General features: G+C 40.3%; 10 protein-coding genes across 17 annotated transcripts; 7 read left to right on the plus strand and 3 right to left on the minus strand.

Moving 5' to 3' along the window:
* The first annotated feature begins 5,958 nt into the window (after nt 1-5,958).
* Nucleotides 5,959-13,518, plus strand: LOC125884143 (myoneurin-like). Its single transcript, XM_049568949.1, has 11 exons — nt 5,959-6,783; nt 7,119-7,150; nt 7,249-7,380; nt 7,465-7,504; nt 7,616-7,702; nt 7,826-7,984; nt 8,743-8,793; nt 8,890-8,968; nt 9,200-9,314; nt 9,464-9,563; nt 11,226-13,518. Exons 1-11 carry the CDS (start codon nt 6,449-6,451, stop codon nt 12,217-12,219), a joined length of 2,124 nt encoding a protein of 707 aa, XP_049424906.1. The 5' UTR covers nt 5,959-6,448; the 3' UTR covers nt 12,220-13,518.
* A 1,999-nt stretch (nt 13,519-15,517) lies between these two features.
* cntf (ciliary neurotrophic factor) lies at nt 15,518-22,214 on the plus strand. The gene is made up of 4 exons (XM_049569264.1): nt 15,518-15,683; nt 15,817-15,958; nt 16,468-16,779; nt 18,659-22,214. The coding sequence occupies exons 2-4, from the start codon at nt 15,830-15,832 to the stop codon at nt 18,797-18,799; spliced, it is 582 nt and encodes a 193-aa protein (XP_049425221.1). The 5' UTR covers nt 15,518-15,683; nt 15,817-15,829; the 3' UTR covers nt 18,800-22,214.
* Nucleotides 22,215-24,151: 1,937 nt separating this feature from the next.
* Nucleotides 24,152-36,586, plus strand: LOC125883380 (uncharacterized). The gene is made up of 8 exons (XM_049567609.1): nt 24,152-24,302; nt 26,370-26,479; nt 26,691-26,775; nt 26,865-27,060; nt 28,219-29,285; nt 29,439-30,238; nt 32,723-32,926; nt 33,022-36,586. Exons 1-8 carry the CDS (start codon nt 24,160-24,162, stop codon nt 33,264-33,266), a joined length of 2,850 nt encoding a protein of 949 aa, XP_049423566.1. The 5' UTR covers nt 24,152-24,159; the 3' UTR covers nt 33,267-36,586.
* LOC125883382 (butyrophilin subfamily 1 member A1-like) lies at nt 33,887-43,478 on the minus strand. Its single transcript, XM_049567611.1, has 9 exons — nt 42,427-43,478; nt 42,169-42,231; nt 41,562-41,921; nt 41,192-41,476; nt 41,016-41,108; nt 40,897-40,932; nt 40,624-40,647; nt 40,446-40,475; nt 33,887-40,362 (listed from the first exon to the last, which is right to left on the minus strand). The coding sequence occupies exons 1-9, from the start codon at nt 42,428-42,430 to the stop codon at nt 39,782-39,784; spliced, it is 1,476 nt and encodes a 491-aa protein (XP_049423568.1). The 5' UTR covers nt 42,431-43,478; the 3' UTR covers nt 33,887-39,781.
* Nucleotides 43,479-43,983: 505 nt separating this feature from the next.
* Nucleotides 43,984-51,799, plus strand: mfsd8 (major facilitator superfamily domain containing 8). Its single transcript, XM_049567610.1, has 12 exons — nt 43,984-44,368; nt 44,629-44,711; nt 45,576-45,619; nt 45,960-46,200; nt 46,367-46,480; nt 46,617-46,761; nt 46,938-46,996; nt 48,228-48,336; nt 48,448-48,582; nt 48,672-48,775; nt 49,775-50,001; nt 50,095-51,799. Exons 1-12 carry the CDS (start codon nt 44,310-44,312, stop codon nt 50,299-50,301), a joined length of 1,527 nt encoding a protein of 508 aa, XP_049423567.1. The 5' UTR covers nt 43,984-44,309; the 3' UTR covers nt 50,302-51,799.
* A 1,081-nt stretch (nt 51,800-52,880) lies between these two features.
* Nucleotides 52,881-67,940, plus strand: LOC125883609 (tetratricopeptide repeat protein 31-like). The gene is made up of 18 exons (XM_049568034.1): nt 52,881-53,070; nt 53,245-53,267; nt 54,764-54,830; nt 54,969-55,213; nt 55,332-55,412; nt 55,505-55,573; nt 55,662-55,847; nt 57,280-57,447; nt 57,578-57,650; nt 57,764-57,854; nt 57,942-58,083; nt 58,535-58,639; nt 58,873-58,972; nt 60,815-61,067; nt 63,219-63,293; nt 63,430-63,532; nt 64,136-64,251; nt 66,881-67,940. Exons 1-18 carry the CDS (start codon nt 53,046-53,048, stop codon nt 66,960-66,962), a joined length of 2,004 nt encoding a protein of 667 aa, XP_049423991.1. The 5' UTR covers nt 52,881-53,045; the 3' UTR covers nt 66,963-67,940.
* LOC125883610 (zeta-sarcoglycan-like) lies at nt 64,093-132,382 on the minus strand. Of its 3 annotated transcripts, XM_049568036.1 has the most exons (12): nt 132,049-132,382; nt 121,982-122,176; nt 113,163-113,264; nt 97,038-97,125; nt 95,597-95,719; nt 92,121-92,193; nt 77,760-77,883; nt 75,832-76,731; nt 75,176-75,330; nt 68,973-69,024; nt 68,533-68,595; nt 64,093-64,231 (listed from the first exon to the last, which is right to left on the minus strand). In XM_049568036.1, the coding sequence occupies exons 1-8, from the start codon at nt 132,085-132,087 to the stop codon at nt 76,540-76,542; spliced, it is 936 nt and encodes a 311-aa protein (XP_049423993.1). In that variant the 5' UTR covers nt 132,088-132,382; the 3' UTR covers nt 64,093-64,231; nt 68,533-68,595; nt 68,973-69,024; nt 75,176-75,330; nt 75,832-76,539. The 3 variants fall into 3 exon arrangements, with proteins under 3 accessions (XP_049423993.1, XP_049423992.1, XP_049423994.1); XM_049568035.1 differs by having other exon boundaries at nt 75,176-76,731; XM_049568037.1 differs by lacking the exon at nt 113,163-113,264 and having other exon boundaries at nt 75,176-76,731.
* A 3,305-nt stretch (nt 132,383-135,687) lies between these two features.
* Nucleotides 135,688-138,301, plus strand: LOC125883611 (dynactin subunit 6-like). Its single transcript, XM_049568038.1, has 7 exons — nt 135,688-135,813; nt 136,149-136,213; nt 136,310-136,415; nt 136,500-136,588; nt 137,450-137,497; nt 137,630-137,772; nt 137,881-138,301. Exons 1-7 carry the CDS (start codon nt 135,779-135,781, stop codon nt 137,977-137,979), a joined length of 585 nt encoding a protein of 194 aa, XP_049423995.1. The 5' UTR covers nt 135,688-135,778; the 3' UTR covers nt 137,980-138,301.
* A 14,578-nt stretch (nt 138,302-152,879) lies between these two features.
* Nucleotides 152,880-204,999, plus strand: LOC125883369 (RNA-binding protein with multiple splicing-like). Of its 6 annotated transcripts, none has more exons than XR_007448486.1 (8): nt 152,882-153,327; nt 173,558-173,635; nt 176,954-176,992; nt 180,770-180,832; nt 185,106-185,256; nt 192,471-192,534; nt 202,039-202,158; nt 202,746-202,887. XR_007448486.1 is itself a non-coding variant. In XM_049567587.1 (8 exons), exons 1-7 carry the CDS (start codon nt 153,265-153,267, stop codon nt 192,531-192,533), a joined length of 585 nt encoding a protein of 194 aa, XP_049423544.1. In that variant the 5' UTR covers nt 152,885-153,264; the 3' UTR covers nt 192,534-192,540; nt 202,746-202,873. The 6 variants fall into 6 exon arrangements, 4 of the variants coding, with proteins under 4 accessions (XP_049423541.1, XP_049423544.1, XP_049423542.1 ...); XR_007448485.1 differs by having other exon boundaries at nt 152,883-153,327; nt 192,471-192,540; XM_049567587.1 differs by lacking the exon at nt 202,039-202,158 and adding an exon at nt 188,400-188,527 and having other exon boundaries at nt 152,885-153,327; nt 192,471-192,540; nt 202,746-202,873.
* A 10,349-nt stretch (nt 205,000-215,348) lies between these two features.
* Nucleotides 215,349-218,349, minus strand: LOC125883371 (fatty acid-binding protein, intestinal-like). Its single transcript, XM_049567588.1, has 4 exons — nt 218,193-218,349; nt 217,596-217,768; nt 216,402-216,509; nt 215,349-216,297 (listed from the first exon to the last, which is right to left on the minus strand). Exons 1-4 carry the CDS (start codon nt 218,341-218,343, stop codon nt 216,247-216,249), a joined length of 483 nt encoding a protein of 160 aa, XP_049423545.1. The 5' UTR covers nt 218,344-218,349; the 3' UTR covers nt 215,349-216,246.
* Nucleotides 218,350-252,215: the final 33,866 nt, after the last annotated feature.

A 252,215-nucleotide genomic window follows, 5' to 3' on the forward strand; every position in this document is an offset into this window, starting at 1 on the left:
TCAAACGTTTTGTGTCCAAGGCACACCAGAGGGCAAACTCTCAAGGCACACCTGTATTTATATCTGTGTACAACAGCTTCTATAACGTGTATTATCTCGCCTATCATGACATAAGAAAATAGAAATGAGAAAAAATAAGACAGGTAGCTTTCGTGATACTTTTCTTTTGGTGGTAGGTCGTCTTCGCTGGTGCTTTGTTTTAATTTGCTCCATACAATAAAGCGATCCACTGTCCCACTAATGGCTTTCTCCTTTCAAATGTTATCATCCCTCACACCAGCTGCCAATCAGGGCTTTTGATGTGCCACACTTAAAATTCTTACACGTAAACAGCAACAATAGGTTTCCTGTGAAGGTTTTTTTTTTTTTTAAATCAAATTAAATTACATAACATTTTTTAGCTAGAGTGTGCCTCTTTAAAAGAAAAGGATGCGCACAACATACTGATACCATCTATTAAAAATTCATTAATTATTTTTTGTATAAGCCCAGTTGAATATTGCGATAATATCACAAAATCCCACAGCACACCTGGATTGGCATCACGGCACACCATTTGAGAACCCCTGCCCTCAGCGCAACCTGACCACTGACAGTTCAGTTGCAGAGTCATATGTTATGATAGTAGCAGCAAATGTAGCCTCGAGCCATCAGAGTTCTGGTATGCTCACTTTTTTCTACCTCCATATCCCCATATTTAAAAATATATATATACAAACTGACTCAAGTGACATCCTTTGAGACAGTTTATCAGTTCTCCTGCAGCTCAGCAGACTTTCAACAGACCTTGATGGGTTAAATTAGTGGAGCCCCCTTTAACAAAAACAATCATAGCTGCCTTCCATAGAAGTGATCCAGGGTCAGCGCTTTGATATTTTAATGCTGGCTCACTGACCTCACTTATTCTAAGACTTTAAGTACAGCACAGCCATTGTTCATTTTATTAAATGTGCTTTTTTGCTGTGACACACAAAAAATATCAGACATGAAAATAGCCTACTGGAACTTATACCAACACCCTGTCTCTTTGTTTTTTCTTTTCTTTTTCTTTTTTAAATTCTGGCATGAAGCTAACTTTCTCGTCTCACTTGAAGTGCTTACATTTGTGTGCTGCAGTGTTATTATGTCAACAAGGAAGTTAATTACACAGAGTACTTCCTGTTTCTCACACACCTTAAAACATGTTGTTTTCTGTCTGTTTTTAACTCCACTTACAACTGATAGAAATAAAATAGAAAATATGAAATGGTGATATATATAAAGTAATGTTAGGTGATAGTAGTATTACTGTAAAGATATCTGCAATCAAAAGTTCACTTCTAAAACCCAGATGGCACCCCTGTAATGGGTATTTCTTTCACATCATTTGATGTCAAAACAAGATATATGACCCCTAATTTTGTTTAAGTACTATGTTGAAAAAAAAACTTCAATCAGGCACAATAAAGCATGCTATATTTAGACAATCATAACACACATCATTGATACTGTGTAAATGTGCATACAGGTGAACAGAAACACAACAGCGAGTCATGTCAACATCAACTCACTATGTCATGAGTTGGAATCTGGTCCCCACCACACTACCCCATCTCTCTCTCTCCCTCTCTCTCTCTCTCTCACACACACACACACAGACACAGACACACACACACACACACACACACACTTCTAGAGCAACACCCTAAACCAACTTTCCCAAGCAGACAAAGGAGTTCACGACTCCAAATAATTTGATGTTTTTGAATCCTATAATCTAAAAATCTCACTCACCTTTCAACACCATTGACCTGACGTCTTTCGTGAATCTTCGGTACACTAATAAGCGTATACAAAACTTAACATTAAGAGCAATCTAAGCTTGTCTCATACAAAACCAGTTCTGCCTGCTATAATCACACCTGTCAGTCCAGCTCACAGCAGTGACGAACAACAGGAAGGATTCTGTTAACTTTAAATTAATGGCTCCTGGATGGAAATTTGTTCTCACTTGCCAACTGGTCTGACAGCTGAGCCTGTTTGGATGACTTGTTTTTCACTTGTAAACATGACAAAACAACAAGCAGACATTGTCCTGAAAAGCTGTTTCCATTACTCACTACTAAAAATAGTTCAGTTTACTGAAAACATGTTCTGATGGAAGCTGATAGCATTAGGCAGAAACAGTATCCAGCCCAGCAGCAATCCATTGTGTGCCAGTTTACTTTGACACACTGAAGCCATGAGACCTCAAATAAAAATCCCAGATGTCAAACTTCATTATCTAGATCAAGTGGCTGATGGGTGGAGGCATCACAGGAGTTGTTTTGCAACCACATAAATAACAAATATATCTATCTATCTATCTATCTATCTATCTATCTATATATATATATATATATATATATATATATATATATGTATATATTTACTTTATTGACCAAGAATTGTTTTAATTGAGAACAAATGCTCTTTTTTTTTTTTTTTTTCAAAAACAGTCTTCATACACTCACACAGGTACCCACATTCAGTCCTGTAAGTTGCCCAGTGAGTCACAGTCTGATCTGTTGGCCACTGATAATATGAATGAAAATATATGATAATTAGTCCATACCCATTGGTAGCTTCGTCACCTTCTACCTATGCCAATCCTCAATGCCTATGTGCAGTTTCACATAGATTGACCACGTCAGTGAGTAGAACAACGTGGGACAGACAGAATGACACACTGACAGTTTCTGTGATTATGTACAGCACACCATACCACGACTTAGTCATGCCAAAAATTAGAAAAAAAACCAACATTCTGCCACAGGGGGAGCCATAGCAATCAGTCGTATTTTAGCCATTTTTAAGCTTTTTTCTGTTGTTATAGCGCCACCCAGTGTGGCGGTCACTCCCAGATAAGAAATTAGCTCTCTAGCGCCCCCATTTTGTTTGATGGGGTCAATAATGGAGGGGTCCCCTCAGACTATGTGTGGTCATATGCCTACAAAGTTGCGTGGTGATGGGTGAAACCCTTGAGATGTTATACACCTTTATGTGATGAGCCACGCCCTCCACAATATTCATTGACTTATAGAAGCTCAGTTTTAGTAGTTTTCCAACTTTTGCCAAGAGGGAACTTTAGATATTGGTCCCTAGATTATGTTCACCGAGTTTCATGCAGATCAGTGAAACCGAGAAGCCAGTGCAGGGATCTGAGAACCTGAGTGATGTTTTACACTTTAATCTTAGTGAGAAGTTTTTCACAATTCTGGTTGAGACACAAATTCCTGCTGAGTCACAGCTGCCTAACGAAAAAACGGCCAGCATCCAGAAAGTGTCCTGGTCCGTTGAGGGTTGCAAAATCTGGGCCCCATTAGACGTTGGTAACATGGGCCCATCCCGGCTGAAACATGGCTGCCAGAATCAGGCAAGTTTATTTAGCCTGATTCTGGGGTGCCATTCATCCCACGTGTCAGCCAAGTCAGGTAACCAAACGTGGCTTGGCTTACTTATGCCAGTGTGCTGAGTTTGGGCCAATGCTGGGCCAGGTCATTTTGTCTACCTGGGATTTAGCACTGAATTTGAATCATTCTTCTTTGGCACAAAAAAATATTTCTGTTTTATCGTTTTAAAACAGGGGTAGGCAGTTTAATCTTGGTGTCACTGGGAAAAAAAATACCACAATAAACTTCATGTTCTCCCCATGTCAGTGTGGGTTTTCTCCGGGTACTCCAGCTTCCTCCCACAGTCCAAAGACATGCAGGTTAATTGGTGACTCTAAATTTTCCGTAGGTGTAAATATGAGTGTGAATGGTTGTCTGTCTCTTTGTGTCAGCCCTGTGATAGTCTGGCGACCTGTCCAGGGTGTACCCTGCCTCTCACCCAATGTCAGCTGGGATAGGCTCCAGCACCCTGCGACCCCTAGGATAAGCGGTTAGAAAATGAATGAATGAGTTAATATTGTTATTTAGGTGGTCTGAGAGAACATCTGCACCTCCACTGGGCCATTTTCAGAAAGAGCAGCTGTCAGTCACTGCTCATAAACTGCAGTCAAACTGCCCAACTAGGCAGCGCTAATCAAATATAAATCAAGATTGTGTTGTTGCATTGCCTATTTCTCACCTCAGATGTTTTCAGAAACATATTTTAGTGTACTGTTTAGCTGTAAAATGAGCACTGCCCACCAGCCGGAGCAAACTTTCTCATGTTACAGCTTAGCAGTTCCAGCAGTAGTTCACATGACTGACGGCTGCATGAGAGACACCTCTGTTCTAATGCATTACAATATAATTATTATGTAAGAAAAATAAATGACAGGCATTATGCTCACTTTGATGGATTGTGTAATTAAGCAAGGTCCAGGTTTCTGCAAATTGATGTTACACCCATCTGTAGTTGAATGGACAGTAATGGAACAAAGAAAACAGGCATGCATACTCACAGGGTTGGTGCTATTAATTAATTAACCAAACGTATGTGTGTCATAGTCAGATAATTAAATCATCTACTTCTGTGCCAAGTTTCAGGATGTGACAGTAAAGTGAGACTCTTTAAAGAAAGGAGTGTTCTAACCTGAAAAACAAGGTCATACGGTAAGAGATTATGTTTGACCATGTACCCAATGAATAGTGCAAAAAGACCGGCATAAAACTGGCACAGAACAAAGAACCCAGCCTTCAGATTTTAGCATTTCAGCCTGCACCACGCCTAACCACACAACATTTTTTTCAATCATGTGTGGACAGGAATTTATCATTTCATCCACCATGCAGGAGACATGTCGCCTTGCATACTTAACTGTTGTGACACAGTCACACTGGGGTTTAGACTGTCTTCATCAGTAACATTGCACGACATGGGAAAGTTTGTATTAGTCTGTTGTGTGATTGTAAGAAAATTAGGCAGTAATTGTGATATGTGTTGGAGGGAGACACATCCATGTATTTAAACATGATCAAAATGCACAAAAAATGTTTTAAGTATTTAATTATTTGAGATTGGTTAATTGTGTAATGTAATGAAAGAGGCAATGAGGACATAATAATAATAATTTAAAAAAAAACAAAACATAAGTGATAGTAGCATATTGCCAGTGGATGACGCACCTGCAAACCATAGTACGAGTACATTTATCTTAACAGGTGATGACTTTAGTAGAAGTTAAAGTCACCTAATAGAATATTAATTGAGTAAAAGTACAAGTAAATGTTATTAGTAAAAAAACAAGCAGTCAGAATTCTGAGGAGTATATTTATTTATTCATAACATGTACACATAATAAATGGAGCGTGCACACTTGAAGAAAAACATGGTCTTTTTCACAACTTGAAGGATTTAAAGAACAAAATCCAGTTTTTCCTTCTTTCCTATTGCTTCATACATACATCCCTCACTCCCTCCTTCCTCCCTATTTTGCAGCAGACTAAATAACTAAAATGCTTAGGAAAAATGTGTTGAGAGTAAAAGTATATGTTTTATTTAGGTAATGTAGTAGAGTACAAGCAACTGTTGACAGAAATATAAAAACTCAAGTAAGTCACTACTGTAATGAAGCATTATTACTTGCGTGACATTACACCACAGCATTACTGTGTGCCGTACAATGAAGGAAACTGTGCCTGAATCATGATCAAACCATTGTTTATTCAGGGAATACTGACTGAGCAATAAGCTCTTAACAGCAGTGCCTTGAGTTCACATTAAGTGGGTGAGACAGATATAAATATATGACAGCAATCACGATAAAATGATGGAAAAAGTCCGTAAAACAAATAACTGGCAGCAAAGTCTATCAAAAATAATTAACAGCAACAAAAAACAGTAAAGACTAAAACATTAAATTACAAAAACACACTATTTACTAATTTACTGCTTGTGTTGTGTGTCTGTCTGTATGTTTGATTTTTGAGAAAAGCCAAAAATCCAAATCCGAAACCAAAATAACACAATCAATAATTTTTTTTTTTTTTTAAAAGAAATACTTTAATAGTAGTATTCAAATATTCACTGGACCAATATAACTGGGACATATTCCTGTTTTCACGGTTTTAGCACGAACCTAAATGCATAAATCCGAGTGTTTTGATTCTCACTACATTTCCCATGACCACCCTTTTCGACTAGTATGGAAGCCCGCAAGTCCAAACATGATGTACATAGCCGCGCTCCTGCTGCTACTCTTAAAGGAGACGTATCCCATACAGGCTTATTATCGGTTAAAGAAATATGAGGTTTGCTATAGCTTTAAGAAGTAACTAATGCTGAATGTTTGCAATATTATAACCATCATACAACTTAAGTTTTTTTTATTAATAAGCTAGTTAATGAGACGCTCGCGGACATTTACTCTTCTCGTTTACTCGAGCTAACAAAACTTGGTTCCACCAGGGCCTTCAGCCTGTCGTTGGTCTTATATTTCCTATGTTTATAGTTAGTTAATAACACGGGTCTTTCCGGGTCATAGCAGTTAAATAAGAGCAGCATGGACTCGGAGGAAGAAGAGGTGTCAGGTAACGTTTCTCGTCCTGGGACTGAAATTACCGGAGACTCAACGGAGGCCTCTAAACCATCCCCGGACTCGAGTGTACCGACAGGCGGGAGAAGAGGAAGCAAAAGGCTGGTAAAACCCGTGACCTCCCCGGACTGCAGCGACTCTTTGCCTGGTGTTCGTGTTTTGCGAGCCAGGGGAGCTGGAGCTGGCAGGACTAACGTTAGCGAGTCCAAAAATGCCACCTGCAAGCAAAAACCTGCGAGGGTGCACCGTGGTGGACGTGGGAGACCCGCGGGATCACGCTCCAGAAACACACCGGTCATGCAGTAAGTGATGGCACAAACGCACCTCAGCTGCTTTGCTGTACAATGCCATTGCAACGAGCTCGCTAACTAACGTTACATAACTCAGAGGCTTGTCAGAAGAACTAGTGTGACTGCACTGCAAGGAGGCATGGGGCTGTAATTGTGGGAAGTATGCTTTATCACTGGGGTTTCTTAAAGCTATAGGTTAAGAGAAACCCAAACAAATGAGTTGAATGCATGTGTTGTCCTGTCTGTGTTCATTGTCAAAGGGCACCAGAACTAAAGCATATTGTGTATTTGTATGCAACAGATTTATTTTGCTTTGCATCTGGCTGTAAATTCTCTCTCTCACACAGACCTGCAATAAAGAAACCCACAGCCAAAAAAGGTAAAAACAAATAAACACATGAGTATATTTCATCTGTACGCATGAATATTATCGTTCTTACATTTGTCACTAATACATGGGCACCCTGACTTCTTCAGCATCCAAACACACTGTTGGACCAAACCTGTCCAAATCTAGGAAGGGCAAAGGGAGACCTCCAGCTGGAGCCCCTTGCACCACACTAGCACCAGCATGCAAGCCAGAGGCAGAGATGGAGGCATCATCATGTGGTAAGACAAACACCATCTGCTTTCTTAACTACAACAGTCGGTCATCTGAAACTGAAATAACACGTCATCATTTCTGCTTTTCAGTGGACGAAACAGGTTGTCTGAAAGGAGGCAATGACAAGAAGTGAGTGGTGTACGACTCATTGAATGCGCAGCAGAGAAAATGTTGCTTTCCACGTTTGATTTGCAGATGTGAATTTAATTGTTGCCAGTGTGGTGTTGATGTCTATATTAGTGTTACAGATCCAGATGCAGCTCCCGAAGAAAACCCTCCATTCAGAGATGACCCAAATGACCTCATCTGTAAACCCGTGACAAAGGCGTATGTTGAGCTCTTTGCCTTTCTATAGCGAGTCACGAATATTATTTTATATGAAGAATTTCAACATGATTCATGTTAAAATGTTAGTTTCAATAGTGATTTTTTTTCCCCCCAACTCCTCAGGGAAAAATCAAGACGGCGTACAACGCTAAAACAAAAGGACGTCAAGAAAGAGGAGTCAGAGAAGGAGGATCAAAAAGATGACATTAAAAAGGAAGAATCAACCGAGATTGTTTTGCAGAGTGAAGATCGAGTGAGCAATAACACAGAGCCTACCAGGAAGTGAGCAAAATATTGGTCATTGATTAATTAATCAATTAACAGGAAACACAGAAGGACTGACGGCTGATCACACTGACAAAAAGTGTATTTCATGTCTCAGTGCTACCTGAAGTCACACACCCTCACCAATGCAGACCCCTACTGTTTTAATGCAGGGCTGTGTTCGGTCTCATAGCCCCTTTATATTACTGGCAAAAGGTTTGTCCACTGCACCAGTAAGGAAGCTAACATAATTGGTATGCTCCTACTCTGCTTCTCATGGGAAAAAACATAATCAGGGCTATCATTAAAGCCTAGCGCACCTTGTTTTTTTTTACTGTGACTGAGTTAGATTTGCTGTCCATCAAAATGAACATGTGAAGTCAAGAAAACAAAGGTGCTGGACAGTATTCAAGCTTTGTCAGACAAAAATAAAATGTAAGTGGTACCGTAATACATCACAAAATGACAATAAATGTTACCGCCTAGAGACAGCATCAAAAACACCCTTTTGTTGTCGTCGCCAAGATGACACCACAAGAAAAAATCACAGCATCACAGAGCACATACTGATCCATCACAATGTTGAAAACATGCTGAAGTAGTCAAGCAACCTCAGTGTGACTCATCTGTGATGCTGCATGACTTGATTTTTGAGAAGTATAAAATGTTTTTGCCTTTGTGATTGTCCATTATTGGTTCACATCATTATTGTATTGTATTATGTTGTTGTATTGACCGATGTTTCAAGTTCTATTTTGTGACCTGTTTTATTTTAGGAAAGGTAGACAACAAAAAGATGACAAAGCCCCTCGGCTGCCAAAACAAAGGTAGCAGTCTCAGTTGCATTATTCACTGTAGATGACACACATCATTTGGACCCAATGTGATTATAATACAGTTTCTCTTTTTTTCTGTCCGTATAGGAAAAAGCCCCCAGTGCAGTACGTCCGCTGTGAAATTGAGGGCTGTGGTACCGTCTTGGCCCACCCACGCTACCTACAGGTTTGCCTTCCTGTCAGCTGTAACCATGATAGCTCCAAACATTCTTAAAGCAACTATCTGAATGTGGCACCGCACAGCAGCAACAATATTAGCCGAGCCACAGAAACCACAGTAGTGCACTGGACTTTTACATACTGTTTCAGATCTGTGAGCTTACCTTCAGGCACAAAGCGTCTTAGGTTGGGTGTGTTTACTGTGATATCTACTTTATTTCTCATCTCTTTATTTCAGCACCACATCAAATACCAACACTTGCTTAAAAAGAAGTATGTGTGTGATCACCCCTCGTGTGGGCGCTTGTTTCGTCTACAGAAGCAGCTGCTGCGCCACGCTAAACATCATACAGGTGATGCTAGGGTACAGAGGTTTACCACGTTTATTTGGTTATGAAAACAATTTAATAATAGCTGAGCTGCCTGAAATGTGTAAAAGTATAAGAGATGATCAACAACTTGTCATGTAGTTTGTTCATTATGCTCATCATCTGTCTTTCAGATCAAAGGGACTACATCTGTGAGTACTGTGCACGCGCCTTCAAGAGTTCCCATAACCTCGCTGTGCACAGGATGATTCACACAGGAGAGAAGCCAATACAGTGAGTAGCGACATCAGTGTGCAGTACCATGAGTGTTGTGAAAGAACCTCAAGAATAGGACATGCTTTATGAGTCTGGCATGGTTCCATTATTCTGAAGAAAGCCTAATTAAAGAATGCTGGCAGCAGAAGATGGATAGGTAGGGACACACTGATGCCAATGTTTCAATCAACAACTTGGCTGATGCAGAAACCACTGTTTTTTTTTTCTTTTCTGTTTTGTGTTGTGTTACTGTTTATTTGGTTTTTGTTGTTCTGTACTCCCCCTTTTGTGCCATGGAAACAAAGAAATCATAATATATCCAATCACATACACATTTATGACACATACACATTTACATACTACTCATTAAGATGAATTCTTCAGTACCTAAAACATTTTTTTTGTGAGTCTGTGTTTCTCTTAGTGTTGCTGGAGAACTTGTGAGTGAGTGGGGCGGAGTTTGAGATAGGAGAGATGCACACTGTTGTGCGTTACATAACTCAACTTGTCCCTTTATCGTTATAAACAGTGTTGTCTAAATTTATATCTTGCTTGAAAATATATCGATATATCTTACATAGTGGTTATATCACCCAGCCCTGCTGTATAATTGTGTATCCAGGCTTTGATTAAGATTATGAACCCTTTTTATAAGCCAAAATCTTAGTTGCATTGTGATAGCAGTTTGTCTGTATCAGACGGTCGTTTCGCTATGTGATGTATTTTGTTGATTTCTATTCTAAAGTACAGTTCTGAGGTACTTGTGCTTCACTTGAATATTGTAATTTTGTATTATACTTCTGCTTAACTACATGTGTCTGTCAGCTGAGTTACAAGTTACTTTGCGGATAAAGATTGTAAAAATCTAAATACAGTACATCAGTATACAGTAAATTAAACCACCCAGTAGGGCTGCCACGATTAGTCGACTAATCGATGACTAATCGACTATTAAAATAATCGGTGACTATTTTAGTAGTCGACTAATCGGTTTGAGTCATTTTTCATAGAAAAGTACTATAAAAGTACCCCAAAATACTCTTAGTGCAGCTTTTTACATTCAGATATTGGCAGCTTTACACACTCTCCCGTGACGGTGAACTAAAACCCTTTGGCGTGAGTATGAAACAGGACATTAGATGACGTAATTTTGGGGTTTGGGCGAGACAGACCGACATTTTTCAAAATTTTAACACATTTTCCGATAAAATGATTTGTTGACTAATTGAAGAAAAAATCGACAGATTAGTCGACAATGAAAATAATCGTTAGTGGCAGCCCTACCACCCAGTTATAAATAAAACAGTAGAATCAGCTCAATTTCTGCAATATTACATTATTTATTTATATGCTTCATAATAATAATGATCTGTTAGTACAAAGTATGATGATATAAGTGTCACTGAGACCATTGTGCCTGCATATTGAGTACTTTTACTTTTAAACTCTAAGTAAAATTTGCTGATGATACTTTTGTGCTTTTACTTTAGTCATTTTTTACTGTAATGGAGTATATTTTACACTGTGGTATTACTAGGTTTACTTACTAGATCTGAATACTTCTTCCACAACTGTTTCTGAGCAAGTCCGAGTGAAACTGGAGGCAAAGAGTCACAGATGAGACTCAAGTTTGAAATCAGTTCAGACTATAACCTGGTCTTTGTCTCCACCCTGTGGCAGGTGTGAGATCTGTGGCTTCACCTGCCGTCAGAAGGCCTCCTTAAACTGGCACATGAAAAAGCACGACGCAGAAGCCTCCTACCAATTCTCCTGCTCCATTTGCAGCAAAAAGTTTGAGAAAAAGGACTCAGTTGTTGCCCACAAGGCCAAGAGTCACCCTGAGGTGCTCATAGCTGAAGCTCTAGCAGCTAATGGGGGTTCAGTAATAAGCTCTCCCACCCTAATCCCAGAGACTGTCCCAGTGCCCACCCAGAACTCAGAGACTGTCCCAGTACTTACCCCGACCCCAGAGACTGTTCCAGTGCTTAGCCAGACCCCAGAGACTGTCCCGGTGCTCAGCCCGACCTCACACACTGTCCCAGTGCTTAGCCCGACCCTAGAGACTGTCCCAATGCTCACCCAGCCTGACCAGCCTTCTGTCAGCCAGGAGAAACAGGAAGTGGTGAATACCACGCTCACTCCACTGCAGCAGGTGGTGCTCCCACTCGCACCACAGACTCCAGTAGATGTATCTCAGGGCCAGTTTCTCCAACTGCCCTCGCATCATGTGGTGCAGGTGGCACACCAGCAGCAAGCCCCCACCTTGCTGCACCTCACCACTGCATCTCCAGCTCACCTCTCCAGCATCAGCCACCCCCAGCTCATCCAGCTCTCCTCCCTTCCTGCCAGCACTGTCACATCCATGGCCATTGCGGACCCCCAGAGCACCCTCCTCACCCTGAGCTCCGTCACCACACTGCCCTCCACCGCGTCCCTGGCCTCCCAGCAGCCTGTGCAGTGGGGCAGGGGGGCTCATGAGGATGCACAGCTACCTGGGGAGGGTGAGCTGTGGGACAGGGTGGTGGTGGGTGGCAGTCCTCAGGATGTAGGGGACATGATGTGGGAGGCTAACGGGGAGAGGAGGAAGGAAGATGAGGGGACTGTATGGGAGAGAGAAGGAGAGAGACAGATCCTGTTACAGTGTGCCGAGGTTCAGGGAGACAGTTTAATCTAGAAAATGAGCTAAACAAGAACTTAATGTAAAGTGTTGATTTTAGAAAGGAACAAAAGACTGAAGGACCTGTCAGAAGTTGATAAGCTGATATTCTAAATATTTAAAACAACAGACTTTATCTCCACAGAGTGTAACACAGTAGTCATATACAGTACAGAGCTACTTATATCAGGGAGTATGATTTATAATATTATAGATTACACACTCTTTTACCACTTACTGAATATTTTGTAACATTTTGGTGTTTGTATATATGTGTGTATGTTAACATTTTTTAGAGATAAAAAAAAAAGACTGCAAGATGATTGTACATATTTTACAAGAAAGTCACAAATGACATTTAATGTGAATCCATGAGTATCATTGACATAATTGGGTCACCTCTAGTAGTTTCAGTTACTTAAAGGTCCAAGTGTGTAGGATGTAGTGGCACCCGTTGTCATAAAGGGAACATAATATTCATAGCCATGTTTTCATTAGTGTATTATCATTTGAAATTAAGAATCTGTGTGGTCTGGTTACCTTAGAATCCACTGTGTCTACAGCAGCCCAGAGTGGACAAACCAAACACTGGCTAAAGGTAGGGCCATATGCGTTTTCGCGTTAGCCACTGTGGTTCTCCTACACGCTGGGTACATGGGGGAAGTCTCGGTTGGTTGCACTCTACAACCTCAATGATAGATGCCACTGAATCCTACACACGAGACCTTTAACAGAACAAATGTGTGCGCAAAAACTACAACCAAATACAGATCTCAGTGTAAAAAAATCCTTGATGTAAGATTACAATAAAAGATATAAAAAAAGGAATTTTTAGTTTGTACCTTTAGATAAATCTGTATATATAGATATAAGTAGGTTTTGAAATCCATTGAGAAAGGCGAGATGTTTTCTTAATTGACTTACTGCAGTAGGAAAATAACAGGTGTTTCTAAGAAGATTAACCGTGGCTGTGTTCTGTTCAGATGTTCCAGTCAGTCATTACAGTGTGACAGTGAAACAGCACGCTATGCAACAGATTTAAAAAAAAAAAAGGCCTACTACCATAGACTGCACACTTTATGCCTATTACCTCATTTTGTAAAGAAAAGATCTACATTACGTTTCTTGTTTTATTGTTTTCACCTTCCAGAACCTGAGCAGTGTCACGTCCCTTCTAAATTGTACTCTTCACAGTAAAGACTATGCAGGCAGTGGTGTTATGATGGAAATAGCTTTTGTCAGTTTCTTTTTCAAGCACTCTTTAATAATTATACCTCTATGCACTGCTACGACTACTGACCATGTGTAATCTTACGATCATTTATCAGGAAATGTGTTCAGAATAACTGTAATAAACTGTATTCTGAAGTTTATTATTAGAATTATTGACATGCTTTGAAGAATGTGATTCTGGTTCATTTATGTATCAGGGACACAACATCGATTTGATGTATACATACCAGATTTAGTCAAATGACTAGACTAGGTTGATAGACAAACTAGAGTAACCAAAAATCAGATAAACAACATAAAGGTACATATGGTAGGTTATAACATAAAAAAAGCTAATAAAACTGACACAGAGCAGACACAAGCACATATCACCATAATAACTTTATCCTCCTGAGGCCCTGTTGACGTAGACCTGTTGTCCTCGTTTGTGGACACTTTTTTGTGGCATCTAGTGGTAGCACACCACAATACAAATCCATGTAAAAACAAGATGGCAGCCATCTCTGCCAAGTCAGTCTGCAGCTGATCCCGAAACAAAAGTGGACTGGCTCCAAAACCTGATCCCATTTTATGGTTGAAACTTGTTTATTTATGATTAAAAAAGTTTGTAGTTTGACATGGCAACAAATTTGACCAATTTTAGCAACAGTAACAAGCTAAGACGCTTGCTAAGGAAGGACTCGTTTGAAGACATGGCGAGCTTTATTATCATCTCATTTTAGGGTGTTGGGATTTAATTATAAAAATGCATACCAAACAAAAGTTCAGGTCTCAGGAAGTTATATTCATAGACAAAGGACTTAAAGGTATAATCTTAATATTAGCAATCTAAACCAGGACTCCCTGGAAGAAGAGATGTCATATCTAAATGGGACCTACTGGCTTAATGAAGGAGAAATTAACTTTAAAAAACTACATTAAATCAAACGTAGCTTTGACATTTCTGTATTTATTTGCCAACTGGGGATGCACAATAATATCGGCACGTCATCTGTATCGTCCGATATTGGCTTTAAAATGAGCTATTGGAATTGGCAAACATGCTTTTTCTCATTTTGCACAATGAATAAATATATACATTGAAAAGTATTGTATATCATGTCTCCATCTGCTGATGGGCCATGAAGATAAGAGTATTCATGCATAATATGATGTTAATTCCACTACAGAAGAGACTTGATGATCACTGAACTTAGGTGGGGTAAAAAATGGATATATTGATGTCGGCATCGGTTATCGGCCAAATGAGTCGTTATATATCAGCGTATTGGATATGACATCTAATGTTGTTTACCCCTACTGCCAACATATACACTGATACCAACTGAGGATCCAAATGAATACACTCACTGAAAAATCATTATAATATACATATTCCTTAAAACAATAAAAAAAAATTGGTGGTACAGTGGTTAGCATTGTCACCTCACAGCAAGAGGGTTCCTGGTTCGAACAGAAGGTGGGTGGGTTCAAAGTTCAGGGTTTTGTCTGGGTACAGTCCATGTCTATGTGCCAGCCCTGTCTGGTGACCTGTCCAGGGTGTACCCCGCCTCACCCAGTGTCAGCTGGGTTATGTACCAGCCCACCCAACAGTGTAAACGGTTGCAGAAAATGAATGAATGACTGAATTATAAGTCCATCTTTATTTACAACAATGCCCAGGGCAGCGTCTCCACAAACCATCCAAAAATAAATAAATAAATAAATAATAACCGTACAAAAACTGTCCTCTTAACATGTGCTGTATATTTATTTTGTGGGAATGGTATTTTGCTAATAACACTAATTAAATGCATTTTTTTTGCTAATTTGTATCCCCAAAAAACATTTTTTTGTATGTATAAGATTAAAAAAACGCACTTTCTAAATGTGTTTTAAAATCAGACTAAAGGAAAAGGGGAATAAAATTAAGTCAAAGGTCTCAGCTCTCCACAGATGAAATAGTTGTGTGCATGTTTGACAGACTCAGTATGTTATTGGCCAGAAAATATTGTGTTGGTTTTCCACATTAGCGTACAGTGACCGAGACAACCCAATAAAGAGAGTATTTATTATTTGAGGAAGGATGGGTGGGCCACATGGTGACGTTTTTGGGGAGAAAAAAGGCCCTCCTGTGCGTCCCCCTAAAAACGCCCCTGTGGCTTGCGGAACCAATTAAATCCCCTCTGGCTGCGTGCATGCCAACATGAACACCGACATAAACACGCTTCATTGACCCTCGCCGTGACGATCTCCGGTTCGCGTTGAGAGTAAGTATCTAAACGGGATGTAAAAACGTTGTTTCGCTGCCAACATTGACGACGTCGGGGGTGGGGAGGGGGGGGGACTAGTTTCCCTGCTCGGTCTTCATCCAGCTCGCTGCTAACCCACCTATTTAAACAGGGCTGGAGTGCAAATGGCAGAGCAAGAGGAGCAGCAGATAACAGCGCTGGACACGCCGGTGCCTGGTCCGTCGGACACGGGGCGAGCAGTGGCTCTTGCCCGGCTATTGCACCACGAATGTAGTCGTCTGCTCCAGCTATTCGTGAGTTATCAGTTTACACACTCGTCCTGCTTACCTCATACTCGTCAGGCGGTGTGACACACTCCCCTTCCCGTTACTTGTGGCTTGCTTTCACACGAGCATGTTTTTGTACCGAGGCTGTAGTAGCTACCTGTCGCGTTTCACTTATGTGTTTTACTGTATGTACATTAATATTCACCAGTGTGCACTTGTGTATTGTTAAAAAAAGGATGCTGTGGTGCAGTGTAATCATACTAAAACACCCTCCTCCCCCTTCCTCCCCTCCATTTTCCCTGGGGTGCTTAATGGATAAAGTGTATTGGATTTTTTCCTGCTGTCATGCCTCGGTGCCTCATCTTCCCTTCAGAACACCTTTTAATCGATCAATATAATCAATACCTCTGTCACTCAGTGTTAAATTTGTAATTGAGTTCAAATAAAATTAAAGGCACAAGTGCAAGGCTATACAAAGCACCTTGCATGTGTTTGCTCTGCGCCCAAGTGGACACCTCTTCTCTCGTCCCTTTCAGAAAGAAAGGGAGACCTTCTTGTCGGACACCACCCCTGATGGAGGACGCTTGGTGTCCCCGTCCCCAGACTCGGAGGAGCCTAGCACGGAGCAGCAGGTGCGGTTGCTGCACTCAGCTCTGCGGCAGTGCCTGGGGCTGATCCACTGTGTCATCCTGAAGGAAGAGGAGGAGTGGGGTGAGCTGGAGGGCGACTACGAGACCATGAGGAAGAGCGTCCGACTCCGCCTGGAGCACCTGCTCTTCAGCACCAAAAGTCTAGTGGAGACCGAGAACATGACCCTGGAAGTCACCCCAGACCATCAGTGCAATGAGGTACTTTGTCATGATTAGTTTTTATTTCTACATACACACACAGAAAAACATAATGTACTTAAGTATTTTTATGTGGATTAATTTCAAATAAGGTCTACACTGAAAAGCACTCCAAAGGCACTGCTACAAATCTCAAGTTTATCCTGATAAATCATCATGTATAACCCACTTGAAGTGTCTTGCAGTCTATTTATGTGCAGCCTGTATTTTCCTATTGAATTCTTATTTTGTTGTGTGTGGAACGTTCCTGGGCACAGCGCGTAGGTAAGGTCAAGACTTCATAAATCAGTAGCAACCAGGTGCCAGACTGTAAGCAGCACACATCCAAGAGGAAGCTACAAATATCATGGACACAGCGCCAGAACAAAAAAACAAAAGTTGGATTTTACTTTCACTTTCAATGGTGATATTGTTTACCAACAAGAACCAACAATTCCTGCGTAGTATACCTTTAAACATTTTGTGCGTGGCCTCTGATGTCCTGCTCGTTCCCAGTGTGACATCAGAGGCCAAAATGCCCTTAGTATGTCATCATACAGGTGGCCTGCTTTTCTACATGAAGTTCAGTTTTACATCTACACCAAATCTGTTGGAGACATTCAGCACAAACAGGTTCCACAAAGTAGGGTATTAAGAAGCTGTCAGCCCTTTCTTATGTCTTAATAACACAACAATTAAATGGACAACCTAAAGCCTCAACAAGGGTGTGACTAAACCCTGTATTATATGAATAATACCCTGAAGTGAATATGACTAATGCTGGGAACAAAGATTCAATCACTGACATAATGGCTTAGATATCCATGATAATCTTTTGGCTTAGTTTAAAGTTGCACCAATAAATGCTTTTATATTAACAATGGATTAAATGTTTATTGTGAAAGCTGCCGCTCGTGGTGATGAAACCACTATCTTAGCATCTTTCAGCTTACTGTTTTGGTTTTCAAACCTTCAACTTTACTGTTCTGCTTCTCTTTCATAGCGTTATTTGGGCCACAGCAGGCAGCTTATTACTGTGTAAAAGCTCTGATTAACCCACTTTACATCACCTGCTCAGCACCCAAACAGCAGGCAGACAAAGTTAGTAATCAGCTGGTGAACACAGTGGAGTATTTAGCAGCTAAACAGACAGATATTTCCCTCAGGAGGTAGTGGAGACCCAAACGGAGCTAAAAGTAAAGTCAATATTAGACCTGAATTTGTCACAAACACAGCTGCAAATTAGTAACTTTGACTTAGGAACCAAATAGGAACATTGCCCTTATTCTGAAAAAGATAATATTCCTACTGAGCTGTTTACATGTAATATGAAATGCTAAAAGCTAAAAATGCTTATCATTTTGCTTCTTCGCATCAAAGTAGGATTTGGTGTTGTCATATATACACATATCCAAAACCTTGCACATATTCAAAATGTTTGTAAGTAAGATGTGTTCCGTCATCCGACCAGAAATGTGGGCTTTTCTTTTGGGCATGCATTTCTACTCCAGCCTTGTAAACTGTTGGCGAGTTGGTTTGTGTAGAACCTATCCACGACAACGCACAGAGCTGACCATAAATTGACAAGAAGCCGTGTGTCGCAAACTGTGGTTAAAACCCCAGTTGGGATGCATATTCCAAATGCGCTGTATGTATGCCCAAAGACTGTTCCTGAACCCAGACTAATACCGGCATGTTCCACGTGTCTTAATCGGAAAACGCTACATTGAGAATAAATTCTAATTTGGGAACTCCAAACGGAATATGCTGTTTACATGACTATTGTCATATTCAGGATGATAGTGGAATATCCATGAGCATGTAAACCATGTCTTATTTTCTGTTCTATATCTTGGTATAACAAAAGGCGGTGGACATTAAGTTGCTCTCTTCTGTGTAGGAAACTGATGGCGCTGGGGGAGCTTTCGGGCTCAAAATGTGGACCTATCGAGTGCTGCTGGAGCTAGTCCACTGGTCTGACCATGCTGCGCAGACCCTCCATGTCTTACACACAGAGAGGGAAGGAACACAAGAGATCTGATTTTCTTAGTCTCAATCCAACAACGTCTATGAATGAACTCACTCAACACTAACAGCCAGCTTTCCCTTTCATGTATTCCAAATTGAATATTAAGCAGTGTGGGATATACTCTGTGAACACTAGAGGTTATAAAATGTGCTGCTTAACTAAAATCACAACTAAGCTCCTTTAACAAAGCCCTGTAGACAGCTTTTCCCAGACGTTGGTATTTCCACAGCAAGTGCTAAAATGACCTCTAGTTTGCCTTGGTTGCTATTTCCTTTGACAAAGAAGTGAGTGCAGACCTTTAACTGTATAAAGGTTGGTTTGCTTTGTGAAGTGGCAGAGTTAGACTGTTTGAAAATGTATTTTTTTTTTGTATACAGTGTGTAATTTATTTTTATTTAAGTGGATTTGCCTTTGATGACTAATTATCTGCTGTTCCTAACACTCCAGTATCTAAGAAATGCTAGAATGTAGCCAAAAACACTCAACTGATAAACTGTGACTGATGTGCAGCTGAATCTGTAGCCATTAGCTATTTTAATAGATCACTGAGCTTTTAATGTCACACCTTATTAACATATCTAATCTAGATAATTCCATATCAGATCTCGTGTTGTCATGTATAGACTGAATGCTTGTATTGTTTATGGTTCGGCACAATCTGTGATGATCAAGTGTCATGTTTGCTGCTCTGGTCACCAAGTTCTCTCCTGATGTTATACTTGAATATGCTGCTGCACCGTTCACAAGTTTGAACTGTAAATACAGTCGTTCTCAAATCTTTTCTGTCATGCCCCTCTTAGGAAAGACAGAGGAAGTTTGAGAACCACTGTGGTAGATTTTTAGTTTACAGTAGGAATGTACTGTCTTGCCAAATGTATCAAACACACTGCACTCATGACAAGCCCTTTAACATTTCATCAGTAGCTTTTACAGCAATTGTAGAAATCGTCATTTGCTTTTTCACTAGTTAGACCTCCAAACCAACATATCCTTAATGTGACTTTGACTAGTAGCAATTTCAGTTCTCACCAGTCAAAATGTCAATTCTTGATTCTTAGTTAAAATGATCACTGTAGTTATCTGTTATTTAATTACAACTAATCAGCTTTTACCATTGACTTCTATTCAAAGTCATTTACAGATGATTAAAATTGTAAAAGGTTAAAATTCCAAGTTGACATATTCATAATATACTTTTCCGCAATGTAATTTTGACTAGTAGCAAGTCCAATTCTCACTAGTCAAAATGTTAATTCTTGATATCAATGATTAATTTATTAGTGGAAATGATCATTACAACAAGTCAAATTTTACCATTGACTTCCATTCAAACTCAATTGCAGATATTTATAATTAAAATTTTAACAGGTAAAAATTCCACGTTGACATACCAATAATCTAATTTTGACTCGTAGCAATTCCAATTAAAGATATCTACAAATCATTTCTCACTTGTCAAAATGTTAATTCTTGATAATTCTTGATTCTTTGTTCAAGAGATCATTGTCGTTATCTGTAACTTAATTACAACTACTCAGCTTCTACCATTGATTTCTATTCAAAGTCATTTACAGATATCTATAATTAAAATTTTGACAGTTAGCAGTTCTAATTAAAGATATCTACAGTTCATTTGTCACTAGTCAAAATGTTAATTCTTGATACCAATGATTCATTTATTAGTGGAAATGATCATTGTAGATATCTGTAACTTAATGACAACAAGTCAACTTTTACCATTGACTTCCATTCAAACTCAATTACATATCTATATATATAATTCAGTTTTGACGCGTTAAAATTCAAAGAAGCCATATCCATAGTGTAATTTTGGCTTGTCAGAATTGAATTTTAAGATGTCTAAAATTCCATATATATCTGTAATATAGGAACAATGTACATTTCAGCTACTAAGAATATAATTGTTAATATCAATAATTAACATTTTGACTAGTGAGAATTGAGTTGCAGATATCATTAATTAGAAGTGCACCCAGTCAAAATAATATTATGGATATGTCAACTTGGCACTGTAACACGTCAAAGTTGAATTGTAGATATCTTCAATTGAGTTTTAATAGAAGTCAATGGAAAAAGTTGACTAGTTGTAATTAAGGTACAAATATCTCTCGTGAACATTCACGTGAGAAATGAGTTGTAGATATTTTTAAATTGCAACTAATTAAAGTTGGATTATTTATGTCAGCTTGGAATTGTAACTAGTGTAAAATTACATTTGTCCTAGTAACAGTTTTATCTGCAATGTGTACAATTCCTTCTTATAACTAGGCAGAATTGAATTTTAGAAATCAAAGAAGTGCGACCACATCAATATGCGAATTTAACAGCTGACCAATGGCTTTGTGCTACTTAAATGATATGATGTCCACATATTTGAAATGGTTTGTTGATATGCCAGACATATCAGAAATACATTTGTTGACATCTGGAATGATAAATTACATTTCCACTAGTGGGAAATTAATTATAAATATCTGCAATTGTTATTTTTACTGGTGAAAACTGAGTTACTGATATCTATGATTAAATTAAATTATTAAGATATCTGTATATCACTTTTAACTAAATGTAATTTCTACTTGTTTAAATATGTTTTTAACATTGTTAAAATTGTTTTACAGATATCTTCGACTAACATATTAACTAGTCAAAATGACATTTTGACATGTTCAAATATCATCTCCACAAGTGAAAACTAAATAGCTCCTCGTCAGTCCTGCTGATGAAACATTAAAGGGCTTGCCATGCTGCACCACAACAACTTCATGGTAGCGTTCAATGCCTGACGCAGCATAGACTGACTGAGTGAATGAACTGTGACTTCCAGACTTGTTGGTATGGTGGATTTCTTACTGCCGTGTTTTCTTTTATCTCCGTGATGAATAACTGGATGTGCATTAAAGATTATAACAGTCGTAACCCTTGTGTTTTGTTCACATTAGCTTTTTTACACTCCACTGCTGCCTGTGTGTAATGATTACATCATTTCTTTGTAATTATTTGGTGTCACTTTAATTTAGATATCCCTAATTCCCTAGCTGTGAAATTATATATAGCCTACTGTTTATTGCAGGGACAATTAAGGCAGGATTTTTATGGTCTCCTTTTGTCTTCCAAAATGTCCTTCTTGGACAAAGAAATCTGTGTTATACTATATTCTGCAGAGTGATTCTGCTTATCTTTAGGGTCAGGTTGCATTCAGTTAAAACTTATCATATTAGCACATAATTTTGGGGTTTTGGGAAGTTGTCCTGCACCCAAAACTAAGTCAACACTAATCATATACAGAACATATGAATATCCATTGTATTTAGCCATGTTTTACACAGTGGTGAAAAGTAACTAAGTGCATTTACTCAAGTACTTTAGTTGAGTATTTCCATTTGATGCTTCTTTATATTTGTTTTTGACTCCAACACATTAATGTGACAGTTAGAATGACTAGTTAATTTTCAGATTAAATTTAGCATAAAAAACACAACGAATATAGACTATAACACCTGGGCCTATGGGCGGACTATGAGACAAGGGGTCCCTGGGCACAGATATGTAAAAGGCCCCACCACTTCTCCCACACAGGAGCAAGACACACAGACTATGTTGTGATTTTGCATCTTTTTTTGTGCGTTGTATGTGTTTGTAATCGTTATGCATCTGTTTGGGGTTTTGTGTCTCTCTGAGGTCATTTTTTTTGTGTTTTGGTCATTTGGTGTCTGTCTGTGGTTGTTTTGCCTCTTTTTGTAGTTCTGTGTTTCTTTGCAACTCCTTTGCAACTCGTTGTGGTCTTTTTGTGTCTCTTTGTAGTCATTATTAAACTCTTTCTGGTCAGTCCATATTAATTTGAATGGCATTTTGCAGGTGAAGGCCACGGGTGCCCCTAGACTCTTTGGGCCCATGGGCCTGTGCCTGGTCAGTCTGTGCAGTAATCCATCCATGCCTGAACTTCTATAGCTTGGGATACAGTGGACTGAAACTATTAACCTTATAGAAAACTAACTCCACCACGACCAGCTACAACAGTAACGTTCAACTCATGCATTGCTGCATTACTATTAACAATCTGATAATGTTTTTCATAATACTCCATTCCTACGGCTTAAGGCAAGTGGGATTTAAGATTTTTTTAAAGACTTATTGCCACTCAGAATGAAATCTAAGACCAATTTTACAATATGCAAAAGTGAAGAAAAGACAAAACACTAGGTACTTGGGGCAGGGGAAAAAATTGCCAAAATATTTATTGTAACATTAAACCTTTTGGTGACGTTAACGTGAGAAGCATTTAGTTAAATATATATATTATTAAAGGATACCACTCAGTATAACTCATTTTCAGATTGTACAATGCAACATCAGAAAAAATATGATTAATAAAATCCTTCTTTTTCTAGTGATGTGTTTACATTTGTTAAGGTTATCATTACATCATCTGCATAAAGCGCTAATGTATATAATTTTTTCATCTTCCCCCATTCTTATTCCTGTTATATTTTTGTTTTGTCTAATCCTTTCACCTAAGGGTTCCATACACAGTGCAAATCTTTGTGGTGAAAAGGGATCACTTTGTCATCGACTACATTATTTTTAATACTGTTATAAATTTATTATGGAATCCAAAAGCCATGCATGTATCAAATATAAACTGCTGTGACAGTCAGTTGAAGGCTTTTTCAGCGTCTAGGGTCAACATGAGCATCTGCATTATTAAGGCTTTTTAAAGATTTATTATAAGACATATTTTAATCCCAATTGAGGCAGTATTTTTTTAGATTAATGCCTTTTAAGACTTTAAGGGTGAGCAGGAACCCTGAACATAATGTATAGTTGCAGAGGACATTTTTCTGCAGACTATGTGCTTTTACTTTGGATACTTTAAGAACATTTTAATGATGAGACTTTTGTACAGTTATGTAAGTAGAATTTAAATTAAAGGAGTTTTATTTGTGGTGACATTTGTGGTGAAATATGTGCTCAGGTTAGCATCATGTTTATAGGAAGTTCCGATAAAAATAATAAATATTAAGTATCAAGATAGTAAAACAGTGTTAGTTGCCTGTGCTGTTGAGCTGTGAAACAGGGCCCAGTGTGTCTACAGGACACTAAACACAACACCAGGATTAACCAGTGTGTGTCTGTAGGCTTCACTTCCATCTGAAACAGGCCTGCTGCTTTTCACAGCATTGATTTCACTGCACTTCCACGTGAATAAAAGATAACACGCCCCGCTGCACAGCTCCACAGCTGTATTTTCAATCACTGCATCCACCAAATGTGAGTGTTGAGGTTAGAGGTTTCCCTCAGAGGTGGGTGCACCCCATTTTACCATTAGAACCCCAAAGGATGTTGTGCACATGCGCGTTGTGCAATCTACCGGAGCGCGAGAGGTAGGGAAGGGAGTCCTAATGGCGGAGAATGTACGGTCGCCTTTTGACTACCGGGAGCCACCGACCCTCGACAGCGACGGGGATGGGAGCAAACCGCCGCCGCCACGGGGGTGAGTGAGCACGGCCGGCCTCCGGTTTGCCCTCGCGCGGGGTCGTTTTCACCGGGGATTTGTGAGCAAAATGCAAGAGCCTGAGACGCACGCGCTGTGAGCGTGCACGTTTGTTTAGTTAACGTTAGAAGCCTTTATTCGCGTGCATGATTTGAGCGTTATAATGGAGAAAACGGCGCAGGGGAAGTGGTTTTTCTGTGATTTTTGGTTGCGTCTGTCGTGTCCCGTGGGGCTGCGTCTCCCCCTGGCCGCCTCGGCTCACATTTAACCGCCAGCCTTTTATTTCTTGATGTTTTGACGGGACATGAGTCTGAGCGTTAGCTGCTAGAAGCTAACAGGCTAGCTGTGGTTTAGCATTCACGTTAGCATGCACCCAGCAGGAATCATGAGCTGTGTATGTCGCTGGCCAGTCATCGGCTCTCTTGTCGATGTCTTGCCCTGTCATGTCAGGCTTTTTAGACTGCACATCCCGGAACATAATATCCAGCAAACCTCGTCACGGCGGTGTTATAATGGTCTACACACTGCTTGAATGCTCAGCTGGTGCAGATCATGACTCGTGGCTTGTTTGGCTTTGAGTAAACAAAGTTGCTGACCATGACTAAAATGCACCCGAAAACAGTTGACTGTCACCCGGCTCGCTGAATTAGGGACGCTTTGTTGTGCTAATCAGTCCTCTGTTAATGCTTTTATTCATTTATGACGTGATTGCATAAAGGGGTGGGGCCATGTCCAATATTTTGATTAAAAATCATACTGATGATCAAGATAGCTGAAATCAGTTTCCACTCCAGTTGCCTGGTGACACAAGATATGAGTTCCTCAATCATGGTCATTGATCACCACATCAGATCAGGGACTGATTTACACCTGGATTGTCAGGTAAACCTGCTGGAAGCTAGCATTCATGTGGTGCCTAATCACCATCCTAAGATAAAGGATGGTGGTCAGGCTGTAGTTATTATAGTGTCTGTAAAATGCACTTAATGAACTGACACCTGTGTGCAGTCAGAAACATGTAGTGTAGAAATAATCGCTGGATAAGACAGTAGACAGATATTGTCAATCATTTTAAGTGTTAAGTCTTGAGATTGATTTTAGTTGCCAGGTCCTATATTTGGGAATCAGCTCCTTGGCTTCAGAATAATGCTGGTTGCCTGTAAAAATACAATAATGAAAAAATGGTTACATCACACCACTTTAATTAACTGGTTTAAGGTGATGCATGAAATTTATATTATGGAAAAATCAACCTTTGAACTGAGACTAAAGACAGCTTTATTTGAAAAACATTGGAAAGGGTGGGCTGAATTTATTAAGCCATATAGAACAGACTTCAAATATAAATTGTATAGACAGTGCTGGCTGATGTACCGAATGAATCAGTGTACTCTTGTTAATATCCTGAATGATGTTAACTCTATGTGTCCTGTCCTGCTATGAGCCCCTGGAGGTGATGCCTTCAATGGGCAATTCAATGTAAAACACCCAAACTAGATACTCCTAGAGGTGCAGTGACGCACTGTGATACTGCCAGAATCCTAAGATTCGTCACAGATTAATGGTCTATTAATGGTAGAATTAATCAACAGACTATCTCACAGTAATTAATTAACACTAAGGCCAAATTATGCGCCCTGATGTAGGTGATATGTCTCCTTCACCTTTTATATATGTTTCAGGGTCTGCTTTTCTTCTACCATACTCTGAATATCCAAGCCTCTTTATATACAATATGTAGGATGTCTACAGATGAATATTTCTAAATGTCTTTGTTTTGGTTGCTTGTCAAATCAAAGTGGATCTGAAGCAGAAAAAAACAACAGGCACCCCTGCTGCCATCATCACTAGTTAGGTAGTTCGTAGCCTTATTGTTGTTGTGGATGAGTCACCTACCTGAGAGAAATGTTTCGTGAACAGATTAAAATGCTGCTTTGCCACAGGTATCACATGCTCGGCTCATTTCGGCTGCCCTCCGCTGGAATATTTACAGGAGGAAAGTCTCGAGCGCCGCTTTGTCTGAACGTATCATTATGCTAAATGAAGCCCTGGTTTTGTTTTTTACAGGCGAGTGTGTGGGAGAAAAAGGAAGGGGACACCTGTGAAGGTGTGTGACCGAGCGTATGTAACAGAAGATGAGGAGGAGGAGAGCATGTCAGAACACAGCTACAGCCCTGGTATATATATATAGAAACACTCACACACATTTTGCCACCTGCTGTCTGTGTTTTTATCCACTCTTGTGCTTATGGAAAACAAGTGTACCACGTTGTAATTAGCAGTGTATTGTAGTAAGGAGAGCCACCTTCCATCTATCAAACATAAGGCCTGTGGTTTGTGATGAAGCACTTAAGATGTGCTACATTCTAACAGTCCACTCTGTCCCAGGTGACGGGCAGTACCCAGAGGGTGCAGAGGACCGCCTCCCTCCACCTGGCAGTCCCTACTACCTGCCTGATCCCACCCAGCTCTGGTAAGGAGGACCTTCGCCATAGCAACTGTGTTCGGATGCTCTCTTTACATTCAGGATCCATGTTGCTAACGTTTATTAATGTTTTCCAGTGTGCCAGAGTTGGGGGAGGAGGGAGCGAGCGGTGTTCGGGGACCCGTCCTTTTCCATCCGCCACCCAACTGCCGGATTCGAGAAGTGCACTGTGGGACCCAGGTGCGCTTGGTTGTCATAGCAATCCGAGACATCGCCAAAGGGGAGGAGATCACAGTGGACTACAGCCTGACGGACTGGGGCGAGAATGCAATGGTGAGCTCCTCACTGGTGATGTCGTGTATTTTTCTGATTGTCAGCAATTCCCATGATGAGAGTGTGCATGTATAATATGATGTTAATTCCACTACAGAAAAGACCTGATTATAACTAAATTTAGGTAGGGAAAAAATTTGATATATCGATATTGGTATCAGTTATTGGTCAGAGGAATTGTTACATAAGGGTATATCAGATATTGGCAAAAAATCTAATATCGTGCATCTCTAGTAATTTTAAGTAGGTCAGTATAAACCGAACAGTTTGTCTCCAAGTATTCAGTAAATACGAAACAAAAAATGATGTCACTGTCCTTAAGTTAAGTTTAAGTAACAGTAACTCAGTGGGGTTAAAATTTTGTGACTCTCTATATAGTATATAAATTAAGTCAACAGGTGATTTCAACCATTATTAAAAGTAAACACAATTTTACTTTTTTCCTTCCCTCTCTTTTGAAAAGATCCAAAAAGAGTTTTTTTTTTCTCCTCCTGGACCTCCCATTACTCCTCGACACATGTGTGCAGAGACCTGGGTTTGTTTTTAAAAGGCTTTTTGTTGAGAAGACTATCGCACATTCACACTTGTTTTTTGTCAAGCTTCAGGTACATTAGGCATATGACAAAATGAAGTGGCGACATCAATTCTTGTGTGTGCACGGCGAGAAAGTAGAAGGAAAAATAGAGATGCCATGCTGCTGCCAGATTGAGTTTACTCTGAGTAGCAAGTCGCTAAAAGGGTCTGAAAAGTCTGAGGCTGTTCATGAAATATTCGGGACGCCCATGCCTGGCAGCGCTGCGGTTTTCACGCTTCTGAAATCACTCCTCGTTTTTGGAATATAACTTCTCTACCATGGCAGTGGTAGCAATTTACTGTCAGCCATGCTTGTTGTTGCTGTGCATAACGTTATGGCGTCATTATGTCCGCAAGTCAGAATATTGCCAACTTCATGATATGAATGTTTTTTATCATGTTAAAAATTATTCTGCTATTATTGTAGACAATATGTTATGGCTCACGCCTAATTTGTTGTCAGTAACAGAACAAACTTAATCACCTCTTCAACTTTAAATGTGATAATATAAAATGTAGATCCTGTTGATGTAGCTACACGTTGAACTAACGTGGTGTGTTTTAATTTGAAATCCATTTGACCAGGAGGAAGAGGCCGGCCCCCACCCACTGTCCCTCTCTGTTTCTGATTACCTTACCCCCTCCTGGTCATTGTCACCCTCATCCTCCCCACTCACCCACTCTGAGCCCAGTGACTCAGACCGCGAGGAGGACGAAGAGGAGGAAGACGATGATGATGATGACGACGATGAAGAAGAGGAAATTGAGGAGATAAGGGGCCGAATGCTTCGCCGCCGGAAGAAGCGCAAGCTGCCCGCAGCAGTCAATTCCAAGAAGAAGAGCACACCCACCTCCTCCAGAGGCCCTGGGCGCCCCTGCTCATCCTTTTCCCGCCCGGCCCCTGTAGCACCCCCTGCCAGATCCCAGTCCCAGCCCCCAGTCAGCGGCCTGACAACCCCGACCACCAACATCAACAACAATATTAACATAAACATTGGCAGCTCTAGCGGCACCACAGTGAGCCGGCGGCAGCACTGCCCGTACTGTGGCCGCCACTATCGCTCTCTGGCACGCCACCTGGAGAAGCACCATGCCAATCAGCCAGAGGTCAGGACAGCCATGGAGCTGGCACACATGCACAGCTCTTCAAATGGCAGTGCCTCGCACCCTCACCCCTCATCGTCCTCCGCCTCGGCAGCTCACAGTCATTCCTTCGCTGTCCCTCAGCCCTCGGCCTCCAACCCTTCTCCACCTTCTCTCTTCTCCAGGGAGAGGGAATCTCCAGCTACACGCTCGAGCACAGGCGCCGTCTCTTTCTCCCTCTCGCTTTCGCCGCCGCCTTCTGCTCAGCCTGCAGCCACCAAGAAGGGGCCTAGCTTACCACTGCCTAGCACAAAACGCCCCGCGCCCCCGATGGTGGCACGAGTCAAGAGTCCATCACCGCCTCCCCCGTCTACTCCCAGAAGGGGTCGGCGGATGAAGAGAGAAAAGCATGAAGAGCAGCAAAAGGTGGAAGTGGAGAGCTCAAGAAGCCAAGAGGAGCTGGTTCCACCTCCTACTCCAGAGCCAGACATCGATCCAGATGAAGATCTGGAGCTGAGTGGAGACGGAGAGGAAGACGCACCAGAGGAGAAGAATGGAGAGATTGTAAGGTGTGTGGTAGGATTATTGTATTTTTTATTGCACTGTTGTGAAAACACTTCCTGTAGTCTTATTACCAAATAGTATTTATTGTTTGGGGTTGTGCTTTGTGGTCTCAACTGCTATTTTAAAATCATGTCTCCCCCTCTCTCTGTCACTTCCAGCACACAGAGACATCACATGTCTCCGCTGCTCTCCTCCCTCTCCTGTTTGGTCCTCTACCTCCGTCGCCAGCAGCACTCCTCCTTCCTCTCTCTAACCCGTTCTCCTCACTCCGCCGAGGCCTGGCGCCTGCTCTGCCATTCCAGCCTCTCCCTTCTCATCCTCTACAACCGCCACCGGGAATGCGAGGTGGCCAAGCTCACTGTCCAGGACTACCGCAACCGTGTCACCCCTGTGGCCAACTCCAGCAACAGCTCCCCCTCTGGCATGGAAGCCCTGCTGTCCCCCTTTGAGCGCCAGGTCCTCTGTAACCTTCCCCGGGCTGGTGTTTTGGGCAAGCGTGGTCGCATCCAGCCGCTAATTCTCCTGCCACACTGTGAGTCCTGCCTGGACCTGCTCCTTCAAACCAGCCCTAATGTGGGCGTGGACCCAGAAAGCCCCTATGTCTTCTCCCGGCCCTACCACTCTCCTGCTACACCGCTAAGGGGCACGGACCTTCTGAGAAACCTGGCACGATCTAGCGGGGCCAAGAACCCTGGTGCACTGACAGCAACGCGTGTGCGGCGGCAGGTAGCAATACTTACTCAACTGCTACTATTAGAGGAGGGTGAGGGCCAGGGGGGAGCCACCAAACGGCTGGAGGACTTCCTGGAACGAGAGTACCACGTGACCCAGAACTGCTCCGCTATCATACGGGATCCAGCACTGATGGGTCGTGTGGGTCGTGTTGTTCTTTATGGAGAGAAGGAGGGCGTGCTTTTCAGAGGGATGAGCCTGCAGCACATCTGCCTCGAGTTGGATGGTAAGGAGTTACATCAGCCATTTTCTGTCTTCAGGGGAAAATATTGAAGCCACTTGGGCCTGCCAGGTATTTTAGGCATGCAGTGTTCAATTCATTGCAGGTTCCTTTTTAAGGTTGAACACCCACCGTCTGTTTTGAATAATGCAAAGTATTAATGGGAGCTATTGATGGATGATGGATTGGACTATGGGAAGAATGTCAACTTCTGCAGCTGAGACCTCACAACTAGGGATGCACAGATTGTGAAATTGTGGGCTGACACCAATACAGATGTTTATCATAATTACCTCTCAAATATCAGTTTTGTGTTGCTGTAAAAGAACAACAAAATTTCAACAAATTTCTATAATTGACCTTGGCCCAATACTCAGTTTTACTGAATAGAGCTTGAACACATCATCATGTAACTCAGTGCAACCTTCGTTAGGTGTTAGTTTCAGTCACTAGCTGCTAACAGCTAACATCAGATAGCTCTCCTCCTGACATTGTTAACACAGACTTATTGTTTACAATGTAGCATTGTCAGGAAAACAAAAGATTGTGTCTCCTGACGAGCCGATGGTGAGTTTACTGTATCTGTCCATCCCAAACATATTTTCTGTTGTCCCGAGGACGGCATTAGAGTCGAGCCCTGCTTTTTAGACTGCACAGAATTGATGTGACACAACAGAAAAACTTCAGCCACCACCGTCAGTGAATGTCATCTTATTTGCCGATAGGCCGGTGGCTGTCAACAAGGTCAATATCTTATGCTTATGTTCGGCCGACAAATCTCTGCATCCCTACTCAAAACCTCTTTGAAATAAACAAGAACTACCTGCTTTGCTGGATACCGCCATGCTTGAGAAAAATTTTTTTGTGCGGTATGTGAGTGAGTGTGCGATTTTGATAAACTCACCCTTTATGTATTTTATGCTGTATTATGTTGTTGACTATTTCTTGGCTTGCAGCAGTAATTTCCTCAAGTCTGGTTGTCATCATGAGGTTGCTAGGTAACCAGCACAGACTCCAGGAAGTCACTGTGCCCAGGCCAAGAAATAGTCTGGCACATAACCCACTATAAACCAAAAATGTGTCATTTGTACTTTTCTGTTTTTGCGGGGATTAAATAAACAAGATATGATGTGTTAATTAGTAATTGGTGAGAAAAAAAAATTCACGCCATTACATTCTGTATCCTGCATCTCATTCAAGTTGCACTGTAATTATGGCTGGAATATAACCAATGTAAGACACTATTTAAAGACTGCACCATTACATTCAGAAAAAAAAATTTTTTTTGGGTTGAAGAAACCTTAATTCCATAAATTTGTTTTGAAGAATCTTATCAAGGATTTGCTAGTTGGAGGTAAATGGCATTTTATAGCCAGATTTTATTAATGCTTCACCACCTAAATGACCATTTGTATATCAGTTACTCAGCCCATGCTACAGTGAAGAAAACTTGTTTTCTCACATGCCTCTGATGAACGGAGAATCCAAAAACAGAGAAAATGCAAGTCTCATTTATGTGGTCGTATGCTCAGTACTTCCCGTTCCTTTTCCAAAGAGGAACTGAACTAAGGCCCGATCCTAATAACCCCCTTGTCCACTATCCCTTAGCCCTTGGCCCTACCCCTAGCCATTGCCCACTACCCCTTGGCCCTTGAAATGAAGCAACGAAGTGTAGGGGTTGAAATCTTTGCCTAGGAATTGGGATACCACTCACTACGTCACAGCGTCAGTTACGTTCATGCCGACGTAACTATTTTAAACAGGAAGCCGTGAGCCATCTACATTTCCAGGCGTCTACAATGGAGTCTCCAGTTGAGTTCATCCTACCGATCGCGTTTGCTGTATTCATCATGCTTTGTTTGATGAACGACAGACGACAGAGGACTTCTGCTAGCTAGCTAGCTAGCTAACCAGCTAACATTGGAATTTCTCAATTATGGGATCAATAAAGGTGTATCTTATCTTATCTTATTACGAGGCAGCATAGTTATACTAGCTGGCGTGTTATCGTAATGTGAAAAGTCCGACAATTTTGCAGAACAGGACAGATGACAGACGCCAGATAGTGCAAGCTAGCTAGCTTGCTAGCTAACAAGCAACCTGACGACGGTAACGTTAGCTGTGTCTGAACTTTTTTCCCCCCGTCTCTTGCCCAGTGGTAGCCATGGCGACGTCTGCCCCTTGCTGGCAAGTCAGCATCTGAAATCCCTCACTCCGAAGGGCTAGTTTCATACCCACTACCCCTACATCCAAAAAGGAATTGTGACACCCCTACCCCTTGCGGGAACGCACAGATGTTGGGGTAGGGAACAAAGGGGGATAATTGGGACAAGCCCTAGCAGTGAAACTTACCTCTTCAAAGCCAGACTCCACTGACAAAAACAGTAATTTTACCTTGCTGAACACGGGACCTGCTGGTCTACCACTGCCTCAATCAGTTTGTTTGTTTGATTTTGGTTAACTACCCTCCATTTCATCTCTGTCCTACAGTCATGTCTGGCAACTCAGCAGACTCCTTCTCAGAAGATTCCGAGGCAGAGGAAGAAAAGGAGGAAGTTAAGGAGAAAGCTGAGGTGATGGTGAAGAAGAAAGGACCAGGGCGACCACCACGGAAGAAGAGAGCGCCCATTCCCACTCCAGTCAGCCCATCAATAGCCAATGTTCATAAGAGAAGATGCATTCCACCCAAATCAGGTAACCGCCTGCCACTCACTTCCTTATAAATTTGATGCTACGCTTTTTATTTTCATTCATTGACACAGTGTTACACCTCCTCCTTTATGTCACAGGGAAGCGTGGCGTGCTGAAGCGCCCCTGGTCAGAGGCCGAGCGTGTAGCAGTGGAGACTCACCTGAAGAGAAACCTCATGGAGCTGCGAGTCCCCGCGAAGGCAGACTGTGAGCGCTGCCTCGAACTCTGCCCTCTGCTGGTGAGCAACCAGCGAGACTGGAGGGCTATCAAGTTTTACGTCCACAACCGCATCCAGCTGCTGAAGAAGCAGGGGAGGAGGGAAAGTGCCGCCGCGGTCTGCTAGGGCAAAGCAGAGGCACGGCAGAGGACTCATAACATAATGTAGAAACCACCAGCAATCATAATGAAGAGAAAAGGTGGAGTGCAGCTTCTCTTTTTCTTTTCTTTTTGGGGTGCAGTACCTGAGTTTCGGTGCATGCCCCGTCTCATCGCCATGGTCATACGTGAGTAGTGTCATAAAACTGACTAAGCTAAGAAAACAGATGGTTTGCTCCAGTTATGGATCATTCATACTCAGTGTTGGGGATGTCCAGTGTCTGTTCGAGATGTACTTTTAAGCGTTGGGACAAGATGTACTTTAAAGTGTGAATATGAGTTCAAACAAAGTGAATGCTTTTTTAGACTTATTTTTTATGTCATCCTTACTTTGTTAAAGGTATACTATGCAGGATTGTCGGTTACTGTTTGTAAACACACTGGCCAGCTAAGGTAAATATAAAAGCCAACCCCAGATTCACTCTCATTTGGTGTTTTGCCTCACTATATTTGCATTTTTTCGGTGCTGTGTGTCTGAGATGGTTGCTGCGCACAGTCTGGCACCTGGTTGCTACCTTTTCACAAAGCCCTGACCTTACCTGCCTGCTGTGGGGTACACGCCCATAAACATCCTGAGCACAGAAAATATGAAAACACAGGCAGAGGGCAGAGTCTTGCCAGAAAAATACAGCGCAACACACTGTTAGTGGATCATAAATGATGATTAAGAGGGATTGCTTCTGTACGAGAAAATCCTGCATAGTATATTTTAAAAAGTTGATATTGGAGACAGCAGGAGATACGGGAGGGAGAAGGTGACATGAAACAAATGTCCCTGGAGTGACACCGATCCATGAGGCTGCGGTGTGTGTTTTAGACCACCGGGACACTCCACAGCAAATGGTCCTTGGTCTAACGTTTGCTTCCACTAAAGGCTGACGACCAAACCTGAATGTGTAAAGCTTTGGAAGAAGAAACCAATGGTTCTGATTTTTAAAAATCCCCACACATAGAATATGTATGTACGTATGAACTTGTATAGTTTGTGTTTGATATTGACTGACATTGTGCCCCCCAACCCCGTGGCACCCAGCTGACGAGCCTTTTAAAAAGTATTCTTTGAAGTCTAGGACCATGACGCACCTGTTAAGTGGTTCTTGCATACCTCTCTTACCATGGTCATAGTCAGACTATTCTGTATCAAGGCACGCCTACTTGAATTTATTGCGTATCAGAATTTAAAAGAAAAAAAATTCAGAATCAACTTATGGTCTTATTCACAATGTAAATACTTCCTAATCTATGAAAAGTATACAGTAGTGATGGCAAAGTTAGTAATGTGTTACGGTGTATATACTGTAAATACTACCTGTACTTATTAAAGTGTATGACATTTTGCTGTGTTTTCTTAAACTGGATTGTAAAGTGAGTTTTACATTGTCAATACAGAGTGAAACAAAACAGAAGTGACAAAATAAATACAGGATCCAGTATTTATTGAGTTCAATCAAAAAGCTGATTGTCACAAACACATTTTGAAATAAATGTACATTTAAATGTCAAGTCGTTACAGAGGGACATAAAAAGGATGACACAGTATGACACTTGACCATAGCCATCAACTCATACCTTAAAGCTGCCTCAGTCCACATGTGTGTATTGCATGCATTTGTTAAATAAGTATGTGTTAACTGTGATCAGTTGTATTATGAGAGCTGGGTTATTGTTTCCCTTTGTGAGTCAGTTTGTAACGTCCTGGCCATCCCGACTCTAGTGCTGCCGTCACAGATCTGTCCACCTCTCTCTTTGCCAACTGACCAACCCAGGACAAAGAGGAGCAGGAAACCCACTACACTCCTTCCCAGAGTTTCATCCAAATCCAGGTCCCCAGGTCAAATTGATCCCTCCCTCCTGGTTCAGCCGATCCGCCTGATGTGCCACTCCACTCTCCACAGGTAACTTGAATCAGTTGACCCATCACACACACACACACACACACCTCTTCTCATTTCTCAGTTTGTACGTTACGCTCAACGTTAAATATGTATACAGGCACGGACGAAGCCTTTTGTCCGTACGCTGTGTTTGTGCATGTTGTCTGAAAGCTTTCAGATTGGGACATAACAGAGAAATACCACCACTGATTGTGGGGTCGTGTAGTTCAAGTGAGATGCGACCATAGGAGATGACTGGCCTCACAGACCACCGCCATTTACAACGCTGCCTCCATTAAATGTTCCATAATTCCGACCTCCTCCACCATCACCTCATGTTGTTCGAAACTTTTGACTCAGCCCTCTAGTGCCATCTATTGGCTGTATTTATGCCAACATAAAGGACACATTGATGTATGAAGGCAGCAACGTTTACATTTGAAACAGATGTATCTGTTTTTGTATTTAAAGAGTGAATAAATGAGTCCGTAGTCTCTCCCACCTGAGATGCAAGCGAAGAGACATGTAAATTTGTGGATACATTGTTTTCAAGTGTCATATCCCCTGCTAAATGACTTTTTTCACCATCTAGGTTTGATTCATTTGGGCCGATAATATTTCAAAAGTCAAGAAAAGCCACACAATTAAATAATTTTATCTGCATTCAAGTTAAAGGAGGGCCAAAACAGCAGCCAAAGTCTCAAGTGTATTTGCTCTATGGACCCATGGCTGCGGAAATCTGAGTAATTTTATAACCAGGAACTCAAACTTTTTGGCTGCATGCACAACTTTCATAGGGATGAACAAGGCCCGGCTTCATATGTTGCATCCAGGTCTCTATACATCCATGGTCAAGCCTCTTTTATATATCACTTTCCACAAATACGAATGCAAAGGATGCGCCCGAGCGTCCTCGCTCATAGCTCCTCCGTAGGGGTCAAGACACCCTTGAAAGTGGTGTGCTAAGTTCAATCTCCCAGTCACAGACAGGAGGATGGAGAAAATCAAAAACGAGGACGCACAAAATAGAGAAATGAGAAGAGCTCGCTGTGTAGTGCTTTAGTCAGACCAAAAGCCCAGCACCAGACAACATGAGTGACCGAAACAGTGGCGGATGAAGCACCAAGATATCTCACCAGAAAATGACTTCAGTAGAAGTTAGTCACTTATTAGAGTATTAGCTCAGTAAATGTCTCTGATATTTATTGTACTGATGTATCAAAAGTAATTTTATGATATTAAATGTGCTTAAGTATTTAAAGTAAAAGTACAAGGGCAACGCTGTTAATTACAAAGCAAGCGATCATACGGTTATTTCTCCTTAACATGTACACCACCTTAAAAATGAAATGGTTAATTACACTTGACAAAAAAAGAGGTATGTTTCAGGGGAAATGTATTATAGTCAAATACATTTCGTGAAGGGCATGTAGTGAAGTAAAAGCTGAAAAAAAAAAAAATTCAAGTCAAGTACAGATTCTCTCAGAAAATATTAAAGTACTGTAACAAAGTATTGTCACTTCATTACATTACACTACTGGACTTAGACAGCTTATAATCATAATGTTGGAATATGCACAATATACAATGCACCAATCCACTGAGAACTTTGTACTTTATTTTGCCAGGAAATAGATTTTATGGGTTTTTGTCATTTCATCGTCTGTCTTAGATTGTACTGTGCTACATCCTGAATAAGCTCAAGTCCACCTACAATACCTTAAGCAAGACCAATAAGATTTAAGATCTGTTTTAGAGTCTGGCTTGTAGTCTCACACCCGTTAGAGCCCAAATGAATACCTCTTATATATTTCTGTGTAGTGTGCATGTATGGAATGGTTACAAGACCAAAATTACCAAAAAGCACAAAAATATATAAAGATGTGAAAAAAAAAAAAAAAAAAATCTTGCGTCAGTGCAGCATGTATGTAAATTAAAGTGTTCCAAAAATCCACACAATATTAACTATGTAAAAGGCAGCACAGGCAAAAATAACATCACAAGATATTACACATTATAATTAGTGTATGAAAGAAATAAGTAAGTAAATACTGAGTGTATGAATGGATAGTAGTATATGAATGTAATAACATGTGGACATAAAGTTTGCCAAGGACAGTAGAACTAGCTTATCCATTAAAAGCACTGGCCATATAGATATGCTTAACCACAAGACTATCACTAACTAAACTACACTTCATGCAGTAGTTCTTGGAAATACACCTATTTGGGTTTTTTTGTTTTGTTTTGTTTTTTTTTTAAGATATTTTTGGGCAGTTTTTGCCTTTAATTGATAGGACAGACAAGTGTGAAAGAGGGAGAGAGAGTGGGAATGACATGCAGCAAAGGGCCACAGGCTGGAGTCAAACCTGGGCCGTTGCAGCAACAGCCTTGTATATGGGGTGCCTGCTCTATCCACTAAGCCACCGACGCCCCTTGTTTTTGTTTTTTTGTTAGTGAGGTAAGTGAGAGGATCGACACTACTCGTGTCTATTTACTGCACATATGTGAGAGTGGTGTCAATCTGCTTGTGACTCTCAGCAGGAAAGCAAATATGTGTATTTCCCAAAACGTCAAACTATTCATTTAATGGTATATTTACGTTACGCCACAGACTCAAAATTGTCCATTCGGCTAAATTCTTACAAATTACAACTTCAACGAAAAAAAACAACAACATCGATTTACTGTAAGATCTTGCTATTTTTTGTGTCAAGCAGAACTGATTTCAGGTTTGAGCTCATATGACTATAAACATTTCAGCTTTACAACTTCAACGAAAAAAAACAACAACATCGATTTACTGTAAGATCTTGCTATTTTTTGTGTCAAGCAGAACTGATTTCGGGTTTGAGCTCATATGACTATAAACATTTCAGCTTTAAAAGGGGAACTAAGCCCATTTTCAAAGTTCATACATGTTATTTCTTTGGTCTAAGAGTGCTAAAACTCAAATTTGTGATGTCATAGAGTATGAAGTCTGGAGCTGCTACATAGATAACAAATTGGGAAAAATGTTCTAGATCATTGGTTTCCAATTTTTGCACAGAGCTTTTATTTTGAAGTGCCGTTTCCTGCTGTAGAGTAAATGACAAAAGCCCCATACACCAAACACTCCCAGTATAGTACCTTTGGACCCAAAAGTAACCCTTCAGACCTGGTACCTAGACCCTAGCATTTCCACCACAAACAGCACTCTTTCATGTGGGCGGGGTTGTTGTCACTGACTGCTCCGTCCAGCACTCACTGTATTTCCTTATTATCAGTGACACAGACGAAAGTCTCGTTTATCGTCTATGGAACAGGGTTGCATGCCAACATTTTCAGAACAAAATAGAACAGGCTGCAGTGAGAGTCTCTCTTGATGAGATATTTAAAAATAGTTGGTTTGTGCATTTAGTCCTTCTCAGGCAAGCTCAGGGGTTTGGTGTTGCCATAGCCCGACGCTACGCAACCCTTGTGTTTTTTCCGAGTGAGTATTAAAATATATGCAGTTCACATTGCCGAAATTGCTATATATAAACGCTTGAAGATCCACTCATTACTAAAACTTTGTCATATAAAAACTAAAGTGATGGTCAAAATTGTCATATTGAAATTTAAGGTGTGTTGATTGAGTCAAATCATGATCTCATGCATTGAGTAACATGACAAGTTAACATTCCACCTTAAAAGTTGCCGGCAGTCGGCCCAGTGAATTAAGTTATTTTTTCTCTGACTCCAGCTGCTGCAAGAGGCAGCAAAACATCCTTTCATTTTATAGTTACAGCCCACTAATAAAACTCTCCACGGTATGAACAGTGGTTACGTAAGCTTATGACCAGCCTCAGCTCAGCCCTGAGCAGAGTGACTGTCCTCTATTGACCAGTCAACAGACTGCAGTGTTCACAGTTCCACCTTTTAGTACCAGATCTGTGTGCCAGGTACCCCAACAGAGGGGTAACCAAATATGGGGACAGTACAGAACGGTTCCATTGGTACCATCCACAACTTTTCACAGTGGAGACAGAAAAAAAAGCTCACTGAACTGAACCATACCGCTCAATGGAAACAGGGCTTAATAGACAGCTACTTAACGGAGACAGCAAACTAGCGTGACGACATGGCCAAAGGCAAGTATGGTGCGGAATGTATTTAACTCTGGGATCTTGAATGAGTAGTTGGGAACCACTGTTAGAGATGGCACTGAGAGCAACCAGGGGAATGTTCATGAGAGTATATGGGTACACTTTCTTTTTCAGAACTGTGAACACTGCAATAGAATAATGCTCATTTGGATATTAAAAAAAGAAAACAAATTCTGTGGGTACACAAAATCAGGCTCCCATTCTTTGCCTATTGATCAGCTCCAGACTTTATACTTGATGACATCACAAGTTTGTGACTTGTCTGGTCTCTGGCTTTGAGAGAGAGGAACTCATGTTCACAAATATTGATTACATTTTTAAAGGCCAAAAAATAGCAGATTGGAATTCTTAATTTAGGTGTTGTTTCCCTTTAATATGACTTATTTACAGATGTTGGGAAGTCCCTTCTGCACAAACTACAAGTACCGTGCTTAAATATAAAACTGACCCCTTGTGTTTTCATTTCATTGATGATAGTGAGATTAATTCTCCTGTGCTGTTGAACCTACAGAGTTCCCCGTGTCACTCGACTGACCCTGTTCTGTCCTATGCAATATCTCCATAGATGCTACATCACCTGTACCAGGATTGAAAACCGGGAAAACTTCACCTTCGAAGGTAGCTTTTAAACTGCCAATGAGACTCTTATCACCCACGTTATAAAAGGAAAGCTCTCCTTTGTCATGATTCAAATACACACCGACTGTCTGTGGTCTGGAATAAACGGGAAGTACAACTTGTGGTTGTGTGTTAAACTGAAGGGTATTTGCTCCGCCAGGGGAAGACGACAGGAACCAGAAACCATCAGATGTAGTTGGAGTAGAATCTGACTCCTGAGGAATGACATCTACACTTGTAACGCCTATCCACCACGACTGTTTGACACCTACGTTTGGTTTCCACAAAGAAACCTCCCAGTAGTGTTCTCCAGATGAGAAGCCAGGTGTTCCTTTGATAGCTGTCAGACAGGTAACCTGCGGAAACGTACCGCCGGCGTCTCTCAGCATACGACCATCCTTGATTGTGAGATATTTATTTCCCGCCTTGTCAAGTGTGACGTTAACTGTTGAAAATTAAAAACAGAGTGAAGTCAGACCTTAGATAATGTACATAAATGTGATTTATAACAGACTCTCAAGGGAGTACCGTAATGCTTGCTGGCTTTAAGGATGTCTTCTGTAAAAGAGAATAAATGAAAATAGATTTAATACCAATACAATCTGTAAATATTACAATTCATCACACCAAGTTGTTTATTTACTTAATTATTGTCACAGTTAGTGATTTTCTTTGACTTTTTGAACAGAACAGAGTTAATTCTTACCTTCTGATAAAAGTTTAATATTCTCTGGGGAAAAATACAAGAAAATGTTGGTTATTTTATAAAGGCACTCATGAAGTTAAGTTTCATTGTCATGACATGTGTTCATGCATCACTCAGCCTGTTAAAAATGTTACATAACGTCTTCTGTGGCCCAGAGTTTGAAAAGAAACAACTTGATTTGTCTCCAAAATGTCTTCTACAGAAGCACTAAATACTTAAATCCAATACTAAATTGATGCAGCATCCATTAACATATTGAAATGGCCCTCTTACCTTCAGCACGGTCACTTCCTGATTTGGCTTTCTTCCCTGAAACAGAACATTTTCAGGATTTCGTATCAAATCGTATACGTCACATATAAACCAAGCATTTATCTTGTATCACACATTACCTCTCCTCCTGAAATACAGCACTCCAAGTAACGCGAGCACGGCCGTAAGGAGAAGCGCGAAAGCCACCCATCCACCCACTGAGGATCCAGACTCTGAATAAAAGAAATATTGTATTATTGTGTTTGCATTATCCAAGTGAAACAACAGAATGAATAGCTCTCTTTCTTCTGTTTACCAGGTTGAGGAAGGCTCCCCATGTGCACTCTTGCCTCCTTCGCCTCTTTGTCAGCGACGCCTACTGAGCAGGAGACCTCAGTGGAGCTGGAGACAAGAAGCCAGCTTTGGACTGACAGGAGACCAGAAGAGTCTTTGCTGTACTTCAGGCTTTTGGGGGGGAGATCCTGCTTTTGATCCGACCAGCGCAGACTAGGCTGTGGATACCAGCCTTGAGACTCGCAGCTCATATTCAACATGTTGTCTTCTTTCCACACCGCTGACAGGAGAGGCGGGGCGCCCATTGCTAGGAAGGAGAAGGAGATGACAACCATTTGATGTAAGAGTTTTAAACCATATCTTTGTGTTTCGGCTTTCTCCACTAGACTCACCTATCACCTGGAGACTGACAGTGGCTCTGTCGTAACTCTGATCGCTGCTGACGTAACAGGTGTATTCTCCTGCGTCCTCAATGGTGACATTTTTCAGCTTCAGGCTCACGTCACCTGTCGCCAGCCCTCCAGACGCTGCATCCTTCAAGCCAAACGAGACTCGGCCCACATACGAAGCTTCCTGGGATGTGTCCTCAAACTTTTTTCCACGGTAAAACAAGATCAGGGAGTCACCACCACGGTACCAGTGTACCTCCAGACCCTCTGCATTTTGTGGGGGATTGAGCCAGCATGGTAATGTGGCTGTGTGGCCGCGGTACACTGAGACAGGGGTCCTTAAAACCTCAAGGCTATCTGAGACTGAAACAGAGCATAAATGTTGTTAGATAAGGTTCTGTTTTAGTAATAACCAATAAGTGCAAGGGGTGAGTAATGAAGATCTGCCTCCCTAATGCCCTATATGCATTACTTCTGTATAATATAAGCCTAATGCATGTTTAGAATTGATTATATTAGTGGAAAATTAAGCACACTTCACAGGTTTAACACAAAAAAGTAACAATAAATGTGAATAGGCAGTGAGAGAGAGAGAGACAACAGTACTTACTGGGGGCAGCGCCACACACACACAGTGATGCAGCCACAAGGTACGCATGCATCATAACTGCACCTGTAAAACCGCAGGAATATGAATTAGCCGAAGCCTGCGTTAAACCAACCGTAGCTAACACCAGGAAGTAAAATGACATGGTCTCTACACCTCCTCACACTTTGCGATCGGATTTAAATAAACACATATTCAGTAAAACAGCGGAATAAAAGCAGAGTAACCATTCACGAGGGACAAATTAACATCTTGGCCTACCCATCGTGCTGTTCGGAACTCCAGGGCGCAATCTCCTTTACGCAGCTCGACGTACAGTCCTTAGTGTCGAAGATAAGTATGGAATACAAGTTTAAACATGTAGATTTTAAGCCAACGTTGGCTTTTCAAAGTCAATCCTTTGAAAGCGTGGGATATCGGAGAAAATGACCACACTCCTCCACTCCCTGTGCTTATCAAATAGCCTTTCTTACTTTCACTTTCACTTTCCACTTTGCCCGCTGCGGGTGTGAGTGAGAGCGGATACACTACTCTTACGAGCATTTTCATTTACTGTAAACGCTCATGCATATATGAAATCAAAATTTGCAGAGACTCAAAATACACACATGGCCATTTTCCACTTGTTTATTTGAGGTTTAACTTACCGAAGTAAATCTTTTCCTGATGAAATCAAAAATCACATTAATAACTAGAGTAGGCTATTGGAAATAAATGGAGTCAATCAATAGAAGACACAAGTATAATTGTAAGCTATTAATAAATTACATTAACATTGCTTACAACAAAGAAGACTGTTATGAGAGAATTTGTATCATTATGCTTTATCCAAATAGGTTTATGACTAAATTCGGTCTAAAGTCCGCACATGTCTCGTTAGAGGGTGGATCAGTAGGTATAACACCTGCCTGGTGTATTTATTGTCCAAACAAAAGCAGGCTACGGTTATAGAACATTCAGATTACATTCATGCTTAAGAAATATAAACACAAAATCAAAGAAACTAACACCCATAAAGACTTTTTTTTAAATGCACACCCACTTGTGAAGTCATGAAGAGTGTAATGCATTTTTTCATTCATATATTATAAAATGTGATAGATGCAATTAGTTTTTACACTTGTCCAAATCCTACCTAACAAACTGGAATGATCTACCACAAGATGTAAATGTTCTTCATGCTTAGCTATGACAGACATGTAATTTTGGATACAATAGCTTATTATAGCCCCATCTGGACTCTAAGAACACACTGGATGGGTAGATCCTAAGAGTTAAATGTCAGATATTTTAAAGCAGCTGCTCAGGTTTGAGGAATATTTTCTTGGTCTTTTGGGGGAAAATCCAGCGTTAATTGGGTCAGTTAAAGCTTGTATTTGTCACCTACAAAGATCAAATCATACATTTTAACAGACTGCCTTCAAAGGTATAGAAGATACCTCTTCTTCTTCATCCACTGAGTATAAAAGAAACTTTCTTATGTATAATGATGTTAAACACAGATGTGCCAGATGTGCTAATGAGGGACAGGACTTATGTAGTTTGTGAATTCTCACGTGAGAGCGCTGCTTGGAGGGACCGGACAATAGCTTCAAAATAAATATTTGTAGTCGGTTAATGTGTCAAAAAAAGAGCGGGTACGCGTTAAGAACGTTCAGTATTCATAGCAACAAACGTAGTCAAATTATTTGGTTAATCTACGAACAGTCCACTACGAAAGGACACAAAAATCAGCTAAGTGTAATTCTGATTTACCTTATTTTGAAATGTTGAACCGGAAGTTGCTTTTGTAACCGTTTGGTTAGTGCAATGGTCAAGTTTAGCTGCGTCTGTCACAGTCCACTGTGCTGTGAGCTTATGTATGGCGTACTTTATTGTACGCACTTTACAGTCGGTTGGAAACTACTCCACCTAGCATTATGTGTGGTATCAGCTCGGCTAACGCAAGAATGTACAATTTTTGTTTAAATTGCTGTTATCAGCTCATATAGCTAGCTTTCTCCGGGTTTTTGGAAGAGGTATAGTTAGCATTAGCGGTGGAGTTCACTGACCCTCGGATACATGGCGACTTAGCAACCCTATTTTACATCTCCTAAGTCCGGGGCATCGTTATAATTTTGCGGGGTTGCACATTTTTATCAAATATGTCTCAGCTTCCTGAGTGTGATGATACCACTCCACTGCTCAGGGATGATGCAAGCAGGTGAGTGCAGAGTTCAACTTGACAAACTAGCCACTGTAACTTTAGCTGGGGTAAACATTCAGCTGGGAGCTTTAACTCAGAAGTGCACTGTTGAGGCTGTAGTGCGTCCACGCTGGTGTCCCTGTGCTTTATGTGAGCCATGTATTTCCTGAACCACTACTGGTATATTGTTGTGTTGTTTTGTAGAGCCTGTGATGTTTCCGAGCATAATATATCAATAAACTCAGATCACCTTCACTGGCTTGTTGTCTTGTTGACAGTGATGACTCTCAGGATGAAGATTACAAGAGTCGGTGGAGGTCTATCAGAGTCATGTACTTCACCATGTTCTTCAGCAGTGTTGGTGAGGATGCCTCTTGAACGTGTTTAATGTAACAAGCCTGTTACAGACACACATCAGCAGGGGTTTAACAAGTTGTGAATGTTTGGAAAAATGGTCTCTGCCTTGCAACGGTGATGAAGAAAGATTAAGGAAACTGCTTTGTCTCTTGTGGGAGAAAATAAATAAGTGCTCAACAGATCAAGATCAACAAAACAGAGTTCATCTTTTTTATTGAGGCTCTGGGTAATAGCCGCTACATCCATTCAGTCAGTGATTCACACAGAAGCATTTTTTCACCCTTTTTCACCCATTCAGCCAGTTATACATAACAAAAATACAGCAGGTAAAATATTTCTGCACCCCATAACAAAAGTTATATGATTACTTTTTTGCAGCAGAGTACTGTAACTGAAAATATGATGCATCTGAGTGTTTACTGGGCTTTTGTTAAGTATGATATGATTCATAACACGATATTTATGACCTTTGACAGCATTGTCATTCAAAATTAAAATCTGTCAAAAATTCTTGGCTTTCAGCATCTTAAATGTAAATATATTTCAATTTCTTTACTCCACTATGATTTAAAAAAAAAAAGAATATCTTTCGGGGTAGTGTGCAAAACAAGAAATTTAAGGACTTCATCTTGGAAAACACTTTTGTTTATTATTATTATTATTATTATTATTATTCCAATAATTTAGAATATTATTGATATTTATTTATTTTAATATTTTTGCTATAATTTTTTTTTTTTACCATTTTATGACATTCTTATAGACAAACAACTAATTGATAATCAAAAAAGTAACTTACAGATTAAATGAAAATAATTGTTAGTTTTGAAGCTCTGTCTGAATCATCTGTTATTTTGTGACCTTTCAGGTTTCACTATTGTAATCACATCACTGTGGCCCTATTTGCAAAAGGTATGTATGACTTACTTTTTTTTTTTTTAAGCTCTTTTATTTTTTCATTTAAGGGGAAATCTTGGCAGGGTAAACAGGAAGTGAAAGAAGCTAAACAGAATACCTCGAGGACTTAGATTTAGCAGAAGTACTGCACTTGAACTGTGCATTAGTTTATACTGAGTAAAGCGCAGTTCTAGATACTAGGGCACACTCTAGTCATGTGTCAAATGTAACTGCATGCAGCAATAATGGACCTTTGTCTCATGTATCAGCATTAATGTCATCATTACAGCTCTCTAAGTCAGCTGCAGGGTCTTGTGTTTAAATTCACATTTTGTTTTGTTTATGTTTCTGATAGATTGATGACAGTGCCAACGCCAGTTTCTTGGGATGGGTGGTGGCAGCCTACAGTCTCGGTCAGATGTTGGCCTCACCTATTTTTGGCCTTTGGTCCAACCACCGGCCACGCAGGGAGCCGCTGGTGTGTTCCATCATCATCAACCTGTCAGCCAACATCTACTACGCCTACGCATACCTTCCCAGAACCAATAACAAGATCCACATGCTCATGTCCAGAGCCTTTGTGGGCTTTGGAGCAGGTGATTTGTGAAGGCCTGAATATGTTTCATATTATTTATTTGTGAGATGTCCACATACCTGCCTGTGAATATCTGTCCTTCTCATTTAATACCACGACAGTTATTTGCTCGTGAACCATATGTCACACAACCAGCTCCTGTTGTTCACTTTGGTGTTTTATGGCAGGTAATGTTGCTGTGGTGAGGTCATATGTTGCTGGAGCTACATCCCTGAAGGAAAGGACCGGTGCCATGGCAAACATGAGTGCCTGTCAGGCTCTGGGTTTCATCCTGGGACCAGGTAAAGATGGCTGTATTTTGTTCGCGTTATACAAACCAGGCCAGAGTAGAGAGAAATTATGCAAGCGTAGTGTGTGATGGGAGCAAAACTTTGTTGGTTTGTTTGTTTTAATACTTGCTTATCTTGTTTGTGTTAGCTCTGCAGGCATGCCTATCATTTATTGGTGAGCATGGTGTCACGGTAAAGTTCATAGACCTGCAGCTCAACATGTACACCGCTCCTGCTATACTGGCTGCAGCCTTTGGTCTTGTCAACATCCTGCTGGTTGTTTTGGTGCTGAGGTGAGGCTGTTTCATAATGGAGCTCCTTGTTTTTCTGTAGATTCTGGAATTTGGTCAAATTAAGATCCCAGTGCTGTTTATTCCATTTAGCTGCTTCTGTCAGTTTATGTGCAGTATTAAAGTTTTTCAGTGCTCTTTTGATTGGCTAAGAAATCTGCTGTGATTCTTGTCATCAGAGAGCACCGTGTTGATGACGATGGAAGACACATTCAAGCCATCAACTACACAGCAGAAGGTATTTATTGTCCTACTCCTCTTTTTTGTGCCTCCACGTCGCTAACAGCTGTGGTCGGAGGCACATCCATCCATTCCATAGTTGTGAAGATGACATCACAAGAACACCTTGCGAGAATGTCCCCAAATTTAGCACAAACCTCCGCCTGGTATCACCGAAAAACTGATAAGATTTTGGTGGTCAGAGGTCACTGTGACCTTAGGTCCTTCCCTTTCTCATTAACAAGATATCTCAGGAACACATGAAGGAAATTTACTCAAATTTGGCACAACTTCCGCTTGGACTTAATGATGAACTGGTGGTCAAAGGTCAAAGATCAAGGTCACTGTGACCACACAACATTTTTGGCCATAACTCAAGAATTTATCCACCTATTATGACAAAATTTCACATAAATGTCTAATAGGATAAAGTAGGTGTTTTAAACATATTTCCAGCCATGGACCCCTTCACTGAAAAAGACGGAGCAGGGACCTCTACTACATATACTGTATAAAATTGAGTTGTATATTAAAACTTGGCTTGCAATAACACGCAGGGCAGCCTTAAGTGCCATATATAAACATACTCTTTTATGGTGTGTACAACACTAAGCTGTTAACATAATAATTACTGACAGATTCATGTATTTGTACCTCATGTTTTATTGCTAAACATGAATTTGGGAGGCACATTTATGTAATGTAGGTTTGCTGGCTCATCTGAGTGCAGGCAACAGTCAGCTCGTCATCAGTGTTGTGTGCTGTAAATCAAATGGGTTGTTTTTTTGTTATGAATAGACTGATTAATGTTTGCTAACAATATTTTAGAGTCATGGTAATGTGCATTTTCATATTTTACATATTATAATTATTTCGTGTGTTTTAATTTTTGAAAAAAAAAAAGTAGGAAAAAAAAGTATCAAACAATAATTTGGTGGCCCCCTTGCAGTAACTTAGAGAATCCCGTAGGGGTCGCAGCCCCCCTGGTGAAGACCCATGGGGGAAAATGATGACCATTATTTAACACCATATCTTGGGATCATGCAAATGATCTGCAAATTTCCCCGCTGTGGGACGAACAAAGGATTATCTCATCTTATGACACAAGGGACATGTCAGGCAGATGCCAGTAGTTCCTCTTTGAATTATAGAATCAAGATAATAAAGGACATTTACAATGTTTTTAGTCGGTGTAGGATATTGTTTGCTTTTTGATCCAAGCCTTTATTATCTTCTTCCCTTTCTTGTAGAAAGTGATGACATAAGTGAAGAAGCTGAGGAGACCATTGATCAGGTAGCGGTCCTGACTTCCAACGCCCTCTTCTTCATCGTCATGTTCATCTTTGCTGTCTTTGAGACGTATGTATTTCATTACAGAAAACTGAGGCAGTCATGTTTGAATAACAAAGATGCTGCCTCTTTATACTCAGTTATATAAAGTTTTTACTGTATATTTCTGTAATGTTTCAGGATTGCCACGCCTTTGTCCATGGACATGTTCGCTTGGACAAGGAAAGAAGCTGTGTTATACAATGGCATCATCATCTGTGGCATTGGATTTGAATCCATTTTGGTGTTTCTACTTGTAAAAATAGCCTCTCAAAGGTACCCTTCCTCATGCATGTATAGATAAGATAAAAATATATTTCAGCATCAATGAGTTTGGTGAATCAAGAATGTTAATTTCCTTTCAGGTACGGGGATCGTCCTGTGTTGCTTGCAGGCTTGGCCATTATATTCTGTGGCTTCTTTATTCTACTTCCATGGGGAAATCATTACCCTAAAATCCAGTGGGCAGGTATGCTCTGCTTTAACCGCACAGATTGATTCAGTTTCCTTTGTTGAGTAATTAGATTAATTTGAGATTTTTAACAGATTTTTAATACCCTAGTGTGGCAATATTAGTAAATTGGTGTGTAGTGGTGCCAGTTCTTGAGGCTGCAAGAATAGAATCAGAAACAGGTTCACTGCCAAGTAGGTTTTCACACACAAGGAATTTGCCTTGGTGTTTGGTGCGTAACAATATACAGAAACTAAAAGATAAAAGCAAGTACTGCAAACAATCAAGAAGCATAAATAAAATTGAAAAGAGAGTGCAATATATCTGCTTTAAAAATGAAGAGCTGACCTGTTTTGTGCCAGGATGTGTTTAGATTCATGTGTCATGTATAGAGGATATCTGTAATCATGGTTAAAAGGGCAGCAGTCTCGATGACTGTTACATGTGGCGCAGGCACAGGAAGCATAAATATAAAATATACTTTAAAATGATTCTTTGTTAAAACCCTGCTTGATTCCTAGATAAAATAGATAAATAAATATATAAAGTTCCAGCAGCTCAGGAGGGGCAGAGGAGTGTTGGTACCTCCAGCTTGATTTCTGGATATTGAGCACAGTTAAATTATAGTTAAAATTACATTATTATGAGTTCAAATGCCTATAAAACAATTGCAGGTTCACATGTCTTATTAGATATATAGAGGAAAGTATTATCAACTTGTATGTTAGTGATAAGCGCATAAATGATTGCTAAAAAAAACAATGAATAAATATTGAAAGTGCTATGAAAGATCAGTAGTTAAAAATGGTCTGGTCAATATAAAAAGAACTCCACATAACTTGTGCTCAAAGGTTCGGAAATATATAGTGTACATATATATGTATACAGAGAGAGAGAGAGAGAGAGAGAATATCTGTTATTATGTACAGCTGAGAGTCACACTGGGTAAATGTTGAAAATGAGCAGTCTGGCTGATTATTCAAATGTTCTGCTTCTGCGTTTCTTTCCAAAATCCAGACCTCAAAAACAACTCTTTGGTCAGTCAGATATCTAAAGCCACGATAGCCTCCAACAACTCCATGGAGCCAACTGGCTGCCCGTATGAACAGACCTGGTGCCAGTATACGCCCGCCATCCATCTGGCCCAGTACATCACATCTGACTTCCTCATCGGGGTGGGATACCCAGCCTGCAATGTGATGTCCTACACACTGTATTCTAAAATCCTCGGACCCAAACCTCAGGTAAGAAGCAATAAGGGTGTTTTAAATCACTCTGAATGCGCCTACATATTTCCCAAAATGTTGTTTTGCTTTCTTTACTGTTGCTTTCTGCAGGGCGTGTACATGGGGTGGTTGACAGCCTCGGGGAGCGGAGCGCGCACATTGGGTCCAGTCTTTGTCTCCCAGGCCTACACCATGCTGGGACCCCGCTGGGCCTTCAGCCTCATCTGTGGCATGGTGGTAGGGGCCATCATCCTCCTCAGCTCTGTTTACCACAGACTCATTGCCTTTTCTGTACGCCACGGACGGATAATAGAATAACAAGCGGAAAGACTGATGGCAGTTTCCTACTTTTACTCTTAAAAACTTTAAACCAAATTCCAAGTTATATAATGAAGGTTCTTTGTTGCTGTTACTTCCTTTTAAAATATGGCAACAAGTAAGCCTTGGAGAGTTTGTGACTCAGGGTTGATCTTTAAACTCTAAGGCGAAGAGATAAGGCCGGGTTATTTCTCATGATTTGACCTAAAATGGCTGCTTTGTGAGTTGAAAGGGAGCGAGCACTGCAGCTGCACTTTAACTCATGTGTTATGAAAGAAGCCATGTGACACCTTTTCATAATCTTGTATCCATGATATCAAAGCGAATGCAGTTTTAAATCGAGTTACTGAACACAAGTTTTATGTAATTACCTTGTTGGTCTCAAAGCTAAATTAATTACAACATTTTTTTACATACACTTTAACTTCAGCAAAGCCTTTTTAAAACCTGAAAAGCTTCTCTTTGGAATAAATTTTAACATTTAATTTTGAAATCTACAGGCACATGTAAACATATGCTATCAAATTATGTGTTTAGTTTTTATCAACATAAAATGTGCCAACTACTGAATAGGGTATGTGATGGTACGTCACGCTGTGTGGGACGGGGGCGCCATCTTGTGAGGAGTGTGCTCTGTTGCCTGTGCCTGCTATGTGGGTTACCTGCTCACATTGTGTTTGGTTTAAAAGGCTTATTGGTCCAGAAAGAGGAGTGCAACGTTGCCTTTGTGAGTACGACTGTGCACCCTCAGTTTGCCAGCTTGTGAGTAAGTAGATCTTGCACCCAGCCACTGCAAAACTGTTCATGAGCCTGTCGGGCTTTGTAACTTTTAAACTCTTGCAAAGCGTATGCACTTAATCCAAAAACAAGAGTGGACCTGGGCTGCCAAGTCATATGGATCTGTGATGTTTATCATGATTACTTTGTCCAAATTCTGTTGCTTAGCACTGTGTTTCAGTTTCTCCTGGTAGGGTCACTTCTCCATCTCTTTAGATTTGACCGATGTAACTTTTTAGCCAAACAGTGCAAAAGGTAGGCTGGTAACCACCGCAGCAGGCTCAGGTAACAGAGCGTGTTCCTCACAAAATGGTGTCCCTGTCCTAAAATATAACAAGGCGTGAGCCAATTTCACATTCCCTATAATGCTTAATTGATTGTATGTGGCATTCCCTGTACTTTATGAACTGATTATCTTTACAATGGTTATTTTTCTGTTTGAGTGGAGAAAATGGGAGGCGTCAGTTTTGTTGTCATGCAAGAGATGTAGAGAGAAACAAACATTACACAGGCAGTATAAATGAAATATTTCCAGTCGAACATTTCCTCATTCAGGTGTTTTCCTCTAAAGAAGATATTGACGGTATTATTCCATTTCTGTTAATTGCTATGCTGACAACTGTTTAAAACTAAAAGTGTGAAATTTTTCTGAAAGTTGTGTGAATGTGTGTGTGCTAATGATTCGCTGACTGTTGTATTAAAGGATTAATGTGATCTTTAATTGTCAGTGTCACTGTATGTTTAATGTTATCAGGATTGGTGAAGAGTGACCCCTTATGTGCAGAATGCTTGATGATATACACCGATCAGACACAACATTAAAACCACTGACGGATGAAGTGAGTCACACTGATCAGAATCAGAAATATTTATTTACTTTATTGATCCCTGAGGGGGAATTATAATCCGTTACAGTTGCTGCGATAGAATAGAGAAGTAGAAGAAGTAAGAGTATGAAAAAAGGTTTGTAAATATAGAGTAATAAATAAGATGAAGTAGAAATTAAATGTGCTCAAGGAGGAACGAGGAAAGTGACAGTCTTTCCCAAGATCTCAATCAGATTGAGCATCTATGGGGCGTGCTGGTACCCCACCCCACCCCAAAACCCACCGGACTCAAAGGATCTGCCACCAACACCTCAGTACCAGGCACCACAGGACATGCCCCAAAGGTCAGAGTGAAGTCTTATCCAAGGAGGCCCACAGAGGATTAGGGTTCCTTTGCGGTACTGGCATATCCTATGCTCAATCAGATTGGGATTTGGAGAGTTTTAAGATCAGGCCTCAAAATTCTCTAATTGCCTAAACGCCTGAGCAGTTTTTGTGGTGTGGCATGGGGCATTGTCCTGCTGAGCGGCCCACTGCCATCCAGGGGTGGAGTTGCCATAAGGTGGAGCACGTCAAGTGGCATCCACATTAATGCCAGGACCAAAGGTTCTCCAGAATAACGTTCACTGAAACAAGATGATCAATGTTATTCACTTGACCCGTCAGTTTAACGTTTTGGCTGATAGGTGTACCTTTTAAGTCTTTACTGGTCTTTGGAGGAATTTAAATGTAACAGCATCATGGGAGATATGCAAACAAGTGCAAGAAACCTACTAAAAAGCTATTCCCGTGAAATTAAATGTAAAGCCGATTAATATTTTAAAGTTATATACGTAAAAAAAGAAACTAGTTGTGGCTTATTAGAGGTAACGTGGAGCTACTTGGAGGGAGTGCAGCAGTATGCGCATGCGTCCAGCAGGGGGCAGCAAAGGAGCCTTTCCGGTGTTGAGCGTCACAGCGCGCATGCGTACACCAGAAGACACGTTCCGTTCGTTCACGCGATACAGAAACTAGTTGAGAGCGCGCAAACAATATGCCCGCGGCAAAAGTTCAATTCAGCTAACAATAGCGTTACGTTCATATAAGTTTGCGTGCTGTTAACTCGAATTTACGAGTATAAGCAGCTGTGGGAGAGGAAACATGGACATATATAGAGACGAGACGGGTAAGAAAACGACTCTTACAAGAAGTTTGTGGCTAGTTTAGCTAACAAGCTAGCACGCGCTTCCTCGTTGGGAGTTACGTTAAGTTAGCTAAATACTGATAAGTCAGTGAATAACTCCGTTGGCTTTGTAACATGATGTAACATTGTATGCTTGTGTGTCTTCGTCTTTTTCAGAGTTTACAGACATCCACATGGTTGTAAGTATACCTTTCATACTGCCTTTAGCTTCTGGGCACACATACCAAACAGATTTTATGCTAGCGCCCACGCTGGCTCTTGGTTCGTGGGTGGCGATAATGCAACAGCAATACAAGCTAACGTGGATGTGATAGTGCTCTTATCGTGAGGACGTGTCCTTAATGTTGCAGCAGCCGTCGTGTAACCTGTGCTCGAGAGCTGAAAGGATTCATCAGACTAAACTTTGGCCAGTTGTGTTGATTCATGCCTGTTTGGAAACACTGTGGGCAGTGCACGTACTCACTTCCTGTGTATATTGTGCATTTAGAAGTGCGTAGCCACCCTTAGTATTCATACAAAATGAGCCAAACGGTGTTTTAACACAGGACAAGGCGAGTTAGCTTTGCAGCGTTGCAACTGTCTCTGATGTTGACATGAGCCTGACCATAAAAGGCTTTAAAAACAAGTAGTAAAATCAAGTCAAGCCAGTGGAGTGCAGCAAGGATGCAAATGCCAGAATAAAGTGCACTGCAATAATCAAGTCTCTATGAGATAAAGGCATGATTCATCTTATCTTAATCTGCAGAGTAAAGAAATGACAAAGCAGCTGCCATTGTTACACTGAAGTAGAACATTGCCCCTGGGGTATTTGCAGTGTGTCCTGTTTGTGGGTTATGTGTTATTTCATTGGGTATATCTGATTTGAACCTTCACGTAAAGCTTTGAAACTGATCACTTGTAGTAAGGATCAAAGTTGCGACTTCAGGATACATTGAGGCATGTGAAGCAAACTCTTCTCACTAGAACCCATAACAGATAAAGCACAAAATCCTGTCCTGTGTTGAATGCTACTTTATTTGCGCTGGATAGTAGTTATCCTATGATTGGGATGTTGCTACCCTTCACAGCTTTTCTGTGCAGTCTGCTGGTGGCTTGCATGTTTTTCAAAATGCTACAGATTAATGTCAAAAGCATATCGTCTCACAAGTGATGACATTTAAAGTTACAAATTGTGTAGCTGTAAAACAAACCTGGCACCACTGTAGTTCTCAGTCCTGTACTTAAAAACATTAACCTGACTTTCACTTCCTGATGCTTTGTCTCATATTGTAGCAGACGTGTTTTCCACACGTGTCTTAAGTTACTGCATAGTTAATGACTCCTCCACAGCAGGTCACTTAGTGTTCTTTACTTTTGTCCCAGTGCAACGAAAGTACTTTGCCGATTTTGATCCAGTGAGTCAGCTTCCCACGGATAAAGAAAAGTGAAACTTAACGATGCAGTGCTTGAGAGCTAACTCACTGCAGCTCGAGGTTACATTCAGTCCTGGCATTGACACACCGCTTTTGACAGCCTTGGGAAAGCACCAGCCTTTCTTTTGTTTTCATTACGATGGAGCCAAAATGTAGGTTAAATTGAGGACAATGAATGTTTCCAGCCTGAAGGTGCTGAGCTCATCAGATGTTTTAGAAACTTAGAGGGAACTGACACATCTCTCTCTCTCTCTTCTGTTCAGCAAAATGTTGCGGATTTGTTTGAGAGTCGTCCTGGTTTTCAAAAGATAGTAAGACTTGGCCTTATTGGTAAGAGGATATGACATTACACATCTTTCACACACTTGTCTGTTTTCAGTGCTTTATTTGTGAAATTGCATTAAACTCAAAGTAAGTCTTTACACATCTTTTCAGGATTTTTAACTTATATAATGTTCTCTTTCCTAGCAAATATGGATTACAGTGGTGAGCTAAACATTACAGGTAAGGATGATTATGGAGCTGATGGTTGGGCACATGGTCGTAACAATTTCCATGGATACTCAAGGCTCTCTGACAGGAGTAGTGATAGAGGATTAGGTGGGAGCCGTTCAAGGCCATCCGCCTCTGTTTATCAGCTTCCGCTGCATTACTACGCTTCCTCCCGTGAGGTTCCTCTCCCACCCTCTGTAAAGGCTCCGGCAAAGGAGAGTGTAAGTTCCCATGTATTCTATCTATCTTGTTAAATAAATGGCTGTCTTACAATGTGAAGTGATTCTGCAGGGTCGAGTTAGTTGAAAACTGTGCAATGTTTTGTGGCAACTCTTTTAGGACTCTGAGAGAAGAGCCAGGTTATTAGAAGAAGTGAAAAAAAGCAAAGAAAAGGCTGAGAAGAAGCGCCTTAAGAAACAGGTAAATTCTTCAATCTGTTATGAGTTTCATAGTAATAACTTTATGTCAAATTGTTGACATTAAACTTCATTATGTATACTCTTGTCCTACAGAAACGGAAGGAAAGAAAACGTCTTGAGAAGTTGGAGAAGGAAAAACAGAACCCCAAAAGAAATGACGAGGTGATGATCAATGTTTGTTGCAAATGGGAGCCTCCAACAAAAATTCATCAAGTGGCAATCTGTAACTGTTTTTTCTTCTGATTTACAGGAGGAAAAAGATGATGCACAGCAGTCCAAAGCAGAGGAGAGCAAACCAGTTAATGAATCCAAAACCAATAGCAGTCCCAGTGTTAAACAGTCGCCTTCAGCAAAAGATTCAGACAGCAGTGACAGTAGTGAAGACGAATCCAGTGATGAAGATAGCGACACCAAGAATGACTCGGGTGACTCTGAGGTACCGAGTGCTCATCTTATTGTAACTCATACTTTTATTGTTTCAGGAGTGATGAGCAAAAAGAGTGTTTTTTGTTTAACAAAAAATTACACTGATGTGGCATTTAACCCAGTCTTTGTGTGATATATTGGTACATGTGTAGTTTTGTGTGGACACTTGAAGCTGGAGCCTTTGTCTCCCCCCTCAGGCAGTGAGGGTAATTACTGTCGACACATGGTTATAATGATTGCTTACAGGTGAGCTTGTCACATTAACCCCTGCCTCCAGGAGTGCTCACTTCAATACTTTTTTGACTTTAATCCTTCCTCTTAACTACGAGTTTCTTTTTTTCTTCTTGTGCTTTATTTCAAACTGTCAACATATATAGCATCAGAAGAAAACATAGGATTAGGAATCACACACAGGGATGATACATTGAGAAAACTAAATGAAAAGCAGTGTCAAACAGAAAAAGACAACCAAAACAAAACTAATTAAACATAAATAAATAAATTAATCTCTCCCCTTTCGCTGTGGCTGGTTGCTGTAAAACGACATCAAAACTCCACTATTTTAAGAAATATGGAGAGCTTCCCCTGGTGGTGATAGACTTAATCAGCATTCATGAACTTGTTTGGCTGAGGCTTAGATGTAACAGATGTTCATATAATATGTGAAAGTCCTGCACTCCAGCTTTATAGTGAAAAATATTGTATTTAAAGTTGGGATGAAACGACTCTGTTTGATTATTGGGCTTTGAAACAGTCTTCCAGACAGCATTGCAACGTGGACTTGTTTTGTTACTCCCTGGTTACCGGGGGGGACGCAGGCAAACCCAGTGATGTTACTGGTCCCTTGTCCTCATCTGACACAGACACTGTATTTTGTCCTTTTTAATACAAAACTTGAAATGATTTCAGTGTGTGTATCGGCACTTTTTGGACGTTCTCAGCACATCTAAACAACAACGTGAGAATACAGATAACTGTAATTATAATTTTGGTCACCATAATTTTGATATGAATTTGTAATGTAATGTCGCATACTCTGGCTCCATGTGCATTTATTTTAATTTGATGAAGTTTTGGCCTCATGATGCTCGGGTTGTGTTGATTTTATATTTTAAATATGATTTTCACGCCATTGCATCTCGAATTAAAAGTATGAGTTGCATATGCTGAAGCGTTTCCTATCCTTGTGAATAAGAAGCATTTCAGTATCCTTGTCTCATTCAAAACTTGGGCCAGGACCATTTCTAATATAACGTGTGTCCACAGCTGCCACCAAGAATTCCCAAATTGCAAAGTATAAGAACATTATTTGTATGAAATATGTGTCCTTTTACAGAAATGTACCTGTATTCAGCCAGTTAGAAGTAACTTGACTTCTGCTCTGTACGACAATACCACTAGAGTGACTAAGTGTGTCTCTGTTCCTGTTGTTTTCTTTTAAGGAACTCGACATGACGAGTACTTTTGTGAGTAAAGCTGCGCTTATAGCCAGACGTAAATTGGAGCAGAAGCCCAGGCCTGAGAGGAAGGAGAAAAAGAAGAGCCCGATCAAAGAAGAACCTAAAACCGTCTCTGACAAACCTAATGAAGACACAGAGGCTGAAAAGAAGGTAAAGTGTCTTGTCTATAAGTCAGAGTCTCAACAGATGATGATTCCAATGACTACAGATGGACTGTATTACCCTGTCCTTGCCTTTTGGTATTTGGGATGAGATTACTCATCTTATTTCTCTCTGACAGTCTGAACAGGACTCTGCGGCCCCGAGCAGCCACGCTGTTGAAGATAATATAAAAATAAGTACTGATCTTGCAGGTATGTTTACCCACCTACTGACAATTTTGATAGACTAGATTGTGTAAATATTTACTCATATGTAAATGTCAATGAGGTGTTTATTTAAACTAAAGTTCCCTTTTCTCTTCTAGTTATTGGAAATAAGTTTGCAAGTGCTGGAGACTTTAATATGGCTGTGAAGTATTTCACGGATGCAATTAAGTACAACCCTACAGAGTTTAAGTAAGAACACGTCACTTTACTTACTTTAAAGTACGTTTTCTCCCCACTGGTTTTAATGCAGTGTTTTAACTGTCCTTTGTGTCGCAGGTTGTTTGGCAATCGTTCCTTCTGTTTTGAAAAGATGCAAGAATATGAGAAGGCGCTGACAGATGCGGAGTTGTCTCTCAGCATGTGTCCAGGCTGGGTTAAAGGCCTGTTTAGGAGGGGCAGAGCTTTGGCAGGTCTCAAGGTAAATGGTGAAATCAAGTCTGCACCACTCAGAAATGCCCTGTTGTACATGTCATGCAGGAGTTTAGTCTCTGCTGTTGTGTGGGATGTAGGCTAACCGTGGTGTATATTACCTAAATATGATCCTCATAACCGTTTCAGTTATTGAGACTAACTGCTAAGTTAAAGTCATTCTTCATCAGTGTTTGCTGTTTGCCCCCAGTATTTCAGGTTGGGATGACTTTGTGATCACTTTGGCCTTGTTGCAACACCACTGAATTAATTCCAAGTGTCATTGAGCCGTGCAGGGTCACATTATTTACTCTGAATTGTTTTGACTAGCTGTTGCTGTAAACATTAATAACTGGGCTGATTAGCCCGGCAGCATGACATTCAATGAGCCTGAACTTTGATTTAGTGCTGCTGTAGCTGTTGGCATGGCTTCATTTTTTTTCCTTTGCTTCTTCTTCCAGAGGTATGTAGAGGCTGCCCAGGCCTTCAAGGAGGTTCTCAAACTGGACAGTTCATGTGCTGAAGCCGCCCAGGAACTGATGAGGGTGCAGATAACACAACTTATGGTGTGTAACAGGAACACTTCTGTGTTGGTTTCAAAATGGTGTCAAAATAGTTCAGTACTCGTTTATTATAATGCATTTATGACTTATAGTCATCACCCAAAAAGCAATGTGAGAAAATTACTGGCACCAATATTGTTTCCTATTGAAGAGACTGTGATGTGTTAAGTATTGCAGGAACATTGATAAACATTCACTGACGTCGTTTTAACTTTGAGTTCTATGTTTTGTTTCAGGAGTATGGTTTCACTCGGGAGCAGAGCTCAAATGCTTTAATTATTCACGGGACAGTAGAAAAGGCAATAGAAGTGCTGTCCAAATTAAACCACCGATCAGGTGAGTGTCGACCTTTCTGTGATTTTTATCAACAAGGATCAGATTTAATTCAAAGAAAATTAAAATTCCACATTGTTTTGTTGTGCTTACCTGTGTAGAGGAGTGTTGCAGCTTCAGTTGAGAGAGCTTGCTTGTTTTTGGCACTGACTGGCTCCAGTTACTGTTTTAAGTATCTACAGAGATAGATCTTTTTGGTAGAGAGTGAGATTCTTTTTGTTTAACCAGAAACAGCCTTGAAATCACCATAACCAAAGCCACCAGGCCCATTTAAATAAACATTAATCTTATTGTTGTGGAACACACTTCATTCATAGTTGATAGAAATACAATAAGTCAGAGACTGTTTTAGTTTGTGTCTCCACTCACCCACTTAATTAGCAATTAGCAATGGTGATTTGGTGATCTCACTCTTTAATGAAATGGTCTGCCTCTGTAGGGATGCACCAAAACAGATTTTTTCAACCCATACCTTTTAATTACCTGCTTCTCGTGGCCGATAACCGATAATTTCACATTTTTGCATTCTAAAAAGAAGCGTATAACCTGTAGTTCAAGCACACCTGAGAGTAAGAAAGGCTAAGCTGTAAAGAAAATATGGCTGATTCAATATTCCATATCCCTGGCCTAACCAAATCAAACTGACATCACTATCACAACAGAAACAAAGAACAGTTCTGACTCTTCATACCTGCCAACATTAGGCCTACCCTCGGTGCCCTGCCCCCATTTAACCCTACACTACAGATGAACATGATAAATACAAGGATGTGAAAGTAAAATGCCTTTTTATCAGTATTACATGTATAGTTAATAGTAAGAGAGAAGGAGATGATGAAGCCCAGTTTCACTGTGTAACTCTCTGGTCTATCAGTAAAGTGTGTAAACTACCGACAGAGTGGAGTCCCCTCTGACAGAGCCACTGACAGCTGACTCATATGAACATCGGCAGGTCTGCGTTACATCTGGCCACGCTGCATTTTTATGGACACACCCAGGTGCAGGCTCACTGTCCCATGATACACTAGCCTACAGCTACCAAGTAGAATATCTATGAGCTATTAATTCACCTCACACATTAACACTCAACTCACACAAACAAGCAGTTGTGTCTCACAACACGAGACAGTGATACAAATCGCTAACTGTAGCATCAAATGTCTAGCAGTTCAAAGTCGAGCCTTTTACAAGCTTAGTGTTGGATGTTAGCCGCTGCTGCTAATGAGCTTGTGCTAATACCGTGGAAGCGGTCCTTCAACGCTGTGTGTAACCTGTGTCGGGCGGTTGGAGATCCTCAGCGCAGTCCTGTTGTCTTCCGCTGGAACTGTGAAAGACGTACACACCGCGACATGTTTTGCCCTCTAGACAGTGCACTATGGTTTTTGTTGCTCTTCTTCTGTGTTTATTGGTGGCTTACAAAAAGTTTAAAGTCTATAATTTTGTCAGTGAAGATTCTCAGTCATCCAGGTCGTGGTAATATTAAGTGCTATATCGTAGGCAACTGGACTTGTTTGTGTTTCCTGCGTTTAATTCAGTTGTCCCATTGTCAGTCCAATATATATTGTGCATCCCTAATCCTTTCCATAAATTGACACTTGGCAAAAACAAGATCTTTTAGTGGATGTACATATTGAACATTCTAACATGCAGCAATTGCAGCCTGGTTTGCCGCTGTCAGCTGCAGCGGTCACATACTTGACCCATTAAAAATGTTGTCTCCATCGGTCACTTGACACAAAAACATGAAAAAAATAGGGTCCGGGTGGGAAAATACCAAACTTACCCTTTAATAGCATGTTTGTTTGTACACTGTATAAATGTCTGACATTTGTTGTCTGTTTTTAGGAGCTATTCAAAATGGCCCTCTCCAACCAGCTCAAGTCGCAAATGTCACCGGAGTCTCTCCAGTCCTGTCAGCCAACACAGTCCCTCCTCATCCTCATCTTCCTCATCCTCATCAGCCCATGGATGCACCAAAAACAGCGTTTAAGAACAAACCTTTAGGCCCAGTCCAGAATATGTCGAATGTCCAGAGTAAACCAAAGCCCACTCTTGATCAGGCCACCAAGACCAACAATGAAGGCAGTAACCCACCACAGTGAGTACAGGTTCAGTCACACTGCAGTGTTGACATGTTGAGGAATCACTTAATACCAAGACTTTACCAGGATATTTAGCTACACTGATCATTTTAAAAATATGGTCACATCTCAGACTTTGAGTCAAGTTTCCTTAGGTTGGAATATTTGCCCCTCCGTCGGTTTCCAGGCTTTGAAAGTATCCATTGTTTTCTCTGAGGTTACATTTGGCAGTGGCAGCATATCAAATGAATTGGTTATCTTCATGTTTTTCGGTGCGATGAGTTAAATGTCTACAACTGTGAAGTAATGAGTTGCACCGTATGCACACATGCCATAGTTTTCGGGACTGTTGTGACTCCAGGTGTCTTTGCCCATCTTCAGGTAACTAGCTTGCTCCTGGTTTGTGTTTGTCTGCTGCCAGTTGTCTGCAGATATCAGGAAACACAAACAGGAGGAGATGAGTTGGTGTGTGAACGCTCCTGTTCTCGCTGCGAACTGATAATTAAAGTGGATGTCTATTGTCTGCTCAGTTGAAACATCTGGTACTGACGGTGCACAGCTGTGTGGGATACGTGTGTGTTGAATGTGCGTAGCAGGTGGTGCAGATCTGTTAATTCTAACTATCTTGCTCATGGAGTCTTAATGAGTCTTACAATGTTTCAATCATGTTTTAGTCTAGTTGCATGTTGCAGAATAAATTTTCTCCAAGCTTGGAAAAAATATCACACAGCTCTGTAACAGGGTATGAAATTAACAAAATATTTTGGGGGCAATTTTGGCCCCTACTGTCTAAAAAAAAAAAATGGGGGCATTTTCAAAATGTTTGGGGGCCATCAAAAAAATTGTCATTATGTTCTAACAATAAGCACATGAAAAGCAAAACCACTAAGATAGTGTTTTCACTCTTCAGTAGAAACCACTATAAATGAAATAAATAATGGGTTACATAAAGTTATGGTTGCAAAATATCACTCAGATTTCCTATAATTCAACCAGTTTAAATGTGATGATTTAACCATTAACCTACTGATAGCAGTACTAATGTTTCACCACATTACAGTTACTTTTACTGTTAAAAAGGCCAAATTACTATAAATTCCTTAGATGCAATCCTGGAAGTAAGTTAATTTAAAATTTAACATTCATTCTACCTTTAATTTGTCATTGTGTAGACACAGATCTCCCAAGAAATGGTTAATTTATACTTATGGTACAGCAAAGCCCCCTCCCCTTCTCTGTCAGATTACTCTCACGTAATCAGTGCAATCTCGTTGATTATGTCTGGAAAATGAGTTGTAGACGTGACGGTAAATTAATTTAATGAAAATAAAATTATACTTTAATGTCAGATTGTAATACTGTTAAAAATATAAATACATATAGTTGTTTCGAAAACTTGGGGGCAATTTTGGCCCCCGGAACATGGCTTTTGGGGGCATTCTTGGATAAATTGCGGGCCAAATGGCCCGTGGCCCTTGCTAATTTCTGACACTGCTCTGTAATATGTAGTATAGAAGACAGATCCAGTTCCTTACTTATTGTATGATCAATGCAGGCGTAACTAAAGGTACTTTAATGAGCTTTGATTTGGTGCTGTATACTGGTTGCATTATCAGTGCTTATCCTGTGTGAAGGGTAAAAGGTCTGCTGTTTTATATGTGGGGGGTGTTTCCTGATTATGACATTTAGCAAGAGCGAGCTGCGTCCTCTTCTCCACTCAACAGCCAGACACCTTAAGGCAGTAGTTGGTAACTTAGTGAAAATAACTTTTGAAACTGTTACTGTATCCACACAGTACACAAGACAGATAATCTGTGGGGGGAAAGTTACCAACTACAGCTTTTAATTTTTGAAATATTTAAACTTTGCCTACAGATCATTTACCAAGCATCATGGATACCAGTGTCAACCGGTATAAATGAAGGTCAATTGGATGATCAGTTCTGGTATTGACATGCTTGTTTAGAGACAGTATACTTACGGTTATTGCTTCTCCTCTAATTAGTCGGTATATTCTAAGAGCAGAAAATCATTGGCTGCTTTGACGCAGCAGACTTTGTTATGAAGATGTTTTTACCTGCAAGGTGGTTTCTCACATAGGTTGTGTCACACATCATCTGTCGCCTTTAATTCCTTCTCTTCAATTAATCCATCCTTTGTTTCAACAGGGAGCTGTTTCCAGTTTGGGTGGGAAACTTGTTCCACCCAGTAACTGAATCCATGATAACCAACGTGTTTAACAAGTAAGAGAGCGCTGGTTTCATTTTAGTCAGACACCAAACCTGTTTTTTTTTAAATGTTGTTTCCATAGTTCAGCCTTTGTAGTCAGGTATTTGAGGTGCGTAGTATGTGTGGACTCACACTGGTCTTCTCTTGCAGGGTTGGGTTCGTCTATAGTGTGAAGCTTCTGATTTACAGACGGTGTGCCTTCGTGAACTTTACAAAACAAGAGCATTGTGATGAAGCAATCAGACGCTTTCATGTAAGTACACCCTGAACTGTGGTAATTGGAGCCCATTAGTCAGACTGCCTACTCCAGCTGCACGTCAAGGATATTGTAATTTGGTGGCAGACATTTTGTTTGCGTTGTAAATTGCACTTTGCCATTCCTGTGTACTTTTTCTGCTATCATGGTGTCTATTTCTGCAGTCAGTCTCCCTTTAAGCCTCATTCAGCAGTACATACAGCTCTAAATCTTGAACACTATCAAGAGTACAGTTGTGGCAAGAATCAAAACAAACACTGGCACTCAGATTCATTTTTATTGTTGGCAAAATCTCATCAGAAAGTCACAATCAGTTGTTCTGAAAGACTCCTGAAACATTTATTGCATTTTACTTGTTCAACCAAGAAAGTTTCATCTTTTAATTTAGCTACAAACACCCAGTACATTAGTCCTAATGAGCTCTGCTATCTGTTCCCTCTTAATGATTCTGCTCTCTTGAATTTGGTCCCAAACACAAATTATTGCTCCCTCTGCCACATGTAGACAAAGAGGAGTCAGGACAATGCATCTGCTATCCTCTCGGCCACTGATATTCACTCCAATAAAACAGTTTTCGGTGGTCTTTGTTTACTTCTTCAGGGCTATGAGCTGAATGGCATGAAGATCGCTGTGAGGTATCCAGACAGGATTCCTTCAGGCATGGGCATTTCCAGAGCTGCTCTCAAAGCTGATGACCTGCAAGATGAGAATATGAGGTGAGTGTTTCTATAGCCAACATTTTAAAGGAAATCTTCTTTGCTTTCTTCTCTGGAGTTTGATGAAAAGGTTGACAAAGAACATAATCGGTTAACTGTAGAGAATAATTTTGACCAGTTATGCATGTTGCTCTATAGGTTACTATTTTTCAGTTTATTGCACTGTACACCATTTGGGTCTGGTGGGTGCTAGCTAGCGGTGGCGCTCATTCTGCAGTTATTGCTAGTAACACTGTCCTGACCCAAAAGTGTTACATATATTGAAATATTGTGCCCATTCTCTGGTCTCACCCCGGTTGTTGGCAATGCAAAGCAGCCAAGGCTAACGTTAGCTAACCTGTGGAGACCATAGGGTGGAAACTATATTTCTGCATGTTATTGCAGCTAGCCGGCTGTTTGTCAGCAAGAAAACTTCACCACCTCTCAATGGACAGCATTTTAAAATGTGGCACTACAGCTCACTGAGTCCGTGGAGTGCCAGACTACAAAGAAAGGCCTCTTGTATTTTACATCATAAGGATTTCAGCTCTTAGGGCTATAAACCTTTAAATACTTTAAATCTTGGCCTAGCACTGTCAGTTTTGGTTAATTTTTTAAGGAAAAAAACATGGCATACAGGAGGCCTTTCCTTCTAGTCCGGCACTACAGTGACTCAGTGAGCTTAAGTGCTGCATTTTAAAGTGCAGTCCATTTCGAGGTGGTTAATTGTTCTGTGATGTAAGCATCTTGCATTTTATTCTGGTTTCGTTAACTTGCTGACAGACAGCCGGCTAGCTGCATTAACATGCAGAAATATAGCCTTCACTGGTTAGCTAAAGTCAGCATTGGCTGTTCTGCAATATGCACCACCTGAGTCAGGCAGGAGCTAGCTAACGGTGTAGCTCATTCTGCAATTATTACTAGTAATGCCACCCTGTGGTGGGACAGCGTTGGTGCAAAAACATCATGGCCAACCTCTTGCCCCAGGTTGCCCCAGTGAGCAAGCAGCTTCATTTTGAGCTTCAAAACCCCCTTAGCATTGTTAACTATGTTAGCGCCACTGACTGTGCTGACACTACAAGTGGCGCTAAAAGTAGTTAAAATGCTAAGGGAGGGTTGTGGCCCAAAATGTGACTGCTTACTCACTGGGGCGACCAGGGGCGAGACCAGAAAGCGTCCACAATGTTTCCACAGTCACGTTGTTGGATCATCGTCGTTTCAAGCACAGAATTAGCTCCCGCCAGACCCAGGTGATGTGCAGTACAGTAAACTGAGAAGTAGCAAAATTAACCTACAGATAAACAAGTCAACCAGGCAAAAAAAAATCCCAGCAGTTTACTCATTAATGAACCATTGACGTCTGTATGCTAAGTTTATCATCCTTATTTCATATTTAACATAGGCAGCTGTCAATGTTTTCTTCCAACTCCCACCAAGAAAATGAAGAAGCATTTTTCTTCACAAACCACTGGAAGCACCCACAAGTCCAAACTCAGGGAAAAGATTTGTTCTGACTTCAGGCAAATCAGATCTTGAAGACTGACTGTCCACTCTGTTATTTGCAAGTGATAATATCAGATTTGTGTGTTCTACAACATAGGCGTCAGTAGCTATGTACCAACTCAGCTTTCCAGCGTGAAATCAAGAGAAGTGGATGTCCATCATTTCACCCTAAAAACAATTTGTACTGGCGTCCAACCACAGCTGTTCCTGATGTTGTTCTTGTGTGTTGTGTTCAAAGTTACTTTGATATCTGATTTGAAGCTCATTTTAAACCACCTCCAAATGTTGTTTGCCTGAATGTTTTTCTGTTTCAAATCTGATCAAATTGTATTTGGAGGTGATTTGAAATGCAGTTCCAATCTGATTTCTACAGATGCATCTCAGTCCTGAGGCTCTGACTGCTCAAATCAGATTTTAAATTGTCAGTGAATGCAACACACAAGGGTGACAGAAGTGCTGAGCAGATCCATGCTGCTACTAGCAGAGTGTTTAAGAGGACAGCAGTCCATGGACAGACGGCAAAATAAATTGTCAAGAGGGCGAAATGATGTGCCTCCATCTCTCATTCTTCTATGTATAAAAGCTGCATCACCAGTGTTGCTACGTAGTTACTGACGCCCATGTCCCTACAACAGCAACCTATGCAGATAGGTTGGACACACAAATCCCATCCGATTCATTTAAAATAACAGTGTGTACGCTCACAGCCTGTCTTCATCAGATTTGTTTCTCAAATCTGATCTGCCTGCAGTGTGAATGCAGCCTTTGATCTGTGCTGTGTTTGAAGTGAAACACTGCACAGATCTAAGTGTGGACAAATCTCTTCTATCAAAGAGGTGTAGATTGAAATCATTTTGGAGGGCGTAGTTTGTGGTGCATTGCTTTATACTGACAGGTGTTTCTGTTGTTATATCCATCCCATTTATGTCAGTGAGATCAGGCTACATCACAGGGAAAACCTCTGTATACAACAAATTACATCCTCCAAAATGAACACCTTAGTTTAACAGAAACTGAACATTATAGCTGTAACCTTCATTATGGCTGGACTGTTTTATAAGGCTGTGTTAAAACACTCTTTAGACAGCACTAGTTTCAGTTAGGTGGACAAAAACTATCCCTCTCTCATCTGATCCATTGGTTACAGGCACAATGAGTACGCTGGAAGCCGAAGACCTTTTCGCCCTTACAGACACATCCCAGACTTCGGAGGCAACGACAAGTACTGACAGAAACAAGACCCCTCTGAACAGGTTCCCCTAAATAAAAGCAGAATCATTCACACTGTCCAGTACTAATTAATCCCAAATATCGACAGGGTTTTATCAGTATTTCTTGTGGACCACAGAAACAATGCTGAATTGGTAGAATTTAAGTATTAGCCACTGAAAAATTACTTCCACTGTTTAAAACTGATTATTTTTTTATATTTTTTGAACAGAGGTAAAAACTTCAGAGGTTTATGTGAGTTGATGATTCCAGATATTAACTAAGAATGTTTATGTCAAGATTGTTAAAGCCTGATAGATGTACTGGAGGTTGGTATTGGTATTATAAGTTATATTTTAAATGTCAGTATACAACGAAATCTGTTAACATTTACATATTTCTCCTACAATTTAGTTTTTAAACTGAGAACATATTCTATCCAGCAGACTCTTTACAAGTTTACAGAAGTCTGCAGTATATTACAGCTGAGCAAAATGAAAACAAGGTGTTCAAAATATGGTACATTAATGAGTGCCAAAGTAATCATGTTTAATTAATGCCTGAGATGTTTTTATTCCTGAATTGTGGTATTAGCATTAGGCTCTGAAAACAATCAAAGTTTACTCAGTCCTTTAATTTCTTATTAGTGATGTTAACCTTATTTATATATTATGGACTTAATAAGGAATTACAAGAGCCTCACATGTATGGCCTTACCTAAACCATCTATATTCAGATTATTATTCACTATAAATTGTACCTTTATGTCTTGCTTTAAACAAACCTTGCAATCCTCTTTAATGGAGCAGGGGTTATTTTTGTTGCACATTTAATTACTGTTTGTTTGTGGTTCATTTTAATCCATGAGATGACTTTACAGTTGGTCATTGGTGGTTGATTATGGGCGCTTATGTCTTATTTTATGTCATTCAGATGCCTTCATTAACTCTGGCATTTGTTTTCTTAATTCAGTTATTAAAGATTGTTTCATATTCTGATTTCCAGTCTCATTATTTCAACATGTACTTTGACCACTAGGAGGCTCAAAATACAGATGTGCTGTTGACTCAGTAAATTATGTGGCAAATTAAAATGTTTCAGGTTGAATCTAATCAGAAGCTGCCATGTGTCCTTTGTGTTAATTATACATAAGATAGCTGGGAATGTTTCTGCTATAAAGGATGGTAAATCAGAAACTTAATTTAATAGTGATGGCTTTCTGGGGTAAAATGTTCCACATGAGCACAGTATAAACTAAACAAAATGCATTAACAGTAGATTTTGACACTACCACTTTATGAAATGCTGCCTAACGTTTTAGTTGATGTACTTCAGTGGTAAATATTCCCAAACAATTTATTATTGCAAGAAATTAAATGATGGTAAAATAACTGATTTACAGTGGAGCCTGGGGACAGTAGTCCTCTTTGTCCAGGCAGTTATGGGGGAAAAAAGGATCTGAGCTGACTGTATTTGAGGTCTACAAGCCAGTAGATGGCAGCACAAGATAAATATTAAACTCGAAGACTGTGTGAAAAATCAACTGCTATTACAGCACAACTTTGTGACAGATTAATGTGATAAACATACCATCATGGCACATTGAGATGAAGTCCTGAGCTGCACACACTGCACATCTGACCTCTGCAGCACCTGGAACAAAAGCACAAACACTGAGTACCAGTCATCACTATAATTTGATGTACAGGGTTTCTCCAGCTTAATGTGAAACTGAACTAATGAAGAGTGGCGCTGGTAAATACTCCACACTATAGGTTTGTGTACTTTGTGCTAATGACATTTCCCTGCAGCCTCAATTTTAACAGTGTTCACTTCATTATGTGGGCGACTGTACATAGCCTGCATTATCTAACAGCACTAAGGCGACCACTGTGCTCATAATTGGGAGATAATACATGATACATAATGCAGACATGTTTTACATGAAGGCACATCAGTAGAACATGTGTTGCTTGGATAAATTAAGACGCAGTCAAGACATTTCTGCCCTGAACATCTTGAAAATGTACCTGTTTGTGCAGCTTTTGATGACGTAACATCAACCATGAGGCAATCTGTGGACTGAGAGTGATATCATCAGTAAAGTATAGTAGGACACAAGGCTGGCATCTTAACAGTATGACTACACCTAAATTACAACATTAACCCAACTCGTTCCTACTTTTTTTCAAAGCTCAACTGAGATGACATCATAATAAGGAACATTCCCCACTAATTAATGTTCTTCACATGCTGGGAATGAAAGACTGGATTATTTTTTTCATGAATAAAACTTAGCATGTCACTAATCTTATGAACCTGACAAGTGTGGTCCACACAGAGTAACACAAACACATTCCTTTCCCAGGATCAAACTCATCCACATACAGTTTTTGAAACAATATGCATTTAAGGCATGAATCCAAAACAGCCGCAGTCTCTGAGGCTTTAAGCATCTGGTGCCTGCTGGAACCAAATAAATGTTTCAACACCATCGGAAATTCAAAAAAGGAGGTATTTAGCCGGCAGCAAAAACATTCAATTCCCAGGCGTGAACTGATTACTGAATTTCTACTCCACCTTTCACCTGTCATGCTACTTGCTTAATATGGGGTTTATGTTTTACTGCTGGTGGAGGGGAGTAAATTATTATCTGGGAGATGTGACGCTACTTTCTAAATAGCCCTCAAGTCATGCAGCTATACTGAACCTTTTGTCTCAGTGTTAATTAGGTGACTTGTCGAGGCAAACAATTGTTAGACTGACAACAGGGTCCCAGACTCGAGCCTCACTCAGGTCCATCACAGCATCTCTGTCATCTAGTATAAAACATGTAAAATACAAGCTTCTGAATCAGCTCCCAAACTGTGGTGCTAATGTTCAATCAGTTGGCATCACATAGCCTATTTATATCTCTTGATTAGGGGTTCTCAAAGTCTTGACTGAATGCCAATTTAGGGAGCCAGCATATCACTGAGGATCCCACAGAAACCAAAATATCTTTTCCATCTCACTTAACACATTAAATTGCAGTGTGATCCACTGCAATCACTAACTTTAGCTAACAGCACTAACACTGACAACTTTTTGATGGCATACTATACTATGGCTTTTTTATTACTTTTTTTATTTCATACTATAATATGACTTTTTTATGACTTTTTTGATGACATACTATACTATGAATTTTGATAATTTTGATGGCATACTATACTATGACTTTTTTGATGTCATACTATACTATGACTTTTTTGATGTCATACTATACTATGACTTTTTTTTATGACTTTTTTGATGGCATACTATACTATGACTTTTTTTTATGACTTTTTTGATGGCATACTATACTATGACTTTTTTTTATGACTTTTTGATGTCATACTATACTATGACTTTTTTGATGTCATACTATACTATGACTTTTTTTTATGACTTTTTTGATGGCATACTATACTATGACTTTTTTTTATGACTTTTTTGATGGCATACTATACTATGACTTTTTTTTATGACTTTTTTGATGTCATACTATACTATGACTTTTTTATGACTTTTTTGATGTCATACTATACTATGACTTTTTTATGACTTTTTTGATGGCATACTATACTATGACTTTTTTTTATGACTTTTTTGATGGCATACTATACTATGACTTTTTTTTATGACTTTTTTGATGTCATACTTGATATTTTTGATGGCATACTATACTATGACGTTTTTGACATTTTTGATGGCATACTATACTATGACGTTTTTGATATTTTTGATGGCATACTATACCATGACGTTTTTGACATTTTTGATGGCATACTATACCATGACGTTTTTGACATTTTTGATGGCATACTATACTATGACATTTTTGATGGCATACTATGACTGTTTTTATGATATTTTTGATGGCATATTATACTATGATATTTTCATGACATTTTTGATGGCATACTATACTATGACTGTTTTTATGATATTTTTGATGGCATACTATACTATGACGTTTTTATGACTTTTTTGATGGCATACTATACTATGGCGTTTTTATGACTTTTTTGATGGCATACTATACTATGACTTTTTTCGTGACTTTTTTGATAGCATACTATACTATGACTTTTTTATGACTTTTTTGATGTCATACTATACTATGACTTTTTTCGTGCCTTTTTTGATGGCATACTATACTATGACTTTTTTATGACTTTTTTGATGGCATACTATACTATGACGTTTTTATGACTTTTTTGATGGCATACTATACTATGGCGTTTTTATGACTTTTTTGATGGCATACTATACTATGACTTTTTTCGTGACTTTTTTGATGGCATACTATACTATGACGTTTTTGACATTTTTGATGGCATACTATGACTGTTTTTATGACATTTTTGATGGCATACTATACTATGACTGTTTGTATGATATTTTTGATGGCATACTATACCATGACGTTTTTGACATTTTTGATGGCATACTATACTATGACTGTTTGTATGATATTTTTGATGGCATACTATACCATGACGTTTTTGACATTTTTGATGGCATACTATGACTGTTTTTATGATATTTTTGATGGCATACTATACTATGACGTTTTTATGACTTTTTTGATGGCATACTATACTATGACGTTTTTATAACATTTTTGATGGCATACTATACTATGACGTTTTTGACATTTTTGATGGCATACTATGACTGTTTTTATGACATTTTTGATGGCATACTATACTATGACGTTTTTGACATTTTTGATGGCATACTATGACTGTTTTTATGATATTTTTGATGGCATACTATACCATGACGTTTTTGACATTTTTGATGGCATACTATGACTGTTTTTATGATATTTTTGATGGCATACTATACTATGACGTTTTTATGACATTTTTGATGGCATACTATACTATGACATTTTTGATGGCATACTATGACTGTTTTTATGATATTTTTGATGGCATACTATACTATGATGTTTTTATGACATTTTTGATGGCATACTATACTATGACTTTTTTCGTGACTTTTTTGATGGCATACTATACTATGACGTTTTTGACATTTTTGATGGCATACTATGACTGTTTTTATGATATTTTTGATGGCATACTATACCATGACGTTTTTGACATTTTTGATGGCATACTATGACTGTTTTTATGATATTTTTGATGGCATACTATACTATGACATTTTTGATGGCATACTATGACTGTTTTTATGATATTTTTGATGGCATACTATACCATGACGTTTTTGACATTTTTGATGGCATACTATGACTGTTTTTATGATATTTTTGATGGCATACTATACTATGACATTTTTGATGGCATACTATGACTGTTTTTATGATATTTTTGATGGCATATTATACTATGACATTTTCATGACATTTTTGATGGCATACTATACTATGACTGTTTGTATGATATTTTTGATGGCATACTATACCATGACGTTTTTGATGGCATACTATACTATGACTTTTTTCATGACTTTTTTGATGGCATACTATACTATGACGTTTTTGACATTTTTGATGGCATACTATGACTGTTTTTATGATATTTTTGATGGCATACTATACTATGACGTTTTTGACATTTTTGATGGCATACTATGACTGTTTTTATGATATTTTTGATGGCATACTATTCTATGATGTTTTTATGACATTTTTGATGGCATACTATACTATGACATTTTTGATGGCATACTATGACTGTTTTTATGATATTTTTGATGGCATATTATACTATGACGTTTTCATGACATTTTTGATGGCATACTATACTATGACATTTTTGATGGCATACTATACTATGACGTTTTTATGACATTTTTTATGTCATACTATACTATGACGTTTTAATGACATTTTTGATGTCATACTATACCATGAGGTTTTTATGACATTTTTGATGTCATACTATACTATGACTTTTTTTATGACTTTTTTGATGGCATACTATACTATGACGTTTTTCTGACTTTTTTGATGGCATACTATACTATGACATTTTTATGACATTTTTTATGTCATACTATACTATGACGTTTTTATGACATTTTTGATGTCATACTATACCATGACGTTTTTATGACTTTTTTGATGGCATACTATACTATGACGTTTTTATGACATTTTTGATGTCATACTATACTATGACGTTTTTATGACTTTTTTGATGGCATACTATACCATGACGTTTTTATGACATTTTTGATGTCATACTATACTATGACGTTTTTATGACTTTTTTGATGGCATACTATACCATGACGTTTTTATGACATTTTTGATGTCATACTATACTATGACGTTTTTATGACTTTTTTGATGGCATACTATACTATGACGTTTTTATGACTTTTTTGATGTCATACTATACTATGACATTTTTATGACATTTTTGATGTCATAAAAACGACCATGACGTTTTTATGACATTTTTTATGTCATACTATACTATGACGTTTTTATGACATTTTTGATGTCATACTATACCATGATGTTTTTATGACATTTTTTATGTCATACTATACCATGACGTTTTTATGACTTTTTTTGATGTCATACTATACCATGACGTTTTTATGACTTTTTTGATGGCATACTATACTATGACGTTTTTATGACATTTTTTATGTCATACTATACTATGACGTTTTAATGACATTTTTGATGGCATACTATACTACGACATTTTTATGACATTTTTTATGTCATACTATACTATGACTTTTTTATGACTTTTTTGATGGCATACTATACTATGACATTTTTATGACATTTTTGATGGCATACTATGACTGTTTTTATGATATTTTTGATGGCATACGAAACTATGACGATTTCATGGCTTTTTAATGACATACTATGCTATGACGTTTCTATGACATTTTTAAAACCATACTAATACTATGACGTTTTTATGACATACTATACTATGACTGTTTTTGTGAAATTTTTTTATTGGCAAACTATACTACGACTGTTTTTATAACAATTGTATGACATACCAAACTATGACTGTTTTTATGATGTACTTATGATTTACTTTACTATACTTTTTTAATGACATTTTTCATGACATACTATGCTATGACGATTTTTTTTGAGATTTTTAATGTTATATAATGCTGTTACTGTTTTTATGACTTTTTATGACATACTATACTGTGACTGTTTTCATGACATTTTTTTTTCATGTTTTCATACTATGAATTGTGAATTATGAATTACAGATTTTTGCCATTTTCAGGGCAACTTTGGGCTTAATTAGAGCCAGAAAACTTGGGTGGTGTGCATTTGGCCGTGTAGCAGTAGGTTGCAATAATATCTGTTTGCAACTCTGTGTCTTAAGTACTTTCCTCGGGCCAGTTCTGTCAGGATTGCCTGTCACAAGGGAAGTCTTCTGATGTTCCAGCTTTCACAAGGCAAAAAGCTGAAGCAACTGTCTTGTACAAGATGCATATCAACATTACAGGGATAGAAGACATATTGAAATATACCTGGTGATAGCATTTGAATAAAGTAGGTTTGAGTCATTTTCTTTTTTTTTTTTTCCAGTGTTGTACTGAGTGCTGTACAGGCTGCTACTCTCTTTTCCTGAGGCTACAATAAGGCTATGCAAGACTTTAAAATGTTGAACAGACACAGTCAAACTCAAAACCTTTCATCTGAGAATCTCTCTATTGAAGGCTTAAGTTTTGAGCTGAAATGATTAGCTGAGTGACAGAAAATTAATTCGCAACTCTTTTGTTAATCAATATGTTGTTAAAGTAATTTCTTAAAAAAAAATAAATGCAAAAATGTCTCTAGTTTCAGAGTCTCAGATGGGAATATTTACTGGTTTTCTTAGTTTTCTAGGATATTAAACTAAACATTTTTGGGTTGTGGTGTTGGTCAAGCAAAACTAGCAATTTGAATATCAGTATATCTAGGCACTGGGACATTGTGATGAGCAGGTTTTATCATTTTCTAGCATTTTATAAACCAAACTGTATTCAAGCTGCAGCATCTCAATTAATGCTTTGTCATTGTTGGCCCACTCTGCTATTTCAGATCATATCATGTATATCTTCTCATTCAAAAAAACAGTGACAGTGCATCTTTGAATGGATAAATAACATCCCAGATGTCACTCAAGGCAAACCCAGTGAGCAAGTAGCGGACAAGGCAGTTAAGCTCTTGTTAGAATGCCATCATGGCTCTTACCAAACCAGCCTGTCTCTGCCGCAGGGTGATGATGGAGAATGAGGAAGTGGAGTGGAGCAAGGCTTTGCACCCCAGCAGGCCTGCTGACACATGGCTGCCTGCCTCGCTCTCAACTGCAGTGCCAAGGTCAGCCAGCCTCTCGAGGCAGTGGAGCGCTGCCTCAGAGGGAAGTGAGAGTTACTAGCAGGTAATTAAATGCTTTAAATTTAGCAACTTGACAACAATACTTAAAAATATACATGTCAAAGAATTTACTGAATAAAACTTTTGTAATGTAAATTTTGTCATTATAATGTTAAAAAAACACCCTCATCATGAAGGCCATTTAGTTGATGCTCTAGAGCTTTCGATATAAAACATGATCCTCAGCAGCAACGAGGTTTCGTTGATGAGTTTCCCAGTTGTGATGGAATTGTAGTTCTAGTTCTTTTTTTCTTTTCTGAGCAAGAATGAAGCCAAAATGGAAGTCCTTTTAAAGTGCACAGAAAAACATAATTACATGACAACTGGGCAAACTCCATCTGCTGATGGAGATCATCTGTTATGCTCGAAAGCCCCAGAACATTTTCTAAATGGGCCCTTCTGTGAGATTGCTTTCTCACCTAATTCTCTCATGTTGTCGTATCAACATCATCAAGAAAATGTAGAATATTTACCTTCAAGTGAAGAAGTCCTGTGAACCTTTGCCTCAACAAGAAGAGCACATATATCTTTTTTTTTAAACTGGTTTTTAACTTAATCACAGTTAGAATTCAAGTACAATGTGTGCCACATAAAAACATGTTTAGTTTCTGCTAACATAATGGGGAATAAACTAAAATATTAGATTTAAAAAAAATCAAGATCAGGATTTTTTGACAGAATTGTGCTTACTTGTCTTTCTATCATCACAACATTAAAAAACTTCCTCTCTCTGACTGCACAGACAGGTTGAATATTAGTCACAATATGAGTTCTTTCAAAGCTGAAGGCACCTGTGTTCTACCTCTTCTGTTCTCTCTAAATCTCAAAAACATTTCTACAATGAACCTAATGTAGAAAAATAAAGGGTGTGTCTTCTGACTCTAATGTAACATAGTGGAAATGTTCCTGTTCGTATGTGATATTCCTGATTTCAGAGAGCTCTGACTGCCATTCCTCAAACACTGTCATTCCTCAAACACTGTCAGTTGTCCTGACGTCCAACAGACCATCACAAGCAGCGGACTCTGCTGCTTCTGTATTGATCTAAACAGCCCAGAGGTCAAGCTCCACCTCCACTTTGGTGAATTCCACCCTCCGTCTAATGTACCAACGGAGTCTCAAACTCAGCAGCTTCAGAGCAGATGTTAAAGATGTCCCCCATCACCGACACTGCTCCCAGGTCAGCTCCAGAGGCAGATGTTGCTCATGGCCTGGCAGGTGGAGCTGCTCTCTGCAGGAGAGAGGTAGATCTTGCCGCTGGGGCAGACACACACTTCATATACAGCCTGCTCCTGAGAGGCCTGGTTGGGCGAAGCTGTGTAGACACCCAGCGGGAGACTACCCAGCTGAATGGTGTTGGCATCTAAAAGTATCTGGGAGGAAAAACATCGGAGACGTGCTGGAAGTCATTCAAATAACAACGCCAGAGGTGCCCTGAGGTGATGCATTACCAGCTCAAACTGATAAATGACTCTGGTGCAATCACAAAATACAACGTGAAAGGTGGGGGGAAATACAGCAGCACGCATCTGGTGAGTTAGGATAACAAATGAAAGAAGAACGTCATCTCTTTAGTACATATTTTTATTTGGAACATCAAATTGCCCATTTTTAGCCATGCTAGCAGCGTTTGCCCTCCAATTTGGTCTAGACTAGAATATTTCAACAGCTATTGGATGGATTCCCCTAAGATCTCATTCAGACATGCAGGGCATCCTCAGGATAAATTGTAATAACTTTGGTAATTCCCTAAAGGGCAACTTTGTTATTTTTCAACCTGGCCAGTCTTTTTGTGCCTAAGTGACTGATGGGAACGACAATTTTTCAAATCGGTCCAGTATTTAGCGAGAGTGCTACACCAGCAGCAGCAAATCAGGCTGCGATGTAACCACTCAGGGTATATCCACATGCCAAAATATCCTTGGGAACGATACTGAACCCGATGGCTGTTCCATCAGTGTGAGTGCATGTGAATGGTTACTGAGTAGCAAGTCGCCACCAGTGTGTGAATGTGTGTGAATGGGTAAATGTGACATGTAGTGTAAATGCACTTGAAGTGGTTGTATGACTAGAAAAGCGCTGCACAAGTGCAGTCCATTTACTATTTATTAAGTGTTTGTTTTTGCCACTGATGTGCTGAGATTTTTATTGTAAGTGTTGGATAACATTAGGGAAAAGAGCCCTACAGAGGTAAGATCCTTTTAGTTGAACCAGAAACAGCCCCAAAATCATTATTGCCAAACCTACAAGACTCCATTTCAATAAAATGTCATTTAAGCATGTACAGAGCATAATTTCGTAATTTCTAACAGCTGAATTAAGTTTTTTTTTCCAAGCAAACCAGAGTTGGCGATTGGTGGAACAGTGTAGAGACAAACCAAGATGAGCTAATCCTCCTCACCTCTCCCTCTGTGGACTCCAGCTGTAGATCTTTTCGACCGCTGACCTTCAGCGGCCCCTTGGCAGCACTCACTTCCACCCCTCTGGGAGCCTCCATGGTCAGGGTCCGTGTTGGAGACTCCAGCCTGAGAAGACAAAAACAAGCACAAGCTCAGAGATTTAGTGCATGAACTCATCCATTATTTCTGTTTATACTTTCAGGATGTTTGCATTACTAAAACTTTGCCTTTCAGTGCGATTTAATAGCTGAGGATACAAGATGTGTTCAAGGTTAAATTGATTGTTATTCAGCTCATAGCTTGGGAATATCCCTGTGTAATTACTTGTTTGGGGCAGGATGATGGAATTCAATCGTATTATTTGTTTCATAACAGACCCAAGGCAGTGAGGCATTTAGAAATTGAGTCAAAATGTCTCACATTTGGAAAAACAAACCAGCTCATTGATATTTCTGTTTGACTCTTGCTGCATAAATATATGTATGGGTGTTAGTAATACCAACTACTTCTTCACCTGTGGAATATAAAAGCTGCTGTTCATGTTTAAGTGGCTCTTCTCATTATTCTAATCCAGTATAGCTCCTAAACAGCCCATTATTGTATCAGCTGATTTTGACCTTCGGCAACACTGAGGCTAATGCAATTTGCATTTTCCTCCAGTGGACTATGTGTTTACACAGGGAAAGATAAGTGAGAGAGCCAATCAATGTGGAATTTGTTTTCATAACTCATAACCGTTTCAAATTGATTTCTTCCCCCCATCTTCCCCAAATCTGTTTTCAATGAATTTTAAATGGAAGACTTTAAGGAGCCGACTTGAAATCGCTTAAATCTCCATACCCTCTGAAAGCGACACACATTTCGGATTATGCGCTATTGGAATAAGGGAAAAAAGGAAAGCAAATGAATTTCATCTGCATTTGGAAATCCTCTTTCACTTTGAATCAGCTTTCAGTAGATACACTCTGGAAAGGATCTGTGAAATGTGCCTTTGACCTGGGACTGTTTGTGCCATAGACCTGTAGAAAAAAGACAGATGTCTTCTCTGTTGTTTTTTACTCTTCCACTGCTTTTTTTTCTCTCCCTTCAAACTAACAGCAGATACAGTGTGGATCAACTTACATTATTATCACATATTTGTTATCTCTTTTGTTATTTTCTTGTTTGAGGTTTAACTGAAGTATATTTAAAGATAATAGTATTTAGGATTAGACTAATGTATAGGCTCATACAGAAGTGAGCCCTCTTAATCATCACTTATGACCGACTAGAGGTTGTATGTTCCACCACAGTGCACAGGTGAGGTCGGGGCTTTATAAAAAAGCATCGACCAGGTGCCAGACCATAAGCAGTAAACATCTTAGAGACACAGCACCATTAAAAACCCAAGCGTAGTCAGGCAAAACACCAAACGAAATCTGGACTTGGCTTTTACTTTCACTGGCAAGTATATTGACAATTAGTAGCCAACAGTCCTGCACAGTATACCTCCAAGTTCACAATTACACTCCTCAGAAAAATTGAGGCAACACTTAATCATCACAGTGTAACACCAAGTCAGTTCATCTTCAGGGATATCAATTTGTCCATTTAGGAAGCACAAGTGATTGTGAATCAGTTTCACCTGCTTTGGTGCAAATGAAAGCGTCAACAGGAGCAATGGAGAGGCAAAAGCAAGACAACCCCCAAAAAGGGAATGGTTTTACATGTGGTGGCCACAGACAGTTGCTCTCTCCTTATCCTTCCTGACTGATTCTTCTCTAGTTTTGTGTTCTGCTAGTGTCCATGTCACTACTGGTAGCATGAGGCCACACCTGCAGCCCAATTAGGCTGCACAGGTAGTCCAGCTCCTCCAGGATGGCACATCCATACATGCAATCATAAACAAGGTTTGCTGTATCTCCCAGCACAGTCTCAAGAGCATGGAGGAGAGACCAGGAGACTGGCTGTTACATGAGGAGAGCTGGATGGGCTGTAGAAAGGCATCAACGCAGCAGCAGGACCAATATCTGCTCCTTTGTGTGAAAAAGAACAGGAGGAGCACTGCCAGAGCCCTACAACACAACCTCCAGCAGCCTACTGGTGTGCATGTTTCTGACCAAACTGTCAGAAGCAGACTCCATGAGGGCCTGATGTCCCCTAGTGGGACCTGTGCTCACAACCCAGCATTGTTCAGCTCGATTGGCCATTGGTGCCCCATTCTCTTCACAGATGAGAGCAGGTTCACACGGAGCACATGTTACAGGCGTGAAAGAATCTGGAAACGCTGTGGTGATCCAGCATGATTTGGTCACTGATGGTCTGGAGAGGCATATTCTTGGAGGGTTGCACAGACCTCCATGTCACTGCCAACGGTATCCTGACTGCTGTTAGGTACCAGGGTGAAATCCTCAGAGCAATTGTCGGACCTTAAGCTGGTGCAGTGGGCCCTCGGTTCCTCCTGGTGCAGGACAATGCCTGGCCTCATGTGTCCTGGATGATGAAGGCATTGATGCCATTGACTGGCCCTCTTGTTCCCTTGACCTAAATCCAATTCACCACCTATGAGATGTTATGCATTGGTGCATCCGACACTGCCAAGTATCACCACAGACTGTCCACGAGCTCATCGAAGCCCTGATCCAGGTCTGGGAGTAGATCCCCCCAGGACACCATGCTCACACATCAACTCATCAGGAGCATGTTGGATCAGCCCTTGAATTCAATTTTTTACTCTGATTTTCAGTGTGATTTTGAATCCAGCCCTCAGTGGGTTGATAATTTTAGTTTCCCCTGACCGTTCTTAGGTCATTTTGTTCTCAACAAATTATACAATGTACATCAACTAAAAATACTATAATTTAATCATAGTAAAAAAATGAGCAGTGTATTGTAAAATCATCCTCAGTCCATCTCCCATAGCAACACAACATACCATTTATTTTCCTGAATCCCAGATGTTCATTAGCGAGCCGCAAGAATCTGTGTCCGAGTGCTCCTTAGCTTGGTATGTTTCAGTAATTACTTCTGAAGCATCCACTGATTCTCTGCAGCTCAGATAGACAAGTCATTAGAAGACCCATTTAAAGCACTTTGCACTGAGCTGTGCAGTAAAGAGTTACTGATATGTGATGTGTGTATGATATTTTCACTCCCTTCAAAGCAGTTCCGTCATCACCCACTGCGCGCGCGCGCGCACACACACACACACACACACACACACACACACACACACACACACACACACACTCCTGCCAGAAGACAAAGTGCTCAATTTTCAAGAGTGCTTGTTTCAGCCATAGTCCATAATAAAACATTAAATGAATTTAATTAAATTAAAAATGTCTCTTGGGTTTTATAATCATCTCAGACACTTTCATTTTCATGTACAGAAAGCTTATGGTCTAGTTTCTGAGGCTCCAAAAAAAGTATGACGTCCAATTTAACCTTACTGCTGACTGGAAAACATTACTATTAGAGTTAATTTTAAAAAAGATAATTTCAAGGTCTATCTAACTGTTGAGAAAAAATAGTTCATTGTTGAGTCTCATTTTTAGGTTGTCCGATGCTTTGGGTTGTTGGAAAGGAGGCTGCCACCGATTGTCGAATCTCAGATTCAGGAGGAGCACTGCGGATTCTGTCTTGTTTGTGGAACAGTGGACCAGCTCTTCACCCTTGCAGCGGTGTTGGAGGGGTCGTGGGCAATGGCGGTTTTGGGGGGGGGGGGTCGTTGCTACAAGCTTTGTTCACATACTCAACACAAAGTCAAACACGTTCTCAGTGGATACTGCCCTCCATCAGTGCTGTCCCTCATCACTGAATCTGTTGATAATATTCATGGACAGGATTCCAAAGCGCAAACGGGGAGAATAGTTTCCAATTTGGGTAACCTCAGAATTGCTTCCTCACTCTTTGCAGATGATGTGGTTCTGTTGGCTTCACCATACCATAACCTATAGTATGCACTGGGGCTGTTTGCAGCTGAGTGTGAAGCCATCGGGATGACAGTCAGTAACCTCCAAGTCTGAGTTCTTGGTTCTTGGCAGGACAACAGTACATTGCCCCGTCTTGGAAGCGAAGTGAAGGAGTTCAAGTATTGCTTTGGTCTTATTCACAAGTGAAGGTAAAATGGAACAGATAGGCAGGTGGCACAGCATCAGCTGCGATGTAGACGGACCGTCATGGTGAAGTGGGAGCTGAGCCGGAAAGCAAGGCTTTGGATTCACCGGGCAATCTATGCCCCAACCCACAACTATGGTTATGAGCTTGTGGATACAAGCGGCGAAAATGAGTTTCCTCAGGGAGGAATTTGGGTGGCTGGGGCTGGCCTCAGAGATAGGAGACAAAAACTGGGGCCCCTGCTGTGACTAGGTTAATCCACAGACCTTGTTGTGAGCAGGTTTATGTGGTAACTGTATTCTTTCTACCAAACTACACCTGCCAATCGTGCTCACCTAGCACCACTAAGCTAGTTAACATTACAGCTCAGCCAAGGAGGACGTCATTTATGTTTACATATTGCACTGTCACCAAGCCCTTTGGAACAGTACCACACTTTAAGCCAATTTTACATTGTGGCCAGGCGTGGAATTACAACTTCCAGGTCCGTCATGTGATGCCACTGGGCCCAGTAAGACTTTTGGAACACACTTACCTGTGAAAGAGATGTCTGTAAATCAGTGGATACAATTTTTTGAGCGTCACAACCCCCCGTGCAAAGAGTTTCACTATCACGATTTGATCCATTCGGTCCATTTAACAATTTGACAGTCAAGAGGAGCCTCATTAATGTTAGCAGAGGCTAATACGGAAGTTAGCCAATCAGCCAGTGAAAGTCTTTAGTGCACTTGTTCTTTGGGCCCCCTCATGCAGGATCCGGGCAAAATAATACCAACTAAATCAAGCTTTTTTGGCTTTATCAGCCACTGAGCAACTTTCATGGAATGAACGGGACCCTGTCTCCAATGTTGCACCCAGTTCTCTACCTGTTCTTTACATCCATGGCTGTCACGAGCTTCTCGTCACTGGGTAGATGCACGCTTACTTCTGCATGGTGATGTGGTTGGTGGGTGTAGTTCAGTCAAAAAAAAAAAAAATAGTTCCAACATGAAACTGCTCACAACAAGTTATCCTGTTGAGTTTTTCAAATTTATTTATTTTTTGGCGCTTTGAGCACCACAAACTGAGTGCCATCTAGTTCCAATATACTGAAGAGAAGGCAGACATCTTTACAGTACGATATCTCCTCAGAAACTCACACCAAAACAGTCTAGACCGATGAATCGCACTACAGTTACAAGGAAAAATATGTATTTTTGATTTTAGGGTGAACTGCCCTTTAAGACAATGAAATCAACTAAGCAGCTTTAAAAGTAATAAATGAAGCTATATTCAGTATGTTTCCAGAAACCTTCAGATCATCAGATTGGCTGATCAGGCTATCGGACACAGAAAGCTTCGTCCTACTCAGTACCAAAGAGCTTCTTGTACCCAGAATATTTCAGGGCTTCTGGCTCATTTCAGAAAAATCTGATATGTAAAACCCTCACTACAGATAAACTATGTGGTATTTTCAGTCATGATGGCTGTTTATGACAGACCAGTTTTTTCTTGCTGCATTCAGGATGACCTTTACTTCTACAAAAAGGTCACGGTATCGCAGAGATATGGAGGAAAGAGCTGCACAGGATCAAATGTGCTGACAGCCATGGCTGAAGTCATAGTGGATGAGGCCGGTTTAAATACTGCATATCTTCTCTGTTAGCTGGGGGGATTCCAAAGGTGAAAGCCAAGTTTATGTTCATATTTCACTTTCAAAAATGGCACCAAAGAACATAAAACTTAAAAGGCCTAATCTGAAATTTTAAACTTAATATTTATGTTTACTTTGTTTCATTCAATACTTATTTGTAGAGATGTGACCTTGAGTCATTGTGACTTGGATTTGAGTTACTGTTTTGATGACTTGCAACTTGACAGGGCAAGATATAAATGATCGAGACTCATCTTGGAATTGGAAGATATAAAAAGGTTACTTTACTTGAGACATGATAACTCAATTAACTTGGCTTGTTTATTCTATGTTAGCAGCTTAGATATTAAATTTTTAAAATGCTTGCATTGCAAGCGTCTGTGAAACGATGCCGGCATTGTCATGATTGGATGACTACCCTGCCAGACAAGCTCCTCATGACGCTACCTGATGGTCTCTGGGTCAGATCAGATCATCATGACGCCTGTACCAAGAGTCATCACTTTGGAATTCAAGAGTTTCACATGTGAAGGACAAAAGGTAGACTACAATATCAAACTTTGTTAATCAATTAAAGACTCATTTGTATCGATAAGAGTCTGTGAGGGCTGTTGTTAGCCAGCATTAGCCTGCAGATACATCTGTTCTCGCACAACTCCTTAGCTAGCTAATGTTATCCTGATAACAACTCGTATTCCTGTTCAACCCAATCACCAGAATAAAACTCTGGCATTGTAACCTTATGTTTCTGCAAACCACAGAATTAAGAAATAAATAAGTTTTTATAAAAGTTCTTTGTTTTTGTTTGATTACATTTATTTCACTGAATATCGAATTATTAGAAAAACATGATTCACTGTCAAACTTTTCCCTGGCTCTGCTCTTTATAAGAGGGGTAAGACTTAAGTATCTTGGGGGGGAAAGTGATTTGACTTGGGACTTGATTTGCCTCGACTCAACCCATCTATTGACTTGCCCAGGGAAAAAATGACTTGAGTTACATGTCTGCTTTTTTGTATCTTCTATTTGACTCCTTCAATATCCTATTTTGTGTCTTTTTCTATGTAGAGCACTTCATAATTCCTAAATTTGTTTGAAAAAAGTGCTATACAAACACAAAGCTGCAGGTATATTGGCGTATATCATCAAAGAGTTGGACGTAAATAAAAAGCGGTTATTTTTGTGGTTCTTTGGTTGATCACAATTGACACTAAAAGCTTGTTTTACTGATATTCCTCCTGCTGTGGACTCAACTTGGTATTTGACAGTACCAGTGAACATCATACCACAGCCTGACCAATACCCGATTTTAAAGGCAGATATCGATATAAACACTTGAGAGACAGAAAAAAAAAAATCTGATATCCCTACTATTGTTAGTTGCAGTGCGAATGGAGAGGACACTCTAAACGGACAATGTTTTGAAATTGTGATCAGGTAGTTCACCCCCAATGATCTCAAGGCCACTTCAATTGCATCACACAGAGTTCTGACAGAGCCTAAACTGTGTATGGCAATGAAAAATGTTATTTATTTATACTGACAGATGGAGGACTGAGTATGACAGTAAATAAGCCTCCCTCCACCACCCTAAACCAATTATTTCCACTGTGTCTGTATGTTATGTTACCTGCTGTCCAAACATTTCTCTCATGGCCAAACAAGACCATTACAATAACAAAGAATGACCATTTTTCTTTGCTGCAGTCAAAGCTAGGAAAAAAAAAAAAAAAAAAAAAAGAATACACTCCTGCTGCACGACATCTCAATCCCAACAAACTGGAGGAAAAAAGTCTGACCAGAGCTAAGTGGGACCAAGAAGAGTTGTTCAGTTCTGCCTTTATCTTCTTAATGAACCTGTCACTCTTGTGTGGACACAGCTACTGCAGAGACTGTCCTGAAAGCTGCTCAGATCAGCTAGAGAGGGCTACGCGGCTGGCTGCACTGCAAACAGACTTTAAACCTGGAGAGGAGGAACGTTCTGGTAGCAGAGTTGTAGAGAAAATGAAATGAAAAGCGGTTTTCCTGCTCTCTGATACTGGGCCGAGAAATGCACCATGTGATGTCTGCACTGCAAAGTGGAGAGCCTTCAAATCCTGTCTGGTCTGCCTTTGCTTCTTAATGTCAGACTTGTCTCACTACAGATTCCCATGTGCTGTTTTTTAAGCAGCAGCTCGCAGAAGAAAACTGCAAAAAAAAGTTTGTTCCTGACACAACTGAGACCTGGAGTTTTTGTCGCATTGATCAGACGTCCATCTACCATCTGTCCTCCATACATGTCAAGAGAATAGACTAAGTCTCTCTGAATGTGAACAAACCAGATGACAGAAGTATCACAGCGAAATGCTCAGAGCTACTACAAAAAAAACAGCTTTACCAAGACGAATATCACAGCATTTATAACTCAGCTTCCCTCCCTATTCAGATGTATTTGGGACATGTGCATCAGGAATCAGAGCACCATCCTCCAGACTGAGACACAAAATGATCTGATTATATAATTGACGGAAATATTTTCATATTTAGGCCTGTAATTTCTGGTTGGAAGCTGCTACTATTATCAGACTTGAGTGGGCAGCTAGCGGGAGAGTCAAAACATGACTCCTCAGAGCCAAATTTCCTGCAATTGACTATCTTGATTTCTGTCCTCGAACTCAGCACCGGAGGGTATTTTGAGAGTGAAACTGAAAGAGGTCACTGTCAGGTGAAGGAGCTGATCAGAGCCCGACAAGAGCTATGACTAAAGGTAATGAAGCTGTGAGCTGAGAGCAGGACATGACAAACTGACATATCCCTCCTGCAGGACTATATCCACTTCATAACTGCGCTGCCCTTGTTTTAGAGACTTCAACATCAAGGCCTCGATGCTTGATAGCTCCTCAGCACAAGTGCAATTATTCACAAGTCACCATACACAAACATGTCTCCTAGTTTTCTGCAGTTGACAAAGAGGATGAACTGAGGAGTGAAAAAACAAAGTGAGTCGCAGGGGACCAAAACAACTATAAATCAATCAAACTACTCAGCTGTTAAGCTTCTGCACTACTGCCTCTGCATTATAAGCTGCACCACAGCCTCAAGGATTAGTTGATCAATCAATTAGTCAACCGGCAGAAAATTAAATGGCAACAATTTTGATAACAAATTAACTAAGTCATTTTTTAAGCAAAATGCCATATAGTCCTGACAAGTATCTGCTGCTTTTCTGTTATATATCATTGTAAATAAAAAATTCTGGTGTCATTGACTGTTGGCAGGACAAAACATGTGTGATGTGCATTATTTATTGTTTCAATTTGAATTCAGCTCCTTTCATTAATCAAGGAGAAAATAATCATGGGTTGTAGCTATACATTTCACATGGTTCTTGCTGTTACAGGTTCAATAAATGTATCTAATCCTGCTGACACTGCTGTCTGCAGACACAAGAAACTTTACTCACCAACAGATTCAATTGTCTTAGGTGCAACTGTATTCAAGGGCACTTTCTGTATTTAATTTCTAGCTCTAACTATACTATAATATATATAGTGTTTATGTAAATCCTTTTATTTTTGTCTTGTCATGCTTCATTTTGGGTATAGTTAATGTTATAATGTATATAATATTCTAGTTTTTTTTTTTTAAAGTTACTAATCTGGCAGAGCAGGTGAGCAAATATGTTGTTTTTTTTAAAAAAAATCTTATCTATCACCCATTCTTGAAAATTGGGACAAATCATGTTCTACCAAAAATGAACCCTTAAATTAAGTTATCAACACATTATTTCTATTTCTGAGTTGAAATATTATTTTTAAAAGATTTAATTATATGAAATAACTATGATTTTGTAAAATATTTTGATTTGCTTTCATTATTTATTTTTTATCACTTCTAAATTTGCCCGGTGCCAGAAAACACATGTCACAGACAATAATTCATAACTTCAAACAACTAAAAAATGTGTTAAAAGCCTTAAAAATCTAAAACTAACTGTAACAATGGTGAAAAAATATACTGCAATAATCATCTTTGTTTTAAAATAATTTTTGTGAACATTTTGGCCCTTTAAAGATGTGTCCCAGATTCATATCATCCCAGATAATTTAACCAGACATAAAAAGCATCAACTGTATCCTTGGACTCCTGTCTCACTTCCTGGTTTCCAAAAAGATGGAGTGCTGCTGAAGTACTGGTAAGCTTTACACACACACACACATATATATATATATATATATATATATATATATATATATATTTTTTTTTTTTTTTTTTTTTTTTAATAAATCCATAATATATAATAATATTGCTATTGGGTGAGTCTCTACTGTAACAGGTCAGCTCTGTTGCACTTCTTAATCCAAACTAAATATGAATTGTGTTTTAAAAATTAGTATTTAACTGTTACCAACTTTGAAAAATAAAATGGCTACTCTCTACAACTGGTGTGAATTTAATACATGTATAACTTTTTGTCCACTCCGTAATACGTCAACTCTGATCTGCCAGGTCTTACATCTGACATTTTTTTTTTTAAAATCACAGGGAGGTTGGCTCATTACAAGGTTTATTTGCCAAGATTCTATTACATGTATTTTTTTTCCAGCCTAATTAAAGAGTAACAATCAAAAACCCTGAAAAATAAGGTTTTGTCCCAGTTCTCAATAATATGTTCCATACACTAAAATCCCCAAAATAAACTTATAGCACATTGTTAGTGTATATTGTGTTTGTAGAGAACATTTTTTTTATGCTTCATTTTGTGTTTAATGTCATTCGGTATATAATACTCCCGGTTTAATAGTTACTAATTAGGGATGTCCCGCTGCCGATATCAGCAAAAAAACGTGCATCGGATCGGATTGCATGGAAAAATGCCGATCCAAGAACTCCGATCCAGTTTTTCCACGGACTCCGATCCAGGTTTTCTGGCCAGCCCAGCGCTCCACAATTCAAGCAGTCTATTCCAGAGATCCGCTCCAGCACCTACCAGGCCAGCATGCAGACACACAGGAAACAGCAGCACCAGGCTGGCACTGACACTACAAAAATAACTGAAAAGGAAAGGCTGCATTGTTTGTTACATGTCAACAATGTCTTGTGGTGTTAATCTTTTTTTTATTTATTAGGGGGCCAAAGCACAAGTGTGTGGAGTCTTGCTGCTATTTTAATTTCAATGTTAGACATTTTAAAGATTTCTTGTGTTGATTTATTTTCTATTTATTAAGGGGCCAAAGCAAACCAGCTATATTTTTTATTTAATGTTAATGTTCAAGTTTAAAGTTTGTTTATTTAACCCTGTTAACAATAAACGGGTCAGTTTCTCACACCAACTGTTGTGGATCATTCTAACTAACCTGATTAAGTTGTTCTTGTTAGAGTAATATCGCTTGATCAAATCTTTTCTAACATGACTGACATGACATGACTACGCGCTTGGATCGGATCAGTATCGGCCAAAACTAAAGGCTGTAATATTGGTGTCAGATAGGAAGTGAAAAAGCTGGATCGGGACATCCCTATCTATTCTATGCTTCTTTTCTTGTGCTTATCCTTCTACTGTGACATGTACATTTAGTTTTCCTGTGCAGGATCAATAAAGTTGATGTTTTCTTAGGTAGTCGACACATTTTCACCAATTGTAGACAGTTAACAACACAGTAAGGGCAAGAAAGTCCTACAATCTTTCACATAATAGTACCTCAATAATAAGATAGTATGCTTATTGAACGTTATATATACCATCTATTAAAAGTCAACAAGCAGAAATAAAAACAAAAAACATTTTCAGTCTAAAAATGAAAAAGGGCCATAAACTAAAACTCTGATTTAGACCCACTTTAAGCATTATGCTGAAATAAATGTGAAAACAAATGCAGGAAGCAAATGCATCTCAAATTATTTTTTAGACCATTTTCATTCTCTCCATTTATTTCAGCACGATTTTGGCATACAAAAACAAGCACGATGATGACAAATGAAGACAAACTTGAGTGCCAGCGTACACAGATAAAGCGCTTGGGGAGCAGAACAGGTGCTTCAAAGAAAAGTGAGATCTCAGGTGGATTTCTTTGATTTCATATCCGCTCTGTTCTTCGCCCAGTTTACCGCTGGCTTGCAGAGGAATAAAACACATCACAAAGAAAATGATATTTCTTTAAAGAGGAGAAGACGGGCAACATGGACACGAGCCAAGCCATATCTTTATCATCCAGAGAGGTTTACTAACAGGTGGCGAGAAGTTTGAAAGGAGGGTTCAACTTGCCTCACTTTAAGGGCAACGGTAAGACGGGTAAAATATGGCCGAAAAGTCCCAGAGCCACAAATATAAACAACTCAAGAAAAAAAAGATGCATATTCAACCTTGACAACCTCCATGTTTGCTTTACAGTAAATATAACCAGGGTCTAGAATCAGCTATGTTGATCACAATATGTGGAAAAGTGAAAAATAAGAGCACATTTCTGTGATAACATGGGCGTTAGTGACTAAGAATAGTATGATTGCATCCTATCAGATGATGAATTAGATTCACACTTGTGTGATCAATCAGCAGGCTATTCCAGCTTGTAATTTACTGTCTGGCTTCATAATGAAAAAGTGCCTGCTTTAGTGACATTAAAAGGAACTAGTTGTCACAGATGGTACAGATTTTCTGGCCCATCTGATGGCGACTGGATCTTTAAGTCAAATCATATTAAACAGGGACATAGATTAATCTGCTGGCAGAGTAGCTGTACTGTGCTCGCTATACATACGCAACCTATGATGACTGGTTGAAAAGTTCAGTTCAGCCATTTTATTTTTCTTCTTTAAACTTTAACAGTAGCCATTTCCTCGTGAACTCCAAACAATGTCGTTTCACATATTTTTCAGGTTACTGTATCGAAGTTAGAAATTCCAGAACCGTGACAACACTACTTGTTAGAAATGTCAACAACACACCCACACACTCACTGTCAATTCTCCAGACAATGATCTGCTCTATTCACACATGGGCTCAATCAGACATTACACAGACTTTGTGGGTAGCTGGCAGGATAAAGCCTGTTTAATGTCCAGTCTATGAGGACGTGTGTGTTCTCAGCTACAGACCCTCTGGGTAATGTAGGTTTACAGCTTTGGGAGGGGGGCAGACGGACACTATGCAGTGTCAATTTAGTGACATAAATTGGGAAATACATTAAAGCGTCTTGTTTAAACTGGACAAAATTGTGTTGAGTGTATTTTTTAGAAATTTGGATGATATATAACGTTTGTTTCAGCAGCATATTGATGAGGATGCATCAACATGTGGCAGGTTTGCCAGGGTAGCCTGCATGTGTTTGTGTCAAAGCTGTACAAAGCAGTTAAAAGGTGAAATCCTTTATACATACAAAAACAATATTAAACAGGTTCACTGATAAGCCCCTGCAGTAATGGCGGCTTGTTTACTGTGCCCACAGCCCAATTAGTGTATAAACAGGCACTACGGAAAATAAAAAAAATAACAACAGAGGAAAAGTGTTGCTGGGCTTAGATTCATGTCATTAATAGCCCACAGGATTCTATTTTTTTTCCATTCTGCGTTTTATAAACGACTGTGTGACTATATGTAAAAAAAAATCTTTGACATGGTGTTTGAAAAATAAATTGGGTTTAGATAAAAGAAACATGTATTTAAAGCTCTGACAGTACAGTTTGTAAATCTGCTTGTTTGGAAATATTGCAGTAATTTGTTAGTGAAGGAAGCCTGTCATTTTGAAAGACCCTGAAGAAATGATTTCTGAAAATGCAATATGTATTCAATTAAACCACACAAACAGAATCAAACTTTGACGTGGCATAAATTGAATATCTTTGACCAAATATGGATTTAAAACTGAAAAAAATCTGAATCCCAATGAAGCAAACATCATGTTGGAGCTTTTGTGCTTTAACCGTCTCCTGTTCGGTTTCCCCTCGTTAAGATTTTGACCACATTGCAGATGGTCACCCCTGAGCTGAGCCTGTGTGTGTGTGTGTGTGTGTGTGTGTGTGTGTGTGTGTGTGTGTGTGTGTGTACGTGTGCTTGCTTTAAAGTGAACCTCATCAGTATTCCCCTCACTCTGGAGGAATTAGATGCCAGAACACTGCTTTTTCTGCCAACTTTGATCCCAGCCCTCCCTTCAGGACCAGTAAGGTGGACAACAAACCACACTCGTTATAGCTCGTTAATGGACCGACACAGGGCTCAGAGCCTCGGGCGGAGTGCAGTGGGGATCACATGCTCAGGAGTGTATGAGTCTAACACGCATCTCAACCTTACCGACTTTCTCTATGCTCTCTCGGTGCTTTAATCAATTCCTGCCTGCTATAGAGAATAACTAACAAATTAGCTCACCCCTCGGCTGTGAAATTAAAATAATGGTCAAATCTAGTTTTAAATTTGTGTGATAACGAGCCGACCAGTAGACGCTTGAGTTTACAAGAGGGTGCTTGAGAATAATTACACTGGTGAATAATGGTTCCTGCCACGTTCTCTTCTTTTTTTCCTCAGCACAGGCACTGACTTTGAAATGCCACGGAACATTTATCATCATTATTTAAAGATCTTCATCTTAATTGAACAGGATATGAACATGTGACATTAAGCTTTAATGAATTTCTGTTGAGTCAATGAATATGAACTTACTTCAGGTCTTCAGATGCCCTCGCCTGGATCAGGGGAGTCTCTACTGAGTGACCAAACACAGCGCCTTCTGAGCCTGGGAAAAAAAACAACATACTTTTATAATTCATAAAATGACAGCCAGGGATGTGTTTACTAAGGCTTATCGAACTTCAGTGTTTGGCACTGACTGAAATGCGTCCATAGCGCAGTATCAGGAACTGTCTTAGGGTGCTTTCACACCTAATCTGTTTGGTTCAAACAAACTCTGGAACATTTGGCTGTTTGGTTTGATTTGTTTAATCTAGTGTAAAACCTGTCAGTCATACCCTGGTATGGAGCAAACTGAGAGCGAGCAGGCTCTGGTTCCCTTCTCTCTTTGATCAGATATATGATGATTTTTCCAATTTTAGACTGGATTTTATTCCTCCAAAGTTCTACGGCTGTTGGTGTTTAGACAACATTTAACATTTGAGATGTTTGACTTGTGTTAACTTAAAAAATGCATTTTGTAGACACTGATCTTTCCATCACTCTTGCAAAATATCAAAAGTGTTTAGTTTTGCTACAGAAACTTACTGTAGAGTGTATTGTAGAGGTACCAGTATTGGAAATTTCAAACCTACTCACCCTGTTTGTTTTCTGTTAGCTCATTTTGGACAGATTTACATTTCTCAGACACCTGGGCCAAGTTGTTCAGGAGTCATCCGACTTCAGATTGAATTGAATTTTGAAAATGGTTTGGCCAAAAGACAACAAGGATTCTGAATTAGATAAAATCATGTAATCTAGGTTTGAGTTTGACCTGGATCACACCTTCAGTATGCGTCACTCAAAGATTTTTAGTAGGATTGGGATGCCTTAGACCCAAACCGGAGAGTGGATTTAAGGTGGATATGAGGAACAAAACTTTTAAACTATTAAACTATGTATGCATTTCTACTGTATTTTGCACTCATTTCATGGTATTTTTGCGAATATTCTTGACAATATGACAAATTAGTAAAAAAAAAATGTTTAATTAATTTAGGAACATAGAATTGCAACAAAATAAGTGATATAGTTTTACATGTTAATCAGTTTGCCTACAAATATTCAGTAAACACTACACCAAAATGACCTCTCATTTCTTTAGTTTGTAAACAACAGTAACGCAGAGTGAGATTCAGATTCTGTATACAATATTAATAGTTCAACAAAATCAAATCTACCATATATCACGTATTTAAACAGCTCCCAAATACAAAAAAATGTACCCTGGATCTACATATACTGTATATAAATCAACAGGTGATTTCCTTCTCTTTTAGCAAAATCCTAAATGATTGAGTTATTTTTTTTCCACCTGGACCTTTATGCTCGGCCATTTCTCCTCTAATCATCACACCGTAACCTGTGACAGGCTGTTATGATACCAGAACTATCACACATTCACATATATGTAGTTTTCTGTCGAGCCCCGAGCTTCATGTAGGTTTACATTACCAAAGGTTTAAGACAAAATCACTTGACGACACCGACTCCCGTGTGAGCAGGGTGAAAGAGGAGAAGGAGAGACACTGAATGAGTTCCCTCTGAGCGGTAAAGAGACCAAGGCTGTTGATAAAACATTCAGGATGCCACAGTTTATTCCACACTACTGAAGCTGCTTCTCTTTTTAGAACCACTGTGAAGTTGGTAATAGTTTCACTTTCAGCCATGCTTGTTCAGTAACTTGTAACAGTGTGACGTTTGGTTTAAAGAATTTTTTCATATCATATTAAAAATTATACTGGTATTATCATTAATGATATTAATATCTCCCTGGATATCTCCCTGTAAAATAAAACTCAAAGGTCTAGTGTGTAGGATTTATGGGCATCTATTGGCTGGAATGCTATAAAATATTCATAACACGTTTTCATTTGTTTCTAATCACCTAAAATCAAACACTGGCTCTAGATAGGGCCGTTCATTTTTTCACGTAAATCACTGTAGTTCAGCTTCCCAAGAAGCATGTGGGAAAAGTGTCAGTTCTGCAATCTCACCACTTGATGCCACTAAATTCTACACACTAGACCTTTAATTTTAAGTATCTTTCTTCACTTTAAAGCAGCTGTGCGGAAATTTTTACCATTCATAAAACTGTCCCTAGTTCATATCACCCCCCCTTGAAGGTCCGCATATTTATTTGAACCCAGCAGCGACAAAAAAGCCTTTCTCTATATGGCTATTTAGCGTAGCCTCGGTCGGGTCGGACACAGCGGAAGTCAGCAAACCAGAATACGGCATCCGGAGGCAAAAGTAAGTCTGCATGCCCGCAGCGGCCCGCAGCCATTAAACCACAGAAGAAGGAGCCGTGTTCACGAGTAGGATTTAAGAAACAGGCTAAATGACATGTAGTAGGGAGTAGTGAATGATTTTGGACACATTGCACACTCTTGTACAGTAGGTGGTGGTATGCACCTGGAAGTTGTTTGCGATCCGCCAATAAATTGAGAGAAGAAGAAGAGCTGTGTTTACAAAGAGTGTTCTTCGAGTAAGTGGTACACAATGGGCATTGCTGAACACATAATAGTTATACCAGATGTGTCTATAAGGACTTGGTTGTATTTTGATGTCATGGCAGATAAAGAAGGAGCACCATCTAAAAGAAAAAGAACAAAAGAACAGAAGAAGGCTAAGCGGGACAGTGATAGGGCTCGAGCCAAACACATGTAAACTTCAGTCAGGCATTCACCAAGTGGAGAGAGCTGAGAGATTTGAAAGGTTTTAAAACTGATCCCGAGTTGGCCCTTTTCCTAATCGACAGGTATGTAATTTTTGTTTTTATTTAGGGAATACACCGCAACTTGTTAGATGTTGTTTCACTTCAATATATGACGACATGGAAGTTATAAGCAAGCTAAATGTAACGTTAGCTGATGTGAACTGCTTTTGTCTAGTAACGTTACAACAAACGCCACAAAATTATCTGTGACTGTGACCATGAACACAGATATACAGCAGGCAGTTGTCCTCAGTTTATAAGAAATTCAGAGCTACACCAGAACATTTATGATTTTCCTCTCGCTCTCCAAAACAAATGCATGCGGTTATTGCCGGTTGCAGTCAAGATTTTACGAATGAAGCCGAAGGCTGGAGTCGGAAATTTACGACACCAGGCTGTGGGTGTCATACCGCTTCGACCAAAAGGGGCGCTATAATCAACGAAAATGGAAAGTTCCGCACAGCTGCTTTAAATGAATTACAATGACAGTCAAAATAAGCTTCTAATGATTGCATCCCTTTGTAGTGTGATTTAGAGCTCTGGTTATCCATATTTAGTAATCTTGAAAGTTTGTATCTTGATTAGGGTGATACAATCCAATGTTGCTTTGAACAACTGACACAAAGGTAAAATGGATTAGCTGATCCTAGGTAGAGAAATACGGTATTTCCCAATAAATCATTGTGATCCAAATTAAATTTCTTGTGCAACTTGGACCGAAGATTATAGACTGAGAGTTCATCTCATTTACCTGTGACAGTGAACTTTTCTGTCGTCATGATGACCTCCTCCTCATTTGCAGTGAACAGCAGTCTGCCTCCATCTTTACTCCGTACCTCCAGCCTCTGGCACTGAGCCTCCACAGCCTCAGGTCCTACAGAGAGAGACATCCAGGTTATGGAGCTCCTGGCTTCAACAAAAAACTCCTTTAACAACTGCTGATTACACCTCAGTGAGGTGTTGCAAATACAATTCCAAGACTTGGACGCTGCGAGTTCAACCTATTTGTATTTGTTTAGCTCTAGTGCATTGTTCAATACTTTGGGAGTACTTCCAGGAGTAAAAGTATATTTTAGTTTGATAATAAAAAAGCATTAAAGAACAGATTTCCACCTAAAAACAGTCTGCATTTGTAACAATAATGTTCTTTTTGTAAATGCCGCTGTCAAATAAAGGTTGCCTCATGGCTCCGCAAATCAGCTTTGGGAAACTATGTTTGTGCATGTAAGACTATTAGCGATCTGAAATACTGTGTAGAGTGCTTGCTCTGCAAATGAAAGGCGCCCAACAAAGCTGGATCAGCCATGCTTTCACAATGGATGGAGACAAATCAGTAATCTGTTCCGCTGTTGAGGAATATTAATTCCTGCTCTCCAGACTTTGGTGTTTTTCCAGATGTGCATGCAGAAACTTTTAACGTCTCCCTTTCTCTCTCTCTCCTCTCTCTTCCATTAATCCACGGGCTGCGACGGCTGGGGAATTTAATTATTCTCGCCAAGTTTCATCTCATTTCAGACAAAATGCACTTTCTACAAAAGCAGGCACTAATTTTCTGAGGAAGGTCAAGCGTGACCAAAAAGTGTCATATCACCAGTCTTGTCAAATCAGCATCAACTCTCAACTTATGTTGGCTAAGATCAATAGCTATTAATGTTAATAAGCAGGTCATTTGCTTTCCAGTGGTCATTAATCATGTAAATGACTTTGGTAATTTGGACTGACTGATGGTTGAACTTGATGATAATAAGAAGAATCCATTGCCCTTTCAATAAGTGCATGAAAGGTTAGTGTCTGGAAGAAACTACAGAGAGTCTTTTCTAAAGGCACAGAGACGATTAAAGGAATCTGAAGATGAATTGTTTCGCTAATCTTGATTAAAGGTATTAATAAAATAAGACTGATCAGGCAATTTACAGTCAGGGCCAGATTAACCTAAGATCACTTTTTTATAAATTGTGCAGGGAGAAAAAAAAAAAAAGGCCAAACCTAAGTGTAAATTAACAGATAATTTTAATTACGTGATTCTTTTGAACATTAAATGACACAAAGGCAACAAAAAAAAAAAAAAAAACTACCTTGATGCCACACCCCAGACAGTGATGTCACAGCAGGTGTTTCCCATCAGCTGTCAAAGCCAAGAGCCTAATTGTAAATAAAAAGGATGTGTACAGTCGTCAGAAACGGAGACTCACCCACTGTGAGCTGACCGGTCAGCTGGCCTTGGTCGTTTCTGGCGTTCAGCGTCACATTCTTTTCTGACCCCAAGACCAACAAGCTGTCCTAAGGGAAGCATGAATGGGGAATGAAAGAAAGACACCAGGACAGGGAGACAGACAGAAGAGAAATGTGTTACATTAGGATCTTAAATCTTAAACTGGAATCCCTTTAGCAGGAGGGAGAATCTTAGCTGAGTGAATTATCCACTTACTTGCCTTTGTCATAATGCCACTGGTGTACTTAAACTTGACACTACAACAACAAGTCCGACAGGGCAAGAAAAACAAGCAGTCAGACAAGTTGTAGACGAGTCAACAGTTAAAACCAACTATCTAACCCTGTTTCTTTAAAGCAAGTGCGGTAGAACTATTTTAAAGCGACACTTCATACCCCCCAAAAAATACATATTTTTCCTCTCCCCTATTATTCTATAAACAGACACACATTTTCATGGACAATCTTAAAACTTCCTGACCATTCACAACTAAACAATATAATATATAACATACAATAAAATGAACAGAACTGTGTAGTGTACTGTACTCCAAATGTTAATTACTGTGTGAAGACTAATCAGCACTAATCAGACTTTTCCAATTTTTGTTCATATTGACCTCTAATACTTCAAACTACAGGCAAGGTCATACAAGCACTGAGTGTATATCAGTCTGGCAATAACCTTTAAGCATGAGGGAAAATGAAAATGATTAAAATATCATTGTATTCTTAATGCATTTGATTATACATAGAAGAACAATGCGGAAATGTAAGAATGTAGGGATATGCTTTTTAAACCTAAGTGGAAGTGGAAGGTTAACTATGGAGCATTGCCATAAAAATTAATTTCACTACATACAACAAAAGTCCTGACTTTTCTAAATCTTCCAATGATTTTTGCTAATTCCATGAATTTTCCAGGCCTGGAAAATGACATTGTGAAATTCCAAGACCTTTCCAAGTTTTCCATGACTGTGGGAACCCTGTATTTATCTCATCTAGGTTGTGTTGGCGAGAGCTGCAGAGTGTTGGAGACATCGGCCATAGAGACGTCTGCCTTCTCTTCAACATAAGGGAACTAGATGGCACTCAGCTTGTGATGCTCAAAGCGCCAAAAAACATTTGAACATTTGAAACTTAACATCAATGTCTCTTTCCAGAAATCATGACCCGGTTACTCAAGATAATCCACAGACCTTGTTGTAATCAGTTTTATGTAGGAACTATTTTCCTTCTACCAAACTACACTACACCAACCGTATCACCACGAAGAAGTAAGTGTGCATCTCCTCATAGAAGAGAGGCTCGTGCTTGTGACAGCGTGAGATCTAAATATTAATGGCATCCTCCTCAGTTGAGCTCAGTGGTGCTCGGTCAGCTAGCAGTGGATGCACGCTTCTGCATGGTGATACTGTTGGTGGGTGTTGTCCAGTAGAATGAAAATAGTTCCTCCAAGAAACTTCTCACAACAAGGTCTGTCGACTATCTTGAGTAAGTTCCATTATATTTGAGACAAGGCAGACATCTCAAACACTCTGCAACTCACACAAAGGCAATCTAGACTGATAAACAGCACTACGGGTAAGAGGGAAAATAGGGATTTTGGGATGAACTGTTCCTTTAAGAATTATCCTTTAAATCCCCAGACTCAGCAGCCATTAAAGAAAGTCACTGCTGCATCTCCACAGTCTGTACAAGTACACCAGCATCAACACGCAGCAGGTTGTTCTGTACTGTGATGAGGCCTTTACAAGTGAATCTTTTCTACATATCAACCACTAAATTAAGCCACATTAGGATTAAAATGGAGCAAATGGAAACTAAATTATACAAAGATGAGTAATGAAGTGTAGGTAGAGTTTGTGGATGGCAGGGTGGTTAAGCTGAAGTTGTGTTTTTTTCCCATCAGTGACAAGCGTAGGTGTTATCCTTTCTTCACTGCAGACATTTTAACTCTGGTCCTGTCCTGCTTTCTGGCAGTTTTGCATTTTTCAAGTTTAATTCAGTTCAAGAACTTTATCTTCATTATGCAAGCACAATAAAATTGCAACATTTTTTATAGCTGATACTTGAATGATGGTACATGTTTATTGCTGTGAGCATGCAGTTTACTTCTGTTTGAAAAACTGAAACTGAAAATAGCTTATGACACAGAGAATACATTTTAAATATGAGTAGCTATTTTGTTTTGAATAATTATTGGTTATCTCAAGAGTATGTATTTTCTTTTCTTTTGTCTACAGATAAGCTGATATCATATTGTAGATTTTACAATAATATGATATGATCCATATCACATGAGCTATACTGTGTCAGTATTGTGAGGTGCCCAGTAAATCAACCAGACTCTATGGGTCCACATGTTTATGTACAAGCTGGAGGCTCACAGCAGTGTCTGTGTTCATTATGTCTGTCTGTCAAAAGCACAGTAGTAACTGTGAAAACAAAGCTGCAGGAAGTATTGCTTCTTGATCTCTGGTTGCACTTGAGAGGCGCATCTTCTTGAGCAAACACTACACTGTGTTCTTGCTTTCTCTTGGATACTGTGAGTATAGGTAAAGACTTACAAGAGCAACAGAAATCTAACTACATCAGAAGTCTCTGTGTGTCCGTTCTTCAATGTTCTCGACAGCCGTTCGTCTGATTGACTTTACACTTCCAGGGTGCATTGCTAAGGACCCCGGCCCAGGAAGTGCAGTGTAGTGTGCCAGCTCTTGAGATTTATGGGACATGTTTATTAGTAGTGCGTCATGTACACACTGTAGTGTACTGAGAGGGGACCCCTATTAACTGTTACACTGCCAAACAGCATGCAGGGTACAGCTCGCTCTTCATCGCTTGCTACAGTACATTCAAGACCAGATGAGGAATTATAGCCAACTCAAACGTTTCAAGCATCAGCAATGTAACTTTCAGAATGACCACTTTTGTGCTCAGAAATATCCTGGTCCCAAAGCAAATGACGCCTATACTTTAGCATTGCTACGGACGCAACTATGTCATGGCAGGTGTAATGCTATGGACCTGATTTTGGCTTCCAACGATTATGAAAACAAGATAATCAGGATTAAATTATTATTATTATACCACATTCTGTTTGACAATGATGATCTTGTTTTGTCTTGTGTTGTAAATTCAGTGCACTTCTGTTGGCGACTTTCTCACTAAATTTAACGACTTTTCAGACCCTCTGGTGTCTTAAATAAGCCCCTTCCATTGTGACCTCTGCAGGTGTAGTTTGTTGAGCTCTCATTGTGTTGCAAAGTGGAGCTCTCAGGATGGCTGCTAACATTTAAATTACGATGGCATCACATCAATGTGCCGATTAGCGGAACGAGACAAAAACAGGCTGGAAGGTGAGTCCTTCTCCCCATAGTATTCAGGCAAACTGTAATCATAATACTGGCTTGCTATCATCTTACAAATGTTGACATGGAAAACTTAGTAATTGCCTACTAACTGCCATCCAGCAGATATCGTGCAACATTAGCATTCATTCAGAGTCATGTCTGTTTTTTCTAAAACCAAAAACAGCTGCCTGCTGTGCTCAAGAAACACTGATGAGAGTGGTGAGAGTGAAACCAACAGCAGTCTTGTGTAGCCAGACCTAATTTCACAGCACTGTGTCAGTATTAGAGAAAAGTCTGGAATCACCAATTATATTTCTTCTACAGGGAAAAAGTAAACACTCTGGTGTGTTTGTGTTTCTTTAAACCAATCATAGTCAGACGCACCACGTCCAGGATGCAGCGACAGTGCTCTTGCAAGGTAGTGTTTGGGGTGAACTTCTTTTTATGGAACATTTGCACATGGGGAGGTGAGTGCAGTCATTAAAACGAACCCGCAAAAGAAACCTTTACTTAAAAAAAACACTGACAAGACAAAATGTGATAGTTTGTGACTATAATTTAGCTCTGGAGGAACTCACAGGACCGAACACAAACACAGACGATTTGCTAGCTCTATGTTACGATTGCTAGCTCTATGTTACGATATTAGGGGTGTAACGATACATCGATCCACATCGATACATCAATTCATTGATTAACGATCCAATTATATCGATGCAAAATGAAAACATCGATCCATATCGTCGTCTTAAAGATACACATTTATTTTGAAATTCACATAGCGTGTCACCATTTCTGGGCAAGCGCGCCTCCGCTCAAAACACAAACAGAGCTCAGAAATAAAATGGTCCAATCATATTCTAGTTGTTTTTGTGAGTTGATGTAAATGATTGTGTTAGATGGGCATATGATATCGCATCATATCGATCACAGGTTCCTGAATTGAATCGAATCAAAATCCTATCATGACAGACTTTGTTATATCGGCAAACATCGTATCATCATCCAAACAAATCGATATAATATCGTATCTTGATGAAGTTGGTGATTTACACCCCTAGACGATATCACAGAAGTTTGTGTGAAGTGGAACAGCTTGGTACACTGGTGAAACCCATGTCAGTGACGCATGCTGCTACCAGACCTAAAGGTGGCCAATCAACTCCAACTGACCGTGTCCAACGATGAATAAGCATCAGATCAGCATCAGAGACATGAGAGACCTGTAAGACGGAGTCTGGGCTTTTCTGATGTGCATTCATAACTTGTTTTATTCGTTGCAAATCATCACAATTTACCGAAACAGAAAAATCAGGCGTGCCTTATTGTACAATCCAAATCTTCATCAACACATTTTCAGCATGTAAATTGTTAGCTTGGAGGTTGTTGTTGTTTCCCATAGCAAAGGGGATTTGGAAATGCTAACACACAAACAGCAGAAGGAAGGGAGAAGGCTGGCCGATATCAGCGCCTGATAGCAGGGAGACTAAACAAACAGTAAAGTATCAGGCTGTAAAATCACAGCAAAGAGTTGAAAGATACAGAAACACACCGCACAGCGTCTCTGTGGGTTCATCACCACGACTAACCCCTTTCACATTACACACAGTCATTTGACCCATTGTTAATACTAATTAGTGCAGCTTTATTTGTACACACTTTTGTCTCGTGACTGACTTTGCACCATGCTGCATTGCATTTGTGGAGATATCTTCCTCCATTTTGGACTCTTGAGTCTCTGTATTCCTCAAAGGTCAGCACTGTCAAGACAGTTTGCATTTGTCAGAGTAGCAGGAAAGCACCAAACAAGTTTACTTTGCCTCCACAAGCAAATCCACTGAATGCTCACAGAGCTGATGATCTGAACTCCCGACCCCCTCATATCTCACAATATTCAGTTCCTGTTAATAGTTTCTGTCTGTTGAATTACTTGTAAATATCAGTGACATTTGTTAGCATTTAGATAGAGCTTCACATTTGCACTAATGTGTGGTGCGGTGTGTAACTCTGCAGAGGTTATTCAGTTTATTTTCATTCCCTGCTTGCTCTGTCTTGATATAAATGCGCATCATGAACAGAAGTTCTCCAGAAAGCACAGCATCATGGAGAAATTTGAGCTCTTGATTTGAAGCATCCCTTTAAAGAGTTTGTAGGTCTTAAACTGTTTCCTGAGGGGCCATGACTGAGACGCCGTTGCGCTCAACACTTCTTTGGGATCACATAAAAGGCTTTTTAGTCACTGCGACCGTTGAGGAAGGTCAAGTGCAGATCAGAGTGAATGCACATAAATGGAGCCTGTTGTTGTAGGTGCAGTGGGCCCCGTCAGACTGAAAAATTACCATGGCTGCTGTAAGGCAAAGGATGCTTCCCTGCATACAATGAATAACATCACAGCCAAACGCAGGAGCACGGCACAGTGCTTCGATGAAATGGTTTAAAACAAAGCCAGCTCATACGATGGCACTACCTTCCTGCGGGCGAGTGAGTGAAAAATAAAATGCAGACGTTTTAAGCACAGATAAAGAGCACTGCTTGGGATTTAACTGTAATCCTAACCAAATATTTGCATGAATATGTTTGAATTTTAATTATTTTTGATTGTTGCGCTAGAAGCTCATTTGCATACTGAGCTAAACAAGTAAATATAATGAAGAAAAAATTGTCACAAGTTGAAAAGGCACGCTTATTATGTCTTAATTTTCCTCATCCAGATATCAAACATTGCAGGCAGGCTCTTTCCATGCAGGGTACAGGCTGTTTCAGAACATGTTTGCAGGCATACTTAATATTTTCATACTTAAAAAGGCCCTTGTATTTCAATGTAATACTGTTAGCCAAATTAAATTGGTTCTAGCGAGTTGGGTTTGAATTATGTTCAGATCTCTGAGGCACTGCTGCTGCAGTTTGCTCCAAAAGCTTTGATTTTAAACTGTAAGAATTAAACATGTGGATGGCTTCAGCCCTCATCTCATCTGCAGACTTGAATTCACAACTGATGCTTACAATCATCTTTGTCACGCATCTCCAGTGCAAGTAGGTGAGAGTCTGTGAGCGAGAAGTTTCACTCCAATAAAGATACACCTGCAGCTGATGCTATTTATAGATCAGTCAGGGTCCCCCGAGACGATAAGGAGAGCCAACAGTCTGAACAGCAGAGATTTGATTAACTGTATCTGGGCAATGTGTTGCCTCAAACCACATTGTTTCTCAGACTGAGGGAGAGAGTTAAATTCAAAGCAAAGATGCATTTTCAGAGTTGATTTCAAATTACAACAAAAGTGTCACATGAAAAACAAGAGAATAACATGAATACAATAGTATCAAGAGCCAATTATTTGGTTCATTTACTTCCTCACTCCTCTAAAAAACAATGCATACATAACAATTTTAAACTGTTCATTGCAGGCTTTATTATAATTTGTACGGATGTCCTGATCTTGTGTCAAAGATCAGGATCGAGGACAATCAAGGCATTTTTTAACTGATTGGTATCAGCTATAATGAGCTATACAGAGGATCTGATTCTTTGTTTAACGTCAGCTGTCACAAACATGCTTTAACGCAGAGACATGCGGAGTGCAGCTGTCTCCAATTTTCCACTGTCCTTATCTCCTCCACTCAGCTGAGCTCCCGTCTGTATAAGAGCAGGACCTGAGCCACACCTACGGTAAAACACAACACGCCATAAACGACAGCTAAAATCTAGTATGACGCTGTTTTTTTTATCAGTAAAGTTTTTTTTACACTCTTACACTCTTTATTTCAGCTCAGTGTGAAAGTATAGTTTAATGGTGCATGGTGTTCACTGAGGCAGAGGAGAGACAGACAGCAGTGCAAAACCGATGACAACCACACTCCCCATGCTACTCCAAGTGCAACAAAAACCCTGGGAGCAAAAAGCCCATAAGAGTTCAGGGTTCAATGCTAAGGTTTTTTTTCACTTGACCGGTCGGGCAAGTTGGTCAGAGATCTGCTTGCCCGAAGTCAGTTTTTACTTGCCCTATAAAAATTGTTTAATTTAAGTGGCTATCAAATAACAAAGACTGCAGTTATTTTTATGTTATGTAATCTTTATTCACACTGTATTTATTAATTAAAACAACATATGTCATGTATTGTAGCTTAATTCCTACACAAAAATGACAGTGTCAGGGCTTAAAGTGAAAAATGTGTCAATCGTTCTCCGTCTATAATTTTGCGCCCTACTTGAGCCATGCCCACCTCTATTTATTTTTCACCCCTCTCTCCAGTTCTGCTGTATTAACACTGGGTTTAATATATTTTGCTTCCATCTCTCTGCCCTGCTCTACTGTAGGCCTACTTCAACACTACTTAGCTCTCTCTCTACTCTACCAGTAGACTACCACATCCACCTGTTGCACAAAACACACACAGCAGTGTTTCCCCTAGGATGGAGTTGTAGCAGCGGAGGTGAAGCACATGCATGAAAAATAATTTTCACATGCGTGAAACTTTTTTGTATGCTTGCAAAGCACAGCCTGCTGGGATGTTTCTATGTATCTACTGGCACCAGAAGGGCTCTTTAGGACTAAGCACATACAGTACATGTGTGCACAGTAATGAGCAGGTGAAATGTCTGTCTAGCTTACATATGAGGTGTCTCAAGATTTAGGAACATACAATTGTATTGAATATAATAAAATAAAAAGTCACATGACATGCTGCTGTTTTGTGCTATGACCTATTTAAGTGTTGGAAGTTGTTATTTACGCGACAACGCCTGAACGCAACACAAGCTAAGCATGAGTGCTGTGCTGAGCTGCTGTGCGAGCAGCGTGTTTGTCTGTGCGTAACAGCACCCTGTTGGTTATTTACACACTGTCCATAACAATAACTTTGTCAGCTGACAAACTGCACCGGGCTCGGGGTCAGGTTTGGTCAGGAAAATGCGGCCCAAGCCGCTCTAGCGTGCTCACCTGTGTGTGTGGCGGAACTCCGCCGTGCGCGATACAGAAAGCAGAGGAGAATTGTTAACGCGTCACCATGTAGAGACAGAAATGACACGATGACATAACACCATAAATAGTATATTGTTATGTTATTATATGAAGCGTCCGTCGCGCAAAATAATATCAATGGAGGCTGTGGGCAGGACATTGTTACACAGCTGTGCCTGTGACTTCAGGCAGAGAGACCGCTGCATCAGAGCAGAAGAGCACGTTTTAAAATACACTTATTTTATCAATTAGTTATTAACTTTTACTATTTTTAGCAACTTGCCCGATCGGGCAACTGAGTTGTTAGTTTACATGCCCAACCGTGAGTTTTACTTGCCCCGGGCAATCGGGCAATCCTTATTGTTGAGCCCTGGAGTTCAAAATGAATGTAGCCTAATCTGCACAAAAAGCAACAAACACTGGAGTATATGCTGCTCTCTTAAAGGGACAAAGACTCTCGAGACAGCAACAAGGCCGAAATGATTAAAAGGATGGTTTGTTATTTTAGACCTATTTACCTATTTTGTAAAAATAAATAAAAACTAAGGAATAGCTTGGATACAGAGAAGTTTTTCCTAACACACTGCAGAACTATTTCATTTTCAATTTTAAATTTTAATAACTTAAAGTACACTAAAGTGTGCACTGTGCAGCTGTACCATCTAAGAAAATATAAGTATCAGATCGCAGCTCGGTATTAGCAGATATTAGCTGACCCAGTTTGGAGGCAAAAAAAACTTCCCTAGTAATTTGTATGAATTTACAGTGGTGTGAAAAAGTGTTTGTCCCCTTCCTGATTTCTTACTTTTTTGCATGTTTTCCACACTTAAATGTTTCAGATCATCAAACAAATTTAAACATTAGTCAAAGATAACACAAGTAAGCACAAAATGCAGTTTTTAAATGAAGGGTTTTATTAATGAGGAAGAAAAAAAATCCAAAGCTACATGGCCCTGTGTGAAAAAGTGTTTGCCCCCCAGCTCCTGTTAAAACGTAACTGTGGTTGATCACACCTGAGTTCAATTTCTGTAGCCACACCCACGCCTGATTACTGCACACCTGTTCCCAATCCAGAAATCACTTAAATAGGACCTACCTGACAAAGTGAAGTAGACCAAAAGAACCTCAAAAGCTACGGACATCATGCTGAGATCCAAAGAAATTCAGGAACAAATTAGAAAAAAAAGTAATTGAAATCTATCAGTCTGAAAAAGGTTATAAAGCCATTTCTAAAGCTTTGCGACTCCAGCGAACCACAGTGAGAGCCATTATCCACAAATGGCGAAAACACAGAACAGTGGTGAACTTTCCCAGGAGTGGCCGGCCGACCAAAATTACCCCAAGAGCGCAGCGACGACTCATCCAAGAGGTGACAAAAGACCCCACAACAACATCTAAAGAACTGCAGGCATCACTTGCCTCAGTTGAGGTCAGTGTTCATGACTCCACCATAAGAAAGAGACTGGGCAAAAATGGCCTGCATGGCAGAGTTCCAAGATGAAAACCACTGCTAAGCAAAAAGAACATTAAGGCTCGTCTCATTTTTGCCAGAAAACATCTTGATGATCCCCAAGACTTTTGGGAAAATATTCTGTGGACTGACGAGACAAAAGTTGAACTTTTTGGAAGGTCTGTGTCCCATTACATCTGGCGTAAAAGTAACACCGCATTTCAGAAAAAGAACATCATACCAACAGTAAAATATGGTGGTGGCAGTGTGATGGTCTGGGGCTGTTTTGCTGCTTCAGGACCTGGAAGACTTGCTGTGATAAATGGAAGCATGAATTCTGCTGTCTACCAAAAAATCCTGAAGGAGAATGTCCGGCCATCTGTTTGTGACCTCAAGCTGAAGTGAACTTGGGTTCTACAGCAGGACAATGATCCAAAACACACCAGCAAGTCCACCTCTGAATGGCTGAAAAAAAGCAAAATGAAGACTTTGGAGTGGCCTAGTCAAATTCCTGACCGGAATCCTATTGAGATGCTGTGGCATGACCTTACAAAGGCGGCTCATGCTCGAAAACCCTCCAATGTGGCTGAATTACAACAATTCTACAAAGACGAGTGGGCCAAAATTCCTCCACAGCGTTGTAAAAGACTCATTGCAAGTTATCGCAAACGCTTGATTGCAGTAGTTGCTGCTAAGGGTGGCCCAACCAGTTATTAGGTTTAGGGGGCAAACACTTTTTCACACAGGGCCATGTAGCTTTGGATTTTTTTCTTCCTCATTAATAAAACCCTTCATTTAAAAACTGCATTTTGTGTTTACTTGTGTTATCTTTGACTAATGTTTAAATTTGTTTTATGATCTGAAACATTTAAGTGTGGAAAACATGCAAAAAAGTAAGAAATCAGGAAGGGGGCAAACACTTTTTCACACCACTGTATATGTTGAAGGAGGAATGTTATGTGTATTTTTTTCTTAATAGAGGAACAGATTGTAGCTGCTCATATGTCAGACAGTTGTCAGACCTGATCTCTGCAGTGTCGTCACTAATGGGGTGAAAGCCCTAGCTGGAGAGAGTCACAGCAAGTCAGGCAGAATTTTAAAATCCACATGTGCAGAAGTTGCATCTTCTGTCTCCCTTTATGCCCATCTGCTGTTTGCATCAGTGGCTTTTAACTATATGCAATTGAATCAAACGCCGAGGCTGCAGGTGATTTGTTTTCTCTGAACACGTTTGAGCAGAAAGAAGGAACTATTCAATGAAATCAGCTCCTGTAGTTCTTATTGTACATAAAATACATGTTTCAATGGTCCATGATTGAAATTCAGAATACGTCAATTTACAAAACACTTTTTTAAAAAAAACAAACCTGAGTGGACTGACCCTTCTGCTAAAAATATATCTGCTCATCAAATCAAATGTGACCTCTGTTGTCCTCAAGCAGCAGCAGACATTATTACCCTAATGCATGTGCAAAAACAGGAGGTACTCCAAGATAAATCACTGAGCCCAAGACTTGTCCCCTTTGTGTATGCCTTTCAAGTGTTTTCAGAGAATCTTTCCGGAAATCAAAATAATGCATTAGCAAGATAAGATAAAGACAAGATAAAACATGGCTTCAGCGAAAAGACATACAGTATACTGAATAATTTATCTTTCATTTAACTCTTGACCAAAACAGAGGCAGTGTCAGTGTGGATTTACAGCTGATACACTTCAAGGATTTGGTAAAAATACTCACATAAAACTTTCTGTGAAAATCTAAATTTGAAAACTAGGAAGCTTCAGGAAGTAAGAGGAATAGAAAACTGAACAGTGGTACCGCAGCAACATTTCCAGTTGGATAAAAACGTAAAATGTAAATTTTCTACGGTGTCTGAAGCAGACAATTTTACAGTTTAACCAATAATCAGCCATTACACCAGCATTGCCAGAACTCCCCATGTTCTGCCGACGGCTGCAGCAGCCACACTAAAGGCTCACAGACAACATATTCGTCTTTGAGCAAGCGTTACTTGATCCAGCCTGTTTCAAGTGTGTGTGTGTGTGTGTGTGTGAGGAAAGTGAAAGGGGTGAGAAATGCCTGCTCAAACATTTGGTTTCACAAACACTTGAAACCATGAATGCAATATTCCCCTGGCAGGTGGCGAGAGTGACACAGATTTCACAAAGTATGAAATTACAGCCGCTTTGTTGCTTTCAGACGGGTGAAATTTCAAGTGTCAAACCGATTTCACATGCCGAAATTATAGTGGTTAGAAATTATAGTTGAAGATGTTATGTTGCAATCATATGCTTGAAATTTGAGGTATAAACTGGATTTTAAACATTTGATATTAAGGTCAACTTGTCAATTTTTTTTTCTGTGGTCCTCATATTGGCTTCTTTTTGCCATAACAACTCTCGTGTGCTTGTGCTGTGCCATCTGTATAGCTGACATACTGATGGATGGATGGACAGACGGATGGGTGGATGGAAGGATGGATGGACGGATAAGCAGGAGCCCCCAGGGTGAGGAAAAATAATGTACAAAATATTCCATCCCTCCACCTGCCTGTCGCATTTGACAGCTCAGCACAGGTTAAACTGAGAGCTGCTGCAAAGAGAGTCCAGCACTAGTAATATTAAAACAATAATAATATTGAGTGCCTGTAGTCCAATTTACACTTGAACCTTACAGCAGGAGAGCCACACAAAGCCCACAATTTCTCATGTGAAAGCAACAATGGGGCTCTAATTTCTAAGCGTTCGAAATCAACTCTGCACTTGAAATTTCACCTGCCAGAGGCACGCTGTTACCAAATCAGAAGTTTGGAGAGGCAGTTGTGACCGCCTGGGTTCACACACTGCGGAGCGCAGCAGGCAGGAAATGTGAAGCATTAACACTAAAGCGCTGGAGCCTGCACTTTGCCCCCACAGTGTGGAAAATACAAAGTGAGATAAATTATATAACCCAGTGCATAGTCGGTATAGCACAGGTAGGGTGAGGCAACATCATTTAAAACACCATTATGATATTAATTAGAGTAATACTTCACAGTAATTATACAGCATATCATTATTAGACCTGATAATTAACCCACTACACTACATCATTATGATATATAAAGGTATTGTAGTATATATTATAGCACAGTTATGTCATAGTTTTCAGTACTGCAGTGGAGTGTTTTGCCTGCCTGATTTGTAGACTTGCAGATTTAATTGATTTGGCCATTTCTCCCTGATATTTGTTTTCTACCATAACCAAGTGAGTCGGCTACTAGTCAAATGATTTCTTTTTTTGTCAGTTTTCATTGTGTTTATTGTTGTTATTTCATACTTAGTGGTGTTGTAGCCCACAGATGAAGTTAATACTGTTAAAAGCCCAGTTCTAAATGATAAAGATCAAAGATTTGTGGTTGTGTTTAAGTTATTAAAAACACATTGATCCTCATTGTAATTATATTTCACATACAGTGCCTGCTTCTAGGAAAACATGATCTGCTCTGTGCAATGTGCCGCAGCTCTGTCAAAAATAGATTAGGCACATACTTTGATAGGTGTCTGGGCTTCTTATACATGCTGTGGTGCGTCTGCTGAAAGTAATTGCTGAGAGTGGCCGTGATCCATTTGGCAGCTGAGTAGTAGCCCGACCACAGCCGCCTGGTGGAGAGCTGGACTCTAGTGCACTTTTCTAGTTAAGTCTGTTTTAGTCCCATCCAACTCCCAAGGGAAGCATATGGCTCTTTAGCTCCTAAATGCTCGATTATGTTTAACAGCTAGTCGAACTTTGTCTGTTTGGTGACCAACAAAGTATATGTAACATACAGAGGGTTTGCACACAGATTTGCCTGAAAACGGCTGCCTGCTGGAAACCAAGCTGATGCAGACGGTAACCATGAATTAAAGCAGTAAAGTCGTGGGCCTTAAAACCAAAACAAAGAACCACACAGTTGGGTGATGGCTATCTGATGGATTGTCACAACAAGCGACCCCTTTCACATACAAATAGTCCTTTGATTCATTGTTAATTTAACATCTTAATAAGGGCAGCTTGAAGTAAGTTTCTTTCTGTTTTCAGTAACAAAACTTTGGCTGTTTTATTGCCACTGGTAGAGATAATGCGGGATGACCATCGCAGAATAAAAATGTAGAGCGAGACTCAAATGTTTGCAAAATCATAAAATTATAATCAAATTTATGTTCAATGCTGCTGTATGCGTAGACAAAAGTCTTCACCATACAAGAAAACATTTTAGCGGCTGCACTCTAGACAATTTTAGAAGATATGGCGCAGCGCGTTTCAGAAGCATCCCAGAAACTAAAAAAATATGCGCCTTGCCTATTTTTGACAGAGCACAGCACATTGCACAGTACAAATTAAGTTTTCCTGTTCATAGGCACTGTATGTGGAAAAATAGATACCACAATCGATGTATTTTTAATACCTAAAACACAACCACAAAACTCTGATCCATGTCGCTCATAACTGGACTTTAAATAGTAATTCTGTCTGTATGCTGCAGCACAACAAAGTAGGAAATAACAACCATAAACAATTAAAAAAGACCAAAAAAGAAGCCATTTGCATACATAGTCTGCTCACTTACTTATAGTGCATTATGATTTCATGGCTTCATTACTTTGTTTTTGTTTATATTTTTAGATATATACTATGTGTGTATTTATTGACATGGGTGGCAAACTGCTGCATAATTGCAGCAATAAACTACAGAGTTGTACTGAACTGAAAATACTCAACACACTCAACTGCAAATGGCTGTCAAAGTGTCTGTATAACTCAACCAACATTTGTTGTACTGCATGTGTTTTGTGTTTTTACTTGGCAGGGACTACAACCGACGTAAACCGTTTGTGCAAAGTTAGCAGCTCGCATTTCACAACATGCTACTGAGAGCGCTTATTCAAGAGGCTACTTAGCCTGTAATTTGCTGCCAGCTATCAGAGTTCCTGCCAAAAACACTGAGGGAGCTATTTCCACTTGGTATTCACAGATTATGGCTTCAGTCATTGCTGGAGATTCAAAGCGCTGATTGATCCAGGAGTAAAACTAAAGCTACTTTGAGTTTAGCCTCGACAGCAGCTTGGACTCCATGAACATATAAAAAAAAACAAAAATAAATCATACTATATTTAACTTCTGTGGTGCACTACAGAGTTCACTGCTGTTTGTGGTAATGGCTTATTGATCAGTGGTGGTTATCTGACTGAAGAACGGCACTGTGCACTGTGGTGTAAACTCATTGGATAACCATAATCCCCGCTCTCGCAGTGCTTGACATATTTCCTCAGGTGAGAAATATCGAGTGACCCACAGAGATTTTTGTCCAGCAAATATCTCTGGTGCTGGTAGATAAGAGGGCCACAGCACAGGCTGTCTGTAAAACAAGACAGTAAAAATGTCTGCAGGTGGTATTGCACCGGGGAATGAAATACTGGCTTTGTCCTATGTTCGGCTGGAGCGTCTGCTGTGGCCTTGAGGTGTTTGCTATTGCTAAGCACACGACTGTTATATTTAAATCAACATTTAGCTCCAACTAGAAGATCAAAGAGCAAGAGTGGGCAATTCCAAGTTGTTTCTCAATCTGCTGTGGCAAATTGTGCCCACTATCAAGCCACTTCCTCCATCGACGTCCCTCAAAAATCAAATTTACATGGAACCCCAGCTTCTAGTGCTTGAAATTGCTTTCTGCACCATGCCTAATCACTGAAAAAGGGGATGATCCAACTGAGCGTCTGTGATTCGTGTGGGAGAAGGAAATTTGGATCAACTTTGCACTGGAGCTGTGTTGGTTAATCTACTAAACATCAAAGAGGAGAAAGGGGAGGGAGGAAGTGGAAGAGGGGAATTTATCGCGTGGGTTTGATTGGAAATCCAGCGGGGGGACTCTGGTCCCTCTGTAATCGTCTGTAATCTCCTGTAGGGTTGTATGTGGCCTGAGAGGAGCTGAGAGGCAGCCTATTACCCATCTCCTGCCGATGGGAGGCCCTGATAGTGCACTGTTGGAGGATGACAGGAAATGAGGAGGAGGAGGAGCGCAGGACACAGAGAGAGAAAGAGCGTAATCTCTCCTATCCAGGCACAAATATAAGGTAACATCAAAGTATCGTCAAGTCAGAGCAAAGAAGGGAGCTGGCCTTTGTTGCTATAATGAATTGATCATAACTTCCTCAACATTGTCAGATCAATGCCGGCCTGTCTGCTGCTTTGGGAAGATCTTACCATGCGAGAGATTTTCACTTGCCTTTCAGTCGATGGTAGTTATTCCTAGTTTATCAGCGCTGCAAAGTATTGATCGACAGGCAAGCTGAAGTTGTAGAGAAGAGCAAAAGGAGCAACTTACCCTTCTAGACTGGATCTCGTTCACATAGAGAGGCCGGAGAAACTCAGAGATCCCCTCCAGGCGAATCCCGTCCTGCTTCAACTGAAGGTTTCCCATTCCATCCTGAAACATAATCATGGGCATCAGTGATTTTGTGATGAGCAGTGCCGTTTTTTGTTTTTTTTTCCTGATTTGATTTAAAGGATTGTATCTTCTGCAAATGCATAAAACATTGAATCCTGCTGTCGCTGAACTGCATTAGGAGGAGCAGGAGCAGTTGCGAGCCAGACGGGCTGGTGGACAGGCAGCCGTGTTGAGTGACAGGGAAGAAGTAGGACATGACATCGAGGTGACAATGCCACAGACACTCGGCGGTGTCAGGGTGACAGGCTGCATGCAGTGGGAGGCTGACTGAGGAGAGCCAGCCTAATGTGGCAACTGTGGATATGAATGTTGAGAAGATTAATGGAAATGACAAAAGAATATGATTTATGCGCATGCAGATTTACAGCAGTTGACTTAGTACTGATGTTTACATTATTTTAATGATTATCATATTAGTGCCAGTGGTAGTAGCACCAGTTATAACAGTAATATTTTCTTTTTTGACAAACCAGTATAATAATGAAAGCATATTCACACAGGAGAACTCTCATTAAATTAAATGCCAACTAATTTGACAATGGTTTAATCAGTTTGAGTAATTTTTTCCAGCTTCCTGATTCAAGTCCAGCTTCTTAAAAGGTGAATATTTTCTGGTGTCTTTACTCCTCTGTGACAGTAAACTGAGTATCTGTGGGTTGTGGACAAAACAAAACATTTGAGGACGTCATCTTAGACTTTCGGAAACAATTTTCACAATTTTTCACCATTTTCTGACTTTATAGCCCAAATAACTAATCGAGAAGATAATCGACAAATTAATGGACGATGAAAATAACCATAAGGTGTTTTGTTGTGCTACAACAATTCCTGGTTTCATATTACCTGACATAAAATGATCCCAATGACATTATAATTTGCTGAGTTGAAAAGTTGGTAAAGAAAAAGTTGGACTGGTACATCCCAAACTAAATGCCTCAAAATTAGCCTCACAGCTAGCCTTAAATAATAATACTAGTGTGTGTTCAGGTTTTATTTTCCATCAAATTTATGAATGCAGACTGCACCTTTAGATTTCTGTACATATACGTCCTACTGGCCAGTGGCTTTTATTCATTTCTATGGGTGTGAAAATCAGTATGCAAGCTCCTGAAATTTGATTATCCATCATCATGAACATCAAGTCTGTTAATATTTATTAAAGATTTATTGCAGCCCGGTAATTGCAGTTTAAGTGTGTATTGATTTTAATTACCTCAAATAATTACAATGTATCTTTGACAAAAGCTTAATGCAGACTTGATGTTCACTGTGAGGAATTCTACAACTGCAGCAAGTTTTAGGAGTCTGCTACTTTATTTTCATATTGCAAAGACGGTGTGGGTTGAGGTGCTATATGGCATCACTGCCACACAAATAACTTTTAAAGACACTTTACTGTTCTTTAGAGGTTCTCTACTGGTAGTTTACCAGTTTACTTTACTTTACTTTAGAAAGAATATAAACACTACTAACACAGCCTACAAACAGTGTTTTTTAAGATATAACACATTAAAGTATCAGCTCTTAAACTTTTTGCCCCAGTGTGCACTTAAACATTTTCCAGGTTGGAATACGTGACAAATTGTGTTTCTCTGTAAGCATTTAGTACAGGGTTTTAAGTCTTTTAAGCCAACATTTCTTAAAAAATAGAAAAAAAACCTCTCTTCTTGTTTGAGTTAAAGTGTAAAGTGCTCAATGAAGGTATCACAAAAGACTGCTTGAACTGCAATGAGTAGTATATTTATATGCACCATGCATTAACTGTATGTCAATCAGATGGAGCCCTTCTGCGCTAGATGCCCACGTAGCTAACATTTGTATGTGGGGCCCACATGTGTAGAAAACAGGCTGAAAAACTGGCCCTATATGGGATTGTTAATGGGTTTCAAATTGGCCCCATACCAAGTGGGGCTCCAGATGAGTTGCCCATTTTGGGCTCATACCCACCTGGTACCCAGTAGCCCTAGTATAACCACTTGGGTAAAGCATTAATGTGGGCAACAGGCCTGGGGCCAGTATATATATCATGGACAAACCCATTTAGGGCCCATTCTTCAACACCTTTACTACCCACATGGGCCCCACATACAAATGCTGGCTGGGTAGATGCAGTGGAGTGACTGTGACACACCAATCCATGTTAAAACAGTAGCATCAGGTGACTTTAGGCTCTCTAGTTTTCAAAGTATTTTTCATGTCACAGGAACCTCTGAGAGTGAAAATTGTGTTTTGGGTGTTATTACTATACTGTCCATGATGTGTCAGTGTTTTTGTTCTGGTGCTCTGCACAGATCTGACACCTGTCCGCCCGCCAACCTGTTCTTATCACTGGTTCTCTAAAGGGCGGTGTAGTGCCGTTTCCTGGTAAAGGCGGCACAGAGGTCCTTGGAGACTGCTAGTAGGCATTACGCCTGACTTCACAAATATGTAGGATATTACAATAGAATTCCTGTTATCTTATGTCGTAACATCTGCTATAGACACCTTGTTATTTTCCTGATAATTCTACAATGTGATAAATAATGCGATTGTGCTACTGTTGATTATGACCTGATGATGTGGGGGTTTCTTATAAATATTTTAGCAGGACGGGTGGGAGAGACAGGGGAATGTCATGCAGCAAAGGGCTGTGGGCTGGGCTGCTGCTATGAACACCTTAATGGGGTGCACACTACCAGGTGAGCTAAATGTCGCACCAAACTGATGATGTGTTGCTGTCCAGGAGACGCTGTGTTGAAAAATATTTTCACTGGTGGCCACCACTTTCTTACCGTATATAGCATAAAAGTCACGCAGAATGAATGAGAAAAAGCATATTTTTAAAAAATGTTTCTCAAAACTAATAAATTTATCAAATAAATTATTAAAATCTTTATTGATTATCCACAAAAAAAATATTTTTATGGGATTATCACAATCATATATCATATCTGATTTACCTTATACAGGGTAGATGATTTTGGTGCTCTCTAAACTCCCCTCAACATGTGACATTTGTTTAAAATCTGTACACAGACAGATATATACATACATAGAGTCTGTGATTTTGTAAATAGAGTTTTCAGATTGGGGATTTTTTTTTTTTTTTTTTCAATTTACATGAATATAACCGTAATTAAAGCCATGTAACGGGTACTCACTACATTGTAACGGGTACTCACTACATTGAAAACCTGTCATCGTCACTGCATTTCATTTGATCCCTGGCTGTCCTGATTCAACCGGAATTTAATCACATTTACAAAATATCAAATTGCAAGGACTGTACAAAATGAAGCATGATTCTGCAACTTCACTGCATATTTTTCACCTCACATTTATATCATTCAGGACCTGATTTGCTTATACGTAGTTCAATAGAAATTGGACAAGGTTATGCCTTGTCACAGCACAATGAGCAAAGTGAAGTTTGACAGCAGCTTTTTGAGGATGTGAGTGAACAGATGGACCCTGCGGGATGTGTTCAAAGAGCCCATAGTGCTAGCAGCACAAATGGATGGAGATAGTGGATTATAGAGACGGAGTACACCGAAGAGGGCTCCATCACACATGGTCGAGAGCCAGGATTGGGGACAGACAGGAGGACAAAGTCAAAGAGGCGGAGGAGGTGGGTGTGGAGTGTGGAGTTATTTGTACTGTAAGTCAGCAGCCAGAAGTTAAAGTCACTCCTGTGCTGACGCTGAGGTGATGTGGTGGGTGTGATGGGTTCAGTACAAGCTGCAGTCACACAGACAAGTAGGTGGGAGGCAGGACAAACAGGAGGGCGGTACAACAGTCCGGTCGTGATGTGCTGAAGGCCTGGATGAGCTCCTCAGCATCAGGGAAAAAAAGACAGATAAAGGCAATGTATCTGAGGTGGAAAAATCACAACTGGAAGATTTGGATTTGGAGATTTAAAGGTGTAAAGTCAACAACACCCAAGGTCACCCTGGTGTCCTTAACAAGCAAACAGAAGATGTTTTGTGAATGACATGAATCTGCTTTGTCACAGTCCAGCTTTACAAGGCTGCTGTATACTACACTTTGATCCAGTGCAGAGGATGAGGTGTTAAAGATGGTGCAGATACAGATCACGTTTAACACTTCATCCAGAAAAAAATTTAACAGCCCATGATGAGTCACACATCCAGGTGTGCTTGTGAAATGTATTCTGTCCACAGAAATGGGAGACGTTAATGGATGAAATGTGTTTGGTTTCTAAGCAGGAATTGGCAGTGGAGGCTTCAATTAAAGCACATTATTAAACATCTGATGTTTATTAATGCACACACTGTTACTTTGTTTTCTATTGCGTGATATCTCAGTCCTAAAAACACATTTCCATTCATTTTGCAGGACAAAAACACTTTTGGAATTTGTGTTGTGATCTCCATCTTAGATTTCTTAGCCAAAGAACATCAAAGTAACAGACTGAAGAGATTCAAAGCAGAATTCCTCTGATTTTAAACTTTAAAGGTCAGTTTACTCATTATGTGGGGTACTACTCCGCCTGTAAAAACAGGATGGCCTTTTAATAAGACTACAATGTCTATGCAGTAGAATGACGCAAATACTTTTCAAAGTGGTGCTACAGACGCTTTTGCTCAAAAGGGAGAAAACCTAGAATGACTAGAGTGCACTGGGCTGCTCCAGACCAATAAATGCTCCTGCTGGTGGGTGACGTAATGCAAACACGTCCATTCTGAAAACACTGGAGGCAAGAAAGAGGCAACTCAGTAACAGAATCTTGGTTTATATTAGATCTGTGCTGCCTAGTTTTACCATTTGATTTCATTTTTTTTGGCCTTCATTTTCACTGGTAAAGGCACTTGCTATTCACGAACTCTCGCTATTACAGCTAAACATGTCACTGAAGTATGTTCCTAAAAGCATAGTCGGAGAGAAATAGGCAATGCAGTAACATAATCTTGATTTATGTTCAATTAGCACTGCATATTTTTATCGCTCGAGCGGATTTCAGTCCGAGTTCGAGGAAGAGAGGAGCGTGTCTCTCTCTTAATCTGCTTGTATACTCTTTGTGTTCGCAGTGGTAGCATGGGTGGAGGGCAATACAAAAATGCATAAGTATAGTTCAAGCAACAGTCTGAGAGCCAGAGAAACTCCACTCTCTTCAAATTGTGTGTGTTATCCTTCCAACAGTCCAAAATCCAAAGCTTTTCAGTTCATTATTATATATGACATGGAAAAGCATCAAATTCTCACATTTAAGAAGAATAAAACCAGCAAATGTTTGGCTTTTTATATTAAAAATTGACTAAAGCAGATATTGGATTACCAAAATGGTTGCCAATTAATTTTCTGTTGATGCTTAGCCTTCATGCGGACCTTGTAATCACACCAGATAAATAGTATAAATATCATAAGTTGTTTTTGTGTTACATATTTGTAGGAGTTTGTTTCCAAGTGAGGCCAGATACAAACAAACAGTGAATAGCTCCCTCAGAATTATCTGAATTGATTGTATTAGTATTGGATTTCATTTTGATGTTGCTGCCAGTGCTGGTGCATTTGCTTGCAGCTATTCTGTCAACAGATTGTTTACACGCTGTAGGCAAATATTAGTGTTGGCACAATACTGGAATTTCTAACTTAGAGACAACACCTTGAACATTGTCATTATTCAATACCATTTTTGATGCCACAGTCTCAACTAAACTGTGTGAATGCAGCATCTTACCAGTCTGCCACCTTCCCCATAAGCATAGCATGTATCTTTAAAATAAAAGTTCCCTTCACTTACTTTTTTAAATTTTAAGAACAGTGATGCTTTTGGAGCGTAGAAGTGATTGGGTTTTGTTGGTGTGATGTCCTCAGAGAGGTGATGTTATATCTGCTTGCCAGAAATGATTAGATGGTGACTTTGGATGTTGTCTGGCAGCTTTTTCAGAGCAAAGTAATAACAACTGACAACTTTAAAACTAGGAAACGGGCTTTCATGCCAGGACGTACAGTAACCACTCAGAATTGACTCTAATACCAATACAACAGAGTGTGGTTTGGCATGTGTTCTCTCATTGAGCTGCCTGAGTCCTGAGAGATGGGGAGCAGCGAAGTACATTTTCTGGAGCGACACCAACAGCACTGATAAGGTCTTTTACTCATGACACAGATTGATGGGAGGCGAAGGAGGAGAGGACTGATGGCAATAGTCAGGGGATGCATCCGTCACAGAGGGGGGAAGCTGCCACCGCGAGTTTGTTGAAAAAATGCTAAGTTGTTTGCATTGTCCCTGGAAATGTCACAGGAGCTTGCAGCATCTGCCTGTTTGGTTTTCGTTTGAGATTAACACATTCTGCGACAGCCGTTCCTGCTGCCAAGTTTTCTAATTCTTTATCAAATCCACATGAGACAAAGCATGCAACATGAGAGACGGTGCCTGAAACACATCTCAGATGGGCCTGCATGAATAAATTTCTTTCACTGAGGCTTTGTAAGAAAGAAACTTGCACTTGATCTCAATGCAGTAAAATTAATGTTCGTTGACGAACTCTTCCTTAACCTCTGAGACAGTAAACCATGCAAAAGAGTAGACTGACATTTATGGGGTCCCAGGCAAAATGGGGAATAGATAACTTTCACCGTTTAATTCAATACAGAAGTTAGTCCAATGTGACTAAGAGTCAAAAGAGTGACTTTCCTGATCATAGGTTTTACTCCCTCCACAGTTGTCTCATCAGTTGTTGACGAAAGGGCAACTAACTAGTTTTTTCAGTATCGACTAATCTGTCCCTCATTTCGTGGATAAATCGATTAATCAATCTGTTAATAAAACGTCAGAAAATAGTAAAATATGCCCTTTATAACTTTAAATGTGGCATGTTTTTCCCAACTAAAGGTCTCTGCACACTGAGCCTATTTTTCTTCCGAAATTGTTGCACGTCTAAAAATAAATACGACCTCATGTTGTGTCAATCAGGTTTGCACACTGAGTCCAAAACGTGCGTCTAACATAATTTTAAGAAAAGGTTTGATTTTCTGTGTTTTTCCACATCTGTCAGAAGTCTTTAGAGACGTTTGACCGAGAAATCAGTGAAGAAAACGTGGCGGCAGGACACAGCCATGACAAGACAGAAGAACGGGGCACACAGAATCATTTCATATCTCAGATAGCTCAGTTTCAACGGATCAGTAATATACAGGTGGATGATGATGATGAAGAGGAGGAGGACAGCTCCGCCCCTTAATGTAGCTGCAGTGCCTAATGCAAGACAGGGAAGGAGTGATGGACAGCCAGATTGGTAATCAGAGAGACAAAGGAGGAAATGCGTCTTTCCATTTTGTCACATGTTGTGAATTTTTGCACCAAAAAGAACAATAAAACTCATCGGAATCAGTGCACAACGTTCCTATGCGTAACGATTTTCTTCAGATGACAGATTAAAAAAACGCATCCAAAAAAAACGGACTCAGTGTGCAAAGGCCTGAACAGTCCAAAAATGGAAAGCATTTCAGTTTATTATTGTGTATGACAAAGAAAAGCATCAAATTCTCACATTAAGGATCATGAAGCCAGCAACTAATTGATTAATCGACCACTTGTTGCAGCTCCAGCTATGGTTTGACCATATCTCAACAACCAAAATCTTTTCAGACGGATATCCAGGAAGCAAGCTGTAATCAAATGGGAGTCTGTGATCTAATGTATATCAATAGCAGGTCCTTGACACGAACAAGGTTGACAACCACTGCTGTACATTATCTGTAAGTCTGCCATATTGTCAGATTTGTGCTTTAAATCCATGAGAACACAGTAAAAGACTACTTTTTTTCTCTTGTAACATTTCATTCAATATTAAGTTTTGCTTTTCTGAATAAGGATTTGAATTAATTCTATTAAATGTTATGAGTGCAGAAGTCTAGCTATTAGCTTTTTTGTTGTGAGTCTGAGACTTTGGTAGGAATTCCCAAACTTTCACAAGATACGCAACTAAAGTCTCTTTAAAAATGTTACCTTTTTAAAAATGATGTAAACATCTCCAGAGCTGAGCACCTAACAGGCTTTATTTTACTTTTCAATAACACTGTGGAAATCATTTTCTCTTGGCTTTTCTGTTTGGGTTTCTGTAGTTGTGCACTTTTCTTTGTCCACACTTGCAAGGTACTGCTGCTCATGCTGTCTACTCAACTCCAATTGCATTAAAACAAATCATCTCTTCTTGCTCCAGGGGAATCAAATGATTTGTCCATTAACTGATTAGTCAATTGACAGAAAATGAGTGTGTTACAATTTTGATAACTGATTAAGTCATTTATGAAGGAAAAATGCCGATCTCAAGTTCTGTGTTTTATATAATTGTAAACTGAATATTTAGATGGTTGGTCATACAAAATGAGCAATCTGAACACATCGCCTTTGGCTCTAGGAAATGTTAATGGGCATTATTCATGGCTTATTCGAAAATTTCATAGAGGAAACCATTAATCGATGACTTGAAAAATAATCGAGATATCAAGTAATGATGAAAACATTCATTAACTGCAGCCTTACAGTGGAGATATTTCCAGGGAAAACTAGTTGTCACGACCAGTAAGTGTAAGGTCTTTGACAAACTGGGTACAGCTCAAACAACTCTCACACTAATTCAAAATAAACAGCAGCTACTGTAAAGCTAATTCACTCATGAATATGTTAAATATTATTATGCTAATACCCAACAGACTCAGCTTAATGTTGGACCATGCCGTGCTGTACTCACCACTGAGAAATTCATGACCTTTATGATCCAGACAGTGAGGGCCAGGTTAACTATCATGGTGACCAAGAGCAGCAGCAGGAAGAAGTAGAGGCATCTTTTTCTCCAGCCGTACAGACCCACTGGGTACACGGTGTCGCAGCCTGGTCGCTGGAGATGCAGGGACTGGGACGCAAGGATAAACTGCTCCTGGGTAATCTGGAGTAAAAGCACACACGGGAGCTTTTATGTTAGTGGCTGTCAAGAATATAGTCACTCTGTGGAAGCAATCACATATTATTAGTCGTTATTACCTTACAAGCACCACGAATAATGACTCTGGGCTGAGGTGAGCTGAGGCATGGCTGCGTAATCTTATAGTTTTTTGTTGTTTTTTTTAAAGTTGTGTTTCTACATAAAGACAAAAGGTGAGAGCATGACATGAATGCAAGCTGGGGTGTTACTACAGCCTGAAACATCCATGCTTGGTTATTAAATGGAGTGAGAGGGAGATACTTCAATCTGTAACACACTGGAAATGGATTTATTAAAATTTCGAATAAGGGTTGCGGATTTATTTTGGGAAAACTTTTGTAATGACACACCTGGGCACACCAACCCTACACACTTTTAGAAATTGCACCAGTAGCAGGGTAATTCATCAAGCTCTGTGCCTAAAAGACAAGGTCATTTGGGCGACTTCTTTTTATTCAAAGAGATACCAAATGGTTGTGCGTTTTATTCGGCAGGAGAAGGGAATCATCAGTCAAGATTTATCGATTACAAGTTAACGATCGGGTGTGGGAGTGACTGGCCCAGAAGTGGAAAGGCTGTTTAAGCCACATATTTAGACGTCTTTGCTAACTCAATAGACATAAATCTGCAAATGTGCATACTGATGAAGTAATAACAGTGAGCAATGTGAGTTGCAGTACTGAAAAGCACGGTCCTTGACATTTCTGCTTTTATTTATGTACTTTACATTGAAAATACATTTGTCTGGATTTAATAACGTGTCACAGCTTTGTTTTCAATGCTAATTACTTGTTGACATTTTGTCAAACTGGATCCCTGTGTTCACAAAGAAAGTCCCCATGAGTGACAGCTTCCTGCAGCTGACCTGTTTACTGCTCCCCTCTGGCTGAGATCTTTATAATGTTACTGCCCATCAAACTTTCACAGGAATGTATTTAATACACCACGTGCAGTGAGCAGGCTTTATGGAAATATGTGAACCTGATGGAGACGATTCACTCAGGCAGGCAGTCCACAAGTTAAGTCAAGGACATCTCTGACGCCCAGTCTTCATGTATGAAATTTCACATTATGAACAAATTACAGGCTGCTTTTCTTCCGCTCAGTCCGAGTGAAAACAGGAGGTGGATTATGAGAAAAGAGGGTCAATTCCATGCCAGAGAAATGTTCTCCACTCTGGCTGAGTAACTAAGTGCCTGCCAGCCACTGAGAAGCTGCTACACGCGAGCTCTGATCTGAGATCAGAGAGGATGATGTCTGTCAAGTGCGGTCGTCCAGGCGAGGGCGAGCGGTAGCTGTTCTCCAGCCGATCGTGACCGCGGGCTGACAGTGTGAAACTCCCCATCACAGGGTGTGCTGCTTCCTGAGCCGTGAACTCTTCTGTTCAGCTGTTGTTGGGTTGAATTCATGGTGAGGCTGCCTCCCATCCCACTCTCTTGCATAGATAATGAACAGAGCGAGGCGCCTGCTGGTACAAACGAAGATAAAATGTCCAGCAGCGGCAGCAGAATGTTTTATTATGTCCAATTATGTCAAAGATTTTTAAAAGTTCCTCACACTTCCGAGGAGCAACTATTATTCATCACGCCAATATAAAATGCATCAATCGCACGAAACACACATCTATAATTGACACACCTGTGCATAGTTTTCCCCAGTGGGACCCCGAAGTGTAATGTATGCATGACTCAAGTCAGAAACCATGCTCCACGTGCTTTACTCACACTCAGCATGTCATTAGCACATGACACTGATGGCAGGTATGATTAGATTTTCTGTTTCCCTGACAGCCTCTCATTAACAGTGGCAGAGCAAGCAACGACTCTTTAGCTCAGCAAGCTAAAGACTTCCTTCAAGATGAACTAAATTACTTGACCCAGGTTTAAATAGAGGCAGAAACTGCATCCTGTGCTGCTCTTTACCTCATCACTTCAGATACAGCTGCAGTTAAGTTGCTCACAGAGAGAGCATTATTACAGAAAGCGTCTGTTTTAACATCCAGAACAGAGAATATCAGCCTCTGATAGTACTTATTATAGCTGCAACGAATCAATATCAGAGCCAGCGGTTAATGGATTTTAGCGATTATAAAATCCCACACATTGGATTTAGTTTTGTAAACCAGTGTAACAGTGAGCATCAGGCAGCGTGTGGTGTATCAGCCGGTAAACAGCTGGTGCTAGAAATAGGCATATGTCCTTCAGGCTGCATTTTCAGACATTCATCAAATGCAGAAGCTTTTACTTTGTGGCTACTACCAGGCAGCAACTTCCAGGGCTGAAAAATGAAGCCAGCATGAAGGTGCCAAAAACTGCAGTTTTTAGAGTGGCCTCTCAAGACTGCCTTCGAAAGCACATCAATCTCTATAGACCTCCATGTTAGAATACCAAACTTTACAGCAAAAATCAACATGTTTACAGCCAGGTATGAAAAACAGTTTTGGTCTCTATAGCTAATTTCCTAGTTCATGACTGTACGGGGTGAATTTTAATATAATTCACCCATTAAAATTTAGACATAATAAAGGGCGGGCTGCTTTGAGTGACAGGCTGTCCGCTGATAATGTCTTTGGCTTCTCAGTCAGGTCCATCCCCCACTCCTCCACAGCGCCAGCCTCTCCCCATATGTGGTCACGTCAGAAATAAGACGACAACAGCTGACATGCCGAACTCAAGGCTTCAAAATGGGAGTCCACAAACCAATGGGTGAGGTCACGGTAGCCATGTATTATTCTTACATTCATTCATTCATTTTCCATAACTGTTTATCCTGTTGGGGGTCGTCGGGGGGCTGCAGCCTATCCCAGCTGACACTGGGCAAGAGGCAGGGTACACCCTGGACAGGTCGCCAGACTATCACAGGGCTGACACATAGAGACAGACAACCATTCACGCTGACATTCACACCTATGGACAATTTAGAGTCACCATTTAACCTGCATGTCTTTGGACTGTGGGAGGAAGCTGGAGTACCTGGAGAAAACCCATGCCTCACAGCAAGAGGGTTCCTGGTGTGAACCCAGGGTGGGGGAGCCCTTCTGTGTGGAGCTTAACAGCTCCTTGCCCTGCTGTTGCTCCCCAACTCTCTATCATGAGACACTAGGAGACTACTGCTGCAGGAGTGTGAGCTCTTTGCCAGGGACAATTGGTGAGAGTCCGCGCATTTGCGCACACACACGCAAAGTGACATATCCAAAGCACAAGGTGATGTCATCAAATGTTTTGTTTAGTCCAGACAACAATCCAAAACTTAATATAATTTAATTTACTATCGATTGAACAAAAGACAAAAAAGAGCAGCAAATTGCCAGCTGTTTGCCATTTTTGTTTGAAGAATTAAGAGAGTTAATTAACTAATTGATCGCATAACTGTTGCAGCTCTACTTTATATATCTATATCTAGCACTGAATTGAAAGTTAATTTTTCTGTTTTAACAGTCAAATACTTGTTTGTCATTGTCATTTTCAGGCAGAATAGTCAGATTCTCTCTGACTCCATCTTGGCCAATGTGAAGATTTGCTGCCTTATGTGATAGAAAAAACTGAATATCTTTGGGTTTGGGATTCTTGGCTGGACAAAACGAGCAATTTGAATATATTGCCTTGGATTCTGGGTAACTGTAATGGCCATTTCTATTGATTTTCTGACATTTTCTGCAAACAAATATTAATTGAACCAAGCAATTAACTGGCAGATAAAAAAGAAAAGAAGAAAGAGACATTGTTGTTGAGTTTTTTTATGTATCTTTTGGCACTTTGAGCTCCACAAGCTGAGTGCCATCTAGTTCCATTATATTCAAGAGAAGACAAACATCTATGTGTCGATATCTCCAACACTCAGCAACTCACACCAAAACAATCTAGACTGACTAGCACTACAGGAAGTGGGAAAATATGCTTTAGCTTTTGGAGTCAACTGTCCCTTTAAAAAGGGATAAAAATCAATCAAAACACATCATTTGCAAGATACTTACAATAAGTTTCAGTCGAGCAGTTTCCTGGCCCATTATATGAAATTTCAGTTGTTTCAATTTTTACAAAGCCATCAAAATAAAATGTGAGCGTCTGTGCACTGAAGCTCACATTTCCAAATCTTTCCCATAATTGAAACAGCTCCTTGGACAGGCATGAATGACTGGACAGTCTCTAAACCAGAACAATAATAACACAGGGTAATGCACTCCAAACATGGCATCTAACAAGAGTCTTCCAGAGCCTTCCCACTGCCTCACAACTTAATACACTCCTAGTGACTGTTTCCTTGGACGAAGAGTTTAGGTCACATCTGCCAGCATTGGCAGATGTCTCACAAATGGATGTTGCGACTTTGCAGCAAATACAAATGACCCATATCGCTGGCCTAGAAATGTCAGTGATTCCAATTTAACCGGTGATACAGCTGAGGGACAAGAGCATTATGAGAGGTGCTTACACAAAGGCTGAATATAAACTCTCAGCAGTGTCGCAGATGACTGTTTACAACCACAACTCTGCCATACACAACGTTTAGTGAAACCATACACTCTTCTACGGCTCAGCTTGTTTCTAACATCCTCACACTTCACTGGAATCTAAAGACACTCAAAACTTAAATACACATTTAAATCACACCATGAAAAACTGTTCGAAAAACAATCTTTTAGCCTACAGCCATGCCCCTGCTGGACAGATTCAGTCTATTTTCAATCCACTGTTGCTAGGGGAAACTTCAGCACTTGTAATTTCTATGGCAACCCACTGTTCCCAACGCTAGTGGATCCTGTGATTTCTTTGCAAGAGTTTTAATGCATATATTACCCTGGTCGAGTCATGCCTCCTAAAGCTCGGTTATTCACAGAGCAAATGGAGGAGTGCATAGTGGCTGGCGTTTTGTCAATCTGTCATTTCAGCATGCCGGTCACAGCTGACTCACAAACACGCTGGACTGGACTGATCGAGATGTCTAACGGCAGCACGAGTGAGAAACAACTTTGACTTTTCAGAAACAAAATATTGATCACAGAGCAAGCTGTGCAGGCATCTCACACTATGTTGAGTCCCATTTATCAGGTCATGTCAGCTTTAGTGGGCCTGACAATTAACACTTTATATAGAAAAGCATTGTTACACAACAGAGTTTCTCAAAATGTGTGCGGATATGAGCAATCCAAAACTGTATAATTAAAAATGTTGCCCTTTTACTGTAGCAGCTACAGAAACAGTCCTGATAATAATTAGGAAATAGGAGCAGTGGTCAGTTAAAGGTCACTGCAGGGACAGACGGACAGTCACAGTTGGCGACTATGATGTGACTGTCTGGGGCCAGATGATAAGTATAAATCTCAACCTTCCTTTGCTTGTATAACCTTTTTTAATAAACTGTCAGAGTCCCATATGATGAAACTGTGACTAGTCAGGACAACCAATGACATCTCAAGCCAGACATTTAACCAACTAATCAGCCCAAGCCCAATCCAAAATCCTGACATGGTCAGACTGTCACTAATTTGGACAAATGTATCAGAAATTCACCATTATGAGGCAGAAAATAATACACTCTGTTGCATATAAAATAGGGATGCACAAACCAATACTGATATCAGGCTGATGCTGATACTTTTTACCAAGTTGCTGGTGCACAATTTGATTTAATAATAAAAAACAATTCAGTAGATTTATATCTATGAATTAATTTGTTTGTTAATTTAAAAAAAAAAAAAAGTTAGAAAAACTAACCGCCACGAGACAGCCAGCAGACCAGGATCATGGACAGAACAGGTTTGACGTTTTGATATTATGCATGTGATCCACCGTAGGAGATTTAAAAAGCAGCTAATAGCAGTTAGCAGCTAACTCAAAGAAGAACAGCGACTGTAAAAGTCTGCAAATTGGAAAGACCTATGAGATTCAGGTGCTCCTACCAGCTGCTTTTTAAATCTCCTGCAGTGGGTCGCACACAAAAAACATGTCATCAAAATGTCATGTTGTCTATGGTCCCATGCTGCCAGCTGTCCTGTTTGTACAGACATTGTTTCGGTGCCAAACCTCCAATGCTGTCTTGAAGACGAGACAAGTCTGTCCCCATATTCCGCGAGGTGGCACAAGGTCGTGAAATTCCTCCCTTGCATCCCTAATTTAAAACAGTAACTGTGATATTAATTTGAGGTCATACTGTCCACCCCACTGGCTCCCAACCTGTGTGTTGGAACCCCACAAGGAGTCACAAGATGATTCAAAGGGGTCACAAGATGATAAATTGGGTAGGATATGCAGAAAAACTAGATCCTACTACACAAAATGTTGAAGTTTAGCAATTTTCCATAATTTTGTATTCTCTAAAATACGGTATAATTTTACCTCTTCAGATCTCCAAAAATTACAGTGTAAGGGGAGAAAATGATCTTCAGCTGCACTGCTCATAACCCATAGACCAAAAAAAACTGCACTCCTAAACACCGTGGTTGGAGAATCATCTCTCACCTGTTTCCTGTATGTGTAATGCCTGCTGCCAACTGCAGATGCTCCATTAGGCATCTTACAAAAGTGATTAAATGGCCTCATAAATATGAAAAAAAAAATCACAAGTGGTTTCATGAAATCAGGTGGAGTCCACACACCAAACAATGAATCAGATTTCCATTTTATTCTGCCTTTTTTTTTAGCCAAAAGACACAAAACCCACACTGAAATAAAGAGAAGTACATCACGACTGTATTCTTTGTGCAAAAAGGTGAGAGGGATTACTATTGTATGAGTCTATACTGTAGGCTTACATGTTTTTTAAAATCCTGCACAGTATACCTTTAAAGCAATGATTTACTCCCACATTTGAGACATTACTGATTTAAAAAAAGTGATTTCATTATTTGCTTTTCTTATTGAAACATGGTGTTATATCTTGTTACATACAGTACAATTTATTTCAAGAGGATATGATGCTTCTTGAAAAGCAAAAGGCTTTCTTTGCTAAGTAAAATATGCTAATTGGTTAATTTTGTCCAACACTAGCTATTCAGCGTTAATGTTTTGCAGTACAGTGTCTGAAAACAACAAATTAAGCGTAAATAATGTAACAAACTGTTGACAACAACTGTGTGCACAATTATAAGTTTGGGACTAGAGAATCACTCAACGCTCAAACTTCCAATCATAAAAAGTCTGAAGACCATTTCTCTCCTCACTCACACAACCCAGTCCAACAATTATTCTGAGCATCTGCATATCCTCATCCAATGAAGACAAAATACTATGTTCTCGTATGCCTGAGACAAATGTCAACCGATTACCACGAACAGATGGCTCTGAAATCTACACAAAGCTACGGATGGTTTACCACCTACAGTCCTGATTACATGTAGTTTCTATTAATAGAAACTCACCGCCCACACAGTAACTTGCTTCTCTAAGGTACAATAAGGTATAAAAACTGCGGTCTCTGTAGATCATTCGCTGCGCTGGGAAAGTCCTTATGGATTTGTTGCACGACCATATTTATCTCTGCGCACGCTACTTCATCAATCCCCTTTAAGTTTGTGCTGAGATCTGACTGTGTCACTTTTCTTTTCTGCTACGGGGGGAGGAAGGGGGTCCTCAGAGCTTTGACTACAGACGTTACAGCTGGATTCAGCCAAAGCCAGCAATTACCCAGCAGTCCCCTACCCACTGCCAGCACGCCTCATCTTCACCAATTAGTGTAGAGGGTGATATTCTACATGCTGTTTTGATCAAACAGTGACATGCTGCAGAGGCAGCAAAATGCAGCTGAGAATCCCCTAATGAATGAAAATGAGACGTTATTAATGCCTGATAGTGTTAATCAGCAAATCGGCTGGCGCTGTCTCACTCAGCGGTGCCACGGGAGTCCCGCAGGGCCGCCTCAGCTGGAGGTAAGAAAACATTTGAGGTGCACTAATGACTGTAAAGCTTGTACTCATCCATCCTGCGTACGATCGCTGCACAATCGCTGAGGCAGCAACGGGGGAAAGGGATGGACACAATCATGCTACGAGTCTGTCATGCAGTATCAAAGCACCTATTCGTTTCGGTTCTGTGGGCCTTTTGGGTTTGACAGAAAGCCCAATCAAAGAGACAGAGGAGCCTGAATGCGCGGCTGCAACCGGGAAAACCAATTATACTTCCCAAATGTGCAACTCGCTGCATTGATGTAACCATTTCACATTTTGTTGATGAGACAATCAAGCATGTGAGCGAGGGTGCTGCTGTCAATAGTCGCTCCGCTTAGATGTGAAATCCAATTTTTGTGGCTCCATCATCTCTGGCGGAGTTACAATAGTGGAGGGGCTCGTTAATGGCTTCATCTTCTGCAGCGTGGTTGCCCTTTATGGGTGGATAGCAGAACGCTTCATCCGGCTGACAGCAACAAAGGTAACCCTACTGTAAGCATGAGACCGGTGGGGATCAAAGATCTCAGATAAGTCCGGCACAAGGAAAAGGTCGCAGCTGTTCAATCAGAGCACGCAGCCAACACGACTGAACATCACAGACTGTTTGAAGAGGGGTTTTCAGAGAGAATTTCCTTTTGCTGCAGCTCTGCTTTTGATGACACTTTGATGAGAAATATTTGTACCTGCATGGCAACACAAAAGTGCGCAACAAACATCGCCGGCACCTCTGACCTTTGCATCACTTATTAACAGAGGAGAGCTGGTTTTGTTGAGCCTCTTAAATGTTTGCAGCTCTGTCACTTCCTTCCTCAGTGTTGATGATGGCTCCGGCGTGGGGTGGGGGGAGAAGGTGAAGGGAGAAGACGACAAACTGCTGATGTAAACAGACAGACACTTCTCCACAGTACACTAGCTTTCCTTGCTAATCCCTAGCAAATCCTTGGAGAGAGCGACAGGGCCATTTTGGACAGCACCCCCATAGGCGTCATTTGCATTCATCAGCCGAACGCACAGGGGAAGTGCCAGACTGAGCGGCGCACTATCAACAAAAATACAAAGCATTCAAAACAAAGACTGGCTTTAATTAAAGCAGATAGTGGATCCTTTCACATCACCTTCCTCACAACTCAAAAAAGAGCACAAACATGGCAAATTAGCTGAAAGACAAACTTGCAGACTTGTCACTAAGCTGGAAGTGCTGGATCAGCTCAGAGCCGGTGTGAGCAGGAGTGATTTCTTGACTGATAAGCGTTACTTAACCATTAAGTGTGTGTGTGCAGCAGGCCAATGGATGGACTTGAGTGCACAGCCAAACAGGGGCTCTGCTGTGTGGGTTTCTGACACCGAGAGCTGCTTTCTTGCACTGCAGCAGCGGAGACGAGATGCACATACTGTACCCAGAGGTTACTGCCTCCCCTGCTAGACTGGAATGATAATGAGAAACCATGCAGGCAGAATATTCATAGGCTGTCACATTACTGTGATTCTTGAGAGGGGAGAATGCATAGGATATGAGCTATAGTGCAAGAGGGAGATATGTAAAGAAGTCCAGGCAGGATTCCTGAGGTGTTTGAGCGCAGGTGAGTGCTTGTGAAGCATCATGTTTCCTGCCTGGAGAGATGCAACCACTGGGAGGACTACAGACAGCTCCCATTCATCTTTAATTAGCTGGGACTTTTAATGGAACAATTGAAGCAGTGGGTGCACCTGTTGCAGGGGGGACTCGGGAGGAACTTGACTTTGGCCTGCTGAATAAAACAACACAGCCTCTATATGAATAAGTCATGAGCAGTTACATCAAGTATCCTGCTGTCCTGTAAAGCAAGGTTAATAAAACTCACTTTCCCGCTGCATTATGGGACGTCCGTGTCAAACTAGTCCAGCATTCAGCTGACAGACTCACAGTTTATAAATTACACACAAACACGCACTTTTTCCGCCATTGTTTTCTTACCTTCAGCGTCTCTATGTCGAGAGTGGCCGACTGCTCCATGTTACAGTCTCATTTGTCACAGTTACATATTTCCACAAAGTTGAAACAAGCTAACGGCACGAAATTCAGCCCCCGGCGCGCGAGCTAGCGGCACTTCAGCAAACAATACAGTTATCCAACGGTTTAAACTACTCACACTTGTTTTTATCTACATTGTAACTGTACTTTAAATGTATTTTGAAGCCGTTAATGTGGACTGTAACTACTGTACAAACAAGCGACGGGCTAATTAGGACACGCAGGTTCAGGTGCGTCCGTCCGCTGCTCACTTTTCGTTCAAGGAGCCGAAGAGACGATCCGCTCTCCTTCAAAAACTCAACCGCCATCAAGACGGACACAATGAGGAGTGGGACTTCCGGTACGTAACTTCAAAATAAAAGTCATAGGACGCTTAACAATTCTATAAACAATATAAACAAGAAAAAATAATCAAACACAGAATTTCCTGAAACCATTTTTTTAAAGATGCTACTGGCAAAATAAGACACCTTATATTTTAATATAACAAATGGAAATTAAAGAAGGTAAATAAAATCAACATTTTAATGTCTTTAAATAACTATATAATTAAAAATATAATACAATTGAGATTCACATATGAAACAAAACATCAGCGTCCTTTTTTGCCCTTCTCTAAAAATAAATAAATAAATAAAAATTTAAAAATCAAAAAGGACTCTCAAAACAATTTGATAAAAATAAATAAATAAATAAATAAAATACCAAGCTAAATTTACAAGACGATGCATGGGCCTGCTGTTACATTAGTAACTTTAACATTTCAGTAATTGTCTTTAAATAAGATAATAAAAATAAGATACTCATTGTTGCCTTTCCTTTGTCTGCCACTGGCTTCTGAAATGCACATGAATTTATTTATTTATTTATTTTTTTATAAAAAAGGTATATATTTATATTATCTAAGAATAGCTACCTGGAGCTTTTATTGGTGTGATAACATTTTTTTATTAAACTATATACTATAAACATATATAATTGCAATATACTTACTACACCTGTGTTCAAAAAAGAACTTAAATTATATTAATTAATTATTTTTATATCTTTATTTATTTTTTGGTAAGATAGTCTGTAGCAATCTATATCAAATTAAAAACCATGAATAAGCAATTTAAAAACCCTATTCAATTAAATGATACAGTAGGCTATAAAAGACTTCTTCTAACGCATCAACAAAAAATTATTTTAACCTTCCCCAAACTGGTGTCATATTATCATAATACTGGATCATTCTTAGTGATAAATTTGAATTATGTAAGAGGCAATTAAATTTAGTGGAGCCCTTATCATTATTATTAAATGAGTTTAAGTTAATCCTTATCAGGCAAAGTCAAATCGTTTTATTCTGAAAAGAGAGTATTCTTCAATTTCCTGTTTCATCAGTGTGAACTGCGATTATCTTGACACAATCTAACCCCATTCAGGAGGGAAGGCACTGCTTAATACAACTGTTAAACACCAGATTATGTGGTCAGTGTGAGCGGCCACATGCAACTGCAGCAGAGGTCACTGTTAATATGACATCAGAGGAAACTTCCTCTCACTGACTCATATTTACCAGACATTTGGAAGCCAAATACAGCTTCAATTGTCCATTAGACGAATAAACTATTTCTATTTAGCTGAACAGGCATCAAGAGAGTATGTAGAGTGATAATAAAGCCTTGTGATTTTTTTCCATATGCACAGCCTACATTAAATATAATTGGCTTCAGCTTTATTTGTTCCAATTCACTGATATTTGATGCACCCTGCAGGAGACATGGTGACACTTCAGTAAAGTACTGTAGGCTATGTATCAGAAACATAGACTGATGTTAGGGGGCACCCGGGCTGTTGTCACACTTTTTACTCATGTGTGAGCTGCTCATCATCAAAACATCTTTCAATACTCATTCCTACATTATATGAAAGCTTAAGGTCTTGGCTTAGAATGGGGATCCCTTTCTTTTGTACAACCCATCACAGGGCTGGTTGTCACAATGTAAAGTTTCGGGGGGGGGGGGGGTGGCAGTCAGAGAGAGAACCATTGAGCAGAAGGTTAGAGTTAGAGTTAGATGGCCTAGGGCAAATGACAGTAAAGAATGGGAGATAGTTAATAGAGATTTGTCAGTAATGTTACGTAGGCTTAGAGGAAATGCAATAGAAAGGTTAGAAAAGATGGGAGATATAATTTACTCATATGATGCAGAGAGGTTTGGGGTGCATGAGAGAAAGAGGAGTGCGAGGGTACAGTCAGGTAAGTCTAGGCAGCAAAGAGAAATAGAGAAGTTAGTCAAGGAAAGGAGACAGTTAAGAAAGCAATGGAAAAAGGCTACAGAAGAAGAAAGGGAGGGAATTAAGGTGTTGCAAGAGGAGTTGAGAAGCAGGCTAGCAGTTCTTAGAAGGGCAGAGCATCTCAGGAAAAAGAGGAGGAAGAAGGAATATGCTAGGACATGTTTTTTCAGGGACCCTTTTAAGTTTATTAAAGGATTGTGTTCTCTGTACTTACCTTAAAAAGGTAATGTTGTGGTTTTTAATGATAAAAACACCAAATAAGTTTTTTTTTTTTAAAAAAAAACACCACCTCTACAGTATAATAGTAGCCTACTCATCAATGCCCCTTGTGTCACCATGAATTTGAACCATGTGATTGTTTGAATTATCCTTTGTAATCAAAGTAAAATGAAGGCTTTATTAAAGTGACAGTGACAATTCACCATGAATATAACATTAAATGAAACAGTGAGATTGGAACAGATTGATCTCCAGCACAATCTGACTAGGAACTTTTGATAAAATGTCAAATAGCATAGGTTGAAGTGTGTGACTGTTTAGATACAGCGTTGTTTTCTAATGAGGAACAAAAGCAGCATTGTGTGTGTGTGTGTGTGTGTGTGTGTGTGTGTGTGTGTTTTATCAAAAACACCTGAGAACATATGGACTATAACATGTTTGCATGCTGACTGTCTTTCTGAATGGTCACACACGTGACACCCAACCCCCAGAGCAGTGAGACAACCAACCCCAACTGACCTCTTGACGAACATTTTAAGCTAGCTACCATATAGCTTTAGCTTGTTGGCTAAAAGGTGACTCAAATCAAAGCTATGACCTTTGGCCTTTTGTAGTGTTTGATTCTTTTTAACTCTGACCCATAAAAATGACAAAATATCCCCTCACCTAATGCCACAGCGATCTCTAGTGTGACTGTAATAAGCGCTGTGACAACCAACCCCGGTCTCCCCTATAGTATATTTAAGGCTTTGTCCATGTATGTATTTGTTGATAGAGATAATTAGATTAATGTGTAGAAGGTAAATGGGTGTATTTTTGTCATGAAAAAAATAATATAAATTGAAAATTTGTAGAAAAAAAAGACAGGAAAAGTATTGGTCATTTGTGTATTTTATGAATATTAATGATTATATATAGCTAGGCCCTATAGGTGCATACAATTTAAGCTTACCTGCAGCTTATAAATATGAAGGATTTGCATGAAAATTGTCTGAATATAAATATATATATTCAGCATTGTAACACATTTTCATTGCAGTGTCCTTAAACATACAGCAGAGAGCAGCAGAGTGTCAGGCTGGCTTCCTCTCAGACAAACATAATCAACCCAGAGCGCCAACTCTGAACTAGGATTAATAATCAACCATCGATACATTGATTCATCATCGCAGGGATGACAGACGCCAAGCAAATCATGGCACAGAAAAGGTAGATAACTCCATTTAATCTATGTTAATCTTTCATATTCTGAGTTAATTACAGCTCGTAGGAAATGCATTTATGGTGTCATGTTATAATAATGCTGCAAAATCACTGATGGTGACACCCATATTTTTACAGGTCGCATAGACAGTAAATATTATCCAGATATTTTAATTGCTAACATTATAACAGATCAATATGTGATTGCAGACTGACAGGATGTGCATGATCATCTATGTAGCTCTGTGTTGTGTGCATTGTGTGTGTGTGTGATGCAGCTGTAATGGTCACAGTGCATCACTGTCTGGAACATTTCATGTGATCTCTGTGTTCCCTCGCAGTGCTAAAATAGCAGCTGGAGCTGTTGTGTGTGTTGAGAGCGAGATCAGAGGAGATGTGACCATTGGTGAGGATTTTTTTTTTTTAACATCACAATTAATGTTTCATTGCATATCCAGCAGCTGTCTGCTCCAACAAGGCCTTTTCTTTATTTATATTATAGGTGCCAGAACAGTTGTCCACCCCAAAGCTCGGATCATAGCAGAGGCAGGGCCTATTATCATTGAGGAGGGCAATCTGATAGAGGAGCAGGCACTTATTATTAACAGGTACAGTGTGTATTACAACATTGTTTCCCTGTCTGATCATGACAGTTTTACCCTATATTATCTTATGCTGTGTTTTGTCTGCAGTTATCCAGAGAATATCAAGCCAGACACAGAGGGAGTGGAGCCGAAAACAATGACCATTGGGGCCAATAATGTGTTTGAAGTTGGATGTGGTATCCTTTGCTATGCAGAAAACAACAGAGTGGCACCTGACTGCAGTAAAGCCGAGACAAATTGACATTTATTAGCTTTTTTTTTCTTTTATAACACGTAACAAAAAAAAAGTCATTCTTGAAATGAGTGTTAAAATAAAGCAGTAAAGGGAAGGAAGGAAAACCAGAAACAGCCGTCCAACTCAAGGCCCACCCCAAGATACAAGCTTATTGTCCACATATATGATCAGTCAAGAAGTAAGAAATGCTACATAAATCCTTGTATGTGTTTGAGGTAATTAAGACACAGTGTTGCATGTATATAGTTTGTCCACCAGAGAGCACTGACAACTTTAGTTCAGCTCTCAAACTTCCCACTCAGGGAAGTGCATGGATCAGGCTGCTGGTGGTGGTGTAATGGTGTGGGGGATATTTTCTTGGCACACTCTGGGCCCCTTAGTACCAACTGAGCATGGTTTAAACACCACAGCCTACCTGAGTATTGTTGCTGACCGTGTCCATCCCTTTATGACCACAGTGTACCCATCTTCTGATGGCTACTTCCAGCAGGATAACGCACCATGTCACAAAGCTCAAATCATCTCAAACTGGTTTCTTGAACATGACGATGAGTTCACTGTACTCTAGTAGCCTCCATGGGAGATTGACATCATGGATCTGCAGCAACTGTGTGATGTTATCATGTCAATATGGACCAAAATCTCTGAGGAATGTATCCAGCACCTTGTTGAATCTATGACACCAAGAATGAATGCAGTTTTGAAGGCAAAAGGAGTCCCACCTGGTACTAGCAAGGTGCCCCTAATAAAGTGGCCTGAAATACGGATTTATAGATTTAAATCCTTAATAATTGTGCCACAGTCTCTCAAGCTTTGAAAATTGGAGACAACAATGTGATTGAGTCCAAGGGTAAGTACTGTAACCACTTCCCATATGTCAGTATTGATATAAAGTATGATATAGTAGATTTTCTGTGAAATCGATAAAGAAACTGTGTGTTATCACTATTTGTAACTTTGCACAAAATGGTCTAAATCCCAGCTGATCTCGGGAGAAACGTGATTCTGACCAGTGGATGCATCATCGGCGCGTGCTGCCAGGTCAACACGTGTGAGGTCATACCGGAGAACACGGTTGTGTATGGTTCAAACTGCATCCGCCGCGTGCAGAGCGAGAAGCCACAGGTCAGTCCCTGTTAATGCTTGTTCGTGCCTGCCAGTCACGAAGTGTTGTTGGCTTGAGTGCAGATTCATGTTTTTTTATTTATTTATTTATTTATTTTAATCCTGCAGCCTCAGACTCTGCAGCTCGACTTCCTCATGAAGATTCTGCCCAACTACCACCACCTGAAGAAGACGGCCAAAGGAAGCGGCACGCCAGTGAGGAACTGAGACAGAGATGGATCCAGAGGTCCTGGTACACCACACACTAATGACTCGATTCCTTCTACTTGCACTTTTCTTTCACTCAAGTGTCATTCCTTAATGTCTAAACACCTCTGCCACTGAAAACAACCATCACACACTCCTCATATCTTCCAGCACATTAGCAGTGCTTTCATTTGTGACATGTGACCATTTCTGGTGTTGCACTTTTGCTTTCAGATCAATATTAAGACTATTTATGATATATTTTGGACTTGAAATTGTGCCATTTGTATGTTAAGTAATTCCAGATTCCAATAAAGATTGCATTTCAGCTTGTTTTCCTCAAACTGTTGGTTTTATATGCACTATATTCTTTGACCACAAGGGGGGACTATTGAGCAACTGTCTGCTCACCCTCTGCTGTCTGCTCTGGAGGCTTTGTTTCATCAGGTAAAATAAGCTTTATTAATACACTAACTAAAAATATCTATTTGGGCATGTTTTTAATGCTAAAAATACTTAATTTTAATTTCATCTGCTTCAAGTCATCACAACAAATGAAGTGCATTTGTGACCGTGAGCTGCTTCACGATTTAAAAAGTGCAGTGAGTAAAAGTGATGCCTCAAAAGATAACTCTGGGTGTGGTAATCCCCATCCTGGATTCGGTGGTTGCCAGTCCTGTGCCCTCCCAACAGGCCTTGCCACACTGGTGCCAGGGTACAGTGGGAATTCCACACGCCTGGTTTATTGTAATTGATAGGGGTGTGGTTGCAACATGCATTTCTGCTGCAGCATGAGTCTGAATAATGCCTCATACCCCCCTCTTTGTGTCTGAGCCCCTTGTGTGGTGCTCCCATCTGTGCCACACAGCCTCGAGGATTTGGGTGCAGATAGACCGATTGGAGATCCAGGAGCACATCCCCGCCTGACACACCTGGCATGATAAAGTTCAGATGTCACATTTTACAGTTGTTTCCTTTAAACCCTTGGAGCTGTAAAACAAGCTCAAGGCCGCTGCAGTCGCCACTGCTGCTGTTGCTTGTCAGAGTTTAAAGGTTTTGTGTTGCGATCAGTGGGCAGGGCGCTGCACAGTACAGCAGCTCCCCATAGGAGGCTCACAGCTGGTGTCGCACTCTGCCAATACTCATTTAAACATGTCACGGTGGAGTCCCACGAGGAGTCCACATCAACCAGGGGCTAATTATTTCAGCGGCGGAGTGCAGCCGGGGCCACGTCTAGGCTCCTTTCTGTTCTCACTTTGTGTCGTCCCCCTCCCCCCCTCCACTACCATCATTTTTATTTTGGGGTGTTGCCAAGGCGTCAGTTTACTTTAATATGACAAGGAAGACAGATGCTGGGCACAGTTGCACGGATGTGCAGAGTGACAAGGGCCTCATGGGGGGCAAGTGTGGCCTTTTAATCTGCGGTGGGTTTTTTAGAGAGGCAAAATGGCTATGATGATAGCAACTCATGAGAGGAAGTTCAAATGTTGTTCTATATTTGGACGCAGTTATTTATACCTCTCCCTTACTGTACTGTTGTGAAACCGAATTATCCAGCTCCCACTCGCGAGTTAAAGGAAACTTTTGTACATCTCAGTGGTATTTGCTTTTCTTTTCACAGGATTATCTTGCGTCAATATTTGGCTTCTGCTACAATATGCAGCATTCTCTGAAGAGTCAATAATATCATATCATAAACAAAGAGAGAAGCATGAGATTTTAGTTTGTAATACAGCGCTGGATACTGAGGAGGAAATGCAACATACACATTTCTCCACCATGCGCAGACACACCGAACTACGACTATATATTTTAAAGAAAGGATAAAAAGAACATCACCTGGCACTCTTTGATGCAGTGTTATGGTCTGTGTTTTCAGCAGGACACGCAGTTCAAGTCTGGGTGTAGTCCACCACAGTCAGTCATGGTCGAACAGGCCACCAGTTGGTTTGAGAGGATAAAGGCTTTCTGACAGCTGACCTTTGCCTCCAGGTCCACTCCACCTTTAAAAAGTGAAATGTGACCTATAGGCCGCAGTGATTTCCATTGCAATCCTACAGAAATTATTAATTTCATCACAACAGGGACACTGAAACACTGGATGTCATGCCTTTTTAACCACGGTAGCGGCATGGCTGCGTGGATGGCAATGTTGGTCATTTTGGTTCAGACTAAAATATATCTCAGCAAGTCTTTGAAGGATTGCCATTAAAACGGATACAGATACTCCCAGAGGATGAATCCTATTAACTTTGTGTGTTAAACTGAATAATAATCAGTAATACAGTGAGAATACATAAAAATAGGACATCAAGTCAGTTTAGGGCCGGCCTTTTTTCTCTCTCTCTTTTTGTACTTTTAATAAACCTCATTCAACTTTTTCCCTGCCTCGTGTGAATACTGTGGATCTTCACAAAAGGAACAGGAACACAAGTCAAAACCGAGACACCTTACAGACCCAGGAACCTTGGTATGCTGAAACAGCCACTATGGATTACTTGAACAGACCAAACGGGCACAGGCCCAGGAGCCCAACCAGACCCAGGGAGACATTGCAAAGTGTCACTCAAATTAACACATACCGACCACAAAGAGACACAAAAATAACTATAAAAATAGGCAAAACAACCACAAAAAGTAACCAAGTAACTACAAAAAGACACAAAACAACCACAAGGAAAGGGAAAATGACACCAAGGTGACATAATACAACTAAAAAAAGGAAATTACCTCAGAGATCCAAACTACTAAAAAAAAAGACACAAAACAACCACAAGGAGACATCAAATGACTACAAAAGAGACACAAAATTACCACAAAGACACACAAAACAATCACAAGGAGACATCAAATGAGCACAAAGAGACACAAAACAACCACAAGGAGGCACAAAACAACCACAAGGAGACACAAAATTACCACAAAGAGACACAAAACAATCACAAGTGTGATGATTTTGGTTCTTGTGGTATGTTTTTGTGTTTGTTCTCTCTCCCTCCCTCTTTCTCCTGTTCTGCAGTGCATGTGTGTGTCAGGGGGCGTGGCTGGCTTTCTCCTGCAGCAGTAGATGAGGCACACCTGTCTTCAATCACCTCATCTTCCTGTCTACAAAAGCCTGGTCTTCACTCCACTACGCTGCCAGATAATTCCGTCATGTTCGGTAGCGCTCTGTGTTCTTACAGTTTGGATCTTGTGCTCATCTTGCTGCATAGCCATACTTTGCTGCCTATTCTTCTAGTGTTGCTAGAGGTTTTTGTACTTACCTATGGTTTTTTCCTGTTGTACTCAGGTCGTCCTTTGTGCCTCACCGTGTGCCTGAGTTTTTCCAATCCATCCGTCGGTGAATATACTACGAGCCAGCCAGCCCCCTGCCTCCACCGCCTGCTCTTGTTTTTTTTCTTATTGTTAATAAACCTTTTTTGTGAACTGACCTGCTTCAGTATCTGCTTTGGGGTCCAAACAAAACCTGCACCTAACAACAAGGAGACATCAAATGAGCACAAAGAGACACAAAACAACCACAGGGAGACACAAAATTACCACAAAGAGACACAAAACAACCACATGGAGACACAAAATGACCACATAGCGTCACAAAACAATCACAAGGAGACATCAAATGAGCACAAAGAGACACAAAACATTCACAAAGAGATACAAAACAACCACAAGGAGACACAAAATTACCACAAAGAGACACAAAACAATCACAAGGGGACACAAAACAACCACATGGAGACACAAAATGACCACATAGCGTCACAAAACAACCACAAGGAGACATGCAATGACCGCAAAGAGACACAAACCAACCGCAAGGAGACACACAACAACTATAATGAGACACAAAACAACTAAAACATGTATAACAACAAAACCATCACAAAATCTGTGTGTCTGCCATGTATGGGAGGTGGTGGGGCCCTCTGCAGATCTGTGCTCAGGGGCCTATTGTCTTATAATTCACCCATGACCCCAGTAAATGTAGCTATTACACTCTTGGAGTTCCCAGAGATTTGGGATTCTATCAGGCCAAGGAAAACTGCAATAAGCGTATTAAGGCAATTGGTGAGCGTGAGAATAAGAATGGTGCCAATAACAAAAAAAATGATAACATTACAGTGACCATAGCAAGATCAGTGATGAAGAGGACAATGATGTCAAGTTTATAAATATAACAATATATATAATATATATAATTCAAAGTGAATCTAGTAAGAAATGAAAATCTATATACTGCAGCTGTTAAAGGTAATACAAAGGCAAAGTGCAGTACCTACAGTTTTAGTGCATTAATTAAGCGCATTACCACCTTTCTAAGTGTAACACATTTGGCTTGACAGTCAAAACACTTTGGAGCCATTTTTATAAGTTTTAGTGTTAGAGTAGTTACTGTGGTCAGCCTTCACAGGGCAGAATAGTACATAAGTATTATCAGCTAAATGTACTTACAGTATCAAAAATAAAAGTACTTGTTATGCCAAATGGCCCTTTATATTGGGGCTTTCCCATAAAAGGCGTTTCTAATATTCTGCCCCCCCGAATGAGAATAGAAGATTTAAATTCACCGTAAGTAAAAGTCAATACACAGGGTTCTGCAGCTCGAAGCGAACTGCAGAAAGCAAACACTTTTTTTTTTTTTTTTTTTTTTTTTTTATACACACACACATTGATCAATAAAGATAAAAGGCGGTGGGAAAGACAAAGACATCAGGGTTTTAGTTTAACCTTTTATTGGTTCTACTGCACAACAAAAGAGAAGATATAACTTTACGTACTTCGCTCTGACCTGCTTTAAGACATTTTAGGACCACTCAACAGTGTTCAGAAGGAACATTACAGCCCATTACATAGACCTGTGTCAACATCTGGGAATTCAAGCCTAGGAGACATACTTAGCGTTGTCTCTGCTCTCTACTCAACCTTTCCTCCGCCCGCTGAACCGTGAAAGCTTGTAGGACAGTCTAATGACACAAACTTGTTTCTTGTGTCATTGTACTTTGACACAAGTGCAGGTCTTTCCATATACAGGAAGGCAGAAAGGTGGATTTACGAGTCGAGCTCTTGTCTCTGCTAAGAGCAGGTTTCCTCCTCGTGGCTTGTCAGATTTACCACGCGGCCGCACCTGACGACTCCAGCCGTGCCCTTGAGGATAAACGCACGTTCTACCTCACTACTCAGTAATGCAACCTAGTTAATCACAGCAGCATTCTCGCATTCACTTTCTCTTAGCCAGTCCAACAACAGCAAGTGATAAAGACGATTTTACTCAAAGCAACATTTTTTCCAGACACCTGCCTCATCAATTTGAACTTTTTGGCCTTCTGGAAATATCAGCCTAACACTTTTCACATTTGCTTTTCCACTTCTCCAGCTAACAAAGACAAACCAGAGAAAAGGACCCTAAAGTTTGTAAGGTAACACGTTCTTCAGGGATTGTTTCCTGGCAGAGGCCTGCATTATCTTCCTGCTGGTGTTTGGTGACTGACAGTAAGCAGAGCATAACATAATGTGTGGACTGACATAAAGACACTTTATTAACTAAACTAAATTAAGACGTGTGCTTCAGCTCACATGTTTAGCTACTTTGGTCCAGACTTAAATATCTTAACAACTACTGGATGAAATGCTTTAAATTTAACCATGATAATAACAGTCATGGTCCTCAGAGGATGAAGACTATTGACTTTGGTGACCCCTGAAATCTTCTCTGGTGCCACCATGACAGTGTCATTTTTTGCTCAGGTTAGTTTAATGTCTCATAACTTTTGTATTTGTTGCTAGGAAATTTTCTAAAGACATTCATGTTCCCCAGAGGATGGTCCCTAATAGCTTTAGTGATACCCTAGCATTTCCTCTAGTGTCACTCATCAGGTCAAAGTTTTCACCTATGCAGTAAAATGTATCAACATTTACTTGATGAATTTGCACAAACATTTCTTGACATTCATGTTCCCCAGAGGATGAATTCTAATAGCTTTGGTGATGCCCTAACATTTCCTCTAGTGCCACTAGCAGGTAAAAAAATCACTTACGCAGTAAAATGTTTCAACATTTATTTGATGAATCTACACAAACATTCATGGACATTCATGTTCCCCAGAGGATGAATCCGAATAGTTTTAGTGATATCTTAACATTACCTCTGGCACCACTAGCAGGTCAAAGTTTTCACTTATGCAATAAAATATATCAACATTTACTTAATGGATCTCCACAAACATTTATGACCATTCATGTTCTCCAGAGGATGGACCATAATAGCTTTGGTGATACCCTAGCATTTCCTCTAGTGTCACTAGCAGGTCAAAGTTTTCACCTACGCAGTAAAATGTTTCAATGTTTACTTGATGGATCTGCCCAAGCCAATGTGGACATTCATGTTCCCCAGAGGAAGACTCCTAATAGCTTTGGTGATCCCCTGACTTTTTCTCTAGCGCCACCATGAGGTTGACATTTGTGGTTTTAAATGAAATGTCTCAAAAACTGTTAGATTGCCATAAAAATTGTTTTAGACATCCATGCTCTCCTCAGGATATTTAGTGGTAACTTTGGTGAGGCCTTGATTCCTCATCAAAAATTTGCCCAAACTTTGATATATGGACCAAATACCTGCAAAACTGACATTCCAGTTAACCTCAGCTACACTCTGCGTTTAGTGCTTATTAGCAAATGTTGGCAAGCTAAAACTAAGACAGTGACCTTTTACCTGATAAACGTCGGCATGTTAGCACTGTCATTGTAAGAATGTTAGCATGCTGACATTAGCATTTATCTTAAAGTACCACAGAGTATCAGTACAGCCTCATAGAGCTGCTAGCACTGCTGTGAACTTGTAGCCTTGTTAAAATGTAGAAGTATTTATTGCAGCAAATGGTATCCAAGACAACAGAGACTGCAGACTTAACAGTCACCACTTGAAAGGACAGAAAGGAAAGAGAACAACCTAGGAAATTAAAAACAAACTTCAAAAAGTACTGGTAATGTCTTTTAACAGGATTTTTATTCCACACAGAGGTTGAGTAAACAAGACTTTGGTTGTGAAGAAGCCACTGACAAATACTGAAACAAACTGAAACAAAGCACCAATCCTCTCAAAGCCAATTAGGGTGGGTCAGTCTGACCACAAATTGCTCGTTGGTGATCTTAGAGTAAGATCAAGGGCCACTAAGCATAAGGGAGGAACGCTGTGTATCAGTAAGTCAAAAGAATGGAATGGCCTGGCTCTAAGCCCAACAAGAGCCACTTACCCCACATCACTCAAAAGGGTGAAGTGTGTTGCACTGCCAAACCCAGAGCTGCTGTCAGGTCCACAGACAGGCCTGCTTGTTTTTACAGATGACCTCTATGGATTGCAACATTGTTCTCCCTCTCCTTTTTTTCTCCTTATGGTTGTTTTGGAGGAAGTTAGTAACCGTGGAGAGCAATGACGAGAAGTTTGCTTTGATACTGAGTTGCAGGAATGCAAAGAAAGCATGAAAGGCGGAAGAGGCAAGACATCTTTGAGTCATCTGACTACCAACCGAGCGGATTGCAAGAACCACAGGGGAGCTCCCTCAGGGATCCACCACCGGTCAATACATCGGCATTGTGTCATGATAGATTCTTGTTTTGGTGCTCATATCAAGCTGGCCATTTAGCTATGAGTCAGTGACCTGGAAGACGATATTGGATAATCTGATTTGTGCCTCAATCTTCAATCCTGCCTTTGTGTCAGCAGATATAGTTGAAACGTTTGTTATCCGTGCAACAAAAGATCTCTTAAAGCAATGCTTTGACATTTAGGAAAATATGCTTATTTGCTTTCTTGCTGAGAGTTAGATGAGAAGATTGATACCACTTTCACGTCTGTAACATTATGCCAAAAGTGAAACTATAACCAGCTGCCAGTTATCTGAGCTTAGCATAAAGGCTGGAAACATAAGTTTAAAAGGAAACTAAAAATCCACATTCAAGAACCTACCTGAACAATATTTGAAGAAATTCTTAACATTTCAGTTTTTGAACAAATTAAACAAACAAGATACCATACTGGCACCAATACAAAACTTTTTAACTCTGGGAATTAACTTCTACAGAGTTGTTACCAGCTAACCCTTTTTCCCCGTTAAGGGTGGTGGCCTTGTGGGTAACCAGGAGTGATGATGGTCAGCAGAATTAAGTGCCTAGATAAGCTCAGCTCTACTGTTAAACCTCATGAGGAAGCCATGTTTGTTGTTTTGTTGTGAAGACTGCAATAAAGCCATTGTTGGTGAATGGCACCCCAACGCCTCGCCATACTTCCTTCTAGAAGCTAGTTTCCAGCTAATAATGAGCTAAGCTAAAATAAATGTTAAAAAGCCAACATGTTCTCAACTATGGTTCGGAGCCAGTAAGCTGTCACTGAGAGAGGTAACAAAGTGTTGCATTATGGGTTGTTAATACCTTAAAGATTGAGTCAGCGATTCTTGAGAAAGACTGTTGATATTTGAATTTAACACACAAACAAATTCATCCTTCCTGTCAGTGCTCCTTCGGAAGCTCCATTTCATCGTCTCTCTCATTTTCACTGCTTTTCTCTTTAGATATGGAAAGCCGTTTCCCTGTCTTGAGCATGAGTATGAATGCCCCCTGTTGCTGATTGGCTGGAACGGTGTGGCTTGGTCTGAGCCACTTTGTTTATTTCCCATTTACAGAGGCGCCCTACAAATGTTGTTACGTCCTTAATGTTACATAATTAACATAAAGTTAGGCAAGTAAAATTACTGTAGTCAGGTTTGGGGAAAGACACATGGTGAGGACGTACCTTGAAATGACTCAAAGTTCACTCAAAGGTTGCACAGTTCCGAACACATGACTCCAGGGAAAAGTCCAAGTTTTTGTGACCCAACCACCACCCCAACCTATCTCCTTACAAGACCGCTTGAGATTGCTTCCTTATTTACTCCCATCAGCACGTTGGTCACATGATCGCAGCCTTTCAAAATTCATAGGATATGTATGAACTTCAGTTTGTGATAACAGCCTATGCTAGGCAAAGCTAGCAAGCTCTTTATATTAGTGATAGGCATGTTTTTTGCTTTAACGAATCACTATAACGTAAATGTTGATTGTACAATGTAATAACTATAGAATAATGACACCATCTGCATATAGGTTGGTTCCCTATAAACCTCGCTTTCACTTTGCAATTCAGTCTGCCCAAATACGAACTCTCCCAGGAAACTGAAGGCCGACTGGTGATCCAGTCAGACTGACAGTTGGCACCATTTCATGCCGCTTTTATGTTTCCATTATAGAGTAAAATTGAATGAAAAAATTCACACTTTTGTCCTGCTGGTAGAAAAACAGAAAGCAATTTAATTGTCTTTGTGACATCAGTGCCAACAGTAATACCACTTGGTAACACTAGTGGGGGAGTTCTTTGTTTCTGCTTACTAGTCTGTTAGAGTTAGTCAGTTGAAAAGAGTTTAATAAGCCAATTGTGACCTATACAAGAGTTTTGGTTGGATAATTTACAAGTAAAGATAATTTGAAATTGTCCAACATCAGCTTAGGAGAGTGTGAGTTTGAACCAATACACAAAATACACAAATTTTAAGTTTCAGTGCGACATTTTGGACATTGCCATCTTGGATTTTTGGAGCCATGTGCAACCAGAAAGTATATTGCTCCAGTGTTGGGCATTTTAACATGAGGGGCAATGGGGATTGACTTGCTTCTAAAGCCAGCCTCAAGTGGCCATTTGAGGAACTGCAGTTATAGGCACCTACGTGAGGGTTTTGTTTTTCAGCCCCAGGGGTTTCCACTTGGTTTGAACTGATGGGATCTTGGAGAATATATCGCAGTAGGACCAGTCTAAAAGTGTTTACTATCTTCAAGAAGTCTTTTAAGCATCGCCATCTTGGAATCTTAGAGCCAGAAGTGACCATAAAATATATGTTCTAATGTTGGGTATTCTAACATGGGGTGCAACGGGGACTGACTCGCTTCTAAAGCCAGCCTCAAGTGGCCATTTGAGGAACTGCAGTTATAGGCACTTTGGTGCTAGCTTCATTTTTCAGCCCCAGAGGTTTCCCCTTGATTTGAACTGATGGGATCTTGGACAATATTTCCCAGTAGGACCAGTCTAAAAGTGTTTACCAGCTTCAAGAAGTATATCTCAAAAGCAGCTGTTGGAGAAGGTGAGGTCATCTAATATTTCCCATCTTATATTTGTACCAATAGGGTTATGTAACATGTTAAGCTTTACAGATGCTGATAGGTGGATTTTTTTTTTTTTTTTTACCTTTGGAGAGAGGCCAGCTTATCTTTATGGTGAGCTAAGCTAACAAAATGCTAGCTGTAGCTTCATATTTAGTGAACGGGCATGAGCTTGGTGTAAATTTTTCTCTTAGCAAGAAAGCAAAGAGGCGTATTTCTTTCTAGTGTGTTAAATATAGTTAATTTAAAACTAAAATAGCTTCCCCAACCAGTTTAGTCGACATTGTTGCATCTTCTTAAACTAGCTGTCTGTTGATAACACAAAGATATCTTCATGTAAGGCTGGCTCGTGTCAAAGCTCGCTGACATGTTACCCAGGACACCGTGACCAGACTGTCTCCTAGCTTCTCCTCCCCCCCACCCCACCCCCTCTGTGTGTGTGTGTGTGTGTGTGTGTGTGTGTGTGTGTGTGTGTGTGTGTGTGTGTGTGCGTGCGTTTTGGTGGTGGGGGGGGGCACCCTCCCTTCTCAGAGCATCAGACCACACAGCTCAGCCCTGAGACCTGTCAAACACAGCTGGGACATCTCCCCCCTCTCTCTCCCCCCCGACTCCTATCCTCTCCTCCTCCTTCCTACCTCTCCTCCCCCTCCTTGCTCCCCAGACTCCAGCAGGAAGCTTTGATACAGGGGTGTTGAGCAGCAAGGGGAACATTTCCATTTTTATCTGCTTCGAAGACTCCAAGACCCTCCTCCCTCTTTCCTCATCCCGAACTGCTTCTCATCAGCATATAAGAGTCTGCCATGTCCCTTCTTCATTGTGTGTGCTTCACATACAGTGTAATTGATATAGACATGATCTGGAAGGGGAAAGAGCAGAAATCTCTACGTCCGATCCGCGATGACTGTTTTTCCTTCCTTTGTTGCTTCTGGGGTGCAAGTTCAGCAAAAATGACTCGCTCTGTTTTCTGCACTGGCTGTCACAAAATGCGAGCGTCTGTCCCGTGCAATAAATGTCACGCAACATATAGTCAAAGTCTCCACTGCTGAGCTACTGTCAGCTCTTGAACTTCTCATCGCGAAAATACAAAGTGAGGCAGTTGCTCAAAATAAATGTTTTGAAACGTGGGGGGAGCGTTCAAGGCTGCCTTGTCACCTGATCGCTGCTTTTAAGGCTGTTTTAAACCCTGCACTGTAGACAATAATAGGTGTGCCAGTAAACTTTAGAGTGTTTGCTCATCTCTGTTGTTGAGACATCACTTCCATGGCTCCGGGGCCTGGCTGTTTCCCCACTCAAAGGTCATAAATCAAATAGTCTTGGGTGAGCTGACAATGGATTAGAGCAGCTTGTTATCATATACAAATCTTGAGCAACATACAGGTAGTCTTCAGTAACTCTTGACATGCACAGCCTCCTTTTGTAAAGGTGGACAGAAATAAGATGCAACAGTGACATGTGAGGAGAAATATCTCCTTGAAACCACAGAACGACTCAGGGGCCTTGAAGTGACATACCAGCAGCCACGTGAAATTTATTAAACAGCCGGGTTGATAATTGTCTACTGCTCTCTATGTATTTACAGATGATGAGTTATGCTGAGGGCGACATTTCAAGGGGTTGAGACAGAAACAGATAATAGTCCTGAGTGTGCAGGGTAATGTGACATCTTGTGACGCCAGATTTATGACCGAAACTGATGCATGTATTGCAGCTTTAAGGTTAAGAGTTTATGTTATGAGTGACTCCTCAAGTACAGGTGAGTGGCAGATTTCCAAAGCAAAGACATGTCTGGATTGTTCCCTGGAAAGTACCCGGGAAAATACAAACATTTAAACAATGTAATCAAAAATGACTCTTAAATTACAGTGTGAGTCATGTGTTAGGTGTTACCTGTTTCTAATCAGGTAGAACTTTTACTTTGTCTATAAGTCGACTAACCTATCAGCTAATAATGTATGAAAGGCAGTGTATTAACCCTACAGTGTTTGTTTGCATTAAAAACAAGAATCTCAAGCAAAGGGAAGAGACACATTGCACCACGTTGAGCTACTAGCTGCTTTCCATGTGGCAGGTAGCTACCCATTTGCTTGAGTAAATGTTGACATTGTACATTTATGCAAACCACTGATATGTGACATTTGTACATTATTATGTAGCAGATATGTTGACACCTTACATTTTTAAATGTTTCAATAAGGTGTGGTTAGCGTGTGGTTATATTTAGGCACACAACAACACTTAGGTATGGTTTGGAAAAAAATCATGTTTTGACTTTAAATACCCAGTTTTAGTGGTGGAAATGCTGCCAATGTCTAAAAAACATCACTAAAAACAGCAGCAAAAATAGTTTTAAACAGTAGCTTGGCAGCAGCCTTGCCAAGGTATCACACCACCCATTAACGCCTCCCTCCACCTTCTAATGACAAACTCAGCTCGTGTACATATAAAAAGAACTATGTCACTTTAGAAACGTTGATATGATATGTACAAAATGTATAAATGTAATCCTTGGTTTGCAGAAATGTACAATGCTAACATTAGCTTCTGCTAACTTGGCTGCTGTAGCCTTAAACAGAGTAACATACAATCCATTTAGAGATGCTGCAACCTGTTTTAGACCCACTAAGTATGTTTAAATCACTGATCCTAATTTGTATTTAATACTAAGTTAAGTGTTGTTAGCACCATCTTTACTAGAAATGCCATGTTTTGGTCATGGATAACATCAGGTGAATATTGAAGTTCAGACCCAACAAACTTGAGTTAACGAGGTTCAGGAATTCGCAAATTGTACGTGAAAAAATGAATAAATACATAAAGTTACTCTATGCTCTTCATTCATTTTTCTGTAACCACTTATGTTGGTAGGGGTCACAGGGAGGCTGGACCCTATCCCAGCTGACGTTGGGCGTACACCCTGGACAGGTCACCAGACTATCACAGGGCTGACACATAGAGACAGACAACCATTCACACTCACATTCACACCTACAGTCAATTCAGAGTCACCAATTAACCTGCATGTCTTTGGACTGCGGGAGGAAACCGGAGTACCCGACACGGGGAGAACATGCAAACCACCATGCCGCCACTACATGCTATGTCCATCAGAATTTTACTCCTGACCACATAGAGGTAGTTAGACATTAATTCAGAAAATAAACTAAAGCTAAACTGAATAGATAGAATATCAAAATCCAAATAACAATAGCGTATGGATAGGAGGTTTTATTTTGGTGTCCGATCAGACGTCTTTGTCTGGGGTTGACTTGTGGGACTCATGAGCTTGTTTAGAGTCTGACTGATATACATTATGATAAAATCCGAAATTGGCCTATCACACATATGTCAGTATTTGCGTATATGTTGTCCACTATGCACTGTTAGTAAAACTTTATTTTTTTACAGAACGTAATGCAGAAAAAAAATGTTTGGGATAATTTATAATTATTAAACACCAATGAAGTTTACTGTTATAATGCATTGATGCCATTTTTAACTGTAAAGTTTACTGTTAAACTGCATTACATATGTCACAAGAGTTTTTGTCTGTACCTATATAATCATCAGGATGACCACAATACCGCCAAACAGTGACCTGCGAAATTCAAGAGATTGGGCGGGTTTCAGCTGAGTTCAGTAACAGTGTGTTTTTGATTTAAGTAAATTTCTTTGTCATACTTGTTTTTTGGTTACTTGGCTGTCTGTGTAAGTCACAGAATCCAGTCGTATATCATCTTCATAACTGTCTTGTTGCCTAGCACCATTTTGATCTATGTAATCAACTCCCAGCAAGTTTTAGCTAGGCTTGATATAATGTCCACGCAGCGGGGTTAGTGGTAACATGGTGTAACAGCTAAGCTGTCTATAGTGCATTTTCTCTATTTTTGCACTTAATTAAATGAGATGTACTTTGTATTTTAGATTTGTCAGGTATCTTTTTGGAACACAGTTTTACAGTCTTATCAATATTCATAGATTCAACACTCATATTTTGACATGTGGATCTAGGTTACCCAGTCTGTGCACATCTATCGGTCCAACCACTGAATATGGATGACTAACAGATGGATGGATACCTATCCTTCCCCTGATGCGGCTGGAGAGACAGGTATCTACATAAATCTATCCATCAATCTATCGTGGATGAAAAGAGGAAAATACATAACATTTCGCGACTTTTCAGTGCAGGTGTAGAATAAAGGTAAGTTCTAGAAAACAACTGTTCACGCAACAGTAGAAGCTATTAAAACTGAGATGAATTCATTTTTGTTTTATTCTGACAACATGCAAATCTCTGCTGTGCCGAGATGTGCATGTTATATATCGACATATTCAGGAGTGTTACTCACTAATATCGGCATCAGCCCCAGAAATCCAGTATCGGTCAGGCTCTAATATCTGTGTTTCTAAAACCCTGGGTATCTGGCATGTAAGCCTAAAAAAGTTAGTGCCTAAGGTGTCATAGGGTATGACTTGAAAATTAGTGTATGAAAATGAAAATGGGGTATGCTTTACCTTAAGTCTATGTATGGGAACAATAACACACCACAGTGTAATAATATTGCAGGAATGTTGCAGTGACTAAAATAACATCCAGCTGGTCTTACAAGGCGATCAGTGATTGGCACTGATTTTTCCACCGCCGCTCTCCCAGCACTTGATAAAACTTGATAAAGCCAGCAGACGGTGCATCCCACCCTTCACCCCACCCTAAACCCCTCCCTCCATCCCTCCTCCTTCACGCGGAGATGGGGAGAGAAGTTTGCCTGCGGTGCAGTCCACTCAACATTTACCGTGTTTCATTTGGAGAACAGCAACAAGAGCCTCCGGAGAAGCTTTCCAGGGAATGCTGAGGAATATCTGACAGTACATACGACACCACTCACTGCTCACTTTTTCCCCTCTTTTAAAAAAAAAAGAAAAAAAATCTTTACTCATCATTGATGTCGCCAAAGTAGTGGGAAGCTCGGGTCAGTAGGACAGCGGCCGCACGCGGACTGTTGTCTGTCGGAGGGTGCTTTTTTAAACATTTGGGTCCCGGCTGGAGAGCGAAACAGAAAGACGAAGAGGACAAGCAGAGGAAGAGACAGTCCGAGTGAAAGTGAGAAAAGAGTCCGGCTCAGAATGAATAACAACAAAATCGAGAAGGAAAACGAGCAGAGTGAATTCACCAACCACGAAGAGGAGGTACGTAGCCGCACGCGAGCACCTACCTGCTGGTTTAATGTAATAGGTCCGTCCATGACCCGTAACGATACCTTCAGAAAGCCATGCTAATGCTAATAGCTTCTTTTTACCACCACACCTTAGCTCCTTATAGTGTTGTTATATAATTATTATAATGTGTGAAAGAAAGTCCGAGTTTTAGGTTGTAAAAGTTGCAACTGTTTTATTATTAGACCTCCTGCATGGTGCTCGTAACATGTATTATCTGCTTTTTCCTGTGTCACAACACTGTGCACCTGTTAAATATATATTTTCCTCATTTTTTTTTTGACATATACCACCTTTAATGTGTGCCACATTGCTCATACTGCATATATATATTTCTTTTTTAAGCCCAATATAGTAAAGTACATCAAATACCCAACACACACCCATGTGAAAGTGAGGAACAAGGCAGGACGTGATAATTGATGAATCACTAATAAGCACTTCCTGACTAACTCTGGACTATATTGTAGGTTAGATAATGATAACCTGACAACAGAGTGAAGTGTTGCCAGTCTCTGGCTTACTGTACCACGAAGCCAGACTTCACACAAAACTGAAAAGCAGTAGTAAAGGGAATTCAGAGCCGGGGAGCGAATTAGTTTTCACTGAAGCTGAGGGAGCAATTGAAGTTCAAACAACTGCTGCTGCAACATGTACGCAATAACTCTTTGTAACCCAGACCCCACTGCAGTACAGTCAAGCAAGAGTAGCCTCTCTAGCAGATATGACTTTAATTACATCTTAACACACCAGAATAATGTTTTTTTGTGAGGTAGTTCATTTACTCTCTGGTGAAAATGTATTGTCTCTCCAACATGCTGGATAAAAGCCCACTTTCTTCCTCTTGTCCTCTGTAAACATTGCACAGTCTCCATCTGTAATATCTCCTTCTCTGTAAATAAGTTTGTAGTGGTGCTCTTTGCATGGGGTGATTTTCCTTGGCACGGGAGTATCTCAGCTCAGACGACAGACTTGTTGTTTCAGAGCTCCGCGCATCCGCAGCCAAGTGATGTAAGAAAGGTATATTGGATTATATCAGATATTTCTCTTGGAGCAATTTGATTAAGGCTCAGTGTACTGCTCGTCACTTTGTAACTGAATAGCCAAACAGTCTGATGTAATTCCATATTTGGTCCACTGCTGAGGTTACTATGGATGCAGGGAGTTACTGGAGCACCAGACGAGGTACAGAGGGCTCACTTCTTGGAAGCTGGATGGAGAGTTTCAGTTTATTCACCTTGTGACCTTATGTGCTCAATACGGTGCTGCTGTGGTTGTGTTTCAGAGCCTTTGTATGCACCAGCACGTGACCCTAGGGCTGAAACTAATGATTAGCGTCAACATTAACAAATAATCTATTCATTATTTTGTCAGTCAGTTGAAAAACATTTTATCTATAAAAGGCTGGAAAATATGTTGGTCATAAGTTCTCAGAGCAACACTAAAAAATGAAAAGATAATTGATTAAGAGTCTGATAAAATAGAAAAAAAAGCAAGTTCTTGCATATCAGAAGGTGGAACCAACATTTAGCCTATAAACACTTTATTAGGGGTGGAATCACCAGAAGATCCACGATACTTAAGTCACGATATAATATTACTGCAATTTTGAATATGTTATAATATGCTGAGTATTGCAATAAAATACATTGCGATACATTACAAATTATTACCTTTATTCAGCTGTAAATTATGTCCCCAAAGAAAAACTTTGTCAACATCTGATCAAGTTTTCAGTCTGTTCATCTTACATCAGCCTCTTTTTTGCAGCAGCAAAATGTGGACTGAAAAAGCAATTGATTATACTATTCTAGCAGGCTACTAAAAGTTTAATATTTATTTGTAATTTTAATAATTTATATAATAAAAAAATCTGATACTTGGCACTGTGTGGCGATACGATATTGCCACGCAAGAATATTACGATACTATGCTGTATCGATTCCCCTACACCCCTACAATTTATAGTGATTATTTTCAGTTAATCAATTATTAGAAATAAATAAATAAATGTTTCAACACAACTTATCGTCTTTGTTTCAGCTGGAAAAGGGGATAGTTTCTTGTCATTTTTAACAACAAACATTACAAAAAATATATATTCTTTTTTAGTTATCAGCTCATACATTGCTCATTAGCTGAAACAATTTGTCCGTTAATCAGTCAGTCGATAGTCGTAAAATTATCTGTCAACTCTCAACTATTCTGAATATCTATTTAACATTTCGGTCATGTTTTCTCACATTTGATGCACCAAACAATTTATTGCATGATCCTGAAAAGGATTAATCACTAATAATTAGACAATAATAATAAAGAATAATTTTTAGTTGCTCTCCGAAAAGGCTTGTCACGATAACTACTTTTGGTGGATGATATATCATCCCAGAAATAATTGCGATAAACGATGCTATTGTCATTTTAAGACCATTTTATGCCACTGATGTACTGGTAATATAATAGCATAATAATGCAAGTACACCCTTTTAAAGAGCAATGAACTTTTAATTCTAAAAAATATTCATACATTAAATTAAATTAAATATCCTAAATAAATAAAATATAAATAAATGACAGCAAAACATGTCTCAGCATATATTTTTTTTTGTCTGTTCATTCGGGTCTTCAAATGTTCTGGTGTCTCGTTGGCTAAAATGGTGACATTCTTAAGTAAACAATTAGCATGTAAACACAAGGGCAACATCGTATGATACAAGACCTTGATCATTTTTGCTGAATTCTATAAGTCGATAGCGTATTTTTCATGACAGTGCTAGACGAGAGTCCCACTAAAACAAGTTTGTAATTCTGTGACGTCCACGTGCAGGGGGACCAGACGAGAGTCGTCTCTTGCATTGTGTAAAAGGCAGACGGAGAGACAGAGAGAGTAATGGCCAGAGGAATCTAATGGTTGTGGAAATGTTTGGAAGCCGTCCAGACCAGCGGGGACTTAAATTTACTTGGGTGAATTAACGTAAGGGTAGACAGCACCACTTTATCTTTTGTGTAATGATGTGTGTTGCATGCAGGGGAGCAGCGTGTTCTGGGCATCCTGAACCACACACACACTCACACATACATACAGGCATGATTCATGAGTTTGTGGTCAGAGAAGTAGAGTTGAATCAAAGTATGATAAACACTGTTTTAGGGATGATCATGTGACTACTTTGACATTCACCTGTTGTGTTTGAGTCTTTCGACACTTCTCCCATCCCGATCTGCACAGAGACACTCACAAAGTTCACAAAAGCACTGAATGTAACAGCTTTGTGCTTAACAACACTAAAGTAACCATAAACTATGACCTTATGAGAGCCAAAGTTTAACAGCCTCTCTGGTATGACTCTCACATGCTGAACAACAGTGGCATTCCCCCCCCCCCTTGTGCGGTGTAGTATGCGACTCAATGGATCACTGATTCGCACCAGTAAAGCGCCGTAGCGAGCCTGGCTTCTCATGCCTGCTTCATTGCTCAACCTCGCACGCCATCATCACTGTACACCAAAGCTTGATGATGCTTAATGTTTATCTACTGTGGACCAGTGCTCACCAAACATGGTCTTGTTACAGACAAGTTATGCAGGTTTCAGCATCTAATCTGGTGAGCTGGTTTGATAAGCTCTATTATCAGGTGTTCTGGATGCTTTCACACACTGTGGCACTTGACGGCCGGCCATCTACGCAGTGGAGGTGACATGCCGTCTCCTACATGGTGAATGTCAGAGATATGTGTCCACCAACTGTGGTTTCCAGGCCTTGTATGGACAAGAGAGCTGGAGGGCTCTTTGGATTAGATTTGACTAAAAAGTGAGATCGTTCCATCAGCGCGTTTTTGTGAATGTTTTGTCCATTCTTACTTGTGAAGAAAGTGAATGGAAGAATATTCATAGTGACTGTGGTGAAGTGACGAATTCCAGACGTGTTCTTGTTATCAGGAGGGTAACATATTGTGGCAGAATGCATGCAGTCAGTGATGGATCTTACTTTTTTGGGGGGCATTCAAAACAAATTACAACATAAGGTTACAATAATCCAAAGGTCTGTATTCCTGGCAATGCACTTCAACTGAATATTTTCATCAGTTACTTATAATAACAGTCAGAACATACTAGAGCAGTGAAGTTTATTGTGGAGTGGAGTGGTGGATGACAAAATCCATACAGCATAGTATCGCGATATTTTGCATGGCAGTATTGTATCAATTCACGGACACCAAGTATCAATTTTTTATAAATTATTCAGAGTAAAAATTTTACATAAATTATTGATATTAGAAATGCAAATGTAATTTTTGGTAGCCTACTATAATAATAAAATCAATTGCTTTTTCAGTCCACTAGGTACATTTTGCTGCAAGAAAATTTTTGGAACGTGAAATTTCACCTTAATAAAACAGATGTTGACAAAATTTTCTTTTAGGACAAAATTTTGCAGTTAAAAAAAATGTTAATGAAAATAAAAGTTATCACAGTTCTCAGCATATTGTAAAATGTTTGAAATTGTAATAATATTGTATCGTGATTTAATTATCGTGATAATATTGTATCATGGAGAGCATTGGAGTAAAAAATTATTAGTTTTTATATTTTAAATTATTATTAAAAAAACATTCAATTAAAGGCAAAAGCCTTCTGAGGCATAGCACAAAAAAATAAAAATAAAAAAGAAAACAAGAAAATTAAATGTGCAAAATTGCACATATCGTATTTTTTTTGTTTGTTAGCTGAGATTTTTATTTGTGTTGATTTCTCATTAGCTCCTTGTTCTTGTCTGTAATAAATGTAATAAACATGAAAGGTAATAATAAAACTTTTTTCTTAGGAGGGTGGGTGGGTGGTGGGGTGTATCCTAGGGTGCTAAATCTGCTAGGTCCAGCACTGCATGCAGCCCACTCCACCTGAAGTTAATAAAAATACTTTATTTACTTGTGTTAGTGATTTGATCAATTAATCAATTATCTGATTAATATAAACTTAATCTGCAGCTTTATAGATAATAAATAAACAGCTTCCTAATTTTTCAAGCAAAAATACCAAACATTGCCCAGTTCCAACTTGTAAAATGTGAGGATTTGTAATTTTTTTTAATTTTTTTTTTTTTATGTTTCATAACTAATTGAAAATCTTTGGCTTGTAGATAAGTGGTCTGAAAAAGCAAATTAAAGACGTCACCTTGGGCTTTAGGCAATTTCTCTATTTTATAAGAACAAACAATTAATCAAGCACATAATCCGCAGATTAATCAATAATGACAATATTCATTAGTGGCAGCTCGGTTTTAATTATTTAGCATTTAATCATTTAAGTCATTTATTGAGCAAAGAGTGGCACAGCTTTGCTCCTTCCAGGTTGATCGCTATTGAAAATAATCATTTATTTATATCTGATTATTCTTAGGCCTATGTTGTGTGAATGGAGAGTACACAGTGAAGAGATGGAATAACGGTGCAGTGCAGGTTGTCGGTGCGTGGAATGCATCACAGCTAACCAAGTCACCCGACTAAGCTTGAACTTTAACCTCCTTGCTTTCAATTTGCCTCAAGCTAACTCGTGTTTGTTTAAGACCTGCCCAGCCTCCTCAACCTCGGAGGTTCACCTGATTTGTAACAAATGAGTGAACACGGATTATCCACACTTTTATTGTTTCCTCTGCGGGAAGTTCTACTCAAAATCACGTTCATGCTCATATTCAAAACTGTCTCTCCTGGATGTGACAGTCAAACACAGCAGGAGCTCGAACCCCGAGAGCTATCTGTTGATTCTAGTTCCTGGCTGACCATAAACATGTAAGTGGATCTTTACAAGCGCCCAAAGAGAAACAGAATATCACTCAAGCAGAGTTCAGCAAATGCTCCGAATCTCCCTGGGGTGTAATTGGATTGTGCTTGGCCTGCTTTTGGGTATCCACCAGGTCCTCTTCAAATAGCAGGTCATGTGGCCAGCGTGACCTTTTCCATGAGGAGACGTAGGTGGGGAGCCGTGCTGCTGGAGAAGCATGGCGAAGCGGAGGGAGGCCACGCCGGCCTGTAGCACAGTGGTGTGGACATGTGTGTGGTCCGTACTCATGCGTGGATCTATGAAAAGGGCACGCAGATATATTAACGCTCTGTGACATGAAATGCTATCAGAGGGGAGCTTAGAGGGGAAAGTGGCCATGATAGGGCAACGGGGAAAACATACAAAGAATCGCACGGATTGTTGAAGACAATATAAGATTTACTGTAGATTAACTCTAAAATTGAATAGTTAAAAAACACCATGAAATCTAAGTTAACACACACGATAAAAAGCCCTCACAGAGGCTGAGTCAGACAGTAAAACCCTACTCCATCTACCCGTCTGATAGGTAGGAGTTTATTTATAAAAGCGCAGGGGGAATTGTCATCTTATCTTAGCCATTTGTCAGCTGTGCGACAAGAGGTATTTGAAAAGACAACAACAAGGCTTAGCGTCAGGAACGGCTGGCAAAGGATCCTGCTGAACTGATGTGAGACAAAAAGGAAAAAGAGACAGAGAGATAAAGAATTGCACTACACATTTAAATTTATGTAGCTATATATAAACTATTAAAACTGACCGAGAGCGAGGAGTGAAGTCTCTCATATGGTGCCGTTTTTCCCTTAAAAGGGCTTAGTTGTCAACTTTGAGTTTGCTTTGTAATTAATGATACACTACACCAGGGAAGGAAGTGTGAGCTTGTGCCTAGACAGCGTCAGCCATCTTGTCTTGCTTTGTCATACTGTATTTATGTGCTTGTTCTGTCACCTCCACTTAATATTGCTTACTCACAAGCTATAATTATCCACCTTACAGTATACGCTGTCTCTCCTCTGAACTCTCCTTCGCACTTCTTTCATGCTCTGCACACTTTTTCAGTCAATAATTTTCTAATTCATCTATTTTTCTTCTCTAACCTCCCTCCCCATACATCCTCCTCCTTCTCTCCTGCTCCCATTTCTACACTTTTATCTCCCTTCCTCTCCGTTTCCTTGCCTCCTTCCTTTCGTCCATCCCACCCTTTTTCTTCCCTCTCTTTATCTTGTTCTCTTGCCATTTCCTCCCTCTTTCCCTCCACCCGTGGTACTGTTTATAATTTGCCACTCTTCTTCTCCTCTTTTCCTACCACTCCCTCCTTTTTCATCCTGCTCGCGCCCAGTTTAGTCCCAGAAGACGAACTCCTTATCCCTTATCGCCCCATACGTTGAAAGCATGACCCTGAGACCTCTGAACAGAAGGACCTTTTATGGTCATGGGAAGAGCCCTAAAGACATGAGCGAGCCAGGCAGAACGGTAACAAGGAGAAACTTTTCTGCCCAACCAGCCAGACTGTGTGCCAACGGCCTTTTGGCAGAGGTCAGACTGCTCAAGTTTGGCTCAAAAAGATAGGATCAGGTGGAAGTTGGAGACTAGAAAAGTCGGTGGTTAGGTCCTCGATGGCTTAACCCATTAAATGCTAACTGATGCTAACTTCTTTTGCTATCCATTGTAGGCTTAATGGTATACTTTTCTAGGAAAAGAAGATAAACTTTCTCTCTTTTCAGTTCACTTCACAGAAAACTAAAAAGCACCACTTCTTTTTCAGTCTAACTGTTGATAGACAAAAAATGAATTACTGCTAATTTAAACCATTTTCAAGCTAAAATCCCCACAAGTAAAATACAATCAAGCAAGGACCATGTAATTTTTGTGGAACAGTGGCCATAAGTGACAATAATGGGATAAAATGCTAAAACATAATGTGACAGTTAAATAAAGTAAGCAAACATTAGCCAACATTATGCCTTTTTCCACAGTTTTATTTTGTGTATATATTACCTTATAGTATATGGAGTATGCCGCTAGTGCGCTTTATAAGCATTAACAATGGTATAACGTGGCAGTAACAATCAGTTATCGTCCCTGTTATATGGTGGCTGATTGCATCCTCTGCTCATATGGTAAGGAGCTCCCAGACCTCATTGTTTTCCCAATTTGCGGACATTTTTGGCCACTATTTTTCTTTGAGCTAGCCACTAACTGCAAGCAGCTACTTTATAAATCTCCTGCATAACACATCGTCAAAATGTCACGCTAGTTCCGCCAGCTGTTCTGTTTAAACAGACATCGTTTTGGTGCTGTTACTACCTACGTTCCCAGCTCAGAGGCAAGACAACTCTGTCCCCCCATTCCACGATAGTATCTTTTATACAGAATAGTGAGGTGACATAACAGCGCAGTAAATTCCACCTTGAGTAGGCAGTGTAAAAAACGGCTTATATATTAGACAGCTAGCATGCTGCCAATGTTAGCTAGCTAAAAATGCTGTCAAAATTTTCACTTAGAAAAACTGTATAAATCTGTATTATATTTGTCAGTCTGTTAGCGTATTTGTTTTTATGCTAACGTCCTGTTGTACAGTGTGTAGCCTACAGTCTGTCCGAAATCTGCTGCAAAAGTTGCAGACAGAAAAAAAAAAACGTAACAAGAAACAGACACATCAGAACTCAGGGAGGTTCTCATAGAAATGAATGGACATGCAGTTGACTTCCATATGTACAAGGTGTTAACCATCATAAGCTGATTTTTTTTCTGTTTAGTAAATATATTTGTAAATTGACTTCATTTAGGATTTGGGACTTTGGTTGGAGAGTAAAACATTACCTTGGGCTTTGAGAAATTGCGTTGGGTATTAGCCTATTCAGAGGTGGGAGTAAGTCACACATACAAGTCTCAAGTCTTGACCTCTAAGTCTCAAGCAAGTCCCAAGTTACTGTGTTGCACTGTTGCCAACTCCTCAGTAAGAAAAGTAGCTATTGGCTGTCCTAAAAGTCACTAGAAGTCGCTAAATGACATCATCACCTAATTTGCATAAATTTTCCATATGCATGTAATTGTAATGGCTGCTGTAGGAGAGAGGAATAACGTCATGGAAGAGACAAAAACTGAGTAAAAAAAACACCCTGAATATGTTTAGAACTACAAATGAACCTTCTTTCAGTGATTTATATTAGACAAAGAAAATTTTACATTTACATCCCACCCTGACTGTAAACCAGGTCAGGATCAGAGCGATAGATCAGCCAGCGGCGGTTCCGCGCATGCACGATTGACTTGCAGTCTGGACGTGGAGGGGTTAACGTCTCCTGCTCTGACTGCTGCTGGGAGGGAGGACTGGGCCGTCTGTGAGTGATTTGGGGCGAGAGAGGAGCCCACGGTAGCATCCGCTGCCCGTTGAGAAGAATAAGAATGATACGTGCTTTCACAACAGAGTCTCCAGAAGTCTTCAGTAACATCAGAAAAAGTCACTAGATTTGTCGCTTGTCGCTTTTTTGAAAAAGAGTTGCTAGAGGGGTCTGAAAAGTCGCTAAATATAGCGACAAAGTCGCTAAGTTGGCAACACTGCTGTGTTGAGAATCAAGCAAGTCGAGTCGCCGCCATAAGTCAAGCAAGTGATAAGTCAAGTCATATAAAATTCAGATGATGTGCAAGAGTTTCCTACGACCAGCCAATAAACTGATAACTTAGCTATAAAGACATACCTTTTCATTCACGTACCTCTTTGTCTGGGTTTTGTCGTGACGGATGAAGTTGGATGTTCTGGATCCTGTCACAGATTTTTGAGCTGCAGAGCTTGCATACCACTGCTCTCCTCTTCCTATCGTCACTGACAACATAATCCGTGATTCCAAATGTATTATTTTTGAGCGAGTTCCCCCCTAATGTCTGCCTTGTGTGTTGGCCTCTGCTGGATTGCCGCATCATTGTAGGTTGCCAGGTTTGTGCACAGTACACTAGAAATCACCCAATCATGTTTCTAAAACAGAATGTATGTTCTCTATATCAAGAAAAATGCAAATATTTTGTAAAAAATAGTCAAGTCCTTTTGAGTAGTCTAAAATCAAAATCAAGTCTCAAGTCATGAACACTGAATCAAAGTCAATTCTAGTCTTTTATCAGTGTTAGTCAAGCAAGTCCCCCTTCCTCAAATTTGCAACTGACTTGAATAAAGTCATGTAATTAAAACACAAATCCATTAAAAAGAATAAAGTGATGGATCTTAAATAGCTGTTATTGATAAACACAAAGGAACAGGTGTACCATTACATAAAGGGAACACATTAGCAGTAGGCTTACATTGCTTCATGGAGACACAGAGGATGACTGAGTACCCACTGTTGTTTTTGTCTCCTCTTGCACCAGACACTTTAACCCTCTGCCCACCCAACCTCAAAGCCAAACAGTTAAAGGTGTACACTTGGGCAGGCGGCAACAAAGGGAGTCCAGAAAAGGCAGATGCAGACTTGGCCGATTAGTTCACGTTAATGAGCGCCTTGGAATGTTAAGTCCATTCACGGAGATAAGAGAGAGAAAGGAGAGAGCAAACTAGTTTGAAAGATTTTGATAAACTCTAATCAATCAATCAAACTGACGTGTAGCTGACAATCTGTGAAAGGGTCGCTCTTCTCTTCCACACGCCACCCAAATGACACCTTAAGGCCTTTTCGCTGAGGTCAGAAGTGGTCGATACGACTGAAAGCGTAAATCTGTGTCATTAAGAGAGAGTATTCTTTTCCAGGTTAGATTCAAAACAAGGGAAACTGTTACTGAGAGGGGAAGGAAAGAGCAGGAGAAGGAAAAACTCAGTGGAGTGGGCGCTTACTTGCTTTTCCTAGGTCATTTGTTTTAAATGTCTTTTAAAGGTTAACCTGTTGGAACATTTACAGGCCCTTACTGAGCTGTAACTGGTGGTCAGACGATCTTGTGGGAGTAGGAGAGGGAGAGAAACACAGGGTTTCTAAGCAGTATGAATAATTGGATTTTAGTTATTACCAGATCAGGATAAGTATTTAAAAAAGAAAAGAAAATATTTGTGTTTCCAGAATATTGTGTTTATCTAAAAATTTCAGAATTTCTAAAAAAAATTGATCTTGTGTTTCATCATTAGAAGTAGACAGTCAGCACAAGAGATGGGGCCAGAGTGATCTTGATGTCGTCGAAAGCATGTAAGCAGTACGACATGTAACTGAATGCATGCTCCTACGCAGAGCTGCCTCTACACCTGTACGTCACAGCCTGCAAAATAGCTCCTCCAGAACCAAACCAAGACATCTGCAACCAAATTAGTTTGAAAAAAAAAATGCAGCCATATCTCTGAACTGAATATACAGTCTGTACATAGCATTACATATAACCAAACATTAAGCTTGTTTGACTATTAAGGAGTTATGCATTGATTTACTGTAAAACTTCAATTAAACGCCCAGTCCCTTTTACTAGCCTGGTGTGATTACGCATTTTGAAAAATAAACGCCTGTCTCAATTAGATGCCTGGTCTGGGTGCCAAGTAGTTAATTTTTTTATTGAAGTTCTTTGGATGTATAAAGTCAGGTTGTTGGCTACCACAAATTATGTTTCTGTTCCCCGATTACCCTGTAAGTTATTCATAATCCTTTAGTCTGTAAGGGTAAAGTGGTGTTTTGTCAGTATGCCAGGTGCTGTAATCCTCGAGTGCCGGAACTCTCTCTCTTGGATGCTCTGTCTGTTGGAGCTAGATCAAATGAATTATTCATAATTGATATATTATCTGAAACCTTTTTTTTTTTCTTTTTAATATACAATTTGATTGTATTTCCTGAGCTTTGCTAAGCAACAGTTTTATGTGAAAGGAATATAGGCCTTTTGATCTCAGTGATTTAAGCAAATAATAGCCCAGGCTACTATACGGTAGTTATCAGAAAAATAAACAGATTTTTTCCGTGTATGGAAACCTTTATGGATGCATTCATCATCGTTTCCATGGACACGGTAAATAAACAAGGTTCCAAAGACACATTATTCTTTGTGTGGGAAAATAATACGAGTATAGGTAGCAACGTTTAGTTTGATTCCTCTTTGGGCAAAGATGAACTTGCCTTGGTTTGATGTTTGATTCATACAATGCTCACACCTAAATGACAGCATAAGTCGATTTTCACTGACTTCAAAAATTACTTATATGACCAGCCCCAAAACAGCGTGCATTAGCATTTTTATGGTTGCAGTTTCAAATGCGTCCTTAACGTCATGAAACAGTCGTAGTTAAACGCCAGAACTTTCTGGTTCAGGTTTAGCCAACAAAACTATTTAGTTCGGTTTCAGAAAAACCATCATGGTTTGACAATTTGATAAGTACTTTTGTCACTAATCTAACGTCACATGTCATGTCCCATATCTCACTAGCGTAGCATGCTACACATACTAGCATACTAAGCTACATTGATATTAAAAGAAGTCCATGTTAACTAAAGTATCTGCCACCCTTCCCGCCCACCCTATAAGATACTCTGTGGCACTTTATGGTACGTCGCCTCACTTCTTCCTTTGCTCCTTTTTATAGTTACCACCCCCATTGAAGGGCGCCACCTTACAATAAACATAAGTACGAATCGTAACAAGCTGCTTGCACAGTCAACTTATGTGGTTGTTTTTTCGGTTAGAGCGGGCTGGATTTGTATGAGCTATAGTACCAACCTGCAGTCTTCTGGCAAATAATAGCAAAGTCATAATGTAACATACATATTAACAGTTGGATTTTCAGGAAATTAGTCTGGAAAGGTACTGAAATGAAATGGAAATTGTGAAGAAACCCTGAAAACAAAGAAACTCTCCTCTTAAAGTTAAGTCCTATTATTTGGAGTGTGCTCAACCTCACAGCTGACCCCTGACCTACACAAATAACCTGCGCCTAACCTGTGACTTGTGACCCCAAATGTGAAACTTGACCCGTTGAACCCTGCCGATTAACAGACAAACTGAGCCATCCATTTATGGTCGTTTGACACCTCTCTGCCCTGCGGTCTCTCACTCCTCACATCCTCCAGAAGATGAAGGGGGTAAAAAAAAAAAAGACTTGTGAGGGTGATGGAGAGCGATGTCAACACTGAGCAGTGACAACTCTGATAGCAACCGAGTGTGGGAGCCTGTCAGATAGACTGTTTTTAATAACGTGGCGCTCAACTGATGCAAGAAAACTCAACTTGCCCTGAGCTCATGCAGGCTTATGGGTAGACTTTGATTTTCGCTCGGCCACAGCGAGACTTATGTGTGGATTTGAAAGCAACCAGTGTGGGTTTGCAGCGAGAAATTTTATCTGGGCTTTGATTTCATATGCAGGTGATCACAACATTGTTGCACACACACTACAATAGGCTACTGTACCCTCTCTTTCAAGGCTTCAAGGTTAGAGCTGTGTCCTGCCACATCTGGCGCAAAGGACCTGTATCTATTAACTTGGCTGCACACACACACTCACACACACACACAGGGAGGGAGAAAGAAACACATAGTAATCATCTCACATCGCACCAAGGTCATGTCCCTCATTTCAGCCGGAATGAACGGTCAAAAAAGCACTCAATTAAAGTCGGAGCAAATATCAGAGAAAGTCACGCGGTGCGCCAGAGTGTAATGAGGCATTTCAGGCAATAGGTGTAACACGTTTTATAAGTCCACAGCGCATGCTGAATAGAAATGACACATGAATAAGTGGCGAGGCCATTTAATTAGACAAATCAAGCAGCTTTTATAATGGCTGACAAATTGCTGTCTGTGCTGAGGAAAATTTAAAATACTTTAATGCAAGTTTTGAATGGTTTTCCAGTCAGTTATTGTTCCAGCCAGCAAGCAGTTGTGGTATCAGTTTTGGCTTTGTTAATTAAAGCTTCATGACATTTATTAGTGGAAGGTCAGGGCCTAAGTAAGCTTAGAATTTTTATTAGTAAAACCAGGAAAAACACAATTGAGCTAAATTCATCATCTTTTGTAATTTTGTTTCTCAGTCTGGCTCATTTAGAGGATAATTTTGATTTATTACAAATTGGATCTTATTTTTCTGGGTTTAACCATTGTTTCTACTGGTTGTAAAGACCAAATCACAATGTTTGTACAATAACTTTCTGATTAGAAAACCCCCATTCATGTACATTAATTAGTCTGTAGCCACCTTTAAAAAGGTCCATCTAAAAAAAAATCACTGTAAGTTAAAGGGTACACTATTTTTAGAATATTATGACATTTACCTTGCCATCAGACCGCCCTTTCCGACAGGGACCTGAAGCCCTTATCTTTAAGCCACCAGACTCCACTGACAAAAACAGTAATTTTACTTTGCAGAACACTGGAGTTTCTGGTTTATCGCTGCCTCGATTGGTTAGTGTGCAAGGTAAATAATATATAGTACACCTAAACTGAATTTTTTTGTTTTGTTGTTAGGTGGTTAAAATATGTTTTGCGGCCCCTGTCCAGAGTAGTACAGTACATAAAATAAGCACAGCAGAAAGATCAAGGATGGGTTGGACCACCGTGTTTGACGATATATCTATATCTAAAATCAATCGCCAGTTGTCTAGCCGGAAGTGATTATTGTTGTTAGTTCGACGTCACAGTAATTCTATTTATACTCCCAAAGTTAATTGCTAAGAACACAAGTAGTCAGACAATCAGGCTGGTTTCTTGCTGAAAAAGTTAGCCGAACTTATTTAAAGGGATAGATAAAAAATAAACTAAGTTAATACACCATCAAATTACTCCCAAACGCTTTTGTGGACAACTTGTAGCTTACACATTCACCACGCTATGAAATAATAATGTAATATTACGAGACAGAGTTGTTTTGAAGCCAAATGCACAGCCAGAACTACATTCCAGACATACAGTACTTGCTGGGTGGAGTGATTTCAAACAGTGTATGTTTAGTATTTGCTTCATGTGTCGTAATGTTACTTAATTATACATTATTATTTCATGGCGTGGGGAATGTGCAAGCCATGTGTTGCCATATGATGCCTTTATTGTCATTGAAAATAAAGCAACTATTTCAGGGTTTTGGACTTGTGGACGGATCAGACAAGGACTTTGGGCTCTGGGAAATAATGACGACATTTTTCCTAATTATCTGAAATTCAATTGACAAAATGATCAATTGAGAAAATAAAGAAGATGAATTGATGATGACAATAATTGTTAACAGCCTGAGTTCCCAGCTCCCAGAAAGTACTTTCGTGAGGACAAAGGTATCACAACATGTAGAAAAAAAAGAAGGGCAGTTTTCTATGATATGCAAATCTGCAAGTGAAACCATGTCAGTCTGGTTCACCATGACGACTGCTTTCTGCATGAAATATTAGCCTCTACATGTGTATGTCACACCAGAGGATTGCTGGTACCCATGAATGTGGATTTTGATATGGAGTCATTATATTTCTACAGTTGGCTGTGTTTTGTCACTACTGAACTTTACTACCATCTACTGGATTTTAAGATATATGGCATTTTTCCCGCTAAGGCCAAATGCCCTATCCCGCAATATTAATGAAAGCAAAAAATAATTTGTGTATCCACATAGTGACTCAGTTTCACTTCAAAATTTGATGGGTTCTTCCCATTCCACCCCTTCCACCAAGTTTCATGAAAATCAGGCCAATAGTTTTTTTCCGTAATCCTGCTGACACAAAGATAAACAAGCAAACCAAAGAGAAAACATAACATCGTCAAAAACAATCTAAAAATAAGATCCAAGTTGTGATAAACCCCTCACCCCTCCTTCTCTAGCAAATCTTCAAGGTGCAGTGAGAAAGTATCAATAAGGTAATGACCTCATCCGGTGCTTGTGGAGTTGGGGATCTGTGATTTGAGGTGCATTGATCCCCTGGGACTTGCTGCAGAAGTGGCCTTAATAGGATGTGATGTTTTTGGCCTGGGGCTCCACTCTCTGCTGTTCTTCGCTAAGGCGTTGCCAGGGAACTGCACTGGTACGCCGGCTGTGAAGTACTCAGCTGGCTTGTGGTAGGTAGGGGCTGCTGTTTTTGATCGGAGCCTGCCTTCGTGTTGGTGTGTGAGCATGCCATAAATGGTCAATGATTCAAAAGGCCCGTACCAGGCCACTCAGCACTATGGAAATGCAGGTATGTGACTCACGAGGAACCAATAAAACAATGCTTCTAAAACCCAATAAAACAGTGGCAGAGGGTTTATCTGTGCTTTTTACGAATCTGCAGAATCTGCTCAACCCCTGCTATGACCTTCACTTTAGTTTACTACATCATGAAACTTAGATGTTCCACTTTACCTGGTGGCAGCGTGTTAACAACTCCCTGCCTTTTCGAGCTTGTCTCAACGCAACATAAATAAACACTGATACTGTAATCAACAACAGATGTCTGCAGAAGGGAGCTGTTGACACATTTGTCTGTGAATCATCCCGTATCCAGCGTGTGCAGTCAACTCCACACCGGACACACGGCGAAAAGATCATATATCACAACAGCTGACGTCAGGAAGTCTCAGGAATGAGGTTCAACACAGCCAAGAATGTCCCATTGTTCTGAGCGTGCAGAGGAGTCATTGTTGTGTGTGTTTGTCTTGACTTGTGCAACATATCCAGCTCTCAAGTGTCTGTTGGCCTCATGACCGACACAAGTTAAATCAAAGATGGGATCCTTGATAACTTGGCGAATGACAGTCAGATGACGAGATTTTTTTAATATGTGTGCCAACGTTCTGTTGAAGGTACAGTTTGAGGAAATGTTCCAGTCTTCATGGTTATCATGTGAAAATATCCTGTATCATTAATCTTATTCTGAAAGTCAGAGCCAACATATCTGGTTTGTAGTGATGCTAGTCATTGTGACTTGGTTGTCCACCCCGAAAACACCTTTATGGATTTTTAGTTTCAGCACAACTTCTGTTTCTGCTGCACCTTTTACCACCACACTTAGTTTTATCAGCCTATACTGCTGCCAGTGACTCCCCTTACTTGTGTCTGATTGATACCATCCTGTTCTGACTCTTTGTTCCTATGTAACTCCATAAAAGGAGACCCTCCAGAAGAGTTTATATAAACAGAACTGCCAGAGACAGAGCCCAGTGACGGCCCTGCGGGGATCGGCTTGACTCAGATAAGATAAGATAAGAGCGAAGGTGAGAAAGTCGCAGAGGTGAGATCTTTTGGCAGGATGGCCGGCTTGGCACTCACCGACTCTTGCTCCCCCAGTTGCTAAGCTCCTTTGTTTGTGTGTTGCTCTGCCTTTGGCATCAGCGGTGCGTATCAGGTTACATGTGGGAATGAGGTGTAGTGTTAGTTCAGCAGTTCCTTTGTCCCCCGAGCTGTGAATCTACTATCTAATGAATGTGGGAGCTTTGAATCTACTCTGTGTAATGGCATACCTACGGTTTTATTCTAAACTCGGTCTTAAATAGAATCTGAATATTGAACGAATAATTAAATTAGGCCTACACATCCAAATCCACTATCACATTATTGATGTGGGCGTGTAGGGTGGAGCTGCTGAAAGTCGGTTTGATGCACACGGTCTATTGTTTGATTTTGATGTCTCATGTGCACTAAAGCAATTATTTTCTTGTAGCAAGCCAACTTCAATTAGGTGATAATTCCAGGTATGAGGTGTGATTAGTGCCTGTTTATTTAATAGAATGATCCAATAATAATAATTCTGGTATTACAATAATAATTCATTGTCTGCCCCAGTTATCTTAGTACCACTCTATTAGAAAAAGGAGAGGATTTTAAATGTTTCCATTGTTTTATAAAGCTTAGTGCAAAAGCTGTTGCGTTAATAGAAGACAAATGTTGTAGTTTATAGTCAGAAATACCTCTGTTAACAACTCTTTCCCGTACTGACCCATTATTAAGGACAGAGACATCTACAATTTTATGTAACAAGTAGAGTTTTCCTATTTATTTGCCTCCAAAACGTAACCAGGTCTGCATTCATGAGCTGTGACAGGACGTCTCAGCACCTGTGCTGCAATGTCTGTGTTTACTAAATGTTGGTGCTTATGTGTCTGCATGTATGTTGAAAGAACTACTGCTGTTCACACAAGCCTTTTTAGACATGGCAGCCGGGTTGCTGACTGTGTTATTTGAGGATTGAGTGAAACAGTGTCTGTGTGCCCATGGTATTATTACCCCATTCAAAGGAACTTTCTACCACTTGCAGTTTAATATATTACTTCTTAAATGGTAACTTAGGTATCTTTCAACCTGGACGCTATTTCCCCATGTCTTTGTGTCTGAGTGACGAATGGGAACAAACATTTTTTAAACTGGTTCAGCCACAAAACAGGCTGCAATGCAATGTTAACGTCAATTTACATCCACTAAAAGTGCTTGTTTTTTTGCCACTGACGGGCTCAGATTGTTATTCTAAGTGTCTGACAACATTATGGAAATGATCCCTACAGAGATGGACCTTTTTGTTAAAGAGCAAGATTCTTTTTTTAAAATCAGAAACAGCTCCAAAATCACTACTGACAAACACACCAGACTCCTTTTAAATAAACAGTAAATTTACCATCATGAAACACACTTCATTCAAAGTCGACACATTGTAAAAGGAGACTATTTGTTTTAACTTTTAAAAGTTAGTGTCTGGGCCGGCTTATATTTTTAGATTGACTGAATTTGAGAAGACACGTTGAATTATTATAAAACTACCTCAACTTATCTTCTCAAATTCAGCCAATTTTTGAGGCAGCCAGGACACTAACTTTTTTAACTTAAAACAAAACAGTTGTTTTTACAGTACAGAAACACAATAAAACTCACAGAAACACTCTTTGTTCATCTTTCCACTGTTCAAACAATTACCAACTCTGGTTTGGTTTAAATAAACTCTTAATTCCCCCAGTTATATGTGAAAATATGCTGGCTCTGTAAACGCCAAAATTACTGTTTATTTGAATGGAGTCTGGTGGTTTTGCCAATAGCAATTTTGGGTCTGTTTCTGGATAAAAAAAATGGTCTTACTCCTTAACAAAAAGGTCTATCTCTGTACGGATCCTTATCATAAAGTTGTCAGACACTTAGGATAATAATGTGAGCCTGTCAGTGGCAAAAACACTTTAAATGGGCATAAATTGATGGTGTGAACAATGCCCTAAGTTGTTACATTGCAGCCTGTTTTGCTGCTGCCGGCTGCAGCTCTCTCTCTCTCAGTGCTGGACCAGTTTCAAAATTGTTGCCTCCAGTCATTAGGCACAGTAGCACGGGAAAACAGGGTTCAGGTTGAAAAATGCAGGTTAGTCTTTAAAGGAGTAGGAACAGTGATTTTTGGGCTTTAAGAAGATGGTTACCACTCATATCTGTTAAGTATGAAGCTGGAGTAATCAGCGTAGGTTAGCATAAAATCAGAGTGCACACACACACACACACAGTGTTAGCTCCCTGTAATTTTCTAGCTCTTTAAAAAAAATGTTCAGTATAAACACCTCTGCTGTCCTCATTAAACACTTGTGTTTGACATTTGAGTGAAGAAATATGTTGCTCAGCTGGACTCTTTACATTTCAGTGCACAGTAAATTTGTAGTGTTTTCTGTGCAACATTCTCCTCGTAGTTTCCAAAGCAATGTTTCAAGTTTATCCCTTTTCTCAGCACATAGAGTCCGACAGATGAGTTCACCCCCACCCACCCACCATCAGCTGTCTTGTATCTTTTATGCACCATCTACCTCCTCGTTTTCTCTCTCAGGGTTGACATTAAGGTTTTAGGCAACATAACAAATTTAAAAATGTTGGCTTTAGATAGTTGTTTTTAAAATAGAAGTAAATAGAGATTTGCTCACTGAAAATGTGGGTGGCACCGCCTTAAGTTTCCTTTTGACAAACATAAACTTTACCTGCACCTACAGCGATCACGCTGAATTCATTTTCCTCTCTATCAACACACATAATAATAACAACTTCTTTTGCCTGAAAGCCCACTTTGAGTCACTCTCATGTTGCTCCCCGTGTGGTTTTCCACCTTCTCTGACTCAGTGCGGACCACAACAATTAAATTTTCCTTTAGTCTCTCTTTGCTAACATATACATTGTTATTCCCCAGCAATGCCAGCTCGAGTTGCAAGTTGAAAAGTTCAAATGTAAAACAGAGGCTAGAGCTGCGAGGGAGGATTGCCATAAAACACAGCAGGCCGTAGATTACACAGGAGAATACAATGCACTTACTGTAGAAAGGTGTGTGATAGGGTGTGTGAGTGTGTTTGCCGAGCTGAAAGACATCCCTATCAGTATTTGAAAAGTCTATCTTTAAGCGAGAGAACTATTTAACTCATGTTCAGTGTCCTTTTCCTCATTACCTCATCTGTTACTGTCAGGTATGCAAGGTATCTATTTATAACTGGTGAGGTTAATGAAAAATACATGATCTCTTTCTTGTCTTCCTCAGGTCCGAACGCTATTTGTCAGTGGGCTACCACTGGATATTAAGCCGCGGGAGCTCTATCTCCTGTTCAGACCATTTAAGGTATGTTTGTATGTTTTAAATGGATGGGCTGCAGCTATTCTTAGCAGCTTTTTCTTTCCAGCAGTCAATGGGACCTCCATTAATGGTGATGAAATAAACGGCAATGGAAAAACTCCCGCGAGGTTCAAGTGTCTGTGTTCCTAAAGCCGAGGTTCAATCACATCTTGATCCACGGGAAGCTTGTGTGTGTGTGTGTGTGTGTGTGTGTGTGTGTGTGTGTGTGTGTGTGTGTGTGTGTCTCATGGAAAAATGGCTCGCTGCCTGCAATACAAAAACAAAGCTATTTGCTTCACCTCAGAAACTTCACTTTGTCACAGGCACAAAGAGTCCTAGAGTTTAGCTCAGGTGACTGCATGTAGATGTTGCAGGCTTTTTGGACCGCTGCCCTAGAATAATGCACTTTAATGGTTCAGCACAGTTAAAGTGAATAATGGCACAATTGCTATGCATCTAATCTCCCTCTTAGATCATGCTCATGGTATGTACTCTGAATAAATGTGTTATATCATGAGCGTTGAAAGCACTAAATTTAGATTAATCAGGTAAGACACAACAAATGGTCCATATGGTCTTCATAAGAGCTCTTGGACTTGTGAAACATCCTACCTTAGTCAGTCAGGGTTCCCACAGTCATTGAAAACCTGAAAAGGTCATGGAATTCCACAGTCTCATTTTCCAAGCCTAATCAATGAAATTAATTTTTACAGTAATCTTCTGAGGATAACCTTCCATATAATGTAACAAAACGGTGAATTTTTTCCTGAAAGTTTTCCGTCAACACAACATGGCTCTAATGTGAGTCAACTCAGGGCTGCACGATATATTGTTTCAGCATCGACATTGCAAATATTCGCATCGAAGTACATGCAGTGTCAAGCAAGGCAAATTAACTCAAATAACTTTTAGACCAGTGGTTCCCAACTGGTCCAGCCACGGGGTCCAGACTTCTCCTTAGTCATTAGTTCAGGGTCCACACAGTTTAATACATCCTGGGTCATACTTGTATTTGGCCATGTCTTCTGGCTGTCTCTGTTAAGTAGCTGTCACTCACTCTACAGCAGGAAGAAAAAAAAAAAAAAAAAAGAAAGCTCTGTGCTGGAAATGCACTGTACTTCAGACTGAAGTGTTTTTTTTACAAACTTGACACATTTCACATGTCACTTGCAGTCCATTCAGAATCCCACTGGACCGTGACCCACTAGTTGGGAACCACTGTTCTAGACGTCACATGTATATGTGATGCAGTGTAGATGTTATTATGAAATATTTTTGCACAAAATGATACGTATTCGCCAGAAGCTTGGACTGAAGTCACATGACTTGGACAAGAGTCACAAATTTCATGACTCAACTTGACTTACAACACCAAAGACTTGTGACTTCAATGGACTAATGCTCTTTGACTTGATACCACTTGATACTTTCCCCCAAGCCCAAAGATTAAGCATGTTATTTGAAAAATGTGCCTTGAACTAATTCATTTCCTGAATCAACTAACATTAACACTATTCAGTCACAGCAAGTCGACACTCATTTCCCCACATCCTCTTAGTTTGAACCAATGGGCCTTTTTCCCACCAGACATTTTGACTTGTCATCGTAGGAAATGCAAAGTTGAAACTGAAAACATTAACGACAGCTCAGTTCCATTAAGTGTGCCAGTAAGCTATTCCAGTGAGCCAATACCAGGACCTCCCCTAAATGGAATGCAGCCATCATTAATGTTGACTAGTCCATACCCATTGGTAGCTTTGTCACCTTCTACCTATGCCAATCCTCAATGCCTATGTGCAGTTTCACATAGATTGACCACGTCAGTGAGTAGAACAACGTGGGACAGACAGAATGACTGACTGACAGAATGACACACTGACAGTTTCTGTGATTATGTACAGCATACCATACCACGACTTAGTCATGCCAAAAATTAGAAAAAAAAACAACATTCTGCCACAGGGGGAGCCATAGCAATCAGTCGTATTTTAGCCATTTTTAAGCTTTTTTCTGTTGTTATAGCGCCACCCAGTGTGGCGGTCACTCCCAGATAAGAAATTAGCTCTCTAGCGCCCCTATTTTGTTTGATCGGGTCAATAATGGAGGGGTCCCCTCAGACTATGTGTGGTCATATGCCTACAAAGTTGCGTGGTGATGGGTGAAACCCTTGAGATGTTATACACCTTTATGTGATGAGCCACGCCCTCCGCAATATTCATTGACTTATAGAAGCTCAGTTTTAGTAAGTTTTCCAACTTTTGCCAAGAGGGAACTTTAGATATTGGTCCCTAGATTATGTTCACCGAGTTTCATGCAGATCGGTCAAACTTCCTAGGAAGAGATCGATTTAAAGAAAAATTCAAAATGGCGGAAAATCTATATCACCGGAAGTTATGGGTTCTTGAGGCAAATATGTTCCTCATGAGGAGAGGCATCTCTGTGCAAAGTTTCATGTCTCTACGACATACGGGGCATGAGATATGCCCATTCAAAGTTTGCATTTTCAATCGGTTGCTATAGCGCCCCCCTTTTGGCCAGTCGATGTAATATTGCTTCATTCGCATCCTCCCATGACCCTCTACCACTGTGCCAAATTTCACATGGATTGACCAAGTCAGTGAGGAGAAAAACGTGGAACAGACACACAGACAGAGTTTTCGTCATTATATAGTAAGATAAATACACCTGTGCTTTCCCAGCGATGACATGTCAAAATGTCTGGTGTGAAAAAGGTCTGACTGACAGCATCCAGTCAAAGTGCAGGAGAGAACCCTGGAGAACTAACGTTAGCTTATTGAGCGCCAGTTGTTAAAAAATGATGCCAAAGATAATTTCGTTCACATACAAAAACTGTGCTTAGTCACAAAAAAACAAATTGCCGTATGCAAAATGTGTGGATTAAAAATCACGGAAGAAGACGTAACAACTTCCAACTTCATTCAGTAACGTTATTTGAAGGTGTTGAGAGAACAGTAAGTCGAGGCTAATATTAACAAACTAAGCTAACGGTAGCTTGACAGCTAAGTAACCTTTCACCAAACTTGTTAAAAAAAAAATTATACAAATTTGAAAAGCATTCATGTTTCTTGTAAATTTAATGTATTATTTCTCTCTTGTTAAAATGGCATTACATTTGGTGAAGGGCGACTTGTTTAGCACTCAAAACTCAAAGTTTAGGACTTGGGACTTGCCTGTCTTGACTCGGCACTTGAGCATAAAGATTTCTGACTTGGTTCCACCTCTGGTATTTGCATCAAATTAAAGCTTTTGTGTTTGATAATGGACACATGCTCACATTTCTGTCATGTTCTTTCTTTGTTTCAGGGCTATGAAGGCTCCTTGATAAAACTCACTTCTAAACAGGTATGCTAAAGTACACACACGGTTGCTGTGTTTCTGTACAGAGAAGCTAATGAATGAAAATATCAGTCTGTCTCTCATCATGCTGTTACTGTATACATTACCCAGTTTCTTACTCATCAACACCTTCAAATTTCTTTCTTTCCTTTGTCCTATTTTTTCCCCTCTGTGTTCTGGGCTTGTTGACTATGACGGATTAGCACCCTTTGTAAGGAAGTACCTGGAATCGGAAAAAAAAACTTTATTGGGGGGGAGGGAAGGGAAAAAGTGTTGCACCAACTTGCCTTTGGCAGTCGGATAGTACGCTTGTAGTCACAGACAGTCAACTCCGGTGGGATGTGCGGGGATGGGAAGGGAGACGGGAAAAGAATTTTGAGGTGTCAAAGCGAGAGTTTTGACAAGAGCAGTACTGACGGTTGAGTTTTGCCTCCGGGGGCGTAGGACTGAAAATGAGCTCAGCTGGCAGGTGTCCACATCCAGACTTAAGCAATTTAGCTTCATGTCAGTGTACTTATTACCACATTACACTGTTTCCCATAAAGACATGACATGCTCATTAGAAGGGTTTAGGGCGATTTAGATCCAATGTGCTGAGTATAATACCTCTAAAACTGAGAACAAAGGAAAGCTTTTCTTTTTTCTTGTGGTGAAATTTCTTTAGAGCAAGTAAAATCCCATTGCATTGTTCGGGATTTTCCCCTTTTTTTTTTTTTTTTGTTTCCTGAAGTTGCATGCTGTCAAAAACTTTCAAAAGGCAATTAGCAACTTCTATTCAGTTTAGCTTTATTATTAGAAAGAGTTTTGGTGTTACTATCAATGCATTGTTTGTTTTTTATCTTGTACCTCATTATATTGTGTTTAATTAAGTATTTTTGCTTTAAAAATGACTTAAAGAGTAACCTCATCCCCCTTGAAAATTTTGTTTTTGCTGGCTTCTGTGACACCACTGTTAAATAGAGCTGCAACGATTAGTCAGTTAATCCATTAGTCGAATCCAGATAAAGTAAAATCAGAGATTTCTTTCTCAACGCATAATACATGTTAAAAATACTTTTTGAAAACATGTGACATTGAATAATTCAGTACTTGATTGTCCAGGATTCTTTTGGTGGGCCTGAAAGCGTGGCTCAATAACGCACTGGACCCTCCTTATCATAACCCCTTCCCTAACATATAAAATCTAACGTTAAAGTGTATAGCATCCATGTCGTTTTGTTCATCTCCTGTGTGTGAGCGGCGAGTTTACTACATTCAACAAGCTCTCTTAGGTCTTTCATTCTAATAAATACACAAGTAAATGCCACAGTTATGTAAATACAGGCAAAATAGCCAACACTAACGTACCCTTCAGTCTTATAGCCCGAATTGGCTACCCAGTCCTATGGTTGTGCTAAGGTTAGCTGCTGTAAGCTGTTGTATGAGAGGTCTGTCGTTGCACAGCAGCTTGTCCTGTGGCGCCGGGAGAGTGCTTGCTTTGTGCTACTTGGATAGCTGCTAACGAGGCTAACTAGGCTAACAAAGCTGCAATGTCTGTCACTTCTCAGCAGCTCATTTGTTTCAGCTTCCTTGGCAGACAACGCAGAGAATTCTGCTCATTTCTTCACGGTTTTTAAAATCTAATTTTATATACTTGGCCATTTTTTAAATCATTAATTTGGCTATGGTTAGCGACACATTTTTCCATTGTGTGACAAACCCATAACACATTTATTTTTGCTATACTTTAACTTAGATGATCGAATAATCGTAAATTTTTAAGCAAGAAAGTCAAACATTTGCTGCTATCATGCCTTTAAAATGTGAGACTTTGTCATACATGACAATAAACTGAGGAGATTTAGACTTTTGGACTAAAACACCTTTGAAATACATCACCTTGGGCTCTGGGAAATTACATAGAGCATGTTCCATTTTCGTCCGTTTTATTGTTGAATTGATTAATCAAAAAAATTATGGACAGAAGAATCAAGAATTAAATTAACTCGTAGTTGTGGCCCTACTGTTGAATGTGTTTACAGGTGCAACAGAGCACACTTTTGACCACACCCAACATCACTGATGGATGGGCTTGAAATCTTGTCCCAGAAAGGGCAGTATAATACTGCCCTTTCAGTCTGGTGTTACAGGTATACTATGCAGGATTTTCCTAAGAACAATGTTCAGACTCAGAGGTAATCCCTCTCAGTCATCACTTATGACCCACAAGAAGTGGGTGGCAGTGTATTTATCTGCCTGTGCCTCTATTTTCTTATTTGCTTCTCATTTAGCTGTGGTCGGGATGTTCGTAGGCTGACCGCAAGCAGCAGGCATTCAAGAGAAGGCTTCAAAAATTGCAGACACAGTGCCAAAAATGCAAATATAACTAACAAGAGTTAGTCTTTAAATAATCATTAAGTAATCGATTAAGCGACGGATTGTTGCAGCTGTAATTGTGATTGAAGCTTTACAATTCAATCCAAAGGCTACACAGGCCTCCACTTAACCTGCAGAACTCCAAATTTCAAGTTTTGCTCTTTTTGTTTTGCCTGTTAAATGAATAAGTGAGACACTCAGCAACTCTGCGCACTTTGGCCTCTCTTTGCACCCTTTCATCATACTTTCATAATGGCCATCTTCCTCCTGACAGATGTCAGCTGATGCTCACGCGCAGGTATTGCATAGCGATGTACTACATTCCTTTGGCGTCTCTTTGTTTTGAGTGACTCTCCTCTCGTCTAGTGGCAATGACAGCAGCGGCGTAAATCAATCGATCTCCCTCTCCCTTCCAGTCCGAGAACACACAGCCATCTCCATATATAGCAAGAGCCAGATCTCAGACCCTTTCTATTTATATTCCTGTTACGCTTCCTCCTCCTGACGTCTTCACTTAGTCCTTCTTTCGTTTTTTTCATCTTTCTCCTTTTCTTTTTTCCCTCCTCCTCCTCCCCCTCTTTCTCTACTTGTTCAAAATTCCCATAACCCAAGACTGCTTTTCCAGATCACACACAGCAGTGCAACCCCATGGGAGCAACATGTTTAGAGATTTCTCCTCACCCCCAGCTCCTCCCCAGCATCCCCACCCGCACACAAATACACCGCAAAAAAAAAAAAGTGCATTCTTTGTTCATATCTGCAACAGTGGTTAGAAATGTGACAACCAAACCTGCATCGCTAAGTTTTTTTTTTTTTTTCTGTCTCTTCCCTCTTGCTCACTCACCTTTACTATTGCGGGCACAGGCTCTGGAGTGATGTCACCAGAATACAAAACGAGCACCAGTGAAATAGATATATTGCGTGGATTTCAACTGACAGGCCCATTCGAGGAGGTCTTGAAAAACTATTTCTGCCTTGCAGTTTCTTTCATTTTTATTCTCACCTTTAACCTCTAAATTCTCATTCTCAAAACCCTCCCTATTTATCTTCTTTTTTCCTATCTCTATATCTTTTCCTTTTTCAGCTCTCACCCCCTTCTCTGCCTCTCTCACACTCACTCTTACACGCACTTTCTCGCTTCTCACATTGCCCGTATTTGGGCATAGGGGAGCTGAATGATGAACTCTCCTTGTACAATGTAAGCGTCCAGCCTCTATTTCTCTCTCCCCCCTCACGCTCTCTGTCGCCACGGTTTTATAAACAGGGCAAGAGAGGGGGAGAGAGGCAGAGAAAGAGGGGGGCTGGGCGTGATATAAAAAAAATGAAATAATAAAAAAACATGTCTATGTCACTCAGACAGAAATGCCGACTCAGTTTTCTGCCTTAAACCATGTTTCTTTCTTTTGTTCTGTCTTCTTGTCTCCCCAGCCGGTGGGGTTTGTCAGCTTTGACAGTCGATCAGAGGCGGAGGCTGCTAAGAATGCCTTGAACGTAAGTGTCGTGCCCTCTTCGTGCTCCTCTCAAGCACCAGCTTGGCGCTAGCATATCTTGTGATGACTTGGGATTGCATCTCTCTGCCGTCTGTGCAAATGCATTTGATAGCAGGGAAATTCAGACACTGCTACATTTTCTATCACATGCAGAAAGACAGAGACAATAGTGAAGGCAAACATATCGTGGCTGCTTTAAATGTTTCAGTTTGAGTAAATAAAGCCTTTGTCTTAAAGCTTTGCCATGGATCCTGCAAGGTCAGGAGGAACATTAGCTCTTCTTCTACATATAAATAGAAGATATTGATCTAGGGTTTAATTTTAATCTCACTTATTTCAGAATGTAGCTCAGTAGAAAGCCTTGATGAGGCAGAATATGAAACAGAGCCCATCCTCACAGGGTTTTATTCGGCTCTCTTGAAACAAAGTATAGACAGACAGTAATGAACACCAGCTTCATTTTCTCATTGTTTTTTGATTTTTTTAAAGGTGTCTAGATACACACCGCCCCTTCTAATGCTTCTTTGTTGATCCCTTTGTCACAGAAAAAGATCAGTTTTATCATCCTCCTAAAGTGGGACCATGACAACGCGAGCAGCCTCTGTCAACTTTCAGATGTTGAGATATTGGTGCGCATCAAAGGCAGAGCAGAGAGTTGAAGAAAGGATAAAAATTATCATCTTATTATGAGCCAACAATAGTCAGACTGTTTCCATAGAATCACTCAGTGGAGCTGAGAATTGAACAGTGCTCTTGTTTTTCGGGGAAAGCTTCGTCCCGGGGGTCATATGGAGATAAGCCAGATTTTGCAAACATCTATCTGCATATTGAAATATGGGAAAGACACAGAAACACAGAGGGAAGGAAGGGGGATTTGTTTCCCGTCGCAGCAGAGCAGATATCTTTTAAAAGAACACTTGATTCTCTCAACAACACCATTACAACGATTACAGTCATCGGCAAAAACAATGCGCGCACAAGTACAACGGGAGTGCTAAGAAGCCCAAGAAACACATTTGAAGGTAGAGATTCAGTTCAAACCAAGATGTGCTCTGGCCTCATTATAGCCATGTACCTTATTATACCTCTGTAGCCTCGACTGGCAGAAGCTGCGAGCGCACTGAGCCAAGGCAATCCTAGTTAATTCCCTCCCCTTCATGAGAAGAGTCATCCCTCGCTTGTTTCAGCTCAGCGTTGCTCGAGCCTGCAGGGACGAGCCGAGAGAACCATCCTTCTCGCTCTTTTGCTGCAGAGAACTTTACTCTTGACTGCGTCTCTCCTCCATTGATCTGACCTTCCGTGTTTTCCTGTGTGTCTTCTACAGACAATTAAATAAGGTTAATTAGAGGGTGCTTATAGTTGCTGGTGAAAACCTTCCTGGCCGTGTTGCTTCCACAGCAGGCAAACAAACAGCCACTTTGATTTTTGGATGAAGAAGACCTTTTGTTTATGTCACATTGCTTATTTCTCCTCCGGCGAAAGTAACTGAGAAGCAAAATGATCTGGACTGCTGCACATGTGGAGATCAAACTGTAAGAGAGGAAAGCAATCTTTAGTTGGCTTGTCATGAGCGCTAGTATATCCAAAGGCTTTCAGAATTGGCATCTCAAGAATTTGCCTGAATTTTTGGCTCACTTTAAGCGGTGATGCTTGCAATATGTCACGGCGAATGGCGGATTTGATGTCGTGATATTAAGTTACGGTTACAGAGTTCAGACAGGAGCACAGCGAGGGCCTTGTGGCTTGTCTGCCCGCGGTGTAAATGACATCGTGTGCTAGCCAGGTTTGTGTCATCGGGTTCTGATTTTCAATTGTGGGTGTCAGCCGTCATCACGCGCATCCAACCAGAATAACACCCTAATCCACAGTGAGCCCTTTACAGCAGCAGCAGGCTTCAAAGTCTTAAGCAACTGAAAATGTCCGCTCACTGCTGAGATATTGGCAGTAGATTCAGTCTTAAAATTCTGTAAGATGAAAAGTATACAAAGTGACAATTCCAGTTATCAGCCAGGTCCCACTGGGCAGCTAAACAACACACAACAAGGCTAAGGATGAAGTGGCAGACATGCCTGATGACTGTCTCCTCAGTGGTCTATATTAGTCTGCTTCATCACTAATTCAAGGCACCAAAACAACAAGTTGATCAATTGCTCTGTCTGACTTATTTTGATTTTTACTTGGATCTCTTTTATGTCACTGGCTAATATTCCAAGAGTCCAACACTGTTAATTTTGACAGCCATTTTAGATTCAGTTTTAGTCTTAGTTTTGGGATGAAAATGCTTATTAGTTTTAGCCACATTTTAGCCATTTTTATCCCTCATAGTTTAAGTCTAGTTTTAGTCAATGAAAATTCATGACATTCTACAATTTTTTACAGGTTTGAGGGGTGATATACGAGCACACACTTGTTGATCATATAAAAAGCTCAACATCTCTCTATTTATGCTCTCAAAAACCTTGACACTAATCTGAGACATCTAGGGTTTGTACCCAGGTTCATTGTAAACTCCAACTTTTCAATCTCTGTAGAAGCAGAAAAATTATTTAGTTAAAGCCTGAATTCTTTCTTGACCTGCAACATGACAGTCTGGAGATTTAAACTCGTGTCTCACAGAGTTGGTAATTAAAACTAAACTTTTATCTCTGTCAGAGAAAACTGATCTGAGTTCAGACTGTTTACTGACAACACAGCTACACTCACAGATAGCGGAGCCTCCTACCTGCCTGTCAAACAGCATCAACCCATAAACCTTCCCTGCACAGTCCGGACTGAGTGGAGTCCTGCAGGGATCAGCTGTGAAGATTGGCAGCCAGTGGCTGCTTGCTCCGCTGACTGGCGCCGACTAATAACTGGAGTTTACCAGCCTGATGCTCATGTGGCATTTGAAGCTAATTACAAGCACAGCCGTTCTCACCTTTCAATGTGTGATAGTCCTCCATGAACATTTTCGTCATGTCTCGGTCCATCACCAAAAATGATGCATGGATTTCATCATAGTTTTTATAATCAGGATCTATTTTTAGCTCGTCATTGTCTTATTTTTGTCATGGAAAAAAACAAAACAGTATTAACACTGGTCCAACATCAAAACTTTGTCTGGTTCTTTCAGTCATGATTGCGAAACCAAAGTATCACTGGCGTTTCCACCAAAAACTTTTGGTATAGCACCCTTAGAAACTGTATGTAACCAGTACAGACATGTACAGAAGGTTGTCACCAGATGGTAATAGCCGCGTCACTGCTCTCTTCAACTTTTGATGTAATTTTTCTTTGCTGAAAATGCAGAGGAACATCAGCTGATCAATTGATCGTCCATAGAACAAGGGTTGCTGTAGTGTTTTAAGGCTCTGTTGCAATCGATAGGATATTTAAAAATAGCGGGTTTGTGCGCTGAGTCCTTGTCGAACAAGAGCAATGCTTTGTCTTGATCAGTCAACAGATGCAGTGTTTCTAGCTTCACCGTTTAGTATTGAATCATTGTGCAAGGTACCCCAACAAAGGGTTAATAAGAAAATGGGACAAAATGGAACAATTCTCTTGGTACCATCCTCGACTTTTGACAATGGAAACGCAGCAGTAACCATTTTCATGAGTAACAAACTGAGCTGAACCGGACTGCTTGGTGAAAATGATGCGTTACTGTTCTAGTGTGTAACAACATTAAGAGTCATCATGTGGTGAATCCTAATCTTGCCAAACAATGACACCTCCCACAGTGTTGACTCTGACGAACCTTCCAGGAAAACAAGGGATATCTTAATACTATATAAACACCTTGACTGCATTCATCATTTTTTGACCGGGAACAAAATGTTGAAAAAAATATGCAGGAAGTGAGATGATACTCAAATTTGATCAGCATGTAAAACAGATACAGGAAGATATACAAATATATAAATTAGACCACCCTGTGTTCAAAGAATACATTAAAATCCTGGATATCTGCTGTTGACATAACACAGTTATACAGTGGTTAAAGACTTCTATTGTTTAGCGATGACACACATCTTTACAACCAAGACTTTTATTCCAGCTCACTACCAAAATATCTGATTATTACCTTTTTAACTGTGTCAAAATAATAATTATAGTCAACAACATACATTATATAATAATAAAAAAGATTAAATATAGAAAACAATACAATGCTGAGTGAGTTCTTATGATATTTGAGCTCTCTGATCAATCAGTCCGTCTGTTCTTTTCTAAGAGCATGGATAAAAGCTTGCTAAGACACATTTTTGCTGACACATCTTTCCGTTTGATCTCAGGGCGTCCGGTTTGATCCAGAGATCCCCCAGACCCTGCGGCTGGAGTTCGCCAAGGCCAACACCAAGATGGCCAAGAACAAGCTGGTTGGCACCCCCAACCCACCTCCCTCCCAGCAGAGCCCGGGGCCACAGTTTATTAGCAGAGACCCATGTGAGTACTCCGACCATTTGTCGTCTCAGTTTTTGTGTGATGCTGCTTCCTTTGGCCATTAGTTGCTCTCACTTGAGTTGACTGGACAGCTGTTTCCCTTCAGGATTATTTGTCACTAGTGGAGGAGTGTTTGTGCTTCAGCTGTGGCTATACAAGTTTTGATAAATGGAGACTGACTTGGCTGCTAATCACTTGAAAGTCTCATCGAAACATTGTCGTCATGTGGAAACAGATGGCATTTCTCTTAGTAATATGTAACCAGAGTTAGAACTTCCTTAACTCTTCGTGCTAAATGTTTCTTTGTAGAAAGATTCTTCGCCATGATAGGTTAACTTGACTGGAGTTCTCCCCTTAAACGACACATGCCCTCTGTTAGATTAATGATTCATAAACAGTTCATGCTCTATGTTACCCATTGCTCTGATTATTTGGACTCAAGGCCTTTGGGTATTAGGCATGTATGAAATCTGCTAATGCAGCTCTGTACTCTCTTTTTCCATTAAGTTAAATATTTTTCTCAGGCGTTAAGGATTCTGCAAGAATCAGCCATTGATAGTTGAACATAGGCCAGCTGTGGTTGTACATTCCTCCTAAATGACCAAACCACTCTTATCTTGGATCTTTTTTTCGCCAGAGAAAGGGTGTGTACTCAGGGTGGAAAATGGAAGGAAACGATTAATGAAACCATGACGTAATCACCAGGAGAGAAATTGCTGTCATTTCCTGATAAGAGATGTTTAAATCAGCCAGTTTTTCTGATCATGCCATGATTAACACTCCCTGACAGCACAAGGAAAAATCCTCCTTAAGACTGAACGGCTATGTGATTGTTCTCTATTGAGCTACTGTTTGTTGTGATTGAGCATTTTAAATGTACACCTACTCTGTACCACTCTGCACTGTCACCTATCTCTTCACTCAGCACTACGCTCTGTTTTTTCCATAGTCACTTTATATTCGACCCAGTGAGTAAATCATCATATCTGGGATGGTTTCCTCTCATTTTTTCCTGAATTAAGTCAGCTTTACTGATTTTAGGGGAGTATAATTGACTGCCTGGTAATCCCAGCTCCTTAGTGAGTGTTACTACGCCTGTTAAGCTTTCCATTCTCACACGGGACATATGCAGTTTACAATAATAACAGGGACAGATTAACCACTGGAAACTGTTTTTGAAGCAATGTGTCCTTGATTTCAGACAGACATACACAAATGTAGGCTTTTTATTTTTAATCTTTTACTTTTTCAAATGACAACTGGAAAAAGCTAATAGTATTGAGCCAAATATTCAGATTAAACAAGTATCCAGTACAGATAACGTATATGAGTACTACATGAGTAAAATGTGTCAATGTCTGTACTCCTGATGAAGGGCAAGCCTCACATGGGTACCTGCTTTCAATCTCTTTTGATCAAAAATGACCTGAATCTCAATTCTGAGACTGATGAATATATATAGTTTAATAATAAATATAGCATCTCCTGATCTACCCAAATCAATTTCAGGCTTAAAATAACTTCTGATAAGGTCCCACCCACTTTAAATTTAAACCCCACCCTCGTAGCTAACTAGCCAATCAAGCTAACAGTAGTTGTTTGAAAATGCCATCTCTGGCTGACTTAAAGAATGGGGTAAAAGGACTTGATGCTACATACTATCTTCCTACAAGACACTGGGCTCAGTAAATGCTGAGGTTGTATTTACATGTCTCAAGCAAAATAGTCAGCATCCTCATCATTTCATACGCCAATTAGACATCAGTGTAGAAGGCTAAATTAAAAGAGTACTTTACCCACAAAATGACCATTTTTATATAGATTACTCATGCAGTTAAGGTAAATATGTCAAGAAAACTTGATTTTTCTCGCATGCTTCCACGGTGAACGGAGAATCCAAAAAACGCAAACCTTCTTAATGAACCCAAGTCACTGGGGCTCATGTTTATCAAAGAAAAAGTATGTCAAAACATCCATTTTCAAATACTCACACAGCTCGTGCAGTATAATTCAAGTCTCATTTATCAAGCATTTGAGACTGTTTGTACTGATGTGTTTTAAATCGTAATGTTTTAGCAAAAATGCATGTATTTGGGAAGTACTGCATGTGACTGGATATGTGAGATTTGGATTATACTGCACCAGTTTTGTGAGAGTTTGTAAACTGATGTTTTGGTATAGTTTTGTTGTCGTTAAATGAGGTTACTGTTTACTTCAATTCATGGGGAATGGTTTTTTTTTTTTTTTGGATTCTCCATTCACTGTGGAGGCATGCAAGAAAAACAAGTTTTCTTAACAGATTCAAGATACAATCAGTGTGTAATTGATATACAAGTAGTCATTTTGCAGGTGAAATATTCCTTTAGGAATGGTGGTGTTCTTGTATTGCAGCATAGAGCTAGACCGTCACAATATTTTAAGTATGATAGGAAAACCAGGTTATTTAGTTCTACCATAAAGCTGTTTAGCTGCTGAGATTACAGACTTTTTCATATTTCAAACTGTATGTTTTCACTGAAAGTGACAAGAGAAAATGCTTTTAGAATGAGGAATAACCGATATGTTTGGACGTTTGACAAACAGAAGGTTGTCTCTGGTGTCATTGGCTGGGGTTGCTGGAGTGTAGTCTTACACATATCCAGTAAAAAGCAGTACAGAGCTGCCAGGAATGCCTAAACTCTAAAAGCATGGTTATTAGTGCAGGTCATTAGCTAGCAGATTGACATGCAAACAACTGTACCTTGATTTGAGCAGATAAAAAATTTCACCTTTGTGTTTTTGGTTTTGGAAATGTTAAAAAAGAAAACACACCATCCTCCAAACCCGATAACAATCTGCCAAGTTTTATCGCTCTTACTACAGCCCAATGCACTCTGCTTTGGCATGTTGAGAAATCAAAGGCTTGACAGGCCTGTCATGCCTAGTTAAGGTTGCTAAGCAACGATTGGACAATCCCTGTTTGAGGGTTTAGCAAACGGTCAGTTGGTTTAAACAAATAAAACGAGAGGAAGCTACTTCAGATAGTTCACCTTTAGTGCACCTCCACGACCACCCACACCACCGCCACCTCCACCCTGTCTCTGTAGCCACCCACCCATCCACTGGCCACTCTCCTCACTCCACTCCTCCTCTTCTTCTTTCCACAGATGAGCTCACAGTGCCTGCTCTATATCCCAGCAGCCCAGATGTGTGGGCGTCATACCCGCTGTACCCGGCGGAGCTGTCGCCGGCCCTCCCACCCGCTTTCACCTACCCCTCCTCGCTCCACGCTCAGGTAACCTGCAAACCCACCCCTCCTCCCCCCACCATTACCACCACCACCACCACCACCTCGACCACTGCCCTTCACCTTTTCCCGAGCCCACTGCACAAACAGCTGCTGCCGTCAGCCCTGAAATCACTCTCTGCTCCATGCCACAGATGCACCTCAGAGCTCACACCGCCCGGTCTCTGTCATTTGTAGATTTACAGATTTACTGATCAGCTCTTATCCCTAATCAAAGGGGTCCTCCTATTTTTCTTACAGTTAGGCAATTTCATACTTGCAGTTTGAAGTTCTGTTGAATCCTCAGCTCATTTCAGTGATGTCTATGGTATCAAGTAGCAGCTCAAATAAATCTCTTTTCCAAAATATTATCTTATTATCTTATTATCACATTATAGCTTAAACCTGCCGTTTCTGAAATACGGATAGTTGTGTTCATCTGCTCCATAAAAGCAGGAAATGGATCAGGAATTTAATATGTCAGATTTGTTTATCAATAGTGAAATAATTGACTGTATGAATATTTTATTCGCAGTCCATCTTTGCAGATGTGTAATGCTGTTATACACTTCTCTTGAGAGGAACTGCTACCTGATCCCACAGACTTCCAGGAATCGAACTAAACTAAATTAATCTTGCTGTTCACCAAGGAAGGCATCCATGGGTTTTACTGACTTTTAAAGGAAGACTCCACCCACAAAATGATGATTTGTACACCAGTTAGTCACCCTGTTTTATGTTGAATTTGTGAAGAAAACTTTGTCTTCCTGGCATATATCCACTGTGAACAAAGAATCCAAAAACAGAGAAAAATCTAATTGGAGTAAATGGGGTCCATGTTAAACAACAGCAAAAAAAATATAAAAACATCTGTTTACAAACTCTCATTTATCAAGTCATAAGGTCTGTATTCCCCAAACACATGCATATTCACTCAAACTTTACTATCTAAAATACATGCTTGGACAAGCGAGTGAGTTTGAATTCTGCTCATGCATTCGGTTAAGCAGAATTCAAATGTCAATGTTTTGATGTCATTTTTATTTTTAGTCCAATTCAGGAAGAATTTTCTCAGTATTTCGTTCACTGTGAAGGCATGCGAGCAGATTTCTTCACAAATTCAGCGTAACACGTGCTGAGTAATTGATGAGTCACCATTTTGTGGCTAAAGTCTACCTTAAAGTGAAGTGCTCTTAAAAGGAAATACAAAATGTCCCCTGAGAATGAGCTGTTCCTTTAATTCAGAATGGCACATGCTCAGACAGTAGAAGTTGAATGACCAGTTTATGCTGATAGCAACCAGTCACTAGCTTTCCGACCCTCTCTCATACCATGTCACTTTATTTATCTCAATTAGTAGCACTATCCGCACAACTGAAAGCTTCAGCGGCTTGAAAGGTTTGCATCATCATTTGACCATCACCTACTTCATTACTGAAATCCCCCTTTTTCAACCAACCATGATCCAGTTTATTGAGGCCTTCTAATCTGCCCAGCTCCACTGCGAGTTCACATCAGAGTTCATTATTGATCTCGTGAAATTCTTCTCATGGAGCCTGTTCGGTGCGGATCTCAGTATAAGACGTACTGGTTCTGATTTTTGTGGATGTTTTTTGAAGCTTGCAATGATTTCTCAGTACTTTGCTATATTTTAAGCTCAAATTGTTACAGTTTCTGGGTTATTAATGACTTTTATCTCAGCTAGAGAATCCATAGACTATATTACCATATATAATGCAGATGCTAAGGTTATTTCAGTGTAAAGGCCCCTAGCGAAGACACTAAAGCTGAAGCTGAGATGATGTCAGAATTTGAGATGAGCGCAAGATGAATCTGCCGAGCTGGCATTTTTACATGTGCGTCGGGTATGTGAGCACACGCTGACACACACAAAGAGAATCTGGCTTTGTGATTTCAGTAGGGGGTTGTGCGTAATGTTAGCATCTCACAGCCTCTTCTGACCTTGAGTAGATGCTGATGTGAGACATAAAAATATGTATATTACCACATCTTACGGCACACACGCACATGAGGCTAAATGATCAAATCTAATTTATGTTAACATGAGCTCAGCTTTCTGGCTCCCTGGTTAATCAGCTGCTGTCATCTCTTCTAGTGAGAGTACAGTCATGTTATTGGATTGCTAGTTAATTTTAGCAGCTGGACAGTTAGCAAAGCAATAAATCTCATAAAAACAATACGCCCCTCTGTTGTAAATGTCTTGTGCAAAGACAAGCCAGTGGCGAAAATCTACTGAATGAGAAAGAATAACTAAAATCTTTTTGAGTTAAAGGGATATTATTGGCAAATATGCTAATTTGTTCTCTTGCCTGGAGTTGGATGAGAACATTCAAAGAACTCTCATGTCTGTGTAGTAAATATGCAGCCACAGCTAGCAGCCGTTAGCTTATCTTAGCATAAAGACTGAAAAGAGAGCAAACAGTTAGCCCTCCTTGAGGTTGACACAGCAGAAGCTCCTGGAAATGTTATACTACATAACCACCCTGTGAAAACCACAATTGTTGTCATACTTTTGAGTAAACAAATGAAATACAATGTATAATATTAATTAGTGATATTCAGAGCCTTGGACAGATCCAGACATCTTTGAATTTTTGCTGTTTGCCTGGCATCATCAAGGAAGATTGTTTCCAGTCTTTTGCTAAGCTAAGCTAACCGCCACTGGCTATACACAGAATCATTGTGAAGTCATGCTAACAAGAACAACAGTCACTTCCAGGTAGACAACTGTTAATTGATTTGAATAACGGAGATATGTGAAACTTGTTTATTTCTGTTGTCGTTTTCAGCCTTAACTGTAACATTTAAAGAGTTAGTCTTGAGACGAAAATGCTTATTAATTACTTATTAGTTGCTAGTCACATTTTAGTCTGTGTTTTAGTCAGACACACACAGCTGATTATTTTCATATTTTCATCATAATTTGCAACAATGGCTGACGCTGCTCTGGTGTGAGTGTTTTTGCTGGCTAGAAAAACATTGTGGCACAGACTATTTACTGGAGTTTGCTAGTGGCATTTGAAGATAATTACAAGAAGATAATTCAATGTCCAATAGTCCACCATTTACATTTTTGACAAGTCTTGTCTTGCCAACAAAAATGAAGCATAGATTATTATGGTCATGGAAAAAAGGTTGATGAAAAATTTTTGTCATAGTTTTCGTTAACAAAATTAACATTGGTTTCTGCTGTACTTATTTTAGGTACTCCTAGCATTTTTGATAAAATAAATCTACCGACACAGAAGCTAAGCAAAGTCCTTCTGTGGACGGGGCTGCAGCAAAACATATTTTAGCCACCAAAGAAATCAATATTAATTTAAATATACAGCATATTTGGAATATTTTCTTTGCTTTACCTCACACATTAAGTGATGGAGGCAGCTGCAGACAGTCATCTCCCTCGTACTGCACATTAAAATTTCTGTTTTCGTCAATGGAGCCTAGTGGCTTTGAGATGTTGCCTTTAGTGAGGCTTCAGGGCTGTCTGATGGCAAGGTTAAGTTGTGAAAATATTCTAAATAGTGTACACTCATATGGATGTTGATTTTTGTGGGTGTAAGGCCATTTTTTGTGTGGCAAAAATTTAATTAATTGAGGCAGCGTTGTTTCATTTTAAATAGCTGACATGACACAGGTTTTCTACCTGCAAGTTATTGCAAGCAAGCATTGTGATTTGGTCTATATATTTGCTATGCAGATGTAACTCTCAGCAAAAACAAAAAAGCATATTTCTCAAAATCTGAAATTATTCCTTTAAATGTCTTTATTCCTTGAAATAGTGAGATTTAAAAAACAAACCTTTAGTACAGCAAAAGTGCTCTGTAAATTGTGTATTACATTAAAGTTTGTATAAATATAATTTGTGATATAATTTTTATGTGTGTATGTGTGCTCGTGTGTTAATGTATCTGTGATTACATGTGTTTAGATTCGCTGGCTCCCACCTGCAGATGGAACTCCTCAGGGATGGAAGTCCAGGCAGTTCTGCTGAAGTATGTGTGAGTAACAACACACACATATACACACACACATATACACACACAGCCCTACAGTGACCAAGAAGTGTACGTTGTGCCGTGCCGTAAAGAAAGCTTCAGTAAATGTTATGACACTTTGTTTAAACAGGCGCAGAGATATTCCTAAACATATGTCGGGAATATCACAGGGTGTTACTCCATGAGTGCCCTCTTTGTGCCCTCAAACCTCACATAGAAAAAACCTCCATTGAGCTCACTGTCGAACTAACCAGCTAATTAGTCACGTTTCTGCTAGTTGACATCAAATGCCGACGCAAAACAGGAAACAAATTAGCCTTTTAGAAGTAAATGTGGGAGTGTTAAGCGGAGTGGGTCACTGAAACCAGAGCCACTCCTCGCACATCGTCATGAGACATGAAAGATGGGATTTAAAGGGGAACTCCATTATTTTCCCCCACTCCGGTCACAAGGTAGAGAGGGTCGACTCTTCCTATTGATGTGATGCTTGATCTCAGGCATCAAAGGCAGCGAGTCAAACAGAATATACAACGAGCTCAGATGCCGATGTTTTAATAAAACAGACAGGGTAGAGCTCAGCAAATATGATTAAAATGCTAATATCAGCTGCTTTGATAGGTAATGTTATTATAACCAGCGGTGAAAGTCACTCAGTACACCCCCTCAAGCACTGTGCTTGAGCACAGCTCTCAGATACTTGTACTTTACTTGAGTATTTCTTTGCTGAACGTCACTACAACTTACATTTCAGACGTACTATTTATGTCACTACATTTATTTCACAGCTATAGGCCGTTTCACTGGATTTACATTACTAGGCAACAGATTGGATCTGTGTTTACTGGCTGTCAGCTGATGTCATTCACTGCAAAACAATCCAGCAGGAAATAAAAGGGACCCATTCAAAATGTTTATGTTGCCAAGTTTGAAACTGTCGTTACATTCTAGTGCTGAATCTTCTATGTCTACATACACATTGTCCACGTGTTGTGTGAACACAGACACAGAGCAGGAAAAGCATTCTTTTGGAGTTATGCTTCAGACGACCTGACTATTGCGAACATTCACTGTCCGTTTAGCTCTGTTGTAACTCTTTGTTTAAAAGATGTTTTAGTTTTTCAGCATTTCTGCTTATCGCGGATAGTAATAGCTTGGAAAGAGACAAGAAATGCAGGGGAGAGGGGTTGATATGTAGCAAAGAGCCCAGACAGCTGCGGTAACGACTCAGCCTAGACATATGATGCACATGCCCAATCAGGTGAACTACTTTGGCACCTCAAGTCTCAGCTAACTTGAATGAAATATCCTGTAGAGTTGGGCTGATGGATAATGCCATATTCCATTGGCGATGGCTGACAGTCATTGACCACTGAGCCCAACATTGTGACTTAAAGGTAACGATTTTAATTTATCAACGGTGCTCCAGTTGTTTTTGCGAGTGCAATTGAAGGTGGACACCAGGGTACAAATATTAAGCATTTTAGAGCTGACGAATATGTATTTTAAGGAGTGTCACACATTTACTTATTGCCAGATGGATGAAGAGGTACCCCTTTTTTTAGCACCATCACTGCTCAATATCAGCTCACATCTGCTGGGCTGACAGCTTTTTTTTTTTTCAGTTCACAGGTATATTTCGCAGTAACATCGATAACGATATGATCGTTTCACTTTCACTGTGGACATAGTCCTATGGCAATTTGGTAGACATCACCTGGCCCTAATATCCTGTCTTTAGCTGCTAATAGTTAGCAAGTTGCTGCCTTTGACTAGCTACCTACTCCGTACGACTTCAAAAAGAACTGGGGGAAAAATGTTGGAGAAAATGGTGTGTTTATTTAGCAAATGAGACAGATTCCACATGATTATTGTACGTACCATATATGACACCTTACTTTAAATTATTAGGATTTGTCATGTCTTTGTAAACATCCCATAACCTTATACTTGTCTTTTTTTTCCCCCTGTGTACTGCTTATCTTTTTTCTTTTCCTTGCTTTTGTTCCTGTACTTAGTGAACATAAAAAATGTTTACAAACAAAAAGTATAAAAAAATAAATACAATAAATGTGGTGAGTGTACACAAAAATAGTACATTTTTAGCAAGAAGAGGCGGAAATTCTCTGTAGAGCTCATTCGGGTAATAATTCTCTGTGGGTTCATCACCACAAGCGACCCGTCATGTTACATGGAATTTTTATCCATCATTAAAGTAAAAATATTGATTACTGCAGCTTTAAGTGGAGGATCTGAACACTCTTCTCTCCACTGATGATTAAATGATGATGATTCTCTACGATTTCAGAAAAAAAAATCCACTTTTCACACTATTTTTATTCATTAAGATTATGCATGCTGAGTAGTTTTTGTGGAGGATCAGAGGGAACTTATTGGTTCCATTTATTGCACTTGTATGTGAGGAAAAGTTTATTATTGTGTGCAGTGCTCGCACATCGCCATAAAAACACACTGAATATTGTCCTATAATAGTGTTGGTACTGTACTGCAGATATTAGGGCGTGTTTGTCATTTTGTCAAATGCTGGCAGGATGAAATACATTTTTTAATTTAAAAACGTTTTTTGGCATTTCCGCATTATGACAAAGCACACAGTGGAGAATTATAAAGACAGAAGGAGACGGAGGATGTGATGCTCCAAAAGGTCGTAAATGTGGAATATACACCGTGAACTGCTGAGGTACCTGGGTACTGCCGGAAGGGCCTTTTTTATGAATCTTTATTAAAAAAATGATGAGCATGGGGCTTTGTTTAAAATAAATTGCAGATGAATTAATTTCAGTGGAGCCGCAGACAGTGCGCAGAGCAGTTGGATTCTAATAAGTGCTTTGATAAGTACATGAGTCAACTGTAACCACGCATGAGCTACACAGCACATGTGCCTCGCTGTGCTGCTTGCAGAATAACAAAACCACAAAGCACAACAAACCCCCCGCCAGTGTGTGTATCCGTGTTGGCTGACTGTGTCTGTGTGTGTTTGCACTCGGCGCCAGTCGCACTGTCACCAGTAACCTCCCGACAATGTCTCAGGACAGGAAGAAACATGTTCTCCCGACCCCTTAGGGAGTGAGTGAGGAGTGGGTGGGTAGCGTGGAGGCTAACATTCATCAAGCTGTTGATTGGTGCTAGTCCCGTGCTGTCCCCTTGTAACCCTGCATCATAGCTGACTTATCTGTTTCCAAAGACGGAGACATGCTGCATGAGGAAAAAAGCTCTTAGAGTAATTTGATGTTTTGGGGATTTCGTCTGTGTTAGGGGGGTAAAGGAGGAAGGGAGTGGAGGAGGGAGGGGCTTCTGAGGAAATAATTACTCCTCTATCAAACCAGGAGGAAGTCATTTGGCCGGTCAGGCTGCCCCAGTGGATATTAGCCCCTCAGTGAAACAACAACATCCCCACATCCGGCTCTCAGTGGAGGGTGAAGTGAAGCTGAGACATCCAGTCAGAATATTGTGATAATTACAGGCCACTGCAGCAGATATACACATATGCAGCACACTCAAATTATGTAGTGTGCAGCGTACATGCCCAAACACAGGGCCCACAGCACGCACACAAACACAAAGATTCAGGTCATCCAAATGTCAAAAAACAGATTTTCTCACTTCTGCTAGTATCTTTTCACGCTGATAGATTTAGCCGTCCAGGTTTTGATTTATCTGTCACTGACGTCTCTGCTACCATCCCAACACCACTGAGGTGAAAGGAATTTTGTTGCTGGTTGTCATAGCATTGAGAAATGACACATTAATAAGTCAGCAGTTTCAAGTTACTCTGGAAAACCACAGACCATGCTGTGAAGAGTTTTCTATGAAACAAGTCCTTTGGCAAGATTGTCCACGGTGATGTCAGAATTATCCAGAATAATGTGGACACTTTTTCTCAAAAGAGGTGACGCTGTTGAATGTTTTAGATGTTATTTTTAAAGAGGACCTATTCTGCTCATTTTTAGGTTCATATTTTGTATTTTGGGCTTCTGCTTTAATTTAATAACACTTTATTTTTCTCATGCTGTCTGTGCTGGACCACCTGTGTTGGTGACTGTCCCCTCCCGAAAAACTTGTCCGCTCCGACTGGTCAGTGTTACAAGGTCTCACGAATCTCAGCATCTCTGCACAGTTTTTGCTCACAGGGATTACTATTACATACAGTTACCTCATTATTTTAAACTTTGGCTCATGTAATATGAACATCAGACATTTTAACTATTAATTCCTTTCAGCTTTATTGTATTGTGGTGGAGGCAGAAATCTCAAAGACAGATAAATAGATAAAAAGATATTGGAGACAAATTTATGCAAAATTATCTACCCACTGGCCACTTGTATCCGCGATCTCATTCTTTCGGTCACTTCCCAGAGCTCATGACCATAGGTGGGGGTTGGGACGTAGGCGGACCAGTAAATTGAAATCGTAATTTCCCGCATCACTGCAGAAGCCACACCAAACCGTCGATCCATCTCACGCTCCATTCTACCTTCCCTCGTGAACAAGACCCTGAGATGCTTGAACTCCCTCGCTTGAGGAAGTAACTCTCCACCAACCCTGAGCGGGCAGTTCACCACTTTCTGGCAGAGAACCATGGTCTCAGCTTTGGAGATTTATCAGATAATGCCAGGGGTCGCGTTAACCAGATATTCTCGGTCATTGACCGGATTTTTACAACAATGACCGGAAAATCTGAAGGCCGTCAGTCAGTTTGACCAGTTGCAATTACCGCCCCTGCCCACTTGGCGGCGGAGTGCACAGTCAGTGGTTTAAGTGGCTGCCGTTTTCACACTGTCTGCAGAAAAAAAGTCATTCATCTGCTTCATGTAGAGTTGTTGACATAACGCCCTGGACACACCGGACGCGGAACCGAAGCGCAGCGCCCAGCAGCGGAGGCAGTTTTCAGTCAGCGCCCATGTTAACCTATCTGACTGTCCACACAGGCTGCTGAGCAGAGCGGAGCGCCCACGGAGGCAGCGCTTCAGTTCGGCGTCTGGTCTATTTTTCACGCGAGCCGCGAGCGTTTCTGTCAAGCTGGATAGAGCGGATCGTACCAAACAGGAAGTCGGACACAGAAAAGACGGGCGAATCCGGCCAATTTTCAGAATAAAATAACAACAGCACGCACTGAGGAACGTGAGGAAAATACCATGTTTATAATTTAAAATAACACAACAGTGCATAACCAAACACATATTTCAATGCCATAATCACTTCATTACAATTTTAATTTTGTGTCACTGAGCCTACAGACATAACTACATAACGCCCTGGACACACCGGACGCGTTAGTGCCGTCCGGTGTGTCCAGGGCAAAGCCTGATGGCACGGGTGTGTGCATGTCTGTTCATCTTTTCGTTCATGTCCTTATTAATGCACACTTTATAACTTGCTTGTTGGATTTATTAAAAACGAACAAATGAAAGCTAAATGTCTTTGAATATCTTTATTATCATTTAAAAACGAAAATTAAAATGACCGGTAAAAATAGATTATGACCGGATTTTTTGACCCTGACGGTCAAAATGAAAAAAGTCTAGCGCAACGTCTGGATAACGCATGCCTAAAAAGGACTTCTAGTATGATTCACTTTATCTTTATGGTAACCATAATTACCTCAGCCAAGGAGGTTTTGTTTTCAGGTTTGATTACGAGAAAACTACTGGCCCAGATTTCATGAAACTTGGTGGAAGAGTTGAGTGCGGATCAAACAAACCCTAAATCTTGGAGCAGATTAGAATCAAGGGGTGGATACACAAATTGTTTCTCACTTTCATTAAAATTGCATGATAGGGCATTTGGCCTTGGCAAAGGTCTGCTCTCTCTGAGTGCCCTTGTAGTTAAAGAAGAAAATGCTGGTCATTTTCTAGAGTCAGCAGTCAGTGTTGAGTTAGCCTTGCTGCTCTGTTTGTCCCTGACATTTTGCAGCTTTGCAAACAAACAGCTTGTGTTTTTTGGCCCTTCATGTCCGTTCAGCAGAGACAAGTTGGGAACACAGTTACTTGATGTCTTGATGTGGGCTGTGACGAGGGTGTTACTTATTTGTGCAATGCAATCCGTTCAGCACAGCGCTTGTGAAACACTTTGAGAACAATTTTAGCTGCAAGACAAGAAGAATAAACTTGAGCTGAGGTTACAGAGAGAAGCTGTCTGTGTTGCACTACTATTGTCCAATCTGTCTGCTGTTGATGGCTCGTGTGCATTGAATAAGAGGCAGGGCTGGTGAACTGTTACTCATGCTCAAGGCGTCTGGTGACAGCGAACCTTCACAATGGGAATTCAAAGAAGCTTACGGCTCCGCAGTCCTGAGAGACTTGTGGTCGGTCAGTGGTTGTCTCGGCATCTGACGGACAGGGACTTCTCACAGAGTATGTGGCTCGCCTTAGGAAGTCTAACTGTGGGAGACTTGAACGTGTGTGTGTGAACAGCTGAAAGTGAGGAAGTGCTCAGGGGTCTTTAGTCACCGCGGGTAATGAGTTGTCCAAATCGCCTGGCAACCTGCCTGTCGGAGGAAGTGCCATGTTGAAAAGTTTACTTACAGCAGTGCCACTTCATGCAAGTTGAAACAGGTAGCTACCCACTGTTGACTCTTTAAAAACACATTACGTTGTAAGTTATTGTTATTGTAATACCCCTGGAGGCTTAGGCTGGTCATTCATCTGAATGTTTGTGAAGCAGAATTATATTTGACATTCATGCTCCGGCACAGAGCGAGATCCAAAGACAACCTAATAGTGGACATTAATGCCTAGTGAACTGGAGGGAAAGGTAATCCGGATTTTCCATCTGACAAGACATGGTGGGGGAGTGTAGTGTGTGTGTGTCATGCATGCTTGTGTGTGAACCTGAGAGCGACTAATGTGTGTGTGAGTATGTGTGTGTGTAGTCTGGCTTCCTGCCCTGAGGAGCTTTTTGGCCAATAGCCCGACAAAACCAGTGGTTCCTGTGCAACATTGGACTAACTCCCACTGGAGAGCTGAGGGCCAGCTGGGGCCCCTTCTAATAAGGAAGTGGGACTTTATTCCTTCACCCCCTACTGACACACACACACACACACACACATATATATATACAGTATAGCTACACCGTGGCCTTGTCCCTGCACCAGGTCTGAGGAGCTAGATACATGTCAGCAGCTGCATTCATCACCACCCAGCTCCAGCAGCTATAGCTGGTATGTGAGAAACACAGCCAGGGCCTAAAGGCTTTTCTCTGGATTAAAGGGGCTTCAGACGGGGCTTTTTTCATGGCCGTGCTGCACAGGTAGAAATCTTTAAGAACCATATGAATGTTTGTGCAAGTTTTAGCTCGTGAATTAGAAGTTTATATTTTCCCTGACTATATTTGAATTTGGGCAATGGATTTTTTCAATGCTTTTTTCTTGACTGCTCAGTCACACCAAACCAACATCAAAGAACTAGTAGTGATGAAGACCAACTCTTGCATTACCTCACGTTGGCTGTTTCTTGGCTAAAAAGTTGCACTTGAACACACCGCAAAAACTAAAATTCAACTTTCTAAATCACAGCAGTGTTTGCAGCAGGGTAAGATGTACTTTGAGCGATTTGTCGTAAATTTGTTGAACTGCATTGTGATCCTTCAACATATATTATAGACCGTGTAGAGCTAAAGCAAAGCAAAGTCAAGTGTTGGGTATAAATTTGAACAAGCCATCCCTTCATTTGCAGCACGAGATCAGTTATCACTGATAACACACACAGGAATATTTGCTGCATGAAGCCAAGCTGAATAAAAGGAAACAGTGCACACATTCATGAGAAACCCAGTCGCCTCCCACATTCTCAAACACTACTTGTTTACCTATCTCACATTATGTGCCTGGGCCAAGTTATTGGATGTAACACATTAAGCCCGCAAATCACTAAACCTTTCCCTAATCCGCACAGACATGTTCAATGATCAACCCAATCTTTAACCTTGGCGTCTCAGCCAGAACAAATAGGGTGGTCTGGAAGTATGCGTCGCATCAGCTTAGCCGAGCGGCTGTATAACGCATCGATTCCCTCACCCTTGATTGAACGCGCAACAGGGCATTAGCTAGGCCAGCCGTGCCCCCTTCCTCAAACGCACTGTTCTCTGAGCGGGGAACACTTCCCAACCCATCTCCCTTCTTTGCCTGCAACAGTCTGCCTCTCTTTCTTTCTTTCTCTTAAGGTCATGTTATGTTTTCTAATTGTTTATTGTTCCAAAGAGCCCCCCCTCCTCTGCCTCCCCCCCTGAACCCGAGTTACCACGGTCTCTTAGAGACGTCTATTTTTGGTGATACATCTGGGGGTGGTTGAGGGGTCGGAGGGCTGACCTTTCTCTTCAGTGTGTTGGCGGGGCGGGTAGTGGAGCTGCGGTGGGGAGGGATCATGGGAGATATGGTTGTTAGGCACAAGTTCAACATAAGTATTTAAGGCTGTTGTCAGCTGACATCCTGTTGGTCACAGCTGGACTTTGAGCTTGAAAGATTTTGCAAAACATAGCAAAACTGCCTCTTTAATGGAGCAGTCAGCTGATTTTACATGTAGTAATCAGTTTACTGGTTAAGTGTGTTCTGAGTAAACACTTGTACAGTGTCTTCTGTGACTCTGGAGGAGTTGTGTTGAGGCTGAGAAAATTACTTTAGAGACATCGCTTGAGTAATCTCAGCATGGGCTTGGAGACTAACCACTTTCAAGGAAGCCTGCAGTACAAACCGAGGGTAGGGCTGCACGATTATGGCCAGAATGATAATCATGATTTTTGAGTCAATATTGAGATCATGATTATTTATTGGTTTTAGGGACAAAATATTGTCATTGAACTTTCTCATTTGCATAAACAGAGCCATGCTTTCACTTCTATGTGTGCTGCATCCCTGTTATTTAACAAGTCTGTGCATCAAAAAAAAGACTTAAAACGAGGTCCTTCTTCGTCTGAATTCAGTGTCCTTCCAGGGTGCACAGGTAGCAGCCTGACTGACTATGAGTTTAGGAAGTGCGAAGAGTTTTCTATGAGCAGAGAACCCATTTGATCATGTTCATGTAATTTTGGGTAGCCAAAATCATGGTCATGATTAATACTCAGTTAACAGTGCAGTCCTACCTGGGGGTGAAGTGTAAAAGGTGTGGGCATTAACCAGACAGAGAGCATCTAATGACAGCTTGAGTTGCATTATGGGAAGTGTAAGATCCTTTCCTCTCTGAGCCCACTATCTAATAGGAAGTGTGGTGCTAAATTAGCGGAGTATTCCTTTATAGCTATACTCAGCTCAGCTCTGTACACAGCTGTACTTTGCCATGACAGTGATAAGGAGCTTCATATCATAAGGTCCTGTCTTGTTTGAGTGCAGCTCTTGAATTTGACTCATTTGGCAAAAGTGGCAGTGACTATTTAACCCTTTAAAATAACACCACACAACTCTCAACAATCGCTGAGTCTATAGTGGGTGGATACAGCCTCACCAGAAACCCTCCTGCAGCCTGTTCACTCTGCCGCCGCTGTGTCCTCAGGTTCCTGATGTGTGATGGTGGCCGTGGCCGGCTGTGACGGGCGTTGCTGATTGCCTCTCGTGTCCAATTAGAAACCAGGAGGACTGACCTGACTCCGGCTCACGGAGCAGCGTACCGTCGGTGAGTTTTACGGCTCGGCCTTCACAACCATTGATCCCAACAGGCGAGGACAAAAGGTGTAAATCTCACCTCGCCTCTCCCTCCCTGCACTGTGTCTGATTTGAAAGTGTAGATTTGTGGAAGAAGCTGTGAAAGCCTAGTTTTTTTTTATATTTTTGTGGGGGAGATGGCATTGCACTGCCAAAGATATCTGCAGGAATGAACACAGCAGCACCAAGCCATATTGACAGCATGTCAACTTTCATCTGTGTACATTTCAGGTTTTGCTCAACACAAAGTGTTTTGAAAACAAACCCAGGATCGCAGCGTTAGATATTTGTGGGATGAATGTGTGTGTGGTCTTGGCGTCACAAAGGCAAGTGTGATAAATTGAGGGGAAAACAAGAAACACGTTTTTGTGCGTATGTAAGTGTGTGTGCCCATAATAAAGTACCGTCTGTGTGTGTGATTTTTACAGCTGTGCGAATGTGTTTGTGTCATGCAACAGTTCCACACGATCCCCCTGTGTTTTCATTAGTGTACAAGGTTCGTGTGCGGCAACCATGGCAACCTCACCCCCTTTTCTTGTCTCTGTCTGTCTCTCTTAGGCAACAGCAGCCTCATGGGCCTCAGGACATACTAGACCCCAGCCTCCATCACACATCGACTCCCTGCCCCTCCCTCCCACAAACTCCTTCCAACTCTTTTTTATACTGTTACATACTCGAGATTTACCGGCAGCGCTTTGGCTACACCTCCTCTGACACCTCCGTGAAAGGTACCAGGCATGCATGACAAAGGCGCACACACCCTTTGTTTACCAGTTGACTGCATCGCCTGTCTGACGTTAGCTCTTGCTGTGCATTCTGTATATGCAAGTGTAAAAAGACAGCCCGCCAAAGGAGTGCAAAACACGTTTTATGCAGCCACTTTGCAAGGCCAGACTTCTGAACGTGTGGCTAAAGCGCTGCCCGGTAACGTTATTATATGACTATAATTATTACTATTCTGTATATCATTCATATTAATGTTATTATGATTATTAAATACATGTTGAAGCATGACTTTGCAAAAAAAAAGAAGAAAAAAAACGATGCTGTACATTTTTAGATATTTTAAAGAAATACAAAAAAGTATTTTTGTAATCAAGACAATGTTTGAAATGTTTGATTGGTTCATGTTGTGCTAAAGTGTGTGAGGAACTTTCATACTTTTATTTTTATTTTTATTTTTAGCCCTTCCTGTTTGTGCCATTATAAAATGGTAAGTCGCCCCTGCTATACCAAAGCAGTCCTGTGGGTTTGCTCTTGTCTTTTCTACATACTGTGTGGATTTAGGTTTGCTCATGTGTGTCGTCTTTATGAAACGAACATATTAGTCCTTTGTCCATCATGACTCTGAGTGAGAAAAACACACCTGATCCAGCTCCTAATTTTGCAGTTAGAGGTAATCAGATGTGTTGAAAGAGGCGTTGACAGGAAGATGCCGTCGACCGGTGAAGATAGAGTGACCCTAAAGACAAAACACAGCAAACTGAGCCCTGCTATAATAAGTAACGTGCTCCTTCATCGTGTAGCAGGAGGACAGCAGCACAGTATAGAGAAACAAAAGACCAAAGCATTTTATTTTTTACACTGGAGAGCTATCTAGGCTAGTGGAATTATTCCGTTTTTGACTGCTTTGTAGTCCTCAGTCTGATTTCTTATGAAGTATGACATTATTTTTGCTGCATGTCTCTTTTGGTGTCACTCCAAAGAGCCACTCCGCGTCTGAAAGGATGTTCACTTTAAGCAATTTGTCCCTTTTGTCTATTTTTAGGGAGCCAACGTGATTCAACCTGCTTTTGTAAATTTTGAATTTACATAGTGATGATTGGAGTGTTTAAAAAAAAATCTTTTGTAATCTTTGTGTATTCTGGGCCTGCAATAACGTCTTTGCTGTTTGACATATCATCGAGTGATCATATTTCTGTGACATCTTGACGCCAAAATCCTCATTCATGTTGCATTCGTACAAAAACAAACAACGGTTCTTGTCCTCTGCTGACGGGGCCGAGTCACACTTCAGTGATGAGACGATCAGAAAAGAAAAACAATCTTCCCTGTAATGTTTAGCCCAGGTGTGTACAATCATATCGGAGTGGTTGAGTCGTATAGTCAGTGTTTGTAATGAATAATAATAATAATATGCACATATTGCCGACTGATTTTCTGGAGCAGTTTTTGCTTTTACAGACATTTTTTAAGCCAAGTGTGGCACCAAATTTATTAGAACAAGTATTTATAAGGTGTGCGTGTGCGTGTGTGTTTTTATGGGTATTATGTTTTTAAAGTTCATAGAAGATGCCCATCATATAATTCATTGTAAGTATTATTGTAAGTTTAATTGTATATTCATTTGGTAATTTTCTAGAGCTTCTTTTTTTGTGTTTGTATCTGATATATGAATACTGTTTTACCTACATAATTCACTGTGAAATCCAGAGAAAAACTTTGAACGAATGGATCTTTGTGTGTGTTGCCAGCAGTGCGGTACAGAAGTTTCTGGAAATGAATATGATGATCCCCTCCCCCTCTCTTTGTCAGTGAGAACTATTCCTTTCTCGTTTCAGTATACCATGTGCGTACCTGTGTGTTCTGTGCATGTTCACGGCATGTGTGTGTTCTTCTTTTCTTTTTCTTAATGCATACAGTACTGTTGATATTTATGTACCTTAGCCGCTGTAAGGAGAAACTGTATTTCAGTGAATTGCAGAGGTTTGTTTGTTTGTTTGAAACCAAAAAAAAAGGTGATCAAAATGAGTTTTTATGAAAATGTTAAATGAAGACATTTCAGGCCGTCCGCCATTAAAGATTGACGTCATCCCTGCTGTCATTTTTTCTTATCTTTCTCAGTGTTTTTGTGATAGAGCCTTGAGAGGCGTGCTGTAAGTTCATGTATTTAAAAAAATATAGAAAAGTGCACTCAGCAGGCAAAATGCTCCACACTCCCAGTGTGCTTTGATGATGTGTGGAACAAAACTGGGTCACAGGTGGGCCGTGGAGAGCTGCGGCCGGTGACATTGTCCCTCCCAGCTCCCTTATGGTCAAGTTAGCAGCGAAGATCACTAATAATGGGGATTTATTCATCTTGTGGTGGATCTTAATATATCAGGTATAGAATTAAGGTGCATATGATATAGTTTAATATGAGACTAAACTTTTCTATGCAGTTCTTGAGCCAGCTGGTATGGCTTGTTTTAGCCGAGCTGATTACCAGAAAACTTGTGGCCCCAACTGATCAAGAGGAGCGAGCAGTCAGTGAAAAACAAACAGGTTTTTCAACAGTTGTGAATCACCACAACCACAAGAGATCCTTGAATATAACAGACATAAATGTGCAAACAAAATATTAGGTTGATTGGTCCAGTAGTTCAGCAAGGTTAGCTCCAAACAGACAGATACTCACACACACACATGACCAAAGCATGATCCCCTCCAGGTTTACACTTTTTAGAGATGTCAAACACATTTGTAATATGGAGCCCCAAAACTGACAAACAGTTCTGAAAAATGATCAGATAACATTAAAATAAAAAATGGAATTACATGATCATATCATCAGATCTGTTACTTGTAACAGATTCTTTATATGGTCATCTGCTCCAGGCACACTACTCAGTGTTTACATCACATACGCTGCTGCATGTAGCTACATGCTGACATCAGGGAAACACGTAATCTTGGATGCACACATTAGCAATTTTTAGGGCTTCCCCCTAATAGTTGACCAAACATTCATCGACCAGAAAGGTCATCATTGGTCGCTTAGTTGCAGGAAGAAGGGAAAAAAAAGTGAAACTCTATTAGGAGCTGCACCTTGTCAAAATAAATCAAAACCTATATGACTGGACCATGTGGGAATTTAATTTGAAAGGACAGAGACAGGAAGAGGCCACGCTCAGCAGTCAGACAGGAGTCATGTTACAAACCAATCACAGCCGACAGATATCTTTCCCTTCTTCTGTAAATATTCAGTCTGATAAACATGACAAAGTTGATCATTTTAGTGCAGGGCTACCCAGAAACATGGAAGTAGCTACATGCCCATTAGCCACTTAGCACAATCATTACTGCTTTGCCGACAGCGTCATTAACAGGCGGCTCGCTCAGTGTGTGACGTGCGCTCAAACCATTGTTGCCCCGCCCAAAATATATAATAATCACATTAATATCGTAAATATGTGGGTGACTTAGCGTCTAATGGCCCTAAATGAGGACTACTAGTTGCAGTGATGGTGCAGAGACATCAAGAAACAGAAGACCTGGAAATGCTGACCAATCAGAGCAGACTGGGCTTAAAGGGGGGCTTAAAGAGACAGGTGCTAAAACAGATGTGTTTTGGGCATAGGTGAATACAGGTATGTACAGGCAGACAGTGTGAGAAAAATAAAGTTTTTTGAACATTAAAGCATGTAAACATGTTTTAGCAGAGACCCAAAAATGTGAATATGAACCTGAAGATTTTATTTGTTTCATCAACTGATTAGAGAAGGAAATAAAGCTCTCCTTTTTTTTCTACCAAGTGATTGTCAGTCTTTGGGCTCCATATTCGAGGAGAATTAAAACTGGATTTCGACATTTCGACTGCGCTTAGAAGTTGCCTTTTTATCCACAAAGAAATCCACCTGCGTCAAAGCTCAATTTCCTCTCCCTTTCTCTCACACTTGTCATCGGATAACACCTCCCCCACAATCCCAGGAGGCCATCAAAACATGATGTGGGATCCTATAAAGTGGTTTGTGTACCAGGGGAGCTGGAGACCTCTCACTGCCCTCTATAAGAATAGCACCTAACCCAGGGGCTGGCTACTCCTGAGACAGAGGCCACAGCCAATTTAGTTTCTCTCTTCGCTGTCTCCACTCTCTTCTGTCTGCTCAGTCACACCAGGTGGCACACACTCGTCCATGCCTGGAGGGGTTACACGCAGGGTGTCGGAGTGGAGTAAAGTGGGGGATAAAAGTGCCTGTGTGTGCATGCGTGTGGCCAAGGGGACATGCTCATCTGCGTGCGTGCATGCATACGCCCAACTGGCAACACTTTGTAATGGCGTTACTCCCTTTGACAAGTCCATTAAAGAGGTGTTTCTGTCCTCTTTCACTCATCCTCTCTCAGCTGCAGCATGCCAGACAAATGTCCTTGCTGATGTGCGTCCATATACTCGTCACTCATCCATCAAAGCGACAGTGAAATTAAAACTCTTCTTTGCTTTGGATTCATCTGTTACTTGGACATGAGGGTGTACTTTGTTTTAATTTCCCTATCAGCTGTGTTACTTGGCTCACTGCAATAAAACATTGGCCACTGCTAACTTTAATATCCACATCGTGTGCTATCACACTGTACCGCTGTTAGACTCCTAACTGCCTGCAGACTGTTGATTCACAGTGTGTCCATGATCTGTTTAACACTCTAGTCCCCAAACCTTTTGACCTTTGACCACCTAAAATGAAGCAATGTCTACTTGTGACCTGTCATCATATGTTTAGGAGCTGTCAGCAGTTCAGCTAATGAGTGATTTCCCCTTTTTTAAGTTGTTTTTAACTCCTCCTAACTAATGTAGAGAATATTTGGAAAACAAGAGCTATGAGCAAATAATGTTAGCATGCTAACATGCTCACAAAGACAGTGCTAGCACGCTGATGTTGCCAAGTTAACCATCCTAGCTAAGTAGGTTAGCATGCTAGACGTTTACTAATTACCAGCAAACACAAAGTACATCTGATTTGAATATCAGTAATGTTTGGAATGATCAAGGGAGTAGATTTTCGGGGGAGCATGTGCATTTGTCACCTCCAGTAAAAACATGGCGGTAGAACAAGACTTCTGGGGTGTGTTCCAAATCACATACTTTTTCTTTTAACTTTTAGTAGGTACTGCAGCTGCCCTTAAAAAGTACACACTGTTGCATGCAGTGTGCACACATTCAGGACTTACTACTTACTTTAATGTTACACTGCTGTGCAGGGGATTATGGGTCAGAATAACCAGAAAGGCATGCTGGCTACATACCGCAAAATCAGACTGGATGTAGTAGAACATCCTGGTATCTTTGGCATACTGCATTTGACATACTATGTATTGGGACGTACTGAATCTTTTCCTGGCATACTATATAATATGGTAGTATGGGTATTGGAATGCACAGTTGTTTTCCAAAATTAAGGATGTTTACACCATGAACTGATGCATAAAAATTCACTAGAATGCAGGTATAAGGTGTTCGACAAGGACCCCCACACCCTTGTTTCATCTGCGTCCCCACCCACCAGTGTTGAAATGAAACATACACCCTTGGGCGTGATGGTGGTGCCACATGAAAAGTCAGGAGATCACCAAAGTGACTATGATTCACACTGTGGAGAACATGATTGTAGGCCTCAAACCTACCTTGTTATGACACATTACCACCATGCTCTTGTTGTGCCCATGATATATGTGAATATCTAGATTATCTCATCATATTAAGACATTGTTTACACAGAAGGAAGTGACTTAAGTGAAAAATCTGGTCATTTTTTTAAGGGGAAACAGACAAGTTTTCAGCCCTTTATTGCTTTTCTGTTACCTCAGCGGTTAGCAAGCTACTTTGGTTGGTCCACCGTCCACTGTTTCCGCTACTGCTAACTGCAAAGAACTTACATTGGTTCTCTTTGGTCACTTGGGACAGCTACTGATAGCTATATACTACCACACAAAACAAAAGTGCTGTCATCTTCCTGTTTTGGTGACGTAATGGTTGACACTCTATTTTTGCCATGAACTGTGTCTTTATTCTACCAGGATATTGTACCCAGTGGCATACAGACCTGTAGATATAGTGAAAGTGAGGCTTTCAGGGAGCCAATCCAAACGTCAGTGGTGTCATTATTCTGTAACCATTACATTGCACATTCAAGTTCAAGCAAAAGAATGTGTCTATTTCCGCTTGAAACTTGATGACTTGTAGTCATAATAACACTTCTAAATTCACACAGCTGGTGAAAGTCACATCTGAGCATGTGCAGATGCATGAGTCCTGAATCATTTCCAAGTCTCGAGGCATTTGAACAGGCTCAGATGCAGTATCCAGCACTGACTAACTGGTGACTCATCACTCAGCAGTCTGCATATGTCTCCACAAAGGTCTGCACAGTCATTGTCTAAACAGTGATTGGCCAAAAGGGGGTTGTGTCTTCTTGGAAAGATTGCCCAACCAAAAGCCCCGACACTCCCCGCCGCGCTGCTGGTGTCTTTTGTGAGCGTTACTCTTTCAGATAAGCTGACGACTTCAGAGTGAGTCAGTGAATTTGATTTCACAGCGTGGGGGGAAGAGGAGAGTTTTCTCTCTGCACTGTCCTCTCTGCGCTCCCCTCGTCCTCACTCTCACTCTTCTCTCTGTCCACCTCTCACTATTTTTTTTCCCTTCTCCTCCTCCTCCTCTCTCATCCACAGCTTCCATCTCCCTTGGGTGGGCCCCTGCTCCCTCAGTCTCACAGCAATCAAAACACCGAAGGCTAACTCTCCCACTACTTTCCTGTTTCTCACTGATTTCATGTTGCTTCAGTCTACTCTTTGATTCCAGTTAAGTACATGGAGATATTATTTTAATCATTTGAGTTGAGATCCAATAATTAGGTAGGTGTGTGTGTGTGTGTGTGTGTGTCTGCCTGTACAAATAGGGTGTGTGTCATATGATAACTTCACTGAGGATGACATCATAGAATGATCAAGGCCTTTCTCTCAGAAAATAAAGAGCTCCACAGCGCTACCCAATGGTTATACAAACACATTACAGGATTCATCTACAGTACATGACACTGTTTCCATTATCAGTGCTGGAAAATGTATTCAGAACCTTTACTTTGGTAAAAGCGGTAATATTACAATGTAAAATGCTCCATTACCAGTTGAAGCCCTGCATCTCAACTGCTGTATACTGTTGGTGTGTTTGACCGATAATGATTCTGAAAGTATTTGATCTTGAACTTCATCCATAAAATCTAAATTTGCAAACTAAAGCGGGATTTAAACTTTTTATACTTAATTACACATCAAGGTGACGCAAACTTCCTGTCTATGTTTGTAAGCTGAAACCATTTCCCTCAGTGGAAACAAAGCTTTTATTTACTTTGATTTCACAGAAAAGAGACAATAAATTGTGAAGACAATAAAGCCTCCACAAAATAGCATTTCAATAGGAAATCTTGGCTTGTCACTAGGCTAATTTATACAATGTTAAATGCTAAAGACTTGTGCTAATAACGGGTCCATGTCATTGGTCCAACATCCCATTAGTCTGACGGTCCGTGGTGCTGAACGGCTCCCGGCATGCGTATTTCTACCTTGACGGTGCGCCGCGACCAGCTCTGGGTCAGCTGGGAAAGGCTTGAGGCAGAGCAGGCTCACAGCTTATGTGTTTGTCACTTTGTTTTTCATTTTAACCCACACCATGATCTTTTCCTGACCCTAACCAAGTGTTTTTTGTGCCTAAACCTAACCAGACCTTAACCACAGGGCATCATGATGATTTCGGAACAACGGGACTTCGGAACAATGGGTCTAATATGGTTGGAACAATGGGATGTTGGACCAATGGGCAGTTCCCGCTAATAACGTTAGCATGTTGTATTTGTTTGGAAAACGTGTTTAGTATAAGACAGATGTTTTGTCAGTGAACCGTGTGAGTTGTAATTGAGCCGAATATCACCTTTGTTAAATGTTGCTGTGGTCCCTGGCCTCAAAACAGTAGATGAAAAGTCTGCTAGCTGCTAGGCTAATTTATACAATGTAAAATGCCATAGGCTTGTGCTAATAACATTAGCATGTTGTATTTGTGGGGAAAACGTGTCCAGTTAAAGACAAGTGCTTTGTCTGTGAATGCTGTGAGTTATAGTGAAGCTGATTTGTGAACTTGTGTTTGAAATTGTTTCTATTAAGCCATGTTTAATGTGTGCTTATAATATACTAAACAGTAAAGAAGGCAAATTTGCGTTTCCTAAGGTATCGAAGGTATGACCTGCTTGCTCTTCCTCCAACTGGTTAGTGCTCTTTGCCTTTGTTGGTTGGATTGGTTAGGTTCAGGCAAGAGGAGTAAGACTGGTTAGGGTTAAGGTAAGAATGTCAGGGTAGGCCAATCAGAGGCAGAGTAAGGCCGAGTAGGACTGTTGGGGCAGATGTAAACTGAAACAAACCAATCACGTCTTGTCCTTTGACAACTGACAAGTGGCTCAACCTCACACACCTCATCCCTCTCCTTGCATTACTGCGCCGCTACTGACTGACTGACTACTGCCGCATAACAAAGTCCCACTCTTTGAGCATAATGCAGGATCATGTATGATGCAGCATCACGGGAGACGGAATCCTCGTCGCCAAGAAAGTGCAAAAGGGAATCAAAAAGGCAGCGTGACCGGCGAATTAAAAAACAAGGGTCAGCACTGGGGTTGCCTTTCCCAGGTGGAGAGAGCTGCTGAAGGAGAAAGGTAATACAATCACAGGCCAGTGCTAACAGCGGCTAACAGCGGCGCAGTGATGCGAGGAGAGGGATGAGGCTGTTAGCGACTGGCCGCTAACAGCGGCTAGCGGCTAACAGCCAACGCTGGCCTGTGATTGCATTACCATTCTCCCTCAGCAGCTCTTTCCACCTGGGAAAGGCTACCGCGATGTGGGCCTTCGTTTTTTAAATTTGCCGGTCACGCTGCCTTTTCTATTCCCTTTTGCGCTTTCTTGGCGACAAGGATTCCATCTCCCATGATGCTGCATATGCATGATCCTGCATTATGCTCAAAGAGTGGGACTTTGTTTCAAATTTGCCAGCCCCCTAGCCTAGTTTTGATAAATGTATGATTAGATGTTGTCACAGCCTGCTTTCTGCTCCCCTGCTCTCCCTATGCTTTTCTGCTCTACCTGCCAGCCACGCCCCCCTGATCAAGACAACTCCACTCACCTGTGCGCACAGCTGCTCCTCATCAGCACTCACTGCATTTAAGCAGCTGCTGCCTTTCCCTTAGTGCCAGATTGTGCTCTATGACTTTATGCGGCTTGATCTCCTGGTATCGACCCTGTCTATGTTGTCTGTGTCCCAGTAAATTCACCAGCCTTCTGTCCCTGACCACAAGTTCTGCCTCTGCATCTCTGGTTTTCATCTGCCCGTGGCTGTGTGGTGTTTTCCTGCCACGACGTTTCAGAATGAGTGTTCCCACCTGCCTTTGAGACACCGCACGCTGCCTTGTGTGTGTGTGTGTGTGTGTGTGTGTGTCCTCCTTTCGGCTCCTGGATCCACCGCTACTACTTCCCTGCTACTCATCCCTTGTCATCACACTCTTCTGATTCCGCACCCCTCGCCTTCTCATCCACGCCATCTGTAAGCCCCTCTTTCCCTGACACCAGAGACTGTGTGTGGGCTCTGAGCTCAAAGAATGGAGTATTACCTGAATACCTTGGTCAGCTCAAGTTTCTGCTTATTCTGTGTTTAAATAAAAGTCATTACCAGCTATCACTGAGTGCTGCATTTGGTATTCAGTCACACTGTTACAGATGTGGTATTTGATATTTCACATATACAGATGTATGCCAAAACACATCTGTTAGACTGGACACAACTGAAATCTTATTAAAAGTGTTGCTCATTAAAAAATATAAAGCCTGTAAGTCTGCAGATCCAAACTCGGAGAAAGGAGGCCCACCAACCCATTTTCCCTTACACTACAATCTGCAGGCTCACAGCCCTGGAGCCTCGCAGCATCTGAGCAGTCTCAGAGGAGTGTGCTCCCCGTGGTGGATTCAGGGGGCAAACTGGTGTTCAAAGCAGCCCCGCCTCTGCCAGATTAGCCCTGTGTGCAGTAGGTTTATACCTCCATGAAAGAGGGTGCCACTCAGGGCTCAGTGGGGGGGGGGGGGGGGGGGGCTGCCATCGATTGATGCTACACGTCATCTCAGGCTGTCCAGGTTTGGATGGGTGTCTGTAGGGATGATAATACTTTCACTGAATTTATTAGTTATTAATTGTGCTTGAATGAGTTTCTCTGATCCATTTTAAATTTTGCAACAGCTTTTATGCATCCAGCTGTCCAACTGTCATTTATCATCATATGCTTTGATTATATTGTGATGAAATCATCACAACACTTAACAAGATCATGTTATAGATGAATAATTTCAAGCAAATTCTGGATCAAAATTAACCAAAATAAGTTTAAAGACATTTTTCTGATGTGATGCACACAGTAACAATGCAACACCAGTGCAGTGAAAACCAGCTCTCTATTTTGTAATATGTTTTGATAATGGATAATATTCTCATACATAATGTGATATAGATCTCAACCCCTTGATAGCTGATAGTTGGTTGAATTTAGGTCGTTATGTCGGGTGACAAAAATTCAATATCATAACGTCTAATTTAAGGTAGAATACTGATGACAGATTATGTTGATATTTTGTTACCAACGTCATCTTTATGTAGAATAATGACATTTAGTTGTAAGGTGTGAAGAGCCACACCCAACATCTGCAAAATATCATGCTGGTAACGTCCACACAATGTGAAATTCTAATGTCTCTAGACATTTAGAATATCGTTAACCTGATGTTCATTGCAACCAAAATGTAACCTCTGTACAACAAGCTGAAGATAGGACTATAATGAAAATGTTTAACATTGTCTGTTGATTTGATATTCTGAGCCTTAAAAACAAGAACAAGTTAGAAAAAGTGGTCAAGTTGTGCAGTAAGATCACCGGTGTTACTTTTAATAACCTACAGCATCTGTATGAAGTTAAAGTTCGGTCTATTGTCTCAGACTCTCAGCATCCCTCCATGTTGAGAGTCAGATGGGTTTGCCTCCCTAAATGTAGCACTAAGAGTTACAGATCATCCTTTGCCCTCTCTGCTATCACTTATCCTAACCAGCAGTGACCACTAATGTCCATGATTTACCTCCGACAGTGTGTGATACTGTATACTGTGTAATCAAATTGCCCCTAAGGGACATTAACGTTTACCTTACCTTACATAAAAGCCTAACATCTTTCTGACATAATAGTTACATCCAGTGCTAGTTAGGTTTTGTATGGAAGCTCATTTCTGCCAGTAAAATAAAACAAATTGGGGCACCCAGTAGCTAAGTGGGTAGAGCAGTCACCCTATGTACAAAGCAGCTGCAGGTGCAGTTCTGGCCTGTGGCCCTTTGCTGCATGTTGCCTCCATCTCCCCCCTTTACGCCTCTACCTGTCATTAAAGGCCAAACTCTCCCCCAGAAGTAATCTTTTAAAATAAATCAAGTAGATAAAATGTTTGTCATGATAAAATAAATGCTTTTTATGTCAGAATTTTGTACAGTAACTTAAAATGTTGACACATTATGAGCATTTTTACTTTTATAACTAACTTTTTTTTTCTCTTCCTGGCAGAAATGAGCTTCCATACTATTGTCCAACTCTATTGTAATTGACAGCTAGAAAGATAATTGCCCATTTCCCTGATGAACTCCCCATATCTAGATGAGAATCTGCTCTCGCCTCGCCAAAACTACTCAGGAACACTCAGAAAGGAACCATTAGACCAGTTATCACTCCAAAATGTGGCATCAAGCAATATCATCACGCATTTTTTGTCCTAAAACTTCTTGGTGTAAATCCAAATGAGTTGTAAAAATATTTTAAATTATATGTATAGCTTTCATACAGTGCTGAAGTAGCTACTTCAACTCTGGAGTAAAAGTAGGCACATGTTGCCCTCTTGTGGTCAGAGAGGCTCAGTGCAAATACTCATTTGAGCATTTTCAAGCCTCATCATGTGACAAATCATTTCCCCAGTGTAGCTGTGTAGCTGATCATACCCACTGCTGAGGATAGCACCCAAAGGCCAGCACATGACAACACAAGACCCCATTGTCAACCATGTGACCAGACTGCAGTCATGCTATTTAGGAGAGACTTTACAGCCGAGTGTGAGATCCTGAAGTGATGTGACACTTCCTCACAATCCCTCCCTCAATCAAGAGAGCAATTTTAAAGTTATGATGCTCATAAAATATAATCACCATGATCTTTGAGCTTGACTGTGATGACCTGATAACAGTGGAGCCTGGAGGCGACATGACTTGACATCTCTCGGAGCAACAGGAAGACTTTCGTAATTCATTCGTCACATGTCTTTGAGCTTCAAAATGACACCAATGTTAGACTCAAGTGACACATGAAAGTTGCTTTATTGTTACAGACTATGATATAGAAGAACCATTAGTGCAAATTGACTTTGTCATGTTGTGTGTGGTCATCATTGTGCAGTTTTCCATCACAGTGATGCAGTCCAGTGGAGGACTAGGTGTTTTTCTTGACACGCTGGAGTCATTTGAAGGGTAAGTTCGTCACAGTTGTATCCTATCATGTTGATATTTCTGGTACTTTTCACCCCGATTTTAAGCCATTCACTCTAAGATTTCTGCCTCTGCCCTGATACCAAGGAGCGGGAAGAATTCCCATCAGCGTTGCTCACAGCATTGAAAACGACATTTAAAAAGAATTCAACACTGGCATGTATTTCCAAACACAATGCTCCTGTTACCAATGAAGTGGTCCCTATGAAAACTGTTCACATGTTCTGTGCTTTATCAACAGTAACCGGGGCGTTGTTTCTGAAAAGACAAGCTGCGGTTGAATTTTTCAAAATGTCGTTTTTCAATGCAGGGAGAAACACACACAAAATTCCATCCTCCTCTTTGGTAGTGGGGTGGAATTATAAATCTCCGAGACAAATATCTCAAAATCTGGGCAAAGAGAAACCAACTATCTGCATGAGTGGATACCACAAGAGTCTGTAGCCATTTCTGGGATACTGGTTGTTAAGATTCTTTCTAAGGCACATTAGGCTGACATGGCGACGGGCGGTCTCCCTTAGTCTTGGTATTGGCTTGTCACCCTCTCACAGTGCAATGCTATGGACGACTACTCCTCCTTTCAAACTCTGGAAAACATTTTGAGGTATGTGATGTAGAAAACACTTGACTTAGCCATATCTTATTGTTAGAAAAAACACATCTACATCGTGTCATCTATATAAAAATAAAATATGAACTTTGCACTCCGGGTTACTGCTTCTTGAAAATCCTCTTAGCATCCACTCCCTCATAGTTATAAGTCTGCGGGGGGAAGATGAAGAGGTGTGTTACTTTATGGAGACATTTATGGAAGCAAAACAGATTAACATAATGCTTACAGATGAAATGCATATGAACCCACTGACCTGTACGAGCTCTCCTCCCACCACTGCTCTGGTGGTGGTCAGGACCTTGCTGTTGTCTTTCCTGGTGAACTTTCCTTTCAGCATGTCACCATCCATCTCCCACGTACCCTGGTTAAAAATACACACGTGCTCTTTAATGCTCTGCTTATGTCGTGTTACATTAGTGTGTATGTATGTTTTTATTTGCCGTGGACATCACGTTAGCATTATAATTGTACATTTACACCAGATGTACTGTGTTTGAGTTTGTAGCAAGACGCTAATTTGATGCTAACACTTGTCCATTTTGAGTTTCATTAGGTTTTGATAGATTTGTCCATTTTCATTGAACCCTCATTGCAGCAACCACAAATCCACTGTAGATTATTCACTGGAACTTGTTGCATAGAGTGTGTTTCATCTTATCAACATCAGGGCATTGTGTTACATGATTGACTTTCTTTTAAGAACTACTAACACATTGAGCTACTCGTGAAAAAGCCAAAGCTGAAATAGAAACTGCTTCTCTTTCTTGGCTGGTCTCTGCCACATTGTTGACTTTACTTGATGATGGGGATGTGCTATATATGAATGCACCCACCCAGTGTTTGCATGCACTGGATTTACTACCAACTTTAAGCTATAAACTCATCACTGTATCCTGTATGCTCGGGTTGGGTGGCTCTCCTTACAGTTTCGTAGACTTTTTCACTGGCATTCCAGCATGTGTCTACAATAGGCAAAAACTTGAAAACAGCCATGCTCTCCATTCACAAAACATGTTTCTATTGTCTGTACCGAGGGTGCGTACAGAGTTTGGCAAGTGAGCATTTATGTATGTAGCTCCATATATGTGGAATCTTCTGCAGAAGGACTTAAAGTTGCACTCACTGGTTCCTTTCGGCCGTTTCATGGCATTGTTGCGGGATTTTTGTACACAGTCTTCTGCATGCTAAGTCACAGTGTGTCTTAGCTGGACTTTGTAGTCATGTGTAGTTGCTTTTTTTTTTTTTTTTTTTTTTACATTTTTATGGTTCATTTCTGGCATTTATTAACAAACATTTTGGCTTTTTTGTTCCGTGTTGTCTGTCTGTAACTTAACACTCTTGAAAAAGAGGTTTTCCTGATTGAATAAAGGTTAAATAAACGAACAAATTAACATAGGAAGAACCACTGCTGGGTGTAATAATGCCTGATCCACTTTAGGACACTCACTGAGACTTCAGTGCCATCAGCCAGGCTGTAGTCGAACGGGACACCCAGGGTGAAGTCGATGTCTTTGGTGCGGAAAGTGCTGGACTCTTTGAGGTGGAACTTATCCCCGGTCTGCTCGATGGTGATCTTCAGGTTGTCGTGCTCTGCCAGCTTTCTCTTCATGATGTTAATACCTTAATTAATCAACACAAAAATAGAAACATGTAGCTGGGTTGCTGCCATCATAGGATTCACTGAGGATTATTTATTAAAATAAATTTGCAAGTAACAGTGTATCTACACTCTGCTTGTATTTGAAGTTTTCACTACTCTGCTGTCCAAGTATTAGTATACAAGTCCACAAAAAGATCTTTATTTAGCTACTGCTATTATTATGAGCAGCCCCATAAACACTCTGAACTTATCAACACCCTACTGCCTTGTGTAATACCCACACAGCAATGTCAAACTATATTGAAACACATGACACAGTTACACACATTGCTCTCATAAACTAGATCATAAGGGCAGACACAGCAGAAAAATAGACCCGCAGCACAGCATGACTCCAGTGACCCATACAGTGTGATCTACACACACAGGCTCTCACACACTCACCCATTTGCTCCATGAACTTGTCATAGTTATCGCTGCGGTCGACCTTCCAGGTTCCATTGAACGCCATGGCTGCAGGCTGGCTGTGGGTTGAAGGCAGCTGGTGATGAAGCACAAGCAGACCGTGGGATTGTGAATGCCCGTTGGCCTCCATTTATACCCACCCCTCCCATCGCCCTATCACCCCACCACCACCCCCACCCTCCCCGAGCTGGCATGGAAGATACTCTTCTTTATCTCACTGATTATCTGTCTGCTGATGTGGCCATTTAGAGACTGTGTCAAATGTAGGGCGATTGCCGCACGACCTCGAGGATACACTAATAAATAACTGGAGGGCAACTTCTCTCAGCGAGTCTGGCGCACTCAAACACTGTCGCACTGTTCTGCAGCAGAGAGACAGAGGGAGGAAAAAAGAGTGGGCTGTTTGTATGGCTGCCCATGGCAGTCACTCAACTGAGCCCCTTTCTGTTCCTCAATCTTTTCTCTGTCGCCCTGTTTGTGCCTGGCATGAAAATGAGCCGTATAGGACTTTCTATTTGACGGTGACAACTTGAGCTGGCATGCTCACAAAGAGTCATGGCCCAGCAGGAGAAAGAACACTAAGACTGGAAACTTTATTTTTGTCCTGAGTGGAAAGTTGAAAGTTTGTAACACCTTAAACAACTGAAAAAATTCACTGGGCATACTGGCCAACTGTTTTCACTGGTTTCATTCATGTCTGTATGGGTATAAAATCAATCAGCAGACTCTTGACCTCATTGTTGCATGGTGATGTAGTTAAAGCACAAACTGATTTTAAAAGACTGTCTGATTTTGGCAAAACCATCCCAACCTACGATCTGCTTACTGGCCTCCTCCTCATCACTTGAAAGAGTTTGCACAGTAGTCATGGAGATGAATGTGTCAACATGCAAACATACATTCTCAACCATAGCACGTCTCTGAAGGAATAGTTGTAGATGAGAAGATTGATACCACCCTCATGTGTGCACAGTGAGTATAAGGCTGGAGCCAGCAGCTGGTTAGCTTAGGTTAGCTTAGCATGAAGACCTGAAACCATGGATGTATGAAGAGAACTGTATACAACGTTGGAGGCGGGGTCCTGTTCATTTCTATTAAGGCCGCTCACTGGCGCATGAGGCCATGCATAAAATTACCCGAATGATCAGCCTCCACACTATGCGTGAGACGTATATCTGCAGCCACATTCCATCTGAAGCCTACACACATGCCTCTACAAACCACGGTCACTACTTGTACAAGACCAACCCAGCGATGTGACCACTATTTGAACCCTGCTACTATAAGACAGTGAAGTGAATAAATATGAGGCCCAACAAAGCAAGTTATTTTCAGCATTTTATTCATTGATTTATTCATTATACTCCCAACTGCTTTTGTTGAGGGACCATGTGTCAATTTAGGCTTGTTACATGCGTTTTTTTCTTTTCAAAATATACTGCTGTTTTCACAGGAAATGTGCAGTTTCTGTTCGTTAGATGCACATATTTTTTTTTTCAAAATGCACGCACGATGTCAAAAAAAATACCTCACTTTTACTTTTATTTCCTTGTACAACAAAAACACGTAGTTAGGTTAAGAGAAAACATCATGGTTTGGCGTAAAACTCCACAGGAAACAAACAACAGGCTCCCAGGTGAAAGTCCTGGCTTTGTTGGAAGGCCAGCTGTTAGGAAATATGGGCATTTGGACCACATTTTCAAAAGTGGGCCCCTCATATTGGTCAAATTGTGTGCAGAACTGAAACAGTGTAAAGAGTATATGGCTGTCAAATCTAAATTTATGCAATTCCAAGACTGTTTAGGGACCACAGTATGCAGAAATACTTGAAATAAACTGTTTTGGCAATATTCCTTTTTCCCTCTCTAAAATTTAACGGAGCTTTGGAGTGTTATTTGACCCCTTTCCGACGAAGTTAGCATATCAGTGGATGCTTTAGGTCCTCTAGTTTGATATGATTGCTGCGTCCTAACCATAGTTTTAAAACTAAGTGCAACACAGGGTAAGAGTCGACCATAGACCTTTTCATGGGTTCCCCCTTGGCCTTGGGTCATCTTTACCCTTTGACCCCCCCTGACAATGGGCCTGTTTGTTGGACCCCATCCACCTCCACTCCCACCCTCCCTATAGGGACTTTCCAGCTTTTTATCACATAGTTTTCAGCGGCATATCAACCTAACAGCAACCGGCGGCATATTACTGACAAAGCATGGCTGTTTCATCATGTATTATTGTCACTCCTGTCCACTGATTGAGTTCCTGCTGTTGTGTTTGACATTTGCTCTGTGCTGAGACACACTACTTAACACTGATGAAGAGATCTCTGTGTGTAGTTCTTGAACTACTCACTCAGGACAGCAGTGTTTGGGATGCTGAAGGGATTAGGCCAGATTGAATCGGACTGTATTGGTAATTAGGTTTTCCTGAGTTCCACTGTTGTCACTCAGACCTGATCAGCCCACAGCCCATTGTTTTAGGCTAGCCTTGATTTGATAGCACAAAACCTTGCTCTGAATGATGTTCTTGAGATAGAATTCTACACCCTTGTTGTGAACTTCTGTCTCCACTGCGCATCATCTAAACCAGCCACAAAACTGGTCCTCAAAGTGTTTTTTTTCTGACACATGAAAGCATGTTCTTGGCCTGAGTATGCTCAGTCAACTGATGATGATCCTTTAATACAGTTGAAAGTATGTAAAAGTTAATAAGCACACCTTCCAAGATCAAGACTGAACTTCAGAAATGCATAAAAACAACTGGATGCCTGCAATGATACACAACACATCCAAACTTCTCAAATACAGTGACATTTTTTGCCAAACATGAGTCATCACTCACGTAACAAATTGAAATAATGTGTGTTAAAACACAACACTGCTATTGTTGTTTGAAGTACCAAAGTAATTGTCATTCAGCTTGTGTGACAATGGGGCACTATCGCTGCATTCTTGAGAGGAAAAGCTGCGCACTCAGAGCTGGACAGTTGGATTATGGACACTGAGGGAATACTGGACACATTGTTTACACCTCAAGAAGTCCTTTCAGTCATCGCAAGACTCCACCAATATTTAATACAACAGTGTGAGCAGAGGAGCAGTTTGGGAATGAGACAGGTAAATCTAGTATGTAATAGAACATACATATCATGTTTTAGCTACATACTTATTCTCCACTGCTACCATTTTCCATATTTCTCGCATACTGCATGGTTAAAAACACACCAAGGACTGATGCTAGGATTCACAGATGAACCAGTGTGCTTTGTCTCACATAGCATGACGGATGTTTGGAGGATAAATCTATGGGGGAACCCAAACCTGGGTTTAATTGAATCTAATTAATGAGCTTTTGAGTGTCACAATATAAATACACAATATAAATAACTCATGGATTTGAGTGTTTTAAAGGTGTCTTATGTGGTTGCTTTGGGTCAGTTGTCAGGGCAGGTGTGGAAGCACCCAAGGAGTGTACTTTAATTTCAAAATCAGAGGTGGTAATGCCGGTTGCATACAACTGCAATTACATAACAATGTGATGTTTTGCAATGCATCTCTCTGGATGTAAATGACATTAAAAAGTCTGATTACAGCCGTGTCTCCCAGCCCATAATCCCTTTTACTGCTGTCAATAAAGACAGTTTGTACTTTGACTCCTCGCAGGTCTCACCTCACACTCCTGGTACAATAGCCACCATAATGAGATTAAGACAGACGTAATTATAGTTTTATATATCTGCTTTTATTGACAGGAAACCCACATCTGGCCCGCCCCATCCTCAACCACCTTCACTATGTTGTTTATGATGTTGCGAGTGGCCTGTAGAGGATTGTCTCTGTGTCTCTGGGGCTGATGTTACACTTTGATGTCACACTCTGATGTGACTCTATGTAATCTCGCTAATGACTCTGCTTTTCAACATGTAATTAGTTCAATGATGCTTTTTCCCTATTGCTGTGCCCCAGTGGTCTCAATTACTCTTAATAATGTTAGCACCACATCTGGCGCTTTCCCCAGTGTTCATTACAGTTACGTGTCTACAGTCGTACAAGTGCAACAACCCCATAGGTTGCAACATATATACAGTATATGTGACAACAGTATCACACTGATTCATGGGGCACTGTTTAATTGGACAAACCAGTAATCTGCATCACACACAGGTATTAATAGTAACAATTAAAAAGAAGCTCATCTGCAGGCAGTGGTGGAGGAAGATCATTTATTTTTAAGTCAAAGTAGAAATACCACACTTCAGAAATGATCTGTTTTAAGTACAAGCCCTGGATTTCAAATTTTACTTGAGTAAAAATACACAAAATTCAGTTAAATACCAAAAGTAAAAGTATGCAAAATGCAGAATTACCCATTTCAGAATAATGTGTATTATATCATTTGATTATAATCACTGACAGATTAATGCACAATGCAGCTGATCAAGATGGAGCTAATTTTAATTACTTTATATACCACTGTGTAACTGAATCTACATCAATATGTCATGTTTTATTTGCTGATAATATTTCTTGTTAATGATCTGATTCTAATGATGAACATTGAATATTAAAGATCCAGAGTAAAACACTTCTGCGTAATCTGCTTTTCCAGGACTGTCTGGGTGTGGTTTTAATGTCACGGCTGTCATCAGATTTCAATTCAAATGCAGCTGAATTCTGATTGGTGCATAGAGGGACACCACCTTCTTCCAGCTGAGCTCCACCTGTTTCAAACCAGTGCGAATAGTAAGGACAAACCCACAAGTACATCAATCTATCATGAGAAACAACCAAAACAGTTCAAACTTTGGCAGAATATTTAGTGCTTATGTAGGACTCCATCAGCCATAGTCAGAAACTGATTAAGAAAATAGGTGTCGGGGCCTTTAAATTGTTCCACAAGCAAAAACACAGGAGAAGATTTGATGGTGTGGACTCAGTGGCGTACTGTCATTGCAATGGGCCCCTGTGCACGCTATTGTGCACATATTGTCTCATCAAATGATTAGAGACTTGACGCTGGACAACATCAACATATATGTTACCCAACAATTATCACTGCATATCTGTATTCGACAAAAATTTCAAAGAAAATAAAAAATTATTAATTTAATTGAACAATTTAAATAGTTTATTTCGAATAAGCATATAATTATTTTTATATAGATACCACTGATTTTATTTTTTATTTTTTATCATTATTTAGACTTCATATCGCTGTAAACTGAATATCTTTAGATTTTGAACTGTTGCTCTGACTAAACAAATAATTTAAAGACGTCCCCTTGGACTCTGAGCATATTTCTCTCTATTTTGCAATAATATTAATAGTTAAACTTTATTTGTATCGCACTTTTCATACAAGAAATGCAGCACAAAATGTTTTACAATAAGGAAATTACATGTACTGATTGCTTCACATGAAAAAGGACCTCCAATAAGCATAAAAAGAGGGATAGAGTGACGTAATCAATGCAAAATATAATACAAAATAAAGCCTACTTGTAATAATATTAATGATGTTTGTAGGCCTAACAAAACAGTTCAGTAGTGACTGGCAGATTAATGATGAATGAAGAGGAGTGTAAACTGAAGTTTCCAACACACCAGCGTGTTACTGCAGTCTGAATTTAACACATTAACCCTATGATCACCTGATGCTCACCATAAACTGGATTCTTTGCTTCACAGTTATAAAACACCTGAAGTATCTCTACTGATTTTTTTCATGACCAAATATTTATGAATGTTCAACACAATTTACACACAATGCCACAGGCACATGTAAAACTGATATATACATGTATGAATGCAATAAGATGATAATTTAAAAATTTAGGAACCACCCACTCATTCCTTTACTTAGATTTTTTTTTTTTGTAAATATTGCTCCATCAGTTCGGGTTGTACTTGTGTTCAGTCTGAGCAGAAACGCAAACACTCTGAGTTGACATTGTCATTAATAATCAAACCTTTTATGACGTACTGTAGATATGCCTCTGCTGCTGGGACAGAAGCTCTCTTAAGGAATGTAGGACTCCATCTAGTGGAGCACTGCCACAGCCGCACCGTCCACCTTCCTTTAATGCTGATGTTCAAACTGTACTATCTGGGTAAATCTTTCAGGAGCTGCAGGTTTGGGACTGAAGTTATGTTGAGTAAAGTTTAATACCAAACTATTCAGTCCTTTATCTTCGGTATCACAGGTTTGCAAATTAAAAAGCAGTCTCATATGCAAAAAGATTGCATTCAAATCATCTTGAATTTCAGGTTTGGCTGGAGTGATTTCCGAAACTTCGCCTGGCCTCTGCACACTGAAATAAAGAACACAATCATGTCCTAAATATATCCCTGCTGCCTCTAGAGAGTAAGTGAAAGTCAATATTATTGAGGCTCAGCAATGAGGCAATATTTGAATTTCAAATGAGCCTCAGACAGTAGAGAAAGCCAAGCATTCAGTCACCCTGACACGAGTGTACACGAATGGTGAAGAGGCCAGCACATGACACGGCGTTGACAAATAGCCGGCGCATTATGCTGAATGAGAAACACTGTGTCAGAGAGGGGAAATGGGATAATTGATCCAAATTAGGAAAGAGTGACCTAAAGCACTCATGAGTGCCAGTGTAAGGCAGAATGTGAGTGGTGTTAATACATCTTCTCAAACGAAGTAGGAGCTTACTGCATGTGTAAATGTGATGATTTATGCAGTCAGATGAAGGAATGTGTGCAGGTCCATTTGGCTGAGAGCTTTTGGAGAAACACCACAGCAGCAAGAGAGATACTTTATTGAAATACCTTTCAGTGAGTCATTTCTACTATACATGGATTGATGGTTTGAAAGTTTTACAGAGAAACTCTTTCCATTCCATATTAAAAAATCCAACTTCTCAGAATCCTGAAATAAAAACAAATCCTCATCCTAATTGTTGGCTCCCCTCTTGGTAATAGCTTCCCCCCTATCTCCCTCATTCAGCAGGTCACAATTCCATATTTATTTTCCTGCATCGACGATGCGTTCCAGCTCTGAGAGGGATTACACGCCTCTCTTGGTCTACATCCTACAGCATCTGCTGGGACTGGTGCTGCCACCCACCACAGGACTTCAGCTGCTCTGGGGCTACCAGCATGGCTCGGATGTGGGTTTATAAATGATCCGGGACCAGGCGCCATGCGGTGCCACCCCCCGTACAGACCCCCGAAACAACCCTGGCAGACCTACATGTACTCACAGAGTGAAATGATAGTGTTGCACCACAGCTGCTCGTCTCTGTCTGAAGGTAACTGTAAACCACAGTGATCCTGAAGCATCAGCTCATTATTACAGTGAGTTCATTTTTGAACCAGAGTTCCAGAGCAACACAATAAGACGATAAGACGGCCATTCTCCAACATGAACTTTGTAGATATAGACAGCAATGCAATTGTCTCTCAGTTGGAGACCAGCTGATGTTATCATATAAGATGCAGTGGTGAGTTTGTAATTATCTCCAGTAATGAAGCTAAGGGAATCAATGGGTCAAAGTACGGTCAAAAATGACATCCTCATGATCCAGAACTGAGAAGAAACTAATACATGTGTAGAGATGAGTTGAAACAGGTAACTACTTGCAATACACCTTTCTGCAGCGTTCTAAAGACCTGCCAGTTCACACCAATGCAACTAGATGAGACGGTGTATCATCGTTATGCAACAACTCTCTGTACTTTACTTCTGATTTCCAGCTTTTCAGGCTTATTTTGTGGCTGAATATAATTTGTAGCTTCTTAAAATATGGATGAGGATTAGTGATAGTAAGATACTGGCTACAGCTGCATTTGTAGTCGGGATGAAATGACGAAAAGCAAAACGAACATCAGATGGGCTGAATTCATAATAAATACGTCACAACATAAATACCCAGCCCCAGTCAGTCAGTCATTGAGACAAACAGTTCACACCGCTGCAACTTTTCTCTGCAATGTTCTAAATCGGTTTCATCTTGTTACGAATCATTGGTCTGAACTGGGCTTGGAATTTGGTCTGAAATTGATGCTTAAATCCATGCTGATAGTTTTGTTTCAGTGTTTTCAGTTGTTTAGTTCAGTTGTTTTAGTGGGTGCAACAACGAATCGCATTACTGATTTATCGCATCACGTGATCTGGATATTGTAACGTGGACCCAGAATAGACTCCGCAGATATAAAGTTTGGTGTAGCCCTAGCAACGTCCTTTATAAACAACAAGTAGTGATGTGACGTTCATGAACAAGCCGAGTCTTTGAACCGGCTCTTTGAAGTGAACCAGTGAGCGGGTGCACTGTCTTTCTCCCTCACATTCTAGTCTCTGTCAACTTGTTCCGGATCAAATAATCTGACATTTATGGATACAGAGTAAATTAAAGCAAAAAACAAAGAAATTAGGAACTGGCTCGTTCACTCTAAAGAGCCGGTCCACTCGTTCACTTCAAAGAGCCGGTTCAAAGAATCGGCTCATTCGCTAACGTCACATCACTCGCTACTTAACAGAGAGAGCAAACTAGCGCAACGACATGGCCAAACATGAGTATGACGTTGAATGTATTAAACTGTGTGGACCATGACCTAATGAGTAAGGAGAAATCTGGACCCCATGGCTGGACCAGTTGGGAACCTCTGATGTAGGCAAAACAACTGTTATTTAGTGTTATGGTAACAAAACCAACAGATTTACACATTCATTTTTTTTCTCCTACCATGTGACTCCAGACGGCCTCAGTAATAGCTGAATCCAGATCTGCATGCAAATTAATCACTTGTTCCTTAGTTCAGGGCCAACTTTGCATAAAAAATTGAAATCTATTAACAAGTTTTATGTCATTTATTTGCCAAACTACTTTCATATATTGCACAAAAAATTATACTACCATATATTTTCCATACAGTACTAATCATATATCTGAATGTAAGAATGTGTGGACATTTAAGATATTTTTGTAAACTGCATTCGTATATGTTAAATCCTCTCGTCGTATGTCCCCATATATCTTCATATTACATTTTGACTTTGTGCCCCGTGTGTTCTGATTAAAACGTTTGCTCTAAGTTGACAAGCTTTTTTCCGCAGGGTTCATGAGTGTGTCAGTATTCCTGCACATAAAGGCTCCTTTAAGGTGGCAGAAGTTATATTGTGCCACCTAAGAAGGTCCTTGGAGTTCAGCAATAAATGTAAAACATCAATCTATAATTCCAACACTCCAGCTTGATTGAAGAGATGTTAATTACAATCATCTCATCTCCCTTGGCTGATTTTAATTTGCACTCAGTGCGTTTGACCCAATTTTGTTGTTAATGAAGTTGGCATTTTCAGTAAAGTTCAGGTGACTGAAATGTTTAAGCAGAGACAACTTTCTGGTTCACACCGCCCGGCCGACATTTCCTCCTTTGCTTCAGACATTTTACTGTATATTAAATGGATTGTTTCAGTGCAGCTGGCGCTCATCTGTGTTTTTGTGCTTCTCATGACAACTTAACACCTTCTTTCCCTCAGCAGATGTCCACGTATTAATGACTCAATTCACCATATGGGCAAACAAACAGAGGCTTGTTCGTGATGTGTGTGACCGCGGTGCAAACCTCCAACCCAGGTCGTTAGTCATCAATAGCCACTACTTATCAAATCCTCCACAATTACTCTTCCACGGGGTGTAAGGTGACTGTCCTCCAGCATCCTGTAAGTGATATTCTGTGACAAATGTCTTCATTCTCACAAGTTTTTCTAATACCCTCGTAGCACTTCCCACTTAATCTTGACATTTCCTCTCCTCCACTTGGTCGCCGAGGGTTTTGTACTAAGAGGACGAACTCTAAGCTCTTAATTGCAGGTGGTGTGTGTGTACGCTTTTCCCAATCCTCAACCCCTTTTGTTTGCAGCACTGTGGGAGAAACAAAGGTTCCTTTTTTTAACTCCCTGCCTTGACTCTCAGAAGCAGTGTGGGGACGTAGAAAGGATTAAGTCAATATTTCTCATGACCTCTGAGGCCCGGGGTTGGAGGGAAGCTTGCATGGTGCTTACAATAGGCAACCTGGCAGAGGTGTGTGTAAGTGTGTGATTGTATGATCATGTCCCCAAAGTGATCAAGAACTCAACAAAAGACAATGACAAACTACATACCTGAAAATACTTCTCATTAAATATCATTTTCTCATCCAGCACCTATTAGTGTGGCGAATATTCAGACATTCCCTCAAAACAGTAATCAAGTGCTAATAAAATTCTGAACGGTGCTGCTCCAAAAATCTCTCCCGCTGAGACTGAATGAGTCATAAAGCATGGAGCAGGCTGCTACAGTTAACTGTTGTTCATTTGTTTCCCATTACAGAAGCTCCATTTTGGCTAATTAGTCTTGACAGTAACTTTTCCCTGCGGTGTTGATTAGATCTAATTAATGACTGCAGGCAAGATGGAGGACTGGTGCCCTGAAGGAGCCATTTTCATACATCCCTGGGTAATTGAAGCTGTCCTTTTTATTTGCCACAAAGACAAAACTATTCTCTTATATTTGTGGTTTTTGTTGGTACAAACTTTTGCAATATTCCGTCAGTAATCTACACTTACTGTTGTTATGGCATCGTTTTGAGCATTTTAAGATGTCAGCAGAGGTCTATTAATTTAATACGGTGTTACGTTCCTTTGAGCAAAGCACCATTTCCCTGTTTTCACTTAAATGCATGGCAATGAAACAGGTTGCACGGGAGAAAAAGCAAACACAAGCAAACCAGAGACTTTCCTCCCCCCAAAACGCCTCCATATATCATATGTACAAGCAGCTTATTATTCACTGACCTTTAGTGGCTGTAGTAATTATGACAAGAGCAAAGGAGGAAGTCAGGTGAAGTTAGTTGACCAGAAAGGTCTTTAGTCAGCAAGATTTCATTGGTCGCCTAGTTGCAGAAAAAACCCCCAAAACAAAACGTGAAACTGTATTAGGAGCTGCGCCTTGTCAAAATAAATCAAAACCTATATGACTGGGAATTTAATTTGAAAGGACAGACACAGGAAGAGGCCGAGCTCAGCATAAATTAATACATTCAGCATAAATTAATGTCATAAACATGCGGGCGACTAGTCGATTAATTGCCCTAAATGTCAACTTTTGGTCGACAAGGAAAGTTCTTTGTCAGAGGCAGCCCTAATCAAGAGCGACAATGTCTGTGTAAGGAGGAGGTCAGGGTGGATTGATGGGTCAAACAAACACAGGACTTCAACCCAATAACCTACTGCTTGTGTTGAGTTATTTTAACTAACATTACAAAATGTACTTGTATAATATACTACGTTACATTAATGTAACGTATTTGAGTTACATGTGTAAGGAAAATTACGTAACAATATACTTATTCTAATCTAAACCATGTTTTTTTCCCTAAACTAGCCAAGTAGTTTTGTTGCCTCAACTTGACGTGTTTAAAACAGCAACCGTTAACAGTCATGTATGTCGTTTTGGGAGTCATTTGCAAAGTACTGATTCGGTCATATGCGCCTTGTTTCCACACTTTTGTTTCCGTATTTTCATAAAGGATATGGAGTACTCCTCCTACTGGTCAACGCAAGGAAATGCATCTAGTTACAGATGAATAAAAATTCCACCACGGAAATGGCAGAAGAGTTCATTTTGAGTGTGTTTTGCCATCCAGTTTTGTGGAATATGCTCAGGGAGCAGTACAGAGACAAAAACAAGATGGTGACAATAAGTGTAGATGTTAGCCCGTCAGGTCTGTAGCCCCTTTTGTTAATGATATTAAAAGACATATGCATGCACTCTGCCAGTTCAATTTTTTTTTTTTTTTTTACTTTTTTTGGGGCAAATTCAGGTCCATAAAAAAAATTGAAAAATTTGAAAAAAAAAAAAAAAAATCAGAGATCATGACAGCTCTCATAGGAGTGAATGGACTTCCAGTTGACTCACATATGTACACAGAGCTATGTGGAAACTTAGTGTTAGGTAAGACGTGTTGAGGAAACACTCCTTTAGATCGTATTATACAACCTGGTCTTACTCCGAAGTTGTCGAAGTCAGCGTCAGCAGAAAACGCGGCAGTACACTAACAAAGGTGAAGGCGGCAAAAGTCTGAGTAGAGTGGGTAGTAAGGGTCGTGGATGGGTCGAACAAACACCGAACTCCAGAGAGCAGTGTGTTCTCTAAGATTAGAAAACCAAACCCTGTTATTTTGTCCTAAACCCAACCATGTGACGAAGTTGGAGTGAGAATGTGTTGTATCAGAGAGTAGAAACAAAAGACTCATGTGGTTCTTTGGGTTGCTTCTCTGGAAATCGGAAATGTAAAATCAAAACTACAAGGTCATAATGTCGTGACATGTCTGTAAAGCAACAGGAAGTTTCTCTGGACATTTTGCCAGTAACATCCCCCAACCTTTTGCCAGAATTGCGTCATACAATCCTAATCTTTCCGTTGTAACTCATCCACAGCTGCCCGACACCTCCCATCGGTCCCATGGAGTGGGGAGCTTATGGGGATTAGATCTGAGGCGAATGTCTCATAGGAAAACACCATGCCGAACTATGCATGTTGCAGGGGAGCAGATCGTCAGGACAATCTGATTAACAGTGTGAAAACGGTTCTTATCTGCGATGACTTGAAACCTCCATACAAAGGCAGAAACAGCCACAGAGAGTGAGAGAGAGGAGATGAGATGATTAGGGTAGAGATGGATTTGTCACGTATGTTCAACATCTGCCAACATCTGCCGACAAGTCACAGCAACGCTTTTTCAGCTCTTGTGGCCAAATTTATCACAAAGTGTTATAAAGTTTGATTTGTGTGTGCAAACCTAAGTAAGTAGTTTGATGAGCTGACCTTTAAATATGAAGCTACAGCCACTGGTTAGCTTAGCATAGCATAAAGACTAGTAACGTGGGGAGACAGCTATCATTGCTCTGTCTGAAGGTAACAATCCACCTATCAGCATCGTTAATGCTCAGTACGCACACTGCCGTCACTCTCCTTCTTTAATACCTCTGTGCTTTCAGTTCAGAACCCACTTTTTAATGTTCAGTTATGGTTAAACATTATTCTGCCTATCACATCTTAAGATTTCCCCCTTCCTCCCATCACTGCTGTTGGTCCCACCACTTTATTCCTATGCAGGTACAAGCCCTAACCCGGAGCAACGTACAGTATTTTCTCCAGCCCCTTGGCCTATATAGCTCTCCACAACTTGCAGAGTGTACAGTAATGACATGGTTGGGGAGAGATATGGGGGCTCCCAGTGAGCATCGCAGGGGCTGGTGTCGGTGTGTCTCAGAGCCCCTGATGTTTATCTGGAGATACTCTGGAGTCTGATCACGGACTCTCCTACTTCCATCACCACCTGCTCGCAGAAATCCAAATAATTACCTGCGTGCTAATGTGGGTGGTGGTCCTTATCTGCAACCAATTGCAATGAAGCATGATGGAATCGCTGCCATTGCTCATGGCATTGCTCATTTCCTCCAAGATGAAGAGGGGAAGGGAGCTCATTAAAGAGACAAATTCACTTGGATGAGTTGCTAAAACGAACAGAAGCTGTATTAAATATTCTTTACTTGGTGTAGATTGTGGGTGAAATAATAATGAATTTATCTATCGCATTGAATGCCAACAAGAAAACATTAGATCTTCCTTTGCAAACTGCACAGGCCTGACATGGCAAGTTGACCAGTCACTGATCTCAGAGATTAACTAAGATGCTGCCTGGCAGATCCAGTTAGCTTGTCTTGTTGGGAAAAGTGTGGCATTCATCCATCACTATAGGCTTGTTGACATGAGAGAAGCAGTGGTGAGTAATGGGCTGTAAATTTCTCTGTCTGTCTGATTCATTTTGACTGGTAAGTGCTGATTTTCAGAGATAGCTCATGATATACAGCAACAAAGCCAAAAACAAGGCTCTCCTGTCTTGTCTGTAGCCATGCTAGCAACATAGCTTTTTGGGTGGTAATGGTGTCTGTTGGTCCACCACTTTGGTCCAAGCTGAAATATCTTAACAGCTGGTTCAAGTCCCCGTCTCCCACCTAATGTGGAGTGTGAACTAGTAGCCGGAGAGATGCCAGTTTGCCTCCTAGGTGCTGCAGAATGTATGTATAGGTCCTGTTTGTGCATGTGTGTGTGTTTCGAACCTGTGTGTATATGACAACAGAGTGAAAAAAGGTGAATTTCCCCTTGAGGATTAATAAAGTATATCTTTGTCTTCGTCTTCTTCTATTGGTTGGATTGAATATACTGCAGACATTCATGGCTCCCAAAGGATGAATCCCATTGATTTTGGTGATCCCTGTAGCACCATGATGTGTAGATAATGTCTTTTTAAGTGAAATGTCTCAACAACTGTTGGATGGATTGTCATGAAATTTGGCAGAGACATTCATATCCTCCTGAAGGATGAATTGTAATGACTGGTGATCTCTTAAAGGGGACCTATGATGCTCATTTTCAGGTCCATACTTGCATTGTAGGTTTCTACTAGAACATGTTTGCCTGCTTTTATGTTCAAAAAGCACTTTATTTTTTTCATACTGCCTGTGCCAGAACACCTTCTGTCTGAAATGCTCCGTTTCAGCACCTGTCTCTTTAAACTTATTCTGCTCTGACTGGTCAGCTTATCCAGGTCTTCCATATTTCTGCACAATCCCTGCAGCTGAGAGAATGATTTTAATGGAGTATAAGGCCACTTTCTACTGTGAAAAATCACCAGTAAAAAACTTTGAAACCAAAATCTTCACATCGAGACGTGTTCTAGCAGGAATATGATCTGAACATTTGCAACCAAGATTACATTTCCCTGATGTTAGCATTTAGCTACATATTGCAGTGTTGACTAAGTAATGTAAACACAATGCAGATGACTGTATAAAGAAATCTGACATCAACTTGTTTAGAAAGCAGAAGAAACATTGGAAACCTGAGGCCTGAGGTTTTTACGTTTACAAATATTAACCTCTAGTTTGAAGGTTTGGCCCCATTTTATGTGAACATCCGATATTCTACCATTATAACGCAGACCCCCTGTCTATTTCTGTAAGCTGAAACCATTTTCCTCAGTGGAAATGAAGCTTTTATTTACTTTAATTTCACATATAAGAAACAATAAATTGTGAAGACATTCATCCTGGCTTGATAAAAGTAGAGGAAATCTCTGCAAGTCAATGCCATAGGCTTGTGCTAATAACATTAGCATGTTATATTTGTTTGGAAAACGTGTTTAGTATAAGGCAGGTGTTTTGTCGGTGAACCGTGTGAGTTGTAACGGAGCCAAATTTTGTAACACTACCTTTGTTAAATGTGGCTGTTGTTACTGGCTTTATATGAGTAGAGGAAAAGTCTGCTAGCCACTATGCTAATTTATACAATGTAAATGCCATAGGCTTGTGCTAATAACGGTAGCATGTTGTATTTGTGGGGAAAATGTGTCCAAGACAAGTGTTTGTCAACGCATGCTGTGAGTTATAGTGAAGCCGATTTGCGTACTTGTAATTTAAACTACTGCTATTAAGCCATGTTTAATCTGTGTATAATCAACTAAACCCTTCACAGAAAACCCGCCACCGACTAGTGTTTTGTAGGTGTAACTGCAGAGTGACACAGGACTAAATGCTCAAAACGGTGAAGGCCACATGCATAGGCTGCGGCGTAGGCTCTGCATAGAGCTGATGCTGAAGGATATTGCCATGTTAGCATTAGCATTTTACATTTAGCATAGCCTCAGAGAGCTGCTGGAATTGCAGCAGAATCCTGGTCTTGCTCCTCTAACGTAAACTACCTCACACACTGCACCAATAATGATAAATTTAATTACTATTTTGATTATGTGAGCAAAAGTGTGAACCCTCAGATGGAACTACTGTATGTGTCCTTGGTTTGAAAGACTGCCAGGACAGGACTGACAGGCTGACTCAGCTCTCGCAGATCTGGTCCGTCCTGCTCCTGAGGTATCTCTCCACCTGTTAAAATCCTGCTCCTCCCACCACTCTTAATGCCCAGCATGACAAACATACAACCAGGCAGGACTCCCGGGGTTTCAACAATGCAGACCCTTCCTCAAACACAGGGGAAACATTTGGGGATTACGATGCAAGTTTTTCAGAGTCAATGACCTAGAAAATAGAGCCCCTGAATGGATGCCCAGCCCAGTATATGGTCCCTTAGGCACAGAGGGCTGACCAAAGAGCACAGTCAGGTGGAAGGAATACAGGCATGCTGGGAGCTGGGAGTGTGAATTAAAACTCGCCCACGGATAAAGGAAATATGGGAACAAACTTTCTCACGTTTCCAGATCTGCTCACAATTGCTGTCAAACTGGCATGAGTCAATTGTTGCTTGGGTATGCAGCAGCAAAAAAAAAAGAAAGAAAAGGAGGGGTAGTGAGTGATTTACTTGTTATTATTCTCATTGTGCAGCGGCATAATTTTGCCACATTTTGATGCTGAAAAGGATGAGATTTACTCCACACACACATACACACACACTCCTAATGCTGATGAGTGTACTTGCGCAATTACTCACATGAAGTTTTATCTGCCATCATTATTGTCGCTGCTGTGAATTATTCATAAGATTGGAATCTCTTGAGCATGTGTCGCCTGCAAACCCAAAATCGCATTTTCACATTTGTACACATACTGCCAAGTCATGACACCGCACATACTGAGATGGACGGCAATTACTGTTCATCAGTGTTGAGCTGAATTGATTCAGAAGATGACTGAGGGCACTGAGGACATGAACGCTTAGAGCTCGATGCTTAAATAGTACATTAAACTATGTGAAATATTTAATACGTGGCTGCAGTGTGAGCAGTACCCTGCCATCATGCACATCTGGGTCCTATGTGCATGATGGCAGGGTACTGCCATCGTGCACATCTGGATCCATGTGAGATTAGCATTGTTTTATTGTTGTTGTCACTCTGCTGACACTCCTATACACTGCTTAAACTGGGGAATGTGCTGCACTCTGACTCCCACACTTCACTGCAGCCCATTTAATAAACATTCAGGTGCATGGCAAAATCTGATTACATGAGGCACTTTACTCCAAAACCTTTGGAATTTCACAGTGAGATCATGAACACGGCATATTTGGGTTTCTCACTTTTATATTCAACAGATATGTGTGCGAAGAATGCATACTGGAATTAAAACAATGCTTTTTTGATTTTCAGCTAAAGGTCACACCTACGCCAGATGCCTGCCAAGCTGTAGACCAGGGCTGTAAATATAGAGGGCCTGACTGCCACCTGGAAATACACTCATGTTTGAAGAAGAATTCATGTTAAATTAAAAAATGGTTTGATTTTCTATATATGCACTCAAAAAGATGCATTAAACTAATAATTTCTCTTTTTTGTAGTTTTTGTCACATGCAGATATGTAATGAAGGTTTCTGGTTAATATGTATGTTGATGTTGTCCAATATCAGGTCTCTGTTTAATCATGTAATGAGAGGATACGATTTAACATATGTAACAGATGTAACATAAAAGCGGCAGTAAGACACACTGATGGTGAAATATATGTGCTTCATAACTAGTAACTAGGGCGCACTAGGGCCCGTCATAAAAGCGTGCACTGGGGCCCATCCTAACTACCTTATGCCACTACTGCAGACCTCTGTTCTTCAAGACCAGTGAGCAAGGAAACAGGTTGTTTTTTAAGAAAGTCAATGCCGTGTTTCCTGCATCCTTTTATCAAGCAAATGTGCTGGCGATCTGTTGCTGTGAGGATAGTTTCACAGAGCCACTGCTGAGTTTTCTGCCAGAATAGGACCACGATAAGCAGTTGTTGTTTTTTCACAGAAACATCGCTGCACTTCTTGCCAAGATAGGGCCATGAAAAGCAGTTGTTTTTTAACTAAGCCATGGCTGCCTTGCAGCTGAAATAGTGCCGGCTTTTCACCAAAACATTGCTGCATTTACAGCGAGGATTGTGCTAACAAATGGTTTTTGTGCCTTAACTCAACCACACGTTGACCACAGTGTTGCTGAAAATGTAAAGAAACATAACCTGTCTGCTACATACAATTGCACAATTGTAATGTATCCATGGTTTGCAGAAATATACAACATCAACATTTATTCTGGCAGTTGGGTTGGAATTTGTGTATTTAATTTGATAAGAAAGTTGTCATGTTTAACATGCCTTAACATAGAAATACTACAATACACTTTGTTACGTTGGAATCCAATCACAATAATTTTGCAGTTGGAAGAGCCAAACACATCCTTTCACTTACCAGACATTAATTGCATTTACCATACATGTACACTGGGTGGCGTTGTGTTGGTGAATAAAGGTAGGGAGAACATCATTGCTGTCAGGTGTTTGACCCCGGAAGGGCAAATGGTTTTTTGATGGTTTTTGATCGCTGTGATGCGGAAGAGTGTTCGACGTGCTGAAAGTTGTGTTTTCAGTTTTGGATGAAAAATGAAGATATGGACATTTATCAAACCTCAAGCATGCTGGCATGAATAAACATGATGATTGCTCTGCAACTGAACACAGCACAGCCAAGGGAAACTGTGGCATCAACTGGGTTGAATGTCTTGGTAGCTGCAAGTAGCAGACCTAGCTTCCACAGCAGTCATTTCAATATTCAGATATCTCCCTGAAATGATTTACATTATTGTGCCATTTTCTTTAAATACAGGACACTACACTATAAAGGCACTTTTTAGGATATATAAATTATGATCAATATATTTATATTTATGTACAAATTGTTATTTGATTGACTATCCTGACTCTCACTGACACAATGACAGTTTCTTTTGGCAGCACTGTTTACTCAGAGTTCCACAAAAAGGTCCTTGTTGAAAGAATTTCACACCTTATTAAGCTAAGCTTGTTCCTTGCAGTTTTGCTTGGATCAAAGAGCGATCATGTTGCACACACTCAGGTAAATCCACCTGTGGACAGAGAACAAAACCTCTGCTGTTGTTGCCTTATTCTCAGCAACACATTTGAGGTGGGATCACGTTAGTGTGCTTTGTAGGTGTCAAAATTCAAGTGTCAAGTGTCAAGTTCATTAGTTAAATAAAACATATGTAAATGCATAGTGCTTTGTGCTACAGGTAGTAAATCATATGGAAAAATTCTAAACAGTTTTACATGCAAAAGTGCTGATTTGTTTTTGTCTAACTTAATGATGCTTTAGTCCTTTCTAAAATCCATTAAAAAAAAAAAACTGAATATAAAATAAATAACTGAAAATATACAAAATGCAAAACATAATTTAAATTAACCAGGATTTTGAGCTCTAATCTAAAACTGAAATCAGAAACAGGAAGAAAGCCACAGAAACAGTGACAGAGGTGAAAGTTTATTTGGAGCTCTAATGAAAGGTATCACAGTAAGAAAAAGATAGCAACACAAATAAACTGTCGCACTCAACAGCAATGTGCTATTACCTGAAAATTCACCTGTGTTTTTCTCAGTAGGCACCCTCTAACAAATAGGTTTCTCCCCCCCCGACAAAATCACACTTTGATGTTTTTCCCTATGTGTTGGGCTTTTGTTACGTGTGGACAGCCCATTTTCATTCTGTGCTAGCAGGGTAGCAGGGCTTCAGAAGATTTCCAAACCACTATTTTCATGGTTTAAAGCTTTCATCTCATTTGCTGGTCGAGGAAGTGTCATGCTGTTTTGGAGTGGTGTGTTGTTTTGTTGTAAGGGGGCAGCCTCAGCTTGCCTCCCTCATCGGGGGGTTAAAGCACCCTGCTTGGTATAGGAAACCAGAGCGGCCTTAATAAGACAAAGTCCAGGCATTGATTTGACAAAATAGTATTTGGAATTAGATGTTGCAGCACAAGCAAATCACAGCTGGGGTAAAAACAATTCTCCCATCAGGGGGCAGTCATCCCTTAGGGGACTCCTGTACCACCTGCCTACCTGAGAGGATCAAAACCATGTCTTAAAGGGAGCGGAAACAAATCTGTCAATTTTCAGGATGAGAAAATAAAACCTTGCATTCAGAGGGAAAAGACCAAGCATGCATTAGCTTATTAGCTTTAAAGGCTAATGGCTAATTACAATGATTACCAGAAGTTCATCCAGATTTTTGTTTTATTTCTATTTCATTTTTCTTACAGAAATCTCCATCCACTGAGGAAGACTGAATTCCCCTCACCCTTAGGTATCCATAGAAAAGCTACTTAAAAGGTGCTGAACCGAGGCCTGCCATTAAAACAAACACTTGTAAAGAAACAAAAAAATTTTTTAAAAGCCACTATGAAGTGAATCTCTGGTCAAAGGGCTCATTATTATAGGAGAGGGACAGGCCTGACAAGAATCAGACAAAAGCAACACAGTGGAGGCACTTCTGTTTCAATGAGCCACTCTGCTGGTGCTGGGGTGACATCAGAGGTCCACTAAGCTGTCCTTTGTATCCTTTCCCCGTACACCTCGTCTCTCGGGCCGCCCCCCTTGTTCTCACCAGCGGCTTTTTTTTCTCGTCCTCTCATTAAGCCCTGATCCCAAAATTAGAAGCTCTCCAAACACCACATCTGACCGTGCTGTGACCCTGTGTGTCGTGTTGTGGAAAAGACACGGGGACACTTGTAACCTTGTCTGCTAAGAAACTGGTTTATACGCCAGTAGGAAACATAATGTAGTAGTAGTGCTACACTGATTATTTCTGTTAGGTTCTTGAGCTGCACAGAAGTCATAGGGAGAACAGGACTGTTGTATTAAACAGGCTGAAAAACAGGCCCTATATGAGATTGTTCATGGGTTTCATATTGGCCTCATACCACTTGGTACCCAGTTGCCCTAGCATAACCATGTGGGGCCCACTTGGGTAAAGCATCAATGTGGGCAATATGCATGGGGCCAGTATAGAACTCATGGACAATCCCATATGGGGCCAATTTTTCAATGCATTTACTACCTACATGGGCCCCACATACAAATACCAGCTGGGAAAGGGCAAGATTTTGACCCCTGAAAGCAGAATTTGTGTCCTGTGCCTGTAATCAGATTTCAGTTAAGGTTAGGAATAGCACTTTTGGTTAAACATTGAAAAAGTAAATTAAATTTTCATATATTTAACTCAGACTGTGATCTGTCCCTAAATCATACTAAGTACTTTCAGTTGCCAAACATAACCATTAAAACAATGGTCATGCTAAGAAGGGACATTTAAGGGAAAACAAATCAAACATAAATTGTCAATCAATGTTTGCGGATATAAACATGTTCTGACTTTGCAGGTACTTTTGTTAACGCTTCCTCTTCTTTCAAAACATTATTATTAAGTAGTATATAAATAAAAGTGACAGGATTACAGGCATGAAAAAGGTTGAACTGCCGTAAAACTTCAATTAAAAGCCTGGTCCCAAATGAACGCTTAGTCTGTTTACTAGCATTTTGACAAATATAAGCCTGTCTCAAATAGACATTGGATCTGGTTGGCAAGCAGTTCATTTTTATAAAAGCTCTTTTGATGTATAAAACCAGGTTGTTGGCTACCCACTTGAGCTAACGGTAGTAAATAGCAAATAATGGCTAAGGCTATTAATTGAAGTTTTACTGTAACTACAGTAAAATAGTAAAGAAGAAGAAGAAGAAGAAGAAGAAGAAGTACACGGTTTATGGTGAAAATGTTCCACCATTTGCAGATGACACTTTGCTGTACATTATTGTTAATATTAGTAAATTAATTCATTTTAACTCAGCAGTTACCCACTTTAAATCATCCATAAAACAATTTTTTCCACTTACATGACAAAGTACTTTCTACTCTACAAAAAAATGGCAAAAGTGGAATCATGTCTCAGCTTAAATAAAAATGTAATCTGTTTAGCCCTGATACATAGCACAGACTTGTCTGAAAGGAAACACTGGTGACTAACACTCCTCGTGGCTTAATCCTTGCCACTGGACGCTGAAGATTCTCACCAATGTCACGCCCACAGTGTTACTCATTGTGTCACTAGGTGTGTTTCCACCCACTCGTTTGGGTTGAGAGGAAACACCAAAAATTCAAAAAAAATCTTGAAATATCGCAAAAACATTTCTGTGGTTGGGGGAAAAGTTGGTGTATTGATTAAGGGTAAATAAAGACAGCAATAGAGACAGACTCAGTGCATAAATGATGACGTACAGTCATTGCATAGACCACTGCAGCCTTCTTTATCACGTGGATGGCTTTAAACATGTTAATGTATGCACACCTACCTGCACGACCTACCTCATACAACCCCATTTCCAAAAATCCAAACTATCCCTTTAATACCTTTCACCTTGTCAGATTTACATCGATTAACACAGGTTTACTCATGAGTTAATAAAAAAAAATAAAAAAAACCCAAACCCTGTTCTGTGTTTAACCAAGCAAGCCTGGATCAACTTCATAGACATTATGATCCAATAAAAGTGCCTTTTATCAAAGCTTTCCAAAGCTGTAAACAGTTTTACAACATCAAATAAGGTGGACGACTTTCTCACACTCTCTAAAGCTTCATGAAGAAGATCTTAACCAAAATGTGAACGATGGCAACGATAAGAGATTCAGAGAGTCATGATCAGATAAATTCCCCAAAGCCTGTGAACTTAAGGTTGCAGTTCTAAGAATCTAAAGCCCGCATTGATGTTGGGACTCCAGTTGTACAATTATACAACATCTAAACTGATAAAAGATCCCATTTATCTCAGGGTTTGTAGGTGCAGAGGAGTTAGATCTTCAAAAAGTTCCCCAAAGATCCATAGAGTCCCCCATTTGTAGATGTTTTTGAAAATGGTGCTTTGTTCACACCTGTGGTCAGCACTTTATTTTGTATTTTTCCTTTATCTGAGTGGGATCTGCATGCAGCCAGCATTTTGCAGTCTGTAGTTCTGAATAGACTGCAGTGTGTATTGTTATCTGCTCCTCTGTCTCTGTACATGACTGGCTGTGGTTCTGCAGTGGCTTTGAACCATATCCAGGTGTCAGTCCATGCAGATGCATGTTGCTATTGTTTGGTGCCAACAGTACTAAATGTGAGGGGAAATAATCTGACTTGAAATCTGTATCTTCACCTTTACTTGGTGCCATGCCATGCAAAATATCACACAGTGATGTCTGAATCCAGTTTGAGTATGACAAGTAATGATACATTGTTTTGAAGTGTTTTCAAGTTATATGTGTAAATCAGTTTTGGCAATATTTTTTAACATTTATCATTACAGTAAATTAATGAAACTGGTCCTCTGCATGACCCCTGATAGTCGACTTATTAAAGTGCAACAACAACAAAAATGCCTGCAACTTTCTTTTGTCAGTTCAGTCATGAAATGTGATTACAACGACGTATGTACAGACTGATAAATATGCTGTTTTAGAGACCTGGAGATGTGAGTTTGCCAGCCTGTTTCGATCTAATAACCACAGTGACCCTTGTATCACAGTTAGAGTTATTGCATATGCACATAACAACCAGGACTCCTTCATGAACCAGCAGATTACAGAGCATGAGATTATAAGGGTTCTGCAAGCAGCTAAGAAAGGTAAAGCTTATGGATATGATGAGGTGCCAGTTGATGTACTGAAAAATGGTAACACACTGAATATTCTATATAGGCTTTTTAATTATTGTTTTTCAAATGGTGTGGTGCCAGAGTTCTGGAAGTATGGTATTATTAACCCCATCCCCAAAGCTGGGGGAAAAGATAGCAGAATACCTCTTAATTACCGGGGAATCACTTTGACATCTTCTGTATATAAACTGTTTTGTTCTGTGCTGTATAATCGTATTGTGGAGTGGGCAGAGGCTAATGATATTATAGCAAATGAGCAAAACGGGTTTAGAAAGAAACGGCGCTGCCTTGATCATCTTGCTACCTTAACTACAATCATAGATACAAGGAAAAAGTTGAAGAAAGCTACGTTTTATTCTTTTATTGATTTTTCTAAAGCTTTTGATCATATAGATCGAAACATGCTCTGGAATAAGCTGTCTGCACTAGGCCTACATGGTGATATTTTGAATTGTCTTACTGCTTTGTATGAGAATGTCAAATGCTGTGTTCGGGTTAATGGATGTCTCACAGATTGGTTCCCAGTTGATACTGGAGTTAAACAAGGGTGCATTTTATCTCCTATTCTGTTTGCCATAAACGATCTGTCTGTAGCAATCAAGGCCTTAGGCAAAGGTGTTTCTATTGATGATGAAAAAATATCCATACTGTTATACGCAGATGACATTGTTTTCATTTCTGAAACTGAGGAGGGGCTTCAGGAGATGCTCAATCTCGTCCATAGCTGGTGTCAGGACTGGAAATTGAACGTAAATCCTGATAAAACCAAAGTGGCAAAACTGGCAGAGACTCTGTGATTATGTAAGCGTGTTTTTCAGTGGGCGGCTCATTTGTCAAATGTAAAAAACTATGCGCATACGATAACAACATTTCTTAGTTCTATGAACTTATCTCACCTTGCTCGTACAGATATGGCTTACTCAAGTAACGACCTTAAATGTTTTGACATGGCAATGTCAAAGGCAGACGAGGAATCATGGCTACAGTTAATAAATACACCAGAAGGGAACAAACTATGCACTTACTGCCTATTTAAGGATGCATTTCAGACAGAGTCCTATGTACAAAATGTATTATCAAGACAGCTTAGAAGTGCCTTCGCTAAATTCAGATGTGGAGTTGCTCCTTTAGCAATAGAAACTGGTAGATATACGAACACCCCAGTGGATAGACGTTACTGTACTTTATGTATTAATGGTTCCATTGAATCAGAGACCCATGTTCTTTTACACTGTGACATTTATATGGACATTCGCGCTGAACTATTTAGTACACTTTCTAAGTATATTGTTAATTTTAATGATCTTGATGATACAAATAAATTGTGTGTAATTTTAGCTGGTAAACATTGCATGAATGAATGTGCCAAAGCCTGCCACCTCATCCTTAACAGAAGATTGTCTTTCATGAGTTCCAATTTATAAAACTGTTCTGTGTTTTGTTTTTCATGGTACCATAGTGTACGTTTTTATAATCTTTTTTATCATGTTTTAGTTGGTGTCTCACAACTCTTTTTTTTGAGTGGTCCCCAACACTTTTTATTTTGTCAAGGGGGAGGGGGGTAAATTGTATTGAATATTGTATTTTTATTAACATCTATCTAGATATCTATCTATCTATGAAGGTCTAAATCAGGAATACTAAATACTAAATGACAAGAAGCCAGGGGCCAGTTAATAAACAATATAATAATATTCATCAGCATATATAATGAATGTTGTTGTCCTCACTCATCTTTTCCAAACTGCAAATCCAGTTGCAGCAGCCCTGCACAAGTCAGGTGTATGCAGGGGTGTTTCTAGGATTTGAAGACATTCAGGGCTTCTGGTTGGGGGTCCAGGGTTTTTTTTGTTTGTTTGTTTTTATAAACAAGCTTTATTTTGAATCCCTTTTAATGCACTCTGGCACCCTTTTTACATTCAAAGTAAAAAAAGATTCCCTGTATAAATCAGTTAAGTTTAATCAAAAATCTGAAAATGTTCACTACGCCCTATCTTGAACCAGGTTTCGCCCGTGGGTCACATGCTGAGTATCACTGGTCTAAATGCTGCTTCAAAGCATTCTCTACTATCCTGATAAGACTATTTTGATGACACGAGCTCAACGTAAGCAAGTGCTCACCTTGACAGACAAACGTCCTCAGCCAATCAGTGTAACAAAACACCGGGGAACATCTTCTTCATCACAAATGGAGCCACTTGATAAATCAAGCTTTTCTCAAATCCAGTTGGAAGAATGGCAAAACCATCTTTCCCTTCAAGAAACTCAGGTGCTAATCTTGTTCTTGTATAATTATTGTTATTGACTCTATTTCTACCACTTGCTGTAACCTATTTACTAACATTAGAGTTAATACTTGATGCTACGGGAGTCGCCATTACTTATCAGCAAGCTGTAGCCTGCATTTTATGTTATCAAATACAACGTAGTCTCTGACTGGCTGTTTATGTCATCAGCTACTCTGCAGATCCCTGATTGGCGCCGATTTAATTTCTGGAAAGTGATTGGGGTGGTAGCAGGGCCAGACTGATACAGAGAGCATTGCAATGAGCAATGATGGTCTCACCAAGCAAATTTTCTACTGCCAGAATGGGGGAAATAGCAATTCACTTATTTGTTTATTTTATTTTATTTTATTTTATTTTATTTTGATTTAATTTAATTTAATTTAATTTAATTTAATTTAATTTAATTTAATTTAATTTATTTTTTTGGCCTACCTGTTGAATCTTTGTAAAATGATTTAAATAAACTGAGTGATATCTGGCTCATTTTAAATCCCATACTTCCTACCAGCAGCCAAGCTGTGTGGTTATTTTGCACTTAAAGCCCCCAGACTCCTAGAAAAAACACTGAGGTTACTATCACAATACCTTCAGTGGTAGCCACCAAAAGAAAGTATTGAATCCTCTTTTGTGGCTCATCTTCATTCATGTGGTCACCTCAAAAACATGTTCCATGTTTTGTTGACAAGTCTAACCTTGAGTTGCTTTATTAAAATAAAGAATGAATAGGTGGACTATGATTCACATGACTTTACTTTTTCATTCTGTGTCATGCTGTGTGCCTCTTGATAAACTAAATACATTTTGAAAGTGTGATATCTTGGATGCCGGCATGAACGTGGCTCTCTGCACGTCCATCTGACTGAATGTATCTGTAAGTATTGTCATGTGCTGCGGGAACAACGTTAATGCGTAACAAAGAGTTAGAAATGAATAACATGAGAAAAAAATAAACAAAGTATTGTGATCTTTCTGTTCAACTGTAACATATTTTTCACGTCAGACTGGTTTTACTTTGTGAGAAATGAAGCGAGTTGTTGTGAGGCATGAAGTCGAAGGTATGCTGGGGGCAAAGACAGCCGGGCAGGCTCGGTCAGTATTTCAAGATCTGTACTACGAGGTTCAAAGCAAGTCTGGCTCTGCTGCCTCTTAGAATTCTTTTCCACAAACGGTTAATTTTGTGTACAAGAATATTCGAAATATATACATGTTTACTGTTGGAGTCAAAGCAGTAAAACATACAGTAACAAAACATATATAAGCAACAGGGACAATTACATTATCAGCAAAACTTCATGCACACAGACTCTAAATGCTCCCGCTTCCCTGACAGTCTCACGTTTCTTCTAATCTCTGTAGAAACTCACATCTGATCTGTTTGCAGATGCCGGTTGCTATCAGAGACAATGTTTAACAATTTCTAAGCTGTTATTGTCTGTAACTGAAAGCCTAAAATATTTTCCCATAACACCCTGGGAGAGATGTACAACACTGATGTCTCTCCCTGTGCTCTGCGTTCATCTGATAGCATGCTCACCTCCTTCTTTATGCTTCACCTCGCCCTTTCCTTGTTTGCCATTTTGTTCTCAACGGTCTCCTGCGCTTTTACTACGCTTATTGCAATCTGGACATGTTTACGGATGTGTCACTGAGACCTGGTATTGCAACAATGGAACAGTTAACTATCATAGATATGTGAGAAGTGTAGGACTGCAATACATTTGCACATTTTAAAGTTGCATATCAGATATTTCTCCTGAAAAGCTGCATTATCAAAATTGTTCTATCAACAGTTAAATTATTGTTGAAATGTGAAAGGGGTCACTCACAGTGATGAGCCCACATGGAATTATCACCTGATTCTGCAGCTCCTTTCATCTTTATGAGGTGTTTTAGAATTTTTTAGCCCATTGTTTTGGCTTTGCGGGCACACAACTTCACTGTTTTGTTTCACTCCCACAGCTCTCATCAGCTGTTGTCATAGAAAAGCTCTGATAGAATAACTGCAAATTACCAGACCAGCATCAAACAGCAGACAAAGTCAGTAACTATGGCCACATCCACACTTAAAGCGAAAAACGCTTGTGTGTAGGGAGGTAGTTTCCATTGGTAGATATCTGCCCACACGCAAGCATTTTCACTTTGTTTCAGAAATAATCTCCTTTCATATTAAAACACCTGAACATTCATATCTCTTGACCATTCATATGAAGTGGACATGCATGGGCTGATGTAAAAAGGAAGCAGATTGTCTGCTCTCCAGCTGGTTGCTTAGTTACTGAAAATACTACAAAGATGGCAGAAAGTTAGACAAGAGATTTCTTTGCTTGGACTGATGAAGAGGAGGAACTGTTACTGAAAGTACAACAGTTCTCACTCACTCATATCACTCATCACATTTCAACGTCAGGTCATGGACTATCCACATCCACATTCGACGTGCAAGGTACCCTGGGTGTGTTGGTTGTTGACGTTCTGGGACGCCATGTCAACTTCTGCCTATTACATGCATTGTCTTCTTTCAAGATACACCTCTGTTTTCACAGAAAATGTACAGTTTACATACAGTCTATTTCAAAATAAATGCACTATGTCGGTACAACACTGCAAATTGATGGGTTTTGTTTTCCTTCAACAACAAACGCACATCATTGGGTTTAGGCAAGAAAAGCATGTGGTTGGCTTTAGGAAAAAAGAACAGGGTTTGGCTTTAAAATCTTACGGGACACAAACACCGCTCTCCCGGGTGAAAGTTGGTGTTTGCTGGACCCATCCACCATCCCTCACATCCGCCCCAGTTGGACTTTTGCCACTTTAACTTTCGTTCGGGTCCCGCTGCATTTCCCCCTGTCGCCACTAGCTGCCCATAAACTATAACAGTGACCAGCCGTGAATCATGCTGACGTTAAAGTGAATCATGCTGACGTTAAAGAATGGCTTATTTTGTCGGTAGCTGAGCAATATGGCAACATGTTAGAGCGGTATCAGGAGGAGGAGGCCATGGAAAGTAGAGCTTAGATCGGGCCCAAAAAATCCAACCCGACCCCACCCGAGCCCGTGCCTGGTTTAAACCCGACATCTTTTTTAAGGATACGAACTTGGACATTGAAGGCTGACTCATGTCTTTCTTTCCATGGCAAGCCTTCGTCATGTGCCTCTTAAGTGTCATGGTCCCCGTCTTTTTGTTGTCATATACTAGCATTGTGCTGCACTTAGTATACTCGACGAAGCCGACACACATGTTATCACTGTCGACAACTCACATGTGCGTGGCCAGTGGAGTTTTCAAACTAAAATAGGGTCAGCAGTGTTTTCAAAGGTCCCTGTTTTAGTGGTTCCAAAAAAAAAACAGAGTAGAATGGATGCTAGGTGTAAACCCAGCAATAGCTGTGCATTTTAAAACAAATACTTATCAGTGTGACGGTGGCCTAGTGCTGGTTAACATAGTGGAGCTTTTACCAGCTAAAGACCAAGATATTTGTCTCAGGAGCTGGTGGAGACCAAAACTGAGTAAAAAATAAAACAAATAAAACAAATAAGTTTTATATTCATTTGGTGGGCAGAAACACATCTCCAAATAAAGTCTTATGTTGCTGTGAGTCTGCTGAATGTGTTCTTTATAAGGTGATGATATATCAGTGTTGCTGTCATCAAGTGGCCAAAAAAATCAACTAATGCAGGTTTACTGTAAATGACAATTCCTGAAGACAAAAATTATTGAATTTCATCCTTGCTGCTACTCTTTAATATTCTAAGGAGCTAACAAAATATCTAGTGTAGTGAGAAGATTTTAACAGCCTCCTCACCTGATCCTTCAGACCTGAAGACCCTCACAGCTGGAGGAAATCTTTTCAGCAAACAGAAATTAACCAGAATCCGTTGCCATTAGGATACTGACAGATCCTTTCACTCGAAACCCTGTAAGCAACACTTTGGAGGTCTGACTGTTTGCTTATTTGTACATGAGAATGAGGAGAGTGTTTTTTTGGGAGTGCTTTTTTTTTAGCTCAGTGACAGGCCAGGTATTGCCCTGAAAAATCAATACAATAGCTCTTTTAAAACCTACATAAATGTACAAATTATTATACAAAAACTCACTGATGTCAAAATATTTCCAACCTATCTGTCACCTCTGACATATTCACTCGAGCCCCAGTGTAAAAATGTGTTTTCATATTTGCAAAGTACCAACAGAGTTCTTTCCCACGTTGTGTCTATCATTAACACATCCATTTCCTTGTCAATGTCTGTCAAGTGGCAAATTTTTATGAAAAAAACCCCCACATACTTGGAAACTTGATTCTTCAAATCCTTCGGAGGGATGTGCTCATCTGCCACTAAGTTATGCATTGTCGAGCTGCAAAACTCACCTTGCAAGTGTATCGTTAAATAAAGAGGCTTCTCTGACAGGAAACAAATAGAGAGTGTAGCCACGGTAAGTGCAGAACGAGGAACTCACAGGGTTAAATCGCAACCTGTTTAGACAGTGCAGGTTGCATTCATTGGCACCTGACCAGAACCTTTCACGGTACTAATGTTCCCTAGCCACACACACACACACACACACACACACACACACACACACACACACACACAACTAATTAGCGCTTGCAGCACTTAAATGTTTACACACACACACACACACACACACACACACACACACACACACACACACAGTGAGCCAGTATGTAAAAGTGAACCTGCATCACCTTATAGATGCACTGTGTTGATGCAGATGTAATATGCATGATTAAAACAGGTACACATGGGTGCACACACAACCCACCCACCTACGCCCACACACACACACACACACACACACACACATCCATACTCATTGCTCATGAGCAAACTCGGCTGTCTCTGGCCCACCATTGTTCACTGGCACTGAGGCATTGCCAGGCTAAGTGAGGGGCCCTGATGGATACCTACCAGACTCGGACCACCAATAAAGGTGTGAGAAGAGGAGAAGGAGAGTAAATGGAGGGATATTGAATAGGGGAGAGGAAGATGGCAGAAGATAGCGGAATATAGATAGGCAAGGAATAGGAGGAAAATGTATTGTTCCATGTATTCAAATGCACAGGTGTGTGTATGAGTGTAATACGGATGCTTCCCTTCTTCTCTGCATGAGTTGTAATAATAATATAATAGTTATCTTTATGGAATAGAAAAGCACAAGTCCACTGAATGAATTATATGTGCAATAACCACCCAGCAGTATTTCAAAAAAGAAGTACAGGATGTCATTATGAAATGTTTAAGTTAGCTATACCACAATGAGAAAATACTCCATTACAAGTAGAAGCCATGCATTAAGCTGACTTAAAGCTGCTGTAATCCATATTAATGTGTCAACAATGGATCTATGGGTTGCTCACTGTGACGGACCTACGGAAAATTATGTCCCTACTTTGCATAGTATCACTCAGGTCTTTGGTCAACACATTCTCACTCTGACTTCGTCACATATCGACATTTGATCATGGACTTACCACATCCTCATATAACATACAAGGTACCCTGGGTGCGTTGGTTGTTGACGTTCTGGGACGCCGTGTCAACTTCTGCCTGTTGCATGCATTGTCTGTTTTCAAAATAAAGGTCTGTTTTCACAGGAAATGTATAGTTTGCATATAGTTTCTTTCAAAATAAATGCACTATGTCGGTACAACACAGCAATGTTTTGCCATCACTCACATGTGGTTGGGTTTAGGCAACAAAAATGTACTGTCGGGTTTGGCTTTACAATTTACAGGAAGTGAACACTGGCTGCCTGGTTGAGAGTTGGTGGTTGTTGGACCCATCCAGCACACCTTTTACCCACCCTACTCGGAGTTCTGCTGCCTTAACTTTCGTTGTCATCCCATTGAGTGTCCTCCTGATACTGCCGGGCACCATTAAATAATAATGTCAACCAGATGCGCATCATGCAAACAAGAAAGGATGCCTTTTTTGTTGGTGTCTGACACCAGAAGTCACTGACCAAGGAGCGGCTTTCGTCAACTTCTGAGTGAGACCAGATTGCTTTGATGCATTTTAGCATCTTTCAGCTCATTGTTTTGGTTTGACAGCTAGCAACTTTAATGTTTTGGTTCGTTCTCACCACATTCCTCGTCAATTCCAGGCAAACCAAGCAGCTATTATTTAGTGTAAAAGCTCTTATAAACCCACTGTACTTTATCTGCCCAGCACAAAAAGGGATACCAGCTAGCAAACGTAGCTGAGAATTTAGATGCTAAAGTGCCAGAAATTTCCCTCAGTGCTTGGTGGGATCTGCATAATGGTCAGATAATCATGAAATATTGCATAGTGGCATAGCTAGTAACTATAGTTGTCCAATAAAAGTATTACAATACAAAAAGTACAACATTTCCCTCCAAAATCTAGATGTATTTTGTTGCAAGAAATAGAAATACTCATGCAAAGTACAGGTATCTCAAAAGTGCTTGAGTAAATTAGCATGTTCGCAGTAAATTAAATGAACATGATTAGCCATATAAATCACCTGCAATCCAGAGTAACATTTTTACTTTCACTGTGGCGTTATCTGTGATATTTAAAGACTAAATGTCACCTTTTTGTCAAAGTGTCACAAAGCTTTTATTTCTGGAACAAAACCCCACACTTATATATTTCAATGTGAAATTTCTGCACCTAAAAGCGAGCTGCTGCTCTGATCTCCAGAGAAAGATGTGTGAGAATGTTTCCGTTGGATGCTGGCAAAGGCGTAACTTCTGCTCCAGGCGTTGTAAACAGAGACACCAAGTCCAACAGCGCAGCAGCAGTCGGCATCCCCTGGCGCATAAATAAAAACAGGAAACGATCTTGAAAGCTAAACTAACAGCAAAGTTGCTTGTAGAACTCCACTGAGGACACACACGTCACATGGAGCATAAATCACTTGTGTTTTTTGTGTGTTTGTTCTCCACAGAGATTTAATACAACAAAGTGTCAGTGACACAAAAGTACAAAGGTGGGGAGAGACCTGCGTTCATATAAAGGCAAATTAAAGTGACTGAACCTGTTGATCACAGCAGCAACCCGACCGGCCTGATTGTGGTCATTCACCCGTCAGCAGTTAAGTGGAGGCTACTGTTTGGCACTTAAACAACAAGGGTGTGAAGTGACAGATGAGAAAGTAAACACACAAAGGTCAAGACCCGTTGCACGCTGAAAGAGAGGGGACTTTGTTGTAACTTGAGTGCTGTATTTTCAGAGACAATGCTGCCATCTTGAAACCTAAAGCACTGAAATGTTTCCGTGTCGAAGATGTGTCACATGATGATTTCTTTAGCGTTGGCAACAATAACATCTGCTCGTCAGCCATTGTGCATCAGAAGATTTGCAGCTGCAGGGAGACAATGATATCGACCTATGTGGATTAACAGCATGATCGAACATTATATTATGCAATTTGAATACACAGATCTTTCCAGGATATAAGTCCGGATGATTTACTGTTTAATGATGGGCCTCTGTTGCTCTGCTCTACCTCCTTACCTCTCCAACCCCCCTCCTTCTCTCCATCTTTCTGACTGTGGGGGACATAATCAGGTTTTGTGAGATTTGCGAGTAGATTAGCAGCCACCTTGCTTCAGATAAGAAGCTGCACTGATAAAGCCCTGTCCTACGAGGCACATGGCTGTGATGAAACACCATATCTGACATGAGCAGATCTGTTAAGAACACAATTAAGACACTGTCTAGCCCTATCTACTCCAACTGCACCTATCCCTCGTTCTGTGTTGGGGGGGTGAGGCTGAGAAATTCACACTTAAAACTGCATGTAAGGTTTTCTGTTATGAAAAAAAAAACAGTTTATTAGATTATGATCAAATAGCAGAATGACACAAACAACTTGAGAAATTACCTTGTCTCAAGGTGAAACTGATCTGGTTTGAAGGCGCTTTAAAAAAAACACAGCCTGGCTTGGCCTTGAAGTAATCCTATGATCCAGAGACAAACAGAGAAAGGCAGTAAATGAGTAAATATAACACTACAGCTCTTATCCATAATCCAATTTGTAGAGGCTGTTCCAAAACAGCTGTTTTTGTCCCATTTTCCTCCTCAGGGTAATTAGATATATGACTGAAACAGAGCCTTTCCAAAAGCTCAATATATAGTGACACACTCATTTGCACAGGCTTTTTCAACACCGTGCTGCATCCAGCCAGCCTTCCCGCAAGAAAAAGCTGTA

The sequence above is a fragment of the Epinephelus fuscoguttatus genome, linkage group LG23 (assembly GCF_011397635.1).
Source record: "Epinephelus fuscoguttatus linkage group LG23, E.fuscoguttatus.final_Chr_v1".
NCBI classification, from domain to species: domain Eukaryota; kingdom Metazoa; phylum Chordata; class Actinopteri; order Perciformes; family Serranidae; genus Epinephelus; species Epinephelus fuscoguttatus.

Bases quoted from the DNA above. Each gene is read 5' to 3' on its own strand.
- LOC125884143 (XM_049568949.1), top strand. From the start codon at position 6,449: ATGGACTCGGAGGAAGAAGAGGTGTCAGGTAACGTTTCTCGTCCTGGG. The intron at 6,784-7,118 runs GTAAGTGATGGC...TCTCTCACACAG, and splicing joins AGAAACACACCGGTCATGCA to ACCTGCAATAAAGAAACCCA. The intron at 9,564-11,225 runs GTGAGTAGCGAC...ACCCTGTGGCAG, and splicing joins ACAGGAGAGAAGCCAATACA to GTGTGAGATCTGTGGCTTCA.
- cntf (XM_049569264.1), top strand. From the start codon at position 15,830: ATGGCAGAGCAAGAGGAGCAGCAGATAACAGCGCTGGACACGCCGGTG. The intron at 15,959-16,467 runs GTGAGTTATCAG...CGTCCCTTTCAG, and splicing joins GTCGTCTGCTCCAGCTATTC to AAAGAAAGGGAGACCTTCTT. The intron at 16,780-18,658 runs GTACTTTGTCAT...TCTTCTGTGTAG, and splicing joins CAGACCATCAGTGCAATGAG to GAAACTGATGGCGCTGGGGG.
- LOC125883380 (XM_049567609.1), top strand. From the start codon at position 24,160: ATGCGCGTTGTGCAATCTACCGGAGCGCGAGAGGTAGGGAAGGGAGTC. The intron at 26,480-26,690 runs GTATATATATAT...ACTCTGTCCCAG, and splicing joins AGAACACAGCTACAGCCCTG to GTGACGGGCAGTACCCAGAG. The intron at 26,776-26,864 runs GTAAGGAGGACC...AATGTTTTCCAG, and splicing joins CCTGATCCCACCCAGCTCTG to TGTGCCAGAGTTGGGGGAGG.
- LOC125883382 (XM_049567611.1), bottom strand. The intron at 41,477-41,561 runs GTGAGTCTAGTG...TCTCCTTCCTAG, and splicing joins TGTCAGTCTCCAGGTGATAG to CAATGGGCGCCCCGCCTCTC. The intron at 40,933-41,015 runs GTAATGTGTGAT...GTTCTGTTTCAG, and splicing joins GCTGTATTTCAGGAGGAGAG to GGAAGAAAGCCAAATCAGGA.
- mfsd8 (XM_049567610.1), top strand. From the start codon at position 44,310: ATGTCTCAGCTTCCTGAGTGTGATGATACCACTCCACTGCTCAGGGAT. The intron at 44,712-45,575 runs GTGAGGATGCCT...GTGACCTTTCAG, and splicing joins CATGTTCTTCAGCAGTGTTG to GTTTCACTATTGTAATCACA. The intron at 48,776-49,774 runs GTATGCTCTGCT...TCCAAAATCCAG, and splicing joins CCCTAAAATCCAGTGGGCAG to ACCTCAAAAACAACTCTTTG.
- LOC125883609 (XM_049568034.1), top strand. From the start codon at position 53,046: ATGGACATATATAGAGACGAGACGG. The intron at 57,448-57,577 runs GTAAAGTGTCTT...TCTCTCTGACAG, and splicing joins ACACAGAGGCTGAAAAGAAG to TCTGAACAGGACTCTGCGGC. The intron at 58,084-58,534 runs GTAAATGGTGAA...TTCTTCTTCCAG, and splicing joins GAGCTTTGGCAGGTCTCAAG to AGGTATGTAGAGGCTGCCCA.
- LOC125883610 (XM_049568036.1), bottom strand. From the start codon at position 132,087: ATGGAGCAGTCGGCCACTCTCGACATAGAGACGCTGAAG. The intron at 113,265-121,981 runs GTGAGTACAGCA...ATTATGTTTCAG, and splicing joins AGGTCATGAATTTCTCAGTG to GATGGAATGGGAAACCTTCA. The intron at 92,194-95,596 runs GTAAATGAGATG...TTTTTTTCCCAG, and splicing joins AGAAAAGTTCACTGTCACAG to GCTCAGAAGGCGCTGTGTTT.
- LOC125883611 (XM_049568038.1), top strand. From the start codon at position 135,779: ATGACAGACGCCAAGCAAATCATGGCACAGAAAAG. The intron at 137,498-137,629 runs GTAAGTACTGTA...TCTAAATCCCAG, and splicing joins CAATGTGATTGAGTCCAAGG to CTGATCTCGGGAGAAACGTG. The intron at 137,773-137,880 runs GTCAGTCCCTGT...TTAATCCTGCAG, and splicing joins TGCAGAGCGAGAAGCCACAG to CCTCAGACTCTGCAGCTCGA.
- LOC125883369 (XM_049567584.1), top strand. From the start codon at position 153,265: ATGAATAACAACAAAATCGAGAAGGAAAACGAGCAGAGTGAATTCACC. The intron at 180,833-185,105 runs GTAAGTGTCGTG...GTTTGATCTCAG, and splicing joins CTGCTAAGAATGCCTTGAAC to GGCGTCCGGTTTGATCCAGA. The intron at 185,257-192,470 runs GTGAGTACTCCG...ACATGTGTTTAG, and splicing joins GTTTATTAGCAGAGACCCAT to ATTCGCTGGCTCCCACCTGC.
- LOC125883371 (XM_049567588.1), bottom strand. From the start codon at position 218,343: ATGGAGGCCAACGGGCATTCACAATCCCACGGTCTGCTTGTGCTTCAT. The intron at 216,510-217,595 runs GTGAGTGTCCTA...ATTTTTAACCAG, and splicing joins CTGATGGCACTGAAGTCTCA to GGTACGTGGGAGATGGATGG. The intron at 216,298-216,401 runs GTCAGTGGGTTC...TTCCCCCCGCAG, and splicing joins TGGGAGGAGAGCTCGTACAG to ACTTATAACTATGAGGGAGT.